The 256,810-nt window shown below is 35.1% G+C and overlaps 1 protein-coding gene across 4 annotated transcripts; it reads right to left on the minus strand.

The window, feature by feature from the left end:
• Positions 1-46,293: 46,293 nt before the first annotated feature.
• On the minus strand, positions 46,294-220,338 carry TFEC (transcription factor EC). Of its 4 annotated transcripts, XM_044246414.1 has the most exons (10): positions 220,247-220,338; positions 165,915-165,962; positions 164,726-164,972; positions 82,304-82,555; positions 73,647-73,733; positions 57,854-57,968; positions 56,689-56,745; positions 52,969-53,044; positions 48,122-48,269; positions 46,294-47,257 (listed from the first exon to the last, which is right to left on the minus strand). In XM_044246414.1, exons 3-10 carry the CDS (start codon positions 164,921-164,923, stop codon positions 46,877-46,879), a joined length of 1,314 nt encoding a protein of 437 aa, XP_044102349.1. In that variant the 5' UTR covers positions 164,924-164,972; positions 165,915-165,962; positions 220,247-220,338; the 3' UTR covers positions 46,294-46,876. The 4 variants fall into 4 exon arrangements, with proteins under 4 accessions (XP_044102349.1, XP_044102350.1, XP_044102353.1 ...); XM_044246415.1 differs by lacking the exon at positions 73,647-73,733; XM_044246418.1 differs by lacking the exons at positions 164,726-164,972; positions 165,915-165,962; positions 220,247-220,338 and adding an exon at positions 164,279-164,677.
• Between the last annotated feature and the right edge of the window lie 36,472 nt (positions 220,339-256,810).

Genomic DNA, 256,810 nt, shown 5'->3' on the forward strand with positions numbered 1-256,810 from the left:
CCCATCCCATTCCAGCCAAGTTTCTGGGTGTTATCCCATCCAGTGGTTCTACGACTAGATACACCCGAATGAGATTTGGGAGGGGAAAGCAAAACAAAAGATTACTCTATTTCTACTGGTAATCATGGTCAAAGAGGTATGTGTTTTTTTGTTTTCGTTTTTGTTTTTTTTTCCTATTGCACTATTAGTGACGGTCCCATTGCCTGGTCACTAGATTTGTGGATGTCAAACCAGGATGTGTAGCATCTATTGCGATTTACAGATTATTATATGGATAATGTTGGTTTGAAAATGCTATCAAGGTGACTTCTTGGTAGTGGTAGCTGACTGACTGACCACATGGAATCTGGTTTGTTGGAGTGGCAGTATAGTTCCAGAGCTGCAGCAACCATGTTGCACATCGGAAGACAGCTTTCTGATCAAAGATGAAGTATCATCTCCCATGGTGAACAGGTTCTTCAGTATGGCCGTAGGAGTCATCCCTGAAATCTCAACCTACAATTTGTTTCTTCAGCTATTCTGGCATTCTCTAAGCCAGGGACACGTGTCCCTTTTGACTCAAGGTAGGTAAAGTGTATTCTGTTTTCTAAGACAGAAGTCTTAACATGCAAAAGGCTTGACCATGGAGGTTGAAATGAGAAGTAAGGAGGCATAAAAATGGGCTGAAAAAAGACATGTGGAGGACATTAGGATTGCAAAGTTAAAAATTTTAAATTTTCATTGACACAGAAAAGATTAGAACTGGCACCTCAGGAAACTGAATAGGGATGTGACGAACTTAAGAAGCCCTCCTGGGAAAAGACCCAGATGTGAAAACAATAAAACAATGTACTAGACATGGTTGTCAGGAGACATTAAATATATGGATATAAGATATTACATAAAGAGAAATCATAACCAAAGAGAGGTAGTAATTATTGTAAATGAGATGAGGGGGCCAAACAAACAAAAAAGCATTATTTAACTCAGAAAACTATCGATCTGGTTGTAGAGAACACCAAGTCTTTTCTAGAGGTTCAGGTAAATTTCCTGATGACAAACTTGAATTTAAAGATGAAAAAACATTATGCAAACAACCAAGCTCAAACAACATGAATCTGGCGGTGCCTGGGTGGCTCAGTGGGTTAAAGCCTCTGCCTTCAGCTCAGGTCATTGTCCCAGGGTCCTGGGATGAAGCCCCTCATCAGTCTCTCTGCTCAGCGGGGAGCCTGTTTCCCTTCCTCTCTCTCTGCCTGCCTCTGTGCCTACTTGCGATCTCTGTCAAATAAATAAATAAAATCCTAAAAACAAAACAAAACAAAACATGAATCTTCCAGACACAACAAAAAGGAGTTAACACTAGTTCACCTAAGAAGATGGAAAAAAAGTCTTTTGCTCTATAATATTCAGTAATAACACATGAAGAAATAATGTATACAAAACTATGATGGTTTTTATGAGCTAAGGTCTATAAACCTAGCCAGTTTTGTTTTTTTTTTTTTAAGATTTTGTTTATATATTTGACAGAGAGATAGACAAAGAACCCAGGTAGGTAGAGCAGCAGGCAGAGGGAGAGGGAGAAGCAGGATCTCTGCTGAGCAGGGAGCCCTACTTGAGGCTTGATCCCAGGACTCAGGGATCATGACCTGAGCTGAAGGCAGCTGTTTAAATGACTGAGCCACCCAGATGTCCCAAAACCTAGCCAATTTTTGTGAAGTCAATAAAAGGAACTTATGATATGTAAGTATTCAGGGAATATGCCACCCACAGAACCTTCCTAAAAGCAATCATTCAGTAACCAATGATAATCAACCAAGATGAGTCAAAATAAGTAAATGAAGACTATGGTAGGTATAATACAAAAGTATGAGTAGTGAGCATCAAAACCTTGACTGCAAAAGAGAAATTAAAGTTGTAAAGCCTTCTTGAAAGTAAAGATAAATAATGTAAAACTATAGTTGATAAAAATAAATTTGTTTTTTATGTGTCTATGGAGTATTTTTTAAATGGATCATATATTAGCATATAAAGTTTGGTTCAATATGTTCCACAAAACACACTTTATTAGACCACATTGCCATAAATAAAAAACTAAATACTCTGATGTGAAAAGTGGAAAAAACACTCTTAAATAACTACTTGTACAGAAAAAAAATTAAAACTTCCATTATATGATATTCAGCAAAAAAAGAAATGAAAACATTGCAAACTAAAGCGTATGTGGCCAATAATATGAATAGAGGTAAATTCATCATGTTGAAAGGTTTAATTATTTGGCAAGGAAAATAAACTAAATAAACTTTATAGTTCCATATAAAATTTTTTCCAGAAGTTTGAAGAAATATAATCCAAGCTAAAGAAAACACAAAAATTGAGTTAAAAAGCATAAAAGCACAGTTTCAAAGTCACAAATGGAAAAACAGAATTGTTATCCATAAGTTGGCTCTAAAAATAATATACATACAATAAAATGTCTATTGTAATCAAATAAAATGACATGAAAGAAGAATCAGAATATGTGAATCACAGGTCTAGAGACTGGAAAAACAAAATCTAAGATAATACAAAACATAATCCTATTCTAACAAATGTAGAAATTTCTAAGTGAATGATTTTCAAGAAAAAAACTTCCCCTCCAAATGGACACCAAAGAATAACTGAACAAGTAAATAGTTATGAAAGAGTAAAAAATAATTTTAAAACCTCTAGAAATGTTGATATAAACCTGACAAAAAATTCTAAAATTGCATTAACTATTAAAAAATAAAACACTTTGAAATGGAAACATACCAATTCACAAACCAATCTAGCATACTCTTGATATCAAGACCTGAGATAGTATACGTAAAAAAAAAAACTATAGACTAATCTAATTGTGGACAGAAATATATAAATCCTAGTAGAATTAAGCAGTGCCTTATTAAGCATTTTGTCACTTTTATCACATACTTATCAAATAGTGTTTATTGATTCTCAATTATTATCTTCCTATATGTATGTGTAAAATATAAATACATTTCTATATGTATGTGTAAAATATAAATACATAGAATCTTTTCTATGATCAAAATGTACAGGTTTTATTTTTTAAAATAATATATTTAAAAAGCAATGTTAAAATATTTTTAATTTCATCTATTTTTTTAAAGATTTTAATTTATTTATTTGAGGAGATAGTAAGAGTGGGGTTAGGGAGAGGGGCAGAGGGAGTAGTAGACTTCCCATTGAGCAGGGAGCCTGATGTGGGGCTTGATCATGGATACTGATTCTAAGACCCTTAGATCATGACCTGAGCTTAAGGGATGGCAAATGCTTAATGGACTGAACCATCCAGGTGCCCCTTGTTTAATCTATTTTAAAAAGCAATCACTAATCACTACTCTAACTCTAAAATAAAATTGTGAAGATATGTGAAATATGACAAAAAATTTTTGAGCTTTAATAAATCATATTTTAAAAGATTGTGATAGGGTGCCTGGGTGGCTCAGCAGGTTAAAACCTCTGCCTTCGGCCCAGGTCATGGTCCCAGGGTCCTGGAATCGAGCCCCACATCGGGCTCTCTGCTCAGCAGGGAGCCTGCTTCCTCCTCTCTCTCTGCCTGTCTCTCTGCCTACTTGTGATCTTTGTCTGTTAAATAAATAAATAAAATCTTAAAAAAAAAAGATTGTGATAAATGAAAGATAAACCATATCTCTTGGTAGAAAGTCACACGATTGGAAAAATTATACTCTTCCTCAAATTAATTAATTAATTTAGCTTAATTGAAAACAAAATATCATTTTGTGTGTGTGTATGTTTTTTTCCTCAAGATTGTTTTGGCTGCTTGGGGTCTTTTGTGGTTCCATACAAATTTTAGTATTATTTATTCTAGTTCTATGAAAAATGCTGTTGGAATTTTGGTAGGAATTGCATTGAATCTGTAGATTCAATTGGGTAATATGGTCACTTTAACTCTTAATTCTCCCAATCCATGAACATGCAACAGCTTTCCATTTGTTTGTATCATCCTCAATTTCTTTCATCAATATTTTATAGTTTTCTGAGTACTTCTTTCACCTCTTCAGTTAAGTTTAATCCTAGATATTTTATTCTTTTGTCTGCAATTGTAGATGGCCCTGTTATCTTAATGTCTCTTTCTGTTACTTTGTCATTAATGTATACAGAAACACTTGCAGAGCACTACAGAAACACTGCTGGTTTCCAGGTGTTCATTTTGCATCCTGCAACTTTACTAAATTTATTACTTTTAGCAGTTTTTTGGTGGAGTCTTAAGGATTTTCTATGTATGGTATCATGTCATCTGCAAATAGTGGCAGTTTAACTTGCTTACCAATATGGATGCCTCTGACTTCTTTTTCTTATCTGATTGCTGTGGCTAGGACTTCAGTACTATGTTGAGTAGAAGTGGTGAGAGAGGACTTCAATGTTTTTTCCCTGATCATAGAGGAAAACCTCTCAGTTTTTCAATGGTATGTTGTTAGCCATGGGTTTTTCATATATAGCCTTTGTTATGTTCTGGTATATTACCTCTAAACCCACTTTGTTGAGAGTTTTTATCATGAATAAATGTTGAATTTTGTCAAATGCTTTTTCTGCATCTATTGAGATGCTCATGTGATTTTTATCCTTCATTTTGGTGATGTGTTCTATTATGATGATTGATTTGTAAATATTGAACCATCCTTGCATCACTGAAATAAATTGCACTTGATCATGGTGGATGATCTTTTTAATGTATTGTTGCATGCAGTTTGCTAATATTTTGGTAGAGAGTTTTGTATCTGTGTTCATCAGGGATATTGGCCTGTAGTTTTCTCCTTTTGTGGTCTCTTTGTCTGGTTTTGGTATCAGAGTAATGCTGGTCTCATAGAATGTATTTGAAAGCCTTCCTTCATCTTCCATTTTTTGAAATAGTTTGAGGAAGATAGGTATTAACTCTTCCTTAAATTTTTGGTAGAATTCATTTGTGAATACATCTGGTACTGGACTTTTGTTTTTTGGTAGTTTTGGTTACCAGTTCAATTTTATTACATGTAATCGATCTGTTCAGATTTTCTATTTTCTATAATTTCTATATATTGTTAGATTCAATTTGCTAGTATGTTCATTTTTTAATCCATATTCATAAGATATGTTGGTCATCAGTTTTATTTTTGTCTTGTGCACATGTATTGTTCAGGTATCAGAATAATACAGTTTTCACAGAATGATTTGTGAAGTCCTTTCTGTATACATTTTTATAGAAGAGTTTGTGAATAATTAGAACTAATTATTTAAATATTTGGTAGAATTTTAAAGGAAAGCCCTCTGGACCCAGTAGAGGTCCAGAACTACTTTTTAAGTAGTTCAGATTTTCCTATTTTTTCTTGAGTCAGTTTTGAGTTAGTTTGTGTCTTTTTAGGAATTTATCCATTTTATCTAATTTTCCTAATGTGGAGGACAGTTGTTTATTATATTCCCGTAATATAATTATTTTTTGTTTCTGTAAAGTCAGTAGTGATGACTCACACTTCTTTCACTTCTGATTTTAGTAATTTAAGCCTTTTATTGTTCTCCATCAGTCTAGTCAAGGATTTGTCAATTTTTTTAACCTTTTTAAATGAATCAACACTTACTTTCATTGATTTCTTCTATTTATTCATTTCTATTCTATATTTTATTTATGTCTAATGTTTATTATTTCCTTTCTATTTGCTTTGAGCATAATTTGTTCTTTTTCTGTTTTTTAAGATAAAACACAAGATTTCTTTTTTAATTTGAGATCTTTCTTCTTTAATGTAAGCTTTTCCAGTTTTAAAGTTGCTACTAAGCATGGCTTTAACTGCAACCCAAATGTTTTGGTAGGATATGTTTTCATTTCATTCATCTCAAAGTATTTTCAAATTGTCCTTTTGATTTCTTTTTTGATCCATCAATGATTTAGGAACATGTTTAATTTCTACGTATTTGTGAAATTCTCAATTTTCCTTATGTTACAGATCTCTGACTAAATTCCATTACTTTCTGAGAACATGCCTTTTATGGTTGTCATCCTTTTAAATTTACTGGGGCTTGCATATGACCTAACATATGGTCCACTATGGAGAATGTCCCATGTGTGCTTGAGAAGAATGTGTATTTTACTGTACTTGAATAGAGTGTTCAATAGATGTCTGTTAGGTCTTGTTGGTTGATAATATTCTTTGTGTCTATTCTTACTGATTTTCTACCTCTTTGTTCTATCTGTAATTTAAGAGAGGTACGAAGTCTTCAACTATTACTGCTGAGTTGTGCCTTTTTCCTCTCTGTTCTGTCTGTCTTAGCTTCATGTATTTGGGGCTCTGTCATCTAGCGCAAATATGTGTATAACTGTTATAGATTCCTCATAGATTTATACTTTTATCACTGTGAATTACTCCATTTATCCTAGTAACATTAATTTTGGTTTTAAAGTCATTTTGTCTGATACTAGTGTAGCCACCTCAGCTCTATTATGGTTGTTGTTTGCATGATATGTATATTTTTTCACCCTTTTACATTCACTGCATTTGTATTTTTGAAGCTAGGATGTCTTGTAGAAATGGCACGTGGTTAAATGATGTTTTTGTTTTTTAATCCAGATTGACCATTTTTGCCTTTTGAATGGATTGTTTAATGCATTTAATGTTATCATACTTATGAATAAGACAATTTGGAATAAAATGTGTCAAAATGTCAATCACTGTTATTTCTAAGATAACAATCTCAAGTTCTTTTAAATCACATCCATTTTACTTCAATGTTTTTTTTCTAATTTCTATAAAACAAGTCTACGTAACTTTATAATAAACAAGTGTGCTTCAACATGCAGATTCTAAGGTGGTTCATTCATTTTTTTTTTTAATGTCTTCAGAGTTTCTCTGAATGTAGCATTCTACTCACTAGTTAAGGAATATTGGTAGAAGCTGTGCGTCTCTGGACCACAGTGGAATGTGCACGGGGCACCACAAAAATGTCATCATTTGTAATCATCCCAGTCAAAGAATTTACTTTCCTAAAAGAGAACTGCTGCTTCGAGTCAAGAAGAAAATCTTCTCCAAAGAATGTGATAATGAGAGAACAGTCTAAATTGGAATAAGACACCCTCTCATAGAGGGAGATTTTGAAAATTCTTTCTTTTCATTCTTGAATTTTTAGTCATAAAGAGGGCTTATTCATATAAAACAAAAACCAAAACATGTTGTGACAGCTGAGCTAGCATTCCCATGGGCAAATGCCTAAGGTGATGCTAAGGAGACTGACCCAGAGCACTTCCCTGTGCCGCCCTCCAGGGCTCCCTTACTTCTCCTCCTAGGAAGATGAATAAATGCAACTGAACATCGCACCCTAATAGGGGATAGGACTATTTGAACTCCTCTATGTCCAATTTATTTTTTGAGTGACAACTTAGACCTTTACCTTTCATTCAACTTCCTTTCTTTGAGGTTCCAATACATTTTTATCTTTACCGTTTTGATGTACTGTAAGGGCTTTTAAACAGGTCTTATTTGTGTCTGAAACTTATTTAACTCATCATGTTTTCATTCGTTTCCTAAATACAATGCTGTTGTTTTGTGTCAACAAAAACAGGTTAATAACAATTAACTGCTTTAATTATATTTCCTCCCTTTCTTGGTGGTTTTAATATGCAAAATCAGTTATATAATAAACTAGCCACCACACTTGAACTTCAAAATGAGAGCACTGTTAAGAGAGGGGCTAAGAGATGGTGTAGAAACAATAGGGGGATTACTTAAGATGATGTATGCATATACCCAATTTGGGGCTCTTTTTTTAAAGAAAAAGGACCTTGGCAGAAGAAAAACAAGAATCTCTATTCAGACCTCAAGGAAAATTAGGCACCTCTAAAAAGAGAGTAAATGAAAGAAAAGTTAAGCATTTCACTTTCCAAAATATTAATTTTGCAATGGGTAATAACTTTATTGCTCTCTGAGCATTGGCAAAGGCAAGATGTGCATGTTCTCCTTTTGAGCACTGTATTAATGAAATTGAAGGTTGTGTGCTTTATGCAGTGTATGTTCTGCAACATTTTGAAAGCTTAGCTGGGAATCCCTGTGGTGCTGACTGCAGGAAAAAGGAAGCCAAGTCTTCTCCAGTTTTTAAAAACCAGAAGTATTTTTCAGAAGTCATGTATGAAATAAACTGCTTATGAGAAAATGACTGTAATGCTGCCTCAGTTTTCGGTGATAGAGGGATCTGTTTAAAACACTCTGACATAAAAAATAAATCAGCTTTAACTTCAATTATTAAGTGCTAAAGTAGCATTCTTTGATAGAACAGGGTGGGTTTCTGGCATTTCGATGATAAATATGTATGAAAAGAATTGTGTCACCATGGAAACCAAACCCTCACCATATAAGGCAAATAGTATAATAGAAACTTGGGATCTCTAAAAACAACACTGAAGACCAATCACCATTAGGGTAATTTTTTGTATTTCTAAAGTTTTAGCAATCCTTAGTCTTTAGCATTCCTTTAAAGTTCTGAAGAATACTTTGAAATTTTTATCAAGTCATTTTTGAAATCTCAAGCATTTTAACAAATACTTCTCAATAAGCATTGAGGCAACTATATTTTTGGTTACATTATTAACTGTGTTGAACAAACTTTGAACAGCATCTCTCTGAAAGAATCAAGTGTGTATTTTTTTTTTTTCCAGGTAACACAGTCCCTCTGATAGGCATTTAGGTAGATGCCCTTTATTTTTCTCTTTTGCTTTTTTGTTTCCTGGGAGTGAATTCTGGACTAGAAGTGATAAAGATACTGTCTCAATCTAGTGGTCTTTTTCCTGTGACAAATATTACAAATACTTTCCCGAGTTTCTGATAGAGTACCCCCTGGCTCTTTCACTTGGGACAACCTCCTGCTAGGAGCCAATACATTTCATATTCCCTCTTTCCCTAAAAGTACAGAGTTCAACTATTTTTAATGACTTAATTTTAAGTATATGTATATTTAAATGAAGGTGACAGTAGGCAATTCAAATATACCTTCTGATATAAGAGGCACTATTGGTGACAGAAAAGAGTACTGGTCCAAGATATCCAAATGTCTAACCCTAGTTCTATTTTTTAAATAGCAATTTAGCCTTGGAAAGGTCATTTCTTCTCTCTGAGCCTTGATTTCCATGTTTATGAAATAAGACCTATTATAATATGCACATGACCATGATTATTTTGAGAATCATAGTTTTCTTGAAAAATTCTGTACCAACTATACATTATATTTCAAATACAAGGTGAAAGTAAGTTTTATTGCAACTAAGAAAGCACCTAAGCTAAATATTGCCTAATACTAATATATGATAAACTAAGTTAAGGGTTTTTTGTTTTGTTTTGTTTTTTGTTTTTAAGATTTATTTATTTGAGAGAGAGCACAAATGGAAGCAGAGGGAGAGGGAGAGAGCAAAACTCAAGCAGACTCTACTGAGAACAGAGCCCAATGTGGGGCTGAATCTTACAACCCTGAGATTATGACCTGAGCCAAAACCAAGAGTCGGATGCTTAATGAACTGTGCCACCCAGGCACTCTCTAAATTAAGTTTATAACTCACACAATACATCTAATCTATGCTTGTGCAAACCAAAATACCCGGTTCAAAATGAAAATTCATCCAAGGTATATTTTCAAATAAAATTTCACCTGCTTACTCGTTTTCTGTATTTAATTTGTCAGCCATCAGAATTATTAGTAATTATATAGTTATCACTGAGTGGTTCAGTAGACAAATTTCAAAATTAAAATTTACTGTGGTAAACTCTTACCACAAGAGATGCCGTCAACTTTGATATGTTTGCCTGTCTGGGAATGACACTATTTCAGTGAGCAATGAGAAATATTTGATACAGCAGGACACTGAATTTTTTAAACATATACGTGAAAATGTATTATCAGTGACAACGAACAACAACAAATATTCCAATTTTCACATATCACTCTCTCAATGGATTTCTTCTAAAGAGGTTCCCCCCTCTTCTCCAACATTATCCTCATTCTCTAAGATTCCTTAGTCTACACAGCTGCATGCACAGGAGCCCAGCTACAATTCCCAGAGTTGGTTCCACACATTTGGTTCCCTGGCCAAGACTGTTTTGTAAGTTACTGGACTCCTTATGCGAGGATGCAAAACTTCCCCAGCTCAAGGAGAGCCCTTATATTCCAGAGGCACGTGTCATGGCTTTCCACACACCTCCGCAGTGTTAAGAATGTCGTTAGACTTCCATACTTAAAGCACAGCACCAGACAACACAATGTTTACCTATTATGGCAACTGATCCTTCTTTTTTTTTTTTTTTTTCCTGCATGAGGAACTTTTTCCGTACATAGCATTCAAAGTAATTCTCTTATTATCATAATACTAATTCTGCCTGAGTACTTGAAAAGCCTCAGTGTTAACATGGTTGAGAAGGACTAATTAGATCTGATTCACAATCTCAGTGACCACTAGAAAAATTCTTGTGAACAGACTGTGACAAGAAATATGCCCATCTCCTAATGTAATAACTAATATTAGTACAGTAATTTTTCATTTTCTCTTATTTATTGCAATGGGGAGTATATATTTAGTAATTTCTTTTTATTTGAAAGATAAGTTATTTGAAAGATAAGAAAACATAAGTTTTTAAGTTCCTTACATCTTTAAATAAGTTATAAAATTTCTGGTTTCATAGGTATCACATATTTTGGGGGGAAATGGACATTTATTTTCAAAATAAATTTTCCTCTATCTTCACTAGGATCAGCACCTATTATAAGCAAAGCTGTGGATTATTAGAAATAATTGAAAACAAGAACTGATAAAGTAACTTTCCTATGGCAAACACATTGAGTTTGAAAAATTTAAAAACACATTTATGTCTTTACATATTGTCCCTCATTTACCAAAAAAAAAAAATAATAAATCTCAGCCAGTTTTATGGCAAAAAATAAGGAGCTGTTTGAGAACATTCATCCATTTTCACTAGAACAGGCTGAACTATTATGGTCAATATACAGTACACATAAAAGTAAACATTCAGATAAAATAAAACCAAATCAACATCTTTTGCAAATCCAGGGTATTTCCTACATAATGCCTTAATCTTCAAATTTCTAATTATCAAGCCTGTTTTTTTTTATTGATATCAAGTATCATATAGATATAGCAATTTCTTAGTAATTTCCTACAAAGAGAATCACTATCCCATATTGCTTTTTTCTTTTTTTCCATCACTTCTTTTTTCTTTTTCAAAAATACTTTTTTTCCCCTAAAGGTTTTATTTATTTATTTGAGGGAGAGTGAATGAGTGAGAGAGCATGAGAACAGGGAGGGTCACAGAGAGAAGTGAATGTTTTGCCCAGCAGGGAGCCTGATGTGGGGCTCCATCCCAGGACCCTGGGATCATGTCCTAAGCTGAAGGCAGATCATGAAGGCAGATGCTTAACCAACTGAGCCACCCACTCCCATCACTTTTATACATTAATATCCTACTGGATAGGAAAGAGACCTATTTCTGGTTTTTTTTTTTCCTCCCCCTACAAATACAGATTTTAAGACTTTCTTTAAAAGTTACATGAAAATCTTTGGAGTCTTATATTCTTATTGACAAAAAAAAGCACTGAAATTTTTGCTTTTAACAGATTGAAATATCAGAAAGTAAGAAAGGGCTAATAGCCAAAGTTCTTAAAGTTCATATAAACCTATTTACTAACATTTTTACGTATAACATTTAAGTAGTGTGGGACAGAGAAAAGAGCAGATCTTTTTTAAAGGAAGAAATGTTTTACATAAATTGTTAAACTAAAAAGAAAACCTCATATACATATGATGAATGGCCAAAAATGGTCACAGAATACCCTGACCCCATCTCTTCTATCTAGCTGTGTCTTTTGTGACTATATTTGTCACGAGGTAAAAGATAATAAAAAGTGACTCAGTGAAAATATGACAAGCAAACCTCCTTTCTTCTAAGAAAAAAAAAAAAAACTCAAAATACACTACAATATTTTGGTACCTAAGTATGTTAACTACCTATAATCATTAATAGAAGAAAAGTGATTTGAATTCTAATTATGAAATTATTTGTTATTAGCTCTTTCTTCATACTACTAATCATTATTATTGATTATTTAGGAAACTTGGAATCCAATTGCTCAAATAGAAGTCGAGCTTTTGTATGGTATTTATTTGGAGAAAACCCTACAGAGTGAGATGCTAGCCAGGCTAGTGTCGGGCAAATTATCTGAAGTATGAATTTAGGAACACAAGATAGGTAAAAATTTTTCTAAAGTGTCAATGATACATCTTTGTCCCATTTTATTTAACAGTTTAATAGCCATTAAAATGCTTTGAGAACAAGGTGGAAAGAGTAGCAGGGTGGGGAAAAATGATGTAAAGAGGGAAAGTATACATAAGAATACTTACGGTTTAAAGTTGAAAAAAGGGTATAGTGGAGGAATCTGAGGTCCTTGAGAATAAAGTTTTGCTCATTCCAAGGGCATCCTAGATTTAACCTTCTCCTTCATGAATCTAATTACCTGCCTGACATTGCACATAGCCATTTACCTTCAACAAACATAGAGCATACAACCACAGGCATAGTCTCCTACATGGGTCCCTTGTCAACCAATCACGCTCTGGCATTTTGAGTTGAAAACTGGAAAAAAGACAACTAACCAAAAAGTGATTCTCTGATGCCAGGTCCCCAGTGACCCAGAAAGAGAGGATCAGTATAAACAACAATATTTGTTTATTATTTAGATGTTATTAATTGTTTAATTTTTGAAAATATTTTTGTGAGACTGGAGCTACATAGCTACCCTTGTGGCAAACATAGCACAATGTATAAACTTCTCAAATCACTATGTTGGATACCTGAAACTATGTTAACATTGTGTGTCCCATACACTCAAAAAAAAAAAAAAAAAAAGAAAGAAAGAAAGAAAGAAAGCAAGCATTGAGTTATAAAACTCTCTCTGGCTGTTACAATCCACAATCAGTAGATTGTAGCATCTACTGAATACCATGCTTGAGATTTTAAAAAATTATCATTTGCATATTTGAAACCAACATGTTGCATTCACTTTTTTTAAGTCCCCCCCCGACCCCCGATATCTTTTTCTCACTTATAAAACTTTCTAGGACACAAAATGCAACTTGTAAATAATTCTGGCCTGGCAAGTCCTCCTTGGTGCTCCCAGATGACATACTGTTCTGATCAGGCCCCAAAATATGCTACTGAGTGTGTAGACATGTTTCAGATCACGGTGACAGCTGATGTATGATCCACTGTGCTGACTGCTCCAGGCATTTGTACTGGTTCAATATTCATATTTATTTATGTCAAAATTTTTTTGTAAACAAAGCCAGTTGAAATGGTGTATCAGATGGTTACTGACAAAGGCGTTTTAAAAAACAACTCACTTGTACTTTCAAGGAAAGCAATTACATAAATACGTCAAAGTCCTATGAAAATAAAGTAGGGCCTTTTAAAAGTAAAATAAAGCCAGTGACATTCCATCGTGTGTTTCCTGTGCCACTTCAGTGATCTGCCGAAACAAAAGAACTAGCAACAACATGGTTTGAACGTTTGCTACAGGGAAATACTCTTTCTCTATTAAAGAAAACTCCCAAAGAAAAACTGATTGTTTTTTAAGTTCACCCAAGTCAGGGCTAAATCCAAGTGCCTTCATGCACAAACTTCTGCATGATCTAATTGGTGAACAGTGGGGCACAGGTAGGGTAATGTGCTATTTTACCTTAACAACCAGCTGTAAAACACTCCATCTAGGGAAAACTTGTTAAAAGCTTAATGGTCAGAGAAAAAAAAAAACAAAAACATGCAAATTTCCAAAAGGAAAACAAGAACCTATTTCAGGGTTTGTCTCATAAATTGTGCCCACACCTAGCTTGGCCACACAGGGAGAAGGCTCAGCTTTTGCTTAGACAATAAACCCAATCTTCTCAGTGGAAGGAGAACACACTTGTTCTGTATCATCTTGGCATTTTTATCTCTGATTGCGGATTACTACAATCTATAATTTAATCCTGGGAGGGGATACCTGAATAGTTCTATTCCCATGGTAGACTAAAAAAAAAAAGAGGAAGAACTAATCTATATATACATATGAATTAAGAAGCATATATTTTTAAAAAATCACTAAAATAAATTTACATTGTTTTCCAAGTGGTTTTCAATGACTTCAGAAATCATGTCCAGGGTTGAAAGCAGAAATGGGAGCAAAAGCTAAGCAAATAACTTTCTGAAATGTCACTGGAGAATGAAAGAGAAAAAGGATTTTTTCTTTTTTTAAAAAAGGATTAGAAGACAGAGGGAGAACTGATGAAAAAGGGGAAAATTAGAAAATCTTTTTGGGGATTCTAGGTTGTTTCCCTCTCACTCCAAAATATATTAAAAGTAAAGCCTTCTAGTTATTAAGACTGCACACAAGTCTGGACCAGTCTGACTCAAACATATTGCATTCTTTTATAATTCGCTGGTAACTAACAGAAATAAACACATTATTTTTTACCTAAAGGGTTACCAAGAAAAAAAAGTGTAATAACTTTTTGAAGTTTGGAAACTACATAGAATCCATTTTTCCCAAAATATGCTCAACATCAGAATGCCAATAATTGCCTGAATAAAGGTGATGGGATAAACACACAGAAATGTAGTTATCAACTACCCTGTTACGTAGGTATGTAGGAAAAAGATCTCATGAAGATGAAGTATTACATTTTTTTTTTCCCCATGGAAAAAGCCAGCTTTTCCTTTCTTTTCCTTTTCCTTCATCTCTAATTTTCCCTTATAGAGATTTTTAGCTCCCATATTTTTTAAAATTTTTTTTAAGATTTTATTTATTTATTTGACAGACAGAGATCACAAGTAGGCAGAGAGGCAGGCAGAGAGAGAGGGGGAAGCAGGCTCCCTGCTGAGCAGAGAGCCCGAAGCGGGGCTCAATCCCAGGACCCTGAGATCATGACCTGAGCCAAAGGCATAGGCTTAACCCACTGAGCCATCCAGGCGCCCCTAGCCCATATTTTAATGACATTATACCATCCTTTTCTCAAAACTGTACTTTGAAATACACAAGTTTGATGGTGGACTAATTTGAGCAACAAACTGCCTTAGAAGGAAGAAAAGAAAAAACCTACCACTTAACCAAAACCTTTATTCATTGCTTTTATTTGGATAATTTTGTTGTTGCTACAGTTGGGTATGGCTGACTGGGTCAATCTACCCTCTTATTAATTAGAATATTCCAGATTAAATAAAAAATAATAAGAGCTGCCTGAAACCAGAGATAATAGTTCATAACTTAGGAACAGAAACATGAAGGAAACATACCTTTAGGGGCATAGTGTCCTCTGATAGATAAAAAAACCTCCTGCACTGAATGTCTATCCTAAAAAACCATCCTTCTTAAAGATAGTGCTTATTTTACATTCCATTAAAATGAGCCAATTAATATTCCAAAATGTTTTTTCCATAATAACATGCTGTTAACGTGTCTTTAACTCTCAAAGCTTTTAGAGTCTCTATATCACTGTGGTGTGTTCAACTGTCTATGATGCTACCACACCACTCTTTGTTTTTAAACCACTGGCTCTCGGGTCTCAGAATAATCCAGTCCTATCGGGTTCTATGGTAGTCACCAACCTCCTTGAACAGTCTCTTCAACTGTAAAGTGAAAAACCTGGTCTCTTAGACTCCTTCCTGCAGGGAAGTCCCAGGAGTCTGTCACGTCTGTGCTGTAGTTTCTGCCATCTGAACAGTCCAGCCAGCTGGGGCGGGGGTGGGGGGGTGAGGGGGTAGTGTGCTTTCTTGAAGGGGGAGGGGCACAATTGGGGGATGCTGGTCACTCACACACAGGCCCCAACACTTTGTCAAAATGCCTGCTTCTTCTAGTTGCTCCAGTAAAAAAAAGTGCCAATCTCATATTTAATTCCATGGATTGGTTGTTGTTACACTACCAGTAATTCGCTGACAGTAGAAGTTGTGGCAGGTGGGGATTTAGACTCTCACCAAATACACGGATATGTTTGAACCGGTGTTGAAAGAAAGTAGGTACTTAATTGCTTAATAAATTACGGTTGGAGGAAGAGGTTTTGGGTAAACCCTTTGGGTAGCAGACTACAATTTCAATAATGTAAATAATGCATTATCTATTTTCTGCTTCTGTTCTAGGAAAGATTCTGATTCTCAAAACTGTTGTCTGACAGGTCTGTGTTCTCCTGGCCAGGTGGTGGTACATTTTTCAGCTTGTCAAATTTCCTTGCGCCCTTTTTCATTATACACTATTGCTCTGTGCTTAGCCACTGTATCCGTTCATGCCGACATACTCTACCTTCGGTATAACACTAAAATTGATTTGCTAGGCGCTCCTCTGCTTCTTCACATTTCACATCTTCCCATTGAATTTCTTGTGTCAGGAGCACAGCACTGTCTTTCTACTTCCATCCTCAGAAATCTGCTCACTCTTTGGGTTTGCTGAATATTTAAATGGCTTTGTGACCGATGTCAGTGTGTTTTTTTATTCTATAGTACTTTGTTCAATGCAATTTTCCTTGAAAGTCTTCAGTGCTTGTTTTCATTTTAGATTCTTTTCTGTTTTAACATTATTGAAACTTACTGGTCTTTTTGCATTAGTTAAAAGTAGGGGAATTTTTTTGGGTAAAATGTAGCTCCTCATTAGTATTTCCTCAGAAAATACCTTTTAGATACCAAAAAACCCCCTCCATAATAAAATATGGATTATTTTGAAGCTAATGCCTTATTTTCTGTAAAAAGAATATCAAGGAATCAGCCAAAATTAAATATCCCTACACAAATGAGAAAACGAGTTTTTTTTTTCCTTGCTGAAGTGAAAGTAGTGAATGTGAAACGATTTCAGGCTTGTGATTTTATGATCTAAGTCAGTACCAGATCTTAGATGTTCTTTAGAGAATTCCAAGCCTGACTGTTTAGCGCTCATTGGTAAGGCATATTTACTGTAGCATATTGTTTTAACGGGTCAAATTCTGAGACTTTTGGAGGCATAGGTGAAAGTTCCAACTTCTTTGCTAAAGTGTAGCCAATTGTGTAATAAAATACCCAAGATGATTCATTCAGTCAACCTAATATCTACCCATCAAGGAGGAGAACAAGCTAAGGAGGTATTATATCTTTCTCTAGCATAACATGTTAAGTGCAGCATTCCAATCTAAAAGGTAGAATTGTTCCTTTGAGTAAAATAATTAATGATTCCCAACAAAAGGAAAGCTGTTACGAGAGAGACCTCTAGTGGAAAAAAATGCAAGTGCCTTGGAGAAGGGTTTTTATTGTTCAGGCTTCATCCGAAAAAACGGAACTTGCATCCACTGTTTAGGCAGCAGCCCCAAAACAGCAAACTGCATTCCTCTTTAAGGCTTAGGACCTGTGATCTGTTTGAGCAAGTAAAGCTTTTCAGAGCACAGCAATGCCATGCCTGAGGGAGACTTGACTTCTAGACCTAAGATTTTGAAAAACAAGTTACGGGTATCTCTGAAGAAAGACAAGATTTGTGAGGGGCAACCCGAATTGGGAGGCACTACAGAATCTAGAACTTCATTTGTTTGTTGAATTTTTACTTTATTTGTAGGTAATATTTTGTATTTATTTGTTTGTTGAATTTATACTTTATTTGTAGGTAATATTTTGACATACAAAAAATACCAAAGCAGTTTGCTATGTGCGGAGGGCAAGGTGGGGTTTGGGGGATTTTCCAGATTTTCGTAAATCATAACTTTTAACAATAAATAACTGAAAATTAGTTTTTCAGAAAATGTCACAAGTCCATCATATGCGGAGTGGGGAGGCACCCAAGCATGGGTTATTTGAAGAAAATCGTTGCCTCCAGATTAGAGTATCTCATTCAACGAATTTAATGCTCCTTAGTTTTAAGATTATTTTTCCTCTGTTCTCCACCCAATTGCACTTAATTCACTCTCTGATGTATAACTAATTTGACTACTTAAAATTTTTCTACTTTAAGCAATATTAATGATAAATATAAAAATTAGGATATTTTTTTGCTTGGAGATTTGGCATTAAATCCCAGAGAAGTCTGGGTCTACTTATTGTGGTTACCAACTGGGTGGTAACATAACTTCTCATTTAAATTGGGACAGCCTCTTTAGTTCAGGGAGACACTGTGACCCAGAGCTACAGAATTTAAGGAAGTGCTCCAGGAATAAGGGAGAAAGTGAAAGAAGTTGAGAATTCAATGCTGTAGTTTTAAACTCGGCACTGAAATATTGTCACAGTTTTTAAGAGAAGTATCACAACTGTGGAAACCAGTTGTGTACGGTCACAATTTCTGAAATTCTCTTCTATTGCAGTAACAGTTGTTACAGATACTTTTTCAAAAATTAACCACGATAGAGCTTAGCTTTTATTATTGTTCAGATGTTCATCCAAATTGATTAGGAGTATTTCATGTGACTATGTTTATTTTCAGTGTCAGCCCCTAGCTTTCTTCATCACGTTTAATTTTGCCTATTGTCTTCAGTTTTTCCTCAGGACAATGAAATTTTGAGCCTGTTTTTGAGCCAAGTAATTCACAACCCTTAGAGTCTTCGTAGTAATACATCTCAGTTAATACTGAAGAGGATCTATCTTTCCATTCTTACCAAAGTCTGAACATCCCATAAAACAGGACATCATAATTCCGAGGAAACGTGGGCCATGAATCTCTCCAAACTTGGGCTGGTGGCTGGCAGCCAGCTAAATGAGAATCAGTAGTGATGGGGGGGGGGCATACGGCGGGGGGACTATTGCTAGAGAGTCACACAATGTTATTTCCCTGACTTTGTTTCCATTTTAGAATGGAGCTTGACAGAAAAAGAGCATCAAATTTTGGAGGCTTTGAGTGAGATTTTTTTTTTTTTTAAATCATTCTAATGGCTAAAAGAAAAATTTGAAAAGTAGAAAAGCGTAAAACAACTTATTTATTATATGCCCTCCTTTCAGATTCTTTATTCTTTAAAACAAAAGGAACCACAGTCTTAGGATGTCTTCTTTAAATAAAACTTGCACATTTCAGTTTGTAACTATTTCCATTAACAATGTTCAACCCTGTCTTTCTAGACATATGCACTTCTTGAATGGTTTCCTCACCCTCTTTCTGTTTCTCAGAAACTCATGCACTACACTCATGCACTACAAAAAATTAATTTCCATAAGCATCTTAGGATATTCTGAAAAAGAGTAAAGATGGAAACGAAAGTCTTCAGAGTGCGCCAGAATTCTCAGTGGAAAAGTCACGATTGGGTCTGACCAAAGGGCTGAAATGCAACCAACATACCCCTCACCACCTTGTGCCTTGCTTGAGGGCCTCATTCACACACACACACACACACACACACGCACATGCACACTAGCAAGAGGAAAGAACTCTGCAAATGTAATTTCATTCTTATTTCAGGTATGTTGCAGACCCCTGTCTTAATTATGAATGTGTATACATAGACTATCACCCCTTTTGCTTCTCTTGTGCATGCGGATGATAGGGATAAAATCATAAGGAAAGGGAGGAATAAAGAGAATAAGAGTTCTTTCTGTACTAAATATGTGCATTATTTTTAATTTCACTTCTAGTTTGGGGCTGTGTTTTTTAAATACTCTTCTTTCAGACTGCAACAAATTAAGCCAAAATGTATCCTTTCCCACCATTCGATGTCATCCTCACCCTTATTCCCATTCCAACAGCATGAAGCACCAAATCGGTACAAGATGTGCAATTACAAAGAAGCTTTCTGGCAAAAAAAAAAAAAAAAAAAGAAAGAAAGAAAAAGAAAAAGAAACATGCACCAGTGGACCAGTGAGCACTCCACTGACAAGTGTTCTTAATTTCCACAACACTGGATTATTGCCCCTGCTCTGCCAGTAAACAGGTCCCCTTAGTAGGTCCCCAACTCTTCTGTGCTTTATTTTCTTTACCTGCAACAAGTAGATATCACTATTTCCCCAGTCAAATGTTGCTGTAAAGATAAAATGCTTTAAAGAAATGCAAAGTAACATTATGCATGGGAAAATGAAGACCGTTTCTGTAGGATACCATGAGAAGAACTCTGCTTAACAGAATTGATGACCATACTTGAAATCCCCCTAGCTTCAATCCTGCATTCACTGTTTTGAGATCTTACCATAGCCATGCAGATGACTGAGAGTGAATTAAGACTAAGCCCAACTTTGAATTGACCTATGGTGTTTCCTTCCCTTTGCCAATTAAACAGCTGTGGCCAACTATTGTTCCACACTATCTTCTAGCCAATAAGTGATTTCAGGTTCCAGGTTCAAGTGCACCAAATCAGGCTAAAGCCTGATTGTTCTAGGCTTGTCAACAAAAATATTTCTGATAGGAAATATCCTTGAGATGTAAGTTATTATAACCAACATCTTACTTCAACATTTTTTTCACTAGAGTGAAACATTAGGCTAACTTTCCCTTCCTTATGAGAAATCACTAAGTTCAGTCATTATGGATTTTCTGGAAGTCCGCTGTTTCTACATCAAATATAGGGAAATAGGAAATGGGGGTGTTCACCTATCATCTCCAAAAAGGCATCTGTGTAATATGGGCTTATTTTCCTCACTAGGTATATTTGTTATCAAAAGTACCTCTCCCAATGCTAAAAACTCTGGCTTTATTTTTCTTTGTTCATACAGTAAAATTCACAGGAATGTAACAGTAGTGTGTGTATCAGTGCGAGCTTGAATTTGTTCTCACATATTGTTCCGCAGATGTTTGCACACAAAAAGAAAGAATGGAGAAATTACCAGATCGGTGATTACTCTCATGCTGCTGTGGTTGTACAGGAATAATTTTAAATTGTGTCAGGGTGTATGGAACATACATTTTTCTCCTCTACAAGATGATAATTTTCAGGGGACGGGGATCATATTAATCCTTGTAGCTCTCATATTCTGAATCCATTCTTGTATATGTATACATTCAACATTTATTGAGCACCTGCTATGTGCCAGGACTAGTGTTCAGTATAGAAATTTTTATGAAAATGATCCTAGTCCTAACATAGCTCACATTCTAAGGGAAATAAATAATTATATAATTTTAGAGATGGTACAGATTGAAAAACACATTTACTTCTGTGATATCCTTTGAACCTAACAACCATGTGAGGTTGGTATAATTAGCTTCATTTTTACAGATGAGGAAAGTGAGTTTCATCGAGGTTAATTGTGCTGCTTCAGGTCACACAGCTAATCAATGGCAGATCATGGGCTCTAGGCTTCTTATTCCAAATCCTACGAGTGTTTAATAAATACTACTAATAATCCAACAATATAAGCTTGTATTAATATTGTTGGATTATGAGTTGTTTCACTTCTTCTGATCAAGTGAAAATATTTATAAAACATCTTCCTAAACATCTGTCTCAAATCCATTCCATAAGTAAATTACATGGAATCAAAACTGAAATTCCTCATCTGAACAGATGAATTGTGAACATAGAATCTTTCAAAATAAATAAAAATATTCACATACCCTTAAAAATTTTGTATTGCAAATCTGATTCCATCCATTTCAACAGCCAAAAAACCTGCTTTTGTGCATAAGGCATTGCATGCAATAGAAGGATCCGTTAGTACTTGCCCTCATGGTTCCAGTTCAAAGAATTACTGTGCCAGAAGTTGTTTCCTCTGTTACTCTGTTACGGGTCCAGGAAAATCTGATTCTTGTTAGTATCACTTCCTATGCACAGGAAAAGGAGGAGAATGCTGCTTTGATTCAATCCAGTCTACACATAGCACTGTCTGCCAGCCTGGATTTATATTTAAAAGAGAAAAAAAAATAATATGTTACTCAAAAAAAAAAAAAAAAAGTTTCTGTGTTGCAAACAGAGAGTGGTGGGGCAGGGGTGTGAGAGTTGATGGCATCCTCTGTGTACCAAAGAAATGTTATAAAGAATCATTTAAGATTCTTTATAAGGATCTTATAAATCATATAAGACTATATGGTACCCATGTTAGGGTAGACATAGATCAAACCAAATAAACGTTGCATGAGAAATTATCAATTGGGGAATCATTTAAATAATGTTAAATGCTGTGTATGTCAATATGACATGACATGGCCCTTGGGTGGTTCAGCGGGTTAAGTGTCTGCTTTTGTCCGGGGTCATGATCCCAGGGTTCTGGGACTGAGTCCCACATTGGACTCCCTGCTCAGGGGGAGCCTGCTTCTCCCTCCTGTCTCTCTCTCAAATAAATAAAATCTTTAAAAAATAGATGATTGGTAATAGATGTAAAAAGTTGTGTGACTCTCATCTTGACTTTGGGTCTATTTTATTCTCAAGTATAGCCACACAGTAAACAGGGGCTGCTCTGGCCCATGTTTGAATCATAAGCTTCCCCTTCTGCTTTTTTCTTTTAAAGTTTCCCAAACCAAGATTGGGGTAAGATAGTATTTAAGAGGATTGAAAACAGTGTGTCGTGGGAGTGTTTGAGTATGTTAGGATAAAGACTAGCTAACTGAAGCTCACAAAGCAAGTATAATTCTGCTGCTATCTATTCTGTTTGTTCATTCATTCATTCTATTTTTTAAATTGAACATTTAGCCTGTGGTTCTAAAAATGACAAAAGCCTAGCTCTTTCCCTGTAGAAATCCACATCTTAGGTGAGGTAAGAAAGGCAAATGCAATGATCTCTTTCAGTGAAAATGTTTCTGTTAATATTGAAGAGAGTCAAGATGAAGATCAAGAAGTCAAGTCATCTGAGGAGGGGATAACACTAAGATGATTATCAGGCCTTTAAAGGAGGCACTCCGTGGCTCACCTCCATGTCCTGCAGTGTCTAGAAGAGCTGCTGATACATGGAAGACATAAATGTGGAGTGATAAGTGAATGAATGAATGAATGAATGAATGAAACGAAAATTACAGGTCAAATTCTCAAAAAATCCCAAAAAGTGAGTTTTCTTGGCTCTAGTGAATAAATAAATGCTAAGCTAAAGGTGAAGGAATGATATTAATACTGCAGTCTGATGCTTAAAATATCTAGAAGAGGCCCATCTTCTTGGCTCGATCACTGGACCCCACAGTGCACTGCTTTTTCCACCCAATAACCTAATCATTTAATAAGATGGACTGGGTGAGAAAGGACAGTAAGTTGACCATGTGATGGGTTGAGGCATGCCTTGGTTTTCACAGGGCCTGGCCTCCCCAGTACAGTCTACCTAGTGTCACTGTAATGTTTTGGTTTGAGGGCTCCTAGTGAGCTCTGAGGGATTTTTTTCATTCGCATACTGAAAACATCATCTGTTTTAGTGTTCTGCGTATGACATCACTCTGACATACTGTAAACATGATAGCGTATTTTATGGCACTGGAAAAATAAGCAAGAAAAGGAAATATCCTTTCTCCATGCTTTAGTCAAATCTATTTTATAGTTAACTAAACTTAGCACACATACGGTTTCCAGAAATGTTTAGAAATGAGCTTACTACTTTGAGTAAATTTGACTAATGAATGCAACTATTCATAGAAAAATGTAGAGATTCCTTGAAAATGTATTATTTCCTGTTTCAAAGATATATTAGCTCCTCTACAAAAATGTCTGCAGTAGAATTCTAGTTCTAGGTCACTAAATACTGGAAGGCTGTGGCTCACTTTCAAGCTTTCTGAATGCAAATAGAGGAATGAATTCTGAAGGTTTCAACTGATTTTTAAGTTTTGTTTTTTCCTCCCCACTCCTAGCAGAATCATAGCCATGGACTTGATTTCATTGTCATTGAACAGCCATTAGGAAGAAGCAAAGTGAGCATAACTTGAAAGGAATTAAATTCAAGAAGAGGACACAGGGAGAAGAGAGGGATAAGACTCACACAGAGCCAAAACATTGAAAATGCGTTGTCTGTCTGATCCCTCTCCAGCAGAAGGTCAAAGGTCCTGATGGGTCCAAGCTCCTAACACTGTTCTGATGGTTTTGGAGGCAGACTTTACACTCGGTATTTGAAAGAGCTACAGGGCAGGGGGCTTATCATGTAGTCATTCAAAATTATACAAAAAAGTAGTATTTAATCGTTTCCTCAAGTATTTTTCAAAAGATCCGATTACAGCATTCTAGTTTTGCCTCAAATTATTTCCTGACTTTCAGTTTCCCCGAAAACAGGCAATTGAAAACATCTATTGATCTGTGTGGCTTAAATACAGAACCCCAACTTACCCTGTTAATGTAAGTCATCTCAGCAGTAAAGATGAAGTACGAAAATCGGTTTTCATTAGGTTTTAATTTGTGATTCATTGTAGATATGTTAAGAGGATAAGCATTTGTTGACTCATTTTTTTTTAAAAGTTAAGGAAGAGAGAATGTATAATTAAGTTTGACGAGTCCAGTATTCCTGACAGATTTTAAGATTCAAGTTCATATGTTGACAAGTTAAAAAGTGACATAAGAGAAAAACAGTTCTACTTCCTAGAAAAAAAGAAAAAAAAAAATCGTAGCCAGGTTTGCTGTTTTCCAGCTGACCTGCACAGAGGAATTCTGTTCCTCTATCTTCATGAGGTAAACTGCTACTTCTAACATTACAGGCATGAGTTTCCCTTTTTGTTTTTTTCTAGCATTGACTCACGATGTTTAAAATAATCTTGAGCTACTTCAGAGCTATTTATTGATGTATTTTATGCCTTTTGTTAGCTATAATCTTAGTCATTTTAGTACATGGAGCCCTAATCTTCAAGTCTGTCAGTCCCATTTTGCATTACAAATCATTTGTAGTTTTATAACTGTCATTTCCAAGGACATCTGGAAAAGATGGATTTATGAAAGGTTACCATGCATTCTAAGAAGGCCGAGAATTAGCATGACTTTGTAAAGGTTCTTATAAATTGAGCAGCAGACATCACTGGCAATAAGGTGTTTTTTGCTTTTGTGAAGTATCTTTATTTAAATATTAAGGAAGAGGTATGACCTTTGGCCTTGGGGATCCCTGTGACAGGGCAATGGTCCAATGTATTAGCTGTCTATGGAGCACTGTGGCCTGACTCTCTCAAGGCCCCTATTTGTGGACAGTGTTATAATAACCCTTCCATTAGGCATCCCCAAGGCAAATAACCTCAGCTTTAACAGAGTCAGTTTAAAATTCCTTAGAGTAACATTAAGACACTATCTGGTTTGTGTCAGTTGAAGATCAACTACTTCCTGCATAGGTTCAATTCTGTAAATTTTAAGTAGCCACAGTTATTTAAAATTATTTCATATATGCCTGCAGGTAAATATTAGACACATAGAATGTAGAAATAACCTCATCTACTTCTTTGATTTCTTAACCAGCCTCTTTAGAGATTAACTGATTCCAAATGGGCTTGAGAATCAATTTTTTTTTTTAAATGACTCTGGTTCATCTGTATACATATCTTTTGTTGATAGAATCTCAGAGTTGCTGCTTATGGTTTAGACAGGATTTGGAGACATCAAATCACAAATGGGAGAGACAAGATATATTCATTTGGAAGCAGGCATACCTCTCCATGCATGTGCAATGGTAATAATGGTTATAAGATGAAAAGTGTATGTATGTGTATGTGTTTTCCTGCCTTTTCACTCTGATTTTGTCTGTCTCTTACACTATTTTACTTCCAAGTAAGTGAAACTGGTTATGCTCAGATGAAATGTTTGCATTTCAATCACAAATTATTACTGCTTTAACTCTAATAACTTACTACTAGGCTCAGATTTTGTGGGGAAATCTGAGGTCAAAAGACATCTTTTCCTGCAAAAATTCAAGGTCAAGCTACCCTAAAGTGCTTTGAAAAATCACAGTTGTCATCACAAGTCTTAAAATAAATCACTAAAGATGATATGAAACTTCAAGTATTTAGGCCATGAAATGAATTTAGTGTCTCCTCTGAATGCAACTTTTATGTCTGGTACACTGTGATTTCACTTATTTATCAAATCATCTAAATTAAAAAATAAACAAACTTACTGGTGACTAGATGGGTTCTCAAGCGCAACTCTCACTGTTTTATATGATTAGTTATGCACAAATTAATAAATCAATTTAATTTGTAAATTTCATTTTTTTAATAACTGATGGAAAACTCAACAAATGTTTGTAGAGTGCCCAAAAATGTATGCAGTAAGCATAAGGATAAGCATGCACCCCTTTCGATATTCTTTCCATTCCTACTGTAAAAATCCAGCCAATTTTTAAAATAACAGAGTAATTTTAGGAGAATTAATTATATGGTTAGTGTTTGACTTTCCTTATCAATGCCAAAGACATTAAAGTATAAATAATTGTTGATTGAATTAGGTTTTTGTCCCAGATTAGGTTAACTGTTATAAGAAAAAAAGTGAAATGATATCATGTGCTAAAACCCCAGTGCTCATAAACAACACTTAGCTTTTGATTTACAGTGAAATCACAATTTTCCGTTTCTTGTTCCCTCTGTCTCTGACATTGCATGTGAGACCATAGGGCAATACATGCCCTACGACATAATATAGGATGTAATTTAAAGGGTTCTATTGACGCTGTAAATCACAAGTAGTTCTGCTGAAGCAGTTTATGAATGGCAGTAAAACACTAAGACTGGATTATATCATTAGAATTATGTACCACGTACAGGTATTAGTATTTGTAATTGGGGACAAAGTATTACAAAACACATATACGGAAATGTCATTTTTCATTGTATTTAGAGGTTTCTTTTACACAAGGTATGTTTTTGGATAAAAAAAGAAATCCAAGGTTGTGGAATATCTGTCATTCTGGGGGAAGTATTTGTACAATCTCAGAGTAGGCCATAATAGTTAGAACATATTCTGACAGGTCAGATGTAACCAATTGTGAGACGCACAACAGACCATCTGCATATGGGCTACCAGAAAGCTTAACAAGGTGATTTAGTACACAATCAAAAGAGACATCACACCACAATGACCATGACAGGGTGGTGCTCCAAAAAGGAGGTGAAGAGTCTAGAAGGTCTGTTAGTGCTCTCTGCAATAAAATTACAATTATGATGGACTTCTTTTTTTCATTGAACTGACTGTTTTTGGTAGACACATAGACTTTGTCAGCCTCCAAATGATCTGTATTTACCAGTTTTTGTTTGTTTGTTTGCTTTTCTAGGAAGATAGAAGGACAATGGCAGTTCTTCAAATATTCTGGGCACATCTTTGATGATGAAGAGGAATTCCAGTCTTCTGTTAAGTTGTATCCTTCTGTTATAATGAGTAAATTGTCCTAGTGGATGTGTCTCTGTGGCTAAACCAGATGGCCTGGATGGATGCCAAACAATTCTTCCATCTGCTATTTTAATTTTTTTTTCCTCAAAGAAGCTAAAAATAACATATAGTGGGATATTATAAGTAATTTTAGAATATTCTAGATAGGTCTTTGGGTTCTTCAGATTAATTTTCCCAAAATGAGGTTAATCCCAAGCAATATTCTTTTTTTTTTTTAAGATTTTATTTATTTGAGAGAGAGAGAAAGAGAGAGAGCATGTGAGGAGGAGAGGTCAGTGGGAGAAGCAGACTCCCTGCTGAGCAGGGAGCCTGATGTGGGACTCAATCCCAGGACTCCAGATCATGACCTGAGCCCAAGGAAGTTGCTTAACCAACTGCGCCATCCAAACATTCCCAAGCAAATTCTAAAAGAGATTAAGACTCAAGTATCTCCTGCCTTTCTTACCCAGGCATTGAACAGCATAGCTATTAATCCCCAACTTTACCCCGAGTTTCCCAAGAATCATACAGGGCACTCCTGAGTTACTCATCTGGATTATAACCTGTCAAGAGTTAGGTCCTGGGGCACCTGGGTGGCTAAGTGGGTTAAGCCCCTGCCTTTAGCTCGGGTCATAATCTCAGGATCCTGGGATTGAGCCCCACATTGGCTCTCTGCTCAGTGGGGAGCCTGCTTCCCCCCGCACCCCGCCTGCCTCTCTGCCTACTTGCGATATCTCTCTCTGTTAAATAAATAAATAAAATCTAAAAAAAAAAAAAAGAGGTCCCATCATTGTAGACTTGTTACTGCCATATTTCCCTTTCCACAAAAATAAATTTCTTCTAACCTTATTCTTTCAGGACAAAGTTAACAATTAATTGGCTAATGAATTATCTGCATTCATTTGTAAAGGCAGAGATTGCTGTATATAGATTATTTTCAAGTGACTTTCTGGGAAAAACTCTGGTCAATTAATCCAAGGATTAAATATAAAGGCAAGTAGATGGACAATTGATAGTTGCGGCAAGTCAGGGTTAGCACTTAATTTGAACTGGCTAGGCATTGAAGTATATTCATCCTGTGTGTGTGTGTGTGTGTGTATAAATATAAATATAAATGGGTATATGTATGTAATTTATCCACAAAACTTAATGCCACTCAGATGAAAGGATTTTTCATAACCACTGCTTTGCAGAGGTATGTGACATAGCAGAAGACTTATCAAAAACTCAGAACACTGTAATATGACCAAGAACAAGATTTGGTGACTCAGACTACTTGGGTTCTAATCCTTACTAGCCGTATGACTTCGGTCAAGTTTCTTAGCATCTCATGTCTAAATGTCCTCATAGGGTAATTAAGAAGATTTAATGATTTAATTTATATTAAGTATCCACAGCAATGACTAACCAGTGAAAAGCATAATATGTATATTTGTCATTAATGTAGTAAATTGTTCTTGAAGAAATCAGAGCTTATTTAGCCATATCCTCAAATATATACACAAATGATCACATAGTAAATTCTGAATTATTGAATTGTTAGTTTTGGTTATTATCTATATTTTCATAAATGTATTCATTCAACAGATTTTTTAAAAATTTATTTTTTTGACAGAGAGAGATCACAAGTAGGCAGAGGCAGACAGAGAGAGAGAAAGGAAAGCAGGCTTCCTGCTGAGCAGAGAGCCCGATGCGGGGCTCGATCCTAGGATCCTGGGATCATGACCTGAGCCAAAGGCAGAGGCTTTAACCCACTGAGCCACCCAGGTGCCCCTATTCAACAGATTTTTTAAATGCCCACATGCTCTGCATTAAGATAAATGCTGTGAAATATACAAAAAGAATTTAAAAGATTCCTTTTCTCAACAAACTTAAATTCTGTTACCCACTGAATCATAATATATACATAAGTAGCTAAAATCCAGGATGGAAAGTGACAAAGCCATAAAGAGGTAGAGATAATGTATTATGACACTTCAGACATGGTATAAATAACTTCCAGCTACAGGTTCTATGGAAGGTTTCTGGGAGAAGATAAAATTTGAACTGATCCATGAAGATTAATCAGCAAGCAGAGATAAAAAGTCTGGAGGAGCTTATTCAAGGTACAAGGACAGGGAAGTGAGAGATTCCGAGTATATGAAGAGATGTCTGAGACAATCATGTGGGAACACTGGGAAATGCTAAAAACTTAGCAATTTGCCAAAAGAAAATTTTGAAGCACGTATACAAGAAAATAATGACTTTAAATCATAGTCTTGGAGCCAAAGATAATAAATATTAATATTATTGTTTATTTTCTAGTTTTTGTATGCATATAATTTTGTTTAATTGAGAAAGTATTATATATATGATACATGATTACATATTATTGCATACATATAGGTATATGTGTGTATATATATCAGTTACATATGATTATATATATTATTTTTAAATAAATTAATATTTAAATGATTGCATGAATTTTTAAAAGGGGGTGAATAATTAACAAATCAGTCAACTTTATAAGAAATATGTTTGTTCCTGACACTTTATTAGGTTAGAATAAACAGACTTACATAGAAATCTTTGCCTGTGCTTGCAATTTTGTTCTGAAGATATAGTCCTAGAAATAAAATTACTATCAAATATGTTAAGGATTTTAAGGTTTCTGATATATAATGTCACATTGCTTAAGTATATACAATTTAACCCTTCAAGTAGTAATGCAGTGTTATATTGATACTTATTTTAACTTCTCTTAATTTGATAGACACAAAATTGTATTTAATTTATCTTTAAATTTGAAATTTTAAGAAGGGAAATAATGCATTATTTAACTTTGTTTATGAAGTTTCTCCTTTTTTTTCCTTGCACTGATCTCCTTCTTGACTCTCACAAGACCATATATTTACTCTCATTTACTTGAGAATGTTAGAATTTTTACCACAGAAATTAAGAGAGAAACAATGGTTTTTAATCAGTTTCTAAATCCAAAATAGGATTTTTTTGCAAAGTTAAAATTATTTGGAAAATGAAGTTATTTTTAAGTAATTTTCTGCTAAATTCTGAATCTGGATTATCCCTGGACTTGCTCCTGTTAATTTAGAAACAAAAGAACTGTCTTGTTTATTAGTATCAGTAACATTTTCCTGCTTCTTCACGTGTCTAGTGATAATATTATATTACATTTTGAGCATTGCAAAAATTATAGTAAAGAAACTCTGGATTATGTTATTTTCCTTTGGAGAGTGTAAAATTTTCTTTTGGCAAATTGCTAAGTTTTTAGATGGTGAACTGCAGCTGTCATGACTCAGTTTTAGGCTTAGTTAAGGTGAATATGACTTTATGTAAGAATGTATCATACTCATACAGTTTTGCTGATACTCCAAGGGCAGACTCACTACTCCTAGGGCATAATCCTTATTCCTAGGACATAGGCTTTTTCACCTAAAAGCCCAAGATGTTTACCAAGGACTCCCCATTTTAATAGGGTCTGAACTTTAATTTCTTTATAGCACTTTCTGCCTTCTGAAACAGATTAGAAAAAACTCATTTGTCACAGGGTTTGTGTAGAGGACTTATAAAGTTTTAGCTCAGTGGGATCTGTATACCTGAACCACAGAAACTATAGGATAATGCATGTTGTTGTTTCAAACCATTAAGTTTTGGTTTAATTTTTTAAAAATTATTTTTATTTCTTTAGAGAGACAGAGTACAAGTCGGGGGAAGAGCAGAGGAGGAAGGAGAGAGAATCTGGAGCAGCCTCACCACTGAGCCCAGAGCCCACCACTGGGAGATCATGACTGAAACCAAGAGTTGGATGCTTAGTAATTTCTAATGTAGCAGCAGATAACTTAATAAAAGGGAACTTCTACAACAGATAAAAGGTATTTTTACCTTTTATTTAAAAACATATTTAATGACAAAATACTGAAAGTTTTCTTCCAAAAGATCAGAAACCACAGGAATGTCTGCTTGCACTATCTTTGTTCAATTTGTATCTTTGGTTCTAGCCATTGAACCAGTAGGGTAAGGAAAGGAAATAAAAGGGATCCACAACGGAAAAGAATTAGTAAAACCATCTTTACTCACAGACAACACGATTGATATAGAAAATCTGATGGACTCTACAGAATAAACTACTAGGAATAATAAGTGAGACTATCAAGATTGCATAAGCTAAACTTGTAAACATTGTATTTCCATGTATTAGAAGCAAAAAATTAGAAGTTGAAATAAATAAAGTGTCATTCACCAACAGCATCAAAATTTAAATACTTCAATAAGTATGACAAAAATTTATAAAATTTATACATTGGAGACTACAAAACTGAAAGAAATTAAAGACACCTAAGTAACTAGAGATACTATCTTCATGGGTTGAAGGTTCAATAGTCTTAAGATGCTATTTCTCCCAAATCCCAAAGATTTATAGATTCAAAACAATCTCAATTAAAATTTCAACTATCTATTTGCAAAAACCGAAAAGCTGATTCTACAATTCATATAGAAATATAAAGAAACCCAAAAAAGAAAAAAAAAAAATCCTGAACCTATACTATGTGCTTTCAAGTTATTTTATAAATGTACAATAATCCAGACAATGTGTTATTGACATAAATTAGTCAAAGTCAATGAAACAAATAGAGTCCAGAGATTCACCTACAACTACATAAAGGTACTGCTTTTTCAATAAAGGTACATGGACAATTCAGTGGAAGAAGACGGTCTTTTCCACAAATGGTACTGAAAATTGGATACCCATAGAAATAAAATAAATTAAAAAGTAGAAAGAAATAAAAACAAAAAGAAGAAAGAGAAAGCTAGACAAACAAAAAATTTAACTAAAGACAAATAACCCTCGAACTCCACACACAAATATGAGGAGATTGAACTTAGCCCGGTAAAAACAATTTAGGAAAAACTTACAGCAAACTTCACATTTATTGCTAAAAATATATATAAACATTTTCATTGCTGCAGCATAGTTTTAAAAAGTTAAAACATAACTTTCATACAAACACAAAGTGAACTTGTATTAAAATAAATTGTATGAATTGAACAGACATTTCTGCAAAGAAGACATCCAGATGGCCAACAGACACATGAAAAAGTGCTCCACATCACTCGGCATCAGGGAAATACAAATCAAAACCACAATGAGATATCACCTCACACCAGTCAGAATGGCTAAAATCAACAAGTCAGGAAATGACAGATGCTGGCGAGGATGCGGAGAAAGGGGAACCCTCCTACACTGTTGGTGGGAATGCAAGCTGGTGCAACCACTCTGGAAAACAGCATGGAGGTTCCTCAAAATGTTGAAAATAGAACTGCCCTATGACCCAGCAATTGCACTAATGGGTATTTACCCTAAAGATATAAACGTAGTGATCCGAAGGGGCACGTGCACCCGAATGTTTATAGCAGCAATGTCCACAATAGCCAAACTATGGAAAGAACCTAGATGTCCATCAACAAATGAATGGATCAAGAAGATGTGGTATATATACACAATGGAATACTATGCAGCCATCAAAAGAAATGAAATCTTGCCATTTGTGACAATCATGGATGGAACTAGAGTGTATCATGCTTAGCGAAATAAGTCAAGCGGAGAAAGACAACTATCATATGATCTCCCTGATAAGAGGAAGTGGTGATGCAATATGGGGGCTTGAGTGGGTAGGAGAAGAATAAATGAAACAAGATGGGATTGGGAGGGAGCCAAACCATAAGTGACTCTTAATCTCAAAAAAAAAAAACTTAGGGTTGCTGGGGGGAGAGGGGTTGGGAGAAGGGGGGTGGGGTTATGGACATTGGGGAGGGTATGTGCTTTGGTGAGTGCTGTGAAGTGCATAAACCTGGCAATTCACAGACCTGTACCCCTGGGGATAAAAATATATGTTTATAAAAAAAATAAAATAAATTGTATGACTATCAGGCAAAAGTCCTTTGTGTTGGCATGGACGGGATGATTTGCTGTTCTCTAATATGAGAATAATTTACATTGCAATCAATTTTCTGCAAGTTCACACCTACCCCCTCAGAGCTGTAAAATCATTCAGTAAATAAAAAGTCAAATTCACAAGCACTGAAAAAAATCACTCCATGTTCTCTTTTATATTTTTCCAACTTTGAATACTTTTCTTCAAAAGATAATTTTTATTGACACCACTGAAGTTGGGAAGCCCCTATCATTGCTAATTTAACACTAGTAATAGTAACAGAAGTTGATGAATTAATACTTGTAAAATGAACTAAAAGATATAAGAATTACTAAGGAAGAAAAAAGTTCTTGAGAGACTGTCTATATAGAAAATTCAATGAAGGTATTATTATAACTAACAAAAAAATCCAGCAAAAATTCTGGATTATATGTCAACACTCAAAGAACAGTAGCTTAGGCTGGCCAAGGGGGGGAAAAAACAAATAAATAAAGAGAGAGAGAGAGAGAAGACTCAAATTACTAAAATCAGGAATACGAGAGAATTTCACTACCAGTCTTTTAAATTTGAATGGATTATAAGAGAATACTATGAATAACTATGTACTAATAAATTAGAAAATTTAGATGAGATAGGAAAATTCCTAGAAATATAAAAGCTTTCCTACCGCAAATATAAATAAGCACCAAAAAATTTTAATGTAAAAAAATTGCACCTGTAGGAGGAACATTAAAAACAGAGGTAAAAATATAATTAAAGATAAGCAAGACCTTAGAAAAAAATTACAAGACACTGTCAGGCACATAAAAGTTGCCATAGAGTGAAAGATATGACATATTAAACATGTAAATTTCCACCAAATTATTCTTTAAGTGAAATGCAATTTTAAAATATATGCATGATTTACAAAATTAGAAAAATATTTTTTATATTCACATGCAGACCTGTAAACAGCAAAGAGAATTCTGCAGGAAGGGTATAGGAACAAAATCTCCTGTATGTTACTGATTGCTTTAAAACAGTATTAAAGTAGTATGGAATTGACAAAATGATATGTAACAGAAAGGCAAAACAAAAAGAGAACACAAGAAAATACCCGCATATAATACAATATATGGTAAATATACATTTTATAAAGGAGAGAGGACTGAATAAATGATACTGGAATTTTGGAATAAAAATGTTGATTTTTTATTAATAAGCATACGAAAACTTTAAGTGTGTGAAATAAATATTTTAAACTATTATAGGGTAATATGTGCAGTATCTTCAATTAACAAGGGTATAAAAAAATCTCTAGATAAGTATATGAAATACAACTCAGAAAGGGTGATTGAAAAATTTGACTATGTCAAAGTTTAAAATTTCTGTTTCGAAGGGTATAGCATCAACAAAGTTAAAAAAAAAAAAAGCCACAGTCTAGCAAAACATATCTACAAAGGTATAAGCAACAAAGAATTGGCATCTAGAATACAGTTAGAATTCTTATAATCAACTAAAAAATAGTTTCAGACAACAAACAATAAAACAAGAAAAGAGGCAAAGGATAGAAAGAGAATGCTCACACACACAAAACCCCCAAATGGCCAAAAAAATGTACTTTCAAAATTTATACTTAGTAGGAATCAGTGAAATGTAAAATAAGGGAAAACAAACATTTTATCACATAAAATTGATAAAAATAAAACAAGGCAAAATCAAGTGTTGTTGAGTTGTGACCATACGGAAGGAGCAGATGTTTTAAGTAAGGATACAAAATAATACTCCTACTTTTGAAGACACTACCTCATATTCTAGATATTAATTTTCCATATATGGGTCCTAGAGAAAATTCTGCGTGTGTACTAGGGGACATGTACATGGGGATTTGTGCATCTTCTGTAAAAGTGAAAAGGTAAAGTCCACCAACTAGGAATAGTTAAGTCAAATCAGTTCCATCTTTGCAATGAAGCATTTTTAAAAATGTATAAAATATTTCACGACAGAAAAGATATCCCTACGAAAATCAAAAAGTAAATTCAGTACAACTTTATTTTTTCAAAAACAAACCTTATCCACGTTATGTACACTTAGACACATACACACGTTCACACACGTGCAGGAAAACACATCAACAGGCTTGAAGAACACGAGAAAAGATCAATGGAATCTTTCTTTACAACGTGGGAATCTGATTGGTCATATAAAAATTTTTTGTTATATATTTTGATGACTAAATCATACTTTCATGTTATTCTAGGAGTTCAGACTGTTACATATAATTGTACAGTTTATCTTTTTAAATATCATGCTCTTTGTACTATTTTATACCATTTGGACTTTATAGCTATTAGCTATTTCTTTAAAAAGAAAAACACTGATTCACGTTAAAAAAAAAAACAAGCAGAATAATTTACTTTAAAATTTTAAGAAATCTGTTTGCAGTGACTTGGAATAGCGACACTCACCACAAACTCAGAGCAGAAGCGTTTTCTTCCAGGAATCCTTTCCTAACCCCCATAAATCTGGATACTTGGGCCTCTTATATGATTCTGCGTTTGTTCGTGGGCATACTGGTTCCTCTTGTCCACCAATGAGTCTCTTAAGGATGGGAACTCGGGCAACCTAATCTCTGTTAACCATTGACAGATGTAAAATAGCCAGACACCTGGCAGGAAATCAAGAACTGTTTGAGAAATGGATAGATGGGTCAAAGGAAGAAGCCACATTTTCATGGTGATCCTGTCCATTTTGCATTCAGAATTACTCGCATTTCTGTAAATGCAAAGAAACTTTTCAAACGATGTAAGTTAACTTGTTTTCACCAATGCAAGAGACTCGTTACCTTATGGGGGATGCCAAAAAAAAAAAAAAAAAATGGTGACCGAGTCCTGCTCTGTTTGAAAAGGAAAAGAGCTGTCTTCTGACGCCTAAGTTTCCTCGCACACACATTTCAGGCTAGAGGAACTGAGCACATTGGATCCATGTCCCTAAACAGGGCCATGGAGGTTTCAACTTGTGAACAATTCCATGCAGTCTGCGAAGAGGACAGAGGGAGGCTCTCTCAATCTCCTGCTCTTGTCTTAAACATCAACACGTGGGAGTCATGCTCTAATGCTCTGCAGGTGACGGTGCCTCCCACACATGGCCATGTCTGTCAGAAGATTAGGCAATGTTGTCTTAGTTCTGCTGTATCTATTAGCATGTTTTCATTTGCCAGTAACAGAAATTCCCACCCAAACTGGCTAAAACATGAAAGAAGCCCTGTTTTAAACCACAGAACTTAAAAAGACATGGGACAGGGCAGGACTGGGGTGGGATTCAATCAGTGCTGCGGTTGTTCCTCCAGAATTCTCCAAGCTTCTCCCTCCCCACATATGTCTGCTTTGTCCTTACGTTGACTTTCCTCCAGAAGACACGATGGCTGCCAGCTTTAACTGGTCCCACATGCTGTCCTGTTCACAAACATAAAGAGAAAGCAAGCAAATCACTTTGCAAAACCATTAAACAAAAGTTCTGAGCTTCCCAAACTTTACACCCTTGAACCAATTACGTACCAAGGAAAAGCCATGAACCAATTGCATGCCTGGGTTATCTGAACCAATCCCTAGTGTAAAAACCCACCTTTGAAACTCAAAATGGAATCAACTCTGCCAAAATTACACAGCTGCTTCAAAAAAATTTTTTTAAAGATATTTAGTGTAATATATTTCCACGTCTATTCCCACTTTAACACAGTTTCTTGTGTGTGTGCCAACAATTTGTTTTTGCATACACAGCAAATATAAATTCATATTCCTATCTTTCTCATCACCCAAAAGAGACTATACCCTACATGCAACTCAGTGCCATATATTACCAACTTAAAAGCTTTTCACAGTGACCTTTCCATATCAAAACACAGAGTGATTTTTGTTGTTTCTCATAACAGGGGCATAATATTCCATTACACGGACATGCTATAGTTCTCATATAGATGGGCATTTGGCATAATTTTGATACCATTTATAGAATAGTTTTGTTTCTGTTGGTCTGCAATGCTTCCTTTTCTTTAATTCCAATTATACTTAAGCTTATTTCTGTCCTTTGGACAGTGTGTTTATTCACATCCCATAACACAGATTTTTAATTCGTGAGACTTCAGGATACGTTTTAATATCTGGTAGTGCTTATCTTTCCTCATTTCTCTCCTTTTTCAGATATTTCTTTTTTTCCTTATTTATTTATAAAGTTTAATGTCAACTTGTCTGGTTTACAAAAACTTATTGGTACTGATAACATTTATAAATTAATTTAGAGAGAATTAAAATCTTCATTATATTGAGTTTTCCCATCCAAGGATATAGTATGCCTTTCAACTTGGGCGGTTTTCTCTTCACACTAGGTTTCTTAAATGACATATGTAGAAAATGAATGAAAAGGGGCAAGGTGTAATTGAATACTGCTGGGCATTCACAGACAGCATGGAGAGGTACTTCAAGGAGGAACTACTACTGGAAGCGTAGGGTTTACTATATACTTTCTACTAATAAGAAAAAGAAGCAGCTCATCACCAGTTCTGGGAGGAGAAGTGGGTAGTGGTAAAGCTGTTTGAGAACAGGGATGCCTGAGTGGCTCAGTTCTTTCAGGGACTGACTCTTGATTTTGGCCCAGGTCATGATCTCAGGGTCATGAAGATTGAGCCCGGTGTGGGGTTCCTTACTCATTGGGGAGTCTGCTTCTCTCCCTCTCTCTCACCCTCTTCCTCTTCCTCTGCTCCCCCCCCCCCACCTCGCAAGTCATGCTCACTCTCTCTCTTTCTCTCTCTCCAATAAATAAACCTTTGGAGAAAAAGTAATAATTTGAGAACTGTATACTTTGGTTCACCATATCAGTATACTTACGCTCTTCCTAGGTACACACACACACACACACACACACACAGATATGTAATATATGCCTTCTTACTCCAGGCTTAGAAGTAACACAAGGGTCCTCTGACCAAGTATCTGAATAACCTGGATCTTGTGTGATAAATATGAATTCAAGCTAATTATTCCAAATAAGTCCAAAATTTCTGATGCCACCCAGTTATATTCTATGTACTGAAAGTATTGATGAGCCCTCTCAATCAGTAATTGTCATCAGACTGCTGCCTCTGCTTAAAGATCGCTTCCCCCTGCCTCACCTTCCCATCTTGCACCACATTCAGCCCCCACCTTGCCCCTAGGTTTTAGTTTCCCTGATATTGGTACAGACGCCCTGATTTGGGCTTCCCCAGCACCCTTCATTCTGCCAGCATAGCCTTTACTATCCTTTATAGAAAAATCTCAATTACGTTCATCTTTTATATTCCCCTGAGCAACAATCATTTGTCCTTGCGGGATGCTTATTAAAGGAACAGTGAATGAATAAATGGATGAATTCTAGAGTAGATTTCTCTAAATCCATTATTGCAACATTTGATAATATTTTCATATCTCAAACTCATATTTTAGATAAGCCAAAAGAAACACAAACACTTATCTCACTGCAATTGCAAGAATTGAAAGAGAGCTTGGAAGAGATTCATTCCAATGGATTGTCACAGCCTTGAGTGAGGACCATTTCATTATCTGAATTATTTGACACTTGCACACTTTCCTTACCTAAAATTAACCATTGCTTATTGATTTTTAAAGGAAATAACATGTCAAGCAAGACACCGTGTTAGGTAACGTGGGATACAGAGAAAGCTAAGGCATGATTTTTGCTTGCAATGCCTGTCCATTTTGATGAGGCAGGTAATCTATGCTTAGCTATAATAAAAAGCAATACAAAGATTTTAAATAGCAGCTAGCTGGTATAGCCAGCAGGAACCATGATACTAATGATAACTGTGGAGTAGGGTGGTGAAGAAAGCTTTAAAAGTAGGTAAATCTTGAAGTGGCCTTGTCAGATTATAGAACAGAAGGCTGGACTATGGTGGAAGGTGCAAGGATGTCTATCTTTCTTGATTTGGGGACATGCATAGAAAAGGTAATTCATCAGTACCTCAAACATACTTCTTATATTTACCAAGGAGTAAATAAAAATTTAATGGCAGAATGAATAAAATCTCAGATATTGCCCTCTTCCTGTTCTTAAGTATATCAGAATAGCTTTTATAGAACTATAGACTGCTTCTAAAATTGTTGAGAGTCATTGTAAAATCTTGAAGGACTTAGAAACCTACTTGCTCCATATAATTATAAGAAATAAGTATTTTTGAAGAGATAACCATATAACTCAAACACTATTTTTCTCCACAGATACACAGCATCACCTTTCACTTGCATAAGCAAATAAATTACAATCTTGACTATAGTATTGTTTGCAGCAATTTAATTTTTTCTGAATATAGCTCTTATTCTATTATAATGCTTGAATGATTCACATGCAATGTTTCCAATCCACTTTTCCTGGCTTGTGAAACTTTTTAACGAAATGTTAGCATTTGCAGGCACCAGATGTTTTGACATAAGGAGAAGCAATATGTAAATTTTAATCCATGCTAGGAACAATAGCCTGCAGGCACCTTTTTCTTATTACGTGAATCATATACTTAACCGCAATGTGGTCGGTCCTATCAAAATCATCACCATCTAGAATGCTGTACTCTAGTCTTATGCTTGCCAATTAATAAAACTGATATATATTTTACATGATGGGTATCCACTACTTAACCAATAAGCCTTATTACATTTTACCACTTAACTACCCCAAAGCTAGAACACTGCAGGTGATAATATTGGTGGTCAGTAAACCCAATGCTTATTATCTAAATGGTTGGTAGCAACATGTATCATTTACTTTAACAAAAATAGTAAAACCCTGTTACAGCTGTCTTCATTCATCCCACCTTTTGGACTCAGTTCAGAGCAAGCTGTGTGTGTGCGTACACGCGCATGTGTACCTAATAGACCAGATTTGGGGACAACTCCAAATAGTGCCCATGTGTAGGTTCCAATAAACAATAATACAAGAATAACATATTCTTATAGTAGAGTCCTTTCTAATACCAAGACATTAGAAAACTTTTTTTGTAAGCTCCCACATGGGCACACATGTATCCATTCCCAAACACATCACACATGTATGTTTATACATGATAAATAGTCAGGTATAAAATCTGTTCAGTCATCCATTTTTTCAGTCTGTATAGGGCCAAAAAATTATCCTGATTTTTTGACCTATATTATACTAGTTATTTCTTTCCACACAGAAATTACGATACTGATCAGTATTTTTTGGCATTGATTAATGCTTTAAAAAATATTCATATGGCATAGCCTTAAAAAAGGAATGAACCTATACTTGAACATAAAATATTATTTTATATAGTCAACTTGGAGCTATCCTGTTTGATTATTTTTGAAGAAGGTATGTAGATGAAAATTCATAAACATGGTATTAAATATTAGAGTGTCTTAACATTTAACTGAAATCCTTATTAATTTCATTATCAAGGGATAGGGCTAGTCAATACCAATTAGCAGCTTTAAAATGTTTTACATATTAAAATACAGTATTCTATTTACCCTAGATTATCTGGGGACCATCTAGTATATTAAAAGATTTTGCAGTGTTTCTTAGTGATTGCACTGCTACGATTATGCCTGTTAGCAAATTTGCAACAGTTTGATAAATATTTTCCATAAGTCAAAACCATAGCAGCATGGAAAAGCAGATGGTAGGAGACTATAATAAAGAATGTAACTATTATTTTTGTTAATAGGGAACTACTGGGTCACGCTTTTCAGCATGGACTGTGTAGTGAGTCGTTGTCAGTTATGAAGTCTTGGGGCTGTTGAGTATCCTTTCCGATGATTAACCCACATTTTGTATTTTCCAGTGCACTCTATAGACAAAGGCAGAATAAAAAATATATTAAAGCATTTAATAAGTTTGTGCTTTCATTTAATATACTCAAAGAAAATATTGGTACATTTTTAAAAGAATGCGCACAAAGATTTATGTATGTATTAGAGTACACACCAGTTTTCTTCATTTTCCTAGACAATAAGACACATTACTTTGCTATATAAAAGTGAAAAATAGCATTAATTATAAATTCTATGGTCTTACTAGACTAGCAATGTTTTCTTGATCTAAGCAATGTTAGATTAAAGTTATAAGAATGTTACTTCAGCTATTCATATGTATAAAACACTATTAAAGTCAAAGATTTTTAACTACATTATTATTATTAAGATTAAATAGCTGAATTAATTTTAGCCTTGTATGCCATAAGCAACTGCAATGCTGTTAGGTAAGATCCTTGAATTTAGTTAGCTTTTAAACTTCAGTTGTCACGTATTAAAGAATAATATAATGTGTAACTTTCTGATCATATATAATTCTTTCTGCAAAATGATAGTCTACCTTTCTTTTACATATTTTCTCATTTGTTTGTTATATATAACCACCAGTTTTAAGTAACATTTATTTCTGTGGAAAAAACAAAGTTGAAAATATAGAATTTTTATAATAAGATGATAGTGAAGGAATAGGACAGGTAGTGTTGCAAACACAAAAATCTTTAATTTTATTCTTGAAGCCTGTTGAATAAATGTAGGAAAAAGACATTTTACTGAGGGTTAAGAGAAATAATTTGGATATATAGAAATACATAAATAAATCTCTTCACAAGAAGAAGACAAAACATCCTCTTTTATGTATTGAGCAGCAGAGAATAGTATTTCATCATTAAATTAACTGATCCAGTGGGAGGTTGCTTTTTTAATCAAAAGAACTATTTTCTGATAATCTCCTATACACTCAAATTCTCTATGAATGTCAGAGAAAAAAAAGTTAACACAAAAAATTTTAAAGAAAACTATTTTTATCACTTTTTGAATAGGTTCCTTATTTACAAATTAAATATCATACAAATGATAAAATATAGGTACATGCAATGAATAATGATTATGGGAAGGTCATATGACACATCAGATAAGCAACACTCTAAATGTGTTTAGTATTTGTTAAGTACATTTAATGACATCTCCGTATATGTAACTTACACTAACTCGAGTTGACATCTTACACTTATCAACATGCAGGGCACTGGAAGGCCAAATGATGTCATTCCATGTAGCTTATATAGGCTGTGCCATTATCAATACTGAAGTAAAATTCAATCCTTCAGGTGTTTTCAAGAAACCCAGATGGTTGATCTAGTGTTGATAACACAGCAGAATGATTAATTGATTCCAGTTTTCATCTACATCTTAGATATTATAAGATCAGTAAATATCAGCCTAGAGATACTGTAAAAACACTGAAACACTTCTAGTTATGACATTTATTTATTTAAACATCAAAATTCCATAGTATCAGAACAGCAAAAAAAAAATTTCAAGATACCTTGAAGTATAAAAAAATTAACATGACTCAATCTACCAAAACAAAGAAAAAATACATTCTTCTTAACGTTGGGAAATCTAACTTCTCCCCTGACATAAAGGTAAATGAGCATGCCAAATCAAGAAACTCGTACCTAATTTTTTTAAAGTAAGAGCTATTAAATATTTTATTTATAGTCATGTGAGTGGGAAAAAAATGAGTTAAAAAAAAGGAGGAAGGCTATTTCTCAATGTCCCCAGCTCATCTAGGTATTTATTATTTAGAGCTTTTGTACCCACATAAGGAAGACTATAGTCACTGATACCATGTCTGTAAACTGAGGAAATTTTTTCTGTATATATAAAATTTCCAGTAATGGGAAAGGACACTAAAAAGAAGAAATATATGGAGAGGTACTCAAAGGAGGTAGTTGTTATTTTAAGATAATTTGGAACTGGAAAGGCTACTTACACAAAAGACATAGCCATAAAAAAGAGAGCCAACAGTTTATAATAAATAGAGATGTAAGATTGCATGGGACATTATCTTGAAAAGATAACTAAAAGTAAATAAAACTTGTATCTTATTTTAAACAAAGTTTACTATAATTACAATTATTTGTAATTACAATCACAATTACAGTAATTAGAATTATGCAATAATCTTTTGAGTGAACAAATCTTAGTTAATTGCATATTAATAGTCCAGTGACAGCTGATGCTTTTTTGTGACAAAACCGTTTGATAAACAATATACCTCTTTTAATATTACAAGTCTCATTTCTACAAAAATATCTCAAGGATCTCTCTTGATTCTTAGATACTCACATAATTTGCTTTTGAATTTACATATTTTTGCCTTGATATACATACTGCATTATTTTATTTTATTTTTTTTTTAAAGATTTTATTTATTTATTTGACAGAGACAGATCACAAGTAGGCAGAGAGGCAGGCAGAGAGAGAGAGGAGGAAGCAGGCTCCCTGCTGAGCAGAGAGCCCGATGCGGGACTCGATCCCAGGACCCTGAGATCATGACCTGAGCCGAAGGCAGCGGCTTAACCCACTGAGCCACCCAGGCGCCCCCATACTGCATTATTTTAAACTGTTACTGGCATATGTTTACAATATCCAATAATCGTAGAGAAACTGACCATGAATATATAACATGAGTATATAATAGGAAGTATATAAACAACAGAGATGTTTGAAGGGAGACTACTTTATAAGTAAACAAGTTCCTTTGTGAATAGTCGAGTGTTTGGTATACATACTTTACTTCCCTAGGCAACCTCAACACTCTTAGGTTTGGGAGAGTGATGTACAGATAAACAGGGCTCCCTCCTCCATCACTGTAGATGATATTCATTACCCACTTAGCTCTTAATGGATATATAACTACAGTGGTTTCCATTAAAGTAATTCCTGATAGAGGAATTCTTTACCTGGCATCTAACAAGACATTTGGGAGGTCCCTAAAACTTCTTGGTGTGTGCAAATTTTGGACTGTATATACAGCTCTGTATTTTTCTGGGGGAATCTATAACTTTCACTAGATTCTCAATACCTTAAAACGTTAAGAACTACTGACTAAAATTAATTTTTTAATCTGTTTCAGTTGACTGTGACACAGCACCACTCTTTGCTTTGTCTTTCAAAATCCATTACCCATTTTACAATCCCCTGATAGCTATTATCATCTGAAAGTAGCAGAAATAGTGGTAGTACTCTTCTCAGATCTCTTTTGTTCAGACTCTACCACCTGAGTCAAGTTCTTACATTAGCTAAGATTATGAGGAATGACCTTCAGGCATGGAGTAGTAGTATTTAAACAGAATTGAAAAGAATGACAGAGTAATGACATCACCAGTGTAGGTCTTCTCAAAATACGAAGAAACGAGAATACTGGAAAATGAAAACAGAAATTAGCCTCTATTTAGAATGTATTTTGCATGGATTTAAAAATATGTTCCTTCTCTATGATTTGTATTGTTATATTAAACTATCAACCTAGATAATAAAGTAGAATTTTTTTTAAGATTTTATTTATTTATTTGACAGAGAGAAATCACAAGTAGGTGGAGAGGCAGGCAGAGAGAGAGAGAGAGAGGGAAGCAGGCCCCCTGCTGAGCAGAGAGCCCGATGCGGGATTCGATCCTAGGACCCTGAGATCATGACCTGAGCCGAAGGCAGCGGCTTAACCCACTGAGCCACCCAGGTGCCCCAATAAAGTAGAATTTTATCATGAAGTTAAAAGCATATAATGTTCTCTCAAAAATTCTTGAAGTGTATTTTATTGCTCTTTTTCACATGGCTTATTTCAGATGAATTTATCTATCTGGATTTAATGACTATTCCTATAAATTTAGAGTTATTTTTTCCATGTCAAACAATAAAAATTATTTTAATTCTCCAAACTCTGAGCTAATGCTGTAAGCTAAGCCTGAGATAATTACTAGACCATAGGAATTTAATATTTTCCCACTTTCATTAGCATTATGTCTCAAATTTTGTGATGACATATTTCCCTATGAGTAATACCTAAAGCACCCTTTCAAAAATTTATCCCAAAGTTAATATTCAAGAAAGATGACCTCTGAATTACTTTAGTAATGTACAGTAGCATTTTAATTTTTAGGCTTCTCTCTCCTAGTAAAAAAAATTCAATTTGTATCATATCATTTCATCCTACTATTCAAGATCTTCTATAATCTGTTGCCAAAATTATTTTCCAGGACTTCCAAGCAGACATCTTCTAGGGTGGCCAGATCTTTCTAATGAATTTTCCATGAAGACACTTCCTCAATTTATTCTCATTTTTGTCATTTGGTTGATATTATTCCCTAATATGCCCTCCCTTTCACCAAACTTATGCTTTTAAAAAGAAGTTACATTCTACTTTCCCGTAGACTTGTGATTTTCCAACCTTCTTCATTCATTTCCATTTTCTCTGACCTTCTGTATTTATAGCTTTTGCTGTACCATGCAGAGCTTAATTCTATGTGTCTTCTATCTTTTGTTTTTATTCCTCATGTAATTTTGTTACTCCCTGGGGAGTAAGACCATATCTTGTTCATCTGTTCTACATTTTCATGGGATCCACTGAAGTCTGAGTATTCCTCCATAAATAGTCATTGTTCAGATGATCACTCATGGAGATCTAGCACAGAGCAACCTCCTTGGTAAGTCAGTTCCTAATCCCAAGCTTGAGTTTTATTTTTTGAGAAAGAAAATTTTGAGTAGAGCATTATAGATAAAAATATTTTTAATAAATGCTAACAAAGCTAGCAAAGGTCACAGGGTATTCTAAGTACTTATGGGAATGGAGCTTTATCATCCACTCAGAGTTCAATATAATAAGAAAGAGTTTCTGTTTCACTAATTATTTTGTAAGATGGCAAACAAATTTTCTATATTTTGTCATTTTGGAGCAAAACTGTATCAACTAATTAATTTACATCCATTTTTAGAGACAGCGATAAATTGTAGCTAGCTGAGCAGTCCTGGTAAAGTTTTTTGGGGGGGTATTCTAATTATTGAAACTGATTATCCAGTATCTCTTTTGGATGAAGTAAAGAAGATTTGGAATACAATTTCTGATCCTGATTAGAAAAACCATGAAAGTGAAGGAAAATAAAAAAGACATGTACTACCTACATGTGTATCTGTGTGTAAGTGTATGTTTGTGGGAAGGAGTAAAATTTCAGCTCATATTCTTGAGGAAATTATTCAACATGTTCCTTTTTTGAACATGGCATGTTTCCATAAATATGCAAAGACACTCTCAGAATTAGTGTAATTGAACTGATAAGAGGAATTAGGGCCTCATTTTAGGAAGCAAAGCTCTCATAAATTTTTGGTATTTTATTGTGGAAAATTCAAATGTTTACTAAAGATTCACTTTTCAATTAGAATATGACAGATTCTGTATCTTTTAACTATTTCCTCTAGCAAGTTTGAACTTTCAACAACATGTCCCCCCAGACAGTGGAGAAAGTCAATGAACCATCAGAGCTGTTGATCTTGATACCTGATGACTAACATAAGACTTGAATAGAAGAGTTGGAAGTGAATAAGTGAAAAATGGTTTGCGTATTTCAGTAGGTTTTCTCCTTGCAGTCTGTTGGTTCCAGTGATACATCACCACATCTCCACTCTGACAACATTAGTAGGGAGTTATTTCTTATTCTGTACCTCTTTTCAGGAAAACACAATTTAGTCAAAGAAGAAAAAATCCTTAATCGTCCTCAATAATTCTTCAACACCAATTTCTTCTTCCTGTGGATTCTTCTGCCGTCTCTAGTTTTTCGTGAACAGTCTATTCCTTTTGAGAAAACTAAGCCAAAGCAATATATGAAACAGAACATACTTGCATAGCACCAGCGTAGAATTGCTTCCCAGTTGATGAATTGAGCCTGTTTGCTTTTTTATAATTCATTCCCATCATCTGAGCTAAAACTACTTCTCCTACTGCTTTCTTTGGAAACTGCAGGAGAAATGGCAGATAGCAGAGGATCTGTTCCAAATGGAGATATTGTGTCATCAAGTAGCATGTCATTCAATCTTTGCTCCTCTTTCAAAGCGGCACTAAAGGATAAATCTGTGAAATGTGACAAAGGATCAGAGAAGGCCATAGCTTGATCACAGAGCTCAGGACTGGTCCCTTGAGACAAAGTCAGTTGTTGGCAATAGTCTACTGAGTTCTGCTCAAGATGGGTCTGTTGTTTGGTGACATGAGCACCTAAATCCACTGCGCCAAGTGAAGCCAGGGCTGGCAGACCATGAGCACGAGCCTGTATTTCTAGTTCCTGCAATTTCAAACAATAATAATTAAACTATGACTTTGCAAGTGGACTTAACTCTAGTAAATAAACCAGAAATAGAAAAAAATATTAACAAGCATTCAAAATGAAAATATTATAATATTCTTTGCAAGTCATGGAACCGAGTGTGTTTCTAATGCCTGAAAAATAACCCTGAGAAAACTATACAGATTAAAAAAAATTCTTTTCTCATTGCTGTTCAAGGGAATGCATAACATAGAATGGTTCCATAGTGTCTCAGATTATAGTATAACCATTTGGAGATAGTGGAAAATATTTCATTTGTTCGTCCTGATTAATTTCTCACTATAGGACCATTTCATGGAACAGAGTGGTGCTTTACCTGGTAATAAGCACACGCACATAAAAAAAAAATCTTGAGAGTTATGAAAACCCATATTTTGATATTTTGTGTCACATGAACAGATGAGGACTGACTTAATATATACTGGCATAATATGCCTTGCGGCAATGAAATCCATAGCAATGTTACTAAAGAAATAAAAGGGAGAGAGAACAATTTAGTGTCCAATATGATATAAAGAAAAAATGTTTTAATTATTATTAGTTTTTGGCTGGGATAACATCATGTGCTTATCAAATTGGTTCTATTTTAGGCATTTTGCAATTAGTTGTCATTCATTCTACTTTTAAAGCCACCTTGATCGCGGACATCTAATCAAAGTCTAACTGAAACAACCCAATTCATGAGCTTCTAAAAGGCAATAAAATTATCCTTTAGAAGGAAAATAATTGTTAATAAGAAAAATAAATGAGACAATGAATAAAACCGATGGTGGATAAGTCATATATAAGTGACGTGGTTCTTGGCAACATTTTTATAAAAACCTGAATCCGGAGTAGAAGCCGCCTGTTAGCCTGCTCTAATTTCTTCTGTCTGTGTTCTAATTCTCGAGCTCTCTGTTGTTCTTTTTGTAGCCACTTGATGTACTCCACTGATGCTTTTAGAATGGTTCCTTTGTTCCAGCGCATATCACTATAGAACGGAGAGATAACCTTTTCACAATTGTGCATGTCAGCAGAATTCATAAGAACTTACAAAATCTTTTACATTAATATGAAATAATGATTTACATGACTATTATTCACTCTTAGATATTATTGCTTCTGAATAGAAATTTTAATAGAATAGTTAAGAAGCCCTTATATAGTAAAATTAATCCCAGAATGAAAATAAGTGTCAAAAGAAAGTAATAAAGTGACTTTTTGTGGGAGAGCTAAATGCAATATCATGATTCTACCATTACAGTTTTTATATTTTTAGTGAAAATTGCTTTTATTATTAACTCTGAGATTAAAATCTATGTGCGGTATTTCTGCATTAATGAACTAGGAAATGTACATTACTGAGGACTTAAGCCTAAATTTTTTAAGATCATTTCGAATGTACCAGTCTTTTAACCTACTTTCTAATAAGGTTGCTTTTATGCTTCTAAGAAAAAAAAAATAAGGTCCCTTCTGAATGGTGATCCTGAGTGATTGTGAAACAAATCAGAGTTCAGCAACATCACTTTAAGCAAGAGAGCAAAACTTTCTAGAATCATTAGGTAAATTTTTCTGCACAAAGACATCAATACTTGATTTAAAAGTTGGATGCCTATTTTTAAATACATTTAAGACAAGTAAATAAATTAAACATTACCAGATAATCTTTTTAGAGCACAGGAAAAATATTTTATTAAAACTTATTTTTAAGTCAGGAGAAATTATAAATCTGGAATTATGAAACAAGCTATCGGTTGCAACATCTGAAAAAATACGTCAATGAAATTAATCCCATATGAGAATTAATAATACATGTGGAGAATGATGTCAAACTAATTGCTAAATTTAATCAGAGTTGTAGAAAACCTTGATGAATTTTCAGTTCAGAGCCATGAGATTTTTTTTTTAGTACAGCATAAGTAAGCATGTAGGAAATTTTTAATGAAGACTTATTTATTTATTTGAGAGAGAGAGAGCATGAGTGGGGTGGGGAGAGGCAGAGGGAGAGGGTGAGAGAGAGTCCTTAAGCAGACTCCCCACTAAGTATGGAGCCCACTGTGGGGCTGGAGCCTAGGATGCTGAGATCATGACCTGAGCAAAAATCAAAAACGACTGAGCCATCCAGGCATCCCAGCATGTAGGAAAATTCTTTTAGAATTATACTTTATGTACTTTTGTTTTATATGATCTATGTGAGATATAATGAAATTAATATGTATGTATTAAGTGATCAGAGTGGGAAAGTATAGTTTATGAAAAATCTGGCTTGCATATTCCTCACTGGAAGTTAAGGTTAGGCGATACTTCCATTGGGGGCAATAAATGAAAGGAAGATATACTTTTCTACTGGCAGGTGAAAATGCCTACTAGAAAATGCTAAAGCATTTTCTACCAAAAGACACCAACCCATTACTAGAGTCTGTCAAGAGTGTGAAAATGCTTTGTCAGCTCCTCTAGGGCCATCATAGCTGCTACTCCCATTCCACTCACGGTGACTTCTCAGGTGATGGGAAGGCTATGGAGAAAGAGGCTACTTTTGTCATTAAGCTAAGAAGATACTTGTAACTCAAAAAGGTGAACTCCTGAATTAAAACCCTAAGCTGCAGCAGCAGACTTTTGGCCCTGATTTTGTTTCATTTCTTCTCATGGGGAAAAAACAAAACAAAACAAAACAAAACAAAACAAAAACTAGAAAGACAGAAGAAATAATATGGAAAGGATAACCACCAGTCAACTTTGAACTTTAAGGTACTGTTTATTAAAATAAACCTTCAAAATGGTGGTAGAGACCACACAATGGGTCTTCTGACCATTTCTATCTGACATCATTTGCACTAAATTTGTTAAGTTCATTCTATTTTGAAGTCATTTTAATATGTGAGGTTTCTTCTTAACCAATTTCTTGAGTCAAAATCAAGAGTCAGATGCTCAGCTGACTGAGCCACCCATGTGCGCCCCTCCCCCATGGATCCAAGTTTTAAAGAGGCTGTGTTCTGAATTCACCTATGGGACTCACACTGGTAGGCCCTCAAGAGAAGCCCTAGGGTAACAGGTGAGGCCACAGCAAGCCAAGGGATAAGATGTATTGAAACACAATTGGTATTGGATGTCTGGAATGCCACAGCCAACAATGCAGCATCTCTTCTACCTGTTATGTGCACAGAGCCACATATAGATATCTTCGATGTTGAATTAATTAATGTTTTTAATTAGACCTAAAATAAATACCATTCCATATATATAATACAATTAAAATAAATAGTGATACTTCTTCTTGAGGTCCATAAAGAGGAGGAAAACACTTAAAAATGTTTACAATAAAATTTTACCAGTGAGAGTCTCTTTTAGATATAATTCTGTGATAAATTGATTTTCTATATTCTAGATCAGGGCAGACAAACGAGGACCTGTGGTCTATTTTTGTCAATAAAGTTTCAGAGGACACATCCATGTTCATTCATGTACATATGGTCTATGCCTGCTTTCATGTTACAGCAACACGGTTAGAAAGTTGCCACAGGCTATGTGGCCCACAGACCTCAAAATATTTGCTATCTGGTCCCTTACAGGGAAAGGTTGCCATTCTCTGTTCCAGACAGTGAGTTGGAAGGAGAAAGGAGCCTTTTTATAACCAAAGTTTCTATAAAGTATAGAATAATCATCGCTTACAGAAGCGTTATCATTTGTACAGTATTCTCATACATAGTATTTGGCTTTATGTTTATAAAAACCCAACCATATGATTGGTGCTTTATAGGCATAGTGACATCTGAAGATGGTCAGTTAGGCTTCAGAGTCCAGTCTTGAATTTTTATGTGGCTTTCTGCATATAACCATGCTCTGGCACTGTGGGTTAGCTTCCACCAGTTACAAGAGAACCTCTCTCAACTGACCTTTACCCAATCACTTTCAAGGTTAATAATACTCCATTCCCTTTGTGATGTTCACTGACTGTTGACAGAACAAAATAGGTAATAGAGAGCACTGGGCTACCCTCTGATACATCCAGGTATTTCGGTTGTCAGTGTGGTGCCATGTACTGACTGAGAGGTTAAATTAATGCCCACTGTAATTACTATAATGATAATATAATTAAATTATAGGCACATTAGCTAACAAAATATGAATGCCAGAAAAGAAAGCACTTATAAAAATAGTTACTGTTTTTAGGAAGATTATATTAAAAGCTTTGGAAAAACTCAATTAAAATGTCAGTAAATTTGGGTTGCTAAAAAATGTGCTGTCACAAATAAGGTTTACAACAAACATTTTAAAAGTCTCTCTATATTTAAGTTGTATAAGTTTTTTATTTTATTTTAAAGAAATTAAAATAAACTATACATTTTAGTGCAGTTTATGTAGGAAAGAAAAGTTGAAACACATTTTCAAACAAAAAAAGCCTTGGCTTTACCTCAAATGCTTGGTGAATAAAGGTGCATGTATATATATATTAAGTGCTAAAGAAGAAAAGTCCCATCAGGACAATGGGTATTCTCTTCTGCTAACGGGAGGAGTTGCATGCTTAGAGACTTTAAGTAATTTGAAGAGTTATCAAATGACAACTACACTATGACCAAGTTCTTCAGACTCTCCAAAAGGGGCTCTATGTGCCATTCCACCTAATATGCCCATGAGGAGAAATACTACCTTCCCTTCTATTACAAATTATTGAATTGTCCATGTGAGTTGGCACATTTGAATTCAGGGAAAAAGTGTTTCCAAATCTCACTAATATATCACTTTATCAAACATCACTGTTTTTTTTTAAATTCTTTTTTATTTTTTTAAAGATTTTATTTATTTATTGACAGAGAGAGAGAGCACAAGTAGGCAGAGAGACAGGCAGAGAGAGGGGGAAGCAGGCTCACTGCTGAGCAGAGAGCCCAATGTGGGACTCGATTCCAGGACCCTGAGATCATAACCTGAGCTGAAGGCAGAGGCTTAACCCACTGAGCCACCCAGGCGCCCTCATCACTTTTTTCAAATAATGAATGATCACTAGTATTTGGAGAGGCCAGTTCTCAGTTTGAATGAAACGTTTTTGAAGTCGTTATTAATGCAACAGATCTTATTTTTATGTTTTGGAGAGACATTCGACATTCTAACTTGATACTTTGATTAATCAATTCTTTCCTGAAATTTACAACTTCAAACATCTTGTTTAACTGACTTTGTGTATGACACCAAAAAGTGGCTGAAAATTTAATTACAATAACTAATTATTGGTTGGCATCAATCAGCATGTTTTTACAAACCTATTTTTTACCTACATGTCTCCAGAATTTTGGGACCTCTGAAAACCTAACAATTCAATGTTCATGTATACATAAATCTCACATTGGAAGAATTGCTCTAACTGTAAACTGAGTATACAAGAAGTGTCATAGACAACATTTGATACTACCACTAAATTTACCAATATTGGTGCCATATCGAAAGACCTGCTGTGAACTGAGAAGAAGTAATGTCCTTATTTCCTACATCTCAGAAGAGCAAATGTTAGGAACAACATTGATGCTTAATAACTATCATTCTCGAATAGATACTTAATAAGACCAGGAGTAGCCTTACCTTTACCATATAGCTACTTGGTTTCTTAGCAATTGGTTCTCTTCCCCTCTTTTCCCTCCCACCCATGTTGGAGGGTATTCAAACTATTACATTATTATAGAAATGATTGTTGAACTCACGGATCATTAGACTTTGGAATAAGAGTGCCAAGCTCCTTGATTCGGTAATTAATATTATACCTTCTTCTTCTTTCAACTATTAAAAGAGAAATGTTATTGATTATTCTCACTGAAGCATAATTCACTTTTGGACTGCTGTAAACTTTCTTAATAATCTTTAAAAACGAGTGAGTGAAAAAATTTCCTTATAATCAAAAGAATATTCAAAATAAAAATTCAAATATATTTTAATCTAAAAGTAAAAAATGACAGTATTAGAATTGTGATTCTATTATTGACAATGTTTTAAAAACATTTTCTCTCAAAACAACTTTTTTCACTTTCTGAAATGCTATAATATTCACTCATACTGATATGCATATGTATTTATATATACTTATCTTTTTGGATCACCATTTCACACATACTCATTTTGCCCATCAGGATCATAATTTTTCAAGGTCTGCACCATGCTTTATTCTTATACAATCCCCAGAGACCCAACACAACTTTTGGCAGATCTCAGACATGTGTGCCCAACTAGACTGTGACCTTCTTGAGGGCAGGGGTCATTTATTCCTCATTTTTCTATTCTCAGAGGGTTTGGCATATAGGAGATATTAAATAAATGTTGATCAGACTGTAAATATATTTTTCTAATTTAAAATTTTTCAATAATATATAGAGTAATGGCTTTCAACCTTTGGCATACATCAGTTGGGGCCCAAGGATTTGCATTTCTGACGAATTCCCAGGTCATGTTGATGCTGTTAGGAAGCACATTTTGAGAACTACTGGTATAAATTCTTATTCAGAGACCGTTTTCTTTGTTTGCATTTCCATGACTTAACTGCTTTTGGAAATTTTATGATCTAATTAATATTCAGTAAATATCAGATATACAAATAAGTAGAGTTTCCTATATTGACCCTTATGAGAAAGCAGTCTTATGGAGTAGAGTGTAGTCTTACAATCTGCTCTAAATTCCTAGAATCAAGAACCACCACATATCCTTCTACACAGTATTTTTTCAATAGGTAACATTTTAAAAATCTTTCCAGGAAAATGGAGGAAGAAAAAGGTAATGAAGAAGAAAACCATATATCAAAAATATTTGAAAATACTTAATGCATGCTAAAAGTTAAGATCTGCTACCACAAACAAGGAAAGTCATGAAAGAATAATAATTGACTCTACAAAGCAATTTACCATGAATGGATTTGACCTTCAGTAATAATATATTGGGATTACTCTAAAATTAGAATATAATTGATTCTTGAGGGAGTTAATTCAAAAAACAATGACACCACATTAAAAAACTGAAAAGATAAACAAAGGTAAAGCTGATAGAAATACATACATATTTCACAGTAAGAATTATTAATAATTCTATGTTCACACATACTACTATATTATAAAACAGGCTTTTAAATATAAGATGAAGAATAGCTATCAAGGATGTTCACAGTTTTACCTCAAAATAAGGTTTAGTCCTATAATATTTCTTCAAAATCTATTATTTAAATGTACCTTATGTAAGATATCAGAAGTTTGTACTCTACTCTTCTTAGATTGTGCTTGATAAATTTCTAATGGGTAATTATAATGAGAACTTTGGTTCCTCAATGTTTTCCTATCCAGTAGTAGTTATTTGTGAAGGAGTCAAGTTTTAAGAAATTACCAAGGTTAGTGCATGCTGTGTGTGGTTTCACTCTCCACAGCATTGATATACCCATTCTTTCCTGTTCTGAGATCAGGGTGAGAGAGGAAACTACCCTGGACCCATACTTAAGAGGAGCCACTTTTTCTGCTCAGCGGGGAGCCTGCTTCCCTTCCTCTCTCTCTGCCTGCCTCTCTGCTTACTTGTGATCTCTCTCTGTCAAATGAATAAATAAAATCTTTAAAAAAAAAAAAAAAAGAGGAGCCACTTTTGCCTTCTCTCACCATACCCTTCCTTCCCAGCAAGCAAGTCAGTTCACGGAGTCAAGCTACACTGAGTAACTCACACTGGGGCTATCCTCCCAAATGCCCTGGGCCCACTTCCAGAGCCTGTGCAGGCTCCTTCCTGGGTCCATCCTCCTGAGGTCCTCCTGAGTGAGGACCATGACACTGATGTGCTCACCTCTAGGCTCAAGATTCGGATGAGGGAATTTATTTACACAGGTGGTTGTGGAGTTCAAATGTATAAGACAAATGTGCGCACTCATGTCTGAGGCCACTGGCAGTACAGAAAGAAACAAGGGGTCAGGAGAGCAGTGAGATGGACTGCTGGCTTAAGGCTAGCTTTGCCTTACCCTGACGCCCCCCACTCAGAGCTCCGATGATCTGAGAATTCTTAATTCACATCTGGCCTTCCAGTCTTTAGAAAGAATAGAGAATACTTAAGGTAGCACTCTCTAGCTTGAGTTACAACTTTTAAATATTTAAACTTCTGGTAAGTGGGTCTCCATTTGTCCTCTTGCCATGACCCCCCCCCCCAAATTTTAGGGGTGGTCCTAGCTTCATCATATTTAAAATAGGATATTAAAGTGTTTTTTAACATTGAGACCTCCAAAAAGCAATATCTTCCAGTAAGGGAATCCAGATTAGCAAACACTTGACGATGGACATACTAGGCACCTATCATACTTTATGCTAAATGACCTGCTATTTAAACTGGAGACGTAGAGAAAAGAAGAAAAGAGCAAGGAGAGTCATGAGTTAACAGGTTTTAAAAGACGAGAAAAGCCCATAATTCCTTGCTGTATTAATCCCTTCTATCAATAACTGGCTCCCCCCTACTTGTGTTCTACTTGTCTCACAATCTGGACCAAAGGTGATCTGCTCCACTGCTAAGGACTATCAGAGTGAGAACATTTCCCTTTCCATGACGACCTCACAGATGGTTAGAACCACTTGTCAGCTCTTCCCTCACAACCTCACCATCAGCAAACCCCGATCAGCCTGTGATGTAGCAGGTACAATATGAACAGACAGATGTAGGGTCCACAGGTACCTGGAGGATCAATTTCCACTAACCACATGTAAGAAAAATCCTGGTTTGTTTTAGAACTTTGAAGTTTTTATTTATGTTTATTTTATTTTATTCTTTTCTCATTTTTTGATTGGCCTTCCAAAACAGGAAGGCTTCACACTCAGACGAGCTCACTTGAGGCAGTTAAGCACTTGAGATGTGACCAAACACTATCAAGCTCAATACTGCTGTTAACCTACTTCCTCACTTGTATTTCTCATCTCATGTGACCAGTCATCAGAGTCAAACGGACCACTAGGAAGGCATCAAAGACATTTTATTAAATAAATAAATAATTTGCAGAGGTGGAATTCAACAGTACAATGTCAGCAATGTCTTTCAGATAACATCATTAGGAAGGGAGGGGCAGATTGACACAGAAAGAGGAGAACGTGGAGTTGTTTCTTGCTTTATAAGTGGTGTACATTTTCTAAAGCCACTTTTATCTCTAAACTTTGAGTCAAAGAGTCACAACAGAGTTCAAATGTAAGGAGACAATTTGAGATGTTTCACTTCCTAAAAATATGTAGCTCTCCTGAGAGTTCATATGATTTAAATTTCCCAAAATAGCACAACTAGTGAACATATACTATTCATTATGGTTATTTTGGTTATATGACCTCATAATAATACGAAGTGACAATAAAAGACCACATATTTTAGCTTCCATGGATTTCCTCTTGCATTAATTTTTTTTTTTTTTTAGAGAAAAAGGAAAATATACTTACTGAGGTTGTGGTTGTCCTTTTTTTGTCTCTCTTTTGCCAAAGCTCGTGTATCTGTTTCTGATCAAAAGGAAGATAATTTAAAGTGTGCTTAGTTCTACTTTACAACCTCTCTAGTCAACCTAATTCAGAAATATTAGGTGAAAATACAATATTACTTGCTCCAAATGGCATAATAATATTTTTATGCCAATATTTAGAAATTTGGAGCAGAGCACTCTTTAAGAGGCAATGGCAAACCTTTTAGGGTTTGAATAGTAAAACCTGGATTTGTATTCTGGCCTTCCTTTTAATAGCCATGTGATCTATTACCTAAGTTCTCTGTGTCTCAGCTCCTCATCTGTAAAATTGGCGTAATATAATACCTATCTGATGATCACTGTGATGATGAAAAGAGGTACATTGCATAGCAAATATTAAACTGCTCCATCATTATTATTATTTTAAGAATTTTAAAATTATTCAAAATTATTTCAGCTTAATTTTTACAACCAACATTTTTCATAATTAACTATGATTTCTACATCCCTGGAGTTGGAAATAGCAACACTTCTTAGGTATTCTTATCAAACGCTTCCAGGAAATGACACTTTATGTGCTACATGGTTGCAAGCATTTGTGATAGTCTCCAACATTGCCTACCATGATTCTCAATGATATTCACATCCTTGGGTGTTCCTTTGCACATTAGACAGGGCTGACCTGGGACACCAACAGAATATGTGAAAATGACTAGTGTGGTCACTAGTGTGACCAAGACTAGGTCATAAAAGACACGTTCAGGTACCACTTTAGTGTCTCTTGGATCACCAGTCATGTCATGAGGACATTTGATCAGACTCATAGAAAGGTTCACATGGTAAAGAAACAAAGTCTCTAGCCAACAAACAGCACTAACTTTCAAGACCTGCAACAGAACTGTTTTGGGAGCACATCCTCTAGCCTGCCTTGTCTCAAATGTCTGTACCTCTGGACAACATCTTGACTGTAGTCTTATGGAAGACTGAGTGAAAACCAATTTTCTAAGCCATCTCTGGATTTCTGACCCATAGAGATGATATGAGAGAATAAATATTTATTATTTCAAGTTGTTAAGTTTTGGGATAATTTGTTATATAACAAAGGAAGTAGTTGACTTAAAAGGGATAAAACTAAAAAGCAACATTACCTGTAATTTCTCTTTTCATTGGCAGACTACTTGGACAGGAAGCACTTGTAAGGCCCATATTAACTGATGAAATTCCCTGCTCACCACTATATACGTCCAAAATACTTCCAGACAACTTTAGAAATAAAAGGAAGAAAAGATGAATTAAACCTCCTGTAGACACAGATATATTTAGATGCATATTTTAAATTTGCCATTTTATTAGTAATTTTTATATACAGCATTTTAATTGTAAACAAGAGTGAGTATGCATTGACTTTTTAAAATCATTATGGGATGCTTGTGGATATGTTAAGAAAAAGCTATTTATATTTAAGCAAAAATAGAAATTAGTTCACTCATGAAAGAAAATTCTGATTAATATTTACAAAGTTATGGAAGTTTGATCTGCACATTACCTGGTTATAAATGAGTAATATTTTAAAAAGTCGCTTGGACAAAATCAAAATACATATTAGCAAAGCTGGAAAGGTCACTGCATATCATAAATTAGGTATAATGGCTGAACATTTTGGAAGCCTTCTTAATGCCATCAGTGCTACCAGCAACTCACAGTCAAGAGGTGTTTTACACTGTTAATTAAGTGAGAAACTTTCTTTCCTTCCTGGAAGGCATACTTTTTCTCTTCGCACACTTAATGTTCTAGATTATTATAAATATCCCAGCTGGTAACCAAAAGTAGTCTAAAACTACTTTTGCCTCTAGTGGATATAGGGTACATCTAATTATAGAAACACTGCAATTTCTAATGTGCTTCTTGAGAACAATTTTTCAGAAAACTAAGATGTTTTATAACACAATTCAAAATTGTAAAAATTTATTATTTAAAATGTGCTTATTGATTTGACTTCCCAAGAAAATTTAATTTAAATAATATTCATAATTCAAGTTAATATTCATTAATCCAGAGCAACCACATTTAAAATGTAGGATTTGAACATTTAAAATATTTCCATTTAAGTACCTATATTTCATTTCTGGGCAGTAAAATAAGAACAAAATAAGTAGCAACTTTTTTCTTTTCTTAAGGACTAGAAATAATACACATAATCAAACAAAATTATAACTATATTATTACAGAGATTCTTAATTCCTTATTTACATTTTTTGTAAAACTCCAAACTGAGGGAAATTTTTGATACTTATAAAGTCAGACTGAAAATAAATGTGAAGAAAGAACATTTTAAGACCAAAGTTAATTCTGACATAATAATCCATTAAACTACAGTAACAAATATTATGAATTTTGGAGGAAAAGGAACTTGAAAAATATAGTGGAAATCAGGCTAATATATGTGAATATGTATATCAGTAAGGATATCATGGATGAATATGTTATTCTGATACATATTTTTATATGTCGGTTCTTTTCATTATTTACTCTATTAAGACTCATCTTTATTTTTATTTTTTTTTCATTAAGACTCATCTTTATTTTATATAAACTCACTGTTTTCAAATGTATTTTTACTTCATAAATCTTGGAAGGGAATACTTAAGTTGAATATTTACTCATGTTCAAGTTCCTCATCTGAAAAATAGTTGATCAAATTGGAGAGATGATGAGTGCTTATATAGGAACAATACAATTAGGAAGAAATCCTAAAAGCAGATATCTCCCTAACGTGTGAGTCATTTAGTCATACTGTAAAAGTAAAAAATTTCAAGACCTTTTTTGAAAATCTTGTTGGTTATAGCTGAGGCATCACCAACCTGGATTGTACATTTCCTCTGTGCCTCTGAGAAATACAATGGATGTGCTGTAAAAAAAGATAGGGAGTGAGGGGGAAGGAAGAGGGAAGGAACCAGAGAAAGGGCACTTTTCTCTGAAGAGCTTGAATTCAGATGGATTTCAATGCAGCAGTGACAAATTGCAAAAATGTTTAAGAAGAAAAGGAGCTATATTATATATATACTGTAACAATAAAGTGATAAGTTCCCAACTATAACATTACTCTGGGTCCATGTTACTTGGTCAGACCATACCTAATATAGAAATGGTGCTGGAATTCTGATAATGAATCTAATCCTGCTTAACTATAGGTATATTACATTTTCTTCTGACCTTGATTATTGTTTAATTTATGCCCTAAAGCGTAATGATTAATATCATATTTAATTTTATGCTGTAGGTACCACTCTATTTCATGTAAATGGCTAATCACTTTTTGAATATCATTAGACAACTGGTTTCAATTTGAAATATGTATTATACTTCCTGTTATCTATAGTGCCTTTCCTCCTTTAAAATATGTGAGTACAATGTTAGTGAAAATTTAAAGATTACATACACCCTTGAAAAGGCTTACAAAGCAAAATTGTATCTACTTTTCTCAGAGGTATATGTTACTTAGGTAATGTATTAACTTTATTTTGTAGATTAGTAGGAAACTGGATAGATATTTTATGAAGAAATACTTATTATTCTGGTTTTAAAAACATTGCTTTTTCAGTAAAGCAAACCCTTGACATGACAATAGGGGAACATATCAGTATTAACAATAAAATTACAAATTTTAAATATATATGATAAAGAATTTATCATGATATTATTTCAAAAGTTAGAACATACTCTCCAAGACAATACTTCCTTCTGGTAAAAAGCATGAACCCCTGATCTCAGAAGTTGCCTTCAGGTGAGGAGTGATTGCCAGTGGTTCTTGTTGTTTAGGGTTCTCCACCCTAGATTTTAGTCACACCTCCATTAGTGAGACTATAAAGACTGAAGTAGACTAGGCCCTGACCTTCCCACATATGTACTTTTACATATGTAATTTCACGGTAGCTGATATTCCCTGAAGAAAATAAACAAACTAGTCAACATATCAAAACATTTGAGGAAAATGATTTTTTCAAAAGTAAAACAACATGCAATGTGAGAAATAACACCAGAAGCAAAAATTAAAAAAAAAGATCACATGAAACCAATTTTATTAAATTAGTCTAATGTTTGTTCTAAAAAAAAAAGTTTGTAATAATTAATTATATTAGAACAAATTAACATATGAATGGCCAAAGTGAATAAGCAGAAAGAAGAGGTTTGAAAATATAGTACTTGAAAAATAGTATTACAAAGAATATAAAATGGAAAATAGCATCATAAACACAGTGAGAAAGGAATAATGGAATCAGTAAACTATAAAACCAAATTGAAGTAATCTTTCAGGAGGATGAAGAAAAGGACCCAGAAATAGAACATATAGAAGAAAGTCTAGTCAGTATGGAAGACAGAGTTATTAGAACTACAATACAAATATTAAAAGTTGCAGAGAGAAAGAGAAATAAAATTAGAAGAAAGAAAATTTTTTAAGAAATAATGGAGATACATTTCTGAGAATTAACTAACTAAAGTCTATTGTTTTATTAAATCTTATTTTATTATGATTTTATTTTTATTAAAAAATACATAGGAAAAAGTTACCCCAGGCATATTCCAGTGAAATTTTAGAGTATACAATGACAAAGTAGAGAATCTAAAAGCCTAAAGAGAAAAAGGTAAGATTATGTCCAAAGGAACAAGAATCTGGTTAACGTAAGAGTTTTCAATAGCAACATTGAATGAAAGAGGAAAGTGAGTATTTTTTAAATGTTGAAAGAAAAGAACTTAAAACACAAGTTTATATCCAGCTTAAGAGTCATTCACAAATGAGGCCATGATAGAAATATTCCTAAAGTCATAAAATACTTAAGGATGTTTACCCAGAAAAACGAACATTGAAAACAGTTTTGGATAAAGTACTTAAATAGAAGAAGATATTTAAAGAATATGCTTCAAAAATACAAAATAAAAATGATCACATACCTTAGTAAGTGGTTGTAGTCTAAAAAATATGAGGAGAACCAAGGTAAAAAAAAATGAAATATATAATGATATAACTCGGTATTAAAGTTTAGATAATATCAATATGATTGAAATGAAGCAGAAGGAAACCCAAGGGTGTAAAAGTAGTTAAAACTAAGGAGAAATAAATGGGCACACTTAAATAATAAAGTAAGATGAGAGAAACAGGTTAAAACATATCAGTGTAAAGGAGTCAAACCTCTCAGCAAAAAGGCTGACAGTTTGGATAAGACAATACAAGAGACACACCTACATAGTGAAGGTTTTCACACAAAGATTGAAAATTAAAGAATGGAAAAAGATATAGCCAGTAAATGATAACCATAGAAAACTGACATAGCTATATAAATATCAGAGAAAATAGATTTAAAAATTTGAAAATGTACTAGGGATAGACAGAGTCTCTACATAATAACAAAGAGTGAAATTCTCAAAAAAGAATTATAATTATAGGCATGCATTCATGTAATAAAATAACCTCAAAATATGCAAAACTGTTTTGAACTGTAAGGCAAAATTAATAAATCAACCAATGTAGTGGGAAATTTTGACATTTCTCCTCATTTTTGGAAAGTCAAGCAGACAACAATAATCAGTAATGTTATAGAACCTTTGAATAAAAAAACTAAAAGCTTGGCCCAATAGACACTGCAAACTTCCATATCCAAAAATTAGAGAACATATAATTTTCTTGAGTATATATAGGACATATATAAATATTGATTATGAACTCTGTCAAAAACACCTTCAATGTATTTCATAGAGACTTGATTTCTAAAATCCTTGGAAATTTTTAAATAATTCAAAAGTAAAGACAAAATCATGCTGGAATTTAGAAATAAGTAAAAGATACTAAAAATACACATAAAGAAACTTCTGGGATATAGCAAAACAATGCTATAGAAGGAAATTTATACGTTTAAAAAGTAACATAAAAAATAGATAAAAATTTGAAATTCGATAAATTATCATTCTCAAGAAGCTAGGAAAATAACCAAATAAACCCAAAGAAAGTAGAAAAGATAATAAAATAAGAACAAAAATTATTGAAAAAATATAAAAGTAGATCCACAAAGCAAGTTTTTTTTTTAATTAACAGAAATGACATGTTTCTGACAAGATTTAGGAAAAAGAATTAATAATAACTAAATACTATTTCAAGTGAAAGAAAGGTAATACTAAGAGTACAAGTTGAGATTTAAAAATAAGCAGGACAATGTTGTCTGTTTTTACCACTTCTGTTCAACATAGTATTAGAAATTCTAGCCAGAGCCATTAGGCGAGAAAAAGAAACAAAGTTATCCAAATTGGAGAAGTATGAATAAAATGATCATGTTCATAGATGACATGATCTTATATGTAGAAAAACCTGAGATTACACACACACATATACACACAGAGCTATTAGAGCCAACAAAGAAATACAGCAAAGTTGCCAGATATAAAATGAACATCCAAAAGTCAGTGTATCTTTTATACACCAGCAATAAAGAATCTGAAAAGGAAATTAAGAAACCAATCCTATTTACAAGAACATCAAAAAGAATAAAATATTTAGTAATAACATTTACTCAAGGAGCCAAAAGACTTGTACAGCAAAAATGAAAAAATATTGCTAAGGGAAATTTGAAAAGATATGTATACATAGAAAGGCCTTGCATATTCATTGATCAGAAGACTTAATATTATTAAGATGACAACAATACCCAAAGTGATCTACAGATTCCATTGACTCTCAAAAGCACTTTTTGTAGAAAAAGAAAAACCCATTCTAAACTTCATATAGAATTTTGGGGGTCTTATAGCAGCAATGGCCACAGTCGCCAAACTATGGAAAGAACCAAGATGCCCTTCAACGGATGAATGGATAAGGAAGATGTGGTCCATATACACTATGGAGTATTATGCCTCCATCAGAAAGGACGAATATCCAACTTTTGTAGCAACATGGACGGGACTGGAAGAGATTATGCTGAGTGAAATCAGTCAAGCAGAGAGAGTCAATTATCATATGGTTTCACTCATTTGTGGAGCATAACCAATAGCATGGAGGACAAGGGGCGTTAGAGAGTAGTAGGGAATTTTTCAGAGACTATGGACTCTGAAAAACAGTCTGAGGGGTTTGAAGTGGCGGGGGGGGTGGGAGGTTGGGGTACCAGGTGGTGGGTATTATAGAGGGCACAGCTTGCATGGAGCACTGGGTGTGGTGAAAAAATAATGAATACTGTTTTTCTGAAAATAAATAAATTGGGAAAAAAAAAAAAAAAAAAGAATTTTGGGGGTCCCCAAAAACAATCTTGAAAAAGAACAAAGGTGGAGGACGCACATGTCCAGATTTTAAAACTTACAATAAAGTAACAATAATCAAAATAGTGGATGTTTGCATAATAGCAGACATAGACTGATGGAGTGGAATTTCTGCACTATTTCAGGCACAGTGTAGAAATAAACCCTCAACCATACGGTGAAATGATTTCACAAAGGTGCCAAGATCATTCAATAGGGACAGCACAGTCTTTTCAAATAATGGTGGAGAAAGTAGATTCCACATGCAAAAGAATAAAGTTGGACCCTTATCTTATACGTTATACAAAAATTAACTTGAAATGTATCAAAGATCTAAACATAAGAGCTAAAACTATGAAGGTTCTCAGAAAAAAGGTGGGTGAAATCTTGATAATGAGCTCAGTGATTTTTTTTTTTAATCTACCACTAAAGTCACAGGAAACCAAAAGGAAAAAAAAAAAGAATTTAGACTTCATCAAAATTTAAAGCTTTGTACATCAAAGCACATTAAAAAGAGAGTGAAAGATAACTCATCAGTATAATATTGAAACTATTTGCAAATTGTATGAGATTAATATCCAGATTATATTTTCTTAAAATTCCAACAACTCAACAACTGCAGCAACAACAAACCACCCGATTAAAAAATGGGCAAAGGATTGGAATAGACATTTCTCCAAAGAAGAAGGCCAATAAGCACATGAAAAGATGCTCAACATCATTAGTCATTAGGGAAATATAAATTAAAACTACAATGTGATACCACTTCACATTCATTAAGATGACTATTATCAAGAGAAAGGAAAATAACAAGTGTTGGTAAGGTGCAAAAATTGGAACCTTTTCTGATGATGTGAATGTGAAATGATGCAGTTGTGGAAGATGATATGACAGTTTCAAGTAATCTTTGTAAAAACTCCACGAGGAGTTAAAATGTTTCCCGTTTTAAATATAAAATAATTAAAACTGAAAAATTAAGTTATCTCAAGATCATACAGTTATATAAATAGTGGGCTTGGGATTTAATTTTGGGTCTATATGAAACAAAGGCTGGATTCTTTACTACCTACCCCAGTCCGGAAAGGTCCTTTCCTTAACACTGAATGGTAAGAAGTGATTTGAACATGCAAAAAGTTGGAAGCCATTGAACAACTTTTTTCTGTTTTATTCAAGTATCAAAATCCAACCTACTCTCTAAGGCTCAACTTAAAGTCCAAACGTTCTCCAACACTCTCTTTCATGGCAGCGCGGTTTATTTTTCTCCTCACCAAAACATACAGGACTGATAAACTCAATCATAAATTTAATAATTTGGTTTATATTTATTGTTTTTCCCCTCTTCATTTATATTCCACTCAGCAAAGAGAGTACTGTAGTATATACTACTTACCGTGTTCATGAAAATTAATTACTTATCTAAAAGCCTGAGAATTTTCTGGAGAGGTGTGTGTGTGTGTGTGTGTGTGTACATATGTATGCATAATGTATGTGTATAGATGTATTATATATGTATACTATGTATGTTTGTCTATATGTATGTGTGGTCTATGTGTGCAATAAGTCCTTCTCTCAGATAATCTCATTATAAATACAAAAGAGGAAAGAAAATACATTTGTTATATATTTTCAGAAAATTTTTCAGTATAAACACTAAAAGCAAAAAACTTCATATACCCTTTACATATATATGTGTATGTGTGATATCTATGTGTCTATATTTACATCACATATTTAGTGTAAGGTTCATGGGAAAACTGAGTTGTTTGGATCTTCTATTTTTCTTTTCTGTGAAGACATTCATGGTAGAACTAAAATGGTAAAAGTAAGCCTGAAATTATTAGAATAACTGTAGACATAAAAAGAAGAGAAACATCAGGCATAAAGAGAGAGCACTGTAGGGGAGAACATACCACACAATGTATGCATACATAAAAAAATGGCATTTAAAAGATTATTTTTTTTCCTTTGGGGTATTTGTTCATTTAAATGTAGTAAACTAGATTTTTCCAGTTTTAAGACACACACTATTGATCTCCCTCTGTATTTTATTTGCAAAAGCAGGGCTACATATGAGGTTTGAATGACAAACATTGAATAGAGAAGTCCCACTGAGTTATTAGTATTTTTGTTCTATTATGAGTGAAGAAAAATAATGTGTTGGGCGGGAGTAGAAGGTCCCTTGTCCTTGGCCAGCTGGTTTATAACTTAAGTAGAAAAGATAAAACACAAAATAGAGATGGTAACTTAGAAATACTTTTGCATCACACACTTTATATGCATATGATCTACTTAATACTAAATTAATAAAAACAGCAATTGACTTAATATAAACACTACAATAAATAACCAGTGGAACCCTCACTTTCTGATAGAAAAGTCCCAATATACATTTTTAACAATTCTTCTTTTTACTACAGAGACAATAACAGTATTCTTACTGTATCCAGAGCACCTAACACTATGTTGTAAGTAAACAAGTTTGTTGGTGTACAGCAGATTATATATTATGCATTTCAAAGCTCAATTTCTACATACCTTGTTTTATTGACTATTAGTTTATAAAGCTGACATTCAGTATTTAAGGTGGCTTCATCTCCAGACATTGAAAGAATTCCAAAATGCACTTGCTCACCAGTTTTAACGCTGCAGTGTCTCTAACCTTCACGAGAGCAACCGTTTTCTCTTTCTACTTCATCATTTTCTTTTCCTTAAAAACTGGCAAACAATAGCTGAGAGGACTGGGCAGAAAACTCAGCGCCAAGGTGAACTTTGGCTCTTCCTTGGACTTTAAGACTAATCTGCTCTAGATTGTGCTTGACAAAAGCTTGCTTGTTGATGTTATGCTGTCCTCTCAAGTTCCAACCAAATGCAAGGGGTTGTTAATGTTTACTCAGTCCTCGTCTCTGGAATGGTCTTGAACTATAACAGTTTACTGAGATTGCCAAATGCCACCAGCATTTAGAGACACCTGATTGAAAAAATAGCTATCTAGGATAAAAGAAATGAGTTACTCAGCACCACCACGTCTCGAAAAGGAAGGGGTGAAACCAAGACCACCCAGTGGAAATTACAGGGAGACAGATCTAAACTCACCGGCTAAGCTATCAGCCTACATGTGTGTGGCAGAGAATCCTATCAGGCCGGGGTTCCTTCAAATCTTAGGATTCTTCAGTTCTAGGAAACAGCTTCCTTCTGAGGCTGCTGGCACAGGAGGGTGGGTAGGGTTGTTGTTGCATCTGGTATCCTACAGGACTGGATTCAAACCCTCCCCTGCCATTCACTAACTGCGGTAACCAGGACAAATTACTGCACTTCTCTAAGCCTCTTTCCTCAACTGTAAAGTTATTACAGGTAATACTAGCCTCTCTCCCATAGGTTTGTTGGGATGATCTATACAATTTTTCACAAAAAGCGTTCTGCACAATCCTTGTCACAGAACAAGTACCTGAGGCACAGTAACTATTATAATAGTTGTTATCCTTGTTGCTACTGCTTTTTCTGTTAAAAAAATTATTAAATACTAATGTATAATGGGAATAATTTTTTCAATATGTGTGGATTTTGAAATATTTATTTAACATGTGTTTGCTGAACCCCTATGATGTGCTAAGCATTATGCTAGGTGCTGAGGATAAAATAATAAACAGGTCACAGCTCTAGGTTCCAGGGACATACAGACAAAATGCTTATCCTCAAAGAGTTTACATTCTAGGGGTGGGAGCACACAATAAATAGGTAAATAAAATAATCATTCTAATAAGTGTCAGAGGTCATCAAAATAAGACAGTGATTTAGGGACTGATGAGATGGGGTCTTTTAGCTAGCCTGATTGTGGAAGGCCTCTGTGACAAGTTGATATTGACTGAAGATTGGAAACTTCAGCCATGCAAAGGGGCAAGCATGCAAAGATCTGAGACAAAACAGGAAGTTCAATGGTCCTAAGATGAGAGTATGCATATCATGTTCAAGGGGCAGGAAGAAAGCGATTGAGGCCAAAGCCTAAAGTTAAAGGGAAATGCTGACAATGGTAAAATGTCTGGATTATATTCTGAGGATTTTAGGAAGTTAACAGAATGTTAAGCAAGGACAAACAGGATCTAATTTTTGCTTTGTGCAGATCATTCTGGCTACTGTGTGAACAGCTGTAAGGGGCAAGAAGTAGCAGAGAAGTTAGGCTAGATTCTGTTTCTGAAGTTCAAGTGAGAGATGATGGTAACTTGGAAAAGTGTTTTTAGTAGAGGAGCTGATAAGAAGCTGGGAGATTTGGGAAATCTTGAACGCTTGTGAGAATGTACTGATAGATGTGGAGGTGTGGGAGTAAGAGAGAGAAGAAAGATGACTCTTTAGGAGTAGGGGTTCTAGATGAACCAAAAGTAGATTTGAGTAGGCAGTGGGGGGGGGAGCTTTCTGTCAATCATATTAAGTTTGAGATGTCTGTTAGAAGCATTAAAGATGTCAAGCAGTAGGATAAATGGGTCTAGCATATAGGGGAGAGATCTAGGCTAGAAAAGGGTAGAGATCACCTGTAGGATGTATAAATACATGAGAAAAGAGGGCTGAAGTCTGTGCCTTGGAACAGGTAAGAATTTAGACACCTATTAGAAAAGAAAGAACCAGGAAGGTGGGTAGAAAAGCAGAAAATGTGGTGCCAGAGAATCCCCGATCATACATCAAGAAGGAAAAATGGTCAACCACGGCAAATACCACCGAGAAGCCAAGTGAGGTGAGAACGAAGACCTTACTACTGTCTTCTACTTCAGTTGGTTTTAAGAGCTCCTTTAGAATTGTGAGGACAATGGCTCTGTTGGAGACTAGAAAACAGAAGGGTAGGAAATGGTGGCAGGGTGAGGATGGAAGCAAGAAGCCCTTCTGTGTGTCAGTCAGTCATGAAATAGTGTGGCAACCAGAGAGAAAATGTGTTCAGAAGGAGTTTTGGTTTTACTTTTAGGGAGTGTTATTAAAGACCAGTGTAATGATGATATGCATAACCCTATAGATCAGAATAGACTGATTATGGAGGAGAAGGACTCACTATTTAGAGAAGGAAAGACCTTGAGACGGTAAGAAGGAGTAAGATTCAGGGCACAAGTGGTGGGCTGGCCTTAGATTATGAGCAGGAGCAATTATTCTAATAGAAGAGATGGCAGAAGAAATTAAAACAGATGCAGATGATTTAGTAGAATTGGTGATGCCAATCTACTAATGAATGAATCCAATAGTGTTGCATACATTTCTCCTTGAAATACATTGTAAAAGAGAAATTGGCTGCAAAAATGAAGAATGGGCAATGAATTGCAGGGTTTTGAGGAGAGAAGGGGAGATATTAAAAACTGGTCTGAATAAATGAAAGTTCTCATGAAAGTACACAGCTATGCCCTGTGTACACCTGCAGAATGGGTGGTGAAAGGCCCTGCGAAGTTTCGGTGATGTATTTGAGGTGAGTACTATGAACAATGTGGTGAAATTTTATCCGTTAACCTGCTCGGGTTGAGATGTGGAGTAAGATGAGAGAAGTCTAATCAGGGCAGGGGTTTTGCCAAGGAAGTAAAATGAAGAAAAAGAGAGGAGATGTTAGGAGTGTTTGCAAGAGGACTGGTTAGAGTGCTTGACCAAGGACTCTAGACAGGTTAAAGAAATTTCCAAAATGTTGTGAGTGTGAAGTCATAACTATTGAAAACAGTGATAGAGTCCATTGATTTGGAGCTTGAACAACTGATGAAATAATAACACTACAGTAGAGGTACAAATAGAATGTTAGGGTTAAAAAGTGTGAAATGAAGATCTTATGGGATAGAAAAAATAGCAATAACAAGATCTAGGATGCAATCATGTGAAGGAATGGCTAAATGGGGAAGAGAAAAATAAATTGACACTAAAGAGACTGAGAAACTGACAGGTTAGGGTTTTGTCAAAAGTATGACTGGTTTGGCTGAATGTTTCTTGCACCTTGGCTCTTTGCAATCTAGTTTACATAGTTGTTACAGTAAGAAGATGCTCACACATTAGGGTTAGAAAACAAGAGGTAACTTCTTAATTATTCTAACTCTAGTCACTCATCACTCAACATTCATTTCTGGGTCAGAAATACGTGGGCTAAATTGATCGGCAAAGACTTTGAACTCCTTCATTCAACCTGGATAAATGGGAAGGATGACCACAAGTGGTCCAAGATTCCCCTCAGGAGCTTTCAAGTTTCCCATCAATAGAACTTATTATGTGACATTTAGTTAAGCCTATATGCAGTGTTCCTAGGATAAATCTTAGCTAAGTGAGATCCAAGGTTTCCTGCTTCCACAGCAAGAGAATGCTAAAATGACTAACAGCACACTCAGTCAACAGGCCCTGAGATTCTACAGATTTCTAGGAGAACTAGAAATTGTAAGTAAAATATATAGAAAAGTGAGTCTCAAATAATAGGTGAGAAATTAATAATAATTATTGTTAATTGTTAACTATCTCACTTTTGAAGTTTGCCATAATGGACATCTGTTGGTTTAGCCTCGTTAGAATTCCCTGACATTTTTGTTAACAACTCCTGTTCTAATTTTAGTGTATATGTTGCTGAAGCGAGCACAACTCCTGTTCTCATTCTCACTCTTAGTCTAGGTAGTTTGTTGTGTGGGGCTGCTCAATCCACAGCTCTAGGGTGAGCCCAAGACCCAGAGAAATTGACTTGGATTAGACATATGACACACATTGCTCTGGTAAGAATCATCCCAGAGATTTAACTGGAACTAAGGGGGAAAACGATGTTCTCCCTCCCTTAGGTTGCCAACCCTGACTGACTGTATCCATTAAGATGAATTTGGCTATATAACAATAAAAAAATTCTGATACACTTAGCTTATAAAATAAAGGGAAAAAAAATCTTACGTAATGTGAAATCCACAGGTAAAGAATTCTCCAGGGTCATATAAGCAGGATTTCTTTCAGTTTTTCTTCTCCCTTTGTTTCTTTTGATTTTCTTTATTTACATAGCTTCTGGGCTATGTGACTACATCAGTCACATTGTCCTAGAACATCACAGAGAGGCAAAACCCTTCTCTTTCTTGGGTCTACTTTAAAGACTTAAGAAAATTCCCAGGGAGCTGCTCAACATGTCAAAATCACAACACAAGCTCTTTCCTAAAACCGTCTCTGCCAGGGGAAAGCGGGGCCACCAAAATTGGCTTAAATTAATCAGAAACTTCTCTTCCTTGTGAAGAAGTAGATGTCGGCAAAAAAGCAAAACACAAAACAAAACAAAAACTGGTTAGCAAGAAGAAACCATGTGGAAATATGTGCATAGCTTGGAATAGGCTATGATAGTGTTTGCTCGCAAGCTGGGAAAAAAGCCAGCACAGAAGAAAACAAAGGCAATGTTACGGAGGGCTGCCTGCATGCGATAGTATTAACAATTTACACGTGACATAAACCAACAAATTTCTTTCATGCTTAAGCCCCAGATGAGCCAGATTCGACCATCTGCACCAAAAGTTCACTTGCTAACATGCTCACTCAAAGTATTCCTCTGAATCCAACAGGTCTTTATTTTTATCCATATGAACTATAAAAATCCTTCAGAGTTTCCTATCTGTTCTACCAGCCATTATTAAGCATTTTTTTTTCCTCACCTCTTGACTTTTGTTATGTTGTTCTCTTAACTTGTTACTTTTCTGTGTTCCTGGCTACCTCTTAAAATCTTAAGTATCCCTCATAACTGTATTTCAAATATCATCTTTTCCTAAAGCACTTCCAAAAAAATCTCAATGTAATATGGTTTCTCCTTCACGAACCCCAGAACAGCTCTCTGACTAGTATTTCAAATGTACATATGTAGTATACTAGTATACTAAGGTAAGCATAGTATATATATATATAAAGCCTTGGAAATAAAAGATTTTAATTATTCTTATAATGCAGAAGAGAGCAGAAAGGTTAAGTGACTTGCACAACATCTAGATTAGAATCTGGGTTTAACACTGAGATCCACACTCTCCCTCCCTGCCTCTCTGGTGCACCTCACTCATTCCCCCACTATCATGTGATCTCCTGACTTGTGAACTGTGTCTTACTCAACTTGAGTTTCCGATAGTACATGGATTATGCTTTGTACATAATACATGTTGAATAAATGTATTTGGTTAATAGAACTCTTTGGTTTTATGTGTAGATCTAGACTTATCAGTGATTGCTGATTGGTCAACACAGGTATTTCTTGATGTAAGTGCAGGTAGGCCTGTAGTATCTATCTTTTTAAAAGAACATCCTAGCTATCATATGCAAATTCCAGATAGTTATTGTCACCAATTTGCCCTGAGTAAGGCATTCTATGCAGCCTCTACAAAAAAAGTAAGATAATTTGACAAAGAAAATGTTTCAGTGTACAATTTTAATGAGTACTACATACAAAGAAAAGATTGCAGGAAATTAATATCAATTCCTAAAACCCAGAGGTTGAATACTAGTTAAGAAAATAGTAACTTCATGCTGTGAAATTAGACAGGGAGAAATTATCATTAATAATATATTTATCTAGAGAATTAGTCAGATTTCCTATAACTATGCTGCCTGAAATCTGAAGAGAGAAGAGGTAGAAAGAATTGTCAGTCTATCCTAAAAAATAAAATAAAATAAAAATAAAGTCTGCAAAAAGACTAAATTTTAAACTTATTTGAACTTTGTCAGATAATGCCAGTATTCATGACCTATTCTAGGAGGCCCTGCTTATCAGAGGAAAGAGATACTTCTCTCTAGATATTCTGTCCAGGAAAAAAGGAACAGAAAAGAAAAAAAAAAAAGGATACTTTCTTTAGGTCTTAAATTTATATGTTCATCATTAACATAACCCAGCTCATTGATTTGCTGATGAAAAATATCCATACAACACAATATAGTCAGAATCCATTTTCTTTAAATGAAATGTTTAAAATAACAAGTCTATCACAATCTTTCATATTTTTCCCACTTTTTGAAAAGATCTAAAACTGTAAACAAACCAACCAACAAAACCCTTCAAAGTAGGTAAAAAGATCTTGCACGCCCTTTACAAATAACATTTTTAGTGATTTAATAAATGAACAACAAGAAAGCAACAGCAGTCAAAGAGGAGATAAGACACCATCCCTTCATGACACGTCATTCCAGGAATTTGTGCTGATTGCAACATAGTGGTCTGTCTACAAGCCTTAAAGTAGGGTGAGGCCTGTTCTGCTTTTCTTAAGTTCATCTTTGATCTCTGGTTATTGGTTCTAAAGTGAAGTCATATTTCTTGTTGTTATAATCTTTTTCTTGTCTCTGAATCTGATAGTTGTTAGTTGTGGTAAATTAGTCAAAACTTAGCCATTAGCTCATGAGGATGTTTTGATTATATGCTATGATTATATGCTAAAGATTAAATCACTCATGGAAAATAGCAGATATTTAATTAAATGGATGTTTATAAGGATTAGATAGGTAGATAGAGAGAGAGAGAGTATCACAAGCCCTGTCATCTTCCTCAATAACATTACATAATCTTTCTCTGCACCAATAAAATTTCCTAATATTCATCTGTTATCTTGTGTCTGTTTCAAAAACATAGAAGACACCATTTACTAATCAAATTAAATTTCTTTTTTTTTTAAATCATCAGATGCCATTATTTATTTCAATCTCATTGACCTCCTCAGGTCTAGAAACACTTACTGTTCTTTGCATTAGCAGAGGAGAGTCTGTTCCTTCCTCTTTAAAACTTGACTCCATACCGATTATATCCTCAATTACGTCTTCCATCTAGCAAAATATAATACATTTAGAATACTGTGCATAATGATAAGAGTTGTGCTTCAGCTTGAATTCAGAGAGAAAAAATTTAGCAATCTTTCAAAGTTTTAAAGAATATTTAAATTAAGGTTATATGTATATCAAAACCCAAAACACTTTAGAGCTTAAAATGAAGAAATCCTGCCACTCTTTGATCTGTGTTGCTTTTCCGTGCATTTGCTCCCGCCAGCTGGCAGGTGATGGCTGGGCAAATTACCCTGGGCCAGTCCCTTGGAAATCAGCATCTATATAAATAGAGTGGTTATCATGTGCCTCAAGCCAGAGCCTGAGTACTTAACATGTAGAGGGATGACTTCCTACAAACTTTACTTTCCTTTTGAAATGTTTTGATTGCATCTTACAGGTGGATATTCAAGTAGCAGTGGTCAAACCAGGCAATTGGTCCACATGGATACAAACTACACAGGAACATATTATCCAACTTTCCCTAATGGCTAATAATAATAATAGGAATATCAACAACAACAATAGTCACTGACCCATTAAACAGCAACAAAAGCAAACATACAGTGTTGGGGGATATGCCAGGCACTTTCTCTGTGCTTTGCATCCATCAGCTCATTTAATCTTCACAACAACTCTATGAAGTGATACTATCATTATCTCCATTATACAGAGGAAGAAACTGAGAGGAAAAAAAAATGCTCAATAGCTCATTCCAGATTATGAAACTGGTGAGTGACAAAGGCAGGACTGAAATTCTGGAAATCTGGCCCTAAAGTCCTAACTTAAATCAGCTTCTTACTCTCTTTCCCAATTCCTTTCTAAAATAGACTTTCTTCTCTCCTGTACTTTAGCTGGAGAAGATTTCAAAAGCTTGTATTTAGTCACCATACAGTACGTCCTTAGTTTTTGGTGTAGTGTTCCAAGATTCATTGACATAACATTAAAAAGAAAAAAAAAAAAGCAGGTGATATAACTCTCTCTCTCTCTCTCTCTCTCTCTCACACACACACACACACACACACACAGTCTTGTATTTAAGAAAAGAAAAAAAAAAAAATAAAAGAGGGACGCTTGGGTGACTCAGTCCATTAAACATCTGCCTTAGGCTCAGGGTCATGATCCCAGAGTCCTGGGATCCAGTCACATCAGGCTCCCTCACCAGCGGGAAGCCTGCTTCTCCTTCTCACTCCTCTTGCTTGTCTGTCTTTTGTGTGTGTGTGTGGTTTTTTTGCTTGCTTGTTTGTTTATTGTTTTGTTTTTGTTTTTGTTTTTGCTGTCTCTCTCAGTCAAATAAGTAAGTAAAATCTTAAAAAAAAAAAGTTAATGAGAATGCTGAATTTATACAACTGTAGTACTCTGAATTTCCTATAACATAGGCAGAAACAACTAGGAGTAAACTCAGAGAGATGTATGAGAATATTTTATGATTCCGTTAATGTTATCTTCTAAGCAAGATTTCTGAGAACCTTAGAGAATCAAATATTCAGGCTTCTATTAAGAAGGGTTTTGTCAAAAGTATGACGCCCAACTCCCAAAGTTGATACGCCAAAAAAAAAATTGGAACAATTTTCAATATTAATTTAACAAATATTTGTTGAGCAGTATTCATTGCAAGACCTTGTTGCAAGTATTAGAGCTATAAAAACAAACACCACAAAGCCTCTGCCCTCTTGGAACTCGAACGCTAATGAGGAAACAGACAAACAGCTTAATAACAGAAGGTGGTCTGAAGAAATTAAAGCAGGTAGGGAGAGAGCTTGAGGGGAATGAGTGTTATTTTAGAAAATGGTCAGAGAAGGACTTACTAATATGTGAACAAAGACATGAGTAACACGGCAAAGAACAGTCCTTGGAAAGGAAGCGAAAATTATAAAGACCCTTAGGTAGGAAGATTGGAGAAAGAATGTCGGTCAGTGGGAAGAGAGCAAGAGAAAGGTTTGAGATGAAGTTGAAAACTATGCCCTCTATATTGTAAAAGCTTCTAGGTTGGTGGTGTCCAACAAAAATTTCTTTAAGCATAGGTATGTCATCCACACTGCCCAGTATCGTAGCAACTGATCTCTTACAGCTACTGGGCACTTGAAAGTGTAGGTAGTTTAGCTGAGGAATTAAATCTTTTCTTTTCAAGTTTTTATTTAAATTCCTAGGCGCTCAGGAATTAAGTTTTTGATCTCATTGACTTTTTAAAGATTTTAGTAAATTTGAATGAATTTAAAATTAAATTTAAATAGCCACATGTGGGTGGTGAGTACCATCTTCAAGAGCACAGCACTTGTATTTTTTTAATTAATTAATTTTAATTTTTAAACTTGAATGTAGTTGATACCCAATGTTACATTAGTTTCAGATGTACAACGGAGTGATTTGATGAGTCTACATGTTATGCTATGCTCACCGCAAGTGTAGTTATCATCTGTCACCTACAACACTATGACAAAACCATTGCCTGCATTCCCTATGCTGTGCCTTTTATTTCCATGACTCATTCATTCCATAACTGAGAGCCTGTACTTTGTACTCTCCTTCATCTATTTTGACCACTCTCCACCTCTGTTCCCTCTGGCAACCATCAGTTCATTCTCTGTATTTATAGGTCAGATTCCGCTTTTTTGTTTGTTTATTTGTTTTATTTTTTAGATTTCACATATGGTCTGGACATTAGACGTTATTCCATGTGCATTGAGAGATCCTTAAAGGATCTAGGATAATAAATATGCATATTTTGTTTTCTTTTGTTTAATACAGTCTATGAAAGTTTTAAAATATATTCTTGATCGTTAAACTCAAAATTTAAACTCAAATTTTAAACTTAAACTCAAAATTTAATTTCATGATATTTCCCTCATTCACATTTATCCTTCCATGAACAACAAATTTACACTGAACAGGTGTAAAGAAGACCTGAGGAAAGAAGGATGCCAAACACAATTATATAAATGCTCTTCTTTGGGTACTTCCAGTAGTTTCAGCAAAAATTATATATATCATTTATCCCTTTTCTTCCTGGAAACTTGCATCATAAATGACTCACTCTACAGCATCATTAATTTTTCCTTATTAACCAATATGCTTAGGTTTCTCCTATTTCAGTAAGAAACTTTTCTTTCCTACATGTGAAAGCTCAGCCTCATTGGAGGCTCTTCTTTGCTTCCCTAACACCACTATCCCTCATTTCTCTCATCCACCTTCATGACTGAATTTGCCCCTAATTTATTGAAGACATTGGTTCCTCCATTATCCTAAATTGACTTTAAGATCTAAAGTCCATTCAAAATCTTGCTTCATAGCTTCCAGAAATCCTCAAAACTATTCACCTAAGAATCCAGTTGTTATTTTTGAAAAGACAATAAACACAATATTTTATATCAGATGAAAGAGAAATAACATATTAGATAAAAGAATTACAAATCAGTAGAATAAGTATCTTCAAAATGATAGATGAAGATAATGAAATATAACAAAAAACAAATTATTTTGACTAAAATCAAAATGGAGATAATAGGTATGCAAAGTATGAGGTTTGAGGGCAAAGAAAGAACATTTATAAGATTCACAAAGTTTAAAAACAAGATCTATGAAAGACCAACAATGAAATTTTTCAACACTGGGTACAGGAAGACAATGGGATAATAACTGAAGTATTAAAGGTAAAGAACTTTGAACCTAAACATTTATAACCAATAAAATATCCCATAAGTACATGGGCAAAATAAAATTGTTCTAAGGCATTATATACTCAAAAGTTTTAAAGCAAAAAGGCCTTTGAAAAACACTCTTCCAGGAAGTATTCCAGTTAGATGAAAAGTAAACTTATGAAATCTATACAAATGGAAAATGGGTAAATAGGGGCACCTGGGTGGCTCAGTTGTTTGAGGGTCCATCTCTTGATTTCAGCTTAGGTCTTGATCTCAAGGTCTGCTTTTCTCATTTTCCCTCTCCTCCTACCCCCACCCCCGCCCTGCGTGCACGCTGTCTTCCTCTCTCTCTTTAAAATAAATAAATAAATCTTCTGAGAAAAAGGAAAAGAAAAAGAAAAATGAGTAAATAAAAGTAAACTTTTTGGGGGCTAAACAAGAATATAGATAGAGAGAAGAGAGAAAGAGAGAGATACTGTAAGTCCCAATATAGGATGATAGGTGAGAACAAGGCGATAAGACCATAATAAGGAAAATTTTTACTTAAGGATATGACATAGATCTTGCTGAACAATGACATAGATATAGAAAAAGATATAACTATTGCATCTTAAAAAATTAGACTAACAAAAAAGAAAAGAGAGAAAAAAGACCTGCTCAATGGAGGATAGAAAAAAAAATAACAAATAATGAAACAAAGTACAGTAATTTTAAAACATTAAAAAAGTAATAAATCCTAGAAGTAATAAAAGGAATGTAAATGAGCTAACACACTGCTTGAGAAACTATCTCTCAAATTGGATTTGTTAAAAAGTTTTATAATAGTTAATTAAAACAAAATAAGAGAAAATTTAAAATAAAGTGAAAATTGTACCACAAATATGACCAAATGGAAAACACAGTAGCAATGTTAATATTGGGCCATATAAGAATCAAGATAAAATTTTAAAGGAAAAATAATGCCAAATGATCATAAATTGATATGCATTTAGAAATATCTATGGCAACAACCTGTCAGAATTCTACAGAAAAGTAAATCAACAATTGCAGATAAATATTTTAACTCACCTCTCTCAAAATTGTAAATCTGACTTTAACCTTCCTTTCACCTATTCCTTAGCACAGGCCTTGAGTCTTGTCATCCTCTAAACCACTACATTTCTAAAATCTTAAATTCTATGATCTCACTGACCAAAACACAATCTTCCTTTTAGATCCAATCTAGAGCCTGTTGCAAGTCAACTAAACAATTTTCAGTTTATGACTATCTCTCTGTCTTTGCCTTATTAGCTTTTGGCCCAGTGATCCCAAACATCCCAGGTTTCAACCTCTCCACCTCCTGTCAACTCTGAATTCAAGGTGGAAGAATGGTTTCTGCCAACCATCCTACTGAAATTCCTTTTGTTGTTGTTGTTGTTTTCTTGACTGCTTATCAGCCAAACTCAAGATGCTTATCAACCCTTATTTTGCTAGACTTGGCTACCACACTTGAGTGTATAGTTCATTTAAACTAGCTTCTTTAAGCTAACTCTTTGGTTTCGATGACAGCACACTGGCTATGTGTTTATTTTTATAGTTCCTCCTCTCTGACCACCTACTAAATATTGCTAATGGCTCAATCCCACCCTTGGTTCATTGCTCTTCTTACTCTCTTCATGATCTCTAGGAGCTCTCTTTCTCACGTGAACTTTTAAGTATCCCCCTGTTCCCCGCTCCCCCACCCCATGCTGACAACTCTCAATCTCTTCTTCCAGTCTAGATCACTCTCCTTGAGGCAAACTTGGATCTCTAGCTGTCACTGGCATCTCTACATGGTGATCTCCCAGATACCCCAACTCTAGCATGTTCTGATAGAGGGTCTCATCACCTTTCATTGCATTATAGAAGTAACCTCCCAACTGGCCCTTTCTCTCCAGGATTCCTATCCTCCATAGCAGACAGAAGGATATTACAGTCAAATCTGATTATGTCACTCCAGCCCCCACATTTAAACCTTTCCAGGATTTGAAATTTCTTTGCATGGAGTACCAGCCTTTCTGTGATTTGTCCACATCTCTGGTCTCATCTTTTGCTACCACCTGTTCCCTTTTTCTGCTCACTGCGTTTCCTGCTCTTCCCCATCTTTATTTTCCACTCATCCTACCTCATCTGTGTAAATGTTCTACTCGCCACTTTCTCCAAGTTTTACTATTGATATTTCTGAATAACAGCACTTTCATGTTCCTATCTGTACCATTATCCTTGCTACATAATATTATAATTATTTGCTAATTTTTTTCCTCATCCATTCAACTTATAACTCCTGGAAGTTACAGTTGGTAGGAAAACAAGACAACGAATAATTAAAATATAGCGTGTGCTATGAAAATGCTGTGATAAATGCAATTTTTATCCACATGATACGGGTGTTACTATGAAAATTCAGAGAATAAGTGCTTTTCTACACAGGGAACTACCAGCAAAAGCACCTTAGAGAAGAAACCTGAGATGAATTTTGGAGAGAGACTTAGAATCTCGACAAATGGTGAAGACTGGATGAGTAGATGGTAAAGAAATGACATAAGAATCGAGAACCCGGCCACTGTGAGAACCACTAGTGAACCCATATGGCTGAAGCACAGAGTGCCATGGGCCAGCTGAACGATAAGTCTGGATCAGGAGGCAAGGGTTAAGTATGGAAGGGTCCTCTGTGCCAGAGGTACAAATTTTATCCTCTGGAAAGGCCCAGGCTATAGAGCGCTTCTTTTGATTTTGTATTTCACTGTCTCAGAGACCATTAGTCACCAAGTTACTCCTAATACCAACCCCAAATCCTGAAACTAAGGATGTTCTTACAGACTTACTCTGTAGTAGCCATGATATGTGACTTCTTCTTTGAATTAATGAAATATTTTCTGATGTCCCAGCAAGACAAGCTTAGGAAAAAGAAACGCCAAAGAATGGCAATAGCCACCATCTCCTGAGCCCCCATTCTGCCTTCGTGTTAGGACCTTTAGAAAATGCAAGCAGTTCTTCCAGTTGTAGGAATGCTGGGAAGAGAGCTTAAGGACTGAGACCACACAGCTAGTAAATGGTGGTTCTAACCCCATGAATCAAAAAATATTATGAATTTGCAACGACATAGGATACATCTTAGCTATGAAAGATAACAAGACCGTGAATGGTGGCAGAATGTGAAAATGTGCACATAAGAAGTGGACTTCAAGAGAACACACACTGATGAAAACTACAACATACTGAATAAAATAATGATTAAGTAGAATTAACTATAGAAGAAACTTTACATACATAGCCAAAGGTACAATGGTTTAAAAAATAGCAAAAAAAAAAAAAATCCATGGCTAATGTGCACATTGCCCCCAGAGCTCTGCACCTTTGGGGCATTCAGCCCTTCTTAGCAGCTTCCTTTGACAGGCACCACATAAAAGACTACTAAAATCACATAGATTTCATTTATAATGTAAAAAATTCTTATGAAAGAAAATGTAAGTTGTGTGCCTAGGGAATAAAAACATTTACTAAGAAAAACTGAGAACACTGATATATGTTACTTATCCTTTCCTATTTTTTAGAAAACATATTTCATAAGATACATAATATCGTATTCTGGTTTTTGCCTGGAACTGACTGGCATATGCAAATCCTTAGGGATTTGTTTTTTTCCCTTAGAAATAAATCTTACACACAATGAAATGAACTTTGGAAGAAGGTGGTAGTAAGAAAAATTATATTGGTTGAGTTCTAATATTTACTATACAGATGATTTTCATCCTACATATATTTTTATGCTCTTCATAGAGTGACTAGAGAACTAACCTTACATTTTTTTTAAACAATTATTTATATAGTCACTACTGAGAAGTATCAGTAAATATCCATGTAGAGCTTTATGCTCAGTTTTGGATTTCAATGAGTCCTATTTCGTGGTTGTTTTCTATTTTATTAAGCAGTCTACCGGATACTTATTATTTTCCCTTTGCCTGATAAATGTAAAATTTGTAAAAAACTGAAATCTTCCTCTACCACTTTGGAATTCACATAATGGGACACTGAGCATTACTCTTTGGTGACTGGAGGCTACAGACTTCATAGCAAAAAGCAGCGACCTGAAATCAGTAATAATCATCAGGAATGTAGACTGGAAGATTAAACACGGGAGATCACAGGACCATGGCTCCATCTAACAAATCAAATGGAAAAAAAAAGAAAGAAAGAAAAGGAAACGAATAGAAAGCTCAGCTATAAAAGCTGTTTTTCTACACTGAGATATTAAAGGAAGTCTTTTTCCCAGTTCTGGTGGTTTGCCAGTTCAATTCATTCTTCAGTACTTTTCGAAGGTTCATTCATAAGCAGGTCACGATAAATATAAATTCCATGATGGTACACATTCTTATTCATTTTGTATCCCTGGCACCTCTAAGTTCCTGTTATTTAGTAAACGGTAGACAGTATTTGTTGAAAATAGAAATGAATGAATGAATAATTAATAGTAAGAAATCCAAATGTAATTCCATAAAACATTAAGTGCAATAACATTTTTAGTCTTATTTTAGAGCACGTGTTGACTGCTATTTAAACAACTTCTTCCTGTTTTATTTTAATGGGTATTTAAGATAATATAACTATCGATAAATATTTTAACTAAATATACCAGACAATCCTTACAAAGCTAAATCTTCCTAACATAAATGACTGTTAGAGCCCATTTTGACTCACACTGATACATAACTGAAAGGAGGTATTGAGAAATGAACTGTTATATTTTATTATGCAGAGGAATCAATATGTGCATAACTAACTATTATAAATGAATACATTGAGACATCCCTTTTGCTAAATACATTTGCATTTGGAATGTTTACTATAAAAATGTAGAGTTTCTCTACAGTTTTTTTCAAAAGCTGATTATATATTTTCATAAGTAGCTACTAGACATACATGCCATTCCACATTGTCATCTTCTTTCCCAAGAGTTAGTAACTTGGTGAGTGGATTTCCAGTAAAGCCAGTGTCACTCTCGGGAGACAGGTGTCCTTGCTGCACCAGAAGCGCACTGCTTGGAGCTGGAGGGTGTGACCGTTTAGGAGTCTGGTTGACAAGCTGGTAGTCAAGGGTCATGAAGGGTTTTACTTGTTGTCTCTGGACTCTCTGTAGCTGGGATTTTGCAGGATTTTCCAGATGTGCTGAGACCTACAGAATAAAAGTCAAACAAATACAATGTGTAGTATCACCTGGTAAATCAGAGTTCTACTTTCAACAACTGAATTGTGTTAATAGACACATTACAACATCTACTTCTCTCGAATTTACGGTTTATGCTTCTGTCATAATTTACATACCCTACTAATAAATGACAGTTTTTAAGAAGTAACTTAAACTTACTAAAACATTTTCAATGCTAACCAAGTGTTTAAGAACAGCTCTCAAAATAACAGGTAACTGAACCAGAATTGGGAATAAATATATAAGTAGCAATACATTTTGAGGTTCTAGAAAAGGAGCCTAAAATAATAGAAGGAAAATAGAGGAATTTTCATATAATAAGTATTTCTTGGATCTTTAAATATTACATATAAATATTCCATGGGACATAATCACAAATCATTTTTGTCAAATATTTTTAAAAATTGCTCATGATGAACAAAAACTAGAAATATATATGCAAAATATTAAGTATGATATGGGTGGTGAAATCTAAGTAGTTTTTTCCATATTTTAAAAATTTCTGTGCTAGACTTTTTATTTTTTATTTTTAAAAAATATTTATTTATTTATTTATTAGAAAAAGAAAGAGAGAGAGAGAGAAAGAGAGAGCACCAGTGGGGGGAGGAACAGACAGAGAGGGAGAGGGAGAGAATCTCAAGCAGACTCTCTGCAGAGCACGGAGCCCTCTCTGGGCTTCATCCCACAAACCTGAGATCATGACCTGAGCCAAAATCAAGAATCAGATGCTTAACCAACTGAGTCACCCAGGCACATCCCATTTTTATTTTTTAAAAATCTTATTTTTAGGGGCACCTGGCTTGATCTTGATCTCAGGGTTGTGAGTTTGAGCCCCACATTGGGTGTAGAGATTACATAGGTATATACATACATAATCTTACTTCTAAGCTTTTCTATATTCTCACTTAGTAATAATTGTGTAGATGATTATGAATCATAGGAAGCATTCAGAGAAAAATCTAACCAGTGTCATGTGCCAACTAAACAACTGTCCCGTGTTTTGAAATCCCTTTTCAAAACATAGCCTTAAAATTCTGGCTAGTTACCACAGTTAACAATATAACATGGAGTGCAGAAGTATAATTTTAACCATGTCAAGCTTTTCCTATAAAAGACTTTGAAAGTAGAATTGCCTGCCAGTCCTCTTTATATTTACTATGCTGTAATGTGGCTTCTAATACATTTTCCTCAAGTGGCCTATATATAAACCTATTTAATATTTCCCTCATGTTAAACAATAGTAAAGATTGCTGTACAGTGCTTATTTTTCCTTTTATTTCAGCTACGCAAACTACTCCTTAAATCCCTTAACATGCATTAGCCCAGATAAATAGCCTTTACAAAGTATTTTGCATTTAAATTAGCTGGTTTGGGGTACAATATTGTAGTAGTTACTTTAGTCTAATTCTGTTATGCTGACATTTTTAGCATTATTTTAATTGTAGTACCATAAAATAATTTTTCAGTCATATAAAAAAGATTAAGATTGGTAATAAAGATTACACATATTACTAATTATATTGCTATGAGATTTAAAGTTGTAAAATAACATTTCATTAAAATGCCAGTGATAATTTTTCTAGGGTAGCTATTTAGATTATCTTAGAGTTTTAGTTAATCCTTCTAATCTGTGTACATTTACAAAATATACATTATAAATAGCATCTCCAGATTTACAAATCATACGATGTAATTGAAGACTAAAGAGCACTGTATCCCCAGGAAGGAAAATGTCTCTTGCTCTAAGAAAAGTATGTTGAATCAGAATTTACAACATTCATTAACTAATTCATTTTTTACTTTTCATCCATTGACTCTGAGAGCTTTCATTAGGGTACTTATTGCATTTGGTGTTACATCAAGAGAAGCCGTAAATGTGATCCCAGGGCTCTACAGGCCTATGATCTAGTTAGGCAGTATTAATATCAACTACAGTAAAAACAACAATGATAATAATAACGTGCAACAGGTACCAGGGTATTTACATTCATTATTTCCTTTAATCTTTGTTACAGTTTTAGGAGGGAAGTATCATTAGTGTCCCCACTGCCTTATGTAGAAAAAGCCACAGAGACAGAGAGATTTAATAACACACTTCTCATTACTCTTTTAGTAAGGGACAGAACTGGAATACAGAGCCTACCTAAACACTGTGCACTATTGGCTCTTGAGTAAATAATTGAAGTGACTGGAGTGCAAAGGAAAAGCTCAGTGATGTATACAATGAATTAAAAATGCCACAAAAAGCAGTGGATTTTTTAAAAATGAATTATAAGAGGAAGTGGTTTTAAATCAGGTGTTGGAAGAAAATGGCCCTGAACAGGGGAAAAGGAAGGAAATCTCAAGAGCAAAAGATCAAAGAAAACAAGAAAGAAGAAAAGAAGTTGGGAGACAGGAGCACCTGGGTGCCTCAATCGATTAAGCTTCTGTCTTTGGTTCAGGTCCTGATCCCAGGGTCTTGGGATCAAGCCCTGCCTCAGGCTCCCTGCTCTGTGGGGACCAGCTTCTCCCTCTCCCTCTCCCTCTCCTGCGCTCGCTCCCCCTGCTTGTGCTCTCTCTCACTCTCTCTCCTGCTCTTTTGTTTTGTTTGTCAAATAAGTAGATTTAAAAAAAACAAAAAACAAAAAACAAACTTCTATATCTGCAGCCAAATAGAGATATTTGTTTAAAAAAAAAAAAGTTGGGAAGCATTCACATATATTAGCTGTGAAAAAGAATTCACATGAATAGAGTTTCCTTTCTCAAAACAAGACCACCATATCCTCTGCAGACCATTCTATAGAGTTGAAGCAAAACATAAAATGGGATTAACTCTAATTCTGCCGAAATTATTGAGTTTTTGTCATTTTGTCTTTTGGGGTTTTTGTTTGTTTGTTTACAGAGAATGACAGTGGGCTAGAGGGCAAAAGTGAGGACCGTCTGGAACCTCATCTACAGAACATCTGTAGAGCGAGCATAAGGGACTAAAAGCTTAGTGGAGCAGGAAAGATACAATGGAATGTGAAAAAAGTACTCCCCAGAAAATCTCCATCGTCTCCTATCATGAACTGATTATCAGAACAATGAGACAACTAAGTGTAAAGCAGCAGCTAAACCATGTGCAGCCTATTTTTTAAACGAATTTATTTATTTATTTGACAGAGAGAGAGAGAGCGCGCGCACCAGTGCACAGGCAGGAGGAGTGACAGAGGGAGCAGACTCCCCGCAGAGCAGGGAGCCCATGAGGCTGGATCCCAGGACTCTAGGATCATCATGACCTGAGCGAAAGGCAGATGCTTAACTGACTAACCCACCCAGGTGCCCCTTGTGAAGCCTATTTTATTTTATTTATTTATTTTTTAATATTATTTATTTATTTATTTGACAGAGAGAGATCACAAATAGGCAGAGAGGCAGGCAGAGAGAGAGAGGAGGAAGCAGGCTCCCTGCTCAGCAGGGAGCCTGATGCGGGACTCGATCCCAGGACCCTGAGATCATGACCTGAGCTGAAGGCAGCGGCTTAACCCACTGAGCCACCCAGGCGCCCGTGAAGCCTATTTTAAATTGCCTGGCATCTGAAGACAAAGCCATGAAACTACTGGCTTTCCCTTACTGAAGATCCCAGTATTTTGTGAGATGAAGTAGATGAAATGATAGGTTGCCCTTGTTCATTTATCCACTTATTCAAGAAATATTTTTTGAGTGCCAAGTTTCTGTGTGCTGAGAGGTACATCGAAGGCAGAAGGGAAATCAGCACAGTGCCTGCCTTCAGAGAACGACGGTCTAGTCAGAGTTTGGACAGGGAAGAAAAATGCAAGATCTCCAAGGGCAAGGACTGTGTTTTTCTTGCTGACGGTTTTCCTGCCATACATCCTGAACATAACCCAGAGAATGGCACCCAGCAGGTGATTAAAAATGCATCTACATGCGTTCAGTGAATGAATGAATGAGTCATTGAAGTACAGCATTTGAATAATTATGATGACCCCAGAGAGCTTTGGGAATCTACTAGAAGAGCTGGTAAACCATAACCAGAATGTCAAAGTCTTCACCTAGAAAGCCAGAGCAGCTGTAGACTGTGATTTGGTTCATGGACTGTCAAAGAGATTGAGACCATCCAAATGTAAAGGAATTTTGCTTATGAAAATCATATCCCCAGAACTTAGTACTATGCTTAAGCTTTACCACTAGGATATACCGCCATTGGAAACTAAACATAGACATGGTCATGCTGAGTCTAATGCCTGCATGCAGAAATCTGTTTTATTTCACTTAAAAGAATATATTTATAGTCTCCTTATTTTCCAATATATCATAAATAAATATGAAGTGTGAATGTGGTAAGAGATATTTACACCAGGAAATGTAAGCTGAAGATTAAATTTCAATTAAGTATAAAAACTTACCCATGAACATCCTGGCAGCCAAGGAAAAAGGAGAATTAAATATATATATATATTTATATATGGGTCAACCTAATATATATTTCTTATTAAGTAATTAGATCATACCAGTTCTGAGGAAAGACAAATATTTTTACAAATAATATCTGAGAATTTATAAACTGGATTTTTTCATAGACGACTTACACAAAATATTGAACAAAATCCCAATAGCAGTTTTTATAAAATAGGCAAAGAAATTCTTCATATGCTTATATTTTTTAAAAAATCACCTTAAGTTGGGTTACCCAGGAAATATACTCTGAGACATGCCTGCAGGAGATTTGTTGGAGGTTGATTTCAGAATCTCAGCCACAGTAGGATGAGGAGAACAGGATCAGGTGGAGGGAAAAGTGGCTCACTTGTGAAAGGGATCATCTAAGCAATGTACCATAACACACACTATTTTTATTTCTGATCAAAGGCATAATATGAATCAGCTCCAGTGAAAAGCCCAAATACATAACCTTGTACAAATCTGACTGGACCCTGAGATAACACTCACAGCCTCCCGAGCAATTTACACAGCAGACTCCATCTTCAGATAGACTAACCCAGAGGCTCACCTGGTAAGGCTATCACCCCAACACAATGGTCTCAAACTAACCATGAGATAGAAATTAAGGTGTTAAAAAAAGTTCCATTACTTGGAGTTAATAAAATGAAAAAATTAGCTTAAAAAGTCCATTTTTAATGTTTCAAATGTAGTTTATATTTTCATGTTCTAATAAAGGGATGGGGTCTTTCAAGAAATTAGGTGTAGTGTATTAGTGAGCTATAAAAAATGTTTAGATCCACTAATAAGAGAACTAGGACAATGTGCTTAACAGGTAAACTATTTTTAAAAAATTAGAATCACACAAATTCCTGCAAATACAATAACCTAAAGGGAAGGATTTGGTCAGGAAGCAAAAAAATGCATTCTCCTGGTTGCAAGAAACATGATGACTGGGGGATCACATTACAAATGCAAAGTGTATGTGTGTGTGCGTGTGTGTCCTTTTTCTATTTGTTCTTGGGCTAGCACAGATGCAGGAATCCTGACTACTAAGAGAATTGATAGGAGGTCCAGGAGAAAGCAGCCAAATGTCATAGAAAAAAGTCAGCTATATTCTCTTGACAATAGCAGGTGAAACAAGAGGAAACGATTTAGGGTAACTGATGTCTGATAAAATTTTTTGAAGTCGTAGAATTTAGATGAGGCTTGGGAGGGTTCAACTTTACACATCAGCGAAGATTTTGTTAGGAATTAATTAGGATTAACAAAATGTTATTAAGTGACCCTATTTGCATTTGGGTATAAGACCTCCTGGTAGGTAGAAGACTGTGGAGTAATGTGGGCTAGCCATGCAGTGCTGGCTGCAAGGACTCTCTATGCCCCCACGTGGAGTCATTCTTATTTTCACAGAGTGGCTTTCAAATTATGCTCCCAGATACATGAGTTCATTCCTCCAATTTACTTTTCAGTGTTCTATACTGTAGTCTTTTGACCTAGTTCTTGTATGGGTTTCATATCCCATCCAGTGGATAACAACAGAGAGAGTATAATGTACAAAGAAATTTTAGAAGCAAGTAGGTAGTTGCACCAAAAAAATCTTTGAAGGACTCCAACAAACCCTGTGATTCTGTATCTGTAAGATTGTCTGCTTGTATCATATCTCCTTAATACTGCTGTACATCATATAAAAACTTATAAACATGATTCCCACATATATATAAGCTTCTTTTAAAATGTTATCTTTTTATAGAGAAACCATAAGATGATGATAAAAGCCCTCAGCTAATTCTTTCAACATTTACGGAGAGTTTAACATTTAATGAGAGTTTGCTCTTTGTTAAAGCTAGTCCCAAGGGAAAGTCATTCCTCTCTAGAAAGCAGGTCTATGACCCACATGTCACTATCCACCTGGAGACCACTTATCTGAACTGAGGGCACAGGACCTGGGAGGAGATAAAACACCTTCTGGGTACCGGCCTTTTGAAACTCCAAACTAAAAAGGGACGGCAAACATCACACAAGCAATTATCTCAATAACAAGGCTTTTTATCACCATTAATTTGACGAGCCAAGCTAATCAATCAAGCAAACGTGGGCACTACCTAATAAGCATGTTTAGTCTATTTGCAAGAGGAGAAACAGAAATATATTCAGCAAGAAATAGATTTATAGTAAATATGGTACCTCATGATAGTAAAGAAAAACATGTACACTGTCACCACACACACACACACACATTTACATGTATGTACACACTCACAGACCCCTGTTGAAAAGACAGAAAATCCCATTCACTACGGCATGACAGTCCTTATTTAATTTTGTTAATTTTGTACTAAACTTGAATTTAATAAATGAAGTAAAAGCTTGGATTTCACAAGTGAATAATAGGTGACTATTCATTATGTTCCTAGCATCAGAGGTATATAAGAAGAAATCTATTTTGGGGGGCTCATGAATCTACTACCTCTAGGTAGCTACTTATAAAAGCCACACGACATTTGTTAATGTTATATGGTAAAGATTAATAACTCATTTCTTCAAATCTTACTTTCTTTGCAGCAGTCTTTGGATATGATATACCCATAAATCTCATCTTGACTAAACCTAAAATTATACAGTCGAGCTTGTCTGATTGAGATACAACTACTGAACAATGTAGGGCCTGGTTCATCAAAAGTTTTAGTTAGATTTCTGAATAACTGTCAGCATATTTCAGATGAGTGTTATATAATCCAAAGCTATCTAATGGATAATAATGTAAAATGTGATTGTAACATATCCCGTCAGTCCCAATCATTTGAATTTGGGTAATTCCAATGGTATGTCTTTGAGGGGAGACCCACACTTATGAGAGTTTAAAGAGGCATGAACATTATGAAGCAGAGGTTTTTTTTTTTTTTTTTTTGGTAATTCAGTAGTGTTCTAGCAATAAAAATGGTTTCACTCCATAAGCACTCATATTTACACTTTAAAGTCTAAGTTTCCCTTACAACTCAGTCTAATTCTATCTATGCTTGTGCTGATTTGTTTTGTTTATGTTAGCACCTCAGGAAAATCACCATATCATACCTTTAAGAGAATTAGAACAAATATAAGCAATAATTGTAGTTTATTTATTCTGCTCTCTTTCTTTTTTTTTTAAAGATTTTATTTATTTATTTGACAGACAGAGATCACAAGTAGGCAGAGAGGCAGGCAGAGAGAGAGAAGGAAGCAGGCTCCCTGCTGAGCAGAGAGCCCGATGCAGGGCTCGATCCCAGGACCCTGCGGGGCTCGATCCCAGGACCCTGGGATCATGACCTGAGCCGAAGGCAGAGGCTTTAACGCACTGAGCCACCCAGGCTGCTCTGCTCTGTTTCTTAAGGGCCTGTGCATTCGAAATTTTTGAGCTGTAAATGTCAAATACAAATGACATCAGAGACTGACCACCTCATGTTGGCTTTAAAAGAACACAACAGGCCATGTGCACACTAAGGTCAACTGGCAATATCATCAATGACCAAAATAAGTTAATATGAAACATGGAGATAACTTGAGCCATAATACTTTAAAATACATTTGACCCTGTACTCACAGGTTGAGCATTCATTGATTCTACAAATATTTTTTTGAGTGCCTATTGCATATCAGATTTTATGCTACTATGATAAGTTCTGGGGATATAATTCTGAACAAAACAGACATAGCCCAGTCTTCAAAGGTTCACAGTGTATTAGGAGATACATATAACTAAACATATAATTGTAACACAATGTGATAAAATTTTTAAAGTAAAAGGTATCTCAAAAGCAGACAGACAGACATAAAAGAGAAGCAAGTCATTCAAATGAACATGTGTGCCTCTATCCAGTAGCCATTTATGTGGGTAACAGTGGTGAGGAAGGTGAAACATAGTCCCTCTCCTTATGCAGCCTATGGACAGGCAGAAGAGACTGATTTTAGTCCAACGATCACATGAAAGACTGTAAATTCTCAAGTGCTGTTAGAATAGGAAGGAGAGATACACAAGACTAAGAGTTTGGGGACAGAAATTATCTAGACAAAAGTTAAGGATGATTTACCTGAGGAAGGGATGGTAGAGCTGGGTCTGGAAGATGAAAAGGAAGTAATTAGAGCAAGAGTATAGACAATGTATTCCAGGAAGATGGAACACCATGTGCAAAGACCTAGATGGGAGGAGGGAAGATGAGAAAAATGCTTGAGAGGAGCGAAGCGTGCAGGAGCAGAGAGATTATGGTGTGGTATGATACTGAGGAGGCCAGTCGGGTCAATCCTTGCAATGCTTTTAGGTGTATAGAGGTGTCTTGTTTTCTTTATCACAGGGAAGGGGACCCTAGTAGTTCAGTTAAATGAGTTCTAGCAGGGTAAAAGGAGAGTCCAGGAAAGAAAAATGGGTTCCTTGAACTAGGGTCATGGGATAAGGATGAGGGATCACATGGAAACAAGTAGCTGGATTTCAGAGATGCTTAGAAATGGATTAAGAAATCACCTGAGTTTCTGGCTTAAGTGAGAGAATGGATAGTGATGCTCTTTACAGAGAAGACTGGCGTTTTGGGAGGGACAGAGACTCATAATTTTGATTTTGAACACTTTGAGTTTGCGGTGTTTTGAAGGTGTGAAGTAGGCAGCCAGATACAGGGGTCTGGAACTCAGAAGTATGCACTGTGGATGAAGCCAGTTTGACATTTGCACTTAGATAGTAACTAATGAGATGAGTTGGGGGGAGATATACAGAATTAGAAGATGAGAAGTCCTAGAACTGAACATGGTGGACTCCCACGCTCTAAATACACACCAGGTAATCAATTCTGATTCTAAACTCTAGTTTTTCCCCAGATTCTGGTTGTTGTTTTTTTTTTAAACACTTTGCAAGAGTTCACTTGAAGTTAGTATATGTTACACAGTGGAGTAAATCCTCCTTAATAAAATCGTTATTTGTTTTTCCTATTTCCAAAGTGATATATTCAACCCTTTGATATATAGACTTATTTTCCTAATACAAGTGCATTTCAACTCTCCTTATCAGTCCTCAATCTTTTAACTGTAATTCCAGAATCCAAAAATCTCTGAAAATCAGAAGTTCATTTTTGTTTTTGATTTCAGTCTGGTGCAAACCCATTTTGTGGCAAAATCAGGTCTGAAATAAAGAAAGGCTATTTAAAATCTTTCTTTGTCTCACTTATAATAGATACTAGTCGCATTTCTGCAGATACATTAATGTGTTTGAGTATGGTATGCCATTTTAGGCCTCTCTATATGTACTGTTTCTGAAATACTGAGAATTCTAAAACACATCTAGCCCTAAGTTTTTGGATAATAGATTTTGTACTCTTTTTGTTTATTGAGTAAACAGCCTGCAGAAGGGACTATGCTATAGGTTTTAAATAAATAATATTATTTAATCATACACTATCATAAATAAAAAACTTGAATGGCCTCCACAGTTATTTTTAAAAACTTCAGCACAATATTTAACTTCATTTTATTTTCTGAAATGATAATGTGTCAAAAATCAAAATTCATATGGAAGAATACGTTAACTCTTGGGGAACTAATGACATGAGGAAATGTCCTTTTTGATTCAACAGACCAAGTGAATGAATGAAAGATGTGTTTTTCCTTTAAAAAGAAAGAATGAGGGGGGGAGCGCCTGGGTGGCTCAATGGGTTAAGCCTCTGCCTTCAGCTCAGGTTATGATCTCAGGGTCCTGGAATCGAGTCCCACATTGGGCTCTCTGCTCAGCAGGGAGCCTGCTTCCCTCTCTCTCTCTCTGCCTGCCTCTCTGCCTACTTGTGACCTATGTCTGTTAAATAAATAAATAAAATCTTAAAAAAAAAAAGAAGGAAAGGTTCAGGTGTAAGATTATATTTTGATATTAAACATATTCATATGTAGTGCTTTTAGCTGTGTTTAAATGAGTTAATACTCTTCCCCAAAGCTTTCAGAAGTTTCTCATATAATTAAATTTTTTTCTGTAAATGTAGAAATATACAAGTTAGTTGCTTAAGCTAGATTCAGTAAAATGTCTTAAATTTTTTTAAAAGTTTAACTGCATTAAAGCTTAAACATTAATATTTATTAAGAGAACTTTTATAAGTCCTCTTTGCTTTAGAAACCAACAGTTGTGTTTAGATGATACTTTATACTTCACAGTTACTTTCAACTTAAAACAAAGCTCTCATGTAGTGGTTAAACGTACTTTTTTTCATCCTCAGTATAGTGACCTTAAATCATTTTCATTATGAAGTTGTAAATGTTCTTTCAAGGATTCAGAGAATAAAGGAGAAACAAGACTGACTTCTTTAAGAGGTCTTGTTTCAAATTTCTTAGAAAGTCACGAGTGAATTTATTTTTAATTTTACATGTTCTAAAATAGATTCAAAACCATCAATAGGAACACCTAGGACAAAATCCAAACCTCCCTATAATACTTGCATCGTTTGCATCATTCTGTTACAAATGCATTATATTTTTACATTTTTAATGTATCTCAATGGTTAGATTTGGGATAATATCCATATATTGTCAACTTATACAGACCTTGTTGTAAAACAAACTCACAGGTCTCTTAAGGTAGTTGAATTTATAACAAATTCATACATCTTTTGGTGAGAATAAAATGATCACAGAGGTTTATTCCCGAAAAAAATTCTAAACAATTTAAATGGTTTTATACTATGTCAGGCTTGAAAACTTTTTATGTCCTTTATCTACTTTATGAGTTGATATATGATCATCAATTAATGAAGTCATTTTTATGATAATAAAATGTCATCATTAGAACTATGGTATTCTAGTCTAACCATTTTCTAAAGAATACGATTGGGGCATTTTAGGTAGTTAAATATTAAAATAATCTAATTGAAAATGAGACTTTGAAATTATTCATTTTGATTGACAAACTGCAGAAAATGGCTTTGTTTCATAAGTACATTTCTATCACTCAATTTTTATAGTTATTACTAGTATTTCCAGGAAAAAAAGGGCAAAATCAATATTGTCTTTGTTTTACTTAACTAGTAAATAGGATGATGTCTGGCTCTCTGTGTTTCAGATGCATCTGTTATTACTTTATCTACTTTAATCAAATTCCTCCAGTCATCATGCCTTCATGTAGGAAAGGCCTTCAGTTACAGATTGTTGCACAGTTTCACCTTCCCCTTGTCACTGAAGAACAGTGTTCCTTTTGAATCAAAGAAACATACTTCTGTCACAAATTTTTTATAGTTACAGAAAGTACCTGGCCATGAAACATTAATTTATCAAGAAGACTGATCATAGGACCTCGTGGACTAAATGAAAGCCCAAGAATACCGTATTAGGATAGCCACCATCACACGTGGAATCCAATGTTCCAATGGTCTGAGGAAGAACTTCTGTCTTTACTCCATTGATGAAGAAACAGAAGCTCAGATGGGCTATCAGACTTGCGCACAATCACTCAGATGAAAAAGTGAACTCTACTTTACGTCTTTTGATTGCAAGTAGGGTATTCTTTCAACTACAAGGTATTTATTACCAGCTTGCAAGGATAATAAAAATTAACTCCAGCCTCCATTATTAGAAAAAGATGTGTCCTATATCCATAGACAAGTGTCTACCAGCTGACTCTGATGGAAAAACCTTAGCAATTGCTTCCCCATGATTAGTTAAGTTTAATTTGGTTCACTCAGGATTTTGTTTTTGTGTTTCACTTTGTCTTGTAACTCTCACATGATGTAAGATCTGGCTTCTCTACACAGTATGGGACAATGCTATAGTTGAAATCTACCATCAGGAAATACTAACTTTAGATGAGTATTTCTTTCTTTCTTTTTTTTTTTTTTATTAAAGATGTTTTGTTCCACTTTTGTCTTTAGATCTGTGTATTTAATGTACACTGTTCTGAAGAATCCTAGCCCTCTTCCCCAGGAAGTTTCCTTAAATTATCTTTACTGTTACATAAATGTTTCTTTCCTAAAAACATCTAACACCTTTTCTTGATAGAGAACAGGTGGATGGGGAAGGAGGAGGTGAGGAGGGCAGAAAATACTATTTTCACCTTGGTTTGCTCTAAATAAATATCATGACTATCCTATTTGATTTCTTTAATCTTCTTGCTCTGAGGAATAAATTTAAGATATAAGCAAATACATATAAAAAGTTGGCAAGAGGTGAAATAACAGAAAACTTCTTTGTAAGATCTTTTTTGTGTGTGTCAATTGCTTTTGAGAAATAACAAAAAACTCAAAATGCTAGTTAATATTGTAGCTTTGAAATATGTGGAAAATATTTACTGTAACTTCAGAGATGAAGATCCAGAATTGTATTTCCATTCTAATTTGAGCAGACAAAGCATTAAAATAAAACCTTTTCATTGAAATTAAATATATATATATATATAAAATTAGTAAATATACTGTTTTAGTCTTTTAAGCTTTTACCAATTATTTTCAATTATTCTGTGGTAAGTAAAATAATGCTTCCCTCATCAAAGAAGTCCAAGTTCTAATCACCAGAACCTGTGGATATGTAACCTTACATTACAAAGGGATTTTGAAGGTGTGATCAAATTAAGGATTAAGGTGCAGCTGAGAGGCTGTGTTGGTCAAGGATGGTCAGTTGTATCAGGACAATGGGGCAAAAAGCACCTCTACCAGTGAGAACTGACAGAAGTAAGTAAAGACTAGACAGGGAGGAAACAAAGGCCCAAAGGTGAGAAGAGGGGATAGTTGTATATTAAGACTCAATCAGACCAAAGAGAAAGTATGAAGAGTAAGAGATCAAGAAAGCTGGAAGGCTGAGGCCCCAGTTTAGGACATTGGATCATCCTCTGAAATCCCCTGAAGAAGGTCCTTCACAGAATCTGTCCCTGTCAACTTTTACATTTTCATTTTTCCTATCAGTTCTCACTACCTCTCTGCTTAAGGAAACCAAATTTAAATATATATCCCAATGGCCTCTCTATAGCATTCTTTAAACTGTGAGATTTGATTTTGTTCTCTCTTTTACTCAGACCAAAGGGCTTTATTGCTAAAAACATTTAATCATAAAATGACTAAAAAGTATAAACCTTGAAAACAAAACTAAAGTAAGCGTCCTTTCCCTCAATTAATCACAAAATTCAAAAAAAGGAAAACCAAAACCAGAATGATACATCAAGTGACTAAAAGCAAGGGAAAATATGACAAGTAAGCAAGTTATTTTAGGAAAAGTGTCATAACTTTAAAGTCTTTACTAACACTGTAGCCCTAACTTCTACCTAATCTTATTATTAAATACATTTAATAGAAGTACATGAGTTAGCATCAAAGTTCCAGACATTTACTAAACATTTTCATGTCCGTGAGTAAAGCTAGAATTTTAGGAAGGTTAAAGAGCAGCACGTGAATAAGTCTTTCAAACAAGAACAGGATATTTCAAATTCTCAATGTAAACATTTTAGGATATTCAACCAACATAAACCAGACCATATAAAAATGTGCTTACAGCAGATAACAACCTCAATGTGTTCTTCCCCTAAAAATCCAATATTGTCATGTGAGAATAAATTATTCTTCCCATCCTTATCGTATTGTCTTGTCCAAACCTGGGAGCTCATTTCAAAGTAAATTTCCAAAAGGAACACAAGTATAGATATATAAGGTGGCTTGCTTTCAGAAAGCAGCTCAAGTAATAATGTCAACCAGATTCTCTTGCATCTGACCAAGGGGTTTGTTTGGTATTTTATTTTGATTTTTTTCTTTCTCTTATACATTCTTCTTCTTAGAAGAACTACTATTTGTGGCAAAGTCAACTTGGCCCTTACCACAAGTTGCTAATGACTGAACTGGTATCCTGATATCTGAGAAGTCATTTGCTGTCACATATCTATCATCAACCCTTCAGAAGAGTTACAGAGTATGATGCCTTATTAAGACTTGGCCAAGTTAGGGTAGAGTTTCAATCCTATTGAACTCTATATGCGCATAGGGAAAAATGTGATTGTTTTGTAGCCTATAAATATATTGCTAACTCTAGCAAGCGACAAGACATCTCACTCCAGAAAGTCAAATGCTGCAATGTGTCACTTTCAAATTTCTCCCGCTGGTCCCAGGAAAATAGGTACATATTTCAAATAAAGTTATTTAAAGTGATTCTGGTATACAGACACCCACGTCCTCCAGAGTTAAATCTCTCAGTTAGACTGTCTCCAGTCAATCTGACCACTTCAACCTGACAGGCAAGCCAGTCAAATAAGCAGTCACAGTGGGCCAAAAATCTGTCAGAATGGTTTGCTTCACTGATGATTACTTTTTGACTGACTTGAGCAGTCAAGTAATCAAAACAGTCAAACCAGGTTTCCCATGTATACATAGTCTTAGCCCTTCCTGTGTTAGTAGTAGGTAGGCCTTGTTTATATATTTTAAAGGAATTTTATTAGGTTACACTGTTTAAGAGAAACAAGACAAAATGTTATGAGCAACTAGTTAGACAATTAGGGTTCTCTTCAGAGTTGGTCCTCAGCTTCAGTGCTGGGGAGAAAAGGCTCATTGGGCCTGCCAGAGAGCTACAGAAGGGGACAGGGGAAATGCAGCCAAGAGAAAAGCACCATGGAAGCAGGAAGGACCCCTATGCCCAGCTCCTAATATTTTTTGGTTAGAGGACTGAGACCTGCGTCCTGACAAAGACTGGGTTAGTTTTACTTTTGGAGACAAAATAAATTAAAACACTTAGAAAGAAACCAATGTAGGGTTAGTCACATAGATGTCATTGTTGACGGGTTTTCCATTTTAGTGTGACTAGACATTCTTGTCAAAAGAAGGATAAGCTTTAAGAATCTCCTTAATTAATTTTAAAGTGGAGGTGAAGGCAATTTAATTTCTCAGCTTGCACGATGACAACTTAAAATTACCGTCTGATGTTTCAAAAGCACTGTTAGAGAAGCAGTTGGAATTACAGGTTTTGGAATCAGCCTACCTGGTTTCAAACCTGGACTCCTCTCTGACAAGCTGTGTGCCAGTATTATATTCTTCCCAGTATATAAATACCCTTATCTTAAAATGGGCACAATAATATTACTCAATTCCCAGAATAGTTCTGATTACCAAATGGCAATAGGAAGAAAACACTTTCAATAGGCTAGAGTAAGGAAGACTTGCCATGGAGAGGCATCCAACGAGAGGAACAAGGTCCAGCTCAAGTTCACCAAAACTATGAGAGCATCTTATTCAAATAAATTATTTCTATAGAATACTGGACTTCTTTAATACCAGCATCTTAAGCTTTTTAAACCTTGTCCCAATTAATAGTTATATTATTTAATATCTTTATAATTTCTAGCAACAATAAGCATATGGTTAAGGTCTCTAGGTCCTCATTCTATGCTGGCATTAAGCAAGGTGCTTCACCACCACTTTCTCATTTATAACCTTGAAACTTAATGAGGTATTTCAGGTTTCCACATAAAGAAACTGAGTCTCAATCAAATTACATGACCCGTCTGGGATCAAACAACTGGTTACGACAGAGCTGGTTTTGAAACTTAACCATCCTTAAAACCTATGCTCATTCAAATAGGTCATAAGTGACCTATAGTGTAACAACTATCTAATTAAGAACAACATATTTCTGGTTCTTCCAGAAAAGAAAAGTAGTTGATACTGAAGATTTGGGACTTCCTAAAGAGAAACGTTTGTCTATTGGGCCTCTGAAGGTAGTGCAAGTAAACACTGACTTATCCAGAGCTCATGTTCTTTCCCTTTTCTATACTGCCGCTTTGGGTTTCAGAACAATAAAACAAAATGTCTGGAATACAAAATTCATCTATTCCAGAGAACTTAGAGCTGGGCAGCATTTCAAAGACTGGTTGAGTCATCAAACACAAAATAAAATGTCTTATTAATTGAAAATGGCTGGAATGTCAATTAATAAGCTGAAAACTGAGCAACAGTTGTGACATCAAGACCATTTCATGCTGTTTTCTTGGGTGATTTTTCTGTCATTGATAGAAGGAGTAATCTCAGATGATAATGTGCACAAAAGTCTTTAGACTCTGAAGGAGCATGAATGAATGATACTTCTGGGAAGAGCCCAGGCTTCTAGCTAAAACTCAACATAGGAGGGTGCAATCCAACATACAGGATTAATATCTCAGGAGACTTGCCCGAGGTCAATTCATCTCTCTGTGATGCCTTATCCTCTAGATGGAAATAAAAACAGTGAACTCTCTTAAATGTGCCCTACGGTCTGATTAAAGATTGAAAAGGTCTCTAAAAATCCACAGCACTCCCAGGGAAAAATGCTAAATATCATTATAATTATTACACCAAATGCCATAATTTGGTCTCCTCAGATTCCCTTTTTATGTAGATTCCATCACACTCTGACTTTTGACTTTTTGCCTCTCTGACCAAATCTCCAATGACAAAGCAAAGGGAAATGTTGAGGCAATTAGTGGGAAATGGAAGCAATTAATTCCCTTTTTTAGTGGAGACCTGGCCTCTGTGAACCAGTTTAACCAAAAATAATCAATGACCTTTCTCTGACCAAACTGAAGGAAATCTACTTGATATTTGTCACTGGTTATCCATCTACTGCTTCAACATTAATGAGTCTTTTCACTTTGCCCCTTTCTTTTATGAAATAGAGCCATCTATTCTGGTCCCTTGTTACCTCTGCAACTGCTATTTTTGCAAATCTAATACGGTCAAAGACCTCGTTATCCATGTATAAGCCTGGAAACCATTTTTAGCATAGCATGGTTTCTGATTTCCCCCAACCTTTCTCCCTTGAACTGTTTCCCCTTCTCTGCAATAAAGGTGGGATTTTGTTCAAAATGAATGAAATAGAACAACAAAGAAAGTTTAAATCTAAAAGTGATAAAAAAAAAAAGATTATATAATTTGCTTGTGTCTAAGCACCTAGCAGATCTAGAACCAAGTCGCTGCCCCATCACTTACTCATTGATTACCTTGGCAAAGTTATCTATCTTCTAAAAAATCTCATTTTTTTGCTTCTGAACAATGGAAATAAGAGCACTTGCCTCAAGGGTATTTTCAGGTTCAAATGAGGTGATACATGCAAAGCCTTTTGCACCGGATGAGAGCCCGATCAGTGTTAACTTTTATCAACTGGAGAAGAGAAGAGTCTAGGTATATAGCTGCTTTTGATATTCATGAAAACTCTTCTAAGATGACTGCTACTCAAGTAGGAGTAGTTAACAGTCACTGTTTCCTTTTTATCCCAAATTAGAGAACTTACTATTTTAGCTTATGCATTTATTTTATAAATTCTTTCCTTCTAGCATATTCTGGAATATCTTTGCTTACTATTTTGTTGTTGTTGTTTATTTTTGTCTTGAAAGAAATACATCGTAAGCAAATGGTCAGAAATTTTGTCATACATTTCACTGGGTGTCCTCAGTAAGGTTGAATATAAATGAATTTAGATACTACTTAGTACAACCAGTATTTCATATTGAAACAAACACAAATGTGAGTGAATTGGCACTATCTCCCCAGGAAATATGGAAAAACAGAAATGACCTATGAAGAAAGGCAAATTAAAAGTTACCTCCCAAATTATCCAGAGTTGCTTCATGCTCTAGTTCATTTTGCTCTGAGAGCTCTGTCCTAAGTTTGAGTCCTCTGAGCCTGTATTTAAGAAAGGATACTGAGGGGGGGATAAAGGGCCAGAAATACAAGATAGTAGTCCATGGTTATGTTTTATGCTCTTAATATCTGTCAGAAATGTGAGATCAAAGATCCCATAGGGAGAAGAAGAGAGGTCCTCCCTTTGGCTCCGACCTAGATTTCCAATCTTAGAGTTCCCACATCCAATCTAAGTTTGAAATCCCAGGAGTGAATCCAGAGCTACTCTTCAGGCACTGAAGACCTAAACTTTACTACCACCAGACCCCTTGTCCTTCACATTCAGTCCCAGCCCTAGCCCTTCACTCTCCACATCAGATATTAATTCAACTTAGAATACTCAGAAAACCCACCCCCTCCACACACACACTTATTCAAAGTCACATGGCAAGTTAGAAGCAAATGCTGAACTCTAACTTCCCATTTCAGTGTGTTCTACCAACACTAAACCAAGCAACCACAAAGAAATCACTGAGTCACTTGCAAATATTGGCCTGGCCCACTGGTTTGGGAGCTAATCCATGTTCAATTTCAGTGGTTATTTCTATAGTGGAAAATGACACAGTCAACCACCTTTGATTTTCTTATAAAGTAGGTTCTGTCATATTTTTAGCAAAGCACTTGCCTTCTGTTCTTGCCAGAGGTGCAACCACTTTGCAAAGTGTTATGCAGAGGCACATACTTGTCCTTTTTCTCTTAAAGCAGATACAGGGGCACTATATAAACAAAATCTAAAACTAATGGCTCTAGTCTTTCATCCCCCCAAACTGTGTTCCAAATGGCCAGAGATATCCAGCTAAAACACAATCAGATCAAGCTACTCCTCTTGTTAAAATCCTAAAACCCTTAAAAGCATAGTTATGGTCTGCCCCCATCTTAACTCTCCAGCCCTACTTTATGTTATTCCCCACAATGATCGCAAGCTCTAATCAAAGACCCCTGGATGTGCCATGCTTTTCACAACTCTGCACATGCTAGTCTTTTTGTCTGATGCCTTTCTCCTATCCTTTGCCTGCCTAAAGAATAGCTAATTATTTTTCAAGGGTTCTTTGAACCCTTCCCAAACCCCCAGACTCATAGGAAATTGATATATACTTTTTAAACTTGTCAGTGAGATTAATTGTTGAAATGCCTCAAATACTCATTGGCAGGTACCCTATCTTAGGCATCTTTAGCATCCTTAAAAACTATTGTTGCACCTGGTACAATCCTCTACTTATATACCTTCAACTTAACCATAGATATTAACTAAGTTATCACTGAAGACAAAATTATACATTTTCTACCTTCTCCAGAAGACAGTGTCATCAGTCATCTCACTGGGCAGACTCACCCACTGGTTTGTTCCTACTGTAAGAGTGGATCCACTCTAATAGTGGATATTCCCAGTGTTTTCCAAACACTATAACCCTACATGACCACAACATGTCAAAAGTCTAATAAGGAAAAAAAAAAATGGTTGTTTGCAATAAAAACAACAATAGATGTTTTATAATTTGAGAGCAGAGAGAAAGTAAAGAAGGTTGAATATACTTATGGGAAAAAGTCTTGAATTGTAGATCTAATTCTGATGGAAAGAGCAAATCATCCATCATGTGAAAAGAGCCTTGCATATGTGAAGGATAAACATAAGCTACAGAAGCGAGAAAGCGAATTGTCTAAATGGAGAGAAACATTTGCAAGTATGACCAAAGGATTAATGCCCTTTTGGCCCAAGAGTAATTAAGAGGAAGCCTAAAAGTTTACCGGAACTTAAAGTCTGATGGTAAAAAATGCTGCTGACAAAATTTCTATTGCAGACCTCGGGTTGTTCAATAGGTTCAGATCCTTTTGAGTCTGTACAAGATCAAAGGGAGTAGAGATTATAAACATCTTAGCTGCTGAGATACTCCTTGCAGACACCAGCTGAGATCATGGCCTGTCTGTAGACAGGTTTTCAAAGTAGTAGGTACTGGTCTAGATTTTGGTGGGAGTAGGGAAAGATGGTGGATAGAATGAGTTTTTGGCAAAGGGAAGTTAAAAGGACAGAGCAAAATATTTGATTGAAGAGAGAGAGAGAGAGGCCTGGCTCAAATTCTTATTTGGATGGAAATAAATCTCAGCAAGCTGAATATCTTTCAGAACTTAATTTGTTCATGTGCATATGAACTTCTGTATTGGAAACATGTTCATAAAATAAGAAATTTTAAAAAAGGAGATTATGCTGAGTGAAATAAGTCAAGCAGAGAGAGTCAATTATCATATGGTTTCACTCATTTGTGGAGCATAACCAATAGCATGGAGGACAAGGGGCGTTAGAGAGGAGTAGGGAATTTGGGTAAATTGGAAGGGGAGGTGAATCATGAGAGACTATGCACTCTGAAAAACAGTCTGAGGGGTTTGAAGTGGCGGGGGGGGGGGGGGTGGGAGGTTGTGGTACCAGGTGGTGGGTATTATAGAGGGCACGGCTTGCATGGAGCACTGGGTGTGGTGAAAAAATAATGAATACTGTTTTTCTTAAAATAAATAAATTGGAGAAAAAAAAAAAAAGAAAAGAAAAAAAGGAATAAAAGGGAGGGATAGAAGGATTTTCTGGCCCAGTAGAAAAATCCAGAAAATGAATCATATTGTGTGCTAGTATGTAGGTGAAGGAGAAGTCTTTCAGAAAAGGTAAGAAATTATTTGTAGATACTCTTCCATGGTAACTCCTGGGAATGAACATCAGGGAACATAAGAAACCTTATTAAAACTCAATTTCTACTTCCTAGATTTATTTCCTTCTTGCTTTTTTTTTTTTTTTAGTCCTATTTTATGAAATCTCACTTAGTCTTCAAACCTGAAGAGAGAAAAAGAAAAACAGCAACCTAATGCATCTTTTAGATCATTAGGTCCAACCTTTCATTGTGTCTTGAGAGCAATTACAACATCAGTAACAAGGGCTTTCTTTCCTTAACCAATCTGTTCTTTAAACTGGTTCCCTAAGGAAATTCTACAACCTACCTTACTATTTCACTTTTCAATAATACAGATTCCCCCAATTTTCTGACATTTAACTTAAACTACCTGTAATACATTTTCATACCATTCTTCTTCTTTTTTCTTTTTTTTTTTTTTTTTTTTTTTTTTTTTTTTTTTGCTGATGAGTAAGCCGCCAGACTTCCCATGCTCCAATGAATACACTTTAATAGAATCACATAATTATGTATTCACTAAGCTCTCACAGGCAAAGTGATGTCTGCCAAATCTTTGATATGTCTCCAAATACCTGCACCCCAGCCCACAGACTCCTTAATGGGCTGGTAATTCACACCTCTATAAAATAAATAGTATACAGTAGTTTCTTGCTACTCATTTTTCCTATAAGACTGTTGTTAAGCTCTCCCCTCATAGCTTGTGTTTTTGAAGACACTTGTGGTTCTTCATGCTTTCCTCACACATCTTCAGCTCTATGCTTCACAGACTCTTCCTACTGATCTTAGTAAACACAATCCGAAAACCTGAGGAGGCACTATATGCTACATTTTACATTTGTTTCGTTTACCAAATAGCATAAAATTTGCAGTCTGCTATTAGTAAACTTCACCTCTTTAGATCTCGTATCTCTCTGGTGCTTAATTCAGTATTTCTTACTAAAAGAGTTACATTTATCTCTGTAAAGAATCTGGCATGCCGAACTGACTTCAGATAATTTGATTTGTACATTGATTTCCAAAGAGTTGAATGATTGCATTTCCACATGTATAATTATGATTATTATTATACCAATATCTATCATCATCCCCTTTGAATCATATTTCATTAGTTTATTTGAAGTGATTGTGTAAGAATATTACATTTCTTTCAGTTTTTCCTTTCCTATTTCTTCTTTTTGACGATTCAAACCACTGTTCTCAAAATTGTTTTCTACTTCCACTGTGTTAATTACTACAGTTTGTGAAAATTTCATTTATGCTAGATATTTACATCATGTTTTAATGTCTATAATTATTTTGGTTGTTTAGAACTTATTACAAACCCTGTGCCATAGTCATTAAAATTCAGCTGACGCTTAAGAAACGTTTTTCAGCTCGTTTCATTTTTGACATGAGCTCCAAGTTTCAGTTCAACAAAATATACTCATGCATTTAACTGTTCTACTGCTTTGTAATGAAACTGAAAATTTTAAAAATAATATTAATAATCAAAACCATAAAAATAGACAACATGGAAATTACATATATTCCATTTGTTTTAATAGCGAAAAAAGATCTTGTATTCTCAAAATGGAGATCACAAATTTGGCCTCTTCAAGGTAGTTTCCACCAAAAAAGTGAAAGATTTAGTATTCATTAAAAAATGACTTGAAAATATAAAGCTACACTTAGATTCATCTAGAAGAGAAGTAAAGCAGAATGGTCTAAATAATTTTGATAAGAAATTCCCATTCTGTTTCACTTTGCTTTGTTGACACAGTCTCTGAATAGGAAGAGGTTATTTTGGTGTCAATGTTAAATGAAGTTTCCTGTAAATAAGTTACTAATTAAGCTACTTGGGATGAATTAAAGATTACTTCAGGTTTATTTTTTTTCTCAAAATGTCTATTTCCAATGAAACATTTAAGGAAATATTGAAAATATGGGATTATAATTCACAGGAACAAATATGTAAGAAATAGATGTGTACATATGTGTGTAAACAGATACATGATCTTCAGATCCCTACCACAACTCTACTAATTATAACAATTGAAAACTTTACTACGAAAAGTCATTGCTTTGAAATATTTGACATCTCCTATACAAACTTTTCAGATCCAAATCTTCATTTAAAAAACCAGAATAAGTTTTAATCCTGGAAAAATAACATACACTAAAGTACTATGTGGTGTTAACTCACCTATGAACAGAACTCATATTTTCTTACTGTCAAAAGCCAATAAAATATATATTGCTAAAATATAAACAGAAATTAACATTTACTCATAAAATAACATATAAGATGCAATAAAATGTTAAATCAGTACAATTTAGTAAATATATAAGAAATTAAACTGGAAGAAGAAATTTCTTTGGTTATCATGAACTAAAACAGTGATTTCTAATCTTGATTAAAAATAAGACATTAATAAAGTTTCAGATATATTTTACCTAGATTATAGCAAATCACAGCTCATGATACCTAATGATCACACAAGATGAAACCATAAATATAAACAAGGCACACATATCAAAGTAAAATAAGTATTGATTAGACTTGTCTTCACAGTTTGTTTAAAGTACAGAAAATTAACCTGCCAGTTTAGTTACCTACCAGAAGTGATTGGATTCTACCAGTGTTATCACCTCTACAAACAGCACCAAATTATCATCCCTCTTCCCATAACATAAGCAGCATGCCAAAAGAGACAACCAGAGTAAATGATCTGATCATGAATAATGAACAGTTAGGGCTGGTTGGAATCCACTTAGTTGAGGAAAGAGAAAAGAGAAGTGGCTCATTAGGGCATTTCCTGAAACTTGGTTGGAATTTCAGTTAAGGAAGAAGAAATGACACAGCAGTTTCAAGTAGGGGGGACTTCCTTTCTTTATCTGAAATATGCTACCAATTTGAGAAACAGCACTCCAAAAAAACTACTCTACAGTAAGGTGGTCACAGTAAAAGCTCTCCTTGAGCCCATTATTGCCCTGTAATTAACATTTCTTCCTAGCATATACACGAGTAACACACGGCTGTTATCAAAATGGACTAAGATCCCACATCTATTGCAACATGTTAAGTTTCACAGTTAACAGTTCTTCAACAAACTGCCCTGTCCTAATTTTCAGGTTTTAAGAATTGCAGTTTTGTTTAGAGCACTAATAGATTTTGAGTTTTTGCGTAAGGCCATCAAATTTCCCATATATCATATAATCACATTTACCTTAAATATGATTTTGCACACAGTGACTCCAAGTTAATTTTCATCTTCTCCAAGAATATTTTATTTTCCTATGTTGGTGGAAGATATATAATCCAGCTTATAAGATTTCTAGTAATTTTTTTTTCATATTCCAGTGTGATCTGTATTTTTAAGGAAGATGAGCACTGGTTACTTACTGCCTTTACAAATGAAATTTTCAAAAGGTTTCTTTTTATGTATTAGTTATCTGCATGAACTTAAAAATCTAAAGATGCAACTTTGTTCCCACACTATAATTTGTACTGAGAAAATCTACACTTATTCTATAAACTTATACCAGTTGCTTACTTTATCTAAATCTTTATTTTAAAACAATATATGAAGTAAAGCATTCCCACTAATTACTGAAGTTTAATGCAAAGGTTACATTCAGATTTCTCTTTCTGAATTTCTCTTTTCTCTTTCTGCTTTGAAAATTCATGCAATTAAATTGACATTTATGTTTTTCAAGGAGTAGAAGTTATGTGAAAATATCTCAGCACTTTATATCTTGCTTGAAGAACCGTAAAATTATTAGGAAAAAGTTCTCTTGTTGTCAGTAGCAGTTTGGAGTCATCTTACGTTTTCCAATGATGTTATCATACATTTAAATCTCTGAGGCGATAGGAAGGAGTAAGTATTTAATTTAGAATAAAACTCACTTAGATTCATATTATAAATAAAAAAATAAGATGGATAAGAGACATTGTTAAGAAAGAGAAACACTTAGGGCTTTAATTCATATGAGAAACTAGTTAGAATTGAATTACAGTTTAAAATTCATTTTTGTGATTCAGAGGGTAAGGTTTGAAGCTGTATTACCATATGAGCATACATTTTGGTTTTGAAAAGTTGTAAATGCACACATGACTATATACGCCTGAAGAAACTGTTTATCTCTTTAAGAGGTCCAACAGAAGAGTTACATTAAAAAAATATATTTTTACCTATAGTTCCTATACTTTATGTAATATTTTGGATTAAAATATAATGTTAATGTAAAAAATTAGGTTATACATCAAAACATTTAGGGATAGCATACTGCGTGTGTGATACTGTAGTATGAAGAACACATGGGGCGCCTGGGTTCCTCAGTGGTTAAGCTTCCAACTCTTGATTATGGCTCAGATCATGATCTCAGGGTGGAGCAATCAAGTACGGAGCCCCTCCTAGAGCCCCGCAGCTGTGCTCAGAGCAGAGCCTGCCTGTCCCTTTCCCTCTTGCTTCCCCCGCCCCCAGCGCTCATTCTCTCTCTAACTAACTAAATGAATAAATAAAATCCTTAAAAAAAAAAAAAAAAAAAATCCATGTTTGGGGTCCACCCCTAGTTACTGATAACAGTGAGCCAAGCATCTTTTCAAATTCATAGTAAGTCCCTTTCACAGGCCTTTATGTTAATGAGGTAACTTGGTGGGCCCCTAAATAGCTTCAGGTGGGGGCTGCTTGCCACAGGAACGAACCATGTGATTAAAGGGTTATCTTTCTAAGTCACAGATTCCATCATTTTCTTTTCCTTACTTACAACCCTCAGAAACTTCCTATTGCTTGAACTTGGAATCCGAATTCTCTAAAATAGCTTACAAAAGTCTTCACAATCCAGTCTGAGTCTGGACTTCAAGCTTTATTAGAAACATCCTCCTATCCTTCTGCTTAGAATGTCTTGCTGCAAGATCTCCTTTTTTTCAAAGTATAGATCATATCTGACCTTCGGTTTAAGGTATTCTTTTGAAAGACAGTGAAAGAAAGAAAGTGTACTTGTGTGTATGTGTGAACAGATGGAACTTTACACATTTTTCTATGATGTTATGTCAATATAGTTTAATACCAAATATATTTATAAGTTCTATATAATATCCTTCAAAATTCTAGTTACTTTCTATGGGTATTTTTATTATTTACTAAGGATAATAAATGAAAAACAGGCAAAATATTTTTAAACTAAAAAACAGGGAGAAAGTACTTGAAAAACAAGATACTGAACACATTATAAAACTACACTAACTAAAACAGTTTACTTCTAGTATATAATAGAAAACTCAAATCTTCTGCATTTCTAGAAATTTAGTATATATTGAAGGTTGTATGTTACATTAGTAGGAAATTGATATATTCCACAACAAATACTCTAAGGATAAGTGACAATTTGTTGAGAAGAAAAGGGAAGAGAAATAGAAAGAGAGAGACTCATACCTCTATTACACCAAAAATCTAATTTTAAAACCTTAAATATTTAAACACAAAAATTTCAAAACATCACTTAGAAAAATGAGTGATTATTTTATAACTTACAGAGTAATATATCAACAAAGGACTCTCCAACATGTTTGATTACATAAATATTAAAATCTCTCTAAGAAAAGAAGCATTCTTTTATAATTTGACCAAGCAAAAACTGGGAAACTGGGTTTTTTTGTCTGTAGCCTGAAAACATATACTAGGTGGTTAATTGTCACCACTACATTATAAATGTTTAATTGTTTTCTTTTTTTGTTTTCTTACCTGAAAATGTGTTTATTGCTGGATTGGATTATAACTCTTTCTTCTTTTATTAGTAGTGATTCTAACTTGGTTTTATGACACTGAAAATTATGTAAACTACATATCTCTGACTTAACCTAGGCAGGGAGTAAAGAATATAGAATAGTTAAGCCCTCAAAATCTATCAATCACTGTTTTCAGGCTGCCTCCCAGGAAAATCAGTTCCTAGACACATCCTGCCCAACTTACACTCAAGCAAAGTGGATTCTGTCACAATGAGGGCAGCCCTCTGACAAAACTGCCATTGCAGGCTGTTGGGAGACAAGCTGTCATTCACTGAAACAGTAAGAGGTATGAGGAAGTATAGATAGAACACCAGTAGTCTCTGCTCCAAGTTATTTAGAGCTAGTGCTATCACACACTAGACAGTCTGTATTAAATACTAAGCTTTCATGTTCTTTACATTAACCTTCCCATCAAAACTAAACCCACATTTGCTCATTTATTCATTTGTTAATAAGTTTCTATTGGATGCTTACCATTTATCGGGCACTAGGATACGAAGAGAAACATGGTTCTCACCCTCAAGGAGATTAAAATCTAATAGAATTTGAAAGATAAATCACCCATGGTTAAAAATAGTTAAAAGACAGAAAAACAGTAATTTAATGGGGTAAGATTTAAAATAACAAACAAAAATAATATAAGGAATGAAAGGATTGTTTTCTTTTGTCTGATTTTTGTAGGAAAATAGGATATTGAAATAAGAAATATGATGAAAGTGGAGGATGGTGGGTTTCTAAAGTCAAACATACTTGGGGGTATTAAGGTAATCAATAGTATATAATGCCTAAGTTAAATAATGTTAGCATTAAAAATATTAACAGATCATATGGGAAAAAATCACTGCTTGCCAAATGGCAGTTAATACTTTTGGAAAGGGACTCAAGAGAGTAGCTCTACAGATCGGTAAAAAGCAGAAGAGAAGGGAGCATATTAGCCTTTCAAAAAGGAAAAACAACACATCTGTTGTTAATTCAGATTGCTTTTATAGAAGTCTTGAAGATAAAAGGTAAAAATCTTTTTAATAGAAATTGATTTTATAACTATACACCTGCAATACTGAGGATATTTACGCTCATAAATATAACTCTTTTCTTACTGACAAGTAGCTTCGTTAAAAACAATCACTACTTCACAGAAGACTTCCAATTTGATAAACACTGAAGAAACCTAGTTTCTCTCTTAAAAATAAATCAAATAAATCAAAGGAAATGATATATCTCTCCTAAGAAGTTTGGAAAGAATGTCCAATATCAATATTATGATAGAAAACAAACAAAATCAGTTGTGAGTAGGCAGAACTGAAATTTATGTCACCCATAAATAGGAATCATGCTTTTGGAGAGATTAATAATATAATTCAGTCACTTGGCAAATAATTAGCATTGATTATTTAAAATTCTGATTTCAATATCAGTTTGGGAAAATGTAAGTTAGAAAGTTAGTATCCCATGTCTTTATGTCATAACTCCGAGTTTTGCCTGAATAGTGCTTAAACAAACACCAAATGATCTTGAATTCTGATACTTGAGAACTACAGACCATTTAACAGACAAGAGTTAATCCTACTAAAATATGAACATCAAAACTTATCTAGATTTCTACTATTTTATTAGCATACAAGCAAGTATAATATTTGTAAACTTTCAAAACATAAAATTGCACTTAAGTTTTATCCTATCAGAGTTATTATGTCCTTAACCAGAAGGAACCAGTTACAAGGGCTGTGAAACAGCAGTAAAATATGCATATCATTATACAATTGCAGCAGTAGTTATTTTTTACTTTTATAAAATGCTTTCCATCTACCTCAGTGAACTTCAGAAACATTAACTCATCAATCCAACTGTATTAGCAGAAGTGCATGGACTTAATCATTGTTCCATGATAAATGGGTTAATTCTAACAAGAGAATCAAATGACATTTCCAAGTTTTTCTGTTCCCAACAACTCAGTTCTGAAGAACAAGAAGTCTCTGGAAACCTTTAAGGCAGTAATATAATTTAATTCTTCTATGATGCCAAAGGCTTTAAGATTTCCCTAGAGTTGATATTTGATCTTGATCTTGGCATACACTAGGGTATTAAACAAGAACCAGCCCTTCTGAAAATTATGTAGTAGTCAACATTTGTCTTTAACATGAAATCTCTATGTCCTTTTCCCTTTTGTCAGATAGGTACCACGATTCCTTATCATCTGCCAATTTTTCTGCTATCTAAAACTATTTTTAGAAGACTCTCTAATTCATTATCCACTTTATTCACTAAGATATAAATGACTGATAAGACTTAAAATATTCTCCCTCCCAAAAGCATTTGCATTTGGAATGTAATGAATCTTTAAGGTAAAGAAGGAAGATATATTTAAATTTGTGAAGGAATTATTACATATAAAATTCCAGAAATAAAAAATATTCCATGGAGGCTGCCATCTAATTTGAGCACTGTTATGCTCAGACTAGACAACCTATTATCCATAAAATAAATAAAAGCATAAAGCTTCTTCCTTTATAATGTTAGGATGTTTCAAGTAAGACACCATGCCCCATGATTGACATTGCAGCTCACTAGAAATTGGAAAAATGACAAGTTCTCTACAGTCTTCCAAAATCATACAGTTGCTCTGTATCAGACAGGGAAGGATAGGATATGTTGTTGAAACAAACAACTCCAGAAAACCCAGAGTGTTAAAAACAAAATGCTCTTTCATACTCTACATGTCCAGTGTGGAATAGGGGAGAGCTCTATGCCACAGTTACCATATGACCCAGCATTATGGAAACCCCAAGTCCATATATGCTTTCAATACCAGCTAGGCAGGGAAACAAGATGTGGAGAACCATATATACACATTTTTTAAGTTTCTAAAAAGTGACTAATTTCTGTTTATCATTCATTGGCTGAAGCTATCAAGGGCCATGCCTAGTTCAAAGGAAATTAACCTGCAATCCTCCTATGTGTTGATGAGAGAGAACAGGGATATTTGTTATTAGGGCCAGTGACTATAACATTCTCCTAATAGCCTTTAATATATCAACTTTTCCCAGGGAATTACTCCTCAGTGAAGGTGTGTTTTTCCTTAATGTCTCCTAAGAATTTCAGTCCACCCAGTAAGAAGCTGTGAGTTTTATTCTGAGCCATTTCACTATAAATACAAATAAGAGGAGAGACTCAGTACAGAAGAGAAGGGGAAACAGACAGATAGATGAGGATGATAATTTTGATCATCATGATTCGGAGAGGTAAGAACTAAAATAAAAACAAACTCTGTGTATAAGCATATGTGTGTTTGTCAGTATTATGATGTTTGTTCTCTATGCCAAAACACTTCCAGGATCTATCTACATGGGGGAAACTGTCATCTTTCAGAGACATTTCACAAATATATATTTTGTTACAAGCAAACATAAAGTTTTCCTGAAGAAACTATAATAGTTGCAACAATACACTTATGTTTAAAGGAAGAAAACCTGGAAAGGATAATAAGAGCAGATATTTGGAAGAAGAAAATGTAGAAATATTTTTCCATTTTTCTATTTTGAGGGTTTTTTTTTTCATTCCTTTAGAGGTTTTAAAAATGCCCATGCATGCTAAAGAATATTCAATGCACATCCCTTGTTTTAATTTATAATTTTTCATTGATATTTTCATCTATTATAAAACTATATTCTGACAAAGTAAAATAAGAAGAAACAGAAGAGGGGAGAGGTCTAGATGTGAACTGAACAAAAAGAGTAGAATAAAGTAAGGTGTAAATGATCTGTTAAAGATAATTCCTACTCTTGGTGACCACAAATGTCAATGGTATCTAAATTCACTTTGGTCAGTAGGTGCTTCATGGTATAGGAATAAAACAAAGAAAAATGAGGCTGGTAGGATTTTAATAAGGATGTCAACAAATCCCAAGGAAAATGATTACATTGGCAGGAAGAGTGTTGTTGTTGTTGTTGTTTTAATGGAATCTTTGTATCTTAGAAAGTAGCCAGCATGATTTATTCTTATTTCCTGATTTAAAAAATAAAATATAATTACATGTGTATCCTATGGGTTCAGAAGAAAGGTACCAAAATAAATATCCAAAACAGCATTTAAAATAACTTTTCCCTTAAATTTCTACAAGGACATATAAATTAGAAATTATAAATGGAAAGACTGCTATTTTAATATTGATTTTATTTTACAATTGCATTTTAAGCATTTCATTTTTATTTATTTTCTCACACCGGATTAAAAATTGATTATAATATAATGCTGAAATTGCACAGTGTTGTGGTGGTCAGCTTTGAGTGCCTGGATCAAGGACACTGAACCCAGCAAGTACAAACATGGAATCACACATCCACAACATCTAGCCACTAATATGACAATCAGTGAAAAACATCCTACACATTCCAAACTACCTTCCCAACTGCACCCTTGCCATTTGGAACCCATGCAATATGATTTAACCCAGATTTGCAATACCCCATGTTTGTGAGACTATTAGGCCAAATGGTTAAAAAATTAACTTTGAATCATTCACTTTTATTTTGACAGAGAGAGAGATTAGATATACTGCTATGGTTTAGGAAATTTAGAATCGAAGATGTTACTATGTAGAGGCTTCCTTCAAGGGAAGGTTAATAGTTACTTTCCCAAGCTACTTAGTTCCTATAGCTTGAGTATCTATCTCTTGTGAAATTTAAACAAGAAGGACCTGTTAAATCTGGTAACTGAAATATTTCTCAAACTGCAAATTACCGGGTGTGTCTAAACACATCAGTTGCACTGGATGTGAGCTCTGAATTGCCTTATCTTTCCATAGAACATTTCTATGGGTTACATTCCCCATATGATAATGTTTCTTTTTGTTTTTTGATAATCTAATGAGGAAAAAGGAGGAGAATATAAAAAGAAAAAAAAGAAATGAAAATGTAATCAACTTTTAAAATGCTAGTGAAAGTGGCAGACTATCATAAAATACAAGCCAAATACTCCTCAAATATCAGTTCTACATTCAGGTAATTTGAGTATATGGACCAAGTGTCGGGACTTGCACTAGGTGGTGGTGTTTGTATTGTAGAATACGTGACTTTTTTTTTTTTTAAAGGTAACACAGTTCAGATATTAAAAAGTTAGGAGACTGTAAAATTCAAAGCTTTGAGAAGTTTCTATGTTAAGTAAGAGAAAAAGAGAGTTGGTAAGTGTCAGTAACCATGTTGGTATATCTGAAATGTGTGACAAGTAATAGTGTGCTCAGAAGTAATTCTTTTCTCCTGTGTGTAGATCTTGCTAATCATTAGAAAACTGTACTTCATTGTCTGGTTTCAGTTCAAAGCAGGAAAAGCTGCGCTTCTAAAAACACAGGGATTTCACAGGTTTTATGTTCTCTGCCATGCTCCCCAGTTTTGGATAACAGCTCTGAAACAAAGAGAACACACACACACACACACACATAAGTAAAATGGCTGTTGGTGACTCTCACTTCTAAAAGATAGAGATTCATGATCAGACATTTCACAAAACAAGAGGCAAGTGATGTATCTCTCGCACAATATGCAGAACTACAACTGTTCATCTTCAGCTGCCAATCTGATAGGAAGCTATAAACCAGGTATTAGAGACACACAATAGGGTGACTAGAAGGAACAATAGTGAAAGTGGTGCCTAGTAACCTTAATTTTAAAGAAAAGAAAAAACAGGTAAAAGTATCAGGCACAATAGTTAGGTTTTAGATGTCTATATTATCAATTCACAGAGTATAGGAAGCAAAGTGAAAATGACATTTTAGCACAATGAGATAAATGCGATCCTACAGGTACCACTGACAGTCGGTAGAGTAGCATTCTTTTCTAGAATAGAACCACAAATGAACATGCTTGGTTACAAAAAAATATACATAATACAGCCTAAGCACTAGAAGTATGGCACTGCATATGAAGGAACAACTAAATGGGTTACATGGGCTCAGGGAAACATTCACAATGTAGACGACCTGATAAAAAGAAATGCTATGAGATGGATACCACCTGATATCAAAAGTAAATTTGGAGTTCTTTAACAAATATTATTTAATTCTGAATATTAGGAGTTTTTAAAAATTTTTCCCGCTTTATTGAAGCGTGATGAAATAATTTAACTATGTGTGTTTAAAATGTACAACGTGATGATTTTATATACTTACATAGCGAAATAATTACCACGATCAAGATCATTAACACACCCATCAACTCACAGTCAATCCTTTTTTTATAGTGAAAACAAGACATACTCTGAACAAATTTCAAGTATACAAAACTGTATTATTAACTATAGTCTAACTGAAAGCAGAAGTTCATAATTAAATGGACAATGCTAAGTTCATTATTAATTTGCTAAAAGTTCATCTGTATAGGAGTATAAAACCTAACTAGGGATATAATGGCTTTTTGTTCAAAGTAATTAGCACAAACTGATTTGGAAGCTAGAACTAAATATTTAAAAAAAAAAAACATCAAAAAGCAAAAACACCATCCATTCCTGAATCCAGCAGAACTCAGGACATACTCAGAAGTCAGGCAGGGATGATGGGAGAAAAGAGTAAGAGTAAGTCAATGTCTAGGTCAATATGACTCTCTTCTCTCTAAATTTTGTTAATAACTCTTCATTAATTCAATGAAAAAAAGGCTGAATAAACTTTGAAACTATAAACTTGAATAACTTATTTGGGCTCCTTTTAAAAATAATGGTTATATTTCCCAGAAATCTAAAATAAACTTCCCTTACATTGAAAGAGATGGCCATAATGTGTGGGAGAACTGATCACAAATATATGTACATTTGTTGCTAAAACTTGAATCTCTTTACTTGTTAACTCAAACTGCCTTGACTTCTCATGTTTATGCAAAACAGATTTTTTTTGGAGAAAAAAAGAAAGGTACTGTAACATCAGAGGAAATCATCAAAGAACTAGTGGCAACATCTTAAGGCTTTTATCAAAGTAGTGAGGGAATGCATTAAAGCAACAATATCTGAAGCTTACATGTGATGGGACTACTAAATTTAATAGTGTATCTTATGAACATATGTGTATATAAAGATTTTTCTGTAAGAATACCCCATTCTGAAAGACTTTTTTTCCTGAGTAATAGAACATTATTCTCTCAAGACAATTCAGGAAAAAAAAATCTACCAATAGTTTATTAATAATAGATGCCTCACACTCTACAAACAGAGGACCAAAGTTTTTGAAAAACTATATGCACTGTAAGTTAAGGTTATACAAAGGGGAATAAGCTTATGAATGGAAAAGTCATTAAAAAAATCCCTCATAGAAGCCTGAGGAGAAAATGGTAGGCTAAAACATGAATTGTTAAAACTGAGTCACAGTACAGGAGGATTTAAAAAAAATAGGCATTTCTCATCTAGCAAATCTGGCCAAGCAAGCTCTGATCAAATTTGAGATATCTATTTACATTTATAAAAATGTGTTAAGAATAAAACATTTCTTATTTTCAAAGAAAAAGTATTAAAAACAACATAGTTTTACCTGTAAGTAATAGTTAAGTAGAAAAAGGAAAGGAAACCCATACAAAAATGTACTTCTAAGTATTTGAGACTGTGACCATTTGAGATGCTGCTACAGAGAAAAGTCATGGGAGGTCACCAGTGGGTTTACTCATACACTGACAAATCAAAGGTCAACTTCTCATGCATATTTGGTCATGAAAAATAAACCAAACACTCTTTGATTACTGAAGGAGAATGTATAAGTAGGATTGCTAATGCTGTTAAGGAACTCTTCTGCCTGCTATATGGGGTCTTCCCATGAACATGAACTACAAAGCCACTACCATCCAATTTCTGGGACTCTCAGTTGCTACATAATGCATAATTATTTGCTCAACAATAAAAAGGTAATCTACAATCTCTAAAATTCAATCATTTAAATTTCTGGCAGAATTAGCACCTAAGTCTTCCAATAGGAAAAATGTAAAGTTTTTCTCAGACGTTGAGAAATTGACCCTCTGAATATTAAACATAGTAGTGAGTTGACCTAAAGAAGACAAGAGTGGGATTTATTTAACAGTCTAAATTTTTTAATGCATATTCTCTATCGTGGCTAGAGCAATGGGCTACCCCATAGGCCAATAATGCATTATCCCTTCTTACCTGATATTTTAAGGTATTTGAACAAAATCTATTTAATGAGAATAAGCATTTGTTCTTAATTAGTACTAATATTATGCCTCTTTATACTCAAAACAAGAGGTTAATTACATGTTCTAAATATAAAATTAAATTGTTTGGAATTAAATTGTTTGGAATATTCTTTCCTTTCATGGGTCACTGAGAATAGATGTAACAACCTATACTTGTTTAGTTACAAAATCTTATCAGAATGGTAAGTTTATTTTCTTTGGGCTACCATATCAACAAAATGTTCTTCAGTTTATTTAGTTCTGGTGTTTTCCTCAGTTTTTGAGCAACAACCATTTGGGAAGCATATTTAAGGTTAGATAAGAAAGGGGATCACTGGCTCCTGGTAAACAGCCAGATGCTGAGTATCATTCTCTCCTATAGCATTTTAACTGCATACACCTGCTGGCTTCAGGCATCTGAGAGCTGATTGGTCTCAAGCTTGGAGGCATAATCTGTAGTTCCACTCTGAACCTGCCTATGTAAGGTGCAAAATACCCAACTGGGACAGGCCAGCATCCGTAAAGGGTTTCTCCTTTTCAAATTATTTTCCACTGAGCAGCAGTGTCTACTTCAGTGGAAAGGAAGCCAAATTTGATTTTACCAATTATGCAAGGAATTGCATAGAGGAAACCTGAGCAAATTAGCACCCTATAGCCCACGTATCCCAGTGTTGTTGTGCTGCCTAAAAACTGGCACCGTGTGATACTGTAAAGTCAGCTGGATCATAATTTAACACAGGTATAAAGGAAAGGAAAAGTTGGGCTTCTAGTAATTTATGTGAAAAATATCTCTTCCTTATTTCATGAGCTCAAAGAGAAGAGAAATTTTTTACAGCTTAATCACCACTGAACCCCACCACAAAACTTAGTGCCCAACATAAAATTAGTGCTTAATAGCTCTCTAATGAATAAATGAAATTGACAAACATATGGATGATATTCCCTGTACATTAAGTGCGACTAAAATCATCCTGTCTCCTTCCAGAAAGATGTAAGTACAAAAAAAAAAAAAAAAAAAAAGGCAAAGGATCTGGGGCAAAAAAAATCTCACAGCGATTTACATTTTTGAAGTTGTAAAAAACTATTCCCATATGTATAGACCATAAGACCTGCAAGGGAGATGAGCTATTATGCAATCTTTTGAATTTATGCCTTGAAACCTTCTTACAGAAAAGACCACTTCATTACAATAAAAACAAGAGCAAACACAGTGTTGTTAAAATCTCTGTAATTATACTGAAAACTATACAAATATGGAAAAATTAAACAATCCTATGAGGAAGTACTGATAATTCCCATATTATAGATGAGAAAATTGAGGTGTAGAGTTCAAGTAAGACACAAAGTCATATTGGAGGTAAAATTCAAGCTCAGGAAGTCTGGCTCCAGTTGAATTTTTTTTTAAGTTTATTTATATATTTTAGTAATCTCTATACCCAATGACCCCCAAGTTAAGAGTTATGTGTTCCTTCAACTGCGCCAGCCAGGTATGCCTCAAGTTGAATTCTTAATGCCATAAAACATGATTTCTAGGGATGAGATTCTCAAGTTAAACTCACAGAATAGTCCAAAAGAAATTGCCTCTTCTACAGAACCCAAGCAAATAGTATTATTGTGTGTGAATACACATCTCACAACAGTTATGCTTGTGATGCCTCATATTCAGATGCATGTGTATGTATATTTATCCGCATTAGGACATTCAGGAGGAGGAGGAAAAGGAACAGCATTAATAATACTCAAAATAGCTGCAAACATTTATTGAATGTTGACTACACACTGGGGTCAGCATTTTTCATGTATTATTGGTTTAACTCTTCCAAAAATTTTTGAGAGGTGCTACTATTTATCATCTCCTTAATCCATATTGTCAAACTAAGGACTACTTAAATTAACTTTGTGGCATGTCAGTTGCTCTTTGGAACCTCATGGAAAAGATCTGTGCTGTGGGAAGAGAGGAGCAAAAGGCTATGTCCTGAGGGACTGTCCTGGGGATGGGGTTGCTAGAGATATTAGCAGGGTGGTTTGCAGCATGTTAACTTTGATATGCCTATTAGATAGCAAAATGCAAACATACAGGAGAGCACAAATAGGGAGATTGGTCAAGATGGGTGGTGCGCGCACGGTGGGAAGATTGGTCGAGGTGGTGAGCAAGAGTCCATTCTGAGTGAAAGAAAGGAAGCCAGGGAGTGTGGACAGACTTAGGAAGTGGGAAATGGGAACTGTGGAGTTGAGAGTTTGGGGAAGCTCTCTTCTGATAGCTCCCATTTCCTAGGTGAAGACTGTAAGAACAGGGAGAGGTATTTAAGGTTGGTGAGAAAGGAGAGATTTCAAAGACAGAATGCATTTGGACATGGAACTGAATTTCTGGGCAATAGTAAAAACCAATTTGAAATTCATAGTTATTAAAGTGAAACCAAATAGCCAGTTTGTTTTGGGTTTTCTCCCCTATACTTTGTGTGGGCATGTACAGAGTATAGTTGGATTTAAATAGGATTGAGATTTTGGTAGACAAGAAAGGTGAAGAAAGAGGTGGACAAAAAATTTAAATGTGAACAAAGGCATTTTGACATTTCCAGTGGCAGTAATGTTAGTACTGGGCGCCTGAGTGGCTCAGTGGGTTAAAGCCTCTGTCTTCGGCTCAGGTCATGATCCCAGGGTTCTGGGATGGAGCCCCGCATCAGGCTCTCTGCTCTGCAGGGAGACTGCTTCCTCCTCTCTCTCTTTCTCTCTCTCTGCCTGCTTCTTCTGCCTACTTGTGCTCTCTGTCTGTCAAATAAATAAATAAAATCTTTAAAAAATAAAAAAATAATGTAAGTACCGAGGACAATAATAAAAAAAGCTAACCTGATAGTGTACACTATGTGCCAAAAAGGAACTTTTCAAAGCACATTATATAATTTATTTTTTATTCATAATCATCTTATGTGGCATGTATAACTGTTATCATTTCCATTTTATAGGTTAGCAAACTGAAGCAGAAAGATTTAGTAAATTATTGAAGGTTATAGCTAGTAAATGGTAAAGGCAGGGTTTAAGCCTTTTATTCCAGGCAGTCTGGCTGCATATAACAGTAATTCTATACTGCCATGAAGAATTGTGGAAACTATTGAATAAGGAGAGAATTACTTACGATCATGAAAGATAAAGGTAATGAAATGGTGGAAAGATCAATGAGTTGCAGGTCCCAATGGAGTAAAAAAGAATTAATGCTGCAGTTGTGGTTCTTCAATGATATGAAATAAAAAATAAGATGTGTTAGTTAGTGATGAAATTCCCGGAATTAAAAATCATGAAAGATGTGCCTATATCTGGAATGATGGGGTCTAGAATATAATCATGTAAAATGATGGTTAACATAATAGAGGAATAAAGATCAATAGGAGGAAAAAAGATCAAGGGATTAAAAGACCAAAGTATTAAAGATATTATCTAAGAGGTATTGAAATGACTGAGACAAAACCAGTTTTAGAGAGTATGACCCAGATCCAGAGAAAGACACAGATCCAGATCAGAGAATGAATGAAGAGGATCAATACTGAAATGATGATAGATGAATGGGGCCGTCCGATTTAGCAAATAAAAATACGGGATACCTAGATACATTTGAATTTCAGATAAAAATGATTTTTTTTTTTTTAGTGAAAGTATATCCCAACTATTGTGTAGGTCATAAAAACAACAACAACAAAGTATTGTTCTTCTGACACTCAGAGATAGCTGGGCATCATCTGTTTTCTCTGGCAAGCCTACTAATGGAGTCAGCATCTGAATTCAGATTTGTCCTACTCACAGATTAAGTTCCTAAACTTGATATATCTTTATCATCAGTATAATTTAAGGAAATGAATAAACAAGTTTTACCAAGTCAGAATTATGCTCCTAGTCTGCTAAATTAGAATAAATTTCATTCTATGATTTTATATTATATTATATTCATATGACTATATAAAGATATATGGCATTTTATAAAAGCAAAAGTATTTTAAAAGCACAAACTGCAATCTAAAATTTTTATCACTAGTTATATGTGTAATTAGATATCAATGGGCAGACTCCCTGATCATCTATGTTGTTAATTCAGTTTAGCGAATAAGTCCAATTATGATGACAGGAAAATAGCTATGCATTATCACAAATCATCTTTCATCTCTGACATAAATGGGAAAAGATCCCTCTCAGTAATTCCATAGTTATATTTAAAACAAATTTAGCATTGTGTTTGAAGTTGTGCTTTTAAAAGCAATAGGCCCCATAGTTTGGAATCAATGCTATAGTAATGTCTGTCATTTAAATATGGCTTTTTTTCTTTTTCCATTGCTATTTCATCCTATTTCATCTTTAATTTAAACCCTTTTTGAATTATGTAGGCAAAATCAAAAAAGATAGAAATATATGTGTATAAGAAAGAATAGAAAGCTAAATAATTCCAAAAGAATTAAACATACAAATATTTTATAATATTTGTTTTATAGTGATTTCATAGTCTATTTGGACTTTATACTGTTTTCATGTTATGGGCTTTCCCTACAAATTATATAAGCAACATAAGAAATATACGTGATTATATACTGTAAAAAGATTTATAATAAATATTTTATAAAATTAAAATGTAAAACTTTTAAAGAGATCTTATACATAAAATGTCGATTTTTCAAAGTAATATATATACATCATCCCAATGATTTCACAATTCTGTGATGAATATATTATGGCTGTAGTAATCTGTTTTGCAAATAAGAAAATCAAGAATAAACAAAAGTTTAAAATATGACTGACAAACTAATCAATTGCAGGTTTCATTCAAGGACCAGATATTCCTCTTATGTTTTTGTGATCTTTTCACTATGATGACCTACATTTCTAGGTGCTTCTATTTGGTACATACTGTACCATATTCTTTCTGTTTTCATTGATATTATAATTAGCGGTTTTTAAAGATAACTAATATCTTTATCTAACTATTGCTACATATTGTTAAACCTCACTAAAACAGTAGTAAAATATTGTTAAGAAAGCACAAACTGAATGTTACTACAGCTGACAAAGACTAACAGAGACTGGACTTACCCTCCTAATTGAAGCAACTAAAAAATGACCAAAAAATCTTGAAAAAACAACTTTCAAGAAACTGGACATGAGTCAATAAGAGAATGATGCCTGAGAGACAGGAGACATTCAAGAAAAAAGTAAGCTCAATGATTTCCCTAGTTTACTGCCATGAGAGTTTCCAGTCCCTGATACAGAGAAAGTCAACCCAAGCAGAAGCTGGCAGATTCTGTGAGTGGGGAAAGCAGAAATGAGAATATAGGGAGACTAAGGTGCCTACAGTTCTCAAGGCAGTATACTGGGAAGAAAAGAGCTCCACAGAGAAAGAACTCCAGATACCTGCAGGTATCCCTCTCAAAGTACTCATCTACATACTAAACTATGCATTTATGTGAGAAAAATAACCCAAACCAAAAAAAGGACCACATGAAATGATTAGAGCAACAGATCTTCTGAAAAGCATGATTCATAGGTATTGGGTAGAGAATTCATAAGGATCTTGCCTCAGTTATCAGGGTACTTAACCCTAGATTAGACTAGTGCTGCTCTACTCTTATCTAAACAACAACATCAACATTAACAACAACAACAACAACCCTTAAAAACATGACACAAAATTTTCAAATTCTTTCCAAGTTACTAAATTGTGTCCTAGAACAAAGCTCAAAAACATTAAGAATACAAAAATATTCAGCATCCAATAAGGTAAAATTTACAATGTCTGGGATCTGTAAAAAAAAAAAAAAATCATCGAAGATGCAAAGAAATAGAAAACACAACCCAAAGTGAGGAGAAAAATCAATTAAGAAATATTGCTCTTGGAGTGCCTTGGTGGATCAGTTGGTTAAGCATCTGTCTTAAGCTCAGGTCATCTGGGATCTAGCCCCACACTGGGTCCCCTGCTTAGTGAGGAGTCTGCTTCTCCCTCTCCCTCTGCCTTTCCCTGTGCCTGTGTTCTCCGGCTCTCTCTCTGTCAAATAAATAAATAAAAATCCTTAAGAAAAAGAAAAAAAGAAAAATCAATCTTTAAAAATAAGCGTAAAATGCCATTAAAACATTATGATAACTGTGCTGTATATTTGAGAAAATTTGGAGAGTTACATAAGCTATATAAAAAACTCAAAACAAACTTCCAGAGATGAAAACAACAATCTGTGAGATACAAAGTATGCTAGATTGAGATAACAACAGATTAGATACTGCTGAGAAAAAAAGTTTAGGAAACTCAAAGTCATAACAAAATAAACAATTCAAAAAGAAATACAGAGTAAACAAGAATAACAACAATTAAAATGAACACAGTGTCAGTTTGCTGTGGGATAACTTCAAGTAACCTAAGATAAGTGCAACTGTAATCCCCAGAGTTAGGAAGAGAGAGAGAATGGAAAAAAATATTGGGAGAAATAATGGCCAAAAACTTTTCAAATATGATAAAAAATATAAACCCATACATCCAAGAAGCTCAATTAACCCCAAGCCCTAAACATCATAGCATATATTACTAAACTGTTCAAAGCCAGTGATAAAGACAAAATCTTAAAAGCAGCCAGAGGCAGAGGAAAAACATGTTATGTACAGAGGAACAAAGGTAAAGATGACAGTAAGTTTCTGTCACTGAAGTCAGTGAAAGAACATCATTAAGACACTAAAAGATAAAAATGATAAACCCAGATTTCTAAACTCAACAAAAATATCTTTTGAAAATGAAGGTAAAATACTTTTCTAGACATACAAAATCTGAAAGATTCATTACCAGAAAATCCATACTATAAGTGTCAAAGGAAGAAAGGGACTATAAATAGTAATTTATGGGCAAATATACAAGAATTTTTTCTATTTAAATTTCTCTAAAAGATAATTGACTCTTTAAACAAAAATTATAACAATGGCAATGTGAGGTTTAAAATATCTGTAAAAGCAAAATTAATAAAAAATAACACAAGAGTGGGGAGAGGAGAAATGGAAGTCTACAATTGTGATGTTCTAATAGTACACATTGAGGTATAGTATCAACTAAGGGTAACCTGTGTTAAGTCAAAGATATAAACTATAAGCCCTAAAGTAACAATTGAAATAATTAAACAGAATTATAATGAATAAGCCATCAAAGTACATAAAACTATATTTGTTTAATTTGACTAATCTAAGAAGTAGCAGAAAAAGAGAACAAAAAATGGATGAAAAAAATGCAAATATTAAGATGATAGGTTTAAATGACCCAAACTAATAATTAATAATCTACATTAAAGGTAAATGGTCTTATTACCTGATTCAAAGTCAAAGATTGTAAAACTGCATTTTTTAAAAAGTAAGACCCAACCATATACTTCCTACAAGAAATACACTTTAAATATAAAGTAATAAATACTTTAAAAGTGAACGAATGGGGAAAAAACTATATTATACTAACACCTAGTCAAAGAATCAACTGAAGTTGGTTTCTGAGCAAAGAATATCAGCAAGGATAAAGAAGTCCATTTCATAATAATGAAAGTGTTGAGGACATAATGATTTTAAACAGTTATGCAACTAATGACAGAAATTCAAACTATATGAAGCAAAACCTGATGGAACTCCAATAAGAAATAGAAAATCTTGAAATCCTAGGATTTTTTTAAAAGATTTTATTTATTTATTGATTTAGAGAGCACCAGTGTGTGAGCTGGCGCTGGGGTGGGGTGGTAAGAACACAGGAAGAGAGAGAGAGAGAACCTCTAGCAGACTCCACGTTGAGCACAAGCCAGATGCAGGGGTCAATCCCAGGACCCTGATATGACCTGAGCCAAAATCAGGAGTTGGATTCCTAACCAACTGAGCCACCCAAGCGCCCGTGAAATCTTAGGGATTCCACCCAACCACAACAAATTCACATTGTTTTCATGTGTAGATGAAAAAATTTACCAAGATAGAACATAGTATTGGCAACAAAACAAATATTGAAGCATTTTTAAAAAATTGTGTCATACCAAGTATGTTCTCTGTAATCAAAACAGAATCAAAATAGAAAGGTCTCTGGAAAATCAAACATTTGGAACAAAACAATATACTTCTAAATAACACATAGTCAAAAAAGAAATCAAAAGAGAAACTGGGTATTTTGAACTGAATGAAAATAAAAATAAAACAGCTGAATTTATGAGATGCTGGTAAAGCAGTGCTTAGGGAAGAATTTTTAATAGCACATTTCTATATTAAAAATGAGAAATGCTTCATATCAAAGGCCTCAGATTCCACTTTTAGAAACTAGAAAAAGAGGACAGATTAAACCCAAGTAAAAGAAAGGAAATATTAAAGATCAGAATGAAAATTAATGATTAATGAAACAAAAAACTGGTTATTGAGAAAATAAATAAAACTGACAAAATTCTAGGCAGGCAGAAGAGAAAATAGAGAAAAAAATAAAAACCACCCAATAAGAAATGAAAGAGGTGGCCTTACTATATATACTAAGAGTAGTAAAATGATGATTAGTGCATATTACAAACATCTTTTTGCCAAAAAAATAAAAACTTTAAAAAATAAAATGGAAACAAATTTTAAAAGACAGAAACAAGATTTTAAGAAGAAACAGGTGATCTGAATAGCCTATATCTATTAAAGAAAAAGAAATAAAAAATTTTCCTATAAAGGAAATTCCAAGGTCAGATGGCTTCATTGATAAGGATAAAATAAGTTCTACACAAACTTTTCCAGAAAATTGAAAAGGAGGGCATCTTTTCCTATTCATTCTAGAAAGTTAGTATTACCCTGCACCAAAACCAGATTTTACAAAACAAGAAAACTACATGTCTATATGTAGTTTTACATATCTATATTTTATCTATATATATTTTACATATCTATATTTTTATGAACATAAATGAAAGAATATTAAAGAAAAATTTTGTAAATTGAATCCAGCAGTATATCACATGGAAAAAATAACATGACTTTTTGGAATTCATCCTACAAATACATGACTTAGAGACTTGAAGTACCAAACACATGAGCTAAAGTCATGAATGGAGATGCTTCTGGGACAGAGAAAATGAAGGGACAGGGTGAGGGGGTAGAACACTGATTTTTTTTAAAGGCCATGATGAACTCTTTGACTATGTATAACACTGATAAAAATGGACACCAACAAAGGATTTATATTCAGTACAGATTATAGCACATTTACCAACTATGGCATGAATTTTAAATTGATTATAAATTGATTCTTAAAACAAAGAATATTTCATCATTTGAACTTGTGACAGCTTCATCACCTATGGTATGGTGGTGGCTAAATATAGGTATCTAAACATATGTGCACATTTATGTATGGATTTGATGCAGTTGCTGGTCCCCTAGGAATTTCAGCAGGTCTTCTGCAGCACAGTTGAGACATAGTATCACATTAAAGTTACACAGCATCATCCTAAAGTGAGAAAAGGGCTTCCCAGTCAGTTTAAAAAAAGTGAATACAACCTGATTGAAGTTATTATCTTACCTCAAGAAAGAATATAGCAAACAGAAGGAGCCTTGGTCCGCAAAGTAAATAAAGTAAAATTAGAATCTTCCTGGTAAATGCTGGCAATGTTCATTCAAGGCCCACCCAGGGAAGAAGGTGCTCTGTTTACCTAACACAGCCTGATGACCCTGGTGGCTTTTCTGTGCCTAATGAAGAAATAAATTCACTCATCTTTCATTACCTGCTGCCATTAAATGTTTGAGTCACTTAACCAGTTCTTTATTCTGACTCCAGGCCCATCAGAAAGCTATAAAGATCAGATATAGTCATCAGAGGACACAAATATGTAGCAACTGAGGTAGTAGCATTTCTCATTGGAAATTATTGTAATATACATTTATTTTCATCTAGGCTAAAGTGGGTTCCTCCCTAAGGTATTAGTCAACATTTAATATGCTGGAAAATATTTTTTTTTAGTTGGTAATTCTGAGTTAGTGGTGATGAAATAGAGGATAATGTTTTTAAAACTGCTGGGGAATATGAGTCTGAGATAAAGCTAAAGAGCGACATATATTCTAATTTTAAAATACTGACTTACATTTGGGATTAAAAATTTTCTTTCTCTGAGTTGTAATGATCCTGGGAAACATTTAAAAAGCTTGAGAGCTTTTGAACTTAACTGGGGAAGTGTTAAACTAGTTCAGATAAAGGAGTTTAGCCAAATTGTAATTGTTTTCTGTGACGTTTAAAAACAATTCACTCACAAATTAAAAAAAATATATATCTGGAGCTGAATATATATATCATAGATTATTTCTACTATATAAATTGCATCTTCAGTAGCTCAAGGTTACCCTAGGAGTCTTGATAAGATAATGCAATTTGCAACTTTCTAAATTATTCCCTAAGCAGTTTACACAGTAAGAGTGTATGATCTATTAAAGTCACAGTACAATTTATATGAAAACTATAATACATCTTACCCAAGAGGTGATTTCAAGTTAAATATTGGGAATTCAATCATTCTCTCACCTAAGAACTACTTGTGTTTTAAAAAATACAATGAAAAAAAATCATGATCTTTGAGATCAGTTCGTGTAAACTGTAAAGCACATTTTAAATTAACACTTAAATTCTGATTTTTCTACTAAAATTTCTCAGATTGGAATTACTGCACATGGAATTTTATAAAGGGGACAATTAGAACAGCCCCGCTAGCCCAGAAGGAAAAGGCCATAAAACATGAGGCAGGAACTAGGAAAAACTCTATTTTTCATGGCTTACACTAAGGATTCCCCAATTTTCCACAAACTTTGGTTCACTTATTTCAGATGCTTAGGGAAGACTTATTATTCATGGATGTTTGAATGAATGCTTAATAGGTAGAATTTCAGGGAGTGTTTCAAAACAAAATGAGAATTTCAAGGAAAATGAAGCAATTTCTTTTTTATATTTTTGAGGCGGTTGAAGAGATCTGGAGGTCCCTTCTTCCCTTGCATTGTATGGCAGGATGATTACTTTTCTATATTCCTGACCCTGATCTCCCTCAACCTGGGCAAAAAACTACTTCAAGTCTGCTAAGCCTAGAAATAGTTTAAGTATTACATTAAGTACGACTTGAAAACAAACATTCAGAGAATCTGACTTTAAAAACCTAAAAGGAAAGGAGAGTAAATTGTGGGTGGACAGAATTAGATTTGTGGGAGGTAAGCAAATAGGAAAGCAAAAAGCTGAAAAATATATATTTATGTCTGAAAAATAATTAAATTGAGTTCCTGACATTAAAAAGTTCTAATAGTCTAAGCAATATGTACTAAACATTTTAGTTATAATTCTTTGAATAATTTGACTCGTTTTTGAAATAATTAACGAAGTGGGAGAAATGTCTTGTGTATAAACAGTTTATCTATGAAACAAAATTTTAATAATTTTTAACACTATCAGAAAAGAATGCTCTGCCTTCACAAGTCTTAGTAATAAACAATCTAAAAGTAAGAGACAAAAAATATATCCCAAAGTCATAAACCAACTGCAGAAAATCTCTTAGATATACCCAGATCTGAGTCCATAGTCTCTCATGGTTCATCTCCCCTTCCAATTTACCCAAGATCTTCAGTGTATGTGCAGGCTATTTCACAAAGATCCACACTCTCATTTTTACTGTAACACTTATATTTTCTAAGAATAGGTCCAAGAATAAAATATACTGAACTTAAACACTGAAATAATAAAAATAATGCAAATGCTGAACACAAAAAAACAACAGAAATAAGAACACAACTTTTGGAAATAGGAAAAACAGGTTACTATTATTTGTTAAGATGTATTAAATTTGAGGTTTGTTAACATTACATTTCTCCACACTTGATTCTTGGTTAACATGCCGAGCTCACATACATAGAAAGAGTAGTTATTCTTCAAGTTCAATGAAATAGAAACCACAGTACTGTAGAGAAGATCAACAAAGCAGTAGTTGGTTCTTTGAGATAAAAAAACCTAACGAAACAGATAAATCTCTAGAAAAATTGATCAAAAAATAGAAAAGACATAAACAATATATAAAGGAGATAAAGAAGAGACTAAAATTACAAGAGAATATAGCCAATAGTTATATGGCAATGATTTTGAAAGCAAAATTTACAATTGCCAAAAAAATACATCTTATCAGAATTGACTCAGTAAGAACCAAAGATCTTGAGTAATCCTAAAAACATATTGGACACGTACTCCCTTTTTATGTTAATGATAAAAATCTTGAAAGGAAAATTTGAAATAAAGTATTCTCTGAAATGTTGTTAGAACCTTACCTTCAGGTAAAGAGACCATTATTAATCAAGAATGTAATAGATGTCTGTCATGATTCTGAGCTATAATTTTAGATTGACATTATTTATTCATGTAGGTTTTTAGTGAGCACTGCTTCCTTTTCCAAAGAGGTCATAATTAATAATTAATCCTATACCACTAATGTGTTAATCAGTTAATCCCCACCTTTCTCCTCACTGCCCCTGCATTAGTTGATAGGTTCATGATTTCTTGTACCAAAAATTATAAAAGCTTCCAAAAAAATTTTTTTGCCAACCAAAATTAATTAATCTTTCTACTAATCAACTTAAAATATTTTTAGATGGGGTGCCTCAGTGGCTCAGTTGGTTGAGCAACTGACTCTTGGTTTTGTCTCAGAGTCATAGATCAAGCCCTGCATTTGGCTCTATCCTTAGTGGAGGGTCCTCTTGGGATTCTTTCTCTCTCTCTCTCTCTCTCTCTCTTTCCCTCTCCTTCTGCCCCTCTTTCCACTCATTCTCTCTCTCTCTAAAATAAATAACCAAATCCTTAAATAAATATATATATATATTTAGAAATTTACCTCAGATTCACAATCAAGTAATTTTAATCTATCAAGACATTTGACCATTTTTAGACTCCAGTGATTATATATAGTCTGATTCTCTCAGATATGCTTCTTTTAAAATAATATAAATAAACACATATATAATAATAGTAAAACAGTATAAGTATACATATTTATTTTGTATATACATAAAATATGCATATATAAAGCAATATAAATATATGTGTGTGAGTATACAGCTGTTTTCAAAATCCCCCAGAAAATCCAACCTAGTTAATTCTTAGCAAAATCTATAAAATTCACTATGGTTTCTTATATTAAAACATCAAGTATATTCATTTATTATTTCTCTGTCACCAGACAAATCAAAAGATCACATTAATCCCTAATGCAAACAAATGTGTCATTTGTGTTTATTTATACAAAAATACCCACCATGTCTTTATCTGAGGAAAAAAAAAGATTATTTATAAACCTAATATTTATGAATAAATATTGAACTAATAAATTCTCTCAGATCATCTAATCCAAAACTATGGTGTTAGGTATTTTAGTAGTTTGGTACTTAAGAATCTACTGTTATATCCTTAGAAAGGAGTATTATTGAATTATATGATAAATCTGAAGAAAATATAAATATAAACACATTGGAAGTGGAAAAAAAGCACATTCAATGTACACATTCTTTTTGGCAGTTGATTAGAATGTCATCTCTTAATACATATCACAATAAATACCAGGGTCTATTATATCTAAGTTGAAGTTTCAGTGAAATAATATAGTTTTAAAGTAATAAGGTTCCTCTATACCAAATTATGGAACACTCTTAGATATCTTTATCACATAGTTAAAGTCAAATTTAATAATGTAATTACCAATATTACCTTCATCATAGAAATATGAAAAAAAAAATTTTTCCAGAAATGTATTTGAAGAAATAGTTCCCAGAGAAGAGTAAGACAGAACAAAAACATAAAGGCACAAACCTCAAAATAACACACAGACACACACATACTCAGGTAATGAATGCACAAGGAAATTGACTTAAAATTTCCTCTCAGCTGAGACTGAGAATGATCTCAATTCTCTATGCAGAATGTTAAAAGAAAAAAAGGCAAGGATTCAAATGACAAAATACATTCACACACATTTAAAGCTATTTTATATGGTTATTAAACAAGAAAGGGATTTTTTTTAATAAAATATTTTTTTCTGATCAAAAAATTAACATTTTTTACTATATTTAGGTGATGCTAAAAACAGTCAACTTAATGAAAAGAGAAACACTCCCAACACAAAAAGTTTAAAATATTACTTTTAGAGTTTAGAGAGTTTCAGAAATTTAAGCTTCCCAACAGCTGTGATATAATGATATTCTATATATCAAATGAAATTAATACAAGATGAGATGGCTCTTTCATCACAGCAGGCAGACTAAAGTTTAAAAAAAACTGAATATGAATCAAGTTATTAGGTACTTAAAGGGCAACTCAGGTATGCAGCAATACAGAAATATTTATCTTGAGTTGAGATTTTAATATACTATATAATCAAAGATATTTTTAAGAAATGACATTACTTTAAGAATAATTGCTAAATTTGAAAAATAGCTCTCCTTCCTTTTCCTAAAAATTCTACTTAACTAGATATAGAAAGATTTCTTTAATCTCTTTATATTGTTTTCTATATTTATGTAAAGGATACAGTGAGAGAAATTCTGCAGTTGCCACATAATACACAAATCTTATTTTAAATAATTCTCTTATGAATGCTAATAACTTCCTATTCTGATCTAAACATCTGCTTATGATTCCTCACTGTCTAGATAATGTGCTTGAATTTTCTCAAGTTTTAATACCACATATCGAATGAGAAATCCATTTTTAGTTCTGTATGTCATAGTTTTGAGTAAAATATATAGTATTACTTACTTAGGAAATGTGTATTTTTCATAATAGAAATATATCAAGATTCTAAGAAGTGAATTTATTCATTGTTTATTTCTTTCTCAAAGATTAGCCCCCTATTCTTGTCTTTGTTGAAAACACATAAAAATATAGTTAGGACTGCATAGTTGTGTGTGTTTATGAAATAATTTCAGTTATTTTTATTTCATAGACAGAATACATTTAAAATCTTACACAAGGGATGCCTGGGTGACTCAGTTATTAGGCATCTGTCCTCGGTTCAGGTCATTATCCCAGAGCTGGGATCAAACCCCACATTGGGTTCCCTGCTCAGTGGGGAGACTGCTTCTCCCTCTCCCTCTAGATGCTATTCTGCCTGCTTGTGCTCTCTTGCTTTCTCTGTCAAGTAAATAAGTAAATAAATCTTAAAAAAAAAATAACTGCTTTAAAATCTTACACACAAAAAATATATTCCGTATGGGATACTGAAATATAGGATATACAGATCATGCTTTTGTAGTTGGACCTAAAGTTTTTTCTTAAAAAAATTTTTTCTAAAAATAAGATTTGTTACAAAATTGTTTCAGCAGACTTATAAGTGTACTGGTATATATCCATGGACCGTTAAATTTAAAATTTTAAATTCCATTTCATCAAACCACATGTTCATCTCAATAAATGTAGAGAAAGAATCACAAAATTCAACACAGTTTCATGATAAAAAGCTGTCAACAAACTAAGAATAGAAGAGCACTTCCTCAACTTGATAGAGGATATCTTTGAAAAAACAACAACAACAACAGATATCAAAAGTTGATACTTAATTAAGGACAGCTGAATGAATACTTTCCCCTTAAGATTCAGAACAAGACAAGGGTGTCTAGTCTTACCACCTCTATTCAGCATTGTCCCAGAGAGCCCAGTCAAGGCAATTAGGCAAGAAAAATAAATAAAAGGTATCCAAATTGGAAAGAAAAACTATCTCTATTTGCAAATGATACAATCTTGTACATAGAACATTCTAAGATATCCACTGAAAAAGTATTAAAATGAATGAATGATTTCAGCAAGTTTGCAGAATACAAGATCAATAAACAAAATTTTGTATGTCTATAAACTAAAATAAACAATCTGAAAAATAAAATTAAGAAAACAACCCTATTTACAATTGCATCAAAAAGAAGAAAATTCTAGGAATAAATGTAATAAAATGCAAGATATTTATCTTAACCGACAAAATGTCACTGAAAGAAAATAATGATCTAAATATTTGATGAGTTGTGCCATGGTTATGGATAGGAATATTCAATTCTGTTAAATTGAATCTGCAATACAGATTCAATAAAATTGAATTGATCTACAGATAACTTATCTACAAATTCAATGAAATCCTGATCAAAATTCCAGCAGCTGAAACTGAGAAATAGATCCTTAAATTCATATGGAAATTCAATAGATCCATAAAAACCAAAACAATTCTTAAAAAACAAAAGCTAAGTTGGAAGACTTATAGTTATCAATTTCAAAACTTATTTTAAAAGTGCAATAATCAATACAGGTGGCACTGGCCAAGGATAGACATAGATTAATGGAATAGAATTAAAAGTTCAGAAATAAACCCTTACCTTATGGTCAATTGATTTTCAACAAGGGTGTTCAGAAAATAAAACAGGAAAGAAATCTTTTCAACAATGGTGCTGAGACAACTGGATATCCACACACAGAAGAATGAAATTGAACCCTTTCCTCACACCAAACAAAAAGTTGGCCTAAAATGGGCCATAGACCTAAACATAAGAGTTAAAAGTATAAAATTCCCAGAAGAAAACATAAGAGGAAATATTTGTGTCTTTGGGTTAGGCAATGGTTTCTTGGGAATGACAGTGAAAGCTCAAGGGATGAAAGAAAAATATATATAAACAAGACTCAAAATTAAAAATGTTTGTCCTTCAGAGGACACCATCAAGAGTGCGAAAAGATAACCCACATAATGGGAGAAAATACTTGCAAATCATATACTTGGCAAAGAATTTTTATCTGAAATATAAAAGGAATTCTTATAACTCAAAAATAAAAATATAAAGAATTCTATTTAAAAACAGGCAAGGATATGAATAGATATTTCTCTAAAAAAGATATAAAAATAACCAATTAACACATGAAAAGAGGCTAAGCATCATTATTTATTAGGGAAATAAAAATCAAAACCACAATGAATTCAGCCACACTTGGATGACCATAACAAAATCATGACAAGTGTTGGAAAGAATATGAAGAAATTGGAACCTTCACATATTTCTGATGGGAATGTAAAATTGTGCAGTTACTTTGGAAAATAATTTGGCAGTTCCTTAAAATGTTAAACATAGAATTACTGTACGACCCAGTAATTCCACACCTAGGTTTATTCACCCAAATGAAGTGAAACCTTACATCTATACAAAAAACTTCTACATATATATTATAGCAGCATTATTTACAATAGCCAAAAAGTAAAAGCAACTCAAATGTCTAATTAATTAATGGATGAATAAAATGTAATATACCCATACAATGAAATATTATTTACCAATAAAAATGAAGAATGACGTTTTTATACATGCAATAATATGGATGGATTTTGAACATTACATTGAACAAAAGAAGCCAGTCACAAAAAATTGTGTATTCCATTTATATTAAGTGGTCAGAATAGGCAAAAATAGAAAGCATAGTAGTGGTAGCTCAGAGTTGAAAAAATGTGAATAAGAGGGAGTGACAGCTAATAGGTGTGATTTTTTTTTTCAGGGGAATGATGAAAACATTCTAAAATTAGATTGTGGTGTTGTTTGCATAACACTGTGAATATGCTCAAACCACTGAATTCAACATTTTAAGTGAATGAACTAAATTACATATAAATTATATATCAATGACACTATTTTTGAATGTTAATCTCATTATCTTCTTACAAAGAAATAATACATTGTATTGTCCCAAACACCAAAAAAATAGAGTTTGGGTAATTTCCTTCAACTCTATCAACTTCTTTACTTGGCAGTATCAAATCCTGTGGATTCTGTCTCAGCAATCTTTGAATCAGTTCTATTTTCTTCCATGCTCACTTGCCCCTGCCTCAGTTGAGTATGTCACCATTTATAATCTAAATAATCATAGCATCTTGCCAAAAAGTTTTTGCCGCAGGCCACCAATCTCTACTCTCTCCAGATCAGGTACTCATTGACTACACATTTGTCTTCCCAAAGTACATGTTCTTATAGATATTCCAAGTTTCCCTATAATTCCCAAAGTTAAGTCCAAAATCTTTAGCACAGATACAAAACACTTTTCAGCCTAGTCCCCGCCCAACACACACACAAAATTAACCAAATACTCTTCAACTTTCCAGTAAGTACTCAAAACTCAAGATAATCTTCCAAGCAACTTACTTTCTGCTTTTTCAACAGATATGCCCTTTAAGCCTCAGTACCTTCATATAATACATCCCCTCCATATTTCACCTTTCCTGACTTATTAATGTTTATCAGTTAAAGGACAAGTTTAAATGCTACCTTTTCTATGAAGTCCGTTAGGAGACCTTCAGGCATCTTTAATGACTCCTTTCTTCCTTGGAAAGAATTGCATTTATATACTCATTATGTTATTGAACATTACTATGTTGTTATTATCTGTTTACACATCTCTTTCTTCCAAGAGACCGTGAGATTAGTGATAATGCTTTTATTCATCCTTGATATTCCAATGTTTCTATTGCAATGCTTGTTATACCAGGAAATCCTTCATTAATACCTATTAATTCATGGAATGCATACAGAAATAATAAATATGTGTACATACCCATTTGCTTCAGGGTAAGTGGAGACATTAACACTGAGAGGCAAATCCTCCGAAAGCCCCACTCTTAAATTTACTACTTCACCCAGACTTTGGCATAGGATATTAGAGCTGGGAGGACCTTTTGCTAGTTTAACCTGGTAAACTAAAGTCAAAAGATATTCTCTAGGTATTCTTAAATCTTTAAAATTATAAATCCAGAAAAATTTTAACTAACCACAGAAAATACTTGGCTAATGTTGTGTATTAACAAATCATTTATTAACCAAAATAAAAAGGTGCTTTCTGTTACTGCTAAAGAAAAAATGAGTATCTTCATATAAAATCTAATATATCATATGATCTAAAACAGAAGAAAATATACTGAGTTAAAAACTGTCCACCAGGAAATGTAAAAGCTAAATTTGTAGATTCATGGATTAAAATCATAATAATTTTCCAACAATATGTTCTAATTAATTAGTGATGATGTCATAAATTTTTCTGTTGGCAGACACATCTTAGGTAATTAGTACAGATTTCATTTTTGTGAGATAATGAAATTGTGTTTCTAGTCAGCCTCATATCCATCAATCATTTCCAATACATTTTAATAGATGTTAAATTAAGAGAAATCACAAAACTAAATATCTATTGGCATTTGACTTCCATTTGTCTCTAAAGTTTGAGATAAATTTGATTGAAATATTATCAACAAATATATGGTGTATTTGCCAATATACAGGCTGCTTTTTTATAATATTATTATAACAGCTAAAAATAGAGAAGCTTTTAATAAAATTCAAGTTTAAAATTTTTTTAGATAAAATGATAATATTAAGCACTATGAAAATATGACATTTTAAATAATCATGTGCATTAATTAGTTTTAGGCTGATAGATATTAGCAATTATAATATTTCAATTATATCATGACACCTAATTTCTAAAATTGAAATTAGTTGTACTAACATGATAAGATAAATTAATAACTACAGTGCTGACTTCCTCTAGAAACTTAAGAGTGATTAGCAAACAAAGATATTTTTTCAAGTATCCAAGTTAAAAAAAATAAAATTTACCTTGTCTTACATAATGAACACACAAAATTAAATAACAAAGGGTAAGTCTTAAAAATATTTGCATATCTTGTGCACAAAAATACAAGTTATTATTAAAACATATCCAAATATTAAATAAGCTTGGCTTACCAAATTAAAAGAATTCAGAACACTTGTCTTAGGAATTTCTTGGGAAACTTTCCATTTTTTCTGACATTATGATCTAAAGTAAATAAAAGGAATCAAAATTTCTGCCAACTATATAATTCAAAAATATAAGAAAGAATCTACAGTTACGTGTTTGGAGAGACAAAATCCTTAGTGTCTTTATGTGTCATATGCCAATAATTTAGTTCCATTTAAAATAATACAGGGAATATAATCCTTTCACCACAGCTTCATACATCATTCAAATGGAAATATACATACCTGCCCACACCAACCATATTCCAGCATTGTAGTGTTGAAAAATATAAGGCTTTCAAGATTCTGAATATGTGTGTAAATGCTGTTGATCCATTAAGAAAGAATCGGCTATTTTCCCTCTGCCAGGAGTGGTTACCAACTACAACTTCTTAACGTGGCCATCAACACTGCCACAATCCAAGCTTTGTTGTAATGTTGTAGTCTTACAGCTAAAAACCTGTTGATAATGAACCTGAACCCATTATTTTGAGTCAATGAATTGAAAGAAATAGGGCAAAGAATGAAAGCCACAGGGCCAATTACGAGCATTCTTTGATGTATTACTTGCTAGCACCCACCATATCACTTTGTGTCTTTGTCTTGATCCCCTCTGTTACTCATTAATTATTCTCGAAGGGTTAAAGTTCAGAGAGCTAATTGCACAAACCGTCTTTCTTGGTAGGGATTCTCCCTACTCTGACACTTTCCCCAACTGTGCCCAGCCACCTTGTATTATGCCAATTAACCCAATTCTTGGCATTTTTGCTTGTCCTTCCAGCATCTTTTCAAGTTTTGCCTAAAATATTTTCACTGGGTTGCCTACAAAAGAAACCAAGACAACTTTAAGATGTGATTAAAACTTTACTTCATAATATAATCTTTCCTAAACGTCTAGTGATGGTACAGCAGTTAAATTTTCTTTTGTACCAATTATGCCAGAAACACAATATTATTTATAACAAAATTATTTTAACTAATTGCTAAACATTTTATAATATTAAATTGTTCTTCTTCCCTTCTAACTGAGTCACAACTCATTTTAACAAAAATGACTTTTTTTGCCCATTTGTCAGCCAAGATCTGAAATGAAAAGACTCAGTTTTTATTATGGCATGTTGGTGAGGTTTCCGTAATATATGACCCAAGTACTACTTCAAAAGTATCAGGATATTTAGTGGAATCAACTGGTGAGTCTATGGAGCTTATGGAAATTTTCCATATTTGACTATTGTAATAATCCTGAAATAACAATTTCAAGAAAATAATCATGCCTTACAGTGTTTCCTGGGATGTATAAAGCATATCATGCCTCATACTTCTTTATATTTTCAAAATCCTCAAGAATCCATGCTTCCAATATATTTCAGTTTTCATTAAGTATTTGACAATTGTTTGAAAGCACCTATATCAGAGCTTTGCAATAATTAAGTACTTGACTTCTTTTCAATTATTGCAGTTGTGTTTTCATTGATTAGTAATTTTTGAGCAGCTACTAAATAATAAGAATTTTCTGGCTGCTGTGGATAAAGAGTGAATTAATCATACAGGGTCTCTTCCCTCACAGAAGTTTAGTCTAATGGTATCGTCAAAAGATCAACAGATAAACATTACTGTGAGTACTAATTAACAGAGGCTAACTAGAAGAAGGAGGAGACTCATTAGCAAACAGGGCCATCAACTTAAGGAAGCCATACAAAGAATAGGGCAGAAGGAATAGCATATGCAGAAGTTCTTCATTAGAAGTAAACTTGTAGAATTTGAGGAACTAACTTAAGGCCAGTTTGCAGTGTAAGGAGAGAAAAAAAGAATGGTTTGGAACTAGATTAGGAAGATAGATAACAGTCAGATCACAGAGGGTGTTTTAAGTTGTGACAAAAAGTTATATTTTATTTAAAGAACAATGTGTATAATGTGGTTGATTTTTGTACTGCTGAGAAGAATACACAAAGATTTTTTAAACTAAGAGAGAGGACATTAGGAAAAGGGAAAAATGAAGGGGGAGAAATCGAAGTGGAAGACAAACCATGAAAGGCTATGGAATCCGGGAAACAAATGGAAAGTCTTAGAAGGGAGGGGGTGTGGGATGGGTAAGCCTGGTGATGGGTATTAAGGAGGGCATGGATTGCATGGAACACTGGATGTTATACACAAACAATGAATCATGCAACACTACATTGAAAACTAATGATGTACTGTATGGTAACATAACACAATAAAAAAATTAAAAATAAATAAATAATAAAGAGAGAAGTAAAACATGGGACCTGTTTCTAAGTAGAAATTTCATAAATCTCCTAATTACTTCTGTGGTAGAGAGAGGGTTTTTTTGCATGAACTGATAAAACTTTTCTTAAAAGTCTTATTTATAGAACTAGTTTAACCACGTGGATTGCATTTATTAATCTCCATTAAGCAGGTGATAGAATGCTATGCCCCACAAACTAATTATGTCAAAAGAACAGGCCAATAACTTCTTGGTTTAAATAAAAATATGTTCAAAAGCCCAAAGTATGTAATTGTTGAATAAGATTTTTTAAAAGTTTGTTTATAGATTTCATTAAATGTCACAAGAATAAAATAAGCCCAAGATGGAGTTAAAATGAAATTATTAGCTCCAGTGAGGTTAGGCCAATCATTCATTCAAAGTTACATAGATATCACCTTTAGCTGGAGCTATGTATTAAATATATTTGGTTAGTTTATTCACAGTGTTACCAATGACAGAACTTTCCAGATTGACCTTTTGATAAAGCTAACACAAAAATAACCAACCATGATTCCAAAGTTATTAAATGTATCCTTTTAACCTCTCTTTCATAAGATGCTCTAACATTAACATTCAGAAGGCAAAAATAGTCCCATGAATTAATGGACTGTTACATAACATCTGCAAAAATACATCTTTCAGAGACTGTAGCTTGCCTATTCCTCATTTTTAGAATGCCAATTATTCTCTTTTAAATTTAACTTCTTTCACACATGATTTATTAAGATATTAAGCTATTTTCCTTAATAAAAATTAAAGCTAAATGATAGTTTTAAAAAGTAGTTTGATTCTAATGACTTTACTCTCTTAACTCAAAGTTCCATACTTAAGGAAGGGTGCTCTGAATTGATGTTAACCCCTGCCCCAGAAGTCAAAGGACTTATTTGCTTTACTATAATCCCCTTCATTCCCCCAGCCCAGTTTTTTCAAACTAAATATTTATCTGTCTCTATTTCTGGCTATCGGTTAATGGGCACTTTCCTAAAATAATGACACCATATTAAGGACCAGGGATTTAGAAAGAGCCAACTCCAAATTACCATTCAATTGTTCTTGTATCATTTTTTAGAATCTTGAATATTTCTTTACTATTACCTTACCCACTGTTTCCCAAATGGCAATGCTATAACACACTGCATTTCTCTCAATGAATTGTTTGTTTGCACCAAATGCAAAGTGACAATATCCATACTTGGAGAAAGTTGGATCTTACTTTTAGGAATGAGGGCCTAGGAGAATGGCCAGTTGGTATTTAACTGGAAAGAAAGAAAGTAGAATGTTCTGCCAAGTCATTATTTTAAAATTCCCTCCCCTATTTGTACTAATAGCAAACTGCTTACACTAAAACAGAATGGAAATTATAAAATTATATAATTTCTGCTCCCACAGTTGTTTCCTTATGTCTCACAAGATTATTTTTCCATTACATATTCCCTTCTGGATCCACAAGTGAGATAGTTCTGAATCTGCCAAATGCCAAATAAATCTGCCAAGAGTAGTGAAGTGACATCTTTAGAGTAGAGCAGCAACAGCAATAAGAGAGCTATTTTCCTTTGGTAAATTTGTTAACTCTCTGGCTTAATCTGCCACTACTTGGACCATTACTGGAAATTTTATGACAAAACTCTTTGGTACATGACCCACAATCAATTAGAGGTCAAGGAAGAAAAGATATTTCAGCCCATGTTAAAAACTTCCAACTAAGCCTAGATGCCACCAATTCACAGCTTGGGCCCAGAATTTTATTCCAAAAAAACCCTGTTTAAAATACATTTATTTGGGAATGACATTTAAAATGGTGTTAAATATTTTACTCCACCAATTCATAGATTCAACAAAAGTATTTATCTTTTAAGAAAGGGTTTCAGGTGAAAATTAAAAAATAAAAAATGCTGTATTTAATATTTGGGCCCTCTAAAATATGTAACCCACCAAAATAGAATGTATAGGTTACTAAGAAATATTGACATATAAATTGAAAATGTATATAATAATATATACAATAAAAAACCCAACATTTTATATTCCTTTATTATTTTTCCAAAGTACCGAGGGTGTTGACTCACAAATTAAACTTTAAATATTATCAAATATATCTCCTTTTCTACAAATTCTTTACTCGCAAATTGGAATGCTACATTCCATTGTTCATCTTTTCTTAACATCATCCTTTACAATCTAGTTATGATTTCAGGGGTAGGGGAGGTAGAAAGTATCTCAGAACAATTTAACTTCCTTCCCAAAGAAAGAAAAAAAAGTCGTTCAGTATTCATTAAAAAATCTTTCAACCTGTAATTAAATGCCTCCAGTAATAGGAATTTCAAACCCATTCTGCTGTTAGATCAATCTAGTACATTAAGTGTTTATTTTTTATTTTACCCAACTGCAAATCGCCACATTCTAACTCCTACATGTTAATTCCTGTAGGTCACTCTTCCTTCCGGAATAATGTGTACTAAGATTATTTTCTCCATAGAACAATCTTTCAGAAAACACTTGCTATCACAATTGCCTTCAGTCCTATTTCTGAGATAAATATGTAACATATTTCTTTATCCTTCTTTGTATGACTTTGTTGTCAAGTTCTTCACCATCTCTCGCATTTCAGAGTTCTTGCACCTGCTGTTCTTTGTGCTTGGACCACTATTTGTTGGTCCCTTACGATCCAGGCTGTCTGTTTCTCATTCATCAGATCTTAACCTAGGAATAACTTTCTTTGGGGAATTTTCTCTAAAGCTCCCAAAGATTGGCTTAACCACCCCCACCTCCAACCTTAGTGTTGCTATAGAACTATAGAAATGTGTGCTGACCCATTATGGAACTCTTCCTAGAGCACTGTAATTTTTTTTTTTCCTTCCATGTTTCCAGTTAGATTGCCAGCTCTCTTTCAACAAGAACTGTTTTACTCATCTCCAAAACTGAGCACATGGTAGATGTCCACTAAATATTTGTGAAATAACTGGAAAACCAAAGAATGTGACAGGATGATAAACATCTGTGTTCCTCAGTTTCTTTATATATAAAATGGAAATGAGAACAGTATCCACCTCTTGTGGTTACTGTAAATAACGAGTCAATATATATGAAAATCTAAGAAAAGTCCTTAGTACGTAGGAAAGTCTCAATAAATCTTGGTCATTATTTTTTGTGGTCAACTAAAACCCTTCCTTTTTCACATAACCTAATGCTAAAACTATGTCTAGACAACTTTGTACTTGCAGTGTTGATTTTTCAAATACAAATGAAGAGCTTAACATTTATATTTATTACTTTTCATCTTAGCCATTGTTCCAGATAACTGAAGTGCAAATACATTTAACATCATCGCTGAAGATATTAAAAATAAACACACATATATATGTATATATAATGTATATATATATATATGGAATATATACTTATATAAATATAATATACATACATATACAGAGACAGAGATACAGAGATGGGGGTTGGAAAAGAGGGAAAGGGTCACCTGGGTGGCTCAGTGGGTTAAGGCCTCTTCTTTCGGCTCAGGTCATGATCCTAGGGTCATGGGATCGAGCCCCACATCAGGCTCTTTGCTCAGCAGGGAGCCTGCTTCCCCTTCTCTCTCTGCCTGCCTCTCTGCCTACTTGTGATCTCTCTCTGTCAAAAAAATAAATAAAATCTTTAAAAAAAAAAAAAAAAAAAGAAAGAAAAGAGGGACAAAATAGTCTATATAGAGAAGGAAATTTATTAACTACATACAAGGACTTTGGACATAATCTTGGGTCCAAGCCTCAGTTCTTGAACCTGGTGATTGTACAAATTTGAAAAAGTTGTTTACTCTCTTCTATTATTAATCTCTTTATGTATACTTATATGTGGAATCTAAAAAACAAAACAAACAAACAGACTCTTAGATACAGAGAAATGGTGCTTGCCAGTGAGGAGATGAATAAGAGGATGGGTGAAATAGATAAAGGGAATTAAAAGGTGCAAACTTCCAGTTATACAACAAATAAATCACAGAGATGAAAAGTACAGCATAGGAAATACAGTCAATAATATAATAACCGCATATGATGACTACACTTAACATGGTAAGCAATGAGTAATGTATAGAATTGTTGAATCAATATATTGTACACATGAAAGTAATATTGTATATTTTAAAAAATCTTTTCATGTATAAATATTCAGCCAACTATAAATTCAGCACACTACATTATCACTAAATCGATATTTCATTATGACTTTGCCATGTATTTGCTTACATCTGTAGTAAGTGGAAACAATATCTATCCTGTGATGTATAATAACTCCATAGTATTTATCACAAGAAATATCGAGTGTATTTGATGAATTGTAAGCATAATGCCTGAACCTGAAAACATAGTACACAAAAAGTAATAAAGAACTACCAGTGAAAAAGTGGAAATGAGCCAGATTATTTAAGGCCTTGAATAGAAGGATGAAGAGTCTACATTTAATTGGAAAAGGAGTCAATGAGAGCTTTTTAGTGAAAGAATGACTCAAGTGGAGCTCTACTTCAGGAATGTAATGTGTTAGAATATGCAAAATGATGGGGAGGGGATGACTCTTAAGCAAGGAGACCATTTAAAAGGTTTTATAGTGGCCTGAACAAGAGGTTAGGCAAAATCGTTTACTGAATGACCATCCTGCACAAATCATAGCGACTGACATTGATGGGGATACAATGATAGAAATACACTATTAGCATTATAGGCTGAAAAACATAAATAAGTGGATTAAAAAATATAAATATATATTTTTAAACTGACATAGGCAGCTATGGCTACTCTTTAAATTTGAATAAAGATTTAGAAGAAGAGATACTAATTCCCACTGAGGTGGAAGAGACTAAGGGAAGTATCTCTGAAGAGGAATCATTGAAGTTGGGCCTTGAGAACTGGTAGATGTCAACCATTAGCTATGAGAGGAAAATGCACACAAATAGGATAATATGAAGAAGCTGATTTTAAAACAAAGAGCGTAAGCTCTGTCCTAGCCATGATCCCTGGAATTTCTCTTCTGTCCAGAGGCCTAGGATGTCAGAGATTGGGAAGCGGTCCCTAACCATAGAAGTCAGCATGACTCCTCCCACATGTGTCAAACCATCACACAGACTGACAGCTGATATCCAGGACGCTGCTTCAACGTGAGGTCTCTCCACTGGAGTGGAAATAGGAAATACTAGACTCTTAAACTTGTTTATTTTTTCTCAAAGATGAAACTTTTTTTAATCTAGAAAATGTATAAGTAATATCATGACTATAAATGTGTAAAAATAATAGACATACATAATTTGCAGGTGCTCAAAAAAATTTAAATTGTATTTTCCCCTATTTGTTTTTCCCTCAGGCCATCACAAATAGGAGGCTTTTAATATAAGTAATTCATAGACATTTATAATGTCACTACCATTACAAAATCATCATTCTTTACTTAAAAAATCTTTCTATGGGAGAATAAGAGCATAGACTCAAAAACCTACATAAACAAAGATATTTGGCTTTCAATGGATATCAAAATTAAGTTGCACTCTAAATGCAGAAACATTTTCAACATGAAATTTTGAAATAATAATGAACAAGAACTATAATCACTTAAACTAATTTACAAAATTATCCAAAATTGAAAATGTGCCAAGTTCCAAACTGCTCTTTTTATAAACATATGCCTGTTTTAGTTGCATGAAGAAAAAACTATCCTATTGCAAATATGATCGAAAAAATTTCATAACTACATTTAAAAAAAAGCAGTTGGACAGTTGGACGCATATATTCATCCCCTTAACTAAAAGCTAAAATGGCCCAAATGAATTTCTAAAACAAAATAGCTTCTAGGCTAGAATCTTGATGCCACCTTTAGCCTGGAGCAAATTTTTACATTGACAGTGTTTGCTCTGGAAAATGGTGTTTTAATGGAAACACTGTCAGACCTTTATCTCCAGTAGAACTACTGGATCCCCCATAAAGACATAATTTAAACTTCCAAACATAGGGGCTCTCTCTCTCTCTCTCTCTCTCTCTCCATATATATATATACATATACATATATATATATATATATCCCTACTAATTGTCCTTTTAAGAGATCAGATCTCATCCCAATGTCTCCAATGAATTGCCCTATGAACTCAGAAAGCATTCTTTCACATTGCCCTAAGGTTCAAGTGGAAATAATAAATGGCAGAAGTTAGGCGTTACTGTTTGGTTCTTGTATTTTTCTTTCCTTAATAGTAGTTACAAGTTGAACTTCATCTAACTGACAAAGCCTACAGACTCCATTCAATTAGCTTTAATAGGATTAAAACTGTGCCTTGGAACTGTGGGTTTAAATAGACAAAAATCTTGGCAAATATATCTTTCATGTATTCCATCAATTCTAAAATAAATATGTTACCTGAGGCAAAATAAGCATAATCAGATATTTTAGCATTTTATTTTCCAACTAAAGATTTTTTTCCCATTATGGTGAAGTTTTAAAACCCAAAGTTTAAAAAGAAAGATTGATAAGTGTGTGTATAAATTAAAGTTTTACTCAATATACATTCTTCCTTGGTAATATTTGTTGAACTGACTTAAAATCAGGGCCATGGCTGACTGCATTAGCAAATTTAATAATTTAATAAATTTTTAAAAATAGACAATCTCCACCGAATAAATAAGACTGTCACTACTGCTCCCTTAACTTTTTTTTTTTTTTAATGTAGAAAATGTAGGTCACCTCAGGAGTCAGTGAGTAATTGCCAGATCAGATCTCTAATCCTGTGTCTTAAAAGTATACTACAGAAGTGAATATGATCATAACCAGAAAACTAGCCAATGTGTTTAATCTCTACAACAGCAACAAAAAACAAGTTAAACTAATAAACAGCTCCAAGGAATGCCCTTACAGCAATTTGAACCAATCCCAAAAAAGAATAGATTAACCATGTCTTAACAAAGAATTTGCATTCCTTTCATTGGCTCCTATATTCAACCAATTAACATTTACTGAGTACCTATTGAGTTAACACATCAGCAGACTGAATACTTTGAAGTTTCAAAGAAAGCAGTAGTCTTAGGCCTTGTCCTCAAGGGGAAGTTTCCTAGTAAGAGGCAAGACGTGACATCCATGAAACCGTGGTAAGACACATGAACTCTGCAGTGTTGTCTATATAATTTTATGCTTGAAAAGTGGAAAGTTAAAAAAAAGAAAAATCTACAGGTACAGTTCATAGAAAAGGCCATCATTTTTGTGTTTTAAAGCAAAAGAAAATTTCTCAGGGACATATATGTGAGGAAGAGAGATTACAAAGGCACAAAGCAACAAGAAAGACAGAAAGTGTTTTAGGAAGAAAAATTAAAAATGCAGAATTTGAGTGTTCAATTCTGAAGATTAAATTTACCTAATTTACAGTATAATAAATGACTTACCCTATTAAATGGTTTAGAGTGGATTAGCTTTTGTTTTGTTTCTTATTTTATTATTATTATTATTATTATTTTGCTTAATTTTATTGCTCTGTCATTCATTGTGCTCTTAGCAAACACATATTCTCTTTGTAACTTCATATCCCACAGTCTTTTTGTCACATCTGTTTATGGCTATTGCTTTTTGTAGAAATATCCCTGCTTCTTTCCCAACTATATGAGTTCATTGATTTCTGATGCCCTGATAGTGAAAAAAGATCTAAGTGGTTTGTTAGGAAAATCTATTCATTGGTGATTTACTTAGAGGAAATGTAAGCTTTAAAAGTTTGTATAGATATAACCAAGTCAATATCAGAAATTTGGGTTTGTTCACTTTTCTTATCTTCCTCAAATACCAACTTTCCAAAGGCAGTTTGTAAAACTTTTATACACAGGGTTTTGCTATTGTTTTGTTTCATTTTTCCATTTTCCCCCAAATTGTACAAATTGATAGACTTTATTATAAATATCAGATGAATTTATAAAGACAAATACCACAAGAATAATTCAAAAGCATTAGGGACAAATATAGAAACCACTGAGATGGTTAAAAACTAACAAAATAATATATAAGGTCATTTTAAATACGTTAAGAAGGTAGAAAAGGACATAAATAATCTTGATTCCTAAGTGTGAAATCATAAACACTACAAAGAATTTGCCCCTAGCATCTGGTAACCTGAAAAGTTTTATAAAAATCAGAACTGGTTTGAAGTCAGATGTAAGACCAACTGCTGTTAATGTGATTACTTTTTCTCATTATGTCTAGGTCTAGACTAGAGTTCAGGTTTTAGTCTCCCATAAGCACTACCATGTAATGACAAATGTATTAAAAATTAAAAATTAGAGTACATTTTTATTGGGATTTAGTACCTTTACAGATTACCAAACTCATGGATGGTTTTCCTCTACTCTTATTTTTATACTCTGTGGTCAATTTACTATTCATTATTATAATAGCATCAGGATTATAGAATGAGCTCACCACACCTAACCTTTATGCTGTAAATTGAAGTTAAATTGCTAACTCCCATCAGATGCTAATTAAACTGACTATCACTGATTTTATGTAGCATATTGTGCTTTAAATATATATGCCTCAGATACCCAGCAGATGAATTGCTACTTACAGATACTAATAATGAGGATGTTGGTTATTTTTTCAACTTTAATTAACAGGTGTAATACCCACTTGCAAAGATATCATTAAAACAGTATCCAAGATTTATAGAATTTATAATACAGAGTTGGTTACTTAATATTCCTTTTAGAGTTTGACCTTTTCAAAATGCAGTCTAATATTTGGCCATAAAACCACTGAATTTTCTAAACTTTGTTGCCTTAGCTCACCTTAAAACCTATTTTCTCTGTGAAGTCTTGGTGTTTTATTGGACGTGGAAAACATTTCACTCATGCTACTATACCAATTACAAAAATAAAACAAAAGGAAGTGTGTTACTTCTGGTTTCTAGTCCAAAATGTAAAGAACTTAAAAGTAGCCACATCATCCTACACCCAAATTAAAAACAACAAACTGAAAAATCAACAACTCTTCTTAGATCTGTCAGAATAGTGAGGTCACATGGCAAACCGTTGTCCCCTCCCAAACTGGAGAGACAGACATATGAGGCCTCCCACTTTTATCAGTTTTATCTCCAGGAGCTCTACCATGTTCTCACAATGAATAATCAGAGAAAAATTCCCCTCTACTTCAGACAAAAGGTAGGAGAAAATAATGATTTTGAAGTACATTAGAGCACTGTTTTTCTTAATAAGACCTTCCTTCAGGAGAAACTATTTTACCAGATCCTAACATACCTGGGAGAAGGAAATACACAATGTCAGCCCCATCTAGACATTTTTTCTCACCTAAGGTATTTGGAAGTGGAAACTGAGAAGGTGTGAAGTCCAGAAGCATGGGCTCACCAAAGGACTGGGACCTAATCACAGGATTATAGAATGTTTCCCTTCCCCGTACAACTTACCACTATATTACTAAAGGTCTATTTGTAGCAGATTCTTTCATCTAATACATCAGGTCCACTTCTCAACAAAAAGATTACAAGGTGTACCAAAAGGTAATAAAGCATAGTTTGAGGAGATTGAAGCATAAGACCAGAGTCAGATATGGCAGGGATGTTGGAAATTTAAGCCAAGAATTTTAAAAATATGTAAACTATGATCAACATGTTAAGGGCTTTATTAGAAAAAGTATACAACATGCAAGAACAGATGGCTAATATAAGCAGAGAGATAGAAACCCTAAAATGAAATTAAAAAGAAATGCTAGAGACCAAAACCACTATAATAATAGTGAAGAATGTTTTTGATAGACTCTTTGGTAGACTGGATGTGACTGAGAAAAGAAACTCTAAGTTTAATGATATGACAATACAAACTTCTAAAGCTGAAAAGGAAAGAGAAAAAAAAAAAACTGAAAAAAGCAGAACAGAATATTCAAGAACTGTGGAACAGCCACATGAAGTATAACATACATATAATGGGAATAACAGAAGAAGGAAGAGGAGCAAAAGAATATTTGAAGCAATAATAACTGAAAATTTCCCCAAATTAATGTCAGACATCAAATCATAGATTCAGGAAGCTTAGAGAACACCAAGCAGGAAAAAAATGCTTAAAGGATTGTACTTAGGTATATTATATTCACACTTCAAAAAAATCCAAGATAAGGAATATTGAAAGAAGCCAGAGGGAGAAAAAAAGAGAGAGAAAGAAAGCAAAACACCTTATCTATCTAGGGGCAAAGCAAACATGCAAGCAAAAAGAGAATGGAATTATATATTTAAAGTGTTGAGAGGAAAGCAAACAAATGAACAAATATCAACCTAGAATCCTGAAAAACTACCCTGGAAAAGTGAGGAGAAATACTTTCTCAGACAAGCAAAAATTAAGGGAATTTGTTGCCAGTAGACCCGTCTTGAAAGGATTGTTAAAACAAGTTCTTGGGGTGACTGGGTGGCTCAGTAATTTAAGCATCTACCTTTGTTTCAGGTCATGATCCCAGAATCCTAGAATCAAGCTCTGTGGGGTTCCTGCTCCCCAGGGAGTCTGCTTCTTGCTTTCCCTCTGCCTCCCCCTCTGCATGTGCTCTTTCTCTCTCTCTCTCTTTCAAATAAATAAACCTAAAAAAAAAAAAAAAAAGCTCTTTAGCAAGAATGAAAATGATATAGGTGAAACTTGGATCTACATAAATGAAAATATAAGTGATAGTAAAAATAAAAGCTATTAGTATTCTTATTCTTAATAGATCTAACAGAAGATAGTCTATCCAAAATAATAATGGCAACAATGTATTTGATTATGCATGCTTGTTTGTGTGTGTGTGCATACTTATGTATAAGTGAAATAGTTGATACAAAGAACATAAAGGAGAAAATTGGGATTATTTTGTTATTAGAAGGTACTAGCCCTACCATGAAGTGATGTAGTATTATTTGAAAGTGGTCTTGAATTTGTGGTAAATGTATATTGTAAACTCTAAGGAAAATACTAAAAAGTTTTTTTAAAGTATAATGGATATGCTAAGAAAGAAGAGAAAATGGAGTCACACAAGATGTTCAGTGAAAACCATAAAAGACAGAAAAAGAGTGGAAGACAACGATAGAAACAAAGAACAAGGACAACAAAGAGAAAACAGTTACAAATATGGTAGATATTAATCCAACCATATCCTTTTGAACATCAATAGTCTATATGCACCAATTAAAAGACAGAGATTGTCAGAGTGGATCAAAAAACAAGACCCAACTATATGTTGTTTACAAGAAACTCACTTTAAATATAAATGTTATAATAATAACACACAAATATTTATATATTACATAATATATGTATTAAAAATAAATGGTGAAAAATATAAGATATACCATACTAACACTAATCAACTGAAAGTGGGAATAGCTACATTAACTTCAGACATAGTGACTCATGAAAAAAGAAAGTTATCAGGATAAAGAAAGGCCTTACATAATGATAAAGAGGTCAATTCCCCAAGAAGATATAATAATCCTTAATATGTATGTATCTAACCATAGAATACATGAAGTAAAAAGTGATACAATTTCAAGGAGAAACAGATGAATCCACTATTATAGTTGGAGGCTTCAACACCCATATATCAAAAATGGACAGATCCAGCAAGCAGAAAATCACTAAGGACACACTTAAATTCAATGCAATTAATCAACTGACATCTATAGACTGCTTCATCCAACAGCCAAATGCATATTTTTCTCAAGCTCTTACGGAATGTTCACCAAGATAAATCACATTCTGGACCATAAAACACATCTTAATAAATTTAAAAGAAAAGAAATCACACACTGAGTGCTATTAAACCACGAATTTAAGCTAGAAATCAATAATAAAAAGATAGCATGAAATCTCAAAATATTTGGAGATTCAACAACATGCACGGATCAGATAACACATGGGTGAAAGAAAAAAAATTCAAGAAAAATATTTTGATCTAATAAAACCGATCATACAACTTATTAAAATTGGTGAGATGCAGTGAAAGCAGTGCTTAGAGGGATATTTGTAGCACTGAATGCATATATTAGAAAAGAAAAAGGATCTAAAACAATACTCTAAGGTTCCACATTAGAAAGTTAGAAAAAGAAGAACAAATTAAATCCAAAGTAAGTAAAAGAAGACAAAAAATAAAAATCAGAGCAGAAATTAATGAAATTGAAAAAAGAAATTAATAGAAAATTAACAAAGCCAAAAGCTAGTTCTTTGAAAATATCAATAAAATCAATAAGCCTCTAGTGAAACTAAGATAAAAAAGAAAGAAGAAACAAATTATCAATATCAGAAATGAAAAAGGGACATTACAACAGATCCCACAGACATTAAAAAGATAATAAAACATATGCTCTATGCCCTTTATACCTAGATTAAGTGGACTAGTTTCTTGAAAGACACAATTTGCTAAAACTCATACAAAAAGTAGACAATCCAAAGAGACTTACATCTATTAAAGTAATCAAATCAATAATTAATAGACTTCCAAAACAGAAAGCACTAGGCCCAGATGGACTCACTGGTGAATTCTACCAAATGATACCAATTCTCTACAATGTCTTCCAGAAGACAGAAGCAGAGGGAATATTTCCTAACTATGAGGCCAACATTACCCAAACAAAGACATTACAAGGACAGAAAACCACATACCAATATTTCTCATGAACATAGATGCAAAAATCCTCAACAAACTGATGGACTAGCAAACTGACTCCAATAATCTATAAAAACAATTATACACCATGACCAACTAGGATTTAACTCAGATATGCAAGAATGATTTGAAATATTTAAAAATCAATTAATGTAATCCATTACCTCAACAAGCTGAAGAGGAAAAAAAATCACATAATCATATCAATATATATAAAAAAGCATTTAACAAAATCCAGCATCCCTTTATAATAAAAACTCTCAGCAAACTAGAAATAGAGGGGAAGTTCCTCAGAGGAATCAAGAGAGACTGTGGACTCTGAGAAACAAACTGAAGGTTTTAGAGGGGAGGGGGTTGGGGGGATGCGTGAACCTGGTGGTGGGTATTAAGAAGGGTATGTATTGCATGGAGCACTGTGTATGGTATGTAAACAATGAATCTTAGAACACTGTACAGTGGGAATACTTGGAACACTAAAAATAAAATTTTTTAAAAAAAGAATATCTACAAAAATCTAACATCTAACTAACATTATACTTAATTGTGAGAAATGAAGCTTTCTCACTATGATCAAGAACTGACTAAAAAAAAAAACAAAAACAAAAACAAAACTGACTCTCACCAATGCTTTCCAGGTTCTTCCTGGAAGTTCTAGCTAATGCAATAAAATGAACAACAAAAAAGGTAATAAAAATATATATATTGGAAAGAAATAAAACTTTGTTCATAGATGGCATGTCCTCTATGTAGAAAATCTGAAAGAAAGAGCATGTTTAGTTTTGTAAGAAAAAAACAAAACAAAACAAAACACAACAACAACAAAAAAATACCAAACTTTCTCCCCTAGAAACTGTCCCATTTTGCATTGCCACCAGCAGTAATTAAGAGTTTCTTCACATCCTCGCCGGCATTTGGTGTTTTATTAACACTTTAGATTTTGGCCATTATGATAGGTGTGTAGTAGTATTTCATTTTGGTTTTAATTTGAAATTCCATATTGACATATGATATTGAACATCTTTCCAGACGCTTAATTGACATATGTATATCTTCTTTAGTGAGGTATCTGCTCAGATCTTTTGCCCAACTTTGAATTGAGTCATTTTTAAATTGTTTTATGAGTTTTTGAATTTTTAAAACTATGTTTGTTAGTAGAAGCAAAAATTATAATACCATTTCATGTGAGCTAAAAGTATCTAGAAAATAAAATAAAGAAAATTATATTTAAAAAGTTGGCAGGGTAAAAGTACCAAAATGGAATTCTACTTTACAGTTGTAAAGTTCCTGCTTTGAGTAAAGTACCCTCAAAGCAGTAAAATGTCAATTCTAGTAGAAAGTGACATATGTAGATTGTGACAATAAATATATGTATACAGTAATACCTAGAGTCATTGCTAAAAATGATATATTGATGTATACTCAAAACATTGTAAACAAGTCAAAAGAAACTCTAAAAAAAAAAACTTTCAGTAACCCAAAAGAAGGAAAGGAAAACAGGTGAATGAGAAACAGAGAACAAATAGGAAACAAATAAAATGCAAGACTTATTCACTAACATATCAATAGTTGCATTAATTTTAACTGTTTCAGCTATATCAATTAAAAGAAAAACAGGATGGGGGCGCCTAGGTGGCTCAGTGGGTTAAAGCCTCTGCCTTCAGCTCAGGTCATGATCCCAGGGTCCTGAGATCAAGCTCTGAGTTGGGCTCTCTGCTCAGCAGGGAACTTGCTTCCCCCTCCACCCCCCACCTGCCTCTCTGCCTACTTGTGATTTCTGTCTGTCAAATAAACAAATAAAATCTTAAAAAAAGAAAAAGGATGGATAAAAAACATGATCAAATTATATAAGAAACTTGTTTCCAAAAAATGATATAAATAGATTGAAAGGATTATAAAAGATATACCATGCAAACCTTTTTTAAAAAGAGTAAACATTAAGTATCATATAAAATAAACTTCTGAGAAGAAACTTACCAGCAACAAAGAGTATTACATAATAATAAAAGGGTCAGTCTACCAAGAAGACATAGTGATCCTACATGGGTATACACTAAGCAACAGAACATCAAAATACATGAAACAAGAACTGATAGAACTGAAAGAAAAAATAGACAAACCCACACTTTTGACTGGGGATTTCAACACTCTATAACCATTACATTAAATTTGCAACTTAAACTTTACAAAAAAGAAATCTTCAGACCCAGGTGGCTTCGATGGTGGAATCTGCCAAACATTAAGTAAGAACTGATACCAACCCTATATGATCTTTTCTAGAAAATAGGAGAGGAACTAACATTTTCCAACTCATTGTATGAGGTCAGTGTTATCCTAATATCACAGTCACACAAAAACAATACAGAAAAAGGAAAAAAAGAAAACTATAGGCCAATATCCGTCAAGGGATTAAATGTAAAAATCCTCAACAACACATTAGCAAATTGTATAAACAGATTATATACAGCAATGTATAAATGGAGTTCTTAAAACATGACAGCAAAACACAATCCATAAAATAAATAATGAATTGGATATTATCTAAATTAAAAAGGTTTGCTCTTAAGAAAATGAAAGATCTTATTTAAGAGATAAAAAGATAAACTATAGGCTGGGAGAAAATATTTGCAAAGTACATATTTGACAAAGAACTTGTATCTAAAATATATAGAAAGGAGAATTAATTTTACCAATCTTTATATTATTTACACAATTCTTTTACAGATTTACAGAATTTAGCACAATATTCCAGTGATGGTGGTACCATAAATTCCTGCCAGCAATACAGTAACAAGATGTGGCAGATTATTACAGTTAAACTACCCACAAAAATCAAACCTTTCTGTATCTGCTCTATTTTACAGTCTTCTCCCACATTGACTCTGGGCTTCACATGAGTCTGGCCCAGTAGAAACAGTATGCAAACAGAAATAACTTCCACATTAAGGCTGGTCCCTTTCTTCTTGCTTTTAGAACTCTGCAACATAGGAAAAAGGCAACTTATCCTACTAGAGAAAATGGTCCAGGAGACCACCAACACCAAAACCAGACCTCTGAGTGAGGCTGTCTTAGACCATCAATCCATAGACAGTATGCCAATGGGACAGCAAAAAAAAAAAGAGAGAGAGAGAGAGAGAGAATCACTAAAATGAACCCAGCCCATATTGCTAGCATAGAGAATTATTAAGAGGTAAAAGTTATTTCAAGTCACTAATTCTCATGTTAGTAGGTATTACAAAATACAAGTCATACCAAATGTTTAAATCTTACTCAAACATAAACTTAAGTAAATGGGTTATTTCAATCAAATAATTAAGTAATTTAATTTTAATTCTAATGTTAAAAACCTTTCACAATTATACCATTCTAACTTTTTTCAGTCTGAGGTTGTTTGTGGTGTTCTGAGGATCACTAAAGAGGGTAACACCACCAATGTAGATGTTTTGGGGGAACTGAGTTAGGTTTGAATTTATTCAGAACCTACCTTGTATATTACATTTTTAATTTGCCTATAATGATTTTGCCTCTAAATCCTGCTTGTCTTTTTAATATGAAATGGCTAAAAATCAAGAAATTCAGAGTTTACTGAGAATGAATTAATATGTCTTACCAAATCCACTTTTATTCAAAAATTCAAATCTTGAACCATTATGGACTGTGAACCATTTTTCTTATCATCTGTTTGAAATAGTTTAAAGAAGAAGGAAATAATTGGCAAACATGGGGATCAGCACTCTTAAAAGATTAAAATGCTCATCTGTCATTGTAATTTTGCCAAATAATGAGTTATTAAGAGTAATTTGTAGGATTTACTATTCAAGTTATTTATTTAGGTCTAACAATCTGGTAAGCACATTAATATGAAAAACATCCTTTTTTTCACCATCTTAGCTACAATAAACTTAAAATATGCCAATCTTCATGCTTTAGGGCATAATTTGGTTACCAGCTGGGGTCAGGAAGAAATTTTCCCCATAGTGTAGTATTGCCAATTACCATAGGTGTAGCGAGAACAAGAGAGAGAGTCAGGGGGTTACAGGGCCCTCCAAAGCATCTGGTATTGGATGCTCTCTGAGTGAGAATTCAGGAAAAGATGAAACATTCAATTGTTCCTGTATGTCAATTTTGATATTCCTATGAGCTGCCAATATGACACTGCTGCCACAAGGGAGGGATTTCCTACAGAACAGATGTCACTTACAGTATTATGTGGGCTATCTATCTCAACAAATAATTGCTTGGCACTTCTGCCCTATGGCAAGGGTCTGAAAATATGTTAGGGTGGGAACACACCATACAAGCAGATGGGCATAGATAAAAGAAAGAGCAAGAGCATACTGAGTCTGAAATGCCTGTGTAAAAGCCAGATGGGGTACGGAAGCAGATGTCTTTCCTTATCTTCAGTGACTACAGCCCAAGATCAGAATTTTCCAGTTATTAGTTATTTGGAGGTCCTATTCTAAAATTTCTTTAGATGAGTATGTGTTACATAAGGCTCTAATTCATTTTTAAAAAATTAACTTTTTTAATGTAAACTGCAATTTCCATTTGAAATTAATTCATTTTGCTTAAGGCCAGAAATGGATGTGAGATTCTCAACACCAATGCTCCCTACTTCCACCTCTTCCCTCCCTCCCCACCCCCCAAAAAAAAGAAAAAGAAAAAAGAAGAAAACTAGGCTGGGATAAGAGGATGGACACAAAGACTGACAGTGAATGACAAAGTCCTATTGAGTCGGGACTTGCCTGAGAGACAGCAAGAGAGGGAAAAAAGTTCTTTTAAAATATCAGTAAGAGAATCAAAGAAAGTAAGATCTTTTTTCTGATGAAAGGGGAAAAGTTAATAACAGTGAAAGGAAGCAATTGCAATCTGCTCCAACTGTAATGGAAGAAAAGAAGATGAAGGTAGAATTAGGAAGCAACCATTTTAAATAAGTTTAACATATATGTACCTTTCACACTTTACACAATTCAAGGATTGAAGTCTTTAAAATATTGAAACTATTTGCCTTAATGGCAGACCTCACTGACTACATAAATAACTGGCTGAAGAAAGAGGAGGAATGTTTTTGTTCACAAGAACTAGTAAAGGAATTTTTGCTTTTAAAACAAGACTGATTGCAGAAAAAAGCTTGGGGTAGGCATGGGAGATAATAATGAATATACCGCAAATTATTAAAAAGCATTAGATGATACCCCAGAATTAGGAAATATTTGAGGGTGTTATTGATACATTTCTATGGCTATTATTGGACATAACTAATAAGTGTTTTGAAAATTTTCTAGACCAAAATAATTTGGCCATTTAGCTATGTCTGAAAATGGTAATTGAACAGAACATTTGTTCATGTGTTGGAGTAGGTCCAAAGATGAGTCTCAAGGAAAATTCCAAGCTTTGCTGCTAGTAACCCTTTTTGTGTATTTTAATCTTAAGGAATGTTTTTTTTTTTATCATAAAATGTTCATCCTACCACATCCTTCTGTTTTCAAATTTTAATATTCCATTCTCAAATGTTAATATGGAAAAACAAGATATAAGGTACTTATGGGATAATATAATCTCAAATTTGCTTCTAACTATAGTCCATCTGAGAAAAGTATAATATGGGGGAAATTGCCTAAAGCTCAATCATTCACTCTTAAGAGTATGCAAAGAAAGGTAAGAGGAGTAAGGATACATCTCTCCTCGAAGCAACTTAAGGAGGTTGAACTTTATCTGAAAGAGAAGGGGAAGCCACTGTAGAGCTTTTGTTGGTGAGTTTGCTTATTTGGGAAAAGGGTACTACAGTCATATTTCCTTGGTGAAAGGTCCTTGGGGATACCTGGTGCAAAAGTTTGGATGGGAACCAGACAGAAAGCAAGGACATCAATAGGGAGCACTGTAGTTAAATACATGAGAAATGATAATAACCTTGACTAGCAGCAGTAGAAGAAAGTGGGTAGATTTGAGAACTATTTATGAGGCAAATTCAACAGTATGAAAGATACTTAAAAAGAATTTACGATAACAGAGGATGAAAGGATGAGCCTAGTTTTAAGACGAGCACATGCATGGATAAATATTCCAGTTATGAAGTACAAAACACAGAATGATGAGCAGGTTTTTCGTTTGTTTTATTTGAGAAGGCACTGGGAGACACTAGATTACTAATCTAGCATGGGATATATTGAATTTGAAAAAGCCTCTAGGAAGAAGCAGCTGGATATTTGGATGTCAGCTCAGAGGACATCACCGCTAATCTTTGTAGGTTAGAGCATTTACATTTATTGAAAACATGATAATATATTAATTTGCCTGTGGATAGTGTGAGAAGCCATCCCCCCTCAAGAAAAAAATGTATCCCCAAAGCACAGTTTTAAGGAGAATTCTTTATTAAACAAATACTTCGTAAGCACTGACTCTGTTCTAGTCCCCAGAACTGCATCTACAAGATAGACAAGACCCATTCTCCCATGCAGCTTACATTTTCAATGGTTGAGCCAAACAACCAGTAAACAAATAAACAATACCAAAAGCCCCCACACGATAAGATTAGTTATTTTCAGAAACTTTGAAAAGCCGTGTAGAAAATAAAACAGTATATGGTAAGAACAAGAGCCTGGAATGTGGTAGAATACTTTAAGAGCGGGTGACAAGATGGAGCAAGTGTAGGAGGGAAGCAGGAGGGAAAGTCTGGAGCCCCAGGGGTAAATGGTCTCTGATGGACAAAGGGAAAGTCTTGTAACTAGGAACCAAACAAGAATAAGAAAATGGAAAAGTAGTTTTCTCTCTGCTAGCAAGTGAAAAGAGGATCTGCCAAAACTGCTGTGTAATCACACACAGTGTGTAATCAGACTGGAGAAGTCTCAGAAAAGTTTAGACAAGCAATCCCTTGGACCTAAACAGGAGAAAGTTGAAAGGAAGGCCAGAGAGACTGGGAACAGTTGAATCTAGGGAGCTAAAACAATTCACAAAACATCCAGACACCACCTTAAATCTTGAACTGAATCTCTTTGCTTATATAGTTTAGATTAATATTAAAAATGTAATTTGGAGGGGCGCCTGGGTGGCTCAGTGTGTTAAGCTGCTGCCTTCGGCTCAGGTCATGATCCCAGGGTCCTGGGATCGAGCCCCACGTTGGGCTCTCTGCTCAGCGGGGAGCCTGCTTTCTCCCCTTTCTCTCTGCCTGCCTCTCTGTCTGCTTGTGATCTCTGTCTGTCAAATAAATAAATAAAATTTTTAAAAAAATGTAATTTGGAGTTAACATATATACCATTTCTGCTTTTCTCAGCTTTTTGTGTTTGAGATTTTATCCACAGGGTCAGATAGCTCATATAAATATCATTATTCATCTACTGGAAGCTAATAGAAATAATTAGCATGTATATAACTGGACTTCATACTTAACATGTAATTGAAAATGAAGAAAAGGAGCATTGTTATTAAAAATTCATAAAACAAATTTGTATGTTAAGTACATGTTATTTTACACTTTAATGAATTCTTTTGGGGTCAATCCCTATGATGCAGTTTCAAGGTAACCATGAGAAATTAGAAGAGGTGACTGTTAGCCAAAATAATTTATTAAAAGCCTCAAAAAAAGAGACATACAAGGAAGAACTGAAAATGGACAACGGTCTTCACGTTTATGGAGGACGATTATAAAGTTAAAGGTAACCAATTTTCTATGTTTCAAGGTAAGTAAAAGGAAATTATGCTAAAATTATAGGCCAATCATGGTGAAGAAGAACATTAATATTATAACATCTTTGGATGCCACAAAATATTACCCAAAAGGTTGTATAATTCTCTGCTTCATTACCTAAAATCAAAATGGCTCCTGAAAAGCAGGTATTGATCAATATGAATCACAGTGCCAGACTGTCTTATACTTGAAGACTGTAGGAAACAGATGACTCCCACTCTTGTACCCCTTGGCTTCAGTGAGCCATTTTCCTCCATTAGTAAACTCTTGGGCTATAAAGCTATTTCACAGGGTATTAGATACTAAGGGTCTCAGATGTATAATAATGAATAATGTATTATTCAGAAAACACAATGGGGATTAGGTGAGTTCTTTAGGTTTCTTGATTATGAAGATGATCATAACTTGGATGAACTTAGCTTGAGCTGCTGCTAGCATTTCAGTTCACCCATCACTTGGTATCAGAGAGTAGCAGCTACATTTGCTCAGGTCTGAACATGCATTCCTTATTATTTAGAACAAATGGAATTTGGAAGGGAAAAATCTTTATTCCGATTTTAAAAAACTTTTATAGATAACGCATAGCTGTCAATGTTTTTTAGCTCTATAGTCTCTGTAATTTCCCTTTATCAACACTAGAGGCAGAGGGCCTTTTAAAGTATGTAAGTGGTAATACACAGGACACTTGACATAATTTACTTTTTAAGTCTGAGTTTAATTTTTTTTAATCAAGGGTTATTAAGAGGTCTTTGAAATAGATAACTTCAAAAGGTTTTTCAACATAAATGGAAATGAGATTTATCTGGAGGAGATAACCAAATTCTACAGGTTATTTGACAAATTTAGAACAACCAATGTACAATGGAAAACTGGAAGCATGGAATGTTTATCAATTGATTCTGTGATTGGGTATTTTTTTAATTGCCTCTCTTGTTCTGTAAGTTTTACCCCCAAATTAGGATTAATATTCTTGACATACACCTCTTATATATTTTCCTTTCTGTATTCCAACTCCCTACCCTTTTGCTCATGGCCCCAGAGAAAAAGGTGGATGTCAACACCAGAAAAAGGAAATATAGGAGGTTTTTAATAGGCCAAGAAGAATTAATATGTTTCCTCCAGGGGTGAATAATAATTGTGGAAAGAAGACAAAGAGTAACAACAAGACAGACATGAGGGTTCAAATTCCCTGTTCTGGAGAAAAGTCACTACTGTGTAAGCACTAGAGAGTTTGGAAAAGGACAGAAACCCCAATGGGGAGAATAAACGTGAACAAGAGGAGCCTTAAGTCTGTGTTCCATTTAGAACTCTGATAGTGTTGAGTGACCTTGGCATATCAGAAATGGTGATCTGACAAGTATTCCTTCAGGCCCCCTGTGGTTAAGGGGTAGCATAAGGAAGTCCAGACTCGGCTCTATGATTGAGGTTCAGAGTCTACCAGCATTGAGCACTAATGCTGCCTCAGCCAAGAGGAGAGGCCATGAATCCCATTAGCCATAGATCTAGCAGTGAAAGCCAACAGGAAGTCTAGTCAGAGGACACATAGACACATGAGCTTTACCTCATACCCATGAAAGACAACATTTGCTAAAAAGACACAGATTTAACCTGAAAGCAAACATTTTAAACTGAAAGATTGAAATACATTTAACTAGAAAGTTAAATTTTTATCCCATTATCTTCTCTACAATTAGCCATCTCCTCTTCCCCATCTCTTAGGCCCTACCCATCTCCCAGTAAGATATGAGTATTGGAAGGGCAGTGGGGAATTTAAGAAAGGTTTGAAATTATTATAGAAAAGAAAGGGACTACATTCTTCTCATAATTTTTATCCCCTTTACATGTTATCAACAAAATGAAATTAGATACTTCCAGAGGCTAGAGCTTCCCACATAGAGTCTGTTCATTAACATTCTACACAGGGATGGCACACAACTATGCTCAGAAAGAAATGTTCCATTTTAAAGAAGATGCCTATCTTACATACTCTAAAACAGCCACATTTCATACTTCAAAATAAAAAATGTTTATTGAAACTTATATTAAAATGTGTTAAGAAATCTCATAATATATAGGGCACCTGGGTGACACAATCAGTTAAGCTTCTGACTTGGGTTTCAGCTCCAGTCATGATCTCATGGTTATGAAATCGAGCCAGAAGTGGGGCTCTGCTCTAAGTGCGGAGTCTGCTTAAGACTTCCTCTTCCTCTATCCTTCCTCCCCATAAAGAAATGTTTGTAACAAACTTGACATACTTTAGCTTAGTGGGTAAAATTAGAGAGAAATTATTCATCTTGCAGATATAATTTAATAGATCTCATCAGTTAGGGGTGTTACTGGTAGAAAATTAACAAACGCAATGAGAACAGGTATCATAATGGCCTGTGTAAAGAGCCACAAATTGGGACTACTGCCTAATTGTTTCCTGGAAGGCATATCTATAGAGTATCAACCACCTAATTCAAATAACACACTATCCCTTCCATCTGTCCCTACAGTCGCAGAAGTGAACGCCTGACCAATAAAAAACGAGCATAGCACTCACCATCACCTTAATGACCAGACCAAGGGATGGAACTGTGATCCCGGGCAAGTCTTAATGTGAAATTTTTCATACTGGAGCTAGGTAACATAAGCCCCCATTTTCCTAAGTTGCAACTTGTGAGAATGTAAGTCTGGAGGGAATGAAGCCTATGTGGTTTGCTGCTAGGAGGAGTTGGTCTGAGAAACACAGTATGCAGAGAAAAGCAAAGATGAGAGACAAACACATTCTTAACATATTTGAAGTCCTGGTACAGTCAGCCCTGGTATCAGCTATCCTTCCTAGGAATAGAAACCAACAAATTCTCTTGGTGGCTCAATCTGCTTCCACATGGGTATTCTTACTGGAAACCATCTGAGTTCTCACTAATAAACCTAGTAAGAAAGTGATATACTCCAACTAGGTAGAATAATAATAAATGTCAATATTGCCATTTTGCTAATTGTGTAGTTTTGAACTAATTTCTTAAAATCTCTGAGCCTTAGCTCAGCATCTGCAAACGGGGGCTTACAACTCTTCTACTGAATTACTAAGAAATTAGGCATGATGTACATGAAGTACTTAACAGGATGGCTCTCCCATAGCACTTGCTTAAAAAGTGCTAAAATTTTATTGTTTTGATAATGAGGTTTTGAGGAGGGGGTGGGAGGAGAACCCTAAGAAGACAAAAATTACAGCACTCAATCTTACGTGATTTTTCCATGAAAAGCAAGCCTACTTAGGAAGACAGAGGGGGAGGGACAGGGGTTGGGCAAAATGAGTAAAGATAAGTAGAAAATATAGGCTTCCAGTTATGAAATGAATAAGTCACAGGAATAAAATGTACAGCAGAGGGAATATAATCAGTGGTGTTTTAATGGCTTTGCATGGGGACAGGCGGCATCTACACTTGTGGGGAGCACAGAGTAACATACAGACATGGTGAATCACTATGCTGTAAACCAATGTAACACTGTGTGGCAACTGTATTTCAATTTTAAAAATTAAAGATTAAAAAATTTTAAAAAAATTCCTACCTAAACAGAGTTTAGTAAATACAAGTTAGAAAGACTTTAAAAAATGTAATAAAGTCAGAAATAAGTATAAACAAAAGATATCTATGACCTTAAGGAGCAATGATTTTTGAAAGCTTAATTTACAATAAATAAGCATTTGCGGTTGAAAGTCTATGAGGTTAATGGAATGGTCTCATTTTTAAGAATAGTCTTAATAGGAAAGCTAAAGCAAATATGATTGATATAGCTATTCCCTGAAAATGGATGTAGCAATACTTTTAGGTCCAACTCGAATGCCTCACAATAATAAAGCCTTCCATGGCATCATCAAACCCATGCAATTACTATGTACCACACGTAAGGTACAGTCTTTCTTTTAATGTATTTATTTGCTTACCCTTCTACATTACAAAATCTTCATAGTAAGGTCTCTCTTTTTCATATTTGTATCTTATAATTATAGATCAAGAAACTGGTCAAAGATTCAAAATAGAGTGTTTAAATTGGGACGCCTGGGTGGCGCAGTTGGTTGGACGACTGCCTCCGGCTCAGGGCGTGATCCTGGAGTCCCGGGATCGAGTCCCACATCAGGCTCCCAGCTCCATGGGGAGTCTGCTTCGCTCTCTGACCTTCTCCTCGCTCATTCTCTCTCTCACTGTCTCTCTCTCTCAAATAAATAAAAAATAAAATCTTTAAAAAAAAAAAAAACAAAATAGAGTGTTTAAATGAAACTGAATTCTAGATGCATACTAGGAGTCAGGAAAAAAAAATGGATTCTAAACTTGCATCTGCTATCTACTAGGTGTGTTCCCTTGAATAGGTTGCTAGCTTTAGGATCATACACTCATTGTGTCTGTCTTCAAAGTTGTGTTCTCTAACCCGCTCCCCTGCAAAAATCACATCTAAAATACATTTGCTACCTTTACACACTAAAACGGACCCTCTACAAAAGGTAATCTTCAACCAAATTCCATAACCAATCTCGGAATAATTATCTCTCAAATTGAACAATTCAACAAGGTGATGCTTTAAAAGGCCCGATATCATAGAATCAGCAAAGTAGACTCAGAATTCTAACTCAAAGATGTCATGCTTTCTATATACCACATGCTTTCTATATACCACACCACTTACTTGTGTTTTAGAAGTCTTGGAATGTTTTTAAAAGGCTTTTCACTCTTAATAATGTTTCTGTTCATAAGGCGCACCTCACTGGTTTGGATAGTCAAATGAGATGATATGAAACTTCCTTGTAAAGAATAAAAGCCTCCGAAATACCAACTGGTGTTATTATCACGATGCTGATGTTGATAAAGATGATATGGAAGAGAAAATTATGTACTTTGGATGTTCTGTCACTCTGATACTTACATTCTTTTAAATGAGCTACTTACTGGGAGCTGGGAGAAGACTCTGGATTTTTATTACTTGCTCTTCAACTTTTGAGTAAAATTAAAATGTAATCTTCAGAGGTGTAAAATGTAAAATTTCAGAGGTGATTACCTACTGTATTTACTTAGAAATTATGGCTCTCTCTATATGTGTGTATATATATACATATATACACAGATAGATATATACCTTAGAAAAGGATGATAATTGACTTGAAGAAATTTCTGGTCTTACTGGCAAAAGTCTCTGAAACATTGGTTTGTATGAAAATTGCATGTGGAACTGTGTATGCTGGGCCCTGGCTTCCTGGCTGAGATGAAGTCTCCTGTCCTTTTCTCCTAATTGTTCTTTCTTTTGAAACTGGAGTCCGGTTAGAGCTTGTAACATATTTGTCTTCTTTTCTTCTCACTAATAATGGATTTGAAAAAAAGGAGCTCTGCAAAAAAATGCAAAAAATTATTCTCTTTTATTATCTAAGATTATATATTGTGAAATAAATCTAGTAAATGATAGGGGAAGCATCTAAAATAGAAAAACAAACTCATTCTTTAATGGTTATGGTTCACCCATAAAGATACAATTCTTAATGCTCAAGTTTAAAAAAAAAAAAAAAGATGAGAAGAAACAGTTGGCATTCAGCTAACAATTGTGTTTGGAGATTTGTGCCTGACTTTGTTATTCTGAGCAAAGCCAGGTACCAGCCTCTTGGGATTATGTACAAAGGCAAGAAAAAAAGTGGACATGTACAAACCTCAAAGGTGACTGCTGGGTTAATAAAACAGTCTGTTTTCTGTTCACCCACTCTTGCTCTCAGTGTGCAAGTATATTAAAATATGTCAAAAGGAAAACCATTCGCTGTGCAAAAATAATTCAGCTACAAGTCACAATTTCCAGCTGATGGAGTGCCTTAGTGCATTTAAGTGCACTAGCAAGTGATCCATACATCTCCCTAGATGAAAGTTGTATCCTCATTAAAAGAGAAACAAACACAAAATAGGAACAACTGTCACAGAGAAAAACAGACCACAATGGATACCGCATTTCCCCCAGTTTCTGACTTGAGCTATTGCAGACTGAAGAGCAGTGCTGTCCTAGAAGTAACCTCTTAAAAAGCCATGAAAGTAAAACGAGGAAGCTGCTAGAGGAACTGAATGTGTAGCTAATGGCCGTCCATATTACTGTTCAATGTATCTGGAAAAATATCTTTTTCTTTGGAGTCTCTATAAAATCTCCCACCGCACAAGACTTCGTAATAATGTGAAGTGTCTGGATTAAACAAATGCACCCCAGGGAATTTAGAATTAATGCTCTAACATATCTTTAAATAACCTCTTTTAGATAAACTCTGGTTTAAGCGTTTGTAAGATATCATACCAACCTTTGTTTTTCTGATTTTCTTCTAAAGAACAATATCATTGATATGAATCTGCAAAAAAAAAAAAGAGGAGGTTAATATTTTTAACTCTAATAATACTGTTCTTATTTGATTAATATGTTGCCATTATTATAAGGCAAAAAAAAAAATACAGTGGCTACAGAATGTGGGAGCTCTGGTCTTAGGCACCACCAGATCTATAAAAGGAACACGTGTCTTCAAAAAGTAGATATTATGATAGAATAATAAGGGAACAATATATGAAAAAACACAACTAATTACAAAAATGCTGTACTAGCAATTATTTAAAAGATGGGTAAGGTATTCCTCTTGTACATGGGCATCTTTGCTCAATAATTTTCAGAGCAGTTACCATATACTATTACAATTACCTGCTTACTCTGTTGTGTTCCCCATACTAGAATACAAGCTCCTCAAGGGCAAGTTTTCTTATGTGTTGCTTCTTACATTGTTAGAACCCACCCCCCTCTTACATAGCCCTTGCTCATAATAGGAATCCTATAATTATCAATTGGTTGGTTAACTGACTGGATTTGGCTGAGCCCTACTTTGAACTGCCAATCCTTAGGGGAAGGTACCAGAACAATAAAGGGAAGGTGGATGCAGGAAAAGACCAGTGATTTCCATGGCAAATCACAGAGCAGGAACAATGGATATGCACATGGAAAAGAAGAACTCATTATGCATTAAACTAGAATATATAGAATAATCATTAAAATGAGCCCAGTATAGGAGTATGGGTGATAAGGAATCAGCAAACCAATCTAAATAAATTGTCAAAAGCAATTATGCGAGTTTGGAAACAAGAAAAGTACTTGAGGAACCTGAGTTAATGTAAGAACAACTTAATAAAGATGGGAAATAATAGATTTGGATGCCGAGAATTAGTGAGATATATTTTTGGTACCCATGAAATTCTACAGCAAATTATTAAGCAGCTAGCCTATGATGACATGGAAAATAAAGTGGAATTTGCTAGGAGACAGGGAACTGGAAACAAGAGAGTATTGTATGATGACAAAAGTATTGGCTTCACATTCCATATGCATTCCCTGGTCACTTTAGTGATTTCACCTTTTCTCTCTTTGTTAGGAGTTGAATTGTGTCCTTCCCCACCCACCACCCCTGCAAAATGTTGAAGTTCTAACCTCTGGTATCTGTAAATATGACCTAATTTGGAAATGGGGTCTTTGCAGATGTAATTAAATTGCTCATTAAGATGAGGTCATCTTGGAATAGGGTGAGGCCTTGACTCCTACGTCTGGAATTCTTACGGGAGGGAAAGAGACACCAACAAGACAGACACAGAGGGAAGAGTAGTTCCATGTGATGACAGAGGTAGAGACAGTAGTTCCATGTGATGACAGAGGTAGAGCCAGGAGAGAGGAAGCACGGAAATCTCCCTCTGAGTCCCCCAGAAGAGACCATTCCTGTTGATACCTCGATTTTGGACTTCTGGCCCTCGAAACTGTGAAAGAATACATTTCTACCTCTTAAGAATACTTCTACCTCTTAAGCCACCAGTTTGTGGCTTAAATTTGTTATGAAAGCCCTAGGAAACTAATACAGTGTTCTATAAAATAAAATTAGTGATGCATCTTCCTAAGATGATTGTCAGGAGGATTATAATATATCAGTTCTTAATTTCAGCGAAGCATTTTACAAAGTCTTTTATAATGTGTTCACTGATAAAATACATCACACGAGCTCAGTTATTAGTGAAGCAAAGTTGTTAAAACTATCAATCCCAAAGAGAACTGATTAATATTTCAACATGAGCCTAATTTTTCCCAAAATTTTCACTTGATATATTAAAAATAGTTCTCAGACCTTGGATATCTATATTTTAGGGCTCTTTGAAGAAAAATGCAAAGAAGTTTGGGAGACTGACCTTGAGTAACATTTGCAATGGTGGACACAGAACCTTTCTTTCTTTTTTCTTTTTTAAATTAAGATTATTTATTTATTTGAGAGAGAGTAAGCAAGAGAGAGAGAGTGTGCATGAGCGGGGGTGGTGGGTAGGGGCAGACAGAGAGGGAGAAGCAGACTCCCTGCTGAGCAGGGAGCCCAACTTGGGGTGGGGGTGGGGGGTTCAGTCCCTGGGACTCCAAGATCACACCTGAGCTGAAGGCAGATGCTTAACCAACTGACCCATCCAGGCACCCCAACACAGAACCTTTCATTTCTGCATTGCTGTTCAACATATTTAACAGGACTCAGCTAAATATTCTCAAATATGGGGGAAGAAAACTAACTTGGGAGAAATAACATTGACTGAATGCCAAAATCAGCATTTAAAAATATAAAGTTATTATTATGTTGATTGTTATAACAATATGATTTAGTAATAATTATTATTAAAAGCAATTTAATACTTTAACCCCCTAATAGTACTGGATACATAATACTCAGTAAATTACTATTATTATTAATAGTGTGATAGCCTAAGATAGTGGGCCAAACCCACTTAGGTGGAAAATACACAATATTTCATGTGGGTTCAAAATTTAAATAGACGTAAATTGGGAAATATCCAGGCTCCCCATTAATTTATATGGGATAGATTTGGAGATTTCAATTGACCAAAGACTCAATGTGTGTGAATAGCATTTTTTGTGGCCTTTAAAACAAAAACAAAACAAAGCAAACAACAAAGGTGAGGATTTGAGATGAATTAACATGTATATGCAAACCTGTGATAATTTACGAAGAGGGAGGATAAGAGGTCTGTTTTTCTAAAAGCAGTGATGCTCCTCTTTAAGTTTAGCAATGGTTAACATGGTGCAATGAGGGAGGTAGAATTTTAGAGGAGATGAGGGATTTCTGTATATTCTTATCCAAACTTCAGGAAGATTAAAGGCTGTAGGATTGCAAATCTGTGCCACAGGAAGTAGATCTCAGTGGAAGACATTTCTTCTACCTCTTAGAAACAACTGAAGGTTTACAAAAGCAGCTTCCAAGATGTACTGTGGCCAGCAGTAAGGAATATCAGACTCACTCAGTTAAGACTGAAGTGCAAACAATGACAACAGACATTTGAGGGGCTAAAGGAAGATACCACTTAGAAAGAGCAACTCACTCTCAAAGATACAGAGGAGGCCCTAAACAAAAGGGGGAGGGAGGGCATTCGACAAAGGATAAAAACAAAAGCACCAATGAGATAAATTTCTCCCTTACTGATTGTCAGGAGCATGGCTGATACCCAAGAAAAGGGGGAAGGTAGAGCAGACTTAATGTTGCTAGTGTGGCCTTTTGCTAATTAGACTTCTTTCTCAGGGCTCTTGGGACTATCACAGGCAAGTAGAAATGTTCTGGATGTAAAATGTATTTTCCTGGATGTTGATTAGGACACAATGCCTATGATACTCATCACAGATATAACGCGGGTTCTTTATACTTGAGATCTTTCTAACGCAAGGTATCAAATAGGGACAATTGCTGTATGAGTTTCCTGTGGATGCTGTAAGAAAATATCAAAAATTTGGTGGCTTAACACAAATTTTTTATCTTCTAGGACTGAGGTCTGAAATCAGTCAAGGTGTTGTCAGGGATGTTCTTTCTGGAGGCAATAGGGGAGAATTCATTTCCTTGCCTTTTCATATTCTAGAAATAGTCTATATTTCTCAGTTTGTAGCTCTTTCTTCCAGAGTACATCATTCTTATCTCTGCTTCCACAGTCACGTGGTTTTCTCCCTGACTCAAATGTCTGCATCCCTTTTATAAGGACTATTATGATTACATTGGATCCACCTGGAAAATCTACCCATCTCAAGATCCTTAATCACATCTGCAAGGTCCCTTTCACTGTATAAGGTAATAGCTACAGGTTCGGGGAATTAACACAGGGATATACTTGGGGGACCTTGATGAGACATACCAAACCCACTTAAAAAAGAAAAAAAAAGGCAACACATTATAAGGTATGGTAGGGTGTGGAAGCATAAAGTAGGTTTGCTTGTTTCACAAACACTTACAGTGCTTTTTATTGGCCAGATGCTTTTTTAAGTTCTTTACAAATATGAACTCATTTAATCTTTATGACAACTCTAGGATGTAGGGATGATTATAATCCTCATTTCACTGATGAGAAAACAGAGGCAAAGAAAGGCTAAGATACTTGCACATGATTTGGTGGTTATCTACAGTTAGTATGAATCCAAGTCATGTTTCTTAGCTGGATGGCTTTGACATGGTGTTTTCACTGGGAAAAGCCGACTTTATATGGTTGGTGTGGGAGTTAAATAAAATAATGTAAATAAAGTAGCTGTCACAGTTGTTGATTCATAAAGTACTCATTATACAGAAGAAGATAAAATAACTAAATATATTAGAAACATTGACCAAAAAACAAGGAAAAGAAGAATAAGGATGGTTAGGGAACTGGAAACACTATCAGTTGAAAAATGGTAGTTTAGTTTGGAGAAGAAAAGAATTATGGGGACATGAGAGCTGTCTTGAAATATGTGATGAACTTTCATGTGAAAGGGGAAGTAGATTTATTTTAATGTTCTCCCATAAAACCAAACTAAAACCTAAGGGTGGAAATTACACGGTGATAAAAACTGGCTCAAAAAAAAAAAAGGAAAGTAAGAAAGAAAAAGATCCAATAATTAGAGTGATCTACCAATGAAAGGGGCTGCCTCTGAATTTTGTAAGCTTTTAGTCAGTTAGAATGTGCAAGCACAGGCTAAATGACTCTTTGTAGTATATAAAAAATGGAAAAGGTTTCAACAATGAGAGGGACATTAAAATACATTCATGCATTTATTCAGCAAATATTGACTGACCACCTTCTGTGTGCAGTGCCTGTAAGGCCCCTTACAACTCCAAAAATAATAGAATCTACTATTCTATGAATGAGCAAATAAGAACACATGTCGCATAAATAGACATAATTTCAGGCTGATTCTCATTGGAAAGGTCTACTAATTCTTTAACTCCAAGGCTATCTGGCTGGTCTAGTGTAATCTACAATAAGCCTTTATTTTCACAATCATTTTTTACCAGTCACAAGAAGAATTTTCCTACAGGAAAGCATCAGTTTTAATAGAAAAAAAAAAAATCAACCAGTTTTACATTCCAAGAAGAAGAGTTTTCTTAAAAGAAGAGAAATGAATTCTACCTCACAAGCTTAGGTGTTTTTCTTTTTGGCCTATGCAATCAAATATAATAACAACCAACATCTTGTAACCAAGAGAAAGGGAATAGATGGGACACTTCTCATTTAATCTGGACCATGTGCCACTTTTGGCAGAGTCTGTGCTTTGCCATTGTCTGTAGCAAAGGTATTCAGAAACTTCACCCCCTCCTTTGAGCTCACAAATTAGTTGTAGTAGAAATCTATCGAGCCTGGTTTGTCCTAGGTATTATTATGATGCTAACTAGCTACCTCTCACCAAATCCCCCTGGCTGTGGGAGGTTGTTTTTAGAGAATTATCGGAATTACACGGTAAATCCAAGAAAGTCTCCAACGCCTGGGAGGAATATGTCCAGTATCTATACCTCCCACACAACACATCATCATGCACTGATTACACAGTTGTCAGTATGTGTCAGAATTAACCAGATAACTGGAAAGTCCTCTATTTTTTTGCTGTTTTCAATATTTTCTTTGCAGAAAGTACAGAGCAGGGATAAGAATAACCCTAAATGACCTTTAGCGAGCTCTTGCTATATGATGGTTACATCATATGAACCGTCCTGGGCAATCTTTTCAGCACCCGGCTGGGCAGGTACCACCCCTAACTTCTCTAAACAATGGGTTGGGGCCCAAGATTAAAAACCAAAGGGACATGGAGAGCTCCTGAGCTCCCACTGACTGACAAAGGTTGCCCCCACAACCTTCTTAACAGAGACAAATAAGTTAGAAGAAATATTGGAACGTAATTAAAAGTCTGTATTTAGATCTCTTTTATAGGCATAAACAGTGAGCCAACGATGGGCTTAGAACACCGTGTTCCAGATAACCTGTGTTCCAAATGGTTATGATTAATTTAAATATAAAAAGCACTGCAAACCCCTGAGGGCTAGCCACATCACTGAGTTATTAAATATCATGCAAGAGCCTGTATAGGTGAGAACATTTTTTAAAATATGGTAAATTTTCTTCTCTTCCCCTTCAAAATGCCCCCAGGCACTCGTATACATTATGGACACCACTGGCCTAAAAATTCTCAGTTGAGGGAAAAAGAAATCCAAAATCCTTGAATTATAAGAGCACTTAAAGCATCTAAAATGATAACTATTTTGCCCCTTTAACACCAAAAGATCAACTGATTCTTATTTTTCACTTGGAGTTGACCTTTATTTAACCCATGGCATGCCAAAGTTATGGCCTGAAGCGATTTTTTCAGTGAATGCCTTGACTGGGGACAAGAATAGACATTTCACTCACCCTGTCTCTAAATCATCATTTCATACCACTGCTGATGGTCAGTCTAACAAAGAAAACACATTTCTCAGCATTTACAAAACACTAAAACTTTCTATTCAATTATTTATCTCTTCCACTTCAAATATATTCACAACTGGAAAATGTTTGCAAGTTCCAAAATAATCTGCATTATTATTCAGAGTTATTACTAAGCTCTTCCCTAAAATGTTTGTGCTCAATTATATATTAAAAATAGCCAGCTGATTGTGTCTGCTTTACAAGTTTAAACAGTTTCTTTTGATCAATTGACTGCCTGCTGGAATCTTTCCATAACAAGGAAATTAACTTTCAGTATTCTGGTGGCTCTTCTCCCCCCAGATAAGTCCTGTGCCTATATACAATTGTTCAGGGTTATGTCATTATTTTTTAATGTAATAAATGAGGTGCATTTAAAGGATTTAGATATGATTAGTATAGTCTAACAGTCTTTCTCTAACAAAAACAAACTAAATAGCTGCATGTTATGAAAGATTACTATACTAAAGAGAAAAGTCCAAAAGTACAGTAGGAAGTATCTAATTTGGAGATTAAGAATTTACGGCTGTAAGGGCTGTGAGGCACCTTTGTGAGTTATCCAAGGGAGAATGCAGATTCTCTGGAGATTTTTAATGATGCAAACAGCTATAATTCTGAGCTGACATAAATGGGATCCTGGATATAGGTAGGCAGCATAATAAAATAAAATAACTCTATGTAGAAAAGGCAGAGATAGTCTGGCTCAAGGGTGTCTAGAAGATATTGTTCAGTAATAACTATTTATATGGACATAATTTAGTTGTAGCACTTGTCTTCTTTTGTGTATTATTGTCACATGGTTTTATTTCCTGGGCAGCAATGATCTTTAGAAATTCATGAAAAAGGAATCAATATCAACCATACATGGATCAATATCAACCATATATGAAACACTTGGTTAAGTATTTTATATTAGTTATCTACTTCAATGTTTTCAATAAGCCTATTTATGAATACTCCTTATTGTTATCAAATGGAGAACTTGAAACTCAACAACAACAAATAGTTTGCACCACACTACGTATTTAATAAACAGAATACTAAATCCAGATCAGTTTGACTTTCCAAACTCCTCTGTTACAGAGCAAAATAGTCTTATCAGTCATTAAGAAAAGTATGGAACAGCCAATGAAATAGGTCAGGAAAGAGAAAGGAGTTAAAACTAATAGAAATAATACATGATTATTATTTATAATGATCCAAGTAACTATATATAAAACTAAGAGAAACAACAAAAAGTGATTGTAAATAACAAGACTTTGAACATACAAATTTAACAAAATTTTTAAAATTATATGCACAAGGGGTGCCTAGATGGCTCAGTCAGTTAAGCAACTGACTTTTGATTTTAGCCCAGGTCATGACTCAAGGTCTCAAGATCAAGCCTTGTGTTGGGTTCCATGCTCAGCAGGGAGTCAGCTTGAAGTTCTCTCTCCCTTTGCCACTCCTACTCCTGCTTGCATATGCACATGCTCTCTCTCTCTCAACTAAGTAAATCTTTAAAAAAAATAAAATTACATGCACAAACTTATGAATATACATTTTAAAAAACCACTCAACTGTATACTTTAAGAGAATGAGTTTTATGGTATATAAATGAGTTTTATGGTATATAAATTGTATCTCAATAAAAAGTTAACAAAAAATGATTATTCTGTCAGTTAATATGGGGGAAAAGGAGGTGAAATAAGGACTATTTGCTGACAGTATGAATATAAATTAGAACATTTCTCGGGGGCAATTAAGCTTTGTTTATCAAAAGTCTAGTTACTACATTTTTAAAAATTTATTCTAAGAAACTAATTGGAGATACATCATTGGATTTATATACAATTATATTGTATATAAACATATATACATAACATAGTCTTGTTTATAATAGTCCCCTCCAAAAGAATTAGAACAACAAAAGCTACAAAACTCCAGGAACTCCTAAATATACCTAGCTATCTCCATGTAAAATCAAGTTTCAGAATAGTTTAGTTCATTGGACATGTACACAATGTTAAGTGAAAGGGCAAGAAAACAAAAAAGAAAAAGAAAAAAGAAATCAAAGGTTAGAAAGAAATTAGAGCTGCAGTAAGTGGATTGCGAGAAGACATTTTTGCAAACATTGATTGGACAAGATAAAGGAAGCTGATTGAAAGGTACACTTCAATCAAGAATGAATTCATTCATTGGTTATTGGGGAAGAGGCTGTAACTGATGTAAGAGATCAAAGAGTTCTGGCTTGTTCTGTTTGTCGAACCAAGTATGGGTCAGGGAGGGACTACTACTCTACAGCGCTTTCCCTCAGATATGCCAAGCCTACTCCCTTCATGGAGCCTTTGCAAAAGCTGTTTCCTCTCCCTGGAATTTTCTCTCATATTTTTGACTAGGCTGGCTCTGGACGCATACTCCATATTCATGTCCCTGCTGAAAAGTCATTAAACGGTAAGGCCTTCTCTGCCTGGCCCAAGGCACTTCACCTAAGATTCACTGAATTCAAAGCTGTAGTTCAATAATATCTGAAGGTGTTCTCAAACACCTTAAAATTTGAGAAGTACCAATTTTATAGTCTAGGATGGAAACTTCATACCAGTTCCCTACATAATTGTCTTCATAGTTCTTATCCATATCGAAAATTCTCCCCCACTTCTTATATTCTTACATCCCTGTTCCACGAGGGTAAAAATCCTTTTGTCTTTTTGTCTGTATTCCAAGTTCCTAAAATCATTCTTGATGCACAGTTGGAACACAGTGAATGTTTATTTAAAGAAAGCACAGGATGGGGACAGAAAATATGCCTCAGTAATTTTGATTGAAGACATACTATTTCATGTTTCCTTAACTGTCAGAGTTACTCTGTCTTTGAAGTTTTATTATTGAATATGGAGATAAGAATTAGTAGATTAACTGATTAGTATTATAGCCCAAGACATCATATGTAAATAATATCTGTGTTTGCAATAATAAATCCTATCCAATAACCTTCTGAAGAATAATCAATATTATCATATATAAAAATAAAAACTATGTTCCTAAAAGAATTAAAGATATAATTACCATATAATCCAGTAATTCCACTCCTAGGTATATATTCAAGAATCCATGAAACAAGATGGGATAGGGAGGGAGACAAACCATAAGTGACTCTTAATCTCACGAAACAAACTGCGGGTTGCTGGGGGGAGGGGGGTTGGGAGAAGGGGGGTAGGGTTATGGACATTGGGGAGGGTAGGTGCTTTTGGGTAAATTGGAAGGGGAGATGAACCATGAGAGACTATGGACTCTGAAAAACAATCTGAGGGGTTTGAAGTGGCGGGGGGTGGGAGGTTGGGGTACCAGGTGGTGGGTATTATAGAGGGCACAGCTTGCATGGAGCACTGGGTGTGGTGAAAAAATAATGAATACTGTTTTTCTGAAAATAAGTAAATTGTAAAAAAAAATAAATAAAAGACAGTTTTACAAATTAAAAAAAAAAAAGAATTAAAAACAGGTATTCAAACAAAAACCTAAACATGATTAATAACAGCATTGTTCATTATAGCAAATAAAGTGGAAACAGCCCAAATGGATAAACAAATGTGTTGCATACATACAATGGAATACTATTCAGCCATAAAAAAGAGAATGAAGTCATGATACACATTATGACATGGATGAACCTCAACAATATGTTAATTAAAAGCCAGACACAAAAATGTCACATAATGCTTAATTGATTCTATGTGAAATGTCTAGAACAGGCCAATCCATACAGAGAAAAAGCAGATTAATGGTGGTCAGGGGAGGGAGGGAAGGAGGAATTGGAAATGCCTACTTAATGGGTATGGGTTTATTCTGGGGGTTATGAAATGTTTCAGAATCAGATAGTGATAATGGTTGCACATTACCATGAATGCCCTGGAAGTCACTGAATTGTACACTTCATAATGGTTAAAATGGTGAATTTTATGTGATATGAATTTCACCTCAAAAAGTAAATAAAAAGCAAAAGATTATTTTAAAATGTAGCACCACTTAATTGTATTGACTTGCTATCAAGAAATTTTATGTTACAGACTTACTATTTCTAGGTCAGAGTTCTAAATCATAAATATTAAGTGGTGATTATCTCTGTCAGACAGAGATAAGACAGGGAAATAAGGTAAAAGAAATGCGTCTGGGATTTGCCTAAACCTGGACCCAAATTTCTTTGATTCTTGGCTAAAAGGTCAAATGGAAAGGAAAAAGCAGTCAAGACTAAATCAGTAAAATAAAAAATTCATTAAAATTTAGCTATTGGGAGGAAAGAAAATAACCTTCCTTTCTTCCACTACAGATAAAATTGACAACCTAATTTTCAGAACAGGTAACAGATGTACAGCTGTAGCTAGGTGCCCAGAATTTCTTCTCTACAGGGAGATGTTGGAAATAAATTTAGGAAGAGCCTTCAGACTTACTAAGCCATTGAAGTTGTAATTGTTGTTACACTTGCAAGGGTTTATTAAAGATCATCAGGAAACTTGGCATTAAAAAAGTGTTTGCACTTTAAGCCTTTACAGTTAATTACATGTTGCTGTGACTAAGAACTTCAAAAGTGACTTTTATGAACTGTGCTATTGTTTAATTTAATAAGAACTTCTTATAAAGTCACAGGTTAACAAAAGTTCATTAGTAAGTTAAATGTTTGGAACTCAGGAAGCATTTCCCCACAGAACAATGTTAACTATGGTGGTTGGACTCTATGTCAACAGGGTATGATGGGCCAGGTAACCTGCAACACCCCCACCAAGAGTACTAAAGAGCACAACGCATATGTCAAAAGATTTCCGTGGAAACATTCATTTTGGCATTTTGGGACCTCCCCCTCCCTCCAGGGTATTACCAATGCTCATTCGTACCTTCATCCTTTGATCACTCATTTAACAGGCACTGGACAAGTTCTATCCCTTTCCACCTGCCAGGTAGTAGGCTCTTTGCAACTTGGCACAAGAACCTAGGGGCTTAGTTTATAAACTCCATCATGGAGGGGTCTTTATAGGGGCAGAAGATGAGATTCTATGGATAGTAAACATAATGAGGGTTGGGGACCAGTAAAACAGAATAATGGCGTGGGAATTACGCATCAGGCAAGCCACCTAGCCACCTCTCCCCATTCACCACACCATAGTCAACACTGGCTTTATCCTAGAGAACACCTTGCAGAGGATCCTGATGAGGCCAACAAGATAAATGATGCCTTTTCTCTCTCCACTGTTCCAAAGGACAGGGACCAGAATTGGGAAATGCCAGGAGTGTTAAAACCAAACAGGTGTGAGGACTGAGATCTCATATTTACTTCCTTCCCATCTCCCTTATCTTACCTGAAAGCACAGGCTAAAAAGAATAAAGGAGGAGGAAAAACATTTATGGATGTATTACCATAGGTGAAAATGCTGTATATGAGGAATTGTATGAAACAAAAACATGGGTTTTCTCGCAACTGCTGAACTCTTTAAAGAATCACGTTACCGACTAACAAAGATCACCACCTAGTGGCCCCAGCAGGATAATTGCACTTGAATAAAAGCACAGTGAAATCCAAAAATACTGGGGTTTGTTATAAAAACGTAAGGTAACATTGAAGCTTCTTCTTTCATCCCTTGGATTTCAATCTCCCATGTTCCTTTTACTCTGGCCTTGTTCCTCCTAGTTTATAATTCGAATTGTTTTTAAAGTATTTTATTTACAGTTACCATTATTTTAATCTTCACAATGAGCTGCCTACTTTGTCACATTTTGAGCTCCTCCTCTCTTTTTATTAGACGCCATAAGTGCCTAAGCATCTTAACTGAAGTCAATCTCTTTAAACAAAACTTTTGTCATCCTACTTCCCTATTACAAGCTTGAATGCTTAAGGACCCTGACATGATCTTTTACAAGCTTTGTGTAACCAACCCCACACTCCACTCAGCACACATATTCCCTGTGCATTAGGCTACTTTCATCACTGTTACTTCGCTGCTTCCAGATCTCAAACACAGCCACCCTTTTACCCACCTCCAAGTGCTCTGGGCCAATCCAAATTCCACAAAGCTCACTTCTTTTTTCTCTACTTTCTGACACTCGTGGTCATTACCATGGAGTTTAGTATTTTAATTGTTTTCTAATTGTTTTACACGTATTATTCTGCAAAGGAAGTTTCATGGCTTCAATACACTTTCCATAAATCTCAGTATGGTGTTAAACAGAACATCAGAGTGCAAAAAATTAAATGGCTGACTTAGAAAGAGACAGTGGTCTGGTGGGGGGGGACAAGGGAAGAAGAGGGAGTGTAAAATGGGGTAAGATTTCTGGAATCATATTCTATGAAAAATAAATTCTATCCACCATTAACATGTAAAACGGAAGTGACAAATTAGATAGAAAAGTACCATACCCCCAAACACGAGGATGCATTTAAATATACTTCAAAATATATAGTACAATTTAATCAGGAAAGTTTGCTGCAGAAGATAGTTTGGGTGCAGACAGAGAAGCTCACTTCACAGATGAGAAGCAGGGAAACACAGGAGGAAAAGGAATTTGTTGTGAAGCAGGTAAGGAAATGTTCACTTGCATTCTCGGGTAAGACAAAGTTTTGCTTCTTGGAGAGCAGCAGCAAATCCGCTCCAGGGATGTGAATTACAGACACACGAGATAGGGGCACACTTGGAAATAACAGAACGAAGAGAAAGTTCTCTGCACTCAAACTCTGGCAGACAATTCAACCAACTTTGAATGTGAATGGAAATATTTTACCCCCAAAATGTGAATAATAAAACAAATAAAATATTAAACAATCTACTCAAATGAAGAAGTCTGCAGAATAAGTAATGTGAACTTGAAAAATCTCATTAAGTGACACCAGAATTCTATTTCTAGTGCAACTGCAAGTAGTTTTATAACTAGGCCTCCAGTAAAATAATTAGACTATTTTAAGGGGTAGCAGCTGATTCTATCTTGAGGAAAGGAAAAAAAAATGCTTCTCCTATGTAAATCCCCCCCCCCCAATTCCTCAAGCTGACATTTCAAAGGCATCACAGAAGGATAATTACTTATATGCTGTATATATTGCTATTTTGCCACAAAAGAGGAATACATATGAAGGCATGATGCAAGACACTGTAGAGGGAAACAAAGAACAAAATGCCATAGACCCTGTCCTCAAGTGTGTTTCTGGGATAAGAAGACCAATATATATTCAATAGATAGTAAATAATTTCATGGTAGCTTTCAAGTATGTATACCACATACTATGCATAAAATCTATATTTTCATGCCTCAACAGATACTAAATGTCCATAGTTGGCAAGATGTTATGCTAGGCATTTGGGGAATAAAAAGTAAAGGAACTACTAAATTGACACTTGAGAGCAGTATGTCTACAAAGAAATGTATGGCAGGTACAGCAAAATAGGGACAAGAGATTACTTGATAGAAGAGGTAGACTCAGTGATTTGTCTTAAAGCACATGCATAGTTCAAATATACAGGGTTGAGAGATATTAAAGAAAGCATTCCAGGCAGAGGTTTTATCGTGTGCAAAGTCACAGAGCTGGTAAAGCTAGGATGGGTAAGAGAGCATTAATTTCTTTTACTGGGATATATGGAAAATGTGACATGAAACAATGAAAAATAAAATCAGAAAGCTAGATTGGAACTAGAATATGGAAGCCATTCAATTCTAGGCTGAAGAATTTGGCTTTACTTGAGCAAACAAGAAGTCATTAAAATTTTGAGCAGCTGAATGACACGATGGGGCATTGCTTGGGGGCAATTAACCAGATGACAATGCATGTAATGGTCTTGAATGTGGAAGCTTGGGGGATCCCTTTAGAGGCTATATTACAGTAGTTTAGGGAAAAAGTAAAGCTGGTGATATATATTGTAGTAACCAGGAGAAAATGGAAAAGATAATTCCAAAAGATCCTACAGAAACAAAATTGAGATTTGGTTGAATTGATTAAATATGAATGATAATTGAGAGAATGAACTCAAAGATGATGCCACTTCAAGAAACTAAGAATAAAAGAGGAATAAGGCTGGTATCTTTGGAGAGGTGACTACTTCATGAAGCCATATTTTCTTGCTTGAAGTGCCTTTCAAAAGGAAATATCTGGTTGTGAATTACAATATAGGACAACTGAGATCAGAGCTAAAGTTGTAGATTTGGAAACCATCTAGAATGAATGTATAAAAACTGAACAAACTGAAATTTCAGAGTTTGTACAGATGGCAGCAAGGGAAATAAGTTTGATGACTTAGGAGCAGTTAGCTCACCATATCCTCCCACTGTATTTAGTCCTCTACCAATATGTTAGAAGGTGGGAGTTTTACACATTAGAGAAATTAAACCAAGCAGTAGAAAAAAATTCCCCAAAACGGTCATTATAGGAAAGAAACTTAAAGAAAATGAGACAATGAGGAGTGTCTGTCTGGCTCAGTCTGTTAAGCATCTGCCTTCAGCTCAAGTCATGAACTCAGGATCCCGGGATCAGGCTCCCTGTTCAGCAGGGAGTCTACTTGTCCCTCTCCCCGTCCTTCACCCTTGCTCATGTTCTCTCTTGTTCTGCTCTCTCTCTCAAATAAATAAACAAAACTTAAAAAAAAAAAAGAAAAGAAAAGAAACAATGAGAAAAAAACGGAGCCTAAAATTAATAGCCTCAGAATGACAGAAGAATTTATCTTATGAAATAAAAATCAGGATGTACTAAAAATAACAGAAATCAATTTTGATTAACTAAACAAACATAAGAGACTATCCAAAGAAGCATAAACAAAAATGTGATGGAAATAGATAGGATAAAAATAGGAAATAAGTTATTAAATGAAGAGTCAAGAGATCCATAAAAAAAGAGGGAATGAAATGATCAAAGAATTAATAAATTGATAAATAAAATTTACTAGATCATTAATTTCCAGTTTGAAAAGACTATTAAGCAACTAGCCTAAGGCATGACAAAAATCACACTCCCAAGAAATTTTAGTGAAAAAGAAACCTAGGATCAGAACTTGAGATGGAATCAACATCAGTAACTGGGGAAGCTAGGAAACAATGGAGATAAGCATTCAAAATCTGAGGGAAAATGATTTTTGTTCTAGAATTCCTTACCATCCTAATTATTAGGCAGGTGTGAGGGTGGGGGGAAAAAAACTCACAAACTTGTGAAATTCTGAAATTCTGCATGTTCGTTTGATCCACTACTGAATAATGTATGTTAGTCATTTATGAAAGTAAAAAAAAAGAAAAGGAGTGGAATTCAAAAAACTAAAAACTGGGACTCCAACAGAAAAGAAGACAAAGGACACCTGAAGGATTACTATGTCCTGCGTCTACACAACAACCTGTACAGAGTGAAGCAAGAGAACAGAGGACTCCTGAAAGGAGAACTCTTGAGACAGTGGGGAAGGGGGAGTGTTTCTCTATAGAGAAACTGTAATTTTAGGAGTTTGGAACAGGTCAGATGGAAAGTTTTATCTGTTTCAAATATTGTTACAGATTTTTTTTTTAATGTTAGCTTCCTGGCTTATTGTTATTTATTGTAATATCAACCTTTCTGAAGGGATTTGTTTTAGATGGAACTCTTAAAAATGGTTCATGTCTGGACTTAGGTTTTTTCATCCAATGTAATAATCTCTGCTTTCAGTAGGTGAGAATAATCTCTCTAATCAATAATGAGGCACAGTCAAATGTCTAAAACAATTGCAAGTAATTACTCTCAATTCTTGTACTTACAGAAGATCAATAACAAGTAATTCATGCACAGACACAGATCTGATAACCATACTTTGAGTAGTACTGGCCTATAGTTTTAGTTTAACTTTGATTTATAAAAATAAAAATTAGGTGGGTGCCTGAATGACACAGTCAGTTGAGCAACAGACCTTTGGTTTTGGCTCAGGTCATGATCTCAGGGTCGTGAGATGGAGTCCCACATGAGGTTCTGTGCTTAGCACAAAGTCTGCTTGAGACTCTCTCTCCCTTTGCCCCTTCTCCCACTCATTTGTTTCCTCTCCCTCTCTCTAAAATAAATAAATAAAAATAACAATAAAAAATAAAAATTAATTGTTTCATACAGTCAATAGTTAAATAAATATATTGACTTTTTTTTTGCCATTTCTTGGTTCATCACTGTTTCTTGTAATGGCATCAGTTTTATTTTGATCAATAATTCTTTTCTAAAAATATTTACATTTCTAAAAATGGATTTATTTTGACCTGACCCTAGAGTAATAGTTTAGCTAGGTATAAAACTTTAGATTATAATTATTTCCCTTCACTACTTCATTGTCTTCTGGCCTCTGTTGTTTCTGATGAGAAATTTTCAATTAACGAATTCTCACCCCTTTTAAGATCATCATTCTTGGGGTGCCTGGGTGGCTCAGTTGGTTAAGTGGCTGCCTTTGGCTCAGGTCATGATTCCAGGGTGCTGAGATCGAGCCCTGCCTAGGGCTGTCTGCTCAGCAGAGAGCCTGCTTCTCTCTGCCTCTGCCTGCCACTCTGCTTACTTGTGCTCTTTATCTCTCTGTCAAGTAAATAAATAAAATCTTTAAAAAAATAATCAATTTTTTCTCTCTACTTGTTTTAAATATTTTTGCTTCATATATGATATTCTGTTTGATATGGATATAACCTCACTTATCTTTCTAGATATGGAGAGTGTAACTTCAAACTAGTATGCTCACAGCTTCAGTTCTATTGACTGTTTTGAATTTTACTTCAGAGGACGTTTAGATTGTGCTTTAGAGAAGCTATATATCCTTTGGCTTATTTCTTGGTTTAGTTCATCTATCAGTGTTTTTCGAGGGAATTTCAAATTTAGAAAAGTCTTATAAATCCAAAGACTATACAAATATTCAGATTGGTAAAAACAAAACAAAACAAAATCAAAGTAACTTGACAAAGTGTTATTTAAAGGCAAGTAGCTGAAGAGTAATATAGCAGCAGTGTCTAAGTGTGACTGGGCTAGAGAGGGCAACAGAGAAAAGCTGCCACATAAGGATGTGTCATGTAGAGGAAGAATTGGTACTGAGAGACAAAGGGAAACACAGATTTGTATTTTCTTTTTCATATGTTGCTTTATGTTGGCACACCATATTTCAATAAGCATATGGAAGACATTAAATATCACTTGTGTATTAAAGGTAATAAAATTGATTTCTAAGCCTCACCAACAAAGTGGTAATAGAACAAGATCTAGAACATTAACCTTTTTATATGGTTTTTCTCTTGTCACCTTTCTGGTTCCCAGTATTCTTACATTTTAATAATTTCTAAAGCTAGTTCTTAGCCAAATTGTGAAGAAAAAGAGGCTGTTGCGATTCTCGCAGATGTCTTTCCCTGTTGTACTTTTTCCTCTTTGATGGTGGTTCCCTGTCACCTTCAACACCCAGTAATCTCCTCCCCCACACATTATAATGCTAATGATTCAATATTTTTGTCTGCATTCTTATTGTATTACTATATTCCTGCCACATTAATGCAAGAACACACATACATGAGTGTGCACACTCACACACACACACACACACACACACACACACACACACATTGGCAAATTCCTTTCTGTTCACTTACAGATCTGAAACCCTATTCACTAGAAATCTCCTCAGACTAAACAAGTGCAGGTTAGGTGTATTATTTCCCTGCTATGGTTTTGCTACCATTGCTCTTACCACAAAGTGCTCGCAATTTGTTTTCTTATCCATTCACTAGCTAGACTAGGAAGTCCATGAAAGCTAAAACCTAATCTGTCTTTTTCACTGTTGCCAATCTGGGACAGCATAACAAAGATGCAAGTAAATGAAAGGAATTCTATCAAATGCAGAGAAAAGGGAATGAAAATGATAATATGGTGACCCTTGAGAAAAACTAGTGCTATATGTTTAAGACTTGGAGGAAGTCCAGTGAAGAGACTGAGAAGGCACATGTTGTCCGAACACTGAGTTTAAAGGATCTGTAAACTTCCAGGTAACTGTTCTAAATTTACTTCATATTATTATTGAAATTCCTATCTAAGATACTAAATGATAAAAAAGAAATTAAGAAGTGATAAATATCCAAATATAGGAGACCAGGAAGGAAACATCAGTTGGTAGAGCTTTTATCAAAATTGTACAAGATAGAAGCAAATAAAAAGATAGTAAAAATCTTTGCTATGAAAAGTGTGTATAGTCTATATTTTAATTCACAGCAAAACTAATTTAGAAGAAAGGAAGGGAAAACCAGGTGGAAGTAATAAGACATTTGAATCCCAGAATAGAATCATTAATTTTTATGTTATCCATCTAATATTCTGTAAGTTAGAAAGGACCTTTGTTGTCCACCTCAGTTTCATATGATAAAAAATCTCCCCAAAGCTCTTGAAAACTGTCAGCATTGAGCAACCTTATCTAGTCTCACACAGCTCTCAGACCAATCAAGTCTCTTATCACTTCACAGTTCTTCATAATCATAAAACAATTACCAAGTCTCCTCTAAGTCTTCATTTTTTTATGCAAAGTATACTCAGTTCCTCCATATAGCATAGCTTATGATAACATCTCTTCTGAAAAATTCCACTACATAAGAATTATCCAAGCATGCCAGAAACGAAATATAACACCCCAGATATAAGATGACCAATCTAATTGTGGTAGAAATGGGCCTCTCCTCATTCTATGTATCATATCTATTAATATAAGTACTACTAGTGTTTCTCTCTTCTGTGACAAGACATGGTTTATTAATCTGAGTTCTATTTAGAAAAGAAAAGATCAAAGACTTGAGATTTAAAACTAATAACAACTAAGGTTTAAGTATGGACTCTACCACTTACTAGTTTAGGTTAGTTAATCTGTCTTTAAATTTCTATTTTTTTCTCCTCATCCTGGCATGGAAGTTTCTTGAAGATAGGGATTTTTGCATGTTTTATTGTTACATCCTACTACTTAAAATAGTTATTGGCAGAGGTAAGGACTTAATAAATATTATTTGCATAAATCAGTGAGTGACTGAATATTTATAAAATGAAAATGGTAACTGAGTTACAGCTTTATTGTGAATGTCAAATGAAGTAATATATGCAATTAATAATTTTCATACCAGTGATAACTATGACTCCATTAAGCCATATTTCCAACCAACTAATGGACAGCTCCACCTATGAATCACAGACACATCAGGTTTAACCTTTGTATGACTGTTCATTGAGAGCTAACCTCCAGTCCTGCTGTTTCTCATTATTTCTCGAAGATGTCCTTCCATCTTCTTTCCTTTTGCCAAGATTCTGCCTAAATTAAAATCACTCAAAGTATAGTATAAACACTAATTTAACTATATGACATGATTATATGGTTGAATTTTATTTTTACATTAATAAAATTTGTTAATCTATGTTAATAAAAAATTATACCTAGGAAATTGAGAGCCACAATCTCATTTATGGTGTTGCTTATGTGCAGCAAATTTTTAAGATAAGTTTATTTATTTATAAGTAGGTTTATTTATTAAATATGAATTATCAATGGCAAACAGACATGACCATGCTTTTACACCATGTGAAACTGGGTCAATATGCTATCAATAAGACTTCTGCATCCTCATGCAAATAATTAATAAATATCTTGGGCAGGATAAAAACAAAAACAAGGCACAAAGATCAGTCAATAGAGACTTCCCTCTGGGGTAATATGGACCCACTAATCAAGACTAGTCTACTAATCAGTTATAATTAATTAATGATATTATTATTCAGAAAATTGACCTTTACTGTGATCACAAAGATATCATGAACATATATACCTAGAATAGATTCCTCATTTACCAGTCTAGTAACTTTATACTTATGATAAAAACAAGTATAATCATATTATTTTATATTCATTTTACTAATTGCAGATAAAACATTGCCTCATAGAAAGAGTCTTCTAAAATCAAAAGGGGGGGAAGGAAAGATTTTAATTAACAATGCTTTTTTTTTATATTTAAGCATATTTTTCTAGAGAACATGAGAGTACTTAAAAAAATTGTTTCCTTGGGGCGCCTGGGTGGCTCAGTGGGTTAGAGCCTCTGCCTTTGGCTCAGGTCATGATCCCAGGGTTCTGGGATCGAGCCCCCACGTCAGGCTCTCTGCTCAGCAGGGAGCCTGCTTCCTCCTCTCTCTCTGCCTGCCTTTCTGCCTACTTGTGATCTCTGCCTATCAAATAAATAAATAAAATCTTTAAAAAAAATTTTTTTTCCTTAAATATCTTGTTTCCTCTATCTTTTATGTCATTTCCACCAGCCATAAAGAGAGAATTTGCTAAGCAATGGTAAAATTAAGAGGAGCCTCTGCTCCAGAAGGACTCACAACAAATGATGATTTATAGTATTTACTACCCTGAGATGTTAACACATACTGAATAGAAAGTGGCTTCAGAAGAGCTTTCTCTACATAACAATAAATGGTAGATTCCAGGTACTTAATTATTGTTGCTTATAATTATATTAGGTTATTATATTCAGTTTATGCGCCAAAGTAGAGATTATTTGATGGAAAGATGGGAATGAATGCTTTTTTTTTTTTTTAAAGATTTTATTTATTTGACAGGGAGAAAGATCACAAGTAGGCAGAGAGGCAGGCAGAGAAAGAGGGGGAAGCAGGCTCCCTGCTGAGCAGAGAGCCCATGCTTTTTTTTTTTTTTTTTAATCAGAAAGTAGTGCTGTTCCCTCTAGATCTGGATGATGTTCCATCACCACACACACACCAGGTGTTGAGTTGTACCAAGGAGCTGGCAGCATTGTTTTGAAAAGTTAGTGCTTACAGTTGACCTATGAGTCCCCAAAAATGTACATAATAAAAATTATTCATGGAAATCCCTTCAATCAGCCAAAAGCTGTATCCTTCAGTGCTGTTCACACAACACTGTTTAAAAATACCATTTCTTGGGGCGCCTGGGTGGCTCAGTGGGTTAAAGCCTCTGCCTTTGGCTCAGGTCATGATCCCAGGGTCTTGGGATCGAGCCCCACGTCAGGCTCTCCGCTTAGCAAAGAGCCTGCTTCCCCTCACCCCCCTGCCTGCCTCCCTGCCTGCTTGTGATCTCTATCTGTCAAATAAATAAATTTTTTAAAAAATACAATTTCTTGATGTTTTCTTAAGGATTTGAACAAACTGCAGCCTCTTTGGTTATGTGTCAGAGGAAGTACTTGGCCGTTTAGGTAGACACTGAATAAAAAATACAAATACAAAAAAATCAAAGTTCCATATTCAGGAGGTGCTTAGAATATCAGCAATTAAGTACAGCTTTTGAAAAACTGAATGTGCTTAAGGGTCAAAATTTAATAAGTTAATATTTCCTGCCTGATCAAGGGTATTTTTAAGTAAAACTGATATCTTTTGTCTCTATCTGTGGGAACGTGGTTGAGAAGAACACAGTAAGTATTATGACCAGTTTGGTGCCACTGCCCTGAGGCATTGACGCTTGAAAAGGCACCAGCAATTCTACTCACCATTGTTTTTTGCACCATCAGTACAAATATCAAAACTGTGAAAATGGCAAACAACATCCCACAATTAATCTGAAAATAATTTTGACAGTGTGGGTCTCCTGAAAGAGTCTTGGAGATGCCCTGGGGATTGTGGAATACTTTCTGAGAACTATAACATTTAGTCAACATTTAAACAAACTAGAGAAGAGTAGTAGCTGACAAAAAAAGATGAGAATTCTTTTCTCAAAATGGCAAAATATCTGTAAATTTTACTGAGACTATTTATATGATGAATATTCTTATCAAAGTGTAACCAATATAATATGTGCCAATTTTACATCACTTTTATTTTTGCCTTTTATCCCATTCTTTATTTGTCCCTTTTCCAGAACAATGTCAATTTTGTAGCTTTGTCCAATTACTTCTTAAATTTTTCTTCATAATAGCTTTCTCCTAGATTAGGAGATAAAGAAATCCATTAATACAGTACCTTAGAGAGAGATAAATTTATGCAATAATAGCTACCATAAACTTTCAAGGACTTATAGTCTTTTTAAGTTTTTGTTGATTTTCAGAAATTATACAATAGTGATTAATAGTGATTTTTGTTTACATCACAATGCCTTATATTTACATTCCTGCTAACAGAAAGTATAAGCTTATCTTATTTAGCAAGAAAAAAAATCCTTCCTTTATCAGAAAAGTTCCTTTGCTAAAAAATGTTTTGTGGGAAAGATAACATACTTTAATTACTTAAATTAAAGATTTTCATGCCACTCTTTTTGATGTCCTCAAAATTCACCTTTTTCTTTCCTGACAGAATTGTACTTTGAAATAATTGGGAGAAAATTTTAGATTTTTATCTATTTCTCATTTTTTTGTGTGTTATTTTCCGGGCTTCCCCTAAGCTACCATAGTAAGTGCTAACTAAAGCCTCATGAACAGCAGCTTACTAGATGCTTAAGACATCTTTAAGATTTAAAAACCGTGTTTATGAAGTAGAATAGTGTTGAACTCATAGTGCAGATAAAGTAGAATAGGTCCAGAAAGCTAATAATGCAAAAAATAACAAAAAAAAATAGATTGACACGAGCTCCTAATGTATAAATCATTGGCAGGAAAAGCCTACAAAGCAAGCTATAGAGAGCAGGCCAAACAAACCAGACTGAGAGCTTAGGCTAAAAATAACTACCATACTAGATCTTTGTAGAAAATTCTACATGCTAAGGATGTCAACATAAATGTGTCTGGTTTATGAATAAGAACATTTAAGAACAAAGGTTGCATACATTAAAAGAAATAAAATTAATATAAAAGACCGAGTCCCGTAAATGATCTATGTAAGTTAAGAAACTTTTCAATGAAATAGTTGAAAAGCTATAAAGCTAGTATGACAGTTTTATTCTTTATCATATGTAAAGCAGAGAGTCTATGCTTGACTTCTGTTCTATGCTGAAAATGAAAAAGAAAATAAGATAAAAAAGGAAGAGGGAAGGAAAAAATGCTACCTCTAAATCAATTAATTGAAGACAAATTGAATCACCTCTCACAAGTTAATCAGAAACATTGCTGTGTGCAGAAATGGCCTGTCTTCCATCTCAACTCAAATTCAAACTGTTCCCTGTAGGTCTGACATTATTTTCACGCATTTGACAATTAATTTTACACATCAGGAGGAAATGTGATTATTTGTGAATCCCTTATTTTGGAAGAAAAAATATTATAAGAAAACTTGGAGATTAATAAGATTGTGAGCATTACCATATAGAAGACCAGTCACCTTTTTTGTCTCTTATTTTTATAACTATTAAATATATGGACGTAAATATTTTCTTTCTCTATACACATCTTACAAATGTATCACATCCATGGAAAACAAAAGGAAGGTTGTAGCTTCATGGTGGAGTGGCAAAAATGCACCAACCCATACTTGAAGTATTAAATAATATTATAACACTGGTCTTTGAAACCAAAATAAATGTCTTATTTATTAAGCCTCAGGAAAACCTCTTCAGCTTCTGTTCAAATACGTTACACATTTGAATAATGCCAGTCTCTGTAGGATTGATATTGGACTATGAATATTTGACCTAGAATGTCATTAACAACTTATACATTTTAAAATCACGTTTTGAAATGCGGCAAAACTAAGATTGTAGTGAATTTAATTTCAAAGTCATACTATCCCTCCTTTTATGCTGTATGTGGTAATCCTTGATTTTTTGCACTGATGCTAAATGTTAATGAACAGAGCCACCGTGTACCATTTCACCTGGAGCAATGAAAACATTAAAATCTCTTTAGAAGCCTGAATAAAACTTTATTTTATAAATATAATCCATGTTAAAGCTCCACCGTTTCACTGTACTTTTGAAATAAGGGCACATGGAAAATATGGAAGCGTTTCCTTTGAGATGGCTAACTAAAGCTACAAAATGAGCACTGTACGGCATTTCCAAGGAGCACGGTTCAAAAGTTGTACGATTACTACTAAGGTTGTTTTATTCTCTACCACATTTGGAACAGGAAGTCTGTGTTGTTCTTGAAGAATTCTGAAAAGCAATGTCACAGTCTGATGACCTCTTCTCCTCATTAAAACGTTCCCAAAGACAGCTCTCTGCATGATGTTTTGTAGTTTCAGCAGCCATGAACTAATTTGTACCTCTTATTTTGATCATGCACTGGTGAAAGCACCAAACAATATTTTTCTTTAAACACAGAGAGGTCTTTCAACAGCTCAGCATGCACTTCTACCCTCTTTTTAATCTTGGAGCACCTATTTATTTGCTCTTTTCACCACTAAATCTTCTTTGCTCCTTTCTGCCCCCTGCAAAGCAGCTAGTTAAAAATCTTCAGTGTTTTTTCTTCATAGGCTTAAACCATGAAAAGGGTATTACCATAAAAACAGAGATGTGGGCTTATAGATATAGTACAAGGAGAATTTGCATTTCTAATTTTTAATCCAATTAAACTAAAATAATATTTATTTAGTTACTACCTTTCTATAATGTGCATGATCACTAAAACTAATATGAAAAAAAATTGCTTTAGAAAATTAGTTTTTAGGATTCTCTGCAAGGACTGATCGGTTCCTCACAGTAAATAAAAGAGGGCTTTACTTAAGGCTTATTAGTATGTATGTGACTTATTTGTTTATTTTGCATACTCATACACTTTTTTTGCTTCACTTACATCAGTCTTTCATATGTTCCTCTATATGTATCGATAAGGTATTGCAATTACTGCATGCATTGTGTAGGAAATTGGTTTTAAGCTATGCATTTAATTTACTCAGAAAAAAAAAAAGCAGCGGTGGGGGGGGACCAAAATTAAATGACATTATTCATGGATATAAATTTGTAAGCAGTAATATTTTGAGCTTTATTAATGAAAACAAGCTCAAATAGCTTAGTAATTCAAAGCATTGTTTTAAAAAGTATACTAATTTGAGTTACATAAAACTCAAATATGGATAAAGGCTAACAACTGAATAAATTATAGACTTCATCAAGCCAGTGGTTTAGCTGTAAATAGGGCATGCTGCTAGGATTACAGATCTAGTTGAGGCAAAATCTATAATTATGTACTAGTAAATGGATCCTTTTTTGTTATGAAAGATTTATTCTTTTAAGATATAATTACTGAACACACTGGATTTCTCTTAAACATAGCAATGATAATAATGTAAATGTTTCACCGTTAATGAATCAGAGCATATTTCCAATCCCAATAGAAATTTGAATATTAATATTAAGTTATTTAAAATATTGGCTCATTGACTTTCAAGTTTTCATATAACAATTTATTCCTGAGTACTGTTTTACATAACTATGTAGTTCATCTAAGTAGTTTTTCAAATTGTTTATAAAACTAAACATGTTTATGAAAATAAATGAAATACTTAAAAAAGTGTTGTTTCTAATGATACCGTTAGCATTTAATGTTAGAGACATTTTAAAAATACTTTAACTAAAAGTGACCAGATCAATGTTGTCAGAATAAATCATGAGTATTTAAGTCACCATATCTAATTAATTGATCCCTCTCTCTATTCCAAAAAGCTTCCTAATGAATATTTTTCATTGCATTATCCATATCAGAGGCCAACTAAAATATGTACTTTTTAAATTCTGTGTACTGTTTTTCCAAATTAAATCAATTTTGCTGTTTAAAATTATTCTATACCTTTGTTTTAGCTAATTTAATCTTAAAGCTTACATGTCTTATCACGTCTCTGCTGTGTCTTAAACATTTTTTCATGAGTATATAACACACAGTGACCAGCAATTGTCAAATATTTTCTTGATGATCTTCTTCCCCCAAGATAAAAGACTCACCAAGTTGTTTTAATTTGTTTTTTAAAATAATTTTTAAGAGATCTTCTGGGACATTCATTGTGTAGTTGTATTTATGTTTCCAGGTTTTTATGTTTAAGAGGTCCAGTTTGAGACTTTGGGAACACCTACCGTAGGCTTTTTAATCCTCAGGGGGAAAACACACAGAGCACCAGCTTTCAGGGGTTCCCTTGGTTGGTCAAGGGATGCTCTGCAGCTTTGTGTAATAAAGCCAGAGACTGGAATGTCCACATCGGCCCTGTCACAGACCCTCTGGTGACCTTGAGTCTTCACTTATTTGAGTCTTAACTTTCTCAACTTTATATTGGGTTTAATAATCCTTTTCTGCATGGTTACTAAGATGATTAGAAATAATGTATGTAAAAGATATGGTAACTGTAGATGTTAGCTGGTAGTTACTAGCTGTTGAAAGTTGAGCTGAGCCCCCCCGACATTAAGAAATTTACTCGAACTGCATCAACAGTGGGATCTACTAGGTGTGTGTCAGAATGAATGTCAAGAAACTTGGTCTCTTTCTTCAGGTCATAAGCCCCCTCCCCTTCCAGAGCATCACTGAACAAACTTTACAGTAAATAACTAGGACACTTATTAAGAGTCAGTTTAGATGATAGCTGTGCAAACCCTCTCAAAAGTGTCAAGGAGTAGAGAAAACAAAAATAATACTATACAAATAAGCTTTTAGATTTCCAAACCAGAAAAAAATATTTGTTTAATCACACATTTTACATGTGAAAGAAGAGATTCAGACAGGTTTTCCCAAGATAACGTAACTAGGGGCGCCTGCATGACTTAGTTGAGCGTCTGCCTTCTGCTCAAGTCATGATCCCAGGGTCCTGGGATCAGGCCCCGGGTCAGGCTCCCTGCTCAGCAGAAAGCCTGCTTCTCCCTGTGCCCCTCACCCCACTCGTGCTCGCTCGCTCTCCCTTTCTCTCTCAAATAAATAAATAAAATCTTAAAAAAAAAAAAAAAAGGCTACATAACTAGCCAAATACAACAGTCCTTTGTTCCATGTAAATCTACCTCTCCGAGATTGGTAGTGAGAGATCTCCCTCTACGTATAGGATATATTAAATTAAAATCTGACACTGACACAGATAACTGTGCCAAGTTAAGCAATATAGGTCATTATAGTCATAATGAGTTCAAAACAACAAAGTTAAAATCAGATTTAAAACACACAGGACAATTTATTTTCAGAGAAAGTATACTGGTTTTCATGCAGGAAGGAAATACCTTCCTAATTTTTTAAAGCATAATGTTATCTCAAAGTTAGGATCCCGCCTGGGAGCAGTTTTATGTTCCATTCTGACTTTTGTCCACTAGATGTCTCCAGCACGTCATACAGAAGCTCTGATCTCAGATGGGGCCTTGTTAGACAGAATCTGCATCTACTGTTTCTTTTTGAAGTGAGTTCCTGAGATACCTTGTCAAATGATTTTTATCCCTCCTTTCATTTCATCCTCAAAATTAACAAGCTACTAATCTACAGAGAAACGCAATCATTTAAAGTTTTTTTGTCTGAGACAGAATATAACTTTGCCAATTTAAGAAGCAATTAAAGAACATGTATATCTTCTTTCTGAAATGCGTCTAAGAAATCAAAGACCTGAAACAAGTTAAAAATCCTTAGAATAAAAGTTCACAGCCTTGAAAAGGAGGATTCTTAACACAACTTTTAATTGTATTGATTTCAAAGAGTGAATAACATTTACACAAAATAGTTCAGAAAACTTTGGTAACAGCAGGAGCCTTGTTTAATTTGAACTTTAATAAATTAAAGAAAAAAAGTAAAAGCCTGAATAGTCACCCAAAGCGTCCCCTCCTAACTCACACAAAAACCTCTGTAACAAAGGCTACAAGACTGAAATACAATAATAATTGCAACGTGGAGATGTTCAATTAGAACTAGGCTTGCAAAATGCTCTTTTTTCCCCCAAAAGCCCAGTGAGCCCATGTTACAGGAGGCTTCTGCCTCTGACAGAAATATAACACCCTCTGTGGTTGCTGTGGCAGATTGCTGCACTAGAGGGCTGAGAATCTACTCTTCTAAAGCAATTCAATAAGGATTCCTACAAGGTGTCTCAAAATGGAAGCACTCAGGCAGCATGTTTCTGCCTCGCAGGGCAAGAGGTAAAAAGTTCAGCCTGTGAAGTAGAGCAGTTTCTGCCCCGGAGCAAGAGAGAAAAAAAAGTACAAGAGCGTTCTGATGAATTATCTCTTACTCAGAGCTAACGCGGGCTTCCCAGGAACAATGGCCAAGTATAACCAGAGTTGACAGCCTCCATTCTCTGCCCAGCACTCCATCCAGCACCGTAGGAACAATGGGCCATTCTCACCGCTTCCCAACCTGTCCCCAGCCTTTCAACAAACCTTCTCCATTCAAGAGCCACTTCTTGATCGTGCTTTCCTTTGATTAAAGCTCACCTTTCATCTCTTTAGTATTTTTTTGTTATTATTTATGGAGTGTGCCAAGAATGGAGGTAATGTCAAAAAAAAAAAAAGTTAAAACCATCAAGCCTTAAATTTACTTAGTTTATGATCAAGGTTAGGAAAGTCAACCAAATCAGAAGAAACAACTAGAAAACAACTTAATGATAAACTATGGGATCCTGGGAAGAATTACTATGGTAATTCAGGGAAGATTATATTTGTGTCTGGGAAAAACAGGTTTATAGAGGGGTGGGAGCTTAAACTAAATCTAAAGTATTCCAGGAACTGGGAGGAAGAAGGGAGGAAAAGGAGAGACCAGGGGGAAATCACCAAGTGAAAGAACACAGATATAAACAAGGCCATCACATAAGCAAAAAACAGAGAAGCCAGCTAGACTGGGCACCTAGAGATGCTTGAACAGAAATAGACATAACCTCCAGTAGGCTGGATTGTAGAGGTTCAGGAGAGATAGGACAACAGGTTTAAAAAGCAAATGGGAGCCATTATACTGTCTTATGCTGGGACATGAGGCAATAGAAGCAATGTTCTAGAAATACAGTCAGCAGATTAGATTGTTAAGACAAGTTTACCAAGAGAGGTGAAGGACTGCCGGAAACACTTTAAAATAATCTGGCGTTTTTCAAAGTGCTAGAACAAACAATCCTAAAATTTGTGTGGAACCAGAAGAGACCCCCAAATTGCTAAGGAAATGTTGAAAAAGAAAAATAAAACTGGGGGCATCATGTTGCCTAATCTCAAGCTTTACTACAAAGCTGTGATCACCAAGACAGCATGGTATTAGCACAAAAACAGACACATAGACCAGTGGAACAGCGTAGAGAGCCCGGATATGGACCCTAAACTCTATGGCCAAATAATCCTCTCCAAAGCAGGAAAAAATATACAGTCGAAAAAAGACAGTCTCTTCAATAAATGGTGCTGGGAAAATTAGACAGCTATGTATAGAAGAATGAAACTCAAACATTCTCTTACAACATACACAAAGATAAAGTCAAAATGGATAAAAGACCAATGTGAGGCAGGAATCTGTCAAAATCCTAGAGAAGAACATAGGCAGCAACCTCTTTGACATTGGCTACAGCAACTTCTTTCAAAATAGGTCTCCAAAGGCAAAGGAAACAAAAGTTAAAGTGAACTTTTAGGACTTCATCAAGATCTGAAGCTTCTGCACAGCAAAGGAAACAGTGAACAAAACAAAGAGGCAACCCATGGAATGGGAGAAGATATTTGCAAATGACACTACAGACAAAGGGCTGATGTCCAAGATCTATAAAGAACTCCTCAAACTCAACACATTCGAAACAGATAATCACATTGAAAAATAGGCAGAAGACATGAACAGACACTTCTCCAAAGAAGACATACAAATGGCTATCAGGCACATTAAAAATGGGCGCCTGGGTGGCTCAGTGGGTTAAGCCGCTGCCTTCGGCTCGGGTCATGATCTCAGGGTCCTGGGATCGAGTCCCGTATCGGGCTCTCTGCTCAGCGGGGAGCCTGCTTCCCTCTCTCTCTCTCTGCCTGCCTCTCCGTCTACTTGTGATTTCTCTCTGTCAAATAAATAAATAAAATCTTAAAAAAATTAAAAAAAAAAATGTTCATCACTATCAGCCATCAGGGAGATTCAAATCAAAACTACATTGAGATACCACCTTACACCAGTTAGAATGGCCAAAATTAACAAGACAGTAAACAACGTGTGTTGGAGAGAATGTGGAGAAAGGGGAACCCTCTTACACTGTTGGTGGGAATGCAAGTTGGTGCAGCCACTTTGGAAAACAGTGTGGAGATTCCTTAAGAAATTAAAAATAGAGCTTCCTTATGACCCTGCAATTGCACTACTAGGTATTTATCCCAAAGATACTGATGTAGTGAAAAGAAGGGCCATCTGTACCCCAGTGTTCATAGCAGCAATGGCCACTGTCGCCAAATTGTGGAAAGAACCAAGATGCCCTTCAACAGATGAATGGATAAAGAAGATATGGTCCATATATACAATGGAGTATTGTGCCTCCATCAGAAAGGATGAATACCCAACTTTTGTATCAACATGGACGGGACTGGAAGAGATTATGCTGAGTAAAATAAGGCAAGCAGAGACAGTCAATTATCATATGGTTTCACTTACTTGTAGAGTATAAGGAATAATATGGAGGACATTGGGAGATGGAAAGAAGTGAGCTGGGGGAAATTGGAAGGGGAGACAAACCATGCGGGTCTGTGGGCTCTGAGAAACAAACTGAGGATTTTAGAGGGGAGGGGGGTGGGAGATTGGGTAAAACTGGTGGTGGGTATTATGGAGGTATAGAAGACAACTTTTATAAAATTTCAAGGTATTATATCATTAAAAAATAAATGAAAGCATTGATATATTAGCAGTATACTATGGCAGCATACAGCATATGAATATCAATTACTATTTTATTTTATTTTTTTTATCAATTACTATTTTAAATGTATTGCCTAATGGAATATGGTAGTCCACAGACCCAGGCTTAGAGACAAAATGATATTTCAGGTGAAAATCATCTTCAATTTCTCTCTTCCCATTTGTGACCTTCACCAGACTCTCCACACTCTGGAGGATATAGCATTACGGTCTTTTCATGTCTCAACAAATATTTATAGGGCAGTCATAATGTGCTAGCATGCTACTATCCACTAGAGACATAATGTTGAATATGACACAATCTATGCCCTCAAAGTACTTGAATCCAATGTCCTTTCTGGGCCATCACCAAATTTCCCCCACCACACAGGTATCAGCCACTTATTTATAAAATGATTACTCTGAATAAAGTACCAAGTCCTGTTGGACACTTAAAAAAAACAAGCAAGTAAACAAACTCCTCTATTACATGGTCAACACCTTCTGGAAATTTATAATCAATAAATCACTGAAATACTTTAAGAGAAGCACGAGCACTTATATTACTTGCTAATTAAGGAAGTGCTGTAGGAATTGTTCAAAAGTTCACCAGAAGAATATGTCAGGCAGGATGTGACCAAAAAAAGTAAAAATTAAAAGGCTAATTGCCATTTCCAAACTTAAATTTCTTTTTTTTTTTTCCAAACTTAAATTTCTTGAGTAGTTTTAAATATGTGGAACTGTATAAAGGAGTTAGAGCAGTTCAAACTATTCTATTTTCATCTTTATGTTAATGTAACGAATAATAAACTTTCAAGGTGATTTTTTCATATTTTAAGAAGTTTTAAGAGCTAAGTTAAAAAAAATGAGTTTCTGTAACATCCCCTTGCAACAAGCTATTGAGCTCCTCAAGTTATAACAAGTATATTTAATCATCTTCTAAATGAACCAGTTCACCTAAAAATATGCTCAGTACCACTGGACAAAAAATACAAGAGACAAAGGGAGTCTCTGTGTGTATGCACATGTGTATAGAGTGTTTTGTTTTATCAATTTTGCTTTGTTTTTCTTTCAGTCAGATCCCTCAGAGAAGTACCATCATCCAAGGACTATAGACATACCGTGGAAGTCAAACAAAGTTGGATTGATTGCTTGCCAGAGCCAGGGAGACCATATCCCATGAGGAGCTACGGATCACCTCAGTTCAAGGGTGCAGCGGGGAGCTAGTTATAAGAGTTGGGCTTCTATTAGATGATTTTTAAAGAAGGTACTAAGAATCAGCCCAGCACTAGGTTGGATGTTATCAGAAAGTACAAGCAATTCAGTAGTTGGGTGTCAGTTTTCTCAGCATCAGCAAAAACACAATGAGTCTAAAGCTGTAATTGGTAAACAGGCAGCAGTCACTCATTTAGACAGGAGAGGAAGGGACTCGGCCATTTGTCTGCATTGTGCAGGGTTTTATCCTTGTCTTTCTATTGTGATCAGAGGTGACTGGTGCTATTTAGGAAAAGCAGAGCACCATGCCTTAGCTGTTGGTGTCAGGCCAGCTACCAGCAGACAGCTGTCCTAGCTGTTCTCTTTCTCAAGTACAGTCTTCTGTGATGAAGATTGTCCATACTGTAAAAATCTTCAGAAGGAATTTTTTACAACTCAATAAATAAGAATCTGCTATGAATTCTGTTGGTCTCTAGGAATGTTTGCCTTAGCAGTAAACTGGAAAAGCTGGGCACAAAAGGTCAGGATCATATCTAAGTGGAGGATTTCTAAGAATACTAATAAGGCTGGAGGTAGTGACATCTTTTAGGGAACCCCTCCTCATTTTTCTGAACGTATTTCCCACACATTGTTGGGCCCTACCAGCTATAATTACACTAACTGACCCTTTGCTACAAGGAAGTAGACAAAAGTAGACACTTGATCCTAGCTAGACCAATCAGAGCCCCCCACCCTGAAACTTCGAATTGAGATTCAGAAAAGCCAAACAAAATCTGCATGCAGCTTTTGTTGTCTCAGATTAGCTCAGGATCTCTGTACATGCTATTTTTCTTAGGCGGCCTAGGGTTGCAGAAAGCCAAGCAATGGAGAGAGAACGAATCAGAACTACAGAAAGAAGCAGAGATGCAAACAGGAGGGACCTCATAATTTTCAGTTCCTGTTTCTAGTCTCTTCCTGAGGTCCAGCTGCATTCCCACACTCAAGTTCCCTTGTCTTTACAAAACATTCTCTATTTTCATTAAAGTCAGCTCAAACATATTTATTATTTATATTTACAAAAAAGCCTTAACTAAGAATAGCAAACAGTTTAATGCTGAGTGTAAGTATAGCACAGACCACTGACTGCCATCCAGTATTTATTATTCTTCTCTTTTTTTTCTTTTATAAAACCCTCTGGGTTTTGGCTAGGTACATGGCTATTGAGCTAAAGACTAAATTTCCCAACTTCCTTTGCAGCTAGCTGTAGCCATATGACTGAGTTCAGCCAAATAGGAGATGAGTGAATGTGATGCATGTAACTTTTATGACTACCTCTTTTAGATAAGCAGCCTGTCCTGAACCAGCTTCTTTTCTCACTAGTTGGAATGCAGTGACCAGTAGAACAACTGTCTTGGACCAGAAACAGAAATAAATTTCTGGTGACAAAACCAACCCACCAACAAAGATACTTTGTTGACCTTTTAGGAGAAAACCTTCTACCATTATCTTCAGACTACAGCCTAACTTTAGACTATCAATATGTCAGAGAAATAAACTTTTATTTCATTTTTATCTCTGTCTTGTGAGCTCTTTTCGCTACAGAAGACCAGATGAACACAGAGAGGTTGCCATAGCAGACATTCAGAGAAAATGCAGAGCTAGCTGAATAGAAGATATATGGGGTAGTAATTCTCATTTCAGAGTGAAAAGCTGACTGTTATGCAATACTGAAGTAGTTGGTTCAATTCCTACCTGTAATCTCTTGAAATTCAAATGACATTTCCACCAAAGATGACAATGTTTTAGGAGAATTCTTTGTTGAGTGTGAGAATTTCAAAACCTGAAGGCTACTCTTTTTTTTTTTTTTTCAATTTATTTATTTTCAGAAAAACAGTATTCATTATTTTTTGACCACACCCAGTGCTCCATGCAAGCTGTGCCCTCTATAATACCCACCACCTGGTACCCCAACCTCCCACCCCCCCGCCACTTCAAACCCCTCAGATTGTTTTTCAGAGTCCATAGTCTCTCATGGTTCACCACCCCTTCCAATTTACCCAAAAGCACATACCCTCCCCAATGTCCATAACCCTACCCCCCTTCTCCCAACCCCCCTCCCCCCAGCAACCCACAGTTTGTTTCGTGAGATTAAGAGTCACTTATGGTTTGTCTCCCTCCCTATCCATGAAACAAGATGGGATAGGTAGGGATGAAGGCTACTCTTTATGATAATCAATGAAGTACAACATGAAAGAGAAAAACATCAGTTTAGAGTTTCCCAGCTGGAAGCAGACACAGAAAACACGTTTAATGTACTGAAAACGCTGAGTCTAAATCAAGAAATGAATTGATGTCTTGACAGATTGAATTGTGTACATGACCCCTTGCTGTATATGTTACTGATGTTTCTGTCAGGGAACTGTGCAATCTTGACCAGTGAAATGAGATCTGGGAGTAGTCAGAGAAGTGGGGAAACCCACCTTTCACATTCTTCCAATATATTATCTCTGTCTCTACCTTTTCTACAAACATATCGCAATGCCTTTAACTATAAACTTTAGCACAGGATTATGGAGAAGGAAGAGGCCCAGAGAAAACTGGAGATGAAGGACTCTCAGACACTTTTCCTTAGCGTGGTATTTTGCAAACATGTCTTGATTCACTGATCAAGTTAGCACCTCAGCACAAAAACTCCATGACTATCAGTCATGTGGGTATCTGGATTACTAAATTTGGGTATGCAAAAGGCATGATATAAAAGTTATGAAGCATTAGCAAATGTAATCATGTTAAATGAAATTGGCAGGCAGTCCACTAAAATTTTATAGGATTGTATGATGATTAATTTTTGTGTCAAGTTGGCTAGGCCATGGTGCTCAGTCATTTGGTCAAACACCAGTCTAGATGTTGGTATGTAGGTATATTTTAGATGTGATTAGTATTTAAATTAGTAGACCTTAAGTAAAGCAAATTGCATCCATAATGTAGGTGGGCTTCATCTATTCAATTACTAAGGCCTAAAGAGAAAAGATAGGTTTTCCTAAAGAATATTCAGTTCTGCCTTAAAATCACAACATAGGAACCCTGCCTGAGTTTCCCATCTGTTGGCCTACTCTGCAGAATTCAGTCAGACTCAGAACTGCAACATCGACTCTTGACTTAAAGGTCCAGCCTACCAGCACACCCTACTGATTTCAGACTTGACAGCTCCCACAGTCATGTAAGCCAATTGTTTAAAAATCAGTCTCCTCTCTCTTTCTCTGGAGAAATCTGACAAATACATATAGACTGTATGTAATCCTGGCTAACTACTGCAAAAAAAGTAAAAATAAATACAAATAAAACTGTATTCTAAAAATAATCATGCCAGCAGCCTGGGTGGCTTAGTCAATTAGGCAACCAACTCTTGGATTCAGCTCAGGTCATGATCTCAAGGTCATGAGATGGAGCCCCACATCAGACTCCACCCACAGCAGGGAGTCTCCTTAGAATTCTCTCTCTCCCTCGTCCTCTGCCCTCCCCACTTGTACTTGCTTTCTCTCTCTCTCTCTCTCTCTCTCAAATAAGTAAATCTTATAAATAATAATAATGATGAAGGACAATTGGAAAGCAGGAAAACAGGGACAAATCCCCCCTCACGAGGAAACCACCCTTAAAAGGATTTTATCCTCCCTAGTAGGAGCCCTCCACCCTTTCACAAGTGATAGATTGGTGACAAAAACCTGATCGGATGACAGGCACAGAGAGGGTTAATCAAATTAAAAGAGTCAGCTAACAAGTCCATAAAACCCCCTAGACTTAGAAACTCCTGTGGCCAACCCCTCCGGGGTCCCTCCCTCTTTGGGAGCTTTGTGCAATTGCTTTGCTTTGCTATGACTCAATAAACCTTGCTTTGCTGCCCACCACTCTGTCTGGTCTACCTCCACGTTCTTTAAAGGGGTGTGGCCAAGAAGCATGGCACCAACAGAGAAAAAAATCTTTCAACAGTAAAAATCACCCCAACATTTTCCCCTGACCTTTGGAAATTTTTAATGCTTGTCCTTTCACAACAGTAAATTGTCTGAATGACTTCCGACAGATTCTTCTTCTTTCCTTGGAAATTTACCAGTCCTAAATCTTTTCTCCATAGGCTCTTAACCTTCCACAATGACATTCACCTTATCTTATAATCAAATCCATACTAAGGAGAAAGCTGATATCTATAAATACTACCCTTCCCCTGAGCTATTTGAAGACTGTGACTCCTGTTTTTGCTGTCTGATTATGAAATGGCTAAAACAGTCATCTCTGAGCCACAGCTAAAGAGAGGAGGAAATCGTTTGGTCAAAAAGGTCTGGGCAGCATCCATCAAATCACACCACAGAGGCCACTTCCTTTCGTGCACCCATGTAGAGGATCACAATTACTAGACTCCTATCCAGCAAATGCCCGGAGCTCAATCAATTACAGGCAGTTCTTAGAAACCAAAATATTTCCAATCAGAGATACCAGGACTCAGAAGCCAAAAATAAAGTTTTGATTTGTTAAAGGACCCAGGAGCTCTACTTAGGTATCATGTAGTTTCAGGTCCAGAAACACTCTCAGGAAATAGTTACTTTGGATTAATTTAGATCCAGATATTAGATTGAATCCATAGGCAAATAATGAAGGATAGTCAGAAAAAAGGCAGGCAGGGACAAACCCCACTCCCCTTCTCCCTCTTCTCCACCCCACCCTAAAAGGAAACTATCCTTAAAGGAATTTTACACCATCCTAGAAGGAGCCCTCCACCCTTTCCCATCTGAACAACTACCTGATAGGTAGATGAGTGCATGAACAAAAACCTGATTAGGTGACAGGTGCATGGAGGGTTAATTAGATTAAAATGACCCATCAACAGTCTCATAAAAACCGTTAGACTTTGAAACCCCTGCAGCCACCCACACCGGTCCCCTCCCTCTTCTAGAGCTTTGTACTACTGCTCAATAAACTTAACTATCCTTCAGTAAACTTTGCTTTGCTGCCCATCACTCTTCATGTGGTCTACCTCTTCATTCTTCAAAGCAGCATGACCAAGAACCACAGGCATATAAGGAAAAGAAATACAAATAGACCTGAATTCCTTATTCACATTGTCTCAGAAATATCCATGACAACTTACTAAAACAAGGTAACACTAGAGCAGGCAAAATTTCTCAGGTTGCTGACAAATATAAAATGTAGATTAAAGTGATTCAAGGTTGGTAGTAAACATAAGTTTCTAACATAAGTGAGAAAAATTCACTTTACATATTCCTCAAAAAAGTATCAGTTGATGCTTCAAAACTGACTCACAGTGAAAAATCACCAAACATGGAAGGGTTAAATAACTAGAGGTGAGAAACAAGATATAAATCAGGAAACTGCCAAATAATATTTTCGGAGGGTTTCTCTTCTAATAATCATAAGAAGCGTGCAAAATGAGTTTACTTGATAGAGTTAAATAACTGGAAAAGACTATTATGAAGTACAGTGGCAGAAGAAGGGATCATGGAAAATGACAGATATTTGAAAAGGAAAAAATTAAAAATTTTTAAATGAGGGAACATAGTAACAAGAACTATGGATGCAAAGTTTGGATTATACAACAGATTATACAAAAATGAAGAGAAATTTGTGAATTCTGAGACATATATGAATAAATTACTCAAAATAGAATTCAGAGAACCAAGACTGAAAATCAATAAAGTTAAGAGACATGAAAATAGAGAGTCTAACATATGTCTATTAATTGGAGTCTCAGAAATTAATGAGAGAAAAAATGTAGAAGAAATATTTGATGTGACAGTGGTTGAGATCTTTCCTGATATGATGAGATACAGAGGAACCTCAATAAGTCTCAATCAGAATTAATGAAAAACACCATACTCAGACATATTGTAATGAAGCTACAAAACATCAGAGAAAAAAAGAGGTCCTTAAAACATCCCAAGGAAAAAGATAGATTTGCTGAAAGGAAAAATTTGACTGGTGGCTGATTTCTTAATGACAATAATGGAAGCCAGAAGATTGATAAATGATAACTCCAAAATACTGAGAAAAACTAGCTGTCAATGTAGCATCCTACACCCCATGAAATTATCCCATTCAATCATTCATTCAACAAAATGTATTGTTCATATACTATGTTAGACAGTGATTAGAATCTACCAAAAATTGACCAAAAAATTCCTACTTTTCTGGAATTTATGTTCCAACAGAGAGAAACAATCAATAAATAATAACCATAATAAATAAGGAAAGTATTCTGTGAAAACAGTAGACCAGGGGACTGAAAAGACAGAGGTTAATAAACTTAAATGGGCTGTCAGAATAGAATTCATGAAAAAGGTGAGATTTGATTTTCTGGGAATGCAAGCTGGTGCAGTATGGAAGTTCCTCAAAAAGGTGAAAATAGAGTTAACCTATGACCTAGAGATTGCACTATTGGATATTTACCCTAAAGATAACAAATGGAGTGATCAGAAAGGGTATCTGTACCCCAATGTTTATAGCAACAATGTCCACAAGAGCCAAACTATGGAAAGAGCCCAGATGTCCATCACAGATGAATGGATAAAGAAGATACGGTACACACACACACACACACACACACACACACACACACACACACGGAATATTACACAGCCACAAAAAATGAAATATTGCCATTTGCAACAACATGGATGGAACTACAGGGTATTATGCTAATTGAATTAAGTCAAACAGAGAAAGACAATTATCATATGATCTCACTGATATGTGGAATTTAAGAAACAAGGCAGAGGATCATAGGGGAAGAGAGAAAAAAATGAAGCAAGATGAAGCCCCAGAGGGAGACAAAGCATGACAGACTCTTAATCTTAGAAAACAAACGGAGGGTTCCAGGAGGGGAGGGCAGTAGGGGGGTGGGATAACTGGGTGATGGAACATTAGGGAGAGTATGTGTTGTGATAAGTGCTGGGTATTATATAAGACTGATGAATCAAGGGTGCCTGGGTGGCTAATTAAGCCTCTGCCTCTGACTCAGGTCATGATCTCAGAGTCTTGGGATTGAGCCCAGCATTGAGCTGTATGCTCAGCAGGGAGCCTGCTTCCTCCCTTTCTCTGCCTGCCTCTCTACCTACTTGTGATCTCTCTCAAATAAATAAATAAAATCTTAAAAAAAAAAAGGCTGATGAATCACAGACCTATACCCCTGAACCAAATAATATATTGTATGTTAATTTAAAAAAAAAGAACTTTTTTACTCAGTGAAATAGGGAACGGAGGGCAAGAAGTGTGTGCAGTTGCACACTTGATATTTTAACTGGATCACATTGACTACTGACTACTATGTGAAAATATGTGGCTGGAGGTGGTGACAAAGAAGAAAACCAGTTATGAGACTTTGAAGTAATTTGGGCTCAAGATAAAGATGCTTCAGACTAGAGTGAGAGCAGGGGAGTGGTAAGACATGGCTAGACTCTGGATTTATTGTGGATATAGACAATAGAATTTCCTGCTAGATTGGTAAGAGGAATCAAGATTACTAAAACATTCTATCTGAGCTACTAAAAAAGGGGGGAGGTCATTAATCTGCCTTGTGGCTATGGTTGAAGCAGCTTAACAGAAAGAGGGAAGATATTGGAAATTAGGTTTGGACATGCTGACTTTGAAACATCTATTAATATCAATGTGGAGCTGTTGAATAGGAAGTTAGATAATTTCTTTTTTAATTAACATATAATATATTATTTGTTTCAGGGGTACAGGTCTGTGATTCATCAGTCTTACACAATTCACAGCACCCACCATAGCACAAACCCTCCCCAAAGTCCATCACCCAGCCACTCCATCCCTCCTATCCCCCTCCATTTCAGCAACCCTGTTTGTTCCCTGAGATTAAGAGTCTCTAATGGTTAGATAATTTCATCCAGAGTTCAGGAGAAAGATCTTCACTAGAGATATAAACTTGGGAGTCATTGGCATATGGATGGCAATTAAAGGCAAAACACTGGACAAGATGACCAAGAGATGGAGTGTGAATATAAAAGAGAAATGGACCACGTGTTGACTAGGGAAATTTCAGCTGGTTAGGGAAATGAAGAGAAATGGGCACAAAACACTGAGAGAGAGTAATCCAATCCATGTGAGAAGGAAAACCAAAAGAGGTATTGTATGGCCACGTCAAGAAAATATATTAAAGGAATGATGGTGTCCAATGCTGCTGATAGTGGACTGTGATGGAAACTGAGAATTCAGCATTGGATTTAGTCACTGAACCTTTAAAAAAGTGATTTGGAAAATTAGTGGTGTGCAAACCCAATTGGATAGTTGAATAGAATAATTGAAAGAAGTAGAAACAGGCTTTAAAGAATAATCATTTCAAGGAGGTTTGCTGCAAAGGGAAGCAGAGAAATATTGTGGTAGCTGACCATGCAAATAAGGACAAAAACTTTTCAGAAATACATGGGAGAAATAAGAAGATGCTGTCTGTTGATGAGACAGTCCTCTAGAAAACAAACAGTGATTGTGCAGAAGAAAGAGGAAAGAATTGCTGGAGGAGATGATAAAAGGAATGGGGACAAGCACACACTGGAAAACTTGATTTTAGGCGGGACGTGGTGAGTCATCTCAAGTTTCAGTCAGAGCAGCAGAGTGTAGGTACGGTGGTGCTGGGTGCCTCTGCATGTTCTCTTCTAAGGACTTCAATTTTTTTCACTGAATAGAAAGCAAGATCATCAGCCGAGGCTTACACTGGAAAAGAGAGTGTAGGAGGTTGGAAAAAAGAAGAACCAAAAAACTGGTTTCAAGCATTTTTCCAAAATGAGGATGAAATAAACTCATTTTGCAGACAGACACATAAAAATTGATAGTTTACTATTAACATACACTCACTAAAGGGATTAGGAAGAAAATGATCTGAAAAGCAAGATCTGAAGGGCTGAAAATGAATGGTGAGCACAGAAGTAGTTAGTAAGCAGTTAAATCTAAACAAGCATCTAAATAAATCAAAAACAATAATTCTAATTTGGGGGATTACAATAATGTTTAATTATAAAACTGTGTAAGAATAACATGCAAGGGAGGAGTGGGTATGATTAGTGTGTGTGCGTGTAAGTTTGAGCACCATTTCTCAAATTGCAGCTGTGAACATAGACTTTAAGAATTACTTTTAAATAATACTGGGGCTCCTGGGTGGCTCAGTGGATTAAAGCCTCTGCCTTCGGCTCAGGTCATGATCTCAGGGTGCTGGGATAGAACCCCGCATCGGGCTCTCTGCTCAGCAGGGAGCCTGCCTCCTCTTCTCTCTCTGCCTGCCTTAGCCTACTTGTAATCTCTGTCTGTCAAATAAATAAATCAAATCTTAAAAAAAAAAATAATTACTTCTAAATAATATTTCATTTGATGTAATATTTGGTGATAGCTTCAAATAACAACAAAAGAAATGCACTTTTTTTTCTCTAATGGTCCCAGTACTTGCATTCAACACCCAACTAAACAAAACAAAAATTCAGACAACTTTTCAGTTTGTAGACAGTAGAGAACTCCAAGAATCATTACCAAACTTGGCAATTCACCATGACCTCCTCAAGCATTTTGCCTTGCAGCTAGGTAATAGGCATCCATACTACAATCTCTTTCTTTTTTTTTTTTAAGATTTTGTTTATTTGTTTGACAGACAGAAATCACAAGTAGGCAGAGAGGGAGGCAGAGAGAGAGAGATGAAGGGAGGCAGGCTCCCTGCTGAGCAGAGAGCCCGATGTGGGGCTCAATCCCAGGACCCTGGTATCATGACCTGAGCCGAAGGCAGAGGCTTTAATGCACTGAGCCACCCAGGTGCCCCTATAATCTCCTTTATGACAGCCAATGTGTACAGAATACAGACCAAACAGAAAAGCTTCCTTCTCCCTATCTTGATTCTCCATCAGGTAAATTAATTCTCAAAAGTACAAGTTTGTTTCTTTTGGCTCTTAAAGTCTAAATTATTACACAGTTCAACACACCAAAACATTTTTCTTGCTTAATCTACAACTTTTTTGTTATACTTTGTTTATTCTTATAGTTTTACTACTGGTCTTCTGTTACTTAAAATTGCTTAATGTTAGTCCAAAGACCTTATTTCTGTTAAAGTTCCTCTTCCTGGGGTAGTGGAACTATGACTGGCCATTCTCAATTTCACTCATTTTTAAGATTTCCAATAATATGCATGAATTATTTTTATAATAAAAAGAATTAAATCTGTTTTAAATTAAAAGTCAGGGAATAAATTGTATTATGCCTTCTGGGACATCTAATATAATATTGAATACAAGTAATGTAATGATTCCAGGCCTGCTTGTCATTCAACTTTCTTTGGAGTCACTAGAACTAGACTCAGTGGCCTTAAAGAAAAAAAATCCACAACCTATCTCCTTGCTCAACAATGAAACCATAGCAATCACATGGTAATATATGACACAGTTAAGAATATTAAATAAAACCACCACAACCACAACAACAACAACTCTGGCATCTATATTATAGAATATGTTTGCATTTTTATTGTAATAGTGCTTTCTTGTTGAGTGTATAGTTAGGGGAATACTATTTTAATACTTTGCTGAGTGGAAGTGAAACTAACATTTAAAAATTCATGAGAAGAATTTTTGTGTTCTTATATTAGCATTCAGAGGCAAAGTAAGGGTGATTGGAAGACATGTGAGTGTGACTCAAACTCAAATTATATTTGTTCATACAGAAATAAAGCCCTTGTGATATATGGCTTTGTTTTGACTCAAAACTTAATTTGTTAAACATTCATTTTGAGATGCATCTCATTTAGATCAGTATAATTAATCATATAAAATCAAAATTTGAGGTTTTAAAACTATAAATTCTAAATATAATTTTATTCAAACTGCAATATTTCCATTACTCTCCTTTGAAAATAATGCAGTGGGCTGCATTATTTGAGCAAGTTGCAGGTAGGATTTCATAATACTGTATCAGTAGCATATGAAAATGAATAAATATATGAGAAAGTCTGAATTTCTTTTGGAAGTTTGCTTGATCAATCTTTGTTAATTCAAAATAGATTTCTCTAACATTAATCTGAAAAGAGAATATTCTCTTTTGATACTAGCTTTTGAAATTTTTGTTCTCCAGTTAAATTTTTCTTCTTATCCTAATAGTGGTTTTTTTTCCTCTCTGAGAATGAAAATCTGTTACAATGGAATTTTCTTTCATTCAGCAGGACAAATACACTTATCTCTTACATAATTATATAACTTTTCATAATGAGATTTACCTTTTAGTGGATGAAATAGTAAATGAATACCTCGAGTTTGAGATAACATGAAATGGCCAATTTAATTAGTTCCTAAGATAATAACAAAATCTGAACTGATTTGTTTCACTGGATTTTAAAATTTTTGTTCACAGAGACATTCATGCTAATTTGGTAAGCACCTTGGACTTCAACAAAGATTAAATTCCTGAAATTTTTTTCATTCCTTCCTAATGTAGGAAGTAATAATTCAAACATAAACATAGCTCTCTTTATGGTCATTTTCTTAAAACATGTATTAAAACCTTTCCAAATGATGGTGCAGAATAACGTTCAGATACCAAGTGTACCTAGATTAAATTTTAAATTTAAAAGATGACATTTAGGGGGTATCTGGGTGGCTCAGTCAGTTAAGCGTCCAACTCTTGGTTTTGGCTCAGGTCATGATCTCAGTGTCGCGAGATGGAGTCCCACAACAGGTTTCATGCTCTGTGGGGAGTCTGCTTGAGATTCTCTCCCTTTCCCCCTTCCTCTGCCTTCCCCCTGCCACTTATGTGCATGCTCTCTAAGATAAATAAATACATCTGTTTTAAAAAAAAGGTATTTAGGAACAATGTGGGCAGGACCTTTAGTTTGGCAAAAAAAAAAAAAAAAAAAAATCAAGAAGCTCCACTGCCAGCCAAGATAGAGGACCAAGAACTAGATTTTCACCCATACCTTAAACAACTAGAAAAAGTCAAACAAAATATTTTCAAACATTGAACAACAGGCAGCAGAGAGCAATGCCTCCCTGAGAGAAGGGAAATAAACTAGGTAAGTTCTATGATTGTTTCAGTTCATTACCTGGGAAGAATTTTCAAACTTCAGTCACAGGGAGAGGAAATCCCAACAGAGCCCAGCATTCTCTCTGAATTGAAGAGACAGAAATGAGGATCTGGGAAGGTCATGACAGAATTTGCAAGACAGAGTATCAGAGCAGAGAGAGCTACAAGAGGGAGCTCCTGCAATCTACAGAGGGTCTCCCAGAGTCCTCAGCTTAACGCTAATCAGAGCATATGTATAAGCAAACTACCTTTTGGCTGAGCAATGCACTACTGGAAGGGAGTAGAAGGAACAATTTCCAGCAATCATACAAAGTTGGGAATGGTTCACATTTCCAAGAACCAGAGATAAGAAACATCATAATGCATAGGGCATGTGTCAAGCAGGTACTCAGAAGATATTGCCCGACTTACAGGGACAAATTAGCCTTTGACTCAAGACTACTCTAATTCCATTTGGCAAAGATTAAACCTAGTTGTGAAAGAATCAAAATGTTTCCAAGCAACTAAGCAAAGCTCAAAGTGTTTTTAAAATTACTAAGAGTGCCACCACTCATGATGCTTGGTATCCAATCAAAAATCATCAGGCATACAAAGAAGTAGGAAAATATGGCCAATAACATGGGGGAAAAATCATTCAAAAGAAATGACCAATAAACACCTCAAATGACAGCAACAGGAAAAAGCCATTAAATAGCTGCTATGGAGTACCTGGGTAGCTCAGTTGGTTAAGCATCTGCCTTCCGCTCAGGTCATGATCCCAGAATCCTGGGATGGAGCCCCATCTGGCTCCCTGCTCAGCAGGGAGTTGACTTCTCCCATTCCTTCTCCCCATCCCACCTATCCATGAGCTCTCTCTCTCTTTCTCAAATGAATAAATTTAAAAATCTAAAACAAAACAAAAGAAAACAAACAAAACAACAAAAAAAACAGCTGCTATAGCCATATGCCTCATGTTCAAGAAGGTAAAGGAAAGAAAGCATAAACCTATTAAATAGGTTTTTGAATATTTTAAAAGACCTAAATCTAAATTCTAGAAAAGGAAAATATAGTATCTAAAATGAAAATTTCATTGGATAACATAAATCTTAGCTAGGGAACTGCAGAAGCTTTCAAACCAGTAAAAACCAATAAGCTGGATAAATAGCGCAGATATTCCTTATCATTCAGGTAAACAATGATGATGATCTTGTTATTTTCTTTTTTTGATGTCACAGTTGCTGTTACTCATTTTGTGTTTTGCATTCTTACTCTGATCATTTGCTTTGCCAGTAGTGATTATTAGTGATTAGTAATTGGGCAAAGAAAAAACCAAAGCCCCTATTTCTTCATTGCTGTAGCAAACAAAACAAAATTTATAATGAAGGGGGGGAATGCACTAGATAGGATTAACAGCAGATTCAATATTACATAAGAAATAATTAGTGAATTTAAAGACACAACAATAGAAAAGATTCAAAATTAGACTAATGGAAAAAGTATGAAAAAACACAAATGAACTGTGAGACAACTTCAGATGAATTAATATACATGTAATTGGAGTCTCAAAAGGAGAGGGTAAACAAGAAGTGTTTCCTAAAATTTTAAAATGTTGCTACATTTTAAAATCTTGGGTTGGTGGCGCATCCTTTAAACAGAGAATTAGATGAAACCATAAGGAGAGAAGAATGATCCTGCCCTACCATAACGGTAAAGAACACAGTGTCTACTGAACATTGCCTTGAAACAGACTTAGAAAGACTGTCTTTTAATCTTAGTTATGAGTATTGAGGTATAGTGGCCACTTTTCACTTAATGACAGTGTTGCTACTTCTGAAAAAAAAAAGAAAAATCTTCCTTAGTTAATACATATACTAGAGTGTCCCATGAGGTATAAGGGCTAGATGGATAAAGCAGTTAAGACTTAGGCAGAACACTCAAATAAATAAATAAAATCTTTAAAAAAAAAAAAAAAAAGACTTAGGCAGAACAAAATTTTCTAAGCTCTGAAACCATCATGAACACACTTCTTTTTTTTCCTCTCTCTCACCTCTATCCTTCACTATTTTTAGATAGAGGACTTATTTCTTTTGGTAAATCGTGGAGTTCCTATTCACATTGCTGTTGGAAGGAGCACATTACTAAGTTTTGGTGAAAATCATGACTCTTATAAGTATAATGGAAATGACAATATTGATTCATACATTTTTTTTTCATTCATTCAAAATCTTCAGTGGGCTAGGAACTATGAAATGTGTTGGAAATATATTAGTTAATAAGGAAGCCACAACACTGACCCACAGAAGTTACACTGCCTAGAAAGATTAGCATTACCCTGATAACAGCATTAATTAATATAATTATTCAGTATACTAACATTGTGTGCCTTAGCTCCATGTCTTTCTTCTATATTCTGTGCTCTCACATAGGGGTCCAGGGACCTCTATAAACTATATTATCCAGAATCCCTTGTCAACTGATCTTCAGTTAGTTTTGGCCAATGAGAGGCATTCATACAAAATTGGAAGACGGTAGGAGAGGAGAAGTCATGGCTCTCCCCCCTCCCTTGGATATTGTTCTTCTCTCTTTGCCTTGTGATGGTATCTCTCAAAGTGGCTACGACCTTTTAGGGGTCCCATCCTTGGCCCTGATTTCCCCACTTCAGTTATACTAGCCCATGCAACATCATCCTCTTTGGCAGTTGTGGAGCCCTGCTAGGAACTCTGACAACTCACAAACACAGTCTGGGTTACCTCACAGTCCCAGTCTGGGTTACTTCACCCTACTTTTACATTTCCAGAGGGTACCCCACAAATCTAGCATCTCCAATATCAATGTTAATAGGTCCCTGTTCAATAGAAAAAGACACCAGGGTGTAGAATCAACCCTTCCACCATTTGCATAACTAATTCTTTCTATTAAATTCACTCTTTTTGAAAGACTTAGTATGATTTCTTTTTCTTTGACTGATATGCTTATCATTTTGATTAATGCCAAATATGTGGTCGAATGAACATATATAATTGGGGATCTACTCTATAGTGAATCAGACAGTTTCCTGGAGGAATTAATACTTAAATTAAGAACTGGAGTATGAATAGAAGTTAAACAAGTGAAGGGAAGCAGCCATAGCCATGAGGTCAAACATCACATTATTTAAGGTATCGAAGAAGGACTACATTCTACAAAATGCAATTGCTTGCTCTATGGCTGACATATTTCCATGTTGTACTTCTTACTGTGTCACTGAACCTACAACAAGCCTGTCAGGGTCTACCTCAAAAGACTAGTTAAAAGATTTGCTTTATCTTGTTCTATTGTGATTCTATTAAACTCAGCAATATTTTTGCTTTTAACCAAAACTAATGTCTTCACAGGATTGGAAGAACATTTCTGATGAGAAATGTCCAGCTTTTAAAAACGTCTCATTTGCCATTCCCAGCATCTCCCAAGCATGTTTCCCACCTCGCCACCATCAAGGCACACATTTAATCGAAAATCCTAACATGTCAAAAAGATTAGATTAGCTGACTGAATAAATGGTTCTATCTTTCCATCTTTTTTTTTTTTAAGATTTATTTATTTATCAGAGAGAGAGGGAGAGAGAGTGAGCGAGCACAGTCAGACAGAATGGCAAGCACAGGCAGAAGCAGAAGCAGGCTCCCTGCTGAGCAAGGAGCCCGATGTGGGACTCGATCCCAGGACGCTGGGATCATGCCCTGAGCCGAAGGCAGCTGCTTAACCAACTGAGCCACCCAGGCGTCCCTTTCCATCTTTTATATAACATTCCTTGTGACATGGCTGTCTAATTAAAATGTAGCTTACCAATAAAATAAAACTCCCCGTTCTCCCCAACTCTTAGATCAGTATTATTGAGTTTTTTTTCTTTTTCCTCAGGCTCTGATATGGCCTGGAACCATGTTATTACTGATTCTGTCATACTTTGTTCATTAGGCAGGTTTTTTTGTGTGTGTGCTAAAAGTTTTCAGTTTTTAAAAAAATATTGGATTAAAATATTATTTGTCTTGATTTCTGAATTTGTTGGTGCTCCCTTAAATTTTGCACCTGAGGCAAGTACCTGTCTCTCCTACCCTAATCCAGACCCTATAGCTCTTGTTGCTCCCTGAAGGAACTTCAGCCAATACTGGAGGCAGAATGGGACAACTGTCTATATGGCCCCAGAGGCTTCCCTTCAGTGGGATGACAAGAACTACTAAGAGGAGAGAGAAAATTTTCTTACAGCAGAATGAAGGGCAATTGCCCACATTTGCATTAACAAGTTTGAATATTAGATATTATCATTTTTGAAACTCATTATTTATTTATAAAAACTAGGAACTGAGGCATCTAGGTGGCTCAGTCAATTAAGTGTTCAACTCTTGATTTTGCTTAGGTCATAATCTCAGGGTAATGAGATCGAGTTCTCATTGGACTCCATGTTGGGAGTGGAGTCTGCTAACAATTCTCTCTCTCTCTCACCCCTTATCCTTCCGCCCCTCCCCCATTCCTTCTCTCTTTCCCTCTCTTTCTAACATAAAGCAATTAATCTCTTTTAAAAATGGGTAATCTGAGGGGTGCCTGGGTGGCTAAGTGGGTTAAAGCCTCTGCCTTGGGCTCAGGTCATGATCCCAGGGTCCTCAGATCGAGCCCTGCATCGGGCTCTCTGCTCAGTGGGGAGCCTGTTTCCTCCTCTCTCTCTCTGCCTGACTCTCTGCCTGCTTGTGATCTCTGTCTATCAAATAAATAAATAAAATCTTTCAAAAAAATGGGTAATCTGAGAGATACACTTCAAAAAGAAAAATCTGTTTTAAAAATTACTTCAACTTTTTATCGGTCCTAAGATTACAATTCTAATATAATAATCAACCCACAATTAGCAAGACATTTAAAAGATAGAAAATGAGATATTAAAAGTCAGAGAAATATTTAATTTCACATCTGCTTCCCCACAACTGCACCCACCCTCACTCAGCCTTGAATCTTCAAATAGTTTGGCCCACATAGAAATCGTAACATGTTTTTGTAGTTCTCTCTTTATTATGATTCTCTAGAATTTCTGCTTGACTTCTCAAGCGCTTAATTTTATGTCTCCTAAGTGTAGTCCACTTATGACATCTTCCATGTCCATGTTAATAGGCCTCAGTTTACTAGGAAAGGAATCCAGGATGTAAAATCTAGTCAGGTCTCCTAACGGTTCCTTGTTTGTGCTTGGAAAAGGCATATAGGTCTCCATTTCCTCATCTCCAAAATGAATGTTTGAGACTAAAAGGTTATTAACAAATTTTCCATTTTCACATCCTATGATCAAGTAATTCTCCTCTATATACACATGTTAGACAATATGGAAGACTTGGCTTCTGTTGGCCTTAGAGGCCTTCTCTTTTCATCTCCACATTTGTGTGTAATACCAAACTTTATTCTGAAGTATCTTGAACTAATATTGCTCACTTAGAAAATAATTTGGCGATTTCAAAGAACGAGTTTTGATTTCATATATCAGGCCTCCGTCATGTCTCTAATGATCTTTCCTATACTTTTTCATGTCCTATTTTCATATCATAATCCCTAAAATTTCCTGTCTAGGAAAGCTTTCCTTTCACATGCACAAAATTTGCAAGCAGGTGGAAAGAGCTAGCATCTTGCTGCCCAAAGTTGTTTGTTTGTTTAATATATTTTCTAAGTCTTTATTTATTTGAGAGAGAGAGAGCGAGCATGAGAAGGGGAAGGTTTGGAGGGAGAAGCAGACTCCCTGCCAAGCAGGGAGCCTGATGTGGGACTCGATCCCAGGACTCTAGGATCACGACCTGAGCTGAAGTCAGTTGCTTAACCAGCTGAGCCACCCAGGCGCCCTGCCCACAGTTATTAACAATCATTCCTTTTTCTCTCTATTTCTTTCTCACCATTTTCTTCTTTTTTCTTCCTTAGCTCACTTTTCCCATTTTTTTCTTCTTTTTCTCTGTCATTAGTTTCCCTAACAACAGTTAAGAAGATACTAGATGTTCAGAACAAACAAGGAAATTAAAGTAACATTACATATCAAATTTTTTTCAATAGTATACATATATACTTACTATAATCAGTGTAAATGGCATAGCACAGTAAAGAAAACATAGTCCATAACTCAAATGGGTTAGTGACCACACACGATACTGTGGTGATAAAAGATACTTAAAAGGCATTGACCAGTGGTTTTTCTTTTTCTTTTTTTTTTTTTTGTTTGTTTGTTTGTTTGTTTGTTGGGGGGAGGAAATCAGGATACAGAGGGAAAACAAGAAATAAGACAGTAAGTGTAGGGATGGGACTGACTAGGAAATGACAAATGCAAGAATACTCCAAATAACTCTCCCTGACTCTCCCCTCTTTTTGAATGTTTGGTTCCTTCTTCTTAGAAACCTCACCTGTGGGGCACCTGGGTGGTTCAGTGGTTAGGCCTCTGCCTTCAGCTCAGGTCATGATCCCAGGATGCTAGGATTGAGCCCTGCATAGGGCTCTCTGCTCAGCAGGGATCCTGCTTCCCTTCCTCTCTTTCTCTGCCTGCCTCTCTGCCTACTTGTGATCTCTGTCAAATAAATAAATAAAATCTTAAAAAAAAGAAAAGAAAAGAAACCTTACTTGGGCACCCCATACTGAATTGTTCATTCCCTCCTGTTTTCTCACTTAGATTCTAATATAATTTCACACTAACTTCTATTACACTGAAAGGCATTAATTCATTTGTATATCTATTGTCTCCCTTCCCACTACATACCAGTATCCTTGAGGACATGTCTATATTATCCAACTCTGAATTCTTTGTCTGGCACATATCAGGTACCTAGTTTTAAATTCTATGTCCCCTATTTGTTCACATAAACACAACACGTTTTAAAAATGTTTTCCTAAGCCACAATCTCCTCGTTTATAAAATTAGGAAAATACTACTTCAGAATTAAAGTGAAATAGCTAAGGTTGAACTTTTCTTTCTATTTTATTTTATTTATTTGACAGAGAGAGAGAGAGAGAGAGAGAGAGAGAGAACAAGTAGGCAGAGAGAGAGGGGGAAGCAGGCTCCCCACTGAGCAGAGAGCCCGATGTGGGGCTCAATCCCAGGACCCTGGGATCATGACCTGATCTGAAGGCAGAGGCTTTAACCCACTGAGCCACCCAGGTGTCCCAGGTTGAACTTTTCTTAAGCACTGGAAAGTTAACAAAAATTTTGGTTTTAAAGGCTCAAGTTTTGAAAGATACTAAAGTGGATTCTGTAAGAAAGAAAAGCTGATGAAGCAGCAAATGACCTGATCCCTGGCAGATAGATTCTTGAGGTTTGGTGTTTGGTGAGACAAGAGGGCAGCAAGTTGTACAGTGTGAGACTGAAACTCAGAGGTGGCAGGCCTCCCACAGAGACCGGAAACAGTTGAGCACTGAAAGCAACTTCCTTCCAATGGACCACTGCAGACAACAGAGTCTCCACAATGTTGTTCCTGAAATGTGCAAATCCGAAAGCAGCCCAAAGCACTATGAAGGAGCCACAAAACAACTGATGCTAGATTTGGTGAATGCAGATCTAAATTTAGTTTCATTTTCCCCTGCAGAGTAATACAGCAGCTCTTGTCTTTCCTGCATTTTCAAGCAGTACCTATGGACTCACAAAATCTAACCATCTGAGGTTTCCGGTCAGTGTGACGGGGAGCACTACAATACAGAGCCAGGGACTGGCTGGGGGAGCTGCACAGGAGGTGCTTTTTCAGAAGAGCAGACTGTTCTCACTAGAAAAATAGCTCTGTGGTTTCTATTCTGAGCTGGGGAAGAATGCACTAATCTCACCTGAAGACTGTTTGGGGAAGATTTTAGTCAACAGCTAACATTTTGGAAATTATTTCCAAAGTTTTTAAAACGTATTCTCTAGAAGTAGCACTGTGTTAAACTACCCATAGCAGATCTCAGAAAGTCTTTATTATATATTAAGATACTTAAGTGGTTTCAGTATATTCCCTTTTCCTATATTTTTCCACACACATTTAAAATGCTTCTCCATTTTCTACATTCATATTTATCTTTCTAATAATGAGTGTGGCTCACACTCATTACCATTACCCACTGTATGTGTTATAACATTCTTCTAAGAAATAACAATAGTGCCACTGGAATTTTGGGGTTTGACTATAAATCAAAAAAGGAAATTCTATGAAGTCTATGAATGGGTAAAGGTCATAAGCAAATCAACTGAAAAATACATCTAAAATTCAATCCTGTATCTGTCACCTGAGTATATCTCTGAGTCTGTCACCAGTATAACACTATGAAAAGATATTTCTGGAGATACCTGGGTGGCTCAGTAAGTCAAGCATCTGACTTGGGCTCAGGTCATGATCTTAGGGTCCTCAGCGGGGAGTCTGCTTGTCCCTCTCCCTCTGCCAATCCCCCCCAGTCCTGTGCATGCTCTCTCTCATACATAAATAAATTTTTAAAAAGAAAAAAAAATATTTCTGACCCATTTCACAGCCTATCAAATATTTTTTTAATGATTATTTCTTTACTTTGTTCTGTATTTTCAGTGAGAAATAGCAACTAAAACTCTACCTTTACATGAGAATTATGGACAAGAAAAGAAATAGCTAACGTGAGTAAATCAAATTATTTAGTTGTATGAAAAATTGTGCAAACCTCTGAAGTACGTATTCCTTCTTCTTGTTGGCCTCATGTAATTTAAGCAACTAAATATATCTCTAGCTGAATTTAACAAATTCACATCCTAATAATGCTTTCTAAGCGATTTATTTTCTATTTTTTTCAAATTCTGACACAATTCCCCCCAAAAGTGAAAGGTAGCTAAAGAAAATTTTACTGATATCCAAGGGGAAAATTTTTTGAGTTCTGAGCTATAAAAATATTTTGTGAAGTTCTGTGCAGTCTTTGTTTAAAATGGGCAATAATGGATAAGCAGTTATATTTTTTCTTTCTTTTGTGATAGCATACACCTGTAAAAATATAATTATAATGTCATACTATAACAACATAATTTCTATTTTATAGTATTTCTCAAATCCCTATTAATATATGTGAGTTGAAGGTCTTTGCTTAATTGTACTTGCTTTTTTTTAATATTTGCTCATATTAAAAATATGAAGTAGCAAAAAGTTATAATCAAATATTCTTTCATTTTTGCCCCTAAAACACTATAAATTGTGCGAATTTATTTATTTGTTACATTGTTTATCATGCTTTAACAATAAAGAAAGTCAACCTTACAAATATGATTTGAATAATCCATATTTAATATCATTCATATCTAATTCAAGTGATTTATTTATTTTAACAGTTTTCATTTTTATAGAACTCATTTCTCCCCATGCAAGGGCTTCCTGAATGCTATTCAATGTGATAAATGATATGAGCACTAAACTGCAAGTACATTTACTGCAGTGGATACTGAGAGGTGTCTCAAATTAAATTACAAAATTCAAACCTAGCCTCACTTTAAGGAAATATAATTGTCAAAATTTCACATTTATAATGCATCAAAAACATATCAATAAAATGACTTCCTTATCTGTGCTTTTTAAAAAATTAGATGATTGATAGATGATAGATATATAAACATTTCTTACATCATATATATTATAATCATGTCTTCAATGAATTCTTTGTAACACATATATTTTATAAAATGAGAAAACATATTCATTCCAGTTCTGTATGGATTTTGGCAAAATTTGAAGCCATTTCTGCACAGTCAAAAAAGAATAATGTTTAGAAGTCTCACATATCAGTTCTTCAATTCCCCATTTCCTTTTTCTTCTATCAAATTTATACTGAATGAAACCTTATAATAAAATGTGACCAATAATTTAAAAAACAGCATTAAAAATTTTATCTATTTCTAACTTATAAAGCAAAATGTAAGTTAAAGTTTAAATGTTTATAAGACTTAAACATGTAAAATTAAGTTGAAATTTAGAGTTATGTGTTTTCAAGCCCTGGATATAAGTAATTTCATATCTTATTGTTCTAATTAAATAACATAGAGGAAAAAAATTACCTTTGGTAATGGCTCAGGAGCATAATCTTTAAGAGTCAATCTCTCCATTTGCTTTTTATGTACTGTAAGCATTACAGCTCTGTGTACTCCGATTTCTCTACGTGTTCTCCTTCTAAGTGAGACTGAGCTAGATAAACCATGATTTAGTTCCTCTTTTTGGCATTACATTCATTTCTCATATTCCTAACTATAATGTTAAAGAGAGTGAGTAATATTTAACAGATCACGATTTGAACAATTTGCAGTTACAAAAAAAAAAGCCCAATTCTTTTTTCCCCCCTCTATCAAAAACCTTATTATTTTATCAATAACTATCTGTATAGAAATGAAAGTTAAAAGTGATGAGTTAAAAAACTGAGAAGCAAGGACAAATTTCAATGTGTAATAAGGGGACAAAATTACTACTGATGGAGAAAGGCTCCTGGGAGAAGATAAATGGTTTCTCTGTCATCATCATCTGGGTTCAGTTTCCCTGGATGTTACAAGACCCTTCCAGAGAAGTCAACAGTTAAACACAAGTAGGAGATACAGTCTCACCACAAAGATTTTGAAGGACAAATGAGTCATCTTTCCATTAAAAAAAAGTAACATACAAAGCATCTGTGTGTCTGTGTGTGTATTTGTCAGTGGGTGGATGTAATAATCATTACCAGTGTTCACCATTTTCACCCATATTCCATTCTCCTACACTTCAGGCTCACCCGAAGTTTGGAGTGGCCATGAGACCATGGCAGCAAAATGGGAGGGTTTGAAAGATCTACTTGCTGGTGCCCAGTTCTACAGCCTTCCTTTTCTGTCTGTCTTTGTGATCATGGTTTCCAAACCATGTTTAGGTTTCCAAACAGCTTCCATCAACCCAGGACCCCAAGTAACTTTAATGGACAGAGCCATCCTATAACCTATGTTGAGATTATAGCATAAATGAGAAGCAATTTTAGTAACTACTTAGATCTGGAAGTTATATGTTTAACCTAGCCAATGCTTACTGGTTCAGAGGATGAAATTATAGTTGCTCTATTTTCAAAACTGTACCATTAACTATCCATATCTAGAATAAACCTCTCCTCATTCCTATGAGCCATCTTGGCAAAATGTGGCAAATATATGCACTACAGAGACAGTGGATGTGCTGAAGAGCAATGTGGTAGACTGGAAAGAAGACAAGGCTTGGAACTCTGGACAGTTGTCCAAGTAAGGCAAACTAGTTAGTAGCAAAGCTTGGACCTCTCACTAAATTGTATTACTTTGGGCAAGTCACTTAAGTGCTCTACATTTAAGTTACATTTAAGTTATGTCCCCATTTTACAAATAGGGACAATAATAGTTTATCTGTCTCTGTAACAATGTTCAGTATCAAATAAAATAATACACAAGTTTTATGTGTTGCCCTTCAACAGAAATATGTTCTATTGTACTTTAAATCCCCAATCACTTAGTCAAGTATCTTTTGTCACAATGGGTACTAAACAAATGTTTCGTAGCTAAAGGCAAATTCTTTTCCAACAATTATGTAAGCCTTTAGTTGATGTCTAACTCTGGTTTGTAGACTAAGTAAGAACAAGTCTTTCAGGAAATACATTGTTAGTCTTCAATTTTTTTTAATGTGTTAAATATCTAATAATCATTAACCACATGCCAGGTACTGTTTAAGGCACTAGAAGAGTGGATAATTGAGCAAATTAGATAAATTCTCTGTTCTAATGGACAGAAACAGACAGTGACAAGCAAAGGCTGTGTGTGAGAGAAGAAGTAAAGAAGGAAGACTTCAATAAGTGGTCAGGAAAGGCTTCCTTGTATAGGCTTCCTTGTTAACACGTTTAAGCAGAGGGGCACCTGGATGGCTCAGCAGTTTAAGCCTCCAACTCTTTCTTGGTTTCAGCTCAGCTCATGATCTCAGAGTTGTGAGATCCAGCTCCATGTTGGGCTCCATGCTCAGTGTGGAGTCAGCTTGAGATTCTCTCCCTCTCACCCCTCCTCAGCTCCTCCCTTCACACCTCACCTCTGCATGTATACATTTACATGTGTGAATGTATGTCTCTCTCTCTCTCAAGTAAAAAGTTAAATAAAATCTTCAAAGAAGAGAAGTTTTTTTTTAAAAAAAGACATTTAAGCAGAGAATTCAGTGAAGGAATATAAACCATGTAGATTATTGAAGGACTAGCATTCCAGGCAGTAAGCACAGCAGTAAGGGACCCCAAGCAGGAGTGTTCTTAGTGTGTTTGAAAAATAAGAAGCAACAGTAGAAACTGGCAATATTGAGTATTTTTGCAAAATGCCATGTTATAGCAATCCTACAATATATCAGTTTGTTTACCATCTATTGGTTACAAGTTTGATGGAGGATTTGATTGATTTATAAGCTCATCTTACACTTCTAGGCTGATGCGTTGCTCTTCTGGGCTGGGAGCATTAGATGGTTTTGAGCAGAGGAAAAACATGATGTGACTTACATTTCCAAAGGATTATCCAGGTTACTTTGTGGAGAATAGATTGTAAGAGAGCCAAGTGTGGATGCAGGAAAGTAAATTGGAAGGTTAATGAAATAGTCCAGGTGAGACAATTAGTTCCAAGTAGTTTGTTATATATATATCTATATTATTTTTATATTTATATAATTGTGTATGTTTATTTATCTCATTTGCACATATACCTGCAGATATATATAGATATAGATATCTAGACAGACAGATAGATAGATAACAGTTTCTTTCTATATCTCTTCTCAGAGATGCCATGACAAGAGTCAAACTGGAGAGCCAGGGAATTTTTCCCTAAATTCCGGTATAGTTACCATACAGCACTATACTAGCTTAGGTACAACAGAGTGATTCAGCAATTCCATGCATCACCCTGTGCTCATCACATCAAGTGAAGACAGGGAATTTGTTGCATATGTAGGGGTATATATATATGATAGGACCAAAGCCTCTCCATATGTGGAGGGAAGGAAAAAGGAATTTGCCCTAAGAGATGCACAAGAACATCCATAGAAAAGGAAGAAAAAGAAGAAGGTCAAGGAGGAAGAAAGTTTTTACTTGCTGAAAGCTGATTATTTTCAAAAACCTATCTTCAAGAGGAAGTTTGGGAATCAAGACAATCTAGATAGAAAACAGCGGATAATGGGGCAACCCGTATGACTAAAAACAAACAAACAAACAAGCAAACACACAAAAAACCCTGAAGACCAATTTCCGGAGACATCAGAAGAGCTATTTGGAAAGAACAGCCAGGAAGAGCAATACAGGTATTTGAAGTACAATAAGGACATCAGCCTGGAGGTGTAAGATGAGCTTGTAAATCAGTGAAATCCTCCGTAAGACTTATAACCAACCAGTGGAAAACATGGTGGGATTCCTGTGACATGTCATTTTGCAAAATACTCAGTAGTTGCCAGTTTCTATTGTTGCAAGAGAATTTCCCTTGGGTGCACATGATCAGCAGGACTATTACCAGTATCTGACTTTACAAATCTCAAACTTTCTACAGACGGCATTTCCCTAAATTTCGGTGAAATTTGAGCTGATCAAGAAGTAACCCCCTTAAACAGAGTCTAATATTTAATGCCAGAGAAAACAAACAAGGACCCACACTCCCAGGCAGTTCCCAAGGACAATTACAAAGTCAGCAGTTCAAGTCAGCTGGGGGGTCATGGACCAGGTAAGAGGGCTGAGATACAAGGCCCAGACCAAAGAAGCCACAGGGCCAAGTCCAGGGCCAAAGAAGAGAGACATTTATACTGCTGGCAGTCTACATCACAAAGTCACAGCAACAGGAGGCAGCAGTTGCTCCAATAGCTACTATGACCTAAGATGATTAATGCTGGCACAGCTCAGACCTAGAAACTGCTGCTCAGTTAAAAAATCTCTGGAATGTTTAGAGATCTCTGACCTTTCTGACTGCTGCCATTGGCTGTCAGTAGTGTTCAGTCAGAGTGGTCAAGACACCACAATAATGTTTATCTAGAAAATGCCAACATTTTCTCTGGGCACTGCTGTGTTCCTCTGATGGGTTGAATGAATAGGGCACAGGCCAAGTTTCTGCAACAGAGTCCTAAAATAATGGTGGCTTAAAGGAGGGCGTTTATCTTGTGCTCCTAGAGTCATAACAGAGAAGAGGTCTCAGGACTGGTGTGAGCTATCTGTTACTTTAATGGGTTCTATCTCTGGGCCAATGTACTTGTCCCTGTGTCAGTTCAGTCAGATTCTGGTAGCACATATCACTTTCTTTTCCATTCTTTTGGTCAAAATGAAGTCTGATAAGGAAATGGGAGAGGGAGGGAGGAACCTGGGAAACAATGGCTAGCTGGGCAACCGTGCACCCTGCTGAAACTCAGGAGTCCTTTTAATAAAAGAGGAAAGAATTGATCTCTGTCAAAGTGGAATATTCAGGAGATATTCAGGAGACTCTGCCACAGGGGAATTTCACAAAGGATTACAAAGGTGGAACCTGAGAGGAAGAAACTAAAATATAGCTTTATAATATCTTCTAACTTATTCAGAAAAATCTGGAAAATCAGTGAGTGACTTTCCTTGCTATCTTTCATATACTTGTTTCCCTTAAGTATTCATACCCTTTGTATTTACACCAAATACTGCTGGAAATAGTTTTATTTTTCCACATTGTATTTTAAAAATGATCAGTCGTCCATGGTTAGAAGACTAAGAATTATAGAACATGCTATGTAAAATGTAGCTGTGATTGAGCCCTTCTTTTCTTCTCCTTCAACATATTTTTTATTATGTTGTGTTAGTCATCATACAGTTCGTTGTTAGTTTTTGATGGAGTGTTCCATGATTCACTGTTTGCATATAACACCCAGTGCTCCATGCCCTCCTTAATACCCATTATAGGACCACCCATCCCCCTACCCTCTCCCCTCTAAAACCCTCAGCCATCAGAAAGGATGAATACCCAACTTTTGCATCAACATGGATGGGACTGGAGGATATTATACTGAGTGAAATAAGTCAAGCAGAGGAAGTCAATTATCATATGGTATCACTTACTTGTGGAACATAAGGAATAACATGGAGCACATTAGGAGAAGGAAGGGGAAAATGAAAGGGGGAAAGTCAGAGGAGATGAACCATGGAGAGACTGTGGACTCCAAGAAACACATTTTAATAAACAGCTGCAGACCATGTCCTCAAAGTAAAACCCCTTTGACTGAAAAAGATTAAAGATGTATGTTGTCTATTTCAACCCAAATGATCATCTCCATTAACAAACAAATGCATATAATTCCCCAGCCAGAGGTTAGTTTTAAATTCTAATTCTTACTTATTTTATTTTATTATTATTTTTTTTTTAAGATTTTACTTCTTTATTTGTCAGAGAGAAAGAGAGAGAGCACAAGAAGGGGGAGTGGCAGGCAGAGAGAGAAGCTGGTTCCTGAGTGAGCAAGGAGCCTGATGCAGGACTCTATCCCAGGACCTTGGGATCATGATCTGAGCCAAAGGCAGATGCTTAACTGACTGAGCCACCTAGGCATCCCCCTAATTCTTACTTAAAAGTAAATATGTGAGAAAAGAGTTATAGAAAATAATTATGAATTTCTATGTAATATGTAATATTTTAATACTGTACCATAATTGCCTGCAGTAGCAATAGACATTTTACACACATTACCACTAATTCTTACAGCATTTTAAGGAAGATAATATGATCCTCATTTTTAAATCTCAGAGGCTTAAAGAATTTATCTTACCCAAAATCATACAGCTAGTAAGTGACAGTCATGAGGCCAATCAGGTCTCTCAGTATTTAAGATTTGCATAGGACATGTTAAAGAAGCATTTTATGTTGGTGCCATTGTTGAATCAAAGATTAAATTGTGCTCCATGGACTAGATTAAATCAAGCAATGAACTTCTGGAAAGTTCTAGCACTTCAAATAAACCTCACTTTCATTTTAAGTTCCCTTTCCCTGAATTTCCTTTGATTTTTACTGCATTGCTAACATTTCCTTTCATATTTGTTTAGATAACTGGAGCAAAAGGTCTAAGAAATTTTCTACACAAAATTAGAAATTTCTCTTTTTTAAGATACTAATATCAAGTGAAGGTATTGGTTGATAGATTATAAGAAGCAGAACCCATACTGTGAATTTAGAAATGGCCTATACCTAACTTCATTACTGGTTTTTGTGACTTGCCCAGTGGACCTAAACTGAGAAAGAACATTAGCCAGAATGTCCATCTTTTTTTTTTTTTTAAAGATTTTATTTATTCATTTGTCAGAGAGAGAGAGCAAGCACAGGCAGACAGAGAGGCAGGCAGAGGCAGAAGGAGAAGCAGGCTCCCTGCCGAGCAAGGAGCCCCATGTGGGACTCGATCCCAGGACGCTGGGATCACGACCCGAGCCGAAGGCAGCTGCTTAACCAACTGAGCCACCCAGGCGTCCCCAGAATGTCCATCATTAAATTGTGTATGCTAACATCTTCAATCTATCAGTATGATTAATTCTCTTACTTTTTCTGTTTTCAATGCAACCCCCATTGGAATGTTGGTACAATTCTGGCAATTAGGGAGTTCATCACTTATAGAGATAAAATAAACACAGCAAGAAAATACCCTGAAAACAAAACTTTCTTCAGAAAGAAGATCTATTTTCATAGAGTAAACTCTACAGTGGAGTTTACTCTTTTTTTTTTTTTTTTTAACTACCAAGACATGGGCAATTGGTATTCTTCACTTCTCTATTCTTATTCATGTAGTTCCTCTTTATTCTACTTGGGTAATAATATAAGTAATAACAGTCCTAGTTCTTGTTAGAAAGTCCCTGGGTGGTGTTGGGGCAGATATTGGAATTGAACTGCTGACACGCTGTCATATGACTACACTGTAAAGTCCTAGAACTGAGGGGGTCTAGCAGGAAAATTCTATATCACATTCACTACATAGTCACAAGGAAAAAAAAGCAAATTTAGAATTGAATAGACTGTGGCTCGATGGGATTTCCACTGGCAACATAGTAAGTCTGAACTTCTGATTATGAAGACTAAGGTTCAGTGGTACCTTCTCTGGATTATTGAGTGGACAACTTACTACAGGTCATCTGAAGGGAAGACTGGAGAGAAAGGAGTCAGTAAAATCTACACTGCCTTCAAAGGTGAAGGAATAGTATTGAGTGGGAATGCACTAAGCCCAATAGGATTACCACACATTTGCTTAAATGCAGGAAGAGGAAAAAATGGGTGAAGCCCAAGCTCTATGAACACATGGTAAAAGTCCATTTCACAGGGCTCTTCACCTTCTCTCATGCTATCCTCCCAAACAAAATGATCAAATATTAGCTATTCATGACTGACTAAAGAACAATGAGATCAACCTGAAGTACAAGCACTGGTGGAATGCCAGGAGATTCCAAACAAGTCCAAATTTAACCAGCTTTTGGGGGAACTTATAAGGCATGCTGTTCTGATTCTTGCCCATTTGCCCCACTCCTACCCCAGGTTATTCTCTGTCCTGCTTTGCCCTTCTCTGTGCCCAGGAATAGAGGCTGATTTACTTGGAAGCTAATGAAGTTTCAGCTTCAGGGACACTCAGCTATTGTCCCTGTAAAGCCTTGTACCTAAGTCAATTTTGAATTATGTTTCCTACAGATGGCCTCCAACCTGTATAAGCTCTATCCCCTCCCCCCATAACCTGGATCCAACCCTACACAGGAGGTTGAATCTTCCTGACCCTTCACTGATATGATAGACAAAAGAATGGCTCCTCCCAATCATGTCCACATCCTAACTCCTGCATCCAGTGGATATGTTACCTTGGGTAGCAAAAGAGGTAAGAGTGATTGCTATGTGATGTTACTCAGTCTGTCATTGCAGGCTTTGAAGATGGAGTAAAGGAGTTATGAGCAAAGAAATGTAAATGATGGCATTTAGAAGCTGGAAAAGGCCAGGGAGTAGATTCTCCCTTAGAGCTTCCAGAAAGAAACAATCCTTGCTGACACCTTGATTTTTAACCCATTGAGCTGTCTGTAGAACTTCTGACCTATAGAACAATGATAGGTTTGCAGGATGATAAATTTGAATTGTTTTAAGCCCCCAAGTTTGTGTCACTTTTACATCAATAATAGGAAGCTAATACATCTGGATTCTGGTTGTATATGGTTAATAAGAATCATTGGAAGGAGCCTGGAGATTGAAAGAAATGGTAGAATGTTTCCTTACTGTTCTCTACTTGTCCTGAGTCTAGAGCCCTAACAGGGGCTGTATCCCTTTATAGTTAGAATTCCCATAACGGTTCCCTTCTTTACTGCTCCTGATCACTGAAGTCCTGGGACACAATTTTACCTTCTTGCCCCTTCAAGCCTAGGACCGGTGAGGGCTTCTCATTCTTGCTTCTTTCCTTATTCTACCCACAGTTTTGTAAATGGTACCAATAATGGGTCAAATAGTGTTGCCCAAAAATTCCTATTCACCCAGCACCTCAGAATGTGACCTTATTTGGAAATAGGATCTTTGCAGATATAATTAATTAAAGATCTGGAGATGAAATCATCCTGGATTTAGGGTGAGTCTTGAGCCCAATTACCAATGCCCTTATAAGGAGAGGAGAGGACACAGAAAGATACACAAAGATTATGTGACGATGCCTTTATAAACCAGTGAGTGCCAAGAATTGCTGGAAAACAGTAGAAGCTAGGAGAGAAGCATGGACAATTTTTTCCTTTAGAGCCTCTGGAAGGAACCAATATTTGATTTTAGATTTCTGGCATCCTTAACTGTGAAAGAATAAATTTCTTTTGTTTTAAGCCACTGAGTTTGTGGTAATTTGCTATAGCAGTCCTGGAAAACCAATACAATACCTTTGTTAAAGTCTCTTGAACCATGAGTTGGCTTGTTTTTTCCCAGGACCCTGCAGATAGAGGCCTATGCTTTATACTGTTATAAATGATAGGAAAATGGGAGGGATAGTTAAAACTGGATCACAGAGTCAAAATTAAAATTATCCTATATTCTAAGGTAAAGGACCATACTTGAAAAATATAGTATTTAACAGCTTTGCACTTAGGTTCAAAAATTCAGTTGGCATTATTGCCCACGTATCTTAGACAAATGACTTAGCATTTCTGACTCCAAGTTTCATCATATGTCAAGTAGAATTAATAGATCTTGCTCTTCCTACCTCACAGTATTCTAAGAGTAAGAGGAAATAATAGAATACAAGGAAATGAGTAAAGAATTAGGAACCAGAAGATCTGGGTCTAGACCTGACTTTATTACCAAAAAAACTATGTAGTCTTATTTAAATAAATTAATCTCTCTGTGATTTCTAGGTCCCTCATCTCTAGAATGAGAAGCTTGGGCTAATCTAAAGGCTAACTTTCCACAGTTCAGTTGATTAGGACAGAGAACACCTGTAAAAACATCCATCCTCATGAAAAAGACCAAGGGGATTTTTGACAGTTGATCACAAGTTCAAAAGTAAAGCCAAGTTCTATCATGTGACTGCTAAAAATTAATTAATTAATTAAAAAGAAAGAAAAAGAAACATAGAATTAGTCTGTATTAGAAACATCTATTTAGAGAGAAATAAGAGTTCTTTTGAGCTCTGTTATGTGGTCAATTATAAATATTAAATTCATAAAGGAAGAGTAACAATGAAGAATATTGTCAAAGCAGTTTGTCAGGGTGATCTGACCTCCGGAAAATGTCATATATACATATATATGAGTGGTATATATGTATATATACATATACATATATATGACATTTTCCATGTATATACATATACATATACATATATATGTATATATATATTGACTTGATGAGCAAAGAATACATATCCTGAAGAAGAAAAGATTTAAGATGACAGTAAACAAGGAGAACTAGGTCAAAGAGATAAAGTGGAGCAAAAGTAATTTTAGAAGCAAGATCAGGAAAAGAATTACAATAATTAGAACTGTCAAATAGTAGAATGGTAATGTGGGACTCTAAAAATATTCAAAGCTAAGACTAGGTTGCATTTTAGGGTTGCAATCAACCTACCAGTGGTTTGTTAAACTGGCTTGTACCATCTCACAAGACATAATTATTAGCACCTCTTCCAGACTCCATGTTTGTGGACATCATTTTAGTAGGTTGAAACTGCCCTCATGGGTGTATTTACACCACAAAAATCAGCAAACACTAAAAACAAGGGCCTTTGTTGTCCACTAAGAACTGGTGGTTAAATATTTACCATGACACCACTGGGTGCTATTGAATAGTTCTACCTTTGCCATTTTACTCCCAATTTTAAGATTCTATTTGACTTGTTCTTTTTTTTTAATGTTATGTTAGTCACCATACAGTACATCATTAGTTTTTGATGTAGTATTGCATGATTCATTGTTTGCATATAACACCCAGTGCCCTTCTTTAAGGAGGGCACATATTTGACTTGCTCTAATGGAGGGAAAAGTCAAGAGAAATAACTCTAAGTGCAGTTATAATGCCTTCAAAGTAGACTTTCTGGTCAGCTTCCTGGTTTTGCACCCTCCTGTTATTCTTTTGATGATGATTCTTTCACCCATATTGGCTATCCCCCCCTACTAGATTTCTTTACTTCCTTTCTTTCTTTTTAAAACTAAGATAGGTATGACAACAAGAGAAGATGGAGACACATAATAAGAACCTTCAAATAGGTAAAGGATTGTCATGTAGAAAAGAGATAAGGCTATTACGATCATTAACTATATCATTTATTAGAATTATTATAGAATGATTTAAACAATAATAACAACCACCATATATGGATTAACACCATTCATGAGATGACACTGATTAGTAACACATGTGAGAAAGGCACTTAACCCTCCCTGGATTCTGTTTCTCATCTGTGAAATAAGACATCATTCTGAACTTAAAACATTTTGAAGCTTCTATATGACATAATGAAATAAAAATATTTTGGCAACTACTATACAAAGAAAAATTGTTATTGTTAATATATTATCACTAAATTTTATTTATATTTTGATTCAAAATTGTGTTTATTTTATGATTTTTAAATTTTTATTTTATGATTATAAGAGAACCTGTATATATGATATACAGATATAATACATACAGAATTAGCTATATATCCATATTCCTATATCTTCTATCTGAATGTGATTCAAAAGCAAAATGGTACAATCCAGACCTTGCCATTCTCCATGTAACAGCAGTAGCAACCACTACAAACAGATCTTCTTCTGTGATTTTACCTATCTCTTCGGCATATTACTAGGAACCTATCATACCAAGGGTGCCCCAAAGCCTTGGTAATAGAACATATCTTTTCTCAATATGGTTTCTTCCATGCCCTAAGAAATACATAAATAGAAGTTTGAAAATGAAAGCATTTTGAAATACCTCACATCATATTTTTCCCTTGTATTAATCTATTTTTCTCCTTTCTTTAAAGACAATTTTTTTTCCACCACTAAGGCTAAGGCATAAGGTTCAGTGTCCTTAAAAAAAGAGAAAGTGTTAAGAGGAAAGAGGTCACTGTTTCTTTCTAAAATGCAAAGTTTAAATTTTTGAGTCCACATCAAGAAAATACTCTTAAAAGTCAGACTTTATTGTAAGAATAAAGAATGTTCCAAAATCTAAAGTCTGCCTATGCATATCAAGCTCAGAGGTCTGAATATAAAATCTTCCAATAAGATACAGGCAGAGAAGGTATCACATAACATCCTGAAGCTCAAATGGGCCCATTGGATTTGAATAGATGTTTGGGAAGGAGAGTGTTGGGTATAGGGGTGGAGAGGTGGATGGGAGGTGGAGGGAAAAAGAAGAGAAATTTAGATACAACAGGTCCAAGACAAAGAAAAAAGGTGTAGGCACATGAAAAGGCCTCAATTCAGTGATTGAAAAAAATTCTGAAACTCCAAATAAGTTGATAACAACTAAGTTAGAACTCTGTCTCACACCTTGGAGAACAGCAAAGCAGCAAAGGCAGAGAAAGGCGCCTAGATACATGGGGCAGGGTGTTTCCATATCCTCCATTTCCTGATTAACAGAGAAGCAATCCAGTAGTTAGTTCCCTTGTGTGGTAGAAAGTACATGAAGTGAGCTTACAGGAGGGGTTTGGATGAGTAGGAAATTAACTTAGAGCACAGAGATTTGAAGTCAATGTCCCATGTTAAGAGACTGAATTAGAGTCATAGCTGGACCTTAAGGGAAACATAAAGCCAGAAAGAGTCAAGATAGGACCTGGCCAGATGGAAGAGGTGACAAAGTTCATGAGGAGCATTCTCCACACCACGTCAATACCAGGAGAACAAAAGAGAAATTATGTCACCCGAGGACACATTAGAAGTGGCACTGGTGGACATGGAGTCCTCAAGGAAGGCCCTGGTAAACTGTAAGTTCTGTGTCATCAAAAGACTAATATGGTTAAAGTTATGAGAGTGGGGTTTGATGTTTAAAAAACCCAACCCACGGAATACACAGATAAAGGGAAATTGCAAAGCCGATGTTCTTCCTTGACCCTGAGATAAGTTTTATAAAAGGAAGAAGAGAATATATGAAAGACTGAGATTAATATAGGAGATACTAAATTTAACCCAAAGAAACCATTTTAAAACCGAAAAGTATCAGTTACTTATAATTGATGTTTATGCCCATCCTTCAAATTTCCCAGTACAAAAATAGCAGGCATGTATAAATGATCAAAATAAAGAAAATTTGCTTGCATGGCTGAATGGGAAAACCTATATTTTAACCTCCCATAATCATTCCTCACCATTTGCTTTAGCAAAAGATACGTTGGATAATAAGCTCGCTAATAAAGAGGTCAGCAGACCTTACAGTTCTTGCTGTGAAGGCATTAAAAAAGAAACTCTAATAGATGGACCTGTATTCATCGTCCCTTATGAGACTGAGCGGTAATGAATGTCAGTGTCCATTAGACTGAGGCCCAAAGTATCAGATTCATGTGGATCCAAGCACTGATAGCCCTCTCCTGTGGAAAGTGGTAGAGTTTTCCCAAGAGAATATAGTAGAATTTCAAATGGAAAATGTTGAGGAAGGGAGTGCAGAGTGGGAAAGGAGACATGACTGGCCAGTTATCTTTAGAAGGTGGAACAGAGGACATTCATAAAGGCCCATCCTAGGGAAGCTCTAAGTATTTAGATTCCATAACGTGGGATTCAAGAGAAATGTCAAGTTAACGTAAACTTAACTTTGGTCCTTTGACCTTGTAATTCCTTTTAAAAATTGCTCTCAACCTAAAGTAAAGAAGTCATATACTTGAAACTAATTACAATGTTATATGTCAAATACATCTCAGTAAAAAAAGAAAGATCTTACTTGTTATATGGATATCAGAATTTTCAAAATAGGTCAAGATCACACATATTTATAATGCTCTTAGTTTTTCACCAATGTCTAAAGCTAATGTATTTTTGACATAAAAATAGAACTTCTGAGACATACCCTATGTTCCCTCCTTTTAGTTTAATTAGAAACAAATAAAGGGGGCACCTGGGTGGCTCAGTGGGTTAAGCTGCTGCCTTCGGCTCAGGTCATGATCTCAGGGTCCTGGGATGGAGGCCCGCATCGGGCTCTCTGCTCAGCAGGGAGCCTGCTTCCTCCTCTCTCTCTGCCTGCCTCTCTGCCTGCTTGTGATCTCTCTCTGTCAAATAAATAAATAAAATCTTAAAAAAAAAAAAAAAGAAAAGAAACAAATAAAGGAAAGAATGCATTTTTTTTTTTAAGTGTGAAGAATTTTCAGGAATGGTGGCAGACTGAAAACTAAGAACTAAGGTAACCTTCCTAATCAATGTCTTTCAGGAATCATACAACCTCAGCATCTGTCTCTTCAAAATGAGAAGGAAAGGTATTTTTCAAAGTCATATATTTTTTGAAAACTGGGTATGATGGTTTTATGGGAGATTAAAGAATATGGTGGCCAGGAGTTTCTATGGGTCCACTGGGAAAAAGGATGTTGATATATTGGGCAACTATATTCCAGAGAGTGTATATAGAGCCCAAAGGGAAACTGGGAATGGGAGAAAATCCTTAGGATTTGGGGAATATTCCAGAATATGGAGATGAGATATTCTGCAACCAAACTTTGCAACCGTCACAGATTAAGGTTGTGGTAATTTGTTTTTCCTTCCTCTATTTTCTAGAATTTATGTAATCACATAAATACTATTCATCCAACAAATATTAACACTTAGAATGCACCAGGCATTCATCAGTGAAGAAAAGAGTCAAAAAGCAATTCCTGCATGTATTTTAAATAAGTGCAATGTAAAAGTAGATTATAAGAAGAAAAAAGCAACTTTGAGTATTTTTAGATCAGTAGGTAAATCTATTTATCTATCTAACTATACATATATGTGTTTTTCCTTACATATATAAGTTTTTTCTGTTTATTTCCCTATCATGCTTTCATATGATGGATAAAAATTCTTTTCATTCACAGGATTACCCAAATTGCCTAAGTTCATAGAGCACAAAAGCTCAATATTCACAACTCATCTATTATATCCTTAAACATTTAGCAAATTTCACTTAAACAAAATTATAGAAAATAAATCATGATGCTTATATTAAAACTTACTCAAACTAATTTTACATTCTATTATACCTCCTGCATTACAACCACCACAACTCACATACATAGCGCACAAACCTCAATAACATTAAAATTAATAGAAATGAAAAAAAAAAAAAAAAAGATCAGGGCACCTGGGTGGCTCAGTGGGTTGAGCTTCTGCCTTTGGCTCAGGTCATGATCTCAGGATCCTGGGATTGAGCCCTGCATCAGGCTCTCTGCTCAGCAGGGATCCTGCTTCCCCCCTCTCTCTGCCTGCCTCTCTCCCTACTTGTGATCTCTCTCTCTCTTTCTCTGTCAAATAAATACAAAAATCTTTAAAAAAAAAAAAAGAAAAAATCATTTCCAACTGAAATATATTTAATAAAATAATGAATACAGATTTGTATGAATATTCAAGGTAAAAGGTAATATTCGAGGTAATATAAAAGGTAATATTCAAAAATATTCAAGGTAAAAAGAAAACTGTCTATTGCAGAATAATGAAAAATATGATACTTTTCCATTAGGTGGCAGCAAAACCCTGTCATACTGTTAAAGTTACAGTCTGTCTTTAGTACTTTCATGACAGGTTTGACAGGTTATAATACACATAGAGAAATAAAACTGTTCAATTGTTACCTCTCAGAGAAAGGGGCTCCATAAACATCAAGATACATGGTATATCGAATTTAAATCCTTACTGGTTAGAATAAATTATCTTCAAATTTTAAAAAAAGCAAATAATTATTTTATTTTAGACTTCAAAGAATTAGTGTCAAACATATATGCCAATAATACTCTAGGAGTTGTTGGGTTTTTGGTTTTTTGTTTTTTTTAATTTCTATGAAGTTGGCTCCAATGAATAGAGCTCGACATGGAATAAACACAAGCAACATCAAAAATATCAGGTTGTGACCTTCACCTCCTCCCTCACTGGTCTCCTGCCACCTGGGCAAAACTCCCCCATTTGAAAAAGTTACTTCTTGGGGTGCCTTGATTGCTCAGTCAGTATCCAACTCTTTTTTTTTTTTTTAATATTTTACTTATTTATTTGACAGAGAGAGAGAGAGACCATAAGGAGGGGAGAGTGGGAGAGAAAGAAGCAGATTGCCCACGGAGCAAGAACAGCCCAGTGCAGGGCTTGATCCCAGGACCCTGGGATCATGACCTGAGCCGAAGATAGCCATTTAACTGACTGAGCCACCCAGGCGCCCCAAAGCATCCAACTATTGATTTCAGCTCAGGTCATGATCTCAGGATGGTGAGACTGAGCCCCACCTTGGGCTCCATACTCGGCTGGGCATAGAGCCTGCCTAAGATTCTCTCTCTCTCTCTCTCAAGAAAAAAAAAAAAAAAAGGTACTTCTTGATTAGAAATTCACACATCATCAAAATTACTCTAGTTGTCTAAAAGAATACTGACTTCATTAATCCCCAAATTCAGCTGTCCTAGAGGTCTCACGCCTATCCCCAAAGTTCAACTTGCCCCTGCCTTCATCAATATCCTGGACTGTAAAAGCAAAAGGTCCAAACTGGGGCAGAATTATACCAAGTACAAGGATTCAAAGTACCTATGGGATGATTGTTGCCTATGCAGTGGGAGAGATCCTCAAACACAGGCAGGGTGATAGTCTTCCTCCCACAGTGGCTGGACTCAATGTATAAAGCAGATAAGAACTGTTGACCAGAGAAGGAGGCTGCCCCATTCTGCACGGACTGAGGTAGGTCATGAACAAAGACAGCTCCTGCCGCTTAAATGGTGTCCTTGCCCAGAGCTCTTTCAGTTCAATAGCAAGAGCCTTGGATGACGCTCAGGCATCTAAATTCTGTATCCAAGCCCTTCCTCCTCACCACCCCACTCCCACCCTGATTCCCTCTCTTGGCTTTAAAACACCAAACCAAAACAAACAAACAAACAAACAAAAAACTCTGATATTTGCACACAGAAATAGAATAACTAGTATATAAAGTGAAATTCAGTTGTTTCCCACCCAACACTGCTTCCCAAATCCCACTCATCAGAGGTAGCATGTTTTAGTATATCTGGGTTTTATTTTTCCTGGTGTCACCATAATAATGCATTGCGTGCTTATTTTATTTCTTTTAATTTTATCAAAGTTACTGAATTATAATTTTCATCTAATAAAGTGGACCAATTATAAGTATACAGCTTGATGAATTTTTGACAAATGTGTACATCCATGTATCCACTATCTTATTCAAGATATGACATTCTATCGCCTGAAAAGTTTTCTCATGCTATATCCAATACCTCCTACCTCCCAGCCAACCACTGGTAGGAATTCTACCACCACAGAGACCACATTTAGTGCAAAGTGATCAGAACAGGTAATGAATTTGTCCTTGGAGAAATAACTTTTGTTATCGTAAAATATCAGGCAAAATGGATTAAATGTTCCTATGGAATTGTCTGATGAAATGTAGTGTCCTGAGCTTGAAGAAAATTGCCTAAAGCCTGTCTCAAGTGTTTCTTTGATTCATTTGTTTGTTTTCTCAGTAATTTATTATAGTGAAATTCACATAACATAAAATTAACTGTTTGAAGGGACAACTTGGTGGTATTTAGTTCATTCACATTGTTGGGCAACCACCACTTCATCAAGCTCCAAACATTTCCATCACTTCAAAATAAAACCTCATACCCATTAAGCAATTTCTCCCTGTTTCCCTCTCTTACCAGCCTCTGGAAATCTGCATTCTGTCTCTATAGATTTATCTATTCTGGATATTTCATATAAATGGAATCACACAATATGTGACTTTTGATATCTAGTTTCTTTCACTCAGCATAATGTTATCAAGTTTCATTGAGGTTATAGCTTGTATCGGTATTTCCTTCCTTTTTATGGTTGAACAACATTCCAGTGTGTGTGTGTGTGTGTGTGTGTGTGTGTGTGAGAGAGAGAGAGAGAGAGAGAGAGAGAGATTTGTTTATCCATTTAGCTGCTGATGATGGACATTTGTACTGTTTCCACCTTTTGGTTACTTACAGATAATACTGCTGTGAACATGACTGTGCAAGAATATATTTGGCTACCTGTTTCTTGTTTTGAGGGCCTCTTCTTGGGCCCTTAATTAACCAGGTTTTTTTTTGCAAGAGAGTGTAGAAAAATCTGCAACTATAAGAGAGAAATATTAGTCAAAAGGATTAATTTGGATTTTTTAAAAAATAAAGTCCCATTTATTTTCTACTTTGATGGTGAGGATCTTTTTGTTCCAGTTATGAAAAGTGAAAAGCACCCCAACTCCCTTACCACCCCTTAGGAGAGGCAGTGGAGTGACAGAGGTTCATCCATTATATCAGAGAAGCAAGCTAGAATCATTTCTACCACATAAAACATTCAAAGACCAAATAAGGCATCTCTCAATTTTGTCTCCATCTTTTATTGGAGCATAAATGAATTATTCGGGGGCACCTGGGTGGCTCAGTGGTTAAGCCTCTGCCTTCGGCTTAAGTCATGATCTCAGGTTCCTGGAATCGAGTACCACATCTGGCTCTCTGCTTGGCAGGGAGCCTGCTTCCTCCTCTCTCTCTGCCTGTCTCTCTGCCTACTTGTGATCTCTCTCTGTCAAATAAATAAATAAAATCTTTTTTTAAAAAAATAAATAAATAAATTATTTTTGGTGGCTTGAATTGTCCAAGTACTGCAGATCTATATTTTAGGAAAACTATCAATATTGGGATTTTTTTTTTCCTTCTGGGAGTACCTGAACCCCCAGGTATGGGTCATTTTGTCTTACATTCTCTTTTGAACTCTATGTATTCTTTCTATCTTAAATCTTGTGTCTCTCTTAATTTGAGATGTTTTCTTCTATTATGTCTGATAGTTTTCTTCCTGACATCATTTTTTGGCTATTTTAGGACTTCTATCCTGCTGGATTTACTCTTCCTATCTCGATTTTTTTTCTCTGATTTTTTACATAAATGTCTATTTATAGAGTTCACCCATGTCTCTTCAATAGTTAGTGGCACTGTTTCCCCTGCACACTTCTCTAAGGCCCTGGAAAGTCTCACTGCCAGCTGTCCCATGGACACTCTCCCGTGGACACTCTTGGACTAGTGCCATCTGGGTTCCTGAAGTCTTTGTCCCAGTAGGCTAACACTATTTCTACCTTGGATCCTCAGAGAGCATTCCCTTTGTCTTCCAGAAGAATACACATCACTCCAGCTAAACATCAATGTTTTTCTTTGTCTCACAGCAGTCTCACAAACAAATTAGGTTTAAATTATGCAGCTTCCCTTGAATGCCACAAAGGAAGGAATTCAAAGAAATTAGTTTATATAAGGAAGGCACTCCTGTGGGTACCCCACCTCCAACCCCTAACCAAGGTTACCTGCTTTCCTTTTGGTATTTGTTGGGGGTAGGGGGAATGCATCAGAAAACGTGCTCCAAAAAATAGACAGTTCTGTGTTATGATGATAGAAAAATAAGGGATTTTGTTTACTTTTTCCTGTTTTCCAGTATTTAAGTAATGTATTCATCAATTTTAAAATAAATAAAAAATTCAAAGTAAATTTTAAAACAAAATTTTAAAGAATATTAGTGTTCATGGCTCAACAGCCAAATATTCAAGACTGTGGATGTCCTTATTTTTTAAAGGATCAACTTCTCTGATCTTTTGTGTCATATTCCCTATTTTAAATGAGAGTCATCATTGCAAAGCACCCAAAACATGTAGGATATTAATGTTTTATGACATTCCTTAGCACCTGTGGCTTTTCAGCTCTTGACCCAGGATCTTATGAGGCCTAACAGCACTTTTTTACTGAAGGGTCCATGATATCCCCTGTAATCTTAACAGTTTCTCATGTTCAGAGCAAAATAGCTTCTAGGTTTCAATTGTTTGGAATAAAAAAGTCCCTGAGAACGATGTAGAAAAATCTCTAGTGGTAACAAACCATCAGATTGCTAACATAAAGGCTTTAAAAGACATAGCGGAGACTTACCATGTCCTAAAGAGGTAGCAAAAGGGGCAGTTTTCTGCTACCAAAGCCACTGCATCTGCCCTTGGTTTGTGTTATAGGAAGAGAAATCACATTGCAGCAATTCTAGTTGTGAAGACAGCTAACTCTAGAAGTCTGTTACCAACAACTTCACACTCCTTTCCCCCATAAATAGCACTTTCCTTCAAGGGAAAACACATGCCTTCAAGGTCAGAATGGTAAGTGGTACTTTTCAAGTACAGCCATTAGTCAAAAACAGTTCAGACCTGGAATACTTGTATTTTTCAAATAGACATTATTACTTTTATTTTACAGGTGAGGAAACAAGAGCTTAGAGAATTATCTATTTTGCTTGAGACCTCAAACCTAATAACTGTGCAGTAAGTTACCAATAAAATCCTAAGCTAACAATAAAACCCTGGGCTTTTGATTCTAAGTTTAGTGGTTTTCCCATCTTCCCAGAACCCCCATTTTTAAGATAAGACTACACAGCACATTGCTCTCGGTGGAGACCAGCCTTAGGAACAGAAGCAGCTAAAGAATGTATTGAAAAGCTCTAGGCAAAATCCCCTTTTCCAAAACATTTCCCCCACTACCTAACATATTTCCTCATCCTTGTACTCAGGTGGGAGGGGGTTAACTGAGATGAAAGGAATCACAAATTCTGCCCTCATCAGTTAGCAGGGGATATCATAGTATTATTGGAAGTTTTTCACTGTACTTATGCCTGGATCACTCCATCCCCCTTCTCCCAAATCCAGACTTGGTGTTGAGAGGAACTAGCACATGTACATATCGGAAAAGTTCCCCAGGGGATTCTGGGGTACTGCTCTAATTCAGGAACAACTGCCTTGTGAAGATTTGATGATTGATGGCTAAGAGCAAATTGTATTTTTCCCAAAAATATATTTATTGTCAATTATGTATCAGGCACTCTATCAGCCGCTGCCTTCAAGGCATGCCTTCATGCCTTTATTTTACAAAAGCAGAACAATTCTGTTCTGTAGAGTAAAGAATTAAAAGGTAATAGGGAGATTACAGATAGAACAACAAAAATAAATTGCCACCCATGCCTTCTCACGATCCCGAGATCAGTACCTTTACCAACTGAGCCACCCAGGAGTTCCAAATTCCACATATTGTTAAAACATAAACCCTGGAGAGAATAAATCATTGAATCTTGGCATGAAGAAGTAGAGGGAAAAATATTGATATAAAATTCAGTAAAGAAGTATTTAGGTTGTTTTGGGGGGATAAAAATCTTGTGAGAGAAAAGGATCAATGTAGTTCTTAAAATATTTCTCTATCCAGTGGACCTCATGAAATAATAGTTATTAACATGGAAAACTGGATTAGACAGAGCCCTAAGAGTTGTACACCAATGATTAACTTTGATTTGGGGGAGGTAACTACAATATAAGGTCTCTTTTAATACTACTTCCCTTAATTCCATAATGTCTTCATCCCAATTTCCACTACTTAATTTGGCATACAAGCTCTTCTCATAAAGTGGCCTCTTCCTGTCTTTCTAACCTTACTCCTCAAAATTCCCCAGGTCTCTTCCCCACAGCATGACCAGTAATCTGGTCTTACTGAACTACTTAACAGCTTCCCAACTAAGCTATGATCTTTCATTATTAGTTGTTTTGCACATTTTCTTCCCTCTACTTAGAAAGGTCTTAGCTTCATCCTGAAAAAAAAAAAAATCAGAATACATGTTTGTTAGGGCTGCTGTAATGACGTAATACAGATTGGGTAGATTAGACAACACTAATTTATGGCCTTACCATTCTGGAGGCTGGAAATCGGTGATCCACGTACCGACAGGGTTGATGGCTTGTGGAGTGCTATCTTCTCCCCATGTCTTCACATCATCTTCCCTCTGTGTCCATCTGTGTCCAAATTTCCTCTTCTTACAAGGACACCAGTCATACTGGATAAGGGCTGACTCAAATGACCACATCTTAATTAGGTTTTCAAAGACCATCTCCAAGTACAGTCACATTCTGAAGTACTGGTTGGATTTCAACTTATGCATGTTGGCGGGACACAATCCAGCTCATAACACAGACAAATTCTTAGTGTTTATAATGCATAGCTTGGCAGAAATTTCTTCCATAAATCCTTCATCTTGAATCTTTCCCACTCAGGCTGGGTTAAATCTCCTTCTCAAAACTCCCAAAACAGAATATACATTCCTCTCACATTAAAGGGCCTATTTTGGGGCACCTGGGTGGTTCAGTCTGTTAAGTGTCTGCCTTAGGCTCAGGGACCTGGGAAGGAGCCCCAAGTGGAGACCGGCAGATGGAGCCTTGCACGTGGAACCTTGCACGTGGAGCAGAGCAGTCGGGCTCCCTGCTCTGCCAGGAGTCTTCTTCTCCCTCTCCCTCTGCTCCTCCCCCCACTCATGCTCTTTCTCTCTCAAATAAATAAATAAAATCTTTTAAAAAAAAAATAAAGGATCTATTTACTCACTCTACTCGAAGATGCGTTTTTATTTTCCTTGTGCCAGCACTAGCCCTGTTCCGGGTACATGCTAAGTGTGCAAGATTCTTTGTACCTTTATACTTTATTGACGTATACGTCCTTTGGCTTGGCTGTATTGTGACACCACTTCCTAAGAAGTGCCGGATTAACAGACTTTGAAAATAATTCTTTCCACATGTTGAGTTTAAGAGCCATCTCAATAGAAATGGCTAGCAAGGAGTTGGAAATATGAGCATGGACTCCATAGAAAAAAACATGTTAAATGTGTGATTTGATGAATGGATGGGGTCATTTAAGGAGAACATGTAAGTGAAAAGATAGCATGGAAAATCCTTTCAGGAATGACAGTGTTTTTAAAGGCACTCTATCAGCCGCCGGGAAAAAGAAAAAAAAGACCGGGAAAAAGAAAAATTAAGTAGAAAGGTCAGAGAAATAAAGGGGACTCAGAGAGGATGGCTTTAGTTTCTTTTTGGTTGTTGTTGCTAAGTTATCATTCCAGTTAGTTTACATACAGTGCTGTATTAGTTTCAGGTATATGACATCATGATTCAGCACAAGTGCCCTCCTTAATCCCTATCACCTGTTTAACTCATTCCCCCCATCCCCACCACCACCTCCTCTCTGGTAACCATCAGTTTGTTCTCTATAATTAAGAGTCTGTTTCTTGATTTCTCTCTCCCATGCCGCTCTCTCTCTCTCTCTCATTTTTTTCCCTTAATTTCGTTTCTTAAATTCCACATATGAGTGAAATCATATGGTATTTGTCTCTCTCTGACTTATTTAGTTTAGCATTATACTCTCTAGCTCCATCTGCGCTGTTGTAAATGGCAAGATTTCATTCTTTTTTATGGCTGTTTCCATTTACTCTGTTTTACACACTAGGAAGACTGGGAATTTGTGCTGAGCTGTTTTTCATTTATGTTGCCACCAGGGGTCTCCAATATCTTCTGCAAGGTCCATCAGGGAGTGCCTTCAACGAGTATCTTGCAGCTGCCATTTTAAGAGTTTTTCCAGCAGATAGAGATGTCCAAGGAGCAAGAAGACCAGGTGTTCATGACAGCAGTGGTTTATTGGATGCCTGGCACTCTTGACTGTGCTGAAGTTCAGATTGGTCCTTCAAACAATTCCTGGTCTGTGACTTATTGACCTCTGTGTAGTCTCTTGCATTGGCAACACTGTCACAAGAAAGGTGAATGGCGCATATTCCCTATTTCAAAAACTGGGACTGGGTATCTGCCTAGGACACACTAGACCCCAATATACAGATAGTATGAAGTTCAGTAAGGCCCTCAGGCAGCCTGGAATGAGCTGAATATTCTTTCCATTTTTGAAGATTTTATTTATTTACTAGAGAGAGAGAGAGAGACCCAGAGCGAGAGTGAGAAGGGGAGAGAGAAAGAATGAATAGAGGGGAGCAGCACAGGGAGAAGGAGAAGCAGGCTCCTGACTGATTAGGGAGCCGGATATGGGGCTGGATCCCAGGACCCCAGGATCATGACCTAAGCCAAAGGCAGACGCTTAACAGACTGAGCCACCCCTGTTGCCCCAAGAACTATTCTTTTTAAAAAATTCCATCATGGGGGCGCCTGGGTGGCTCAGTGGGTTAAGCCGCTGCCTTCGGCTCAGGTCATGATCTCAGGGTCCTGGGATCGAGCCCCGCATCGGGCTCTCTGCTCAGCGGGGAGCCTGCTTCCCTCTCTCTCTGCCTGCCTCTCCATCTACTTGTGATTTCTCTCTGTCAAATAAATACATAAAATCTTTAAAAAAAAAAAAAATTCCATCATGTTGTTCTGACTCTAGAAACTATCTTTCTTCTAAAAAAAAATAGAGAGAGAGAGAGAGAGAGAAAATAAGCCTGTTCCCTAGAATGAGAAAAGATGAAACTACATAAAGCTGGGGGGAAAAAGGTCTGTTTCTTAAACTTTTACATTTTTCTAATTATTTCTGCAGATTTTCTTTCTGTAACGACTCCATTATCTCCAACAGATTCTATTGCAATTAAGTTATGTATATATATATATAATTTTATATTGGATTTTTAAACTTTTACTACCATGAAAATGTTCATAATACAGAAAAGTAGAGATAGCACAATATCACCCATAGACACTTCATAATTAATATTTTGCCATATTTGTTTCCTCAACATGTTTTTCCTGACCCATTATAAAATAAATAATAAACATTATTTGCTTCAACCCAGCTACTTTAGCTTACATTTTCAGAAAATAAGAGCATCTCCCACCTGTTAACAGTACTGTCAACACGTCCAACAACTTTAGAAAACTTCTTAATGTTTTCTATTTCCCAATCTATATTTAAATATTGTTACTTGTCTCCAAAACATACTTTATAGCTGTTTATATATATACATATATAGAAGATTTTATTTATTTATTTTTGAGAGAGATCAACACCAGCAGGAATAGCAGCAGGAAGAGAAGCATGTTCCCCACAGAGCAAGCAGCCCAATACAGGACTTGATCCCAGGACCCTAAGATCATGATCTGAGCAGAAGGCAGACATTTAACTGACTGAGCCACCCTGGCATCCCTGTTTTTACATTTTCAAACCAAAGTCTAGTCAAGGACCATGCACTGTTTTTGGCTGTCATGTCTCCCTTAATCTGAAGCAATTCCCACTCCTTCTTCCTTTTTCCTCTATGACAGAGATGTTGTCAAAGACACAACTTTGATGGAATGTAGTTAGAAAATAATAAAAACAGAAGGAAAGTTGGGAAATTTATAAATATGTAGAAATTAAAGAACACCCTCTTAAGTAATCAAAAATATACCTGGCTGGGAAGCTGGAATGAGCAGTGTTCGTCCTGCAAATGATTGTTAGTGAGGCGTCTCAAGGCTAGAGCCAATGTTTGGCAGGGCCTAAAAAATGCTACTATGTTCAACTGTCAACTATTTCTTGGAGCTGTCTTTGCAAACAAACACACATTTGATGGCTTCTAAGATAAACTCCCAATCCCATTATAATCAAACTTTATGAACCTGTTGATCTATTGCTCATTAAGGCCCAATCCTACTCCCCAACTACGTTGATCGCTCAAGGTTGTGTAACACAAAATGTGCCCACTCTGCCTTGGCTATGCTATTTTCCTAATTTTGGATGCCTGCTCTCATCCCTCTCTGCCTATCCAGATTCAATATGACATTATGTATAGACAACATTTTGTAAGCTATAAAATAATACATCAATGTGAACTATATTTACTGGAATCCACACCCTCAAGAATCAATTTAAGTTCCTCCTTCCCAGGAAGGTTTACCGAATTCCTTTAGCTTTCACTGATTTCTTTTTTTTCTTTTTTGCATTTCTGCCTCCTTGCCTCCCTCCCTCCCAACCTTCTATCCTCCCTTCCTTCCTTCTAAAGTTGCATCTACCTTGCTCTATACCTTCATTCCCCACTCCCAATACTGGTAATAACTATTCTGGATTTTGTATTAATCATTTCCTGGTTTGTTTTACAGCATTTATCGTCCATGTATATAACCTAAAATAATAAACTAATATATTTTGTCTCTTTCTAAACTTCACATAAAAGCAATCACACTGTATTTGTTCTTCTGTACTTTGTTCCTTCTTATTTTCATGCATCTGTTAGTTAATTTAAGTAAGTATTATGTACAAGTTCCAAAATCAAAACAATACAACAGTATAATACAATATACTGAAAAATCTTACTTCTTCCCCTGTTATAACTATCGTATGTCCCCCTCTACCTTCTTCCCATGGGAAATCACTCATTATTTTCTTTTGGATCTTTCCAATATAAGCAAACATAACTGTATTATGTGTTCTTATTTTTCCCTTCCCATCTTTTCATTTAAAAGAATACCTAATATCGCATATAGATCTTCCTGTATCTATACAAGACAGCACATTCTCATTCTTTTTGAAAACTGCATAACATTCCAAGGTGTGCATCTACCATAGTTTCTATAACCGTACTCAATTAATGGACAATGAGTTATTCTCTTATCTTTTACAAATATGATGATGCAGATAATAAGACTCCATTTTTCTGCGTGCATGTATTCCTGCAGTATAAATTCCTGTGAGTGGCACTTCTGGGTTGACGGGGAAATATGATTGTAATTTTGATGGGCATTACCAAATTGCCCTTCAGAAAGGATGCACTATTTTATATTCATACCAATGACATATAAATTCCTGTTTCCCCATCTCATTAAACTTAGATTCTTGCTAATCTAATTGGTGAAAAGTATACATCATGTAGTTTCATTTGAAACTGTCTCACTGAGTGAAGTTGTATGTTTTTCTTATGTTTAAGCTCTCTGTGACCTAGCTTTTCATGCCACAGCATATTTTTTCATTTAGATTATTGACATTTTAAAAAATCAATTCCTAGCATATTAATACTTACCATTACATGAGTAATAATTTTTCTCTCTTAGTTGTCATTTATCTTTTTGGCTTTGAGTATGGTAGTTTGGCCACACAGTGTTTTGTTTTGTTTTTAAATATATATATGTATATAAAAATTAGTTTTATCTTTTTAAAAGTAGCTCCAGATTTTTAATCAAAGCTATAAAAGTACTTTCTTAATCTATTCTTTGAAGATTTTATTTTTTTATTTGATAGAGAGAGATCACAAATAGGCAGAGAGGCAGATAGAGAGACGGGGGGAAGCAGGCTGCCTCTGGGCAGAGAGCCCAATGCGGGGCTTGATCCCAGGACCCTGAGACCATGACACAAGCCAAAGGCAGAGGCTCAACCCACTGAGCCATCCAGGTGCCCCTCCTAATCTAATTTTATAAAGAAATTCTTCTATGTCTTCTTCCAATACTCAAATGATTTCACTTAAATCTTTGAGTTTATAAAAGTATATAGTATGACTAGACCAAACTGTATCTTTTTTTAAATGCAGCTACCTAATTGTTCCAACCCAACATTATATATAAGATCCATCAGTGTTGATGCATCTAGCTATACTCCATTCCTCTTAAAAATTGCATTCCATTGTATAACTATAAACAATTTACTTATCTTCTTCAATGAAAATGAGCATTTTGGTTATTTCTAGTTTTTTGCAATTATGAAGAGAACTATTATAAACATGTTTATACACATATTACTTTTAAAGTCTATTGCACTTACTGTCTATCATTGGGAGTTCCCATTAATTGAATAAGTAAATAGTTATTTAACTATTTCCTACTACTTACTCTTTTCACACTAGGACCTGAGAGAAAGAAAATAATTTTTCATCTTTGGGGTATATACAATATTGATTAGGACAGACATGAGCTCTCAGTATGAAATAAATTAAATTGAGTTGAGTTAAATTGAATGGAGTTAGTAGTATGCTGTGCGCAGTGAAATGTAACATGAAATACATAGTTTATTTCCTGTTAATTCACCAAAGCAGAAGGAACAGGATAAAATAAAATTAACTGTATACATATTTTGGATATGTTTGGGTCTTTAATTTTTAAGTTTACACAGACACTACATCTTAAGAAGTATACAAGTCAATTAATTCATTCACCTTTGATATTCTTGGAATTTCTCATATGCATATGAATACTGATCCAACTTCTGTGACCTAGTGGAAACAGATAAAATATGATGGAAATTTTATTGCACAATTTACTTTTCACGTATCCAAAAGAACATGTTGGCCTTATTTGGAGAATCTCTCACATCATTATTTTGACTAATCCATTTGTTTAAATGATAGGTGCCTAGAGTTACTACACCCTCTTATGGTAGAAGCAAATGTCTTTCAGACGAATTCCAGGCTAGGTTTTTATCCACAGATTAAAAGCCTGAGTTAAGTGAACAAAATCTACATCTCTTTCAAAACTATAATTGATTTTCCTCTTTACCCAGCTATTATAGTAAGCACGACACTAAAATAGTCACCAAAAGGCTGGTGCCATCCCTTTTTAGGACTGATTCAACTTATGAAAAATAAATTAGTAACTTCTGACCACACTGAGACTTACCAGAGACTCATATTTATATTACAGTTAAGAGGCAATCTTAAAAGGACAACATTTCCTTTAGCAGTAACATATTGGACTCTCAGGAAATGGTATACCCAAGAAAAAGCAGTTAAAAAGAATGAGGCCTTGTTTAAATTGTTAAAGTAAGAAAGTTTATTAAATGACAATATGATGGATAGAGGAATGTTGTACTATAAAGTAAAATTACAGTTTCACTATTAAGTCGTAATTAAAGCAAGGTGTTCTGTTATAATTAACGTGGAACTAAAATATCTATGAGCTTTGAGTTTGTAGGAATTATACATAACACTGTCTCACATACAAGTCAACTTTTCTTTTTCTATGCTATAGCACTGTACCAACTCGTTACTGGAAAACCATAATTACATTGTTTAGAAAACAAATTGCTACAATAGCTAAAAGAATATAAGACTGTGATATTTGCTTAAACTTTGCAAGATGCTAATCTTGGTCCTTTCTAGCTTCCATAACAAAAACAGCATAGACTAGGTGACTTAAACAATTTATTTCTCACAGTTCTGGATACTGGGAAGTCTAAGATCAAGGTATTGGCAGATTAGGTGTCTGGTGAGAACCTGCTTTCATATTTATAGTTGACAGTTTTTTCCTGTGTCCTCCTCACACCAAGGGAACTCTCTGAGATTGCTTTTGTAAGAACACTAATCCCATCCATGAGGGTTCTGCCCTCAGGAAATCACCTCCCAAAGGCCCTACCCCCCAATACTATCACATGGGGTCTAGGTTTCAACATTGGAATTTTAGAGGGACACAAACATTCAGTCCATGACAGTGCCCATGATTCTTCATCCACAGAATGTTTTCATAGCTGTCTTGATTACTGAGCAAAACCAAAAAAGCCCAATTGCTTATTCCTAAAAGGTATCGTTCTACCCAGGGAACATGCTGCATAGACAATAATTCCAGAAATATCATTCAGCACTCCCTTCATTTGCCCACAAGGAAATATTTGTTTTAGAAATGATGTGAAATTCTCCACTCCAAGACACACAGGGATTCCTAGCCAATTACCTCAATAAACTGCAATGCTATAATGTCTCGTACTTTTCTATTACAATCCTATCTTTTACATCACATTTTCCTTGTTTGCCTAGGAAAGTAGTGAGCATATATTTAGCATTATTGTTAACATTTCACAGTGACTTGTGCGGGAAACAGACGGTATCTTTCCTTTCTACTGTTTACATCATTTCTAAATTCATTTGGCAATTCAAAAGGGATTATTCAGTACTCTAGGTTTAGGTTAAAAATAAATCCAACTACATTTTGGTGCAATATTATGGAGTTTTCTCAATCAAAATAACAACAAAAAAAGCTTTGTTCCTAGAATATAAAAATGAGTATTTTGTGCCAGCATTTGCCTTAAGATTATGAGGGACAGATATAAATAAGGTTAGCTTATATCGCCTCATTTTAGTAAAAAGAGAAAATTAGATTGATCATAAATCACTCCCAGGGTTTTTCAATTTGAACTTGAAAAGAAGAACCTTGGTTTATTTGGTTATGAAAGATGTGACCTGGAATTGTCTGTAGGCACATCCTCCATATATGGAGAAACTGAGAGAATGAATCTGAAGTTAACAGAGAGAGAGAGAGAGAGAGAGAGAGAGGAAAGAAGAGGGGAAGAGAAAGAGAAAAGAGAATTTTAATAGCGTCAATAAACCCAACAGGTTTGAACTAATTCAGACTGTGTTTCTGTCATATGCAACTAGGTAATGACAAGACACTGAGAAATTACTATCTTAAAGCATGTATTGCAAAGGAAACACCTTAAAATGTGATTCTGTTCAATGAGGGAGGCTATGAGGAGATAACAATCCTTTAAAAATGACCTCAGGAGACTTGGTGAAATTTCTTTCCAGTTTTCTTTTAGGACACAGGCCATGTACACCAAAATTGTAACATGGGAAATTTCCACAGCAAATGTCAGGGTATTGGAGGTGTTGATGACTTCTTACAGCCTCTAATAAACTATAAGACAGAAACAAGTTAGGATCCAAGCTGGCTCATCTGAGAGGAAAAGGGTGCATTGGGATCAATCAACAGTTTTGTTAAGAGAAGTCCTTTCCATTGGTAGCCAGAAATACAAAGAAGTAGAAAGTCTGCTGATTACCAAGACTGAACACTTTGTCTTTTACTAAATGTAGTATGTTGGCTTGGACTGATGCTTTCAGAAGGAGTCAGAGAAATGGGGAAGGTATAATCTCCCGTGATTCACCAAATTATCTGTTGCGTACTCCCTGCCTGGCTGCCTCTTCAACCCCTCATTACAGAATACAGTAACCTGGGATCAGCCCAATGGCAGGGTGAAGGTTTTATCTCTGGCTATTGTCTGGCCGACAGCAGACAATTAAATTGAGGATGGATGAGGTAAAGACCCAATTGGTTGCTATGGATTCAAATCTATGCCTATGGGGGTGCCTGGGTGGCTCAGTGGGTTAAAGCCTCTGCCTTCAGCTCGGGTCATGATCCCAGGGTCCTGGAATCGAGCCCCACATCTGGCTCTCTGCTCAGTGGGGAGCCTGCTTCCTCTTCTCTCTCTGCCTGCCTCTCTGCCTACTTGTGATCTCTGTCTGTCAAATGAATACATAAAATCTTAAAAAAAAAAATCTATGCCTATGGTAGGTTGTATTTTCCAAAGATGACCACAAAATTATCTTCCATACCACATTCTTACCATGTGATATTGATGTTTTTCCTATTGCATAGTGAGGTCTATTCCCCTTGGACCTCTGTGACTACCTTAACTGACAGAGTTTAGTGATGCCATAAGACTTAGGAGGCTAGTTCAGAAAATGCCTTCACTTCCACCTTGCTTTCTTGGGATACTTATTCTTGAAACCCAGCTACCGAATGTGAAGCTGTTCAACCTAACCCATGCTAAAAGAACACATGGAGAAACCATTTGTAGATGTTCTTGCTGGTAGTCCTGGTTAACAGCCGTCAGCAACGAGACACATGAAGGTAACTTCAGATGATTTTAGCTCCCAAACATTGAGCCACCCCTAGGTTTCTGGTCTTCCAGCAAAAGCTCCAGACATAATGGAGTAGATTTATGAAGCATAATCTTAAGATATTAGGGGCCTTCTGTCTGTAAAAGCTTATATATGAGTCACTCCTCTAGATCTTTCTGAAGTCTTAAAAAAGGCTCCTATATACCACTCTAGATTTGATCTTTTTCTAGAAGTCCACTCTAAATTTTTTTTTATTAACGTATACTATAGTATTTGTTTCAGGGATAGAGGTCTGTGATTCATCAGTTTTAACACAATTCACAGCACTCACCATAGCACATACCCTCCCCAATGTCCATCCCCCAGCCATCCCATCCCTCCCACCCCAATTCCCCTCCAGTAATGCTCAATTTGTTTCCTGAGATTAAGAGTCTCTTATCATTTGTCTCCCTCTCTGGTTTCATCTTGTTTCATTTTTCTCTCCCTTCCCCTATGATCCTCTGTCTTATTTCTCAAATTCCTCATATCAGTGAGATCATATGATATTTGTCTTTCTCTGATTGACTTACTTTGCTTAGCATAATATCTTCTAGTTCTATCCATGTTGTTGCAGTTGACAAGATTTCATTTTTTGATGGCTGCATAGTATTCCATTGTGTATATATACCACATCTTAATTGTTAATTTAAAAGCCATTTGCTTTATGGGAATGCTGAGTATAAGAAACAGTTTTACTTTTCAACCCAGAAAGTACTAGTTCTTTCTAATGTAACAGTGCCAGAATTCTTCAGTTCATCTCTTCTCACATTTTATCATAAGCAGTAAAAAGAAGCCAGGTGGCATTTTTATATTCTGCAGTCATCAAGTTCTAGGGATTTGTATTTCTGCCTCACTTTAGACAATAGTCTTGGCAAACTATCTGCTACTACTTAGCAGTTGCTGCTTCTTCTCTCACTTCTAGTAACATGTGCATATTTTTCTTTGAACCCTTGTTGATAGCCTCCTCAAAGTCCTTCAATTTCAGCTGTCTCCTAAAAGTCCCTTAGATTTTCAGCTAGCATCCTCAAGTGCCTTTGAGTTTCTTCTCACTCCTGCCCAAAGCCAATGCCACATTTTAGATTTTTGTTGTTGTTTTTGTTTTGGTAAAACTCAAAATGTGTTGTAGTATTTATTACAAACCACCCTGAAGTTAGTTGCATAGAACAGTCATTTTAGTAGGCTTAGAAATTGTGTGGACCAGGAATTTGGACAGATCATAGTGGGAAAGTTTCTGGGTTGAAAAGAACTCAGAAAAGTTTTCTTGAATTACAGTTTTTGGTATTTGTTCCTCTGATTTGATTTTCTTCGTCAAGGATACTCCCTTTCATATGTCCATCATTTTATCTTATTTTCAATATTTGTTACTGTTTCTAGAATATTTTCTCTTTTTCCCTTCATTTCTCTTTGATTTTTTAGAAAAAAAAAACTTCCTTTTTACCTATTTTTCTGAGGCATCATCAGTTTTGCCCTTGTATTCTTTTTCACTTAGTCTTCATTTTTGTAATTTTTTTTTCATTTCCAATTTCATTTCTGAATTCTATCACCTCTCTTCTGAGTTTTTCTAATTCTGCTTTGTGTGTTTTTTTTCCTGACATGTTAACTTTTTAATGTCTTTTAGCTTGTTTTGAAATAATTGTTTACAGTTTTGTTTTGTGAACACATCTTTCTGATGTTCTTTCATTATCTGTAATGAAGTTATTCTGCTTTATTTTTTCTTTTTATGACTTTTTTCTTATGATAAATCTGTATTTAGCTTGAGCTTGATAATTTACTGTTGCTCATTTTTGTGATATTAATTTTCCTAAACTTTTATCAACAGGCAGTTTTCAGAAAATTGTGCCCCAATTCAGAGAACTCCATCTTTCCTTGTTTTTATGACATATTAAAAAATACTGCAGTGCCTTTGGGTCCCTGATTCTGTTTCCCTCTCTAGCTGTTGAGCACTTGAAATATGGCTAGTGTGACTGAGAAGCTGAATTTTAAATTTCCATTTATGTTAATTAAATTAATTAACATTAAATAACTGCATGTGGTTCCTGGTTAGCATGTTAAAGAGTGCTCCTGTAGCCTTTCACTTTTCAATATCTGTTCTGCCTCATCTTACTCAATTTTGATTTTCCTCAGGGAAGTTTCTTATTGTGGGTCCTTCTACAAGGGAATCCTTGAGGGCCAGTTTTGAAAGATCACGAGGGTGAGATTGTTTCACCCCCTTTAATCATTCTTACTGTGTCAACTGCTGTTATAAAATGCCTGCCACATTTTAAAATGAACTGGAAAAAATAAGATGCATAAGTGGAGAACATCTTGAGTTCTTTTTTCCATCAGACACCACCCTATTCCTTCCCTCCCTCCCCCCACAAAATTGTTTATACCTACATGTCTTGAGGCTCTTAGTGGTTTGTCTTCACTGCTTGTATTTTGGGGTTTATGCAGATACCTTATCACCTAGTTTCATTGCAAAGGGTGCCCATGGGCTTTTGGTTTTGCTAACTAGTTAATTTGTTTTTTTCATAGGGGTTTACAGAGAGATTGAAAATTACGCTGTCACTGTCCCGTCTTCCTAAAATGCTCTGAAAAACATTTTAAAGAAGGTTTTTCCATTAAGAAATATGTCATGCTCATCATGCAATATTTTTTAAAGGAAGGAAGGAATCCCCAGGGACCCACCAAACAAAGACAAACCACTACTGATATTTTAGTGTATTTTTCTCATGTTCCTTTTCTGTGCAAGTGTATTTTTCTCATGTTCCTTTTTCTCATGTTCCGTTTCTGCATAGTTGTGAGCATACTCTGTATATAATTCTATATTCTATTTTGTTCCCATAACGTAATTTTTCACTATTACAAAAATTTTAAGCTACTATAATTTAGAACCTCTAATAAATCTATCATATGAATCATCCATTACTAACTTAGCCAGTGCCTACTCTTTGGTCAACTTAAAAAAATTTTTTATAAGTAATGGTTTGCTCTGAGATATGTTGGTACATCCCTACAGGACAATATGTAATCCTATACAGGCTGCTAAGGAGCAATAATAGCTCTACCAGTAGCACAGGAGTTCCTTTAACATGTGTTAATAAACATTTCTAAAGAGGACTTCTGGGACCACATTAACAATTGAGGAGAGAGGTATAATCATCTCTGTCTTGAAATCTTACCTCACTTGTGTAGAAAACTTTCCTTTTCCTAGTGATTATGGTATGTTTACTATGTGTGCTTCTTTATATGTGTATATGTATATGTGTATACATATGTGTGTATGCCTTGTATTTATAATCAGCCATCTGAATCTCTAACCCACATCTTTCTTTGGATCACCAGACTCAATACAACTGCCCTAAAAAAAAAAAAAAAACCATATACAAAATACCAATTATCTTTCTCAATATTCCTTCTCTTCTGTTTCTTACCTTATTGAGTTAGATCTATCAAACCATTCTCCCTAACAGATGCCTAAGAGTCATTCTAGACTCCTTATCTTCCCTCCTTTCAAACCAATCAATTCCAATATTCTCCACCTCCTTAATAACATTGATTACCCTTTCTAACTCTCCATATCCTTCGCAACTGTCCTACTTTAGCCCTCCACCGTTTCAAGTGAGATATAGCTAACATTTCCCAAGTCTGCTAATGATTTTCTTTTTTAAAAATCCAATGGGGATTCAACCCTCTTCTACAATTGACCTTGTTGACTAATTCCTTCTTGAATTTCCTCTCTTGGTTGCTGGAACTCTACTTGAATTTTTTTTCTTATATTCTAATTGGCTCTCATGTCCTTTCTGTGCTTCTCTTGTTCAGCTTTGCTCAATTGTAATACTCTCTTATTTTGCCATCTCCCATGCTGATCTTACTCTGTCCATGACTTTCAATGATTTAACTATGTAGGCTGTTGAGTCCTAAATCACCATTTCAGTCCAGCTCTCATCTCTAAGATTTGTATTTAGATACTTTTTCTCATATCCCAACCTCAAACCCAATATATTCAGAACTGAACATTTTCTCCACCATCCCCCAGAGAAAGCACAACAAAACAAAATTGTGCCCTTCATCATATATTCTATCTTTTCCTGAACCATCTACATAGGTGATCAAACCAGAAACATGTATGCTGTCTTCTACTTATTTTTCTGTCAATTATGTTTAGTCAAGAATACAAGTTCTCTTTATTATCTCTTTAGCTTAACCCCTGAATTACTAAATGAAGACTCACAATCTAATCCTCCTAACTTAACATTTATCCACCTCCATTTTATCTTCTATAATATTGGCACAGTAGATTCCAGATAGAAATCAACTTCCATCCTTGCTAATGATACCAACACAAAATGAGGCTGGGAGAGCTGGGAAGAAAGAGGAGGAGAAGGCAGAATTTCATGGTTAAAAAAAAAAAAAGTCTCCAATCGTTTTCTTAGTGTCATCTCTGAAATCCCACCAAATAAGCCCAAAATTTATGTCATGACATTTTTCTGATGCCTTATTTAGACTGTTTTATTGGGCATTATCCATCTCTTAAGCTCCCTGAAAGAGACCAAATTCCCTAGTCATAGCTAAGCCTCCTGTTCAGGGAGCTTATAGACGGTAAACATTGTAGGGGCCCAAATATTTCAAGATGGTTTGGGAAAATGGGAAAGGAAAGTTTTACTTCAACTGAGTTAGAATGAAAGATTCACAATCCATTTTGATCATTCCATTCTTAGTTTATTAATAGGATGAGGAAAACATGCACATTATAAATCAACGCTCTGTTGAACGGTGCTAGCAAACAGCCAAGTGAGCAAAACACTGAAAGTGTTGACTAATACGAGTTTTGGCTGCTTTCAGTTACTAAATTTTCAGAGGTAAAGGAAGAGACATCTGTACCCAGATATCTACATTTGTGGGGGGATTTCTTTTTAAAAATAGATGCCAGATTAGGTCACCCCTGGTCTGTGCATTGTAATTATTTGTCATTATCACAAACTGAAAAAGAAATGGGCTCTTCTCTCTCTTCTCTTAGTCAATACACTGTGTCTATGTTCCCAAACATGCTGGAGGCACTGCCTCGTGAGCTTTAGCTCTGCCCCCAAGTAAGAAACTGGACAGATCCTACACCTCCGTAGTTCTCAGTTCCCAGAAATATGAGAAAGCTAGACTCAGTAATCCGTAGGATCCCTTCCAGACCCACCAATCTTGATGGTATTCGCTGTAATGGCTGTAATGAATGAGGCCATAAATGGATCCTAGCTCTGGTGCACTACTGCTGCTTGTTATGACTATGAAATTTCATCAAGGCAACAGAAGATGAGCAGGAGCCTCACACCATTTCATGTAGAAGGGACAAAGGACACGCCCCTTCTTCCAAAGGAATGACACAACCTATCCGAAGCGATTCACATCATCGCCCTTTTTGAACAACTGAATGCTCAGAAAACATGTATAATCTTGTTTATGGACATTAAGTCTGTGAATGAGGTTCTTTGCCAGTGCTTGGGATTATGGAGAAAAGCATTTGGGAAATGGCCACCTCTACAACTCAGTGGTGAAATTGGGGTGCAGTGACCATCATAGAAATCCCAAACAGTCTCCACAATCT

Source organism: Neovison vison, chromosome 4 (genome assembly GCF_020171115.1).
Source record: "Neovison vison isolate M4711 chromosome 4, ASM_NN_V1, whole genome shotgun sequence".
In the NCBI taxonomy this organism is placed as follows: domain Eukaryota; kingdom Metazoa; phylum Chordata; class Mammalia; order Carnivora; family Mustelidae; genus Neogale; species Neogale vison.

Excerpts from the sequence above, each read along its gene's own strand:
- TFEC (XM_044246414.1), bottom strand. The coding sequence starts at position 164,923 with ATGTTACAAGCTCTAACCGGACTCCAGTTTCAAAAGAAAGAACAATTA. Across the intron at positions 73,734-82,303 it reads ATGACAATGTGGAATGGCAT|ATGGAAGACGTAATTGAGGA; the intron begins GTATGTCTAGTA and ends ATATTTTGCTAG. Across the intron at positions 47,258-48,121 it reads GGCTTCTACTCCGGATTCAG|GAACTAGAAATACAGGCTCG; the intron begins GTTTTTATAAAA and ends TTGAAATTGCAG.